Source organism: Oenanthe melanoleuca, chromosome Z (assembly GCF_029582105.1).
Source record: "Oenanthe melanoleuca isolate GR-GAL-2019-014 chromosome Z, OMel1.0, whole genome shotgun sequence".
Classification (NCBI taxonomy): domain Eukaryota; kingdom Metazoa; phylum Chordata; class Aves; order Passeriformes; family Muscicapidae; genus Oenanthe; species Oenanthe melanoleuca.
Genome location: NC_079362.1, coordinates 66871068 through 67134666, shown reverse-complemented (window position 1 = coordinate 67134666; position 263599 = coordinate 66871068). Strand labels below are relative to the sequence as shown.

The 263599-nt window shown below is 53.4% G+C and overlaps 23 protein-coding genes across 38 annotated transcripts; 15 read left to right on the top strand and 8 right to left on the bottom strand.

Moving 5' to 3' along the window:
• Nucleotides 1–1509: 1509 nt before the first annotated feature.
• Nucleotides 1510–11206, bottom strand: TMEM8B (transmembrane protein 8B). The gene is made up of 13 exons (XM_056513541.1): nt 11098–11206; nt 7631–7820; nt 6357–6564; nt 6087–6220; nt 5693–5952; nt 5109–5464; nt 4713–4809; nt 4380–4503; nt 2972–3114; nt 2623–2801; nt 2390–2536; nt 2204–2320; nt 1510–2012 (listed from the first exon to the last, which is right to left on the bottom strand). The coding sequence occupies exons 1-13, from the start codon at nt 11192–11194 to the stop codon at nt 1677–1679; spliced, it is 2388 nt and encodes a 795-aa protein (XP_056369516.1). The 5' UTR covers nt 11195–11206; the 3' UTR covers nt 1510–1676.
• A 2190-nt stretch (nt 11207–13396) lies between these two features.
• On the top strand, nt 13397–17877 carry TAF1C (TATA-box binding protein associated factor, RNA polymerase I subunit C). Its single transcript, XM_056513540.1, is given in 15 exon segments — nt 13397–13609; nt 13698–13791; nt 13943–14049; nt 14141–14236; nt 14318–14388; nt 14474–14721; nt 14796–14906; nt 15019–15142; nt 15253–15324; nt 15444–15579; nt 15674–15802; nt 15950–16124; nt 16252–16389; nt 16671–17749; nt 17751–17877. Coding segments are annotated over 15 exon segments (2808 nt in total). The 5' UTR covers nt 13397–13477; the 3' UTR covers nt 17847–17877.
• A 190-nt stretch (nt 17878–18067) lies between these two features.
• HINT2 (histidine triad nucleotide binding protein 2) lies at nt 18068–19691 on the top strand. The gene is made up of 5 exons (XM_056513539.1): nt 18068–18142; nt 18944–19102; nt 19189–19293; nt 19371–19443; nt 19548–19691. The coding sequence occupies exons 1-5, from the start codon at nt 18089–18091 to the stop codon at nt 19637–19639; spliced, it is 483 nt and encodes a 160-aa protein (XP_056369514.1). The 5' UTR covers nt 18068–18088; the 3' UTR covers nt 19640–19691.
• A 3235-nt stretch (nt 19692–22926) lies between these two features.
• On the top strand, nt 22927–25416 carry SPAG8 (sperm associated antigen 8). Of its 2 annotated transcripts, none has more exons than XM_056513537.1 (7): nt 22927–23040; nt 23398–23809; nt 24435–24594; nt 24684–24729; nt 24842–24956; nt 25075–25137; nt 25221–25416. In XM_056513537.1, exons 1-7 carry the CDS (start codon nt 22976–22978, stop codon nt 25371–25373), a joined length of 1014 nt encoding a protein of 337 aa, XP_056369512.1. In that variant the 5' UTR covers nt 22927–22975; the 3' UTR covers nt 25374–25416. The 2 variants fall into 2 exon arrangements, with proteins under 2 accessions (XP_056369512.1, XP_056369513.1); XM_056513538.1 differs by having other exon boundaries at nt 22943–23040; nt 25075–25133.
• Nucleotides 25417–25988: 572 nt separating this feature from the next.
• On the bottom strand, nt 25989–37515 carry NPR2 (natriuretic peptide receptor 2). The gene is made up of 22 exons (XM_056513536.1): nt 36732–37515; nt 31723–31922; nt 31526–31639; nt 31124–31259; nt 30935–31029; nt 30714–30846; nt 30514–30598; nt 30307–30427; nt 29728–29802; nt 29489–29566; nt 29245–29349; nt 28918–28989; nt 28681–28840; nt 28452–28607; nt 28204–28372; nt 27941–28087; nt 27647–27770; nt 27449–27517; nt 27187–27361; nt 26998–27096; nt 26809–26900; nt 25989–26666 (listed from the first exon to the last, which is right to left on the bottom strand). Exons 1-22 carry the CDS (start codon nt 37459–37461, stop codon nt 26613–26615), a joined length of 3189 nt encoding a protein of 1062 aa, XP_056369511.1. The 5' UTR covers nt 37462–37515; the 3' UTR covers nt 25989–26612.
• Nucleotides 37516–48933: 11418 nt separating this feature from the next.
• Nucleotides 48934–51154, top strand: MSMP (microseminoprotein, prostate associated). The gene is made up of 3 exons (XM_056513343.1): nt 48934–49104; nt 49738–49846; nt 50188–51154. Exons 1-3 carry the CDS (start codon nt 48993–48995, stop codon nt 50375–50377), a joined length of 411 nt encoding a protein of 136 aa, XP_056369318.1. The 5' UTR covers nt 48934–48992; the 3' UTR covers nt 50378–51154.
• A 97-nt stretch (nt 51155–51251) lies between these two features.
• Nucleotides 51252–62132, bottom strand: RGP1 (RGP1 homolog, RAB6A GEF complex partner 1). Of its 2 annotated transcripts, none has more exons than XM_056513340.1 (9): nt 61911–62132; nt 61151–61290; nt 57770–57906; nt 57315–57398; nt 53694–53843; nt 53468–53614; nt 52967–53094; nt 52550–52727; nt 51252–52327 (listed from the first exon to the last, which is right to left on the bottom strand). In XM_056513340.1, the coding sequence occupies exons 2-9, from the start codon at nt 61264–61266 to the stop codon at nt 52104–52106; spliced, it is 1164 nt and encodes a 387-aa protein (XP_056369315.1). In that variant the 5' UTR covers nt 61267–61290; nt 61911–62132; the 3' UTR covers nt 51252–52103. The 2 variants fall into 2 exon arrangements, with proteins under 2 accessions (XP_056369315.1, XP_056369316.1); XM_056513341.1 differs by lacking the exon at nt 61911–62132 and adding an exon at nt 61802–61903.
• A 365-nt stretch (nt 62133–62497) lies between these two features.
• Nucleotides 62498–76582, top strand: GBA2 (glucosylceramidase beta 2). Its single transcript, XM_056513339.1, has 17 exons — nt 62498–62720; nt 66454–66545; nt 66736–66851; nt 66956–67174; nt 67697–67936; nt 68263–68365; nt 69633–69786; nt 70067–70192; nt 70295–70479; nt 70810–70914; nt 71556–71663; nt 72144–72295; nt 72431–72537; nt 72674–72816; nt 73140–73255; nt 74923–75114; nt 75663–76582. The coding sequence occupies exons 1-17, from the start codon at nt 62518–62520 to the stop codon at nt 75888–75890; spliced, it is 2589 nt and encodes an 862-aa protein (XP_056369314.1). The 5' UTR covers nt 62498–62517; the 3' UTR covers nt 75891–76582.
• Nucleotides 76583–76678: 96 nt separating this feature from the next.
• On the top strand, nt 76679–82299 carry LOC130264816 (avidin-like). The gene is made up of 5 exons (XM_056513342.1): nt 76679–79959; nt 80075–80226; nt 80306–80516; nt 80911–81031; nt 82152–82299. The coding sequence occupies exons 1-5, from the start codon at nt 79899–79901 to the stop codon at nt 82204–82206; spliced, it is 600 nt and encodes a 199-aa protein (XP_056369317.1). The 5' UTR covers nt 76679–79898; the 3' UTR covers nt 82207–82299.
• A 10939-nt stretch (nt 82300–93238) lies between these two features.
• On the top strand, nt 93239–95036 carry LOC130265211 (avidin-like). Its single transcript, XM_056514111.1, has 4 exons — nt 93239–93728; nt 93812–94025; nt 94443–94563; nt 94893–95036. Exons 1-4 carry the CDS (start codon nt 93657–93659, stop codon nt 94933–94935), a joined length of 450 nt encoding a protein of 149 aa, XP_056370086.1. The 5' UTR covers nt 93239–93656; the 3' UTR covers nt 94936–95036.
• Nucleotides 95037–96128: 1092 nt separating this feature from the next.
• LOC130265142 (avidin-like) lies at nt 96129–97926 on the top strand. Its single transcript, XM_056513983.1, has 4 exons — nt 96129–96222; nt 96838–97048; nt 97465–97585; nt 97694–97926. Exons 1-4 carry the CDS (start codon nt 96136–96138, stop codon nt 97725–97727), a joined length of 453 nt encoding a protein of 150 aa, XP_056369958.1. The 5' UTR covers nt 96129–96135; the 3' UTR covers nt 97728–97926.
• Nucleotides 97927–100450: 2524 nt separating this feature from the next.
• LOC130264942 (avidin-like) lies at nt 100451–103091 on the top strand. The gene is made up of 5 exons (XM_056513628.1): nt 100451–100574; nt 101527–101637; nt 101740–101953; nt 102727–102847; nt 102928–103091. The coding sequence occupies exons 1-5, from the start codon at nt 100500–100502 to the stop codon at nt 102959–102961; spliced, it is 555 nt and encodes a 184-aa protein (XP_056369603.1). The 5' UTR covers nt 100451–100499; the 3' UTR covers nt 102962–103091.
• Nucleotides 103092–107465: 4374 nt separating this feature from the next.
• Nucleotides 107466–109058, top strand: LOC130265251 (avidin-like). Its single transcript, XM_056514174.1, has 4 exons — nt 107466–107546; nt 108051–108264; nt 108679–108799; nt 108959–109058. Exons 1-4 carry the CDS (start codon nt 107475–107477, stop codon nt 109056–109058), a joined length of 507 nt encoding a protein of 168 aa, XP_056370149.1. The 5' UTR covers nt 107466–107474.
• Nucleotides 109059–110971: 1913 nt separating this feature from the next.
• On the top strand, nt 110972–112523 carry LOC130265553 (avidin-like). Its single transcript, XM_056514705.1, has 4 exons — nt 110972–111043; nt 111570–111780; nt 111870–112002; nt 112413–112523. The coding sequence occupies exons 1-4, from the start codon at nt 110972–110974 to the stop codon at nt 112444–112446; spliced, it is 450 nt and encodes a 149-aa protein (XP_056370680.1). The 3' UTR covers nt 112447–112523.
• Nucleotides 112524–115598: 3075 nt separating this feature from the next.
• CREB3 (cAMP responsive element binding protein 3) lies at nt 115599–122687 on the bottom strand. Its single transcript, XM_056514847.1, has 11 exons — nt 122615–122687; nt 121736–122174; nt 120916–121053; nt 120572–120830; nt 120240–120352; nt 119941–120033; nt 119337–119443; nt 117943–118011; nt 117704–117788; nt 117490–117571; nt 115599–117039 (listed from the first exon to the last, which is right to left on the bottom strand). Exons 3-11 carry the CDS (start codon nt 121051–121053, stop codon nt 116699–116701), a joined length of 1287 nt encoding a protein of 428 aa, XP_056370822.1. The 5' UTR covers nt 121736–122174; nt 122615–122687; the 3' UTR covers nt 115599–116698.
• Nucleotides 122688–122834: 147 nt separating this feature from the next.
• LOC130265495 (basic proline-rich protein-like) lies at nt 122835–123784 on the bottom strand. Its single transcript, XM_056514596.1, has 2 exons — nt 123511–123784; nt 122835–123436 (listed from the first exon to the last, which is right to left on the bottom strand). Exons 1-2 carry the CDS (start codon nt 123782–123784, stop codon nt 122835–122837), a joined length of 876 nt encoding a protein of 291 aa, XP_056370571.1.
• On the top strand, nt 123100–157888 carry TLN1 (talin 1). 2 transcript variants are annotated; one of them, XM_056514845.1, is made up of 58 exons: nt 123100–123196; nt 129294–129457; nt 131686–131783; nt 132015–132144; nt 132381–132533; nt 132821–132963; nt 133367–133494; nt 133983–134043; nt 134313–134417; nt 134719–134874; nt 135114–135215; nt 135410–135486; nt 135643–135823; nt 136498–136611; nt 136937–137045; nt 137223–137431; nt 137548–137646; nt 137839–137889; nt 139622–139789; nt 140061–140355; nt 140452–140618; nt 140956–141084; nt 141394–141507; nt 141725–141838; nt 142071–142205; nt 142356–142484; nt 142584–142686; nt 142759–142967; nt 143050–143169; nt 143325–143522; nt 143933–144072; nt 144172–144265; nt 144420–144509; nt 144669–144791; nt 144969–145112; nt 145446–145607; nt 145696–145836; nt 146071–146252; nt 146603–146735; nt 146856–146957; nt 147048–147218; nt 147389–147538; nt 147667–147768; nt 147872–147991; nt 148285–148431; nt 149134–149300; nt 149539–149722; nt 149969–150094; nt 150366–150482; nt 150561–150746; nt 150851–150958; nt 153900–154005; nt 154146–154270; nt 154566–154691; nt 154824–154886; nt 155099–155281; nt 155952–156077; nt 156662–157888. In XM_056514845.1, the coding sequence occupies exons 2-58, from the start codon at nt 129328–129330 to the stop codon at nt 156791–156793; spliced, it is 7677 nt and encodes a 2558-aa protein (XP_056370820.1). In that variant the 5' UTR covers nt 123100–123196; nt 129294–129327; the 3' UTR covers nt 156794–157888. The 2 variants fall into 2 exon arrangements, with proteins under 2 accessions (XP_056370820.1, XP_056370821.1); XM_056514846.1 differs by lacking the exon at nt 137839–137889.
• A 3243-nt stretch (nt 157889–161131) lies between these two features.
• On the top strand, nt 161132–174659 carry TPM2 (tropomyosin 2). 11 transcript variants are annotated; one of them, XM_056513246.1, is made up of 9 exons: nt 161132–161396; nt 162196–162321; nt 168409–168542; nt 169569–169686; nt 169806–169876; nt 170622–170697; nt 170829–170891; nt 171225–171294; nt 174350–174659. In XM_056513246.1, the coding sequence occupies exons 1-9, from the start codon at nt 161283–161285 to the stop codon at nt 174430–174432; spliced, it is 855 nt and encodes a 284-aa protein (XP_056369221.1). In that variant the 5' UTR covers nt 161132–161282; the 3' UTR covers nt 174433–174659. The 11 variants fall into 11 exon arrangements, with proteins under 11 accessions (XP_056369221.1, XP_056369223.1, XP_056369219.1 ...); XM_056513248.1 differs by lacking the exon at nt 174350–174659 and adding an exon at nt 173072–174294; XM_056513244.1 differs by lacking the exons at nt 170622–170697; nt 174350–174659 and adding exons at nt 170105–170180; nt 171624–172403 and having other exon boundaries at nt 161160–161396.
• A 4701-nt stretch (nt 174660–179360) lies between these two features.
• On the top strand, nt 179361–184469 carry APH1A (aph-1 homolog A, gamma-secretase subunit). Its single transcript, XM_056513471.1, has 7 exons — nt 179361–179629; nt 180859–181029; nt 182132–182205; nt 182377–182499; nt 182844–182971; nt 183203–183326; nt 183562–184469. The coding sequence occupies exons 1-7, from the start codon at nt 179517–179519 to the stop codon at nt 183597–183599; spliced, it is 771 nt and encodes a 256-aa protein (XP_056369446.1). The 5' UTR covers nt 179361–179516; the 3' UTR covers nt 183600–184469.
• A 700-nt stretch (nt 184470–185169) lies between these two features.
• On the bottom strand, nt 185170–201046 carry LOC130264867 (carbonic anhydrase 9-like). The gene is made up of 12 exons (XM_056513470.1): nt 200207–201046; nt 193489–193512; nt 192147–192317; nt 189836–189978; nt 189111–189203; nt 188788–188854; nt 188401–188558; nt 188122–188257; nt 186017–186040; nt 185821–185847; nt 185590–185683; nt 185170–185454 (listed from the first exon to the last, which is right to left on the bottom strand). The coding sequence occupies exons 1-12, from the start codon at nt 200331–200333 to the stop codon at nt 185391–185393; spliced, it is 1128 nt and encodes a 375-aa protein (XP_056369445.1). The 5' UTR covers nt 200334–201046; the 3' UTR covers nt 185170–185390.
• Nucleotides 201047–220102: 19056 nt separating this feature from the next.
• On the bottom strand, nt 220103–246555 carry LOC130264834 (myosin-IIIb-like). Its single transcript, XM_056513382.1, has 30 exons — nt 246410–246555; nt 246277–246342; nt 246073–246203; nt 243253–243355; nt 240280–240382; nt 239646–239802; nt 239227–239329; nt 238832–238960; nt 237556–237664; nt 236372–236488; nt 235842–235942; nt 235317–235403; nt 235086–235151; nt 234666–234779; nt 233623–233734; nt 232261–232307; nt 231875–231940; nt 231468–231587; nt 230515–230600; nt 230218–230265; nt 228689–228736; nt 228423–228514; nt 227087–227218; nt 226633–226748; nt 226126–226325; nt 224159–224248; nt 223178–223343; nt 222582–222854; nt 222288–222361; nt 220103–220833 (listed from the first exon to the last, which is right to left on the bottom strand). Exons 1-29 carry the CDS (start codon nt 246533–246535, stop codon nt 222311–222313), a joined length of 3159 nt encoding a protein of 1052 aa, XP_056369357.1. The 5' UTR covers nt 246536–246555; the 3' UTR covers nt 220103–220833; nt 222288–222310.
• An 84-nt stretch (nt 246556–246639) lies between these two features.
• On the top strand, nt 246640–261346 carry ARHGEF39 (Rho guanine nucleotide exchange factor 39). Of its 3 annotated transcripts, none has more exons than XM_056513385.1 (11): nt 246640–246664; nt 247788–247871; nt 249141–249324; nt 250232–250326; nt 250745–250865; nt 251870–251988; nt 253667–253737; nt 255458–255586; nt 259506–259735; nt 260579–260667; nt 260842–261346. In XM_056513385.1, the coding sequence occupies exons 3-11, from the start codon at nt 249178–249180 to the stop codon at nt 260855–260857; spliced, it is 1017 nt and encodes a 338-aa protein (XP_056369360.1). In that variant the 5' UTR covers nt 246640–246664; nt 247788–247871; nt 249141–249177; the 3' UTR covers nt 260858–261346. The 3 variants fall into 3 exon arrangements, with proteins under 3 accessions (XP_056369360.1, XP_056369362.1, XP_056369361.1); XM_056513387.1 differs by lacking the exon at nt 246640–246664 and adding an exon at nt 246691–247252; XM_056513386.1 differs by lacking the exon at nt 246640–246664 and having other exon boundaries at nt 246691–247871.
• Nucleotides 261347–262346: 1000 nt separating this feature from the next.
• On the bottom strand, nt 262347–263355 carry MRPL17 (mitochondrial ribosomal protein L17). The gene is made up of 3 exons (XM_056513388.1): nt 263135–263355; nt 262898–262966; nt 262347–262829 (listed from the first exon to the last, which is right to left on the bottom strand). The coding sequence occupies exons 1-3, from the start codon at nt 263306–263308 to the stop codon at nt 262569–262571; spliced, it is 504 nt and encodes a 167-aa protein (XP_056369363.1). The 5' UTR covers nt 263309–263355; the 3' UTR covers nt 262347–262568.
• Nucleotides 263356–263599: the final 244 nt, after the last annotated feature.

The following is a 263599-nucleotide window of genomic DNA, read 5'->3' as shown; positions in this document are numbered from 1 at the left end:
TAGTGGGGTGCAATTGGACTTAATTAAAAAATTAATCCTTAATCTCCCACCTGGCCAGACCAGATAGAACATTCTGTATGGCAGAGAGAGGGCTGGAGGATGAGTTCAGGGGGAAAAGAGAGTGGCAGATGCAGATTCCCCAGTCCTTGTACAATGACTGGGACTCCTGCCCAGGCTGCCCAGCACACCTCCACACAAAGCTGGCTCCCCACACTAAGGCCCAGAGGCAGAGGCAGCAAACCACCTGAAACCACCATGGTCCTCACTAGTTCATCCCTCCTCCTGTTCTGCCAATTCCATCCCCACAGTCCTTTCCAGCTGCCCACACAGACCCCCAAGCCCACCCTGCTCTGGCCAGCTGGGGCCCAGCTCACAAGCAGCAGTTTTAATTAGATTGCAATCCTATTACATAGATGCCTGCCTGCCTGCAGTTGCTAATCCTGTTAAGCACCCAGTAAATTTCCCTGTGCCGGGCTCTGTCCCCAGGGGTACAGGGAGGGGGGCTGCTGGTGGGTGAGCTCTGCTGAGCTAGGATGTGGCTGGTAGGATGCAGAGCTTTGCCTCAGGATTCCCCCGTGAGCACCCCTGCAGGGCTGAGGAATTCTCAGAAGATTGGGGAAGTCCCCATTGGTGTGAGGAGTGTAAGTGAAGCTTTCCCTGTCCTCCCTGGTCCCCCTTGACCCCTCTGAGCTGCTGTAGCAGATTGAAAACCCCCTGTCCTTGAGGTACACACACAGCCATGTGTCTGTCACCACACCATGGTCATCACTGGCTGCAGTGGGTGCTGAGCCCACAGGTCTGGCCATAAGCCAGACAAGGAGCAGGGGCTGAGAAAGGGCTGTCCCAGCCGGGTCACAGGGTACAATGCCCCTCCCACTGGATCCCAGTGCGCTGCAGAGAAAGGGCTGGTGGCGACAGCAGGCACACAGGGTCACTAGTCCACTGCTCCTTGGGTGTAGTGACACGTGGGGCAGGCTGCCCCAAGCAGTGGGGTGACACCAGCAGGCGGTGGGCTCGTGGGGGTGTGGCCCTTGCAGGCAGAGCCCTCTCAGACCTGTGCATTGCCACAGCAGGCAGCTCTAGCATCATTCCCCAGCAGCACCTAGCCCCACAGCTATGGGCTCACCACAGTCCTGCAGGTTTGGAGAGGATCCCAGATGCCCTGGTACAGCACAGCTGCTCCTGGGTCTCACATTACAGCCATCCTGTGAGTGCCCCAACAAAGACATCCCACCCTTGCAACCTGTCATGCCAGGAGCCAAAACACTTTAGCCCCTGCTCCCCACCTCTTGCCAGCCACTTTGCTCTATGTGGGAGCTGCATCACCTCCAGAGAGCCACCACAGAGTAGCAGCTCTGACTGAGAGCCAGAGACGCTTGCCAATCCTCCCCTCCAAACCCACCCACATCCCCTCAGCACCTCCATGGCCTGGCAAAGAGAGGAATTTGACCCAGCTCAGCCTCGAGGCCCCACAGCTCTGCCCCAGACTGATCCACAGCAACCCCTGGAGACAAGTTCAATCAGGCTGTAATTGGAAGAACAGGTTGGCACAGGTGGCTGTGTGCCTGCCCAGAGGAGTCCTGGCACTCCTAGAGGTGGGTGGCCAGCAAAGAGAGTGGGTGCCAAGCCCCACAGGGCTGCTGTCCACGACAGAGGAGTCTGAGCTGGCATCAGCATCAGCTGGTACAAATACTGTTGATGGAGGCCACAGCGGGGTCGACGAGCCCCAGCTCCTCCTGCTCGTTGACGCAGAGCTGGTAGCCACATCCCTTGCGCCGGGGCAGCGGCCCCAGGCGCCGGCTGGGCTTGGCACGGGGCGGCAGCAGGAAGCCGACGCTGCCGGCGATGAGCAGGTGCCAGATGCTGTGGATGTAGAAGTAATTCTCCTCTGTCTCCACGAAGGCGTAGAGCAGCACGGCCGCCGCCGCGATCAGCGCTCCCGGGCACAGGTAGAACGCCCAGCGCTTCCAGGTCGGTGGGTAGCAGTGGCGGCGGCGGATGGTGCGAGCCGTCTGCGGTGGGGAGAGGACAGGATGGAAGGGGTACCCACAGCAGGGACAGGCACAACCTCTGTGCCTTGGTGACATCCCTCAGCAAGGGAGAGGGGCTCATGGGGAAGGGTGAAGGCAGCAGAGGGGAGATGCTGGCAGGGGCAGGATGCTGAGGGCAGCCAGGATGAGGACAGAAGGGGACACCTTCTTACCCAGGCGACGGCCATGATCCCCAAAGCGAAAAGGCTGGGCCCCAGAAGGTTCCAGAGCCCGTGACGGTCCATCTGCAGAGCCATGGAGAGCAGCATGGCTCCCAGCAGGTACAGCACCTGTGGGGCAGTAGGGCACCCATCAGGATAAATCTCTTCCTGCTCTGCATGCCCCCTCCCCACACTTGCCTGCTTGACTATGGGCTGGAGCCGGGCCATGGCGATGACAGTGACCCAGACAGACATGAGAGAGCCCAAGAAGTCACAAAACTGCAGCACATCGTACTCCATGATGCAGAACACCACAATGCCTGGCTGGTCGCAGGCATGGTAAAACTGGGGTAGCAGGGAAAGGGTGTGAGAGCTTCCCTGCACAACCCCAGCCCCTTGCCTGCCCCTCAGCTGCCCCACGCCACACTCACAGTGGAGAAGAACATGGTGAAGATGTAGACAGCAGCTTCTAGGAGGTAGTGGCTGCGGACAGCAATGGCCACGGGAGGCACAAACATGACATTGCTGAGGCACAGCAGCAGCGTGGAGAGGAGCTGGAAGCCATAGGAGAAAGCCTCAGCGTTGTCCGTGCAGCCCCAGCCATTCCAGCCTGTGACCAGGGAGAGCAGCCGTCAGCACTGCGGCACCCGCAGGGGCTGGGGGGGTGCAGCAGGGAACCCCCTTTCCAGCACACCGCAGAGACCTGGCATGAATGGACTACTGGGACAGGAGACCCGCAGGAGAAGGGCAGGATCTGGGGGTCTGTGGGCCAGCTCTCACCAGCTTTGCACTCGCAGGCAGCGTACAGGTAGTTGTTGGTGCGCAGCAGCTTGCACTGGCCGTAGATGCCGCAGTCGTTGATGCAGGGGGAGAGGTAGGCGCGCAGGTACACCTCAGCTGTCACGTTGGTGCAGGGCTCAAACCTGCGGGGTGGGAGAAGGGGGTCAGCCCTCGCCCTGTGCCTTTGAGCAGCTCCTGCCTCTACCAAAGCCACCTGTCGCACCCAGACTTGGCAGGTGATGGGAGACCCAGGGACCGGGCAACCTTGAAAATGAGGTTCTTTGGTCCTGCATATGATAGCTGAGAGCTGGTCCCCATGGAACGTGGCCATGCTTAAAGTCCCTCTGCCTTTAGCAGCACACTCAGCCGGTTCCTATTTAATTTGGATTTTGCTGTGCAAATACTACGCCCTGCCCTGCAATGCCCGTGTGTGAACCCATCAGGGAAGAACTAGCTATGGCTGGCAACTCAGCATGACCTAGAAACGCATCAGAGGAGTCAGGGCAGGCACACCAATCCCACTGCCCTGTGCTGCCCATACACAAGATTCTGGGCACTGCCAGCACCTCCTCAGCAAACCAGGAGCACAGGACGACAGCACATACCAGCTGTGGGCTGAGCACACACAGGAACCCCAACACTCAAAAATATACACACACAGTGCCAGTTGCACCTGTGTCTGCTGTTCAATGACTGTGTCCTCACACAGCCAAATCTGCACATGTGTGTGTGCAGAACATACACAGCCCTGACTGCTTGAGCAAAGCCCTGAATGCTTGAGCAAAGCCCAGACTGCTTGAGCAAAGCCCAGACTGCTTGTGCAAACCAGAATATGCACACAGAGCTGGCTGCACACATGCACCCAAACATGCATGCAGCAGCATCTGCACTCGTGCATCCTTGCACGTACAGACACACACACACACACACACACCAGCCTCACTCTTCCAGAGGGCTGCAGGCAGACAGAGGCCAGGAGCAGAGCTACAGCACAGGAGATGCTGAGCAGAGCCCCAGCCTGGCCAGGGATGCCCCCTCACAAGCAGAGCAGAGCCCTGTCCTCCCAGCGAGAGCCCGGTCCCCTCCCAGGCACGGGTACAGATGGGCACTGCCGCGGAGGCGGAGAGGCACCGACAGATGCCCGGCGTTCGCGAGCTGACAAGCACTTCCTAACCGCGAGACAGAGGGAAGAGCCGCGGGGACCCACAGATGGCCAGGCAGACGCGAGATGGAGCCATCCGTGCCCACGCAGCGCTCGCACGGTGACACAAAGCCCGCAGAGCCACGTGCACACACATGAGCGGGGACACGCAGCGCAGGGGACAGGCACACCCACAGACCCACGGCACGGGTCACGGTGAGGACACCCCCCTCGGGGCACAGGGAGGGGACGTGCTGGGGCTCTTACCCGTGCTCCGTGGCACAGAGCGAGCGCAGGCTCAGGTACCAGCTGCCCGTCTGTGGGTAGGGAATCCGCAGGCGGCTGAGGCTGGCTGTGGCGTTAACGGAGAGCAGGAAGCCTGCCAGAGACTCTGTGGGCCAGAAGAGCTCCGAGTGAGCAGAACGAGGTGCAGCCCCCTGCCCTGGACAGAGCTGGAGCAGGGACACAGTACCCGGTGCCAAGCTTCAGGGCCACATGCCCCTATGGTCCCTGCAGCCTCCCCCCACCCAGCCTCTTGCCAGACACGGGTGGGTGTGACCCCATGGGCATGGCAGGATGGACATGCACAGCCCAGCCTACCTGTCTCACAGGTGACCGAGGTGTTGTCACTGGATGTCAGTGGGACTTCATGGTTTAGACACCCAAACACTGTCACATTCTCGCCACACAGGGAGCTCTGATGGCAGAGGAGATGGCCTTAAACCAGTGCCAGTGATGTCCCCTGCTCTGACAGAACTTGGATCACAGCACACCAACTAGCAGTGCCCTAACCCACTGCCCTTCACCCAAGAACACCCTGAACCTGGGCCTTGGAGCATCCTAATCCATCCTCCATCACCCAAAAACTTCACAACCATTGCCTATGACCCCAGATTCTACTCCCTGCCCTGCTGCAACCTTGACATCACCCATCTCCCATCCTGCTCCCTGCCCCGAGCTACCCTGCCCCATTCAGGGTGTAAGTGGCCACCTCACCACGTTGAGCCGCAGCTCCAGGTTGAGCACCCCACCACTGTCCAGCACTGGCAGGAGGTTGATGACGAAGACAGCGGGGCGGTCAGGCGGCACGGACACGTTGGGCCCGAAGAAGATGTAGAAGTGGACGGAGAAGGTGTCCAGCTCGTTGCGCAGCGTGGGCCGGACAGGCCAGCACCGCTCTCCAGCGTGTGAGGTGACAGGGATGGGGATGGGGTGCTTGGTGTCGTTGGGGCTGGTGGGTGGAGGGCTGTCCCCCAGCGCCAGCCCGCCCGCAGAGCCAAAGGAGTGGGGCATGTTCATGGAGGCGCTGGAGGGCAGGAACGGTGGTCGGGCCAGGCTGGGTCGGGAACAGTCTGGAGGCACAGAGCAGTCAGCCTGGGGACCACATAGCTCCAGCCCCTCTTAGTTCCCACCTTCCCTTCTTGCCCACCATTCATCTCCATTTGCAACCCACCCCAAACACCTCACAGCATTCCCACCCCAGCAGAGCCAGGTACAACCCTGTGCCCAGCTGCAGACAGATCCAGTGAACGTCCTTTAACCCCCACACCAAAGACCATGCCTGCACCCACACCCCTCACCTGTGAGCTGCACAGTGACCTGGAAGGAGACGGTGCCCGGCACCCCAGGGTGTTTCTCCACCAGCACGTAGTACCAGTGCTGCCAGAAGGGCAGGTCCTGTGCCAGCTGGCAGGGAGTGTGTTCCCGGCAGTCTAGTGTAGTGGAGTTGTGCAGGGGGGGAGCCTTGGCCCGCACACGCAGCCAGAGTGGGCAGCCCTCAGCCCCACGGCACTGCAGCACCTCCACGAGCACTCGCGATGTGTAGCTGGGCACAAAGACCCTGCGGGACAGCAGTGCCAGGTTGTGGCCATCACTGTGGACTAACAGGGCTGGGGAGGGAAGCCAGAGGGATGGGACACCCTCATCTCCCCACCCTGAGGATGCCCCCTCCTTAGGAGACCTTGTGGCACTCACTTGTAGAGGCAGGAACGGTTGTGGGGAGCCATGCTCTGCTCGGTGACATGACCAGGGTACAGCACGGCGATGTTCACCAGGCGCTGCACGATGAGCTGTGGCTGGAAGAGATACTGGCACTCCTCGTAGAGCCCCTGCAGCAGAGGAGAGTCAGCACGGAGCAGGGGGCACAGGGCACTGCCCCCACTTGGGACACCTGCCCCAGGCACTGCCAGCCCAGAGCAGCCAGACCCCAGCCCTGCCCCACCACGGTCCCTCCAGGCCCTTCACCTTAACGGAGATCTTGCCCTCATCTTTGGGCAGGTGGGCAGCCAGGAACCAGTCCCCGGGCAGTGGGCTGGTGACATTGAACACTCCCGTGGTGCGGTTGGGCAGGGTCCAGGTGAGGGTCAGTGCGAAGGAGCCAGGGACGGCCGTGTCCCTGGGGAAGTGCGTGTGCAGCGGGTTAATGACAGAGGGAGCCCCTGAGCGGAAATACCTGCAGGAGAGACAGCAGTCAGCACGGTGTAGGCTGGGCATCGTGGCAGGGCCGGTATGTCCTGTGTGTGGGTGTCTTCCTCTACGCTTAAACACATCATGGAAGCCATCTGTAAGATGGGACCTTTCTGGAGACTGAGCTTTCCTGAGTGGGTGTTCAAGCAAAACAGTTCATCTATGAGATGCACAAAAGAGTGGAGCCTGCATTGGTCCTGGGAAGATGAATCATAGGGAGGGAGCGTACATGTTGTCTGGGTTTTGGCTGGGATGGGGTTCGTTTTCTTCTTAGTGGCTGGTACAGTGCTGTGTTTTGGATTTAGTATGAGAGCAATGTTGATAACACACTGACGTTTCAGTTGTTGCTCAGCCGTGCTTACCCTAAAACACTTTTCAATGTCCCATGCTCCACCAGAGAGCAGGTACACAAGATGCCAGAAGGGAGCATGACCTGGAGAGCTGACCCCAACTGACCAAAGGGATATTCCATACCATATAGAACATATTCTGTTCCGCATAGAGCCTCCTGCCCAGTGTATAAACTTGGAAGAGCTGGCATGGAGCCACCAACCACTGCTGGGGGACAGGGCATCAGTCAGCATGTGGTGAGCAACTGTGTGATGAATCACTCATCTTTTTCGGGTTTTATTTCTCTGTCTCCTTTTTGTTACTGTTGTTATTACTATTATTTTTGTAGCTGTTTTATCATTAGTGTTATTGGCATATTTATTTTGATTAGTTAACTGTTTTTATCTCAACCCACGAGTATTACTTTTTTTTCCATGATTCTCCTCCCCACCGGGGGAGCAGGGGGGGGATGAGCGAGCAGCTGCGTGGTACTCAGTTGGCAACTGCTCTAGTGGAACGTGTCCCATGGTGGCAGATTGGAACAAGATGATCTTTAATATCCTTTCCAACCCAAAGCATTCTGTGGTTCTATGATTCTTTGACTCTATGTACACGTGCTTGTGGAAGCAAAGAAGCAGGCAAGAGCAGGCAAGCTGTGGGGCAAATCCAGGCAGGAGCAGCAGAGGCAGGAAGGATACAGGCAGGCCAGGCTGCTTACTCACACGGTGATGCTACGGTCTGGGCATTGATCCCCAAAGGTGCCACCTTGCTCCTTGAAGGTGATAAGGTTCCAGACGGCGATGACTGTGTCCTCAGGAATGTGGAAGTGGAAGAGCTCGATGCTGGCAAAGGAGCGGAAGGGGCTGAGCTTGCGTGGTGTTCGGGTGAAGTAGTCGGTCACAAAGAGCCCATCTGCAAAGGAGACCCAAGGGGCTCTCACTAGGGTGGAGGACTGGGGAGGGGGTTTTGGAGCACCCTCCCCAGAGCAGGCCCACCAGCCACACTCTGAATATGTCACAAGTGTCCAGCAGCCTGGAGGCAAGAGGGGCTGGGACAGTGAATCCCCAGGGCTGTTGTCAGCTGTCCCCAGCTGCGTCTCCCAGCCCTGGCACAGTCTGCATCATTCCTGGTTCAGCACTGCCTCAAGTGCAGTTCACTGAGCTGTGGGCACTGATAGGCTGTAGCCTGAGGAGCCCATGGCCTTGGCTGCTCATGCTCTGCTTCCTGCATTTTACCTGTAATAAGTAAAGGGACATTCTTCGTGGCTTCAGCTATGCCCTAGCAGGTCAGCTCCCACAGGAACACATTGTCCCTCATCTGCCTGCTGGGGAAGCTCAGCACTGAGCCCATCATAAAGTGCAGAGTTTCACTCTAGAGCCACAAGAAGAAGGAGCAAGCAGTGCACTTCCTGCATTGCCTCCCAGCTCTCCCATGGTTTGCGGAGGAGGAACGGTGCACATATGTGTGCACATATGCACACGTGGGTGCTGTCTGCATGCACAGAGCAGAGTGGAGGCATGCAAACCCACGTCCATGGGGGTGTGTGCTTGTGCACAGCCCCATGTCTGAAAGACACTTCTGCAAGCCCACAGCACAGCTGAGGGCCACCTCCCCCAGACCAGCTGCCTGACAGGTCGATTTTCAGCGATTTGCAGGAGCCCCAGCAGCAGAGAGACAGCCTCTTCTTTGTCACAGGGAAGAGCAGGACTTGAGGCAGCAGCCATAGCTTCACCTACCATTCCCACACTACACTAGTGGCAGCCTGGAAGACCCATCCTTTTTTCTTTAGAGGCACAGCAAGAATGAGATACCCCTCTTCACAAACTGCTGGAAAGGGGGAGGCCAGCAGAGGGTGGGATGGGAGCAGGTCTGTGCCCAGGAGGAGTCATCCAGCAGGAAGAGGGATAGCTGAGAAGAGGGTCTGCTTTGCACCACATGTTCTTGGCCGGGAGCGTGCGCATGTGCTTGTGTGCCCGTGTGTTTGTGCTGCATGTATGCAGCCCCAGCAGGCTCTACACTGACACGCATCTGCTCCCTTGTCTGGAACAAAGGCAGCTCCCCCTCCCCTTCACTCCCAGCCGGCACAATCCAGGCATGAAGAGCCTGTCTCCTCAATGCAAGAGCATCCGATCCAAATTTCTCCACCAGGAACTATCAGGTCACTCCACAGCCCCACGTGGGGACAGTGACCTGGCAGGAGACCCCAGGGAGGGTGTTGAACACAACTCCAGAAGGGGACCTGGGGGAAGAACCCGGAGCTACCCAGTCCCAGCGCAGCCACCCCATGTTTACTCCCCCAGGGAAAGGTGAAGGAAGCGATTGCATGCAGAGGGTCAGCCTGAGGAGCCATGGCAGTGCAGCCAGAGCACGGGAAAGGTGCTGGAGGATGGAGCGGGACTGCTATCCATGGAAGCGGAGTGGATGGAAGGAGAAAAGCCAAAGCCCCTCTGCTTCAGGCCAGCGGCCGGAGCCGCAGGACCCCAACCCCGGTGCTACAGCCCAGGGGGCGGCCGGCGGTCAGCACCGCGGACAGCTCCGCGCCGGCGGTCAGCACCGCGCACAGCTCCCGCTGCCTCCCCGCCGCTGCACCCCGGCACCGGCCGCCCCCAAACAGCTTCCCCGCTTCCCAGGGGATGCCCCTCGAAGCCCCCAAGTATCCTTCCGCATCTCGGTCACTAAGCCAGGTCCCTGCCCCACAGCCTGCTCCTGGTCTCACATACTGTCGTCGATGTATGCCCCGAACAATCTGTGTGTCCCGCTGGACAGGCACCCCCGTGTCTGCAGGCTGTCCATCTCCACGGCCCCCTGCACACACACAGCCTTCTGCCCTGCATCTGCAACCCCCCTGGCCCACTCACTGCCCACGCACACGCCTTCCTCCCAGGGTGTTCCACTGCCTGTGCACTGCCTGCGCACTGCCTGCGTCCTCCTGCACCCCACTGCTCATCTGTCACCATGCCCCATTGCATGGGCAAGCTGTGCCCCACTGCACACACAACCACGCCTCCCATTCAACAGACATCCAGCACCGTCTACACAGGCATCCCTGTAGTCCGTTATGCAAACATCTCCCTGCACACGCATCTCTGTGCCCATCGCACCCACCTTCTGTCCCAGTGTACATGCACCCTGTGCCCCATGGCACCCCTCACCCAGCTGGGGACACTCTGCTGCATATCTGCTCCAAGCCCCACTGCATGCTGGCCCCATCCCTTGTGCCACACTCACCATGTCCCATCACATTTGCACCCCACATCCCAGGATGCCATCCCCCAAAAGCTGCGCCCTTGTGCTCCATTCTCACCCGCATCCTGCCCCACTGCGTGCAAACCTCACATCCCACTGCTCGAGTAGCTCATCCCAAGCCACGCATGTACCCACCTCAAGCTCATCCCCTGTGCCCCACCACATGGACCCCTGCACCCCACACCTGCAGCCCTTCTGCCCACCGCACCTCACCCGTTCCCTGCCCCACTGCATGCACACCCTGCATCCCATTGTTCGCGTACTTCACACCCATCCCAAGCTCATCCCTCTGCCCTATGGCTCCTCACAGAGCCCTGTAACTCACACCTACAGCTCTCCTGCCCACCGTACACATCCCCGTGCTCCATTCTCACCTGGCTCCCACCCCACTGCGTGCACACCCCACATCCCATTGCTCGTATACCTCACGCCCACATATGCTCATCCCGCTGCCCCATGGCACGCTGTCCTGTGCTCCGCCGTACGGACCCCCCCACTCCGTGCCTGCAGCCCCCCTGCCCACCACACACATCCCCGTGCTCCAATCCCACCCGCCCCACTGAGCGCACACCCCACATCCCACGGCTCACGTACCTCACACCCCCATGCCAAGTTCATCCCTCGTCCCGCCGCACGGAGCCCCGCGCCCCACACCTCCTGCCCAGCGCACACACCCCGGTGTTCCGTCCTCACCCGCCCCACTGCGCGCACACCCCACATCCCACTGCTCCTGTACCTCACACCCATCCCGAGTTCAGCCCTTTCGTCCCGCCGCACGGACCCTCTCTCTCCGCTCCAGCATCCCTCCCACCCACCGCACACACGTCCTCCGCGGCATCGCTTCGCCCCCGCCGCGCCGGCACCCTCGACGTGCTCTCCCGCGCCCCGTCCCGCGCTCGCCCCGCACCCGCGCCCCCCGCGCCGGTCTCCCGGCTGCGCTCACCGGCGGCGGGCGGCGGCAGGAGCAGGAGCGGCAGGAGCAGCAGCGGGAGCGGCAGCGGGGGGCGCTGCCCGCCGCCCCCGCTGCCCCGCCGGGCCATCGCCGCCGCCGCCGCCGCGGCTGCCGAGGGGCGCGCGCCTCCGGCCGCCCCGCCGCGCACCGGCGGCCCTGACGTCACCCGCCCCGCCCACCAGGACCACCCACGGCACCTCCATTGGCTCCCTGGCACGTCAATCACCGGTGGCCGCGCCACGCCCCGCCCGTCCCGAGAGACGGTCCCCCCCCAGCCCTTTCCCCCCAGGATGGACCCGGCGCTGACCGGGACACGGGGGGACAGCGACACGGGCGGGAAGGGAGATGGGAGGCTACGGGAAAGGGACAGCGGGCTGGAACCCTAGATACGGGCCGGGAACTGGGGCACAGGGTTGGAGACAGCGACATGGCGCTAGGGACCGGGACACGGGACTGGAACTGAGATATGAGCCGGGAACGGGGCATAGAGCACAGAGACACCGGCTGGGGCAGGGACAGGCTGAGGCCAGGAACAAGGCGCTGAGGACAGGAACATGGTGCTGTGGGATACGGGCCGGTAATGGGGTCACAGGACTGAGGGCAGGGACATGTCTCTGGAACTGAGATATGGACCAGGAATGGAGTCATAGGGTTTGGGACAGGGACGTGGTGCTGGGGACAAGGAGATAGGCTGGGAACAGAGATACGGGGCTGAGGGACAGGAACACGGAATTGCAGACAGGGACATAGGTTGGGGGAGAGGGACATGGGGCTGGGGACAGAAACAATGACTGGGGACAGTGATATGGGACTAGGGGACAGGGACACGAGCCTGGGGACAGGAATATGTCCTGGGCACAGAAATATATAACGGAGAGGGATATGGAGCTGATGGCATGTCCTGGAATTAGGGAAAGGGATGGGGGGAAGTGAGGCTGGCTATCCACCCCGGGGGGAGCTCTGTAAGGGAGAGAGGTGGTTTTGAACCACCGCCTTCTTATAGCAAATTGTTGTATGCATCTTAGAGAGGAGGTGTCCCACGGAGGGGGCCTGGGCACCTCCTGCAGGGATGAGGGCATCTTGACTGGAAACGATCTCATCACACTTTCCCAAACTCCCCTGACATCATCCCCAGACTCTCCTGACATCACCATTCTCCTTGGCCATGAGAGAGGCAGCAGATTACTATAATGGGAATGTTCCTCTCCCATCCTGTGCTCCCCACAGGGCACCCTGGGAGCTGCAGCAGGAGCAGCCACCCCACCATGTCCCAGTCTGACTGCCCAGCAACTCTTCCCAGAGCACAGAAGCCCCTCCAGGCATGGCTGGGGGTCCCCTCCCCAATCTACACCTCACTGGCACAGCTCTGGGGCCAGTAGCCTCTGGTATAGGGATGTACAAGGACCGTGGTCCCTCGAGGAGCAAGCTGGTCATGCTGTCCTTGGGAAATGGACAAGGGAACTTTTTTCCCTTCCAGATATTCTCCAAAAGCTCCAGGGTCCCATCAGAGTCCCATGGGAATCTGGGGCCAGGTGGGTCCCTCATGGGGAGCCAGCAACCACCCTGTGGGGAGGAAGGAGCACAGAGATAGGGTGGGAGTGGGTTCACCAAGGCCAAGCAGGTGTGAGGAAGGGCAGGGTGGGATGGGGAGACTGGAACATCCTATCCTTCCAGGAGCCGCACTTCAACCCCACAACCCCCAGATATTTGAGACTTTCCCGTGGCCCCACACCTCGCTGGCGTATGGGGTGCTCCATAATCACACAATTGGGGCCACGGAAAACCAGGTGTGCTCCTGGCAGGACTCACAGGGGGTTTTCATTACTCTCGAGGTGAGCAGAGGGAAACAATGCCCATGCCGCTGCCCGTGCCCCGGTGGGGTCCTGTCCTGATGGTTTTCCAAGGCCAGTCCTGGTCCGGCCGTATCCCACTGTGTCCCCTCCCCTCGGCCCTGTCTCAGTTCCACCGCTTCCCTGCCCGTCCCGTTCCCATCCCAGTCTCACCCCTTCGCCCGCTCGTTCCCGTTCCCATCCCGATCCCACAGCTTCACCCGCCCTCTCCCGCTCCCGTCCCTTTCCCATCCCGGTCCCACCGCTCCCCCCGCCCGCTCCCGCTCCCATCTCGTTCCCGTCCCGCTCCCATCTCGTTCCCGTCCCTGTCCCTCTGTACATTTTACCCTCCGGCCGCGAGGGGGCGGTAGCGCCCCCGTGGCTGCGCCGCCGGCGGCGCTCTGTCCCGCGCTGTTCCCGGGTGCTGATTGGTGCAAGGCGCAGCGCGACGGTGACGCCATTGGCGGTGGCCGCGCCATCTCCACGAGGTGCCGGGACCCCGGCCCAGCCGCGGGCTGTCCCCTGTGCCCGGGACCGCGGCCATGGAGTTCCCGGCCGCGCTCTTCCCCTCCTACTTCAGCGCCGGGCCGCCGCGGGAAGAGGGTGGCCCCGCGCCAGTCGCCGGCTGGGGCGAGCATGGGCAAGTGCTGGAGGGTGGCCCCGGCCGCCGCCAGGTGAGGCACTGCCGCGGGTCCGGGCCGGCCGAGGGAAGCGGCAGGACGCTCTGGGGCCGCTCTGTATGTCCCCCTTCATTCCCCGCAGGTGCAGCCGGAGTTCGTGTCCCGCCGCGGCGCGACAGGCGAAAAGTGGGAAGCCGCCGACGCTGCGGCCGTGCCGGTGCTGCTGCCCAGCGCGGGTGAGAGCCGCGGGAGCGGGAAGGAGCTCACTCGCTGCACGGGGGCTGGGGGGGACATGCCGTCCACCTCTATCGCTGCCGCTGCCCCGCGGTGCTGTGCGGTGTCTCGGTGTTCGTGTGGTGCCAGGCGGCCTCTGCATTCTCCCCACAGGCTGCTGGTTCCCCTCGCCCGCGCCTCAGGACATCGTGTACCGCAGTGGGTCGTGCAGAAAGCTCCGGGTAGGCAAGTCTGGAGCCACCCTGGACTTCGCCAGGCAGGTGGGATTTGAGGTGTTTCATTCTGGCAAGGACCTGGAGGGCAGCATGGGACCTTTACATGCATTGACTCTTTCCCCTCCCTCCCACACAGCTGGGCCATTTCTTCATGGATCACCCAGAAGACGCTTTTGGCTCTCTAGGGCGTCTGCTGCACAAGAACTTCTACCTGGGAAACTCCAAGCTGAAGGTCACTGTCTGTCCAGGGATAACAGTTCTGTTCCCCACCCTTCCCCTTGCCAGTCTCAATCTCTGTCCCATACTCCTGTAGAGACCAGCCCGGAATAGCACAATCCGGATGACAGCCCTGATGGAGGACATCGACCGCCTGGAGGCCCGACGGTGAGTGTCCCCATGTCCCCCACCCTGCAGAGATCTGGAGGTCTCCTGCTGTGTCCCCCCACCTGATGCTGTCCATGCCCTGCAGCGGCTGCCCCCGGCAGCACTTGGCCTCCCGCCTGCGCTGGTTCTCCCATCTGAGCCGTGACTGGCTCTTCGAAGTGCCACTGGGCCTGCTGGCAGACTGCCTGCACGAGGAGCTGATGCACCAGTGGTCCAACCTGCTCTTTGATGACAGCTTCACTGGGGGGGCACTGGCCTGGTTGCCCCCTGAAGATGGGGTGACACCTGTGGGCTGCCTAGTGCACCCTGGAGGGCAGGCCATGAACCACCTCTGTATCCTTCCCCATGAGGTGTCCCTGGAGAGGGAAGTGGGAGTTGTGTTGCACTGCCCTTAGCCAGCATCCCAGATTTCCAGGATGTGGTGCTGGAGGAGCTGCCTCACGCCCGGGGCTCTCCACAGCAGTTTGAGCTCAGCGGGCGCGTCCGGCAAGTGGCTGCAGCCCGTGTGGATGGGCAAGGTGAGTCAGAACCAGGATCCACATCTCAAGGCAGACAGGATGTAGGGAGAAGGAGCAGCAGTGGGCCCCTGTGATGCTGCCAGTTCACATACCACCTCCTTCCCCCTGACAGATTTTGTTGGGGTTCGTTCAGACTATCACTGTGGTGTTTGGAGGGTGCCGGGCAAGACAGGGGCAGTTCCCACCCCACTACAGGTGATCCGCACTGATATGCCTGCCTCCTGCCTCACTGTCAGGTAGGTGCTGGAGGAAGGGGCTGTGCCAGGAGGGAGCTCTGCTGGCGCAGCCTTGCTCTGTGTGGTGGGTTCTGTTGCCCCATAGTGATGGTGTGCCCCCTGTCCTGCAGCCCTCACCTTCCTGGGGAGCTGTCTGTCTGTACCCAGAGCGGGACTATCTACCTCTGGAGCGTCGAGACTGGGTGAGATGGGGCACTCAGGGCTATCTGTGGACTCATGCAGACAGTGCAGTCCAAGGGAGTAGGAGGCCTAAGTGACCGGGGCAGCCCTGCCCCATGCCAATACTGCTGTCTCCCCACAGGCTGCAGCAGCTCCGCCATGACCCCCAGACCATGTTTTTTCGGGACTATTCACCCTGGCGCTGGAGTGACTTCACTGCCCACCCTCGAGTGCTCAGCTGTGCTGACCGCACAGGCCTGCAGTGCCTGGATGCCCGGGTAAGCTTGGGACAGTGGGCATGGGGCTTGCAACAGGCAAGGAAGAGCATTGCTCAGCCCAGAGTGCTGACTGTGCTCTTTTCTACTGCTGCAGGCCCCCAAGAGATGCCACTTCGACTTGTTCAAGGTAGGCGAGGAAGCTGGCTGCCAGCAGGGTGAGCGTGTAGTGCTGCCCATGTACCTGGGCAAGGCTCACCCCTCGCAGTACCTTGTCACGACCCAGGTGAGTCCCACCACAGCTGAGATCTGGGGAGGGCACGCTGCACAGCTCTGTCTCCCAGAGCCTATGGGGCATGAGGATCTCCCAGCTGAGGGGAGCTGGCACAGTGTGTTAGAGTGCTTCCCATCTGAGCCAAGACTCCTGTCCTAGTTCTCCGTGTATGTGCTGGATGAGCGCTTGCCACTGGTGCCTATTCTGAAGTGGGCACACATGATGAAGGCCCCTCCACTCTTTGCACACCTAATGCCAGGGAAACCCGGGAGGAGCCACAAGGTGCTGCTTGGCGCGTCCCGCACCCAAGAGCTGTTGCTGTTGCAATACCGGGGTAAGAGATCAAGCTCCAGGGGTGCTGCAGAGCCAGGGCTCCTCTGTGCTCATGTCCCAGCCTCCTTGCTGCTGGGATCAGCTGCTGCTCTGTGCTCACCAGTCAAGTTTTTGGGATGTTTCCTCAGGGGGCAGCCAGTCAGCCTGTCAGCTGGCGGGGACTCCGCAGAAGCTGCACAATATTGCAGGGTGCCTGCAGCACCTTCCCACCCAGCTTCCACACTGCCACCACCTGCTCCAGCAGCGCCTCACAGCCCCAGCAGCAGGTGAGTGTCCCACACTGGCCCAGGCTGCAGGTCCTGGTTGGGGAGAAGGTGGAATGGAGTGGAAGTGTAGCCCTTGTCATGGCCTGGCTGGAGGGTGGTTGAAAAAGCAAAAGCAGTGCCCTGAACAAACCTGTGGAAGAGATTAACGACATGGAAAACAATGTACAGGGCAGGATCCAGAAGTGAGGGTGCCCACTGAGGGGTGGAGGCAGCACTGGCCATTCCCCTGGAGTATTCCCAGGACTGGAAACCTGCTGACAGTGCCTTTCTTGTTTCTGCAGGACTGGCTGCCACACTACAGGAGGATGGATTGCACAAGTCCATGTTAGTTTTCCAGCTCTCTGAGGCTGGGGATGTCTTCTGCCAGAGGCTGACCCACAAGGCAGCACAGCCCCCTGCACCCCCATCGAGGGATGAGGCCACAACAGCCCCTGGCTCTTCTCCTCTCTTCGAGGCTCCAGCCAGCAGCCCACAGGGCTTGGGTGGTGAGGAAGAAGAGGAGGAAGAGCAAACATTCTACTTGTCAAACCTGGAGGTGGTCATCGATGAAGAGGAGGAGGGCATGGGCACACCAGCACCCGTGGAGGAAGCTGAACTCCTGCAGGAGCCCTGTGCCAGCCCCCAGCCCTCCTCCCCAGCAGTGCCCAGCCCAGCTGCAGCGCTGCGGTACCGCCGCTGGCTGAGGGCCTTTTCTAGGGCCTGCAAGGAGCCTCCTCGGCACAGCTGGCCCCCCAGCCTCAGCCAGAGGCGCCTCTTCACCCACAGGGATCTGGAGGGGCCAGCAGGCCCCAGCAGCCTGCAGAGACAGATGCGCCAGCGGCTGCGCCAAACCATGCAGGAAGGGGGCCGCATCCAGCGCTGGGAGCCTTTGGCCCTCCAACCACCTCCCCTGCCAGAGACCCTGGAGCCAGCAGCAGATCCAGACCCCCTAAGTACCCGTCTGACAGCAGCTTGGGCTGGGGACTGGGAGCAGTGGTGGGAGGAGAGGACGAGCTTCAGTGTGGCACAGAGACAGCGGGCACTGCGGGAGCGGCGGCGGCGGCAGAAGCGAGCCAAGGGCCGCTGCAGCCTTTCGGCCAGCTTCACCTCCTCCCTCACCTACCAATCTGAGCTGTCCGAGCTGAGTGATGCGGGCCCCCAGCTGCTCTCCCCCAGCCGCCCACCCATTCTCTCCCAGGAGGGCTCCCCACCAGCCGACAGCCCCCCACTTCACAGTCTCCCAACCTCGCCAGCGCCTGAAGAAGCCCTGCTGTCTTCACAGAGCCTGCGCTGCCGTGGCATCCCCAAGGAGCGGCGGAAAACACTGCGGGACTACCTGTCTGTGTGGGCCGAGGCACCCCCCGAAGCCCCCAGAGCCCCTTGGCAGCCAGGCCAGCCAGATGTGCATCCCTTCTTCGCAGAGCCAGCTGTCCTCTGCCTCACAGCCCCGCCGCAAGCGCCCACGAATGGGCTTCTGAGAGCAAATAAACCTGCGCGGCACAGCCTTCCTCCCGGGGTCCTCCATTGCTTGGTCAAGGCACCACCCTTAGGGGCAGGGGAGGTCGGGGTTGGGACTCCGAGCTGAGGAAGTGACCTGCTTCCCCGGTCGGAGAGTCCCCGCCGGGATGCTCCGAGGCGAGGGCCGCCCGGGTGCCAGGCGTGGAGGCGGGCGCGGGCGCTTTAAGGGGGCGGGAGCGGGGCCGGGGCGGGAGCGGCGGCCATGGCGGCGGTGCTGGCGCGCGGGCTGCTGCGGGGCGCGCTGCGCCGGGGGCAGGTGGGCGCGGGGGGACACGGGGATGGGGGGGATCCCGGGATAACGGGGAGACACGCCGGGGCGTGCGGGGTAACGGGGGCTCCGGAACGGGCCCGCACCATGCTCGCCATTACTTCCACTTTCGGGCAAAGTCCGCGGCGGGCATGAGGGCCGGTCCGCACACCCGCACGGCACGACACGGCACGGCACGGGGCCTCGGAGCACTCGTGGGCATCCAGCCCCGCCCCAGCCTGCCCCTCTGTGGGCACTGCCGCCCCCTGCACCCCCGAGGCCGCAGATCCGTGTCAGCCCTGTTAGGCCGGTGAGCACAGCCCTTTGTCAGCCTCGTGGGAACATCCCACTGTCCAGGCTGGTGGACAGTCTCCTGTCACCCCTGTCAGCACAGCCCGCCACCAGCCCCCTCGGCATCTGCCCTTGTTACCCCTTTATGAGTGTTACCAGCATGTGCATCTCCCTATTGCTCCATGTGGTACCCCCTGTCACAGCCAAGCATTAACCCCACGTGCATCCCACCATCACCCCTGTGTGCATCCCCAGGACCCGTGTGTGAATCCCAGCACTTCCCAGATGCATCCCCCACTACATCCCCCGTCACCCCCACACGCATCCCTCGCCCATATCCCCGTGTTCCCCCCATGTGCATCCCCCAACATGTTCCCTGTCATCCCCACGTGCACCCCACCACACCCCCGTGTGGTCTCCTCTATTACCCTTGCACGTGTGTTCTCCCACCCGCCCCCACCGCGGTGTCCTTGTCCTTGTCCCCGCGGGCATAGGCTGTAACCCAGGTATGCCCCTCAGCCCCAGCGGTGCGTGTCGGCGCCCAGCGGGCGGGACGGGGAGGTGAGCAAAGCGCAGCAGGCAGCAGCGGCCAGCGAGGAGGCAGGAGGGCAGCCCACCATCTTCAGCAAGATCATCAACCGCACCATCCCTGCCACCATTCTCTATGAAGATGACAAGGTAGCTGGGACAGCAGGACCTGTGTCCCCACCGGGGCAAAGGGGCAGAACCCACGGGTGTGGGGCTTACCCTGCTCCCCCTGGTAGTGCCTTGTCTTCCGTGATGTGGCCCCTCAAGCCCCTGTGCACTTCCTGGTGATCCCCAAGCGCCCCATCCCCCGGATCAGCCGCGTGGGTCCCCAAGACACTGAGGTGAGTCTGGAGAGGTCCCTTGGACATTGGTGGTGGGGGTTAGGCAGTGTTGACCCTGCCGCTCCTCCCTCCTTCAGCTGCTGGGGCACCTGATGGTGGTGGCAGCACGCACGGCACAGGCAGAGGGGCTGGCTGATGGCTACCGCCTTGGTGAGTTGATCTCCCATACTGTGCTGTGGGGCAGGACCCTCACTGGTCATCCTGGGGGGCTGGGGACAAAGGGGGTAGCCTGATCCTTGTACCTGTCCTGACAGTGATCAACGATGGGAAGCACGGCGCACAGTCTGTCTACCACCTGCACCTTCATGTACTGGGGGGGCGGCAGATGGGCTGGCCCCCTGGCTAATGCCCACTATCCACTTACTCCCCAGTAAAGCATTTCCGTGGTGGTGACTTCAGTGGCTCTGTGTTACCGTGGCTTTTTTTGGGGGTGGAGGTGGCTGGCCTGGGCAGGGCTGGCCTCCATTGTCACAGCAGTAAAATTGGTACCCTGCTTTGTGCAGAGGCTCTGGGCACCCCACACAACCCCACCGTTGAAGCAGAAGGGTTTTCTGGGCCTGCCCACAGCTCACAGGCAAAAAGACTCATGTTGGTGCTGGGCTGGGGGAGCAGGCTGGGTGCCACAAGGTTGTCTCTAAGGTGGGGAACATGCATGGGGTGTCAGTAGTACACCACATTCAGGGCTGCCCACCCAGCCCCACTGCCACCACCCAACCCCAGCATCCCTGAATGCCCTTGCTCTGCCTCAGGTTTCCCCCCGCCAGCACCCCTGTGTTGCTGCCAGAGCCCTGTGGTGGACATTGATGTTTCCCTGCTTTTCAAAACCAGTTAATTGCACTAGATTGATCTAAAAGCCCTTGGAGCGGGCTTGTCGACTGCACGTGTACTTCTTGTCCACCCCTGAGGGGCCTCTCTGGTAGCTCTGAGGAGGATCATAACCCTTAGCAGAGCATAGGGCAGGACAGGCTGCCCCCTCCATGTATAGATACCCATGTACTCCCCCATACTGCAGCCACTGTTCTGCTTGTGTGTGCACTACCACGCAAAACTCAATGGCACTACTCACCCAAGCACCCCAAGCTACGCACCTCCGAGGGAAACTGACTGTGCCGCTCACCCCAGACACCCCCCCCCCCCCCGCCAAGCGCACACTGAGGAAAACACGTCGTACCCTTCACTCCAGACCGCACAACTGCGAACCACCGAGGAAAGCCCAGGCTCCCGACCCCCCTGCACACAAAGCGCGGCCGGCTGTGCGCACACGGCGCTGTTTACAGCCCTGACCGCGGTCTCGTGCCTGCACGTGTCCGCTGGCCCCGTGAGGGGAGCGCATGCGGCCGCCCGCTCCCTGCCGCGTGCCTCCCGCGCCCGCCGGGCCGCGGCGGCTGCCGTGGCTATATTTAGTGGCAGGGGCCGGTGCTGGCGCGGTGCACGGCCCACCTGGCACCGCCGTCGGGACCGCCTGGGCCCCTGCCAGCCGCCGCGCAGGGGACCGCAGCCCGCCGGGGAGAATGGCGGCTCTGTTCATCCCCCGGCTCGGTGGCGCTGGCGGCGGGGGGCCCCCGGGAGCTGTGTGGGGCTGCGGCACAGCCCAGTCACTTCCCACACATACACGCCCAGTATAGTATGGGGAATGTTCTCGGGGTGTAATTGAACCTTAAAATTGTTGATACTGCTGCTTCCTGCCTCTGAGGCTCAGCGTGGGCTGGGACTGCTCTTGAACTCAGGACAGCCCTGCCTCAGGGATGTGTACCCCAAAGAGGGTTTGGTATCCCTGGGGAGGTGGGGATGCTAAAGAGGGGCCAGGCATCCCCAGGACATCATCCCCCAGAGCAGTCCCACAGGGAATGCTGTACGAGGCACAGGGCACGGGCTGGCACGCGAGGTCAGGACTAGTCGCCTGCCATGGTGTTTCTTCCTTTGCCAAGTTTATTTTGTCAGTCCCCGAGCAGCGGCAGGGCAGGACAGTGGGCACAGCCTCATGGGGCCGAGGCGGGGGGCAGGAACGGGAGCCAACGGCTGTTTTGGTTCCTCAGCCGGAGAGGATCACAAATGACGCAAGTTCCCAAAAGAGCCGGGCGGGGGGGCTGCGAGGGATGTGTCAGCCGCCGAGAAGCAGCCAGATGTGCTACAGCAGCTCCAGGACTGCTGCCCCGAACTGATGCTGCCAGAGCACAGCCCCACTGTGATGCCCCATAGACCACCCCAGGGTGATTTGCCCCACAGTGAATGGGCACACCCAGGGTGGCATAGCCAAGCTCCCTTGTAACACAAAGTGTACTTTGGTGCTGTTAGTGTCCCTTCAGTATCCCTCAGGCAGCCATGCTGCTTAGCCAGGCTTTTGGTAAGCCCACGGGTGTTTGGTGGGGAATCTGGGGATGCTCCTAGGAAGTGATGCAAGCTGGGGCAGGGTCCGCAAGCTGTCACCCATTCAGCATGAGCTGGGGTACACACAGGTGCACCTCAGGGCCCATAGTGGAGCACAGGGGGATGACCAGCAGCATTCAACCCAGAACCCTCACAGCGAGCTGCCAGCCCTGGGGTACCTTGGCACCCCCCTCCCCACTCCTAGCGGCAGCAGGGCTGATGTGGCCCCAGCATGGGGGAGCCATGAGATGAGCTCTGGACATGTTTCCCATCTCTCCCTCCTCCCCGCAGCTGTGCAGCAGATGGTCTTGGAGGAGCCCCTGCTCGGCACGGGGCCCAGGGCCCGCAGGGAGGAGCGGTCCCCAGTGGGGGCCCCCCCGGCGCGCTGAGGCCAGAAGGGCCGAGCACATCACCAGCCAGGAAAAACAGAGGCCCCAGCGCGGAGCGCACGGTGCCCCATCGGTGCACACCGCAGAGCGCTGGAATAACAGCCCTCGCTCCCGAGCCCGCCGCCTGGCTATCAAAGGGCCCTTCTTCTGCTCGGCCTCTGCGGGGATGGGGCCAGGGGCCCATCGAGGGCTGGCGGTGAGAGGAGGCAGCTGCTCCACACCGGCGGGCACCAGCTGCACCAAGCCAGGCGCCAGGCACATCCCACCCCATCACCCTAGGCCAGCTGGGGGTCCCTGGGGCAAAGGGCTTATTCCAGTGCCTGGCCCAGGCAGTATGGGGGTCACTAGGGTCGAGCCGTGGGGAGCAGTGTCTCCTCAGGAGCCCTGGGCATGACCCTCCTGCTGCCCCAGCGAGGCTGCACTGGCCCTGCGCAGGCACAGTGGCCCTCCGAGAGCCGGGCGGCTAGCTTTGGCCGAAGTGGTGGCCCCAGAGCAGCGCGATAAGATGGCGCGGGGGACACTGACCCCAAAGATGAGGACAGCCTGTAATACACCGCGGGCACTCCTGTGTCCCTGCAGCCCCGCGTCCTCATCCCCTACATTCCCATCTCTCCAGACAGCCCCGTCCCTCCGTGTCCCCGTGTCTCCGTACCCAGACCCCCACACAGCCCCATCCCTCCGTGTCCCTGCACCCCGTACCCAGACCCCCACACAGCCCCGTCTCCCCTCACGGCACCCCTCAGGCCGACCGCGCCCCTGCTCCGCCCACTCCGCCGAGACCACGCCCATCACCCGTTTAATCCTGCCGCTGGTCTCGCCCAGTTCGGGGCGGCCACGCCCCTCCTGATCCCTCCACCAATGGGGGGTTCGCGGGCGCCGTGCGCTGTCTCCATGGAGAGAGGAGCGTCCTGCCGCGCGCATGCGCTATGGAGCGGGGAGGCGGCTGCGGCGGGGTCTGCGGCCCGGGCCGCGGGCAGCGAGAGCCCTTGGGGTAACCCCCGGTGGGGAGAGCCGGGACAGCGCCTGTGGGGCGCTAGGGGCCGGGGAGAATGAGAAGGTGGTGGGTCCGGCCTGAGGGGAGGTCAGGCAGGGGGTGTTGCTGCCGGAGGTCAAGGGGACAGAAAGGAGTTACGGATGGGAGACCCCTCGGGTGACAGACCCAGCAGCAGGCGCTGCTTCTGTCCCCCAGAAGGAGAGGAATCCCTCCCTTGTCCCTTGCCCCAGTGTGGAGGTGACACTGCAGAAGACCTGGGGTCGGGACACTGCCTGTGCTGGTGGGGGCTGGGGACGTGGTTGGCAATGGCGATGCGCCCCGCTGCTTTTCTTCAGGATCTGTTCCCACCTGCAGGAGAGCTCTGACGAGCCGTGTGGGTCCCAGATGCCATGGGGAGACGCCACAGGGCAGAGTCCAGGGTGACGGGCCTGAGGGGCTCCCGTGCCGCGGTGAGACACCGACAGCCACCACCAAGAGGCTCCAGGAGATGTCAGCCACAGACAAGCCGCCCCAGGAGATATCAGACACAGATGAACTGCCTGCTGTGGCCCTACCAGTTGTGCCCGACAGGGAACCATCTCCAGAGACTCAGAAGGGTCCCTCTAGGATCAAGCTGCCTCCCTGGCTTGGAAAGTGGGGGACTAGCCCCGAGAAGGATTCCTCCACTGCAGTGCCGGCACTACCCCCCACCCCACCCACACCAGCAGAGAAGCCCAGCCAGTCAGTGCCCCAGCGGAGCCGTGTGACCCGTGACTGGCAGAAGGAGGTAACTCCGTAAGGGAAAATGCCTCTCAAAGTTGGCCCCATCGTGTTCCACATGCTGATCCTGTGAAGCTCTCTGCTCCTGTGCAGACCCCTCTCTTTAAATAGCCACCCGGACGACCTTGAGTCCAGCGGAATAGAAAAGGGATGAAACTCAATAGCACAAAAGGCACAGGCAGGCACGTGAGGAGTAACAGTAAGGCAGGAGGGGAGCTGGGATCTCATTGCTGGGGAGCAGGAGCTGTGTGTCACAGCCCATCCCAGTGATGTGGGGACGCCTGCTTGGGCAAGCCAAACTGGGGGGCACCTGATGGACCAAGCTGTGCCACAGTCTGGGGACTCCATGGATTGTTCAAGTGCTGTAAGAGTGCTTGCCTGGGGCAGTCTGGGCATCCAGGTGCTTGGGACAGCCATACAAGGCTGGCTGACTTCCACCGGGCAGGACAAGTCAGCCCTGCCCAAGCTGTGTCCCTGCTCCAGCTTTCCCAGGTTTCTGGCCAGAAAAACCCTAACACCTCTTTAGAGCTTATGCCTCTAGGGCTACCGAAAGCCTAAAAGCCAGGAGAGGGCATAGGGAAGTGCAGCATGAGCTCCTGCCCCCTTCCACAGCCCTCTCTGTCCATCTCCAGATAATTGTGGATCCCCTGGACTCTCAGCTAGGGGAAGATTTGGGCAGTGAGGACTTCCAGCATGGCTACCATGGTCTGCCGATCCACCAGTTTCTCTCCTCACTCACTGACAGCTCCTCCCCGAAGGACTGCCCACCTCTTAGAGTCCTGCTGGGGCAAGGTGAGGCTGACCCCAAGAAGCCATGTGCACCCTGAAAAGACAGCAGGGGGATCTTAGCTGGGGGACTGATGCCACCTTCCCCTCTACAGGGCAGTGGAAGGCCACACTGGCATCCATGCTCTATGAGAAATACAGGCAAGCTGTCACTCCTGCATGAGACCCACCCCTGGGGCTATGCTGCATAGATGGGGACCTGGGGAGGTGGGGATCCCCAAGCTGAGAGGTGTGGGGTCTGCTCTGACTGCAGTAAGGAGACGGAGGAGGAGATCAGCCCTCCCCCAAGGCGCATGGAATCTATCTCCACCACGCACAATGACTACCGTGCCATGGGCTTCCAGTCCACACCCCAGCCCACCACCCAGGTACGGGCAGTAGACATCCCCCACCCCGAGCTTGCAGCAGCCTCCAGGGAGTCTACAAGGCTCCCATGTCCTACCGAGCATGTAATTCCCTCCAGCTCATATTTTGCTTCCACTGCAGCCTCACAACTACTTAACTGAGGAGCCAACCAGCTTCTGGCTGGAGCAAGCCCATGGACTGCCGGTAAGGCCCCCATCACGCTGTCCTGCCAGGACACTGTGGGTCTCAGCTGCTGACAGAGACCTCTCCAATTCTCTCCTCTCCAGGGTGTCACGCCCTTCTTCGGCAGAAACATTCCCTTCAAGAGGAATGCAGCCTTCTCCACTCCCATTACCTTGTACTTAGGGCATCCTGAGCCCTTCAACCTCTGTGACCCCTACGACCCCCTGAGCAGCCAGCTCCAGCCCCACAAGCAATAAAAAAAAGGGGGACTTATGTGGTCCCAGCATCCTTTCCCACCCCAAGGCTGTCCTCAGGCTGAATGTTTGAAGGGAAGCACTGTGCCCTGGGATCTCAAATCCCATAAGACCATGAAGCAAAATGGGAAACTCTTCAGCCCTGTTACAAGTCACTGTTGACCCAAAACACACTGTGGTCCCAAGATTTCCTCAGGCATGAAGGGAGAGCACCTGGCACAGCCCCATCTCCTGGGACACGTCCCCTCCCAGCACACGAAGTGGGTGACACGCAGTCCTTGTTCCAGTCCCCAGGCACAGGTGTGTTCCAGTAAGAGGCGGCAGCGGGGCTGCCAGGGCATGAGCTCAGAGGAACGTACTGCAGCCCTCACGCCAAAGCAAACCCGCGGCAGCCCTGCCTTCCCAGCACCGCCCAAGCCCTCAGCAGCTGCCCAGCACTGGCTCCCTGTGCCCACACCCCAGCCCTATACCGCAGACAGACCCCTGGGATATGATCTCTCGGGGTGTTTCAGGCAGCTGTCGCCAGCCCAGGCTGAGTTCCATACTGGGGTCCCCCCGGCCTCCCTCCCAACTTGGCATGCTGGGGCAGAGCGAAGTACAGGCCACAGGACAGATGGATCTGGGGAAGTTTGTATTTCAACAAAATAGTTGCAGCGAGTCCTATATTTACACCTGGAGGAAGGATGGGTATTTACATGACCCGATGGGGTTATATACAGGGGAAGGGAACACTGGGTAAGGGGGGAGTTGCGGCATTGAAGCCTGACCTGGCCAAGGAGTCAGTCTTGGCAGGAATCCCCATTTCCCCCCACCCCAGGGAGAGGTTGACATGGGCAGCAACTTCTACTGGGGGCCAGGTACTGAAAAGAGACGGCAAAGTGCCCTTCGGGGCAGCCAGGCCCCGGAGAAACTCAGAGCCAGCTGAGCCACAGGAGAGAGGGCGGGAGTGGCAGACACAGTGACAGAGGGTGGGGGGGATACAAGGTCCCTCAAGCTGGATCAGGGCTGGTTACCCTACTCCAGCAGAGGCTGTGGGGAAGGTGGGCTTTGCTGGTGCTGATAGAGGGGGGCAGACGTTGCTGTGGCCGCTGCCCCACCTTGCCCAGGCCCTGCAGAAGCAGGGGGGCTGCAGAGGCAGGTGGATGCAGTGATGGGGGGGTGCCGGTGCATCTTGGGACACCGGAAAGCACTGGTGGCCCCACTGAGCTGGGGGCTCTGCCACAGCCACTAGGCTCAAATGACTCAAGGGTCTTTCCTCTCACCCAGCAGCCAGTATGTCCGCATCTTTCCCTTGCCCTGGAGGCAGAGGTGAGCAAGTTAGACCCTGCCCACCCCTTTCTTGGGTGTCATCCCCAGCACTGAGGGCAGCAAGGGGTCCCAGGCCCAACCCACCTCCCCATCACATTCCCCTATGGTTGGAATCTATCTGTGCCCTCACCTTCATTTCTACATCTCCGCGCAGCTCCAGCTCAAAGCAGCCAAACTCATCCAGGACTTCTTTGGTTGCAGATGACACGTGGATCTTCAGGGCTGATTAGCACAGAGGGGCACGAGAGACATGGCTGGGTGCCACGGGAATGGGACACATCTGTAACCCTGGACCTCAGCTGCCAGCCCCAAGGCTTACCCTGGCCATTGGATTCCATGCGGGATGCGGTGTTCACCGTGTCCCCAAAGAGGCAGTACCGCGGCATCTTCAGACCCACCACTCCGGCACACACGGGCCCTGCAGGCACAGAGGCATTCGGGGATGCTGCAGGGAGGGTGGGTGGGTGTGTGGGTGAGCACCCCCCAGCTGGCTGGCGTGGGGGCTCACCGGTGTGTATGCCGATGCGCAGGTGGAGCTGGTCGTTGGGACGGTGACGGATCTTGAAGGTTTTGACAGCCTCGAGCAGGGCCAGGGCCATGCGGACAATCTCACGGGCATGCAGCTTCCCGTTGCGCACCGGCAGCCCCGAGACCACCATGTAGGCATCCCCAATGGTCTCCACCTGTGGGGGAAGGGGGGCAGGTACAACCTGGGCTCCTTGCTGCCTGCCTTACTTTGGTGAGCTGTGCTTGTTCACCATGCCACTCACCTTGTAGACATCAAAATTGTCAATAATGGCATCAAAGCAAGTATAGAGATCATTCAGCAGCATCACGACCTGGATGGAACAAGGGAGTATGTGCATCTGGTAGTGGACATATCCCCCCCAACCTCAGAGATGGCACTGCCAGGGTGTGAGACCTCTACCAGCCCCACAGACATGCTGCCCCACAATTCCTGCTCTCACCTGCATGGGGGTGCTCTCTGCTGAGAGGGCAGTGAAACCCACGATGTCACTGAAGTAGATGGTGACACTGTCAAAAGCCTCAGCCCGCACTGTCTCTCCACGCTTCAGCTGCTCTGCCACAGAACTGGCAAGGAAAGTGGTGAGCTCTATCCCAAACCCACTGTTCCCCCTGCAACCCTTGCCCCACACCAGCATGGAAAGATGGCAAGGGACCCCATGCTTGCAGAGCAGCAGGTGCATGCTGAACCCATGCCAGCCCTCAGACCCACACGTTCCCTCGTGTCCCACTCTCACTGGGGCAGAATCTGGTAGAGGAGGTTCTCTGCCTTGCGCTTCTCCTCCAGGTAGGCCTGTGTCCTCTCTTCCACCAGCTTCTCCAGGTTGTTGGCGTACTGCTCCATGCGTGACAGCAGGTTGTCCAGGATGCTGGTGCTTCCCTCCCTGCCAGGGTGCAGTCCGTTGGCACTGCAGTAAGAGGTGCCCCCCAAACACCACCCCCATCCATGGCTGTCCCCACTCCCACCCAGGGCTACTGTCCCCACACGCCAACCACCCACTTGTTGAATCTACGGATGAAGATCTTGATCTGACTGAAGTCAGGGCGCTCGGCCGGCTCCTGCGCCCAGCAGCGTTCCATCAGCACTGCCAGCTCCTCACTGTGCACCCCGATGTCGATGGAGGGGCGGAAGAAGGGCTTCTGGCTGTTACGTACCTTCTGCACAATCTCTGCCAGGGTGTGGCCAACAGTGAGCATCAGACCTCCACAGTGGGGCAGGACCTCCACACATGTGCTCCCCATCCTCACCTTTAGGGCTCAGGTCCATGCCCTCGATGTAGAAGGGGCCGTTGCGCAAAGCAACCTCCTGCACGATGATGCCAAAGCTGTAGACATCAGCTTTCTGCATGCCTGGGGTGGGCAGGTGCCCCTTTTGCAGCAGCTCCGGGGCTGTCCACAGCTTCTCTGATGGGACAAAGCAATGGAGCAGTGAGACAAGGCATCCCCATCCCCCTGGTTCTCCCAGGTAGACACTCACTGGCATAGAGTGCATGCGTGTCCTCATTGTCACTGGGCGAGCGGAAGCTGGCCAGGCCATAGTCAGTGATCTTCAGCACAAAGCGGCTGTCCACCACACAGTTGGATGACTTGAGGCTGCCGTGATGGCCAATGATGCTGTTGTGCAGGAAGGCCATTCCCTAGGACAGATGTACACAGTGAAGCTCATATTTCTCAGACACCTCCCCCCATCCCCTCACACTCCTTAGATGAGTACCTTGACAATGTCATTGATGAGGGAGTAGCGAAACATCCAGTCCAGGTTGATGCTCTCATTCTCCAGTACATCCTGGGGTAGCACATTGAGTGGACCCCACCAAGCACCCATGTTATGGTGATGGCAGCCTCACCAAGCGCCCAGCTGGGGGATCTGCAGCACCCACCCCCACCCCTTCACTGGCCTCTGACATCTGCTTGGACAGCTCAGCTGTGAGCCTTATAGGGAGGTGGCCACCAGCATCCACAGCCCTGTCCACAGCACCCAGCCCAGCTGGGTCACCTGGAATGTCTAAGTGTCACCCACGGTGTCCCCAAGCCCCGCTACCTGCAAGCTGCCCCGTGGGCAGTACTCGGTGATGATGCAGATGTTGGGGGGGTCGATGCACGCCCCAATGAAGCGGGTGAGGTGGTTGAACTGGATGTCTCGCATCTGCAGGTGGAAGTGGACCCAAGACAGTCTTGAGTTAAAAGGGCATGAGCTGCTGTTCCTGCTATCTTCCCACGTGCACAGGACCATTCCCTGCACCCCCCAAGCAGGTTGCCCACCCTAGTCCAGACCCCAAACCTACATGCTTTAGCTCAAAGAGCACCTGCCGCGTCAACTCGATGCGCTTCTTGTTGATGTGCTTAATGGCCACAACGTTGCCCTGGGGTATTTGGGAAGGGAAAAAGGTCAATGTCCAGTGGATGAATTTGCAAAGGGGAGGAAAGTGCCAACATCCTGCGGGATGGGGTGCAGCCAAGGGGGAGCACAACAGAGCTGGGGCATTTCAGAGGGAGGACTCAGCTCCCTGCCTGCTGCACTGACCTTGAAGTGGCCGGTGTTGGCGAAGATCTGGTACTTGCCATGGGTGGTCATCAGGGAGCCATAGCTGGAGCCACGCTGTAGGAAGGAGGGAATTAGGGAGAGGAACCTTGGGGTGGAGGGATGGCCTGCACCACTGAAGCAGGGCAGGGACATCCAAGGTGTGCAGGAGATGGTACAGGATGGGTTTTAAGGGTCAGGACAAGCTCTGCACGCTCTGTAGGAAAGATAAAGGCTCTGGGATGAGGCATGGTGCACTTCTCCAAGTGTAGGACATGGATAAGGCATGACTGTAGGGGATGGAGGGCAACACAGGAGCTTGATGGAGTATGGTGCTACATAGAGGACTCAGGGCTATATAGAGGATGGATCTACAGTGGGATGGAAAGTCATGCCAGAGATGGATGGAATAGGGAATGGAGAGCTATGTAGGGATGAAGGGCTGTGTTGAGGAGAAACACAGCAGGGCTATGGATCTGTAGGAAACAGAGGGCTTTGTAAGAGATCAGCAGGGAGGGGTGTCATGCAAGGAGGGAGGGCAGCACAGGGGCAGGGTGGTGCCTCAGGGATGGCTGCTCTCACCAAGGACAAGGTGAGCCGGCTGCCCGCTGCCTTGTGGTACCGCTCAGGACTTCCAAATTGAAGCTCATCCCAGCGGATCCTCCAGAGCATGCTGGCAAGCTCCTTCTCCAGCATTAGCTTCCTGGGGGACACACAGGGGTCAGGCCCCCATCCTCCCTGGCCTGCCTGCCTACCCATCAGACACAGGTTCCCCTAGTCCCAACTGACCTGAAGATGAGGAAGCTGGAGATGCCAAACATGACAAAGGTGAGGCCAGTGCCCAAAGCCACGATGGCCAGCATAGAGAGGGGGGCTGCAGGCAGGAGAGGATATGTCAGGGTGGCCCAGCTGGCTATGACAGCCAGACTGACATGCACCCGTACAGGAACTTGCTGGGATCTATGGGATGTGGAATCCAGGACACCAACTTTTATCACAGGAGGGGTCATCCACATCAAAGACACAGGGAGGGTTGTCCAAGGGGGGAGTCCCCTTCACCCAGGGGATGGGTGGTCCCAGCCAGTGGATTTGCTTCTCCACACCTGAGTAGTGTCCCACCACCTAAGGCAGAGAGAGAGATGAGGCCACCCCAGACCCCACTATCCCATCCCCCAGCCCCAGCCAGGAGGATCCTAGATCTGGCCTGCACCTCATACTGCCCAGTCTTGGGGTCGCCCATGGCCCATAGGTTGAAGTCAGTGTCCCGGTCATTGTTGCTGTCCATGCTCACAAGCCCTGTCACACCTGTGGGAAAATTAAGACATGGATGTGGGGGAGGGAGTCTGAGCTCCACCACCCCCATGGCACCCACAACCCAGCTGCCCCCATCCCAGATTACCCTGGAACTTGCGGTCCCGCATCTTCTCGATGATGTGGGTGGCGTTTTTCTTGGAGCCGCCCTCGCGCAGAGTCTCATTCAGCACCATGGCGTACAGCAGCATCCCATCATAGAAACACCCCGCCACCAGGTTCATCTGCCAGGGGGAATCTGAGCACACCCACAGCCACGCACACAGGAGCATCCCAGAACCTCCACACCAGGACCACACACCCACCCACGGCCTCAATACCGCTCCGGGGCCAGGGTGTACCCTGCAGGGATGGCAGTGCCTGTGGCTGTTCCCACCAGGGATGACCCCTCTAGCATTGTCTGTAGCTGTGTCCCACCCTCTGCATCCTGGTGAGGTGCCTCAGACCCATGTGAAGGGACCCCATCACCCCAGCACACAGGGGGACTCACCAGGGAGTAGTTGAGCTGCACCCCAAATTTCTGCTTAGCTCGCCGGATGAGCTGAGTTTGAAAATGTTGGTACTCTGGGTTTTGGGGCTCATAGTAGGTGATCACCAGCACCATCTGCAACCAAGCATAGCACCCTTGTTCACACACTGGGGACAGCTGGGGAGGTTTCTGTCCCCAGGGGGGTGGGCACAGCTCACCTGGAAAGCCTCACGCAGCCCTGAGTCCTGGCCTGGGCTCTCCTGCCAGGGCTTGAAGGGGTCACGGGCAGAGTCACCCCGCAGGCTCTCCCCAAAGACATCCAGGTAGAAGAAGACATAGTCGCCATTGGTGAGGTTCTCCTGTTGTGCCAGCTGCATGATCTGCCGCAGCATCTCTAGCGGCCCGCAGAGGTACACCACTGCCAGAGAGAGGCAAGGGCTTCAGTGGGGCAGGGACACCCCACTGCACCCCAGGCACACTGCCAGGAATGGGGCAGATGGGGCAGAGCAGCCCCGGGAGCAGTGGCTGTGGGTGGGGGGCTAAAAGGAGTGAGGGAGATGGGGCAGTGGTGGCTCACCATCTCCCTGCAACCCATGGCCAGACCCACAGCCCTTGCTGGCACAGATGCTCTCTTGCCCCACTAATCATCTTGGACTGAAGGGGGAGGGGAGAAACAGGGAAAATCTTGCTCCAAATCATGAGGTGGATGCCCCAGGCACAGACCCCACACACCCTGACCCACCAAAAATCAGCCAGAGGATGTCTCCCCCCTGCATAACCTTCCCAGCTGTTTCATGCCAGCCCTAGCCACGGAATCAAGGGGGGCTGGGAGAGGCACTGGAGCCGTGCGCCGGAGGCCCCTGGGGAACCCGGGCTGTGGAATGGGACAAACCCATGTTTGGGTTCGTGGCCGGCTGTCCGTGCGGCAGGAATGCGCAGGTTCCCAGATTCCAGCACCTTCGGCGGCTGCTAATTGGAAACAGAGCATCTCGCCGGTGTGACCCACACGGCAAGGGGGTGCCCGGGCCCCGTCGGGCCGTCCTGCTCGCCCCCACCCAGTGCTGGGGGCTCGGTCAGCCCCCGTGGGATGCCGAACCAAGTGCTGTGTGGGGCCGGCGTGCGGCTGGCACAGGGCATCACAGGCCGTGGGGATGGGCGCCTGAAAGTGTCCGAACCCCCCCGAGCAGGGGCCCTCCGTGCCCTTGCTGAGGATCCTGACACTGCCTCCTCCCTCCCCCCGGAAAACCAGGGCCCCCGCTCCAGCCAGTCTGGCTGGGAACCCGGGATTGAGCAACGGAGGAGGCGGCGGCAGCGGGTGCTGGAGGAATGTCACGCTTGGGCGCTGGCCCCGACACACAGCTCTTCTGCATGGGGCCCAGCGCCCCGGCTGGACCCGGGGAGTGGGAGGGCTGGGGACAGCAAGGAAGCGCTGCACTCCGGGAAGGGGTTTCTGCTGCTAGAAGGCACCCATCCCCGAAGGCACCCAGCCATGTGGGCAGCAGGGCTGGCAGGGCCACCCACAGGGGCAGTGAGGAATCCCACAGGTGGGAGAAGAGACCCAGCACAGCCTCCTTGGGCACAGGGAGTCCACAGCAATGTGGGGAGCTGCTCCTGGGTACGGGGGAGAGGGAAATCGCAGCACTGTGGGCTGTGTGTGAGCAAAAGCCTGTTTCAGGGTTTGAAATGGTTCCCTCTGAATGCTGCAATACTTCAAATAAACACTCTTGGCTTCTCCACTTTGCTAGTCCTGCATCAAGAAATGTTCTCAAATTTCTCATCCAGGATGGAGAGCTCAGCACCTCCCCAGCATGCAGAGCCTGAGGGCTCCCCCCAAGGACATAGATGGGACCCTCCCCATCCCACTGCAGGCGTCAAGAAAAAGGAGCCACAGGGGCTGGAGAGCCACAACAGCTGGTGGCAGATGGTGGGACACTGCAGGCAGCCAGCCCCTGCGGCGGCAGCAAAAGCCTGCAGGTCAAAGGCCACCGAGCGAGGGGATGGACGGCGCCTAGACGGCTCCCTGGGGACAGGTTGCATGGGCTGTGCAGAAGGGTCAATGCTTGGGGCTCTCCCTGAGGCAGGCAGCTGCCTCCAGCTGGCAGCCTCCTGCACAGCCAGCAGCGCCTTAGGGTGCTCACGCACACCCCAGGGGCCAGTAAATGGCCAAAGGCAGCCTTAGAATCACCCAGCACAAGGGAGATGACGTTCTGCAAGGCTGGAGTGCATCCAGACCCCTGACATTTATTTAGGGGGTGCCTCTGGCGTAGGTGGCAGACTGCCAGGTTCCAAGGGAGGGGCAGGACCACGAGCAAGCAGATGAGGTGGCAGAATACTGCTGGACCCCTGCATGATGGAAGATAACCCTGAAATGAGGGCAAATCCAAGGTTCAGGCAGAAAATCCCAGTTTCAAGCAGTCCCACCAGCACAGGGCACTGCAGGCAGAACAGAGACGTCACCCTGGCCTGGGGAGAGTGCGAGGGTGAGGACCAAATGCACTCCCCTCCAGCAGCACCAGCCAGCCATCTCCCTGGGCAGGGCACCTGGGCTTTTTGCAGGCAGATGCTCCGGTAATTCCCTCAACCACAGCTCTAATTATATCAGTGCTTTTGCAAATGGGAGGAGAGACGTGGGCCCCTGCACGTCGCCCAGGCACTGGTGAGAGGGGCAATCCCACCCCCTCTTGTGCCTGTTCATTAGACCTGTGAATGTCAAGAACCAGCAGTGTTAGGGATGCATGGAGGGGCAGGGAAGAAGCTTTCTCTAGGAAATGTTTACCAAGCTCTTGCCCACATCTTGGGAGAAGGAAGGTGACGCCAAGAGGGAAGATACATGCTTATTGCAGGTCATGGACATGGATGCAGCTGAAGACCCTGCTTCCATCTCCATGCCATTCCCTGCAGGAGCCCTAACCCCTGGGGCAGTCTTGCAAGTCCCCATTCCCTGCCCCACACAAGGAAAGGAAAGGACCTATTACCAGCTCTGCAGCCCTGAGCACCCACCTCTCTGGGGCCAAGCACTCAGCTCCAGTCAGCCCCACGCTGTGGTGCCGTCTCTGAGCTGTGGTCAGAAAGGCCCAGCCCCTCTTGACATCCCATGGCAGGGGGAATGGAATTAAATGACCTTTAAAGTCCCTTTCAACACAAGCCTTTCCATGGTTCAGTGATACTATAACCCCAGCTTAGAAAGCCTTCAGGTCTCTGCCCATGCCAGACCTTCACCACCATCAGCCGCCACCCCCTGCCTGCACCAGGAGGGATTGATTCCCGTTGGGGTGATTTATGGCACCAAGACTGAAAGGTTGACGGGAACCACTGATCTGATCCTTTCTCCCTGCAGTGTCCTTTGCTCTCATCCCATAAGAAGCTCCAAACCCCATGGCTGGTGATGGTACTTGCAAGAGCTGCCATCCCAGTGGGCCAGCCATGGGATGCTCACCCCATGGACTCAGCCTCACTGGCTTCAGTCCTGACAGGAGCCCAATCTTGCACCCCAAAGCACCTCCCCCCTGCAGCCTGGTCCTGCCCAGCCTTGGACACAAGTCCTGCTGGCCCATCTGGCTCCACTTATCCTGGCTAGATATCCTTCCTAATGACACAGCATCTCAGAATCCATTAAGAAGCATTGCAGAGTGGCTGACTCCAGGATTGATACACCCTGCTCATCAATAATGGAAGAGCATCAGGCTGCCCTTGCTCTCCAGCTGCCTGTGCAAGCCCCTCCATTTCCTCCCGCTCCCAATATAGCTGCTCCCCTGGGGCACTCACAAGGCACCAGATTGATTTACCCCTCCATCAGCAGGGTGGGGCTATCACAGCCCCATCCTGGGAGTGCAGCAGGGACAGGCACAGCCTGGGGTGCCCAGATACCAGTCTGGGGGGCTCTGCCAGAGCACAGCACGGCCACCCAGGTATACTGGCACCATGGCTCTCGAGGTATGTAACACAGCTGATGCTGTCCTTCAGAAAGTCACATCCACTCCATCACTCTCAGCCTCCAAGGACATGGCTGGGTCACCTCGATCCTGCTAACAGAGAGGGTGGGGTAGTCCCACAGGGTGCCCATCACAGCATGTCCCACCACACTGGGGGCCCACCCCAGCTCTTGTTGGAAGAGGTTGACTGGGCTGGGAGCCTGGGCGGGAGACACTGTGTGCCTCCTCCTGCTGCATCCTGGCCTCTCCACTGGCACAGGGCTTGGCCCAGGGAAGGGCTCAAGTCCTGTCTTGGCCCATGTGAACTCACCTCCTGTGCTGGTCTTGCTCCACCTCCAGCCCCACTGTGACAAAATGTGCTCAATCCTCACTGCACCCCACACAGAGCCCATTTTGCCCACCCCTCCCTGTGACCCACACGGGTCCCACTGTACCCTCAGCCCACCCTCATGCCCTACACAGATCCCACTGTGTCTCCAGCCCTGCCTTGTGCTCCACAGGGGTCCCACTCTTCCTTTGGCCCCTTGCCAAGCCCCACCACACAGGTGTCACTCTGCCCACCCCCTGCTGCACCCCACACGAATCTTTGGCCATTTGCTGTGCCTCACTTGGGCACCATTTTGCTCTCAACCCCTCACAAGTCCCACTGTGTCCTCAGACCCTCATGGTGCCCCACAGAGGTGCCACTATCTCCTTGGATTGTTGCTGCATCCCATATGATCACACGGTGTTCCCATCCCCTTGCTGCATCCCACATGTATCTCATAGTCCTCTCTGACACTTGCTGTGCCGTATCTCCATTGCCCCCTAACCCCTTGGTGCACTCCAAACAGGTCCCACTGCCACTCCTGGTCCCTTTTTGTGCCACACATGCCTCCCACCATGTTCCCAGTTCTTTGCTCTGCCCTGCAGTGGTCCCACTGTGTCCCCATCCCCTCTCTGTGCCCCAGATGGGTCCTGCTGCTCCCTTAACCCCTTGCTGTACCCTACGTGCTGTCCACAGTACCCCAGTCCCCTTGCTGCACCCCATCCTTCCCTTTCCTGTGCCCCAGACAGGTCCAACGTTCCCCACGGTCCCACACACGGATCCCATCACACCCTCACCCCTCGCTGTGCCCCAGGGAGGATTGTGCCTCCCCCCCTCGGAGCCCTACGCAGATCTCCCGAGGGGAGCCCCCTCCGCTCTCCCTTCCTCCCACTCCCACACTGCCACCCCCGCTCCCCGGGCGCTCAGCCCGATCCCGCCAGTGCTCATCGTGTCCCCCCCGCACCCCACGCCGCGCCACCCCACGCACCGCGCCCGTTGGCTTTGATGAAGTGGACGGCGGTGTCGGGGCCGCCCTCCTCGGGGGAGTAGATGTGGACGGTGACGGTGAGGTTGTTGCCATCCTGCAGCTCCTGGTAGATACCCTCGACGGTGAAGTAGTAGGGTCGGTCGTCGGTCTTGCGGTCCACGTAGAGGAGCACGGCGCGGGCGCTCCAGTTGAAGTGCGCATGGAGGTGGGAGACGAAAGCGCCCAGTTTGGGTGCCGAGGGCCCGGTGCGCACCGTCGTGCTGTAGTGCTCCCGTTTGCGGCTGAAACCCGCTGCCACAGCCCCGCCGGTGATGAGGGGCAGCCGCCAGTGAGAGGCGAAGCGCCCCACGGACGCGGCGGGGTACACGCAGCCCGGCCCGAACAGCACGTCGGGGTCGTGGTAGAGCTTCAGGTCCACGGCGTTGAGCGGTGCCACGTACTCGGAGCAGGCGCCCTCCAGCTCCGAGCTCATGAACTCGACGCGCACCGAGAAGGGCCGCGGCAGCAGAGGCGGCTCGCCCCGCTCCAGCGCTTCCAGCGCCAGGCTGAGCGCCGGACCCACGCGCGGCCAAGCCCACGCGTAGCTCACGTTGCGCTCCGGCAGCACCACCGCCACCGTCAAGTTGGCGGGCGCCCCGTCGGGGGTCGCCGCCCGCCGCCCCGCGCCCGTCGGTACCGGCAGCAGCAGCAGCAGCAGCGCCAGCAGCGGCAGCGGCAGCGGCGGAGCCATGGGCCGCGCTGGCTCCTCCGCCCCGGCCGCCGCCCGCCGCTCCGGCGCCCCCGCCGCGCCCCCGCCCGCCGACCGCCACCGACCGCCCTCCCCCGGGGGGGCGGCGCCGCCGGTCCCCGCCCGGCCGGCCGGGCACGGGGATGGGCGGCACCGCGGCGGGGCGGGGGGCGGTGTCCCCGGAGAGGGGGGGCCAGGGGTGGGGCTAGCGGGGAGGGGGGCGCTGCTTGGGGTGGTGGGGGCATGGCGGGATGTTGGGAGTCTCTGGCTTCCAGGTTGGCGAAGTGCTATGGGATCCCCAGCGGGGGGTTAGAGAGCGCGGTCCCCAGGTCCGGCAGCCCCGAGTAGGCAGCGACTGAGGAGGGGGTGCCTGTGTTCTAGGGGATCCGGGAGGGGAGGTGGGAAGGGGCACCTGCGTTCGGGGTGTCCACAGTGGGTGGGGGTCCTAGGGAGGTGTAGTTTAGTTCTGGTGAGGTGCAGTGAGGGAGAATCGGAGAAGAGGGCATCGCCGTGGGGGTAGGGGTTTGGGGTGCTCGGCTTCTGGGTGGAGGGATTGGGGCCGGGCTCGGGGGCCCCCATCGGGGGATTAAGGGAGGGAAATCCCCAGAGCCGGCGGCTCCCAGTGGGCAGGGATTGAAGAGAGGGTACATGGTATCTAGGGTCTGTGAGGGGAATCGAAGAGGGAACATTAGAGTTTGGAGTGTCCCCAAACAAAATCCCCTGGGCGGAGGATTGAGAAAGAGGTACCCGGGTTCGGGAGCTGCAGTGAGAGAGCATCCGGGTTCTAGGGTACCCCAATGCCTAGAGACTGGGGAAGGGATGTCTCATGCTGGGGATCCCCAGGGCTTGGGGAAGTCGGTGGGGTGTGGGGACGTGCATGACGGGGCAAAGGGGTACCCTGGAGAGGGGTGCAAGGATGTGAAGGGATACACGGCCAGCTGGAAGGGGAGGGAATATCCTGAGTGTGAGTGTCCTCACAAGGGATTTTTGGGAGGTTTTAAACTGTCGGATTAAGGAGGAATCAGGCTGTGAGAAGGCGTTGCCCGGGATCTGGCTGCCTCCCTTGTTGGGGCTTCCAGTGCTTTGGCCGTGGTATCTCCCTTGGGGATAGCGGGGGAGGTTGGAAATGTCCTCGGGGATTTAGGGTGCAGGGAGGCACCGGGGGAGTTGGACTCTGAGAAATTGTGTGCTGTGGGGAACCAGACGCCTCTGAGACCCAGTGTGTCTCCCCAGTAGTGGAGGGTGCACTGGCACCCGTGCCACAGGGCCCTGGCCGACACAAGACCTGAAGGGGCAGGGGGAGCCAGCGCAGGGGATGGCAGGCGGCTGGATGCAACAGGCATATCACCACTGCAGCTTTTGGGGCTTCAGCCCTCTGCTATGGGATACAGGGCTGTGGGGTGGTGAGGTAGGACGGTGGATGCCTACGAGTGGAGCACAGGGGAGCGCTCGGGGTGCAGGTCTGGCTATGGGGCAATGAGCTTTGCACAAGCCCCCATGGCGCCGCGCAGCTGGGTTATTGCGGGCAGAGCGGGGCTGCCGGTTCTCCTGGGGATTTGGGAAGGACCTGAGCGGATATCATGGGCTTCCATGGGGGGCCGCACAGCCAAGGGGGACACAGAGGTGCCCTGCGTTTGTTTGCAGGGCGCTTCGGTGGGGCAAGGGGGGCTCGGCGGGAGCGGAATGCCTGCGGTGCATTCCTGGCATTCCCAGCCTGCTGCCTGCTCCCATTGGGCGGGGGTGGGGGGCGATAGACACTGGAGGGGGGCGTTGGGGCTGGTGCCAGCCCCTGCCCCATGGCTCAGAGCTGTGTGCGGCGGGATGCCTGTGTGTGGGAGCCCAGGAGGAGCGCACTGGTTGCACGGTGGCCACGAAGATCTTGCCGGTGTCACTGGCCCTTCAAGGTCCTCTGTGGCTCAGATGCCTGAGAAATGCTGAGCTGAGCGGTGGGCAGGGCGTCGCTGTCCCCTCCCGGGATTTTGGGGCAGGTCGGGATTTTGGTGCAGAGCAGCACCGCGGACATGGCACCACAGGGTGCCCCGGGATGGGTCCTTCCACGTCTGAGGCTGCCGGGAATCACTGTCCCTGCCATTCACGCTGCAGGTGTCCCCACCACGAGTGATGCGTGCCTCCCTTCGTGCAGTCACGGAGCTCGGCTCCCCCAGCCCGGCACAACTCGAGACGAACGGATTGCATTGCCGGCTATAAATATCTCGGCCCAGTGCGGTACGGAGCTGGTAGCGGTGCCTGAGCCGGAGGACAGTGAAATCCAACCTACGGTGATTGTATCGAGAAATGAGAAGCTGGAAAGGTCTGGAACAGCTTCCCCATGGAGTGCGGGGCTGGATATGGGGGGGGGTGGGGTGGTGATAGTCTCACTGGAGACCGCAGTGTCAGCGAAATCACCGCTGCTCACGGGGCACAGACGGTGGCACATCTTGTATCCGGCAGGTGCCCCCAGCCCAGCCCTGTGGCTCCTGTCCCGAGCCTCCGGTGGCACAGGCCGAGGAAAAGGAGACACAGAGGGACTGGCGACAGACTGAGTGGGAAAAGCAGCCGCCACGACCTCTCCGGGAGCTGGTGCAGTTCCCGCAGGACCTGCGGCAGGCTGGGTGCCGCCAGCCAAAGAACGACTCGTAGGACAAAATAAAGATCTAGGGAAGAAAAGCAGAGGGGGTGGAGGGAACGAGGGAGAAGCCGGTGGGGATTCGCTGGAGGGACCGGGTGCGGGAGATGCCCGTGACGGGGAATGTGGGTGAGGGGGCACCCCGTGTGTGCGCGTGTGAGCCACCAGAGGGGGCCCGGACACCGCCCCGGGACCGCGCACCGCGCCGGCACCGAACCGAGACCGCACCGACACCGCGCTGATAACGAACCGAGACCGCACCGACACCGCGCTGATAACGAACCGGGGCCGCACCGACACCGCGCTGATAACGAACCGAGACCGCACCGACACCGCGCTGATAACGAACCGGGGCCGCACCGACACCGCGCTGATAACGAACCGAGACCGCACCGACACCGCGCTGATAACGAACCGGGGCCGCACCGACACTGCACCGGCGGCGAACCAACAGCGAACCGAAACTGAGCCAACACTGCACCGACTGCGAACCGGGGCAGCACCGACACCGAACTGACACCACAATGAAACCGCATCGACACCGCACTCAGACCAGACACAAACTATACAGAACACACACACACACCACACACACACCTTATACACACCTTACAAACAGCTTACAAACAGCTTACACACACTGTACACACACCTTACACACACCATATACACACCTCACACACACCATACACACACTTTACACACCTCACACACACCACTTACACACAATACACACACACCTTACAAACAGCTTACACACACCTTACAAACACTGTACACACACCTTACACACACCATACACACACCTTACACACATCCTGCACACAGGCCATACACACCATACACACCTTACACGCACCACACACACCATACACACACACCTTACACACACCTTACACACACCTTACAGACCTTACACGTGCCATACACACACCTTACAAACAACTTACACATACCTTACACTGTACACACACCTTACACACACCATACACACACCTTACACACATCCTGCACACAGGCCATACACACCATACACACCTTACACGCACCACACACACCATACACACACACCTTACACACACCTTACACACACCTTACAGACCTTACACGTGCCATACACACACCTTACAAACAACTTACACATACCTTACACTGTACACACACCTTACACACACCATACACACACCTTACACACATCCTGCACACAGGCCATACACACCATACACACCTTACACGCACCATACACACCATACACACACACCTTACAGACCTTACACATGCCGTACACACACCTTACAAACACCATACACACACATCAAACTCACCATACAAACACCTTACACTCACTATACACACAGATGTATTATACTTTAGGATTTTTCCAACTCCATTGCACATTCCTTGTCCAACAGTCTCACACACAGTTTTCTTGGCATCCCACGCCTTGGGATGATAGATTTCCCTTGCACTGGGTTTCACGCAGCACAGGTCCTGGTGGTCTGCAGTAGTACATGGCTATCTGTGGCATTCCATGGGAATCCATGGTGGCCCATTGGGGTGATGCATCCCTCCTTTCCCAGCCTGCACTGACGTCTGAGAAATGCTTGTTAGGCCTTAGCTTTGAGAAAAATCACCTGGGCTCAGCTCTTCTTGAGCCTGTGAGAAATACTCCCTGCTTCTAGGAACTGCTGCTGTCTTATAGAGCTCCTGGGCTTTCCATGAACACCATTGCAACTGTTTTTCTTCCCAGAAGGCAGAACATCCGTGACGCAGATATTCAAAGAAAGTGTAGGCTGAAACTGTGGCAAGGATGAAATATTGTTCCAACTAAAGCCCACTCTGTGAGGCTCAGCCTTTCACCTGTTGAGGGGAGGCAAAGGCATCCAAAGTGAGTGTTTCACAGAACTCTGAGGGGACATTTTCACAGGTACCTCTCTCATACTGTCGTTCTGCCGCTGTGCATAGGATATGGCAAATCTGGGAAATGATGTTGTCTTAGATGTTTAAGCACCTCAGATCTAAGTAACTTAGGCCTGCAAGTAAGGTTAAGTTGAAAGTTATAAGCTAAGTTAAAGGATGCTAAAGTGTTGTTCTTTTGCTAAGTTGTTACATTTAAGTTACACAGGTTAGATACTGTTAAGTGCTATTTCTCTGTTAAATTGTAAAGGTTAAGTTACATTTTAAGTAGAGTTACATGTGAGTGCTGCTAAGCTTTTAGGCCATATTCCCTCTTATACTTGCCCTCACTGTTCTTTTGTCACACACACATATACACACATGCACAAACACAACCCTAAGTGGTTCTCTGTTCACTTCTATTTTCATTGCCTGGATTTTGTTTTTTGTTGCTTTTTTCCTCTTCAATGTGCCTTAGCTATAAGTGGTATAGTGAATGTGGTGAAGTAGTAAGTGGTAGAGAGAATCTTGCCAATGCTGCCACTTAATATTAAATCTGGATTTTGCTGATACCCTCGCCAGTGATTTTTTAAGTGATCTCAAACACTCGTTCGTGACACACGTGCTGGTCCTAGGCCTCCACCAGATCATGATGGGCACCGAGGGCTGCCCTGGGGAGCTCACACCACTGAGCTTCTAGTCTTCTTTTCCTGTACACCTGGCAAGCACAACCAAGCCCCTGGTCCCCAGAGATGACAATTATTTTTCCACCTCCTGGCATGCAGCAGCACAAGGCCGTGGGCCTTGCCAAGCTCCTTCACCTCTATGTTGAAAGTGGAGCCAGAAACCTGCCAGCCTCAGGAGGTGGCTGTAAAGAGTGTGGCAGGCGCCACAAGTGAGCTCCTGCAGCACAATCGTCACTGCCAGGGCCAGGTGGAGCCGTGCAGACACTGCTGTGCCAGGGCACAAACAGCACTGGGTCATGGGGAGGTCTGGCACGGATGGGCAGCAGCCCCTTGCTCTGGAGGCTGTGTGGAAAGAGGGCAGGCATGGAGAGGGCACCGCCGAGGAGTCACGTTTCTGCTCAAGTGCAAGTCAGGGCTCTGCTGGGGTCTCTATCACCAGTGCTCACATTGCCACCCCGTCCCAAATGGGAGAGTAACACCTTCAGAAGGTCAGAGAGGCTTTGACCAGGTGGGCACAAAGCACCCAGGGGTGCAGATATATAGGGGGACCTTATCACATATGGGCTTCCTGTGCTCCTGCTGTCCAGGGAGCCTGAAGGGGTCCTTGTTGGGATTTGAAGTTAGTGTGCCAGTAATGGAAAAAACAGAGCAAAGGCAAATATTTTAAAGGAGAAAAAGTGGATAAATGTGGCAGCTGTGTCACCTCCCTGGTTCACGACAAGGGTTGTCCCTGTGTGCCCGTGGTGAAAGCCCCTAGAACTCACACCTCTCTGTGCCACAGACCAAGGGTGGGAACCTAGGAGTGTCCTTGCAGGGCACCAGGAAAGGAAGTGCCACCCATAAATATCTTCAGGTGTGTGCTGCCTGTGCCAAGCCAGGGACAGTTCCTACAGTGCTTTCCCCTCCAGCTCTGCTGGAATCCCCAGGCTGAGTATGTGGGTTCCTGGTCCCATGCCTAGCTAATCTCTTCCACCATGAAGACACCAGCCATCCATGGCTTTTCCTGTGGAGTGTCCTAAGAACAGGATATCACCCCAGCATAGCCCTGTGGGTGCCAGTAAAACAGCCTGTGCAGAGGGATCCATCCTTCTGGTACCACAGTGAGGCGAGATCCGCAGGATCCACCCAGGACATAGAGAGCCTCAGAGTCTCCTGGGGCTCTCCCTGTCCATGCATCCCAATGAAGCAATGTGCCCAGGACAAGTCTGGGAGTTCCCCCGTGAATCCTCAGCAGGTTCCAGGACATTTATATGCTGAGGTCAGCACTGGTGGCATGACACTGCCACGGCAAAGTCCCCTCCAAAACAAGGGGTCTGGACCATTAACCTCCCCAGCAAATCCTCAGGCCAACAAGTGCCTGGCACTTTTTTGGCTGGTGCGGTTTCTGCGTGGCCTAGGAATGATCTCCCAAGGTTATTTCTGACTCACAGGACAGGAAACATTTTGGGGTTTAAGCCAAGCTGAATAATATGTTCATTTCCTTGTGCCGACTACAAAGCACCTGCTCCAGGGGATTTATGGAGTGCCGGCCTCTCGCAGTCACTGTGCGGCTGCCTGCCCGGATGTTTTTATTTTCCTGGTATGGCCAGCAAGTGCCAAGGCCTGTTTTCCTAAACACCCCGTGACCTCCTGGCACGTTTCCTTGAGGGGAGCCCCGGCAGAGCCATGGGCTGCAGCACACCCATGCTGAGATACCCAGGGTGCTGGAGAGCCAGGGTGGGTGCCAGCGCCCTGCCAGGGCTGAGGGAAGCAGGAATGCATGCATGACCTACTGATGCCAAAACCTAGCCTGATACAGAGCAGCCACAGCTATGATAAATGACCTGGGAAAGTGACAAAGGAATGGCATGGGCATGAGCAAGGGAGGATTGAGAGAGGGCAAGAGGGCATGAGAGCCCAAGAGAGCCACAGGATGGGGCTGCCCAGGACACAGAGCCCGTTCCATGACACGAGACCTGCAGACACCATCCCACAGCAGGTCCAGTCCCATGGCAGGCAGCCCACACACACCCTCCAACCAGAGTTGTAGAGCCCCTGTGAAATGCTGTGTCTAACCTCTGGGGTCAGAACACCTCTCCCCTGCAAGAATGGTCAGGGTGTGGGTGCTGAGGCCAGGGACACCTCTGGAACACACAAGGCATGCCAGCATGCCCTACAGCCCATGCTGTACAGCACTGAGCTTCATCCAGCAGGCAGCCAGTCTGCAGAGTAAGGTGACATCCAGTTTTTCTCACATCCCCTCTATTTTGTCCCCTTTTTGGAGCAACAGTGCCATTGCAGGTGGGGCTGTACTCCAGCACCTGTGAACTATTCCATCTGGCTTGCCAGCTGTGGGGTGAAGGATGCCATGAGCCACATGTCATTCCCTAGGTAGCCCCTTGTCTTCCCTTCCCAGTTCCTGACAGCCAATCTCTTCCTCACCCCTCTGCTCACCTCTCCCCAGGGTCTGGCCATGCCAGTGAGCAGTGAGCATTCAGGAGCGCTCATCACTCAGAGCCAGCATCTACCTGCACCTGCCCTGGTGCCCTGGGTCCTCAAGGTGCTGAGTAAGGAAAGGTGCTCACATCCCAGAGATGCCTTAGGGTCCATAGCAGCACCTACACAGTGATAAATTTGGGTTGTGGATTTTGTGTTTGCTGTTTGTTTGCTTGTTTGTTGGGGGTTTTTGTTTGGGGTGCTGGGTTGTTTTTTGCTGTTTGGTTTGGTTTGGTTTTTTTGTTCTTTTTTTGTGGTTTTGTTTGGGGTTGGGTTTTTTTTTGTTTTGTTTTGTTTTTGTTTAGAAAGAAAATAAAATACCTTTGGGGAGCAGAAGCCAAGCTCCCCTGTGCCTAAAACAGCAATCGCAGCACTTCCTCAGATTTATGGTGTTTGCTTTCACAATGCCAGCCAGGATCCTGTTTGCTTCCTGCTCTGCAGCTGCAGCCCCAGCTGAAGGCTCAGGAGATTCAGGTTTTATAACCCTCCTGGATTCTGCTGATGGCAACTTGTCCAGCATCATTTATTACTCCCTGAGCCTCCTGTGGTGCTGGGATGTGCTGTTGTCACCTCATCCCAGCACCACTGGCTTGGGTGCTCTGCCTTCCCCATCCCTGGGGTCCCATCCCTGGCACTGGGCATCTGCTGCTCTGCAGAGGGATTGCTGGGAGAGGAGGCCAGCAGAACTGTGCCCTTGGTGGGGTGCAGCACCCAGCTTTTCTCAGACACAGCTACAGTCTGAGCCAGGCCGGGCAGGAGAGCTGGGTCCTGCTGGGAGGATGCTGAGACATGGAGACATCTGCGGGATCCTGGGACACTCAAAGGTGGTGACTGCTCCTCACTGGCACAGACACAGACAGGCAGTGATCCCTTCTGTTGGTCTCTGCCTGGTAAATCAAAGTGACTGAACTTCTAGAGAGGCACTTCTTCCAGCCCCTTTATCCTTTCAGTGGTTCTTCCCTGGGTGTCAGTTGTGCCCCAGGATATGAGACCAAAAATGGCTGCTCTCTTTCAGTCTCTGCAGCAAAACCTCCTCCAGGTTGGCACAGCAGGGAGAGGGTGTCAGCTCCTCTTGCCACAGCACTCCTCCAGAGCCCAGGCAGAAGCTCTGAAGCACCCAATCCAATCACAAGTACTGCTTTCCAAATGACAGGCCCCCTCCTGCATAACCTGGACCACAACGCTCTGGGTCAAGCATGGATGTGTGTGCTGGGGCCAGGTGGGTGCCCAGGAATGCAGAAGTGGGGGAAGGAAAGTGGTCAGGAGGGGGAACAGCAGGATCAACAGGCTGTGGGGGACCACCAGCCCCTTTCCTTATGCACAGCCACAGCGTGGATGCTGCTCCACTGCCCTGGTCCATCTGCAATGTGCCACGAGGTGTCCTGACACTCCTCCTCTTCTCTGCATTTTCCCAGCAAAACACTTTGATGAAAAACACAATGGCCATGAATAGTCTCGTAGCTTTCCCCCTCTATTTGATGAACCATAAAGGCTACAGAAATCCAGAGAATGTCTCTCCATGTCCCTGATGGAGCAGAGGAAATGCCCTTCCACACAGCCAAGAGATGCTGTCGCCCCAGGCTTTGAGCAATCTTCTGGAAGCCTGCCCAGATACTGTGGGCCTCTGAGTGAAACCCACCATTACTTTTTTTTTAACATTTGCAGTTCTTGTTGATGAAACAATGATGGATTATTTAATTGCATGGATTATTTATTAGCGTGCCAGATTTCTTTTTCCAAACACACAATAGGAATATTAATTAACTGCTCTGACGACGAACGCTTTTATCCTCCTTATATAGTAACAACTCTGCACCAAAGGGCAAGTTCCATTTGTCACTGATACCACCCTGGCTCATGGCCCAGCAGTCAGCTAGGGGTGCCCAGCATTTCTCTCATTTGTTATCAGCCTTTTCCAACAGATCCCACAATCGCTGCCATCCTGCCACCCCACCAAGGGATACAGAATCATTTGTGGCACAACAGGACTGGGGTAATACTCTAAGGAGAAGGGATACAAAGCCAGGGCTTCTCCCTGTGAGAAGTGTGAGTAAGAGCTGCAGGAGATAGATGCGATAGGATGGCAAAGGGGCCCAGAGCACCAAAGACTAGTCCTTCAAATCTGAAGGTGGTGAATCCAAAGTGGATAAAGCGGATAAAAGGAAGCCTTTTTTTTTTTTTTCCCCTCTCACTCTGCACTTAATTAGACTGTCACAGGAAAATGCTTAGGCCAAAATTTAGCAGGATTCAAAATTTAAAGGGATTGGGCACTTACAGGTGTAAGAAAAATATCCAGTAATAATAATGAATGCCAATACAAATTCTGGAAGGGATATTAAGCCTCACGCGTCAAGGTGTAAATTTATTCCAAACTCTCAGAAAGCAGGGAGCTTAATGCAGGGGCAGATGACCCACATATGCCACCGCTGCTGATGCTGCAGCATGGCCTGGCGCTGGCTGAACCCCCGCCTGGACCATCCCCAGAGCCCCGTTTCCTGCCGCTGGCAGCACCTCTGACAAGGGCTATGAATTGCTTCTGGCAAGTCAGCCCTTTGCTTCTAGCTCTCCGGGGCCATGTGGCTCCCAGAGCTCTGACCTCCTCCCTCTTGCACATTTGCTCACTTTGCCAGCTGATAACAGCCTTATCACTTCTACACATAGGCAGCCTCTCTGGGTGAGGGTCTGTGAGGTCCACAGGCACATCCCTGGATGATGTGGCATCTTCCTACAGGTACTTGCTTCCAGCCAATTCCCTTGTTTACTTCTCAAGTTACTTGTTGCCCAAAAGCACTTTTGCCTCCCTGATTTTATCCCTCCTGTTTACTGCTTCAGCTGTGGCCAGTCTGCAGCCTCTAAAAGAGGATGCTCAGCTCCAGTACCTTGTGGATGTTCCAGGTGCACAGGTACAGTCTCCTCTCATGGGCACTGCTCAGATGAGCCCATTTTTTTGCTGTTCTGCATCAGCGGCAGTTGTTGTACTATCTGCTCTGGTCACAGCACCAATCTGTCAGATCCTCAGTAAGTGTTTGGACAATGATCTGAGGCATATGCTGGGATCCTTGGAATGTCCTGCACAGGGCCAGGAGCTGGACATGGTGATCCTGATGGGTCCCTTCCAACTCAGCATATTCTATGATTCTGTGATTTTGTGATTCTGTGATTCTGTGATTCTGTGATTTTAAACCTGCTGTCCCCCCTCAGCCCACGCATGGCCATGAACCTGGCACAGCTGCAGCCCAGGCTGAGATGAAGTGCCATGATGTGGTACTCAGGAGCTGGGTTCAAGCACCTCTATGCCCAAATGAGAATGGAGCCATTTGCAGCCCACACTGTTGGCAGGGTGCTTGTGCTGCTCTGGTCACTGTGAGATGGGATGCTCCCAAAACCTCGGCTTGCTGTGAAGCAGCAGCGACGGCTCAGCATGGCCAGAGGGGAGCCTGGAGCTGTCCTGGTCAGGAGCCATGCTCTCCCGTGCTTGCTGCTTACGTGCTCACCACGCTCAGAGGGCAGCACCGCTGGGGACCTTTGGATCTCCCTTCACTGTGCAGCCTTGCACCCACAGGGGCTTCCAACTGGAGAAATTTCTGGAGGGCATGAATCAGCTTTTCACAGCTTGTTAAAAATCTTGATCCTACCTCTTGTTTTCATGCCTTTCAAATCAGGAAATGAGTTTTACAACTTTTCCAGTGGGGCACAGCTGGTGGCCAGGGTCGTAAAGCTGAACTTTATAAATATCTCTCATTGGGATCAGGGGAAGAGCATTAAAAAGGCAGAGAGAGAGAAAGAGAAAGAGAAGGGAAAGGAGCAAAGGCAATAGAGAAACAAAGCGAACAAGTCCAGCTCAATCATCTATGGCCATGCAAGCACAGAAGATGGGGTGTGCTTGGGGCAGGCTTTGCCTGCTTCTTTCCCTCCTCCTCCAGCTGCCGGGCTCCCAGGCCAAATGCTACTTCCAGGCTAAAGGTAAGTGGGGAGATGATATGGGAAGTGGCTGATGGGAAGAGGAGGCCTCAGCTTTCCCAGCATGATGGGGCTCTGCCTGACGCATGAGAAGTATGGAAGGGGCTGTGCTGAGCTCAGGAATGGGATCGTGGGCCAGTGGTGAGTGGAAGGAGCAGTCTATAAACCACAGAACAGCTCCCCAGGGCTCTGGCTGAGAAACAGCTTTCTGGGCCATGAAGGCTCCTGGCAGGAGCCTGGCTGGGGCTGAGTGTGCAGGACTAGCAGCAAATAGAGGAGAACGGCTCATCCCTCTGTTGTCTTCTGGGCTGTAGAAATGCCCAGACCCCAAGAGGTGCTGTCCTCTCCAGGGAAGCAAGAGCCACTTTCTTCTTGCTCTAGACCCATGGGGTAGTGGTGAGAGCCACAAGGGAGAGCCAGGGGAGGATGGATGGGCACATCACCCATGGCATATGACATGGCATTCCATATCTGCAGGCTGGTGGATAGACCACCCTATACCTTCCATACCATAAACGGGTGAGATGTCACCATGATACTTCTGTCCCCTCTTTCAGGGCACAGGGGTGTCAAGGAGGCTTCCAGTCCCCCTCAGCATAGGCCCATGTGTTCTCATCACCACGGTTTCCTTTGCAGCTCCCTGTGAGTACGAAGGGAAACAGTTCTCCATTGGGGAATCGTGGTTGAGCACCAACTGCCTGCTCTGCACCTGCCTGCACCCCATTGGCGTGGGCTGCTGTGAGACGTGAGTGAGGGGCTGTGCTGGGGTGGGCTGTCACTTCCCACCACAGCAACCCTGCATCTGCAGCAGGAGGGGGCTGTGGAGCACCAGGTCCTGGAGAACAACAGGCAGAGGTGGGCGAGACCCCACCAAGGCGTGAGGGTGGTGGGGTGAGTTGGGGCAGTTGGAAAAGGTGTCTCGGCACAGCAAGATGCCCAGATGTGCCAGGAGCCATGTCCCAGCCTGCCTGAGCTGGTCTGGAAGACATCCTGTGCAGGGGGCTGGCAGCAGGAAGCCACCCAGCCGAGTCCGCAGCACCGCGGCAGTAATCAGGGGGTGTGACGGCACCGTGTCCTCTTCCACAGCACCCAGCATCCGATCGACTTCCCCGACTGGTGCGAGGCCCACTACGACTCACAGACCTGCCAGATCTCGGTAGTGCAGAAGGCCAACCCCAGCCTGCCGTGCGTGAAGAGCGTGGAGCATGAGTGGGGCTCGGCCGGTACCCCCGAGCCGCTGGTGAACAAGGTGCTGGGCGCGGGGCTGAGCAGATAGAGAGAGGCTCGGCAGCGCCCGCGCCCCCCGGCACCGCCCTCCCCCCTCCAGAGCACACCGCCCGCATGTTCCAGACCTGCCCTACCCACCCTGTAGAGGCCTCACCGCCGGCACCTTCGAGGGAAACCACTATCCACACACCATGGTACCAAGCTTTGCTTCTGCCTTCAGCTTCCTGAACCAGGGCATCCTCCCTGTGAGGTGTTCTGCACACCGTGGAAATGCAGATTTTACAGGATCTCTTCCCAGGTGGGCAGAAAACCTTCAGTGACTAAAAAAATACAACATGACTAAATCGACCTGCTCCATGGCACTCCTGCATTCTGATATCCATCCCCAAGCAAAGCACCTCCCTGCTCCCTCCCAGACCTCTACTCCTCTGCACAGCAGCTGTGCAGAGCTCACTGGGACCATCACAGCACCTCGTGCACGATCCCCACACCCTGTCCAGCTCTGCTCCTGGAGCGTGAGGGGCACAACCCACCTCTGCAACCACTAATGCCCCTGCTCCAAAAGCTCCTGGGGTTTCTGGCTGTGCAGGCCAGCCCTGGGCAACACTACAACAGAGCCAGCCCAGGGTGGGTGGCTGAACAGGATGTCCCCAGGGGAGACCTCCATCCCCACCAGCAAGACAGCAGCATGGGGAGGGTTCAGGAAGCAGAAGCAATCTAAGTGCCAAGGTGGAGGCAGCCACCCTAGCAGCTGCCCCAGCTGGTGCCATGCCTGTGTTGTGCAGAGCCTTGTGTAGATGTTTCTGTTCTTGCAATAAACATACTGAACAAAGAAGTCTCCAGCCTGTGAGTGCTGTAGAAGGTGGGATGTGTCCAGCAGTGGGAACAATGTAGGAATAACGAACACTCTTGGGAAAGCTGAGTTTTGCACATTCAGATGTTTATTACATTTCCATGCAAAGAGGAAAACTCATTGGAAGTCTTAGTAAAAATGGGGAACTGGCTGTTGAGCAGGGAGATCTCCATGCCAGCTCTCGGATGCACAGCATGCATTCCTTACAGCCCCCCAAGCACCCAAAGACCAACAGGATGCCTTCACACCCAGGAGCCAAGGCAGGGGCTCAGTGCTGCTCAGTTTTGAATTATCACGACCGTACTGACACAGCACAGGCCTGGTCACCAGCACACGCCACCAGCACGGGGCTGGCCTGCTAGCACCTGCCTCCTCCAGATGGGGGTGGCTGAGGTGCTGGACTGTATGTGTGGGACAACTCTTCAAGAGGCAGGATACGTGCTAGGGCAGGAGAGCAGGCTCTCACCCAGCCCAGGTGGCCACTGTGCCTCACCTGGATTCCAGATCTCTGCTTGCAGGGTCTGTGTAAGCGCACAGCCTTCACCCAAGGGTGGTGTGAAGCTTGACTGGAAGAGCTTCCCTCTCCCCTCCCTTGGCTGGCCCTTTCCTTCTTGGAAGCTCCGTGTGGGATAAAAGCACATCAGCGGCTCCCTGGGAAGGCAGAATTCTTTTGCTTAGTGCTGGGACTTGCACCTTCACCCAGGCAGGAAGGGTCCAGCTCCAGCTGGGGGCTGCAGCACAAACACTGTAGTGTTCTTCCACCCATGGACAGCAGACATGTCCGGTGACCACCTGGGCATCACAGGTGAATCCAAGGGGACACTGGGATGCGTGCAACACAGCACACAGGTGACAGTCCTGCCTGCCATTCCCACTGGTGGCACACGCTTGCAGCTCTGCAGGCCAACAACCTCTCCCTACTTCAAATGGTGATGGAGTTAGTGCTGGAGAACTGAGATACGTAGGAAGCCAGGATGGGGTTTGTGGGAAGAACTTTGATGGGCAAGTCCCAGCTGAAGGTGTCCACTTCCATCTGCTCCACGCCAGTCCAGGTGACAGCCTCTGACTGGCTTCCACGAACCAAGCAAGTCCCCGCTGACTCCCCAGAAGTCACAAACTCAAAGTGCAGCCTCCACTTCAGGGACACTGTGGGCAAGAGGGCGATCAGCACGTAACACCCACAAGGGCCATGGACAGCAGCTGTCTCAGCACTGTCTGTCCTGGCAAGGGGATAGCCAATGACCCCACTCCCACAGGCTAGCTCCCTCCCAAGGGATACATCTCTGCTGAGTAAGTGCAGGGCTGGGGACAGCACAGTCCTCCTGCAGAGACAAGCAGGGGTGTGTCCCTTCCCTGGTGGGTACTAACCGATGTTGGTGGTGAATCCTGGGGTTGAGCTGAGTGGGATGGGCAGGCTGAAGCTGCTCTGTGCCGTGTGCAGGCAGGACTCCTGATGGCGGGCGTGCACGGTGAAAGAGACAGGCTGCCCACGCCGGCGCTGGAACTCCTCCTGGATGCTCTCCTCTGTCTGCAGGCTCACCGAGAACTGCAGGGTGATTGGAAGGGTGCTTGCTCTCACAACCTCATACACACTTCATGCAAACCCTTGGTGGCTTCATTTCCCAAATGAGCTCAGGACTGGACCATTGTCCACCTCACACTCCACGAAGACCCCAGCTGGGCCTCACTAGAAACCCTCACAGTCCAGTGCCACCCCAATCCCCTCCCTCCATCCCTCACCCTAAACCCCTGCCGCCCCCCAGTAATCCCAGAGAGTGCAATGACCTGCAGACATGGGATATCTCCTTCTGAGAAGTTGAAGGTCCCAATGACATCCTCTCCAATCTTATACACAGTCTTAAAGATGCAGAAAGTCCCCACCTTCCCACGAGTGTTGCTGATGTTATACAGGTCTGTGGAGCAAGAAGAGGGGTAAGAGTTGTGGCAGGACAAGGCTCTGCTCCGTGCAGTGCTCTGGTTTAATGACATGACCCCATGCCTCCTGTTTGGGTGTGAAGGATAGTCCCTAGAGGTGGTACTCCCTCTGGGAAATTTCTGCAGTGAGCAAGGGCAAACTCTACAGTGGCTGCAATGTGCTGGCCAGAGGGTCTCTTGGGCTGAAGTAGTAACAGCCTGAGACACTAGGAGACCCTGATAGAGCTGCTCCATAGCCATAGCTGGAACTTCACTTTGTCAGTGAGAGATATTTTGCAGCAGGCCCTGAGATGTTCTGCATGCCCAGCTCCTTAGGAAGGACAGCAGGTTTGAGCAGGGAACATGACCTACGCAGGCTGCGTCGGGAGGTGGCCACCATGAGCAGTTCTGTCGCTAGGTCTGCCAGGCGAGAGTCTTTCTTCAAGCCCTCCTCCTCCTCCAGGAAGGGGTTTGAGGGTGCAACAGCCTCATCCTGTGGGAACTGGTAATCCTTGAGCCCTGGGAAGAAGATGAGAGTATCAGCAGGGTGCAGTGCAGCCCAGCTGGGCTGTGCAGGGAAGGCAGTGCGTGGCCTCACCGTGCAGCACGAGAACGCGGAAGGGCACGCGCAGCAGCTTGATGGGGGAGTTGACGCGCTGGCAGCCGATGGTCAGCTTGTACACGTACTTCACGGACTGTCCCCGGAAAGAGGGCGGGCCATCCACAGGCAGTGTCTCACAGTATGAATCTGCAAGGGGTGCAGAAGATTTGCTTTCCAAAGCCAGAAGGAAGATCCTGCAGCTGTTGTGTGCAGGCTCCTTGCACCAAGTGTTATGACCAGCAGTGGTGAGCTAGGGACACTGCCTGGTGCTTTCTGACATCTCCTCTTCCCTCCAGTGGCTAAAACAACCCAACTCCCCTGCACACTGCTCCTCACATCATCCAGATATTGCTTCCAGCACATACAACCACACACACAAACTCTGGCTCCAAAGAATGTGAAAGATGTAAAATCCAGGAATACAACCACCAGAGCTAAACTTACTCATCATGAGTTCAACCTGAATTTGCCTCTGTGCACTCCTTTGCCCAGTGCTCTCACAGCACAGCTCACCCAGGCCCTGCCCCTTGTGGGTATTGATCAGTATGTCATGTCTGCTTCACACAAATCCTCAAAATCAGCAACAAGTTAGTTTTCTCCTGTGTTTTTCTTTGACAGACTGCAGCTAAATGATCAAGAAACAATTCTAAGACCTTCACAGCAAGCTGTGGTTTGTGCCCCTTGACAAGTTGATGACTTAGACCACAAAGCCTCTGACTCTGCGGACTCTGAGATACTGGGACCTGGTTTTCAACACATTTAGCCCTCCTAGAGCCCCTTGGCCACCACACAAACCCCAGTGCCTCTTGATGCAGTGTGAACACTTCTGCAGCTTTCCCAAACCACACACTGTATAACAAGAAAGACACAAACAGCGAACTGTGGAAATTCTCCACCTCTCTGGCTTGCCCACTGTAATGCAGATACGCCCTGCCAGAGGAAGGGCAGCATCCTGCTCTGAAACCACAGATCCTTCCCCATGTCTGGCACATACTGAATGTTGAGGCTTAGATTAAAAGTTAGGGTTACACTTTAAATATAACTTCTGGATTTAAAATAACAGGACTGGAAAGAAGAAAAAAGCCTGTGCTAGTGTGTAGTGTCGACAGGATGTCACACCTTTAAAACACAAGCCTCTCTTTCTGGACCAGGGCACAGATAAAGCAGAGAACTATCCAGACAGGGAGGAAAATGAGATATTTCCAACAAAAGAAGCTGACTTCCGTAACCCCCATACTAGACTCAACGAGAGTGCTCACAAAGACCTTCATGCCCAGTGAGGATAATCTGAGTAGAGACCACCATAGTCAGAGGAGGATGGACAGTTTGCTACCTGGCACAAGAATGTCAAGACTCAGGAAGTCCCAGCTTCCGTGCATATCCCAGAAGCAAGCACATTCCTGGTGCTACAGATGCCTTCCTTACCCACTCTCTGGCTGGCCTTCTGGCTTGTGTCCAGGCTGCTGCCATTTCCTCCCCTCTCTGTGATCTACCAAATATTTAAAGGTATTACAAAACCACAGAGGAGAAAAAATAGCTACAGAAATTATCTAAGGATTTGAGAAAAAGCTTTATGGTGACAAATTTAAAGAGCTGAGCCTGGGCCATGTGTCAAAGGGCTGGGATATGAGTCAACTTCAACATACAGGCACCACAAGAGTCAGGTATTGGGGAATAAGTTGGTCAGCAAATGAAAACAAGTCCTTTTATCAAGAGACACAATCTCAGCAGTATGTGCCAGCTCTGGATGCAGTTGAATAACATGGTGTATTGCTAAGCAGAATTAAGATTTCTTGGGTTTTCTGGTTTGGTTTTTCGCCCCTTCCCAAACTGCGTAGTAAAACTCAAAACTCCTGAAAAACAGGAAATGAAGAATTAAGATACACACCCACACAGCCTTAACTCTCCCTCCACGGAGCTGGCAGGAGACCCCAGGAATGGTCTGCAAGCGTGCCAGCTGCAGTCTCATGTGAGAGCAGCAGCACCACAGGCTGATTGGATTGGTGTGAACAGCCTGGCAGTTTAATTGGACCAGGACTGCGATATGGGGATTTCAGTGCTAAGAAAGCAGCGCCACATGCAGCCACATCATATGTGATACATGAAACAGAGAGGTGCATCATACACCCAAGGCGAAGGGTGTACTGTACAGCCAAGGAACCTCAAAGAATAGAAAAGCTGGTGTCCTTCCAGAAGAACTGCATCCAAGCACTAGGCAGATGCAGGCTGTTTGTGCCAGTGCCACCCAGAGGCAGAGAGGACACACACACATCCCTACGTCATTGGAAGGATAGACAATCTCTGTCTTAGCTGGGGGTTGAACAGCCTCAGCCTGTTAAGCCAGTGCACAGTCAATCCCTCAATCCATCCCAGCCACCTGGAACTTGGGCTGTCGTCAAAGATCTGTTATCCCAAAAACTGCCCAACCTGCTTAAGGTGTGCCAGGAAAAGGGACTTCCCTCTGCTCCCAGGGAATGGATGCTCCTGTCCCAAGCCTGCAAGCAGCAAGGAACACTGTAGAATCCAGGCAAGCCTCAGGCCAGCTAAGATTTCTGCCTCCTCCTCCTTCCTACCGGCAAGGCCAGCTCCTTTTCCCAACATGCTACTGCAGAATAATAAGGGAATAACCAAACGTCTTCAGACAATAGGCTCTGCAGTTTAGGGGCACAGCCCCAAGATGGCACTGCCCGACCCCACTAACCACCAAGCCAAGCCAGCCTGGTTTCACCAGATCCACTTTTTCCCTCCAGTCAGGCCCCTCCAAAGCCAGAAAGGCAGGAGACAACAGCTTCAAAAGCAGCATGTCACAACATTGCAGCTTCTTGGTCTCACTTGCAGCTTTGCTTCTGCAGCTCTGCAGAGCTCAGTGATCCAGCTTCTCCCAGTATAGTCTCTCCACTCCCTGTGCTCTGAGGTGTGAGACGTTGCCATTAACCCTGCCCAGCAGATCCCTGGGACATTAACAAAACCTTCCATGTACAGCCTGAGAGGCCTAATATCACTGCTGCTGGAATGCAAAGGATATCTGACATGACCTGAACAGGATGGGTCACAGCCACCAACCAAGAGTGAACAGCACATGCTCAGCTGTTTCCACAGCTATCTACTCAGACATGGAGAGCTTCGAGCAGAGAAGATGAAGAATGCTCATTTTAACAGTCTGAAAACTAGAACATGCAAAAGACTGTTATCTTCAGGACAGCCACAAACTGAAGAGGAAGTACAAACCTTCGGAGGATACAAAATTACAAGAATACTCCACTGTGACTGAAGAAATAAAGGCAAGGAAATGCAGGTGTGTGCAGCTATTCCTCCTGCTGCAACCAGGTATTTCAAAAGTTTTATGCCTTGCAGCTACACAGTGGACCTGCAGCAAAGGCTGCAGGCCAGGGGCAGGACTGAGGGACACATTGCAGTAGACAGCCCTAGCACAGCAGAGAACATACTCTGGATGACGCAGCAGCTCCTCAGTACTCACGCTCCAACCAAAGCACCCTGCCTTTTGTGAGCATCAGGATCTCACACTTGCAGCACTCAAGTCTGCAAAGCCGGTTTTGTTAAAAGCAGAGCTCCCCAGAGACGAGCTCTGTGAGCAGGGTAAGAGAAGACAGGACTCACAGGACTTGGACTCCCCAGGATCCAGTCGCAAGTCACAGAAGAGGATCTTTGGTGGGGTGGACAGGATACACTGACCCCGCTCTCCTGGAAGAGAAAAAGAAACACATGAATGCTGCACAGCCTCACTCACACTGTGTCCAGGTCAGTCAAGCTTTAACCCCATGGGGAGGAACAGGGAGAATGGAGCCAAGGGGGAACCATCTCTTGCCCTGACCATATCATGAGACATTGCCACTGCAGCCGGACAAACAACTGTCATGTTTCAATCCAAGCTACTGTCACTGTGATTTCAGTATTAACAAAGTCCCATAACGCCCATCACCAGGAAAGCAACACAAACTTCCCACTCACTTCTATGCACACTGCATCAAGACACACACAGTATGGTCTGACTGACTCCTGTCCACTGTGCTCTCACTGTCCCTACCTGGGTGACAGGCAGCAGTAGCACTCACCTCTGTTGGGGACAAAGACGGTCTCATTCTCTGCCTGCACGTCGTGCTTGCTGCCATCAGAGGGAGGGAGTGCAACCCGGTTCTCGCTGGCGTGAAACTGGCAGTGGATCTGGGCACTGGCCCATGCCAGCATCTCACTGAAAGCAAAGAGTAACACTCATATCTCTGCTTTAAACCTGAATTACAGCAGGCAGGAACTGGGAGAAGAGCAACTCTGTCTGCTCAGCTCCATGCAGGACTTGTCTGGAAGGAAGGCCTTGCATCACTGTCATTGCAGCCACTCTCACAGTCCCCTTCCAAACAAGTCTTGGGAGTAAGCTCAAGCTGGGATGCTGACTCAAAGCCACTTCCACCCCAGATGCTGACAACAGCTTCACCCAAAGCCAGACTCTGTGGCCCAAGTACTCTTTTTAGGCAGCAATAATTGCAGTCTGAGCCACAATAATATTGGTACAGCATTGACACAGCACGAGCAAACATATCTACCCCAAGAAACAGGCTGCACACTCACAGCAGAGGACAACAAGCATTGGAGGTCAGCAGCCCCTGTCCTCTTCCATGAGGACAAGAAACGAGGTGGTTTGTGCAAAACTTCACAGGGATCTTTCAGCACACATGCTGAGATGAAGTATTCCAAGATCCAGTCCAAAGCCTTACTCGTTTGCTCATCTTTCTCATCACCCACAGATTGGGACTGGCTACTCACTGCACTCTTGGGAGGACACCTCAAGCTGCTGCATGCGGGCCCTGGCAGAGGACTCTCAGCCATGAGGAATTAAGTCCAAACCCAGAGGTGACACACAGAGCAGCACTTGGTAACAACACAACCATTAGGGAAGTGGGCAAATTCTAAAGCAACAAATCCCAGGGACCTGGGCTCAGCTGCCCCTGACAGCAGCATGGAGAAGCCCGAAGCTCAACACTCCTCGGGGCACATATAGATAGGCACAGACATGCTCCCTCTGGCCCCACAGCACCGTCTCCAACAAGAACATCAGCTGCTGTTTGTGCCAGACCAAAGAAGGATGCATCTGGGTCTTTAATTAGGACTTACTTACTTCTCCTTATGCAAGAACTTTGCTGACGGCAATAGGGGAGGCAAAGGTGTCATTTTGACTCCCCTCTGTACAGCCACAGGAATTAATGTAGGGCCATGCATCCAGCACAAAAAACAGTCTCATGTTTTGGATTCTGCTGTGATGTCAGCCATTCCATAGGGCACTTCCCATGGTACTAGTGACACCTTTCAGTTTCCAAATCACTCTTCTATTTTTATTCCAATAGTAGTCTCTATAGTTTAGCCAGCGAATAGTTCCTCTGGTGTTTTCCAACATCATGATCTGATTAGTAAACACAAACACCAGAGCTTTAGGTGGCAGAGGGATTTTTTTTTTTTGTGGCACACAGATGTCCCTCCATGTGACACATCACAGCAGTTAAAGGTACAAATGAACCACGGAAAAAGGTGTGCTGTACTTGTGTCAGCTGACTAATGATGCGCTATTTGGTTTTTGTATGTGCTGGCTGCCCTTACCCAAACACACCTCAGTTACTATACCTAGTTGCTTTGAGCCCTACAGCTGTAATTCTGCATTTTCAAAAGTACCAGCATGGTACTTTTCCATCAGGGCTGCCATATGCTTTTTTGTTGTAAGGTATCTGCTGTTTGGAAGCAGAGAACTGCTCTTGTTTGAGGTAATGCTTGCTAAATTTATACAAGCTTAGAATGATTACAGTACCTTCAAACACTGCATTTTTGAGTGTTTTTTTTCTTTTTCAGTATTGCTTTACAATACAGTTGTTTTCATTTTTTCTAGACAGATGTCCAAACAAAATTTGCATGTCCCTTCCTGCCAGCAGAGCTGGCATGCTCAGCTGGTGCTTGTTCAGCAGTGGAGGATCCTGCACTGGTGCTGAGGTCACTTCCCTGCAGTTTCACCTTCCCCCACAACTCCTGGAGCCTACACAGGACACGCTCCGTGCAGCCTCTGGCCAGAAGAGATTTGTTTCTTGTACTCCACCATTAAATTCATTTCCTGCCTTTCAATTCTGTCCCTGTGCTCAAAATGCAGCCTCTCTATCCCTCCACCTGTCAGCCCCAAAACCTTCCAGGCTCTGACAGGTCTATCTGCCTGTTGCAGTCACAGTGCTTTGATCTGGCTCCTGCCTTTACGCAACCCATAGCTTCCTTTTCCAAACCACCAATCTATTTGCTGTCGCCACTCATTTGACTCATCTGATTGATCACCTGGGGTTTTTCTTATTGTTTTAAAAACTTTTCTTTTTCAAGAGGCAGTCTTCTACATATCACAACACATCTGAAGTTTTAAATGAAGTTCTCATAAATGTACTGCAAACCTCCCAAACCATGCCACCTGGTACCCTTGAAGTCCCACATGTTTCAAAAGCAGGCAAAACAGCTCTTGTCATCACAAAGGACAAAACTCTGGAAAGCTGGATGCTTACGCCACAGCTGAATTTGAAACCTGAACTCAGCAGTTAAAAGGAAACATGAAGAAAAGATGGAAAGAAAGGCAATAAATACAGAAGCCCTCTGCTGCTGAGACTGTGAGTGGGCCCACCAAAACAATCACATGGTGATGAAAACATGCTGAACCTGACAGGGCTGGAAACAGACAATTCCCAGGAAGGACTCAAGATGAGAAAGCATTCTCCACTCTCTAAAGAATCAGACAAGGCCACACACTCAGCGGACATGAAGGCTTTGGGTGATTACCTGTGACATGGAGTCACCCCCTGTGAGCCAATATGGGAAGCTCCTATCCTCTCACATTTCCTCAGCACTCATAAGGGGAGATTCAGTGCTCAAAGGCTAGGCCATAGAAAATGTGGCTGCAGAAAGTGCCCCTATCAGACCCTCCCCTTTGTCTGCCATCTCTTGTGGCAGGGATCAAGCTGATCTATCCAGCACCACTGAACAAAAGAGAGCTCCTTCCAGAAATGCAGGAAATAATGACATTGCCTGGATGTTGCTCTGTGGGACTGTCACCCTGGTGTGACCAGATATCCCACTTTGACAGCCAGTTTGGCTTCATTTTCTGCCAGTCACTGTCACTGAGGGATCAACTGAGGGACAGAGGATCTCTAACTGCATACTTCTCTCCTTGTCTACTTCTTGGGGGCACAAAACCAGCATAATTACCTTAGCTTCACCCCCAAAATTGAGATGGTGCAAGGCCTCCTTAAGGGAATGCCTCGAGTAGGGAAGTCACAAGGGGCTGAGCTGGCACCATTGCCCCACAATGCAGCCATGACTACTACTCCAGAGAGGGGAGAGAGAGTGGGCTGTTCCCTCTGGAGGGACCCAGGCAGCTCCAATATTTGGAGGTTCCATGCATGAACTTGCATGGACACCTGTACCTGCTGGCAGAGGTCGATGAGGCTGATAATGGGTTGGTGAAGGTGATCACACACTCCAGCATCTCCCCTGCCAGGAACACAGGCCCACGGCTCAGCTTGGCCAACACTTCGATCATGGTTTGGGCAGTCCTGCTGCACACCTGCCAAAAAAAGCCAACAGTGGGCATGTTATCACAGAATCATATTTTCAAGGAATCACTGAACGGCTTGAGGTGGAAGAGTCCTTAAATATAATTTTTTTCCAACTCCCCTGCCATGGGCAGGGACACCTCCCACCAGACCAGATTGCCCAGGATCCCACCTAGCTTGGAACTGAACACTTCCATGTATAAAGCACCTACAATTTCTCTAGGCAACCTGTGCCGGTGCCTCACCACCTTCACAGTAAAGAAATTCGTCTTAATTTTTAATCTAACGTAGTCTCTTTCAGCAGTTTAAAGCCATTCACCCTTGTGCTGTCACGGAGACACGGAGAGAGAGCTGGATAATGTAACTAAGGGGGAATGGGGACACAGATACATACACACAGGAAGTGTGGGGGAAAACACGCACAGCCCGGTCCTTACAAACACGTAAGCCTTCTTCTCAGGTCTACACAGGTAAGGGGGGGTCAGAATACACCACGACGGTGAGAAAGGACAGCTCTGATACCCGAAGCTCTGCGGTCCCTGACGCAGACACGCTCACGGATTGCTCTACCCGAGGGATCAGGGACACAGGGCCGCAAACTTTCCGCAGCTCCCGCCTCGGGCCCACTCACCACCCGCACAGGCCGCGCTCGCCGTCCGGCACCACTGCAGGCCCGGCTCCCCTCAGCCGCTCGGCGGGGATCGGCAGCGCTCGGCAGAGTTCGTCAAGGCTCGGGCAGCGCTCGGGGAGGCTCGGCACTCGGGTTACACTCGGCAACATTCGGGTTACACTCGGCAACATTCGGGCTACAGTCGGCAACATTCGGGCTACAGTCGGCAACATTCGGGCTACACTCGGCAACATTCGGGCTACACTCGGCAACATTCGGGCTACACTCGGCAACATTCGGGCTACACTCGGCAACATTCGGGCTACACTCGGCAGCACTCGGGTTACATTCGGCAACACTCGGGCAGAGTTCGGGCACCCGCGGTCGACGCACGGGCAGCTCCCGGCAGTTGTCGGGCAGCGTTCGGCAGCTCTCGTACGCCCCTCAGCCGCTCTCTCTCAGCGCTCGGCTACTCTCGGAATCTGCTCGGCGGCGCTCGGCCGCGCTCGGCTGGGCGCCCCCGGGGACCGGCGGCGGGGCGGGTCGGTGTTTCCGCCGTGCCCCGGGGGCGCGGGCGGGGCGGGGCGGGGCGGTGAAGAAGAGGGCGCGCACGGGGCGGGGGGCGGTGATGGCGGCGGCGGCGGCGGCGGAGGAGGTGGCGGCGACGGGGCCGCTGATGCGGCGCTACGAGGGGGCAGCGCAGGGCCGCGGCGTGGCGGCGGACGGCTGGCGCGTCTGCCTGGCACACAGCTTCGAGGAGCTGCGGCAGCCCTACGGCGCCGGGGACGTGCCGGTCCGCGATGTCCTGCGGCACGTCGGCCTCGGCTTGCGGTACGACGGGGGATGGAGGGGGCCGGGAACACACCGGGATGAGGGAGGGCGTCCCGCGGGGGACAAAGCTTTGCGCTGGAGCCGCTCGGAGCCGCGGGGCCTCGCCCCGGGGAGGCACCGGCGGTGTCCCGGTGTACGGAGGGCAGAGTCTGGCGGATCACGGAAGGCCCCAGGCTGGCGGGAGCCGCCCTCCTGCCGCCCGGAGCCGCCGGCACCCTCCAGCCTTCCTGGCACCGGCTTTGGGAGCAATTGGTGCTAAAGGGGCAACACTCGGCGCTCGGGCTCCTCAGAACGGGGGGAGCTGGGAGGACTGGGAGCATCTCTTGGGGATGGGGATCCCCATCTCCCACCCCCAGGGCTCATCGCTGCCGCATCGTCCCCAGTGCTGGCAGCTGGAGGTTAAACTGGGGCCAGCTGGGAGGGGTTTGGAACGCTGTGTGCCGTGGCAGGTTTGGGAACGGGGCATCTCTCCCGGCTCTGCGTTGGGGTGAGCTGCAAGTAACCACAGAGAGCACGCGTGGAAAGCGAGAGTGTTGTTTTAACCTTTATTGCTGTAGTCCGAATGCTGGCAGTGTTTGTGCACCCATCAGGCTGAAAGCTGGGACCAGTAATGGCATTGCTTATTTCCTTGTGCTGGATTTATGACTCCTGCCTCCATTTTCTGGTGTCTTTGGAGGCTGCCGCTTGCCAAGCTGGTTCCTGCAAAGCTGGATGAAAGGGCAGCTTCTGGATTGCTTCAGGGTTCATGCATGCTGGTCTGACCTGAGACAACCCAGAGCGAACCTGGGCATTGGGAAGAGAGAGTGTAGGTCAAGCACCAGAGATAAATAAAGGCTGCTGGAAAAGCTGCAGTGGCAGGTTGGGATGAGCTGAGCATGTGGGAAAGCATGAAGTTCTGGTGGGGTGAGCAGGGAGAAGAAGTGATCCTGGCATTGTGCTCATTGAAGTCTGGAAGTGCCTTGTATCAGTCCTAGGAAAAGGTCTTTGAAAGCAAGAAGCTTGAAGTCAAACTATTGCCTCTTCTCCTGTTCAAGTTTTGGATGTAATTTGATTGCTATCTCAAAATACTTTTGCAACGGCAAGAACTTCCTTGCAAGGAGATCCTAGCCTCAAGAGCAGAGGAGACAAAGTACTAGGGTGATGAGAAATATGTGTGTGGGTTTTATTTAATACCCAAGGCCAACATTTGTTGGCTGAAATGACAGCCCATTCAGGGATGTGAGAATATATGGGAGGCTGCATGCTCCAGGCATTGGTGGGCGGGCACCTCAACATCTGCCTGGCTGGGGCAGCCAGCTCATGGAAACCTGGGTACTGGTGGTACAAGAGGAACCTGGAGACCAGTTCTGTGTTGTGGTGCAGGGATCTGTGAAGCCCTGCAGGTTGGCCTGCCCTTTCCTGAATGACCCATTGTGAGTGGCCCCTGGGATGTTCTCAAAACTTGGTATGGCTTGGTGCATCAAGTGCAAAGTCACCTGATGCAGGTGTTTGTAGCCACTAGGAGTGCCTTGGGGTCACTGCACATCTTGGGCTCAGGAAGTCCAGGAGCAGCAGAGGAGCCACCACATCCTGGGTTGATGTTGTAGCATCGAATTAAACATGATAATTGGCTTCTGCAGCACCAGCCCTAGGTGCAGGTGACATGGCTGGGGGTGTTGACAGCCCTGGGGCAGGATTTTGTGTTAATCAGGTCTCATAGGGGTAACTCTGGGGGGACATGCACGTCTGGAAAGAAGAGGCTGTGCAGAGGACTCAGCTGGGGCTAGCGAGGCAGGAGAAGAGGTGCAGGTAGATTTCCGCAGAGGTGGCTCATGTGTCTTGAGAGGGGTCACGGCATGAATCCAGATCAGCTGGGTGATGTTCAGACAGGTTTTAATTCCACTGCCTATTCAGAGGGGAAGAAATGCCCTCCAGCCCTGACAGGGCTTTTGGTCCTACAGAACACGAAGTCATTCTCCTGGTTATTCTTCAGCCCTGTCAGAGCTGTTAATAGCCAGCAATTTGGCATCGACCACTGGACTTCTCTTCTTGGCTTGTGTGATTTTGGGAGAAGCTGGCAGGAGAAGAGTTTGCTATTGAGATGATAAAATGACTGGCAGTGGCAGTAAATCTCAAACTTTTTTTTGTTCTCTGTAAAAACTGCTTCCTGAAATCCATCTCCTGCCTCCTTTCCAAGGAGTCAGGGTGCCCTGCTAGGCTGTGCTGCAGCCACTCTGCTTGGGCACCTTATTTCTTGTTGCCAGAAGCTTGCTGGGGAAGCAGCTGGGTTGGTTCCCTGACACTGCATTGAAAAGGAATAATAATCATTTCCTTGAGAGAGAGAGAGAGAGAGCACTGCCAAAACCTCACCTTGGCACGGTAAGGCTGGGGCTGTCCAGGCCGGAGAAGAGCAGTTGCAGCAGATATAGCTGGAAGATAGTGGCAGATCTTGTCTCAGGGCAGTCAAGCAGGACAGGCTTGTTCTCTTCATGCCCTGAACCTCCCTGAGCAAAACATCCATAGACAGTCAAACACAAAGCTGGGTCTGTAGGAGTGGAGAGCAGGCTGCATTTAGGTCCTGTGAGACTCCAACCCAGAAAATCTCATGCTGAGGGGGATTTGAGGACCTTCGATATTGGTGAATAAAGGTGAATGCCCAGTGAGCAGCCAAAAAGTCAAGCGAGGGTTGTTTCTGTTTGGTACACATAGAAGTAGAGGTATCATGGATTGCCCATTGCCTGTGCTCTGCATCCTGTGAAACCAGGGGTAGGACAGGCTGTGTGCTCCTGGTTGGGGTGGTTTTCTACTGGGCAGTATGGCGTGGGTGTCTGCAGGCAGCTCAGGGACATTGCCCACTGTGGGGGCTCCTGTGGCCCCACTGCCCACCTGGCACCCACGGCCATGCAGCTGCCAGCTGGGTCTTGACTGACTCAGGCAAGGTTCTCCAGCTTCTGGTGTGGTAGCTGGTTTCCGTGTGCTAATTGTCTCTGTATAGAAGACTTAACTTGGGGCAGTTTATTAGCCAAAGCCAGTACTTTACAAGCACTGACTCGGAGCCCAGCCCTACTCCTGTTCCCTGGAGTGGTGCTGGCACACCCAGCCACAGGTGTGCCCCTGTTTGGGTGTCTTGATTCCCAGACCTTTGGGTGAGAAATTATCTGATGGGCAGTGGCGGTCTGCACAGCTGGTGTGTGGGTGGAGGCAAGTCCCCAAGATCCTGCCAGCTGCAGACAGCAGCCATCACCACTTCCAGGGCAAGGCTGCCCTGTGCCCTTTGCCCCTAATGATGTGGCACAGGGATGTGGTACTGTATGTCAATGGGGGCGTGGAGGTTGAAGAGCAAGGCTCATGTTCTTGGAGCAGTGTGTGTCTCCTCTGGGCTTGCACCTCTGCTTGCAGGCCTTCCTTAGCAGGACATTGTGTACCAGGCATGGAGGTGGTGGTGGTCCTTGGGTGCCTTCCTCCTTTTCCATTTCCTTCTGTGCTATATTGAGCTGGGAGTCCTGCTCTTGAGTTGCCCTTGCAGTCAGTCCTGAGCTGCCTGAACTCTGCCTGTTTGTGCTTATTGACTGATGCATGCTCCAGATTAGTGATAGAGCCTTATCACCCCTTGTACATGGGCACTGGGACCTAGGTTCATGTTGGACATCTCTACAAGGAGGGAAAGCTCAGCCTGTGCTCATCCTGCCCAGTGACACTGAAGGAATGGTGTTGCCTGCTCCTGACTTCTTCAATACTTCTGTTTCCCTTGCAGATACTTCAGGTGGTGGGTCAAGAAGACCCGCATAGAGAAGAAATCTGCCTTCATTGACCTCTTGTGTGCTGTTCCTCTGCAGCAGATCTATGGTGAGCCTCTGCTTTGGGCACTGGGGTGGGCAGGGATTCACATGGGGACGTCAGGGTGCTAGCTGGTACAAGTGAGTCAAGGAGCTTTTGTGATATGGACAATGCTGAGTCTCTCTTCCCTGCAGAGATGGGAAGAGTTCCTGAGAGAGGTGGGGGGAATGGGGGTGCTAACTATTGCTGTCTTTGCCAGGATGTCCACTGGGCGGAATCGGGGGAGGCACCATCACCCGTGGCTGGCGGGGTGAGTTCTGCCGCTGGCAGCTGAACCCTGGCCTTTACCAATATGAAACTGTCATCGCCAATCAGGTAGGGTCTGCGAGGGGAGTGAGTGTCACTGCAGCAGCCTGGGTGCTTGGGACATCTGCTCCAGGGCTCATCTCATCCCCTGCATGTGCTCCTCTCCTCCACAGTTCACGGTGTGCCTGCGGTGCAAGGGGCAGACGATTTACCAGCAGGTCTTGTCTGTGGAGAGACCCAGCAGCCTGCAGAGCTGGAACTGGGGCTACTGCGGCCACTACGCCTTTTACCACGCCCTGTACCCCCGTGCGTGGCTGGTCTACGAGCTGCCGGGGCAGAAGGTGGTGCTCACCTGCCGGCAGGTCTCTCCTGTCATCCCCCATGACTATAAGGTAAGGCGGTGACGGCATCCCTGGGGCAGAGCTGCTTGTTAGCCGGGATTCCCAACATTTCCCAGTGGTCCCAGCTGGGGGAAGCCCCGCAGCCGTGCGGGAGCTGGGGATTGCAGCGAGGGATGGCTCAGCGCTGCCCGTGCTGGCTGCCAGCCCCAGGCGAGGGTGGCAGCTGTGCTGCTGACACGGCTGACCTTCCTCTTACCCCAGTGCAGCACGTGAGCCTGTATCAACCTGCCGAGCAGATGAGTGATGAGACACCCGGCTGAGCCCTAAACGCCGCTTCCCGTCTCTCTGCTGCCCGGCGTGCTGTTTGCCGGCCCAGGGCTTCTCTTTTGAATTTTGTCTTGCCTGCCTCCCAAATTGCTCTGCTCCTACTGCTGCTTAGCAGCAGACTCCAAGACCAAGTTATTATTCCCAGTGCTCTCGCTGCATCCTGCGCAGTGTCCCCAGCAGCAGGGGAATTGATGCTGCTGCCTGTGGAGCAGGAGCCCTGTAGACAGCGTCCTGTGTCTCTGCCAGGACTCCAGCCTGCCGGTGGGAGTGTTCATCTGGGAGGTTGAGAACGGCAGGGATGAGGACGTGGAAGTGTCCATCATGTTCAGCCTGCAGAACGGCACGGGAGCGAAGCAGGACAGGAGCGGCGGGCACTGGAACGAGCCCTTCACCTTCCAGAAGGATGGAGAGCGGGTTGCTGGAGTCCTGCTGCACCACTGCCCCACTGTGAACCCCTTCACCCTGGCCATCTCTGCCCGGGAGAAGGTAAAGGGCTGACCCTGCTGCTGTGGCTCCTGCTGGAGAGCCCTGCTGGGTGTGGGGGAGGTAAAGGATGGGTGTGCAACAGGTTGGGGTTGGCACCAGTTTCCAGCGCTTGCCCGACACCAGGAGTGGGGACATGTCTTCCCTGAGGGCACCCTCTTTGGGAATGGTGTCAGGAGAGCAGCTGAGGCAACAAGTTTAGACTTAGAATTGCTGGGCAGCAAGTTGCTGGGGAAGTGAGTGTGATAGCCTGGTGATGGTACTGGGGAGTGGAGAGCATGAATCTTCTCCAAAGTAGCAGCCCCTGATGGTGCTCTTCCCTTCCCCAGGCTGGCACGGGAGTCACCCATGTCATGGCATTCAATCCCACGGGACTGGGTAGAGAGGTGTGGCAGGACCTCCTGCAGGATGGCAGGCTGGATTCACCCACTGGTGAGTGCCTCCATCCTCTGTGGGATGGATGGAGGGGGAGCAGGGGAAATGAGTGGCCATGCTGGTTCTGGGCACCCAAGCCAGGACAGAGTTCTTTCCTCCAGCCTCCTTGGCTGGTTAAAATCACTCTAGGATGCTGTGGCTTATTCCCAAATTTAGGCTGTATCCAAATTTCCCATTGCTTCCTTGCTATGGTTCTCCAAAACTATTCATACCATTTTCAGGCTGTTCTTGGGTATTGGTTATACATGCCAGTATCTTATTAGTCTCTGTGGGGCTGCACACTGAATTGAGATTTCTGCTAGAAGGAAGCCAGTGCCTAGCCACCTTCCCTCAGTCCCTGTTTCCAGATAAATGAACTGTGTCCTGTCAAATTTGTTCCTGCCAGCCTTTAACAGTGCTTGGGGTTTAGTGCTGCTGTCACTTGCTGTACTCTTCCTTCTGTAACAGTTCTCTGAACATCTCTGGTATTCCTTTGATAATTCTGCATCCATCTGCAGGTGTCTGGTCCCTCCCTTGGGAGGAGCCTTGAAGCAGGGTGGCATCTCTAGCCTTTGCTGCTCACCTCTTATTGCCATAAAAGGTGATAATTTCCCTAATGTCTGCCATTTTCTAAATAAGGTTGATGCTGACAAACTAGTGATGATGAGTCTTTGCAAGATTTCTCTAGGCTAAATTATGTAAATGAAGTATTTACTACGTAATTTTTTCCAGAAAATCAAGCTTCCTGCCTAGATGTGCTCAGAGGTCTCCAGGCTATTGGGATGTGGTTTTCCTTCATGCATGCCAGACATTATCATAGCCGGGATCTGTGCTTATGTTGCTCTAATGAGTTTACCTTGTACACATGTCAGAACCAGCATATAATTATCCAGCCACCTCAGGGCTTTTCTTAAATACCAGCATGGCTCAAGCACCCTGCAAAAAGCTGGAAACAATGACTGTCCCTAGAAAGTCACAGTGTCTCTGATTGCAGTACACAGATACAGAGTCATGGGATACTCTGTAGCTTCCATTCATGCCTGGGGGCTTTTCCTGCCTGATTTGTTCCTGTTCTTGGATGACTGAATCTTTTTAACCGCTCCTCCCAAGGAAGGTATTTTTTTCCTGTGGCAACATCGTCCCTTAAAGCCCTGGGCTGTACCTTCCAGGTTGTACAGGGGCTTTGTATGCCCACTTTCCTCTCCCTCAAGGTGTATGTGAACTTCAGTTACCCTCCCTTTGGTCTTCCTTGGTTGCTTAAGAGTACCTTAATTTTTCCTGGCAGGTAAAAGCACACCAACAGAGAAAGGGGAAGTGACAGCAGCAGCAGTGTGTGCCAGCTGCAGGGTGCCTGCCCATGGGCACAAGACATTGGAGTTGGCCCTGGCTTGGGACATGCCCTGTGTTCACTTTGGCTCCAAGAAGAAGCTGCACCTCAGGTAGGTGGGTTGTCTCCAGTGGTGTTTGGCTCATGCCCTCAGAGCCCCCTTTTCCCTCCTTCCTGACCTGTCTACCATGTGGGGACCTTTTGCCGCCAGGTCCTTGTGGTGTGGTCCTGCCAGCTCAGGGAGGAGACCCTGTGTCCAGCCCCTGCTCACCCATGCCCCTGCAGCAGCAGTTGAGTTCTGCTGTTCACTGTAATCCAGTATCCCTCTGTAGTGTCCATGTGGGTCTCCCAGGTGGAGCCCACAGGGTACTCACCAAAACCTCACTTGGCAGGCGGTACACCCGGTTTTTTGGCAGCAAAGGCGATGCCGCTCCTGCACTGTCCCATTACGCCCTCACACACTATGAGGAGTGGGAGAGGAAGATCGATGCATGGCAGAATCCCATCCTGGAGAACAGGTAGGGCAGATGGGAGCATCTTCCCAGAGGCCTCCTGGGGTTGGCTGCCACAGGAGCATCACCACCTCGGCCTCTGAGGGTGAGCTTCCCTCTCTCCCACAGCCAGCTGCCTTCCTGGTACAAGTCAGCCCTGTTCAATGAGCTCTACTTCATGACGGATGGGGGAACCATCTGGATGGAGGTGCCCCCTGATTGCCCTGCCGAGGACCTGCAGGGGCCGGCGGGGGCGGGACTGTCCCACCTGCTCCCTGTCCTGCGGGAGTACGGAAGGTTTGCTTATTTGGAAGGTAACTCCCCAGGATGTGAGGGATTCTCCCAACTCAACCCCTCCCATGACTAGCCCTATGTTTTTGAAGCTGCTGTGGGGATGGTTTTCACACTTCAGTTGTAGGGAGCAGTGCTATTCCCAGGAAAACCCCTTGCAGCCCTAAAGGATGTGGCATGAAGTGTTCCCCAGATCCCTGGTGCCCTATGTAGAGGATGAAACCCTCTTTGAATGCAGACCCTGCCTGTGCTGGGAAAGAGCCCCTGTCCTGGGCTATGTGGAGGGAGGCCCTTTCCCCCTTTTCCCCTGCCCATGGCAGTCTCTTCCCTCACCATCTGCCCCCTCCTGCCAGGCCAGGAGTACCGCATGTACAACACCTACGATGTCCATTTCTACGCCTCCTTCGCTCTCATCATGCTGTGGCCCAAGCTGCAGATCAGCCTGCAGTATGACATTGGTGAGTGTCCCCAGAGGCCCTGCCTTGCTGCCTGCTCAGGCCTTCCCCTGGGGAAGAGAGGGAGGGTTTGAGACAGCTGCTGCTCTAGACACGTGTGCCATGGAGGCAGCATTCCCCTTCAGCCCCTCTGCTGTGCCCATGACTTGCAGCCCTGGAATGCTGCTGATCAGCATGTCTGTGCCCAGCACTGGGGGTGCCTTCTTGCCATGCTGGGGGTGCACAGCTGGCTCTGCCTGCCCTGGGGGAGCCCCTGGTGCTCCCATCTCAGTCTGTGCACCTTGCAGAGCAGATGTAGAGCTGTTTGCAGACTACCAGTGCTCTGGCTGAGTTTGGTGGCTGCTTGGTGCTGGCCTGGGTAGGGGTGTGGAGCACAGCCCATTGCTGGGCTCTGTTAGGGCTGAGCCCACTGGATTCCCTTCCCAGCTGTCCCTTTAAAGGGTAGTGACAATTGCATGTCCCCTGCTGAGTGGGGCATGGAGAACAGCTTGTCCCCTCAGCCTTTGGGAGAGGGCTGTGATCTTGGAGCTCCAAAGGGCTGCCTGACATGCTGGTGCTGGTGACCCAGCCTGTGCTTATACTTGAAGCTTTCTGCAGCAGTTTCTTCTGCCCTTTCTGCATGACCTCCTTTGTGTCCTCTGCAGCTGTTGCTGTTGTGAATGAGGATGTCCAGCCCCGGCAGTACCTCATGTGTGGTCAGACATCCCAGGTGAAGATGAAGAACGTGGTGCCACATGACATTGGGGACCCAGGTGAGGGGTCTGGGCCTGTGGGGGAGCAGATAGGAGGTCAAGCTGTGGGAAATGGGTATGGTGTGTGAAATACACTGGTTTTTATTGTCAAGCATTGGAACTGGCTGCGTGGGAAGTTGTGGTGCCACCATCCGAGGTGTATTTAAGAGAAGTGTAGGCGTCGCACTTAGGGATGTGGTTCAGTGGTGGACTTAGCAGTGCTGAGAGGTCTTTTCCAACTTAAATGATTCTGTCATTCTATATTTTCTGGGAATGGAAAGCTGAATGGTGTGGGGTGGTGATGAAGACCGTGCTGCATGGAGCTTTTACAAGGGAGACGGAGGGAAGTAACAGGAAGTCTGTTCTCGCTAGAGATGGCACAGGGTACAACATATTATTTCAGTGCTGTTTGATCACAGCACCCCTGGGTCCTTGCTCCTGTGTAGGAGAAGGGATGTTTGTTGCTTGCTGCCCTGCTCCATCTGGTCTGTCCTGGTTTAGATGATGAGCCATGGCAGCATGTCAATGCCTACCTGATGCACGACACTGCTGACTGGAAGGACCTCAACCTGAAGTTTGTGCTGCAGGTGTACCGTGACTACTACCTGACACGTGACTCCCTGTACCTGCGGGACATGTGGCCAGTGTGCCAGGTACTGGGACATCAGGCCACGGGGTGCTTCCCTCAGGAGCCAAGCAGCTTCCTGAGAGCATGGTTGCTCCCGAGCAGAATGTGAGGGGCTTCCAGGGTGTGAGGAATGTGTGACCATCTCCTCCCTCTCCCACAGGCTGTGATGGAGTCGGAGCTGAAGTTTGACACGGATAACGATGGGCTCATTGAAAACGGTGGCTTTGCTGACCAGACGTACGATGCGTGGGTGGTGCATGGAGCCAGGTGAGCAAAAGAGGCAAGTGGGGGCTGGAGATGGGGGCTGTGGGGTAGGGACATAGCTCAGAGCTGTGCCCTTGTATCCCATTTGTCATGGAACCATTGAGGTATCCCACACTCCTGATGCTGCTCTCTTTGGCAGTGCCTACTGTGGTGGATTGTGGCTGGCTGCTGTCTGCATGATGTGCAAGATGGCAGAGGTGCTCGGGGATACTGAGACCCGGCAGAAGTACCTGGACATCCTGAACAAGGGCAAGGAGGCTTTTGAGAGGATGCTCTGGAATGGTGGGTGCTTAGCAGTGGGGACTCATGCTCAGCTGGCCATGCTTCCCTGGGGAGGGAATGGCTCCTTCATGGATCGTGGAGCCTTGTGGGAAATGGGGAAAGGAAGGGAAATGTCCCTGCAATATGGGGGGAAGGAAGGAAGATGCTTTCCCTCTAAATGGAGGGGAAGGAGCAGGTGTCTAGGAGGGAAAGGTGTGGGAAAGAAACGAGACTCTTGTGGGAAAAGCAGCTGTGCTCCTGCCACCCGGGGGGGTGTGTAGAGGCAGCTCACATGAGCCAGTATCCTCATCTATTTGTTTTAAACTGTTCCCTGCCTTTTCCAGGCAAATACTACAACTATGATAGCAGTGGAAGTAACACATCCAGCAGCATCATGTCAGACCAGTGTGCTGGGCAGTGGTTTCTTGGAGCTTGTGGTCTGGACCAAGGGGAATTTGAGGTAAGAGAAGCGGCTGCATGGTGTGGCTGGGGTAACATGGGACCTGTGGCAGGAGGGAAGCAGCAGCAGGGCTGGCATGTGTTGGGGGTTACACTTTAGGGCCAGTGTGGGGGGCAGCTGCCTGCTCTCTCAGTCTGCACACACTAGTGGAGGCTTTTGGATGGATAAAGCAGAATTCATCCTAAACCAAAACCCGCTCACAGAGAGGCCTTTCAGCAGGGAGGTGCAACTGCAGCTAGCTTTGGCCCCAGTGGGGTTTGCACTGGTCAAGGTACTATTTGTTTAAAAATGGTAGAAAAACGTGTATGAAAATTTCCACTGCCCTAAAAAGTCCAGACTTAATATTGGAGGGAATTACAGCTTATTCCAAGTCCTGAAGTCTGTGGCTCTTCATTTGAAAGAGGAGAATTAGCTGCAGACTCCTCATGTCTCATGGGATGGTCAGAGCAGCTGCTGGTGCTGCAATACCTTAAAGAGAGAGGGGCAGTGGAGAAGCATTGGGATATTTATACCCCGTGGGCAGTTGTCACAGCAAAGCTTTCTGGTGGGCATGGACAGGCAAAGGCCTCAGCTGAGTGAAGGGAGGAGTGGCTTTATCTGTGGGAGGGTGACAAATCACATCACTGTCTGTGGGGAAATCAGAGGGCAGCTTCAGGTTTGGGGAGAAAACAGCAAATGTGGTGCAGTCCAGAATCTGGCCTGCCTTTTCCTATCCTCAGACTCTTGCTGCTGAAGGTGGCACTTCTCCCTGCTCTCTGGTGAGCTCTGAGCTGACTGGAGGTGGGACTGGTGAATTCCTCTCCTCTGTTACTCTGATATTTCATGGATTTTTTTTCCAAGCATTTTAATCCATTGCTTGGCTGGCACCACTCCTGTCCACAACCTCATTCATGTGGCCTTGCTGTGTGCACAAATGAGAAATGCAATGTAAGAGCAGCCTGTGATCAAGTCCTGAAGAAAGTGTGCCCATAGCTTTGGCCAGAGATGGGCACACCAGGCCTTCTCTGATTGCCACAGCACTCCCTGGGCTTATCTGCAGATAAGGCACACTGGGGAAAGATGTCTGCAGGGATGCTTGGTTTGAGCATAGAGAGAAGGGATTTTCTGCTTTTGCTTTGAGTCTGCTAAAGCTCTTTGGTGGGACTGCCCAGCCTTTCCTGGCAAGATCCTGCCTGGTGTCATCCCAGCCTCTGTTTCCCCTGACTCTGGTGTCACCAGACTGAGAATAAGTGTCTGGCACATCCCTGCACTGGGCTCATGAGCCTCATGGCTAATCTTTCTCTTGCAAGTGACAACTGTGAAGCAGGTGAGCATGGTGTGGTTGGCCAGGCCCGCAAGGCAAACCCCCAAGCAATGGGGAAGGGGCTTGGCTGGTGACTGTGGATGAGAGGCGATTTTTGGAGATTGACTAGGTGGATGAGCTGTCAGTATCGTCTTGAGGAATGTGGAATGTGGTTCAGCACCTCTCTGTTAAGTACTTTGGGTGCTTTTTTATCGTTTTGGCGTAAGAGACATTTCACTGCGTCCTCTTGCTTTTCTGAGGTAGGAATTTATTGCTACTGACCCAGCGAGCAGTGCTACCATTTTCCTCATGGAAAATTTTAATCCCACTCCAGACCCAGCCTGCAGGGTCCACATGAGCACCAAGCCCATCTCTGTCTGCCCAGGTTTTCCCCAAGAGCCATGTTCTCAGCGCGCTCAGGACCATCTTCGAGAAGAACGTGCTGAGCTTCGCGGGCGGCACCATGGGCGCCGTGAACGGCATGAGACCCGACGGCGTGCCCGACACCTCCAGCGTCCAGTCCAACGAGGTGTGGATCGGCGTGGTCTACTCCCTGGCTGCCACCATGATCCAGGAGGTGAGTGGTATAGCTGCAGGGCTAGGGTGGTCCTAGCTTCGGGCTGCTACGGGGTCCGGATAGCTCCGAGGGCTCCCGAGGCAGAGGGTCAGCTACTCAGCTAGCAAGGAAAGACTTTGGGAGATGCCATAGAGGTTCTGAAAGTAGCTTTGTTTCTTTGAAGGGTTCTACCAGCAAAATCCAGTTACATCCAGCAAAATCCAGTTATATAGTACAGCAAGGGGTCTTGATAGATTTTAGGGGAATTGAATTTCTAACTAGTACAATTATAAGTTGAGAAACTATCCAATTACTTCAAGATTCTAGATGAGAAAAGACCAATCATCTAGTAAAGTTAAAGACCAATAGAAATCCTAAATGATAACAGGGGTTTTGGCAGGGAGGGGGGGCATCACTCATGAAAGGTTTCATTGTCTCAGGGCACAAGATCCCAAGGGCCTTTTTCAGGGACCGTTGTATCATCCACAAGTGGGGATGCTGCTGCTAGGCTCCCCAGCGTGTGCTCCTTGGCCGTGGGCATGCTGACGGGGCTGTCCCCTCTCCTGCAGGGCATGGTGGAGGAAGGCTTCCGTACGGCGGAGGGCTGCTACCGGACAGTTTGGGAGCGGCTGGGCATGGCTTTCCAGACGCCCGAGGCCTATCGGGAGAAGAAGGTGTACCGCTCGCTGGCTTACATGCGGCCCCTCAGCATCTGGAGCATGCAGCTGGCCCTGGAGCACCGGGCTGGCCGGGCACCGGCGCCGGCACCGCTCCCTCAGGGCCCCGCACACCCTTGAGCCTCGTGGTATTGGGCAGGGCACCGGGTGCACCACGGGCTGGGGGGGCTGCAGATGGCAGGCAGGGACCCTCCCCTCCCGCTCTGTGCTAGTACTCACATTGCTGTTTTCCTTCCCTACCTCCACTACATGCCCTTGACCTCAGGGGCTTGCAGCTGCTGATGCTGAGCACAAGGGGGGGACCAGAGTTGCGGGGATATCTCATCAGAGCGTGGTGGGTTAAGGAGTGGCTGCTGGAACCTGTGCCTCCCCTTCCCCATCACTCAAAGCTCTAATAGTCTGCAGCTCCCCAGCCATCCCAAACTGCAGCTGGTACCTTGTCCAGGGCACAGGTGACCTCTCTCCTGCAGTCATTGGGCTGGGTAGAGTGGGGACCTGTCCTGCAGGGGAAAAAAGGGTGTGGGTGAATGTGTGTGTGAGGATATTGGACTGGTGCACTCAGGCACATGGATGCTGTAGCTGTCCTGGGGTGACACTGCACATACTGACTGGCTCTGCCCCAGGGGGGCCTGTGGCAAATACAATCCCCAGAGGAGACCCAGCTCCCTGGATGTGACAATCTGAGCCCAAGAAGCAGGTCCTGGTCTGGTACCATGGCCCCCTCCCTGCTGGTGCCGGGGGCAGGCAGTGGAGCACATATAAGGGGATAAATCACTTCAATTCTTAATAAATCTGTCCAGCTGTCTACTCCTGTTCTTTAGTGTCTTCTTTTCACCAGGCCAAACCAAAAGAGAAAATCCTTTCTACTCCCATCTTTCTTCTTTGGTTGAGCTGGAGGGCTAGGGTGGCAGGGAGGGGACAAGTCCCAGTGGTGGATGACTCTTGTGGAGTATTGTAAAGGGAGCAGGATCTGCCTCTTTCTTCACCCACTTCTTCAGATGTAATAGCAGCAGGTAAGGGCATGCTTCTTGCTTTGCTCTTGGCTCTGCCCTGCCTTGCAGGCAGCAGAGGAGAGAGCATTTCTCCTCAGAAGGCCTCTATAGGGAGCAGCTGAGCCACAGGGCTGCAAGGCCTCGACTAAATGGAGTCCCCTTCTGCCCAGGGCTGGGCACCTTGCTTCCTTTTCCTTCTTTCTCTGCCACTGCAGCATTTGAAGGCTGTACCGTCCTAGTGTGGGAGGGAAAGAAAGGAGGGAGCTCCACTACCTTTCCTGTTGTGTCCACACACACAGAGATCTGGACAGATAGTATATCCCTTGGACAGAGAGGGACACCTTTCTGTGTCAGGATGGTGTGCCTGCAGTGCAGGAGCAGAATAACTTGAGCAATTCCCGATTTGCAAAGCTACCAGTGGTGGATGGAGAAAGGGGTGTCATGCTGCTTTAGTGTTGAATAATGCTGGAAGGAGTCTGACTCATCAGTCCCTAAAGTTAAACATCCTGAATAGTGATATGAAGATGTGATAGAACTGGCAAAGAACCAAATAAAGGAAGCAGAAAGTGATACTGTTGATAACATATCTAAAGCTGCTGAGTTGACACAGCTGACATGCAGCTGACAGTCAGTCAAGTTATACTGTAAAAGCCTGCTCCCCATTTCTAAGGGCACGGGCTTCTGCCACCCTCCTTCCCAGAGTGTGTGTGGAGATTGCTCCCTTGGATGGGGACACCCCTCTCTTGACACTAAGCCAGAGAGATTTGTCCATGGTTACTTGTATGGGTGAGTAACTTTAAGGTCTACTTTGAAATTGGTTTTGCTAGCTCTAATGTAATGAACACTGCTTCAAAATAGTGCATCATAGAAATCGTTGCAGCTTCTAATCTATAGGAAATAATTCTTAACAAGATTTTTTGTCTAATTACCATAATGAATTATTTTCTTTTATATAAATGTATCTGATTTGCCATCCTCAATCCTGTGGTAATACATTGTACAAAGATTCTATTACACCTGTATAATCCTTTAGAAATAATCCATTGACAAAACTGAAGTCAAAGTTGGATCCAGCTGTGCCCAAACCCTTCAGTGGGCAGGATTCTAGAATGCAAGAGAGACCTTTCTGAACCTTGTGATTCAGTGGGACGCCTTCTTTCACAAACATTGTCTGAAGTTCCCATTCTGCCTGTGACACTCTCCCAGACAGATACCCTCACAATCCCATGTTCCCCAACTCCTCCCCAAGGCAGGAGCAGATGTGTGGGCCAGTTCCATGCCCACAGCTGGGCTTCCTCTGGATCCCATGAGAGATTAGGGATACCAGCTGGAGGACTCCCCCCTTCCAGCAGGGGCAGGGGAGTGCTGGCATGGTTGTACCTGAAAACTGACACTGCATAATGAAGCTGAAGGTGGGGTAGCTCTTGCCTGCTGGGGTCCTTTGAGGACTGGCACCAGGATCTGCTTTTTGGTGGCTGCCACCATGGTGTGGCAGGAGCCCAGAAAGGTCACAGAATGTGTTCAGGGCCAAAAGGGTCACATAACAGCCCAACTCATTTCTCCAGAGGCCCTGCAGGTGACCCTGGGGCTTGTGAGAGTGGCTGAGTCAGTGCTGAGACGCAGTCCCACTTTCAACCTCCCTAAGCAGCAGGATGTGTGTCCCATGGCACAGCTCTGGGCAGGGCAGCAGAGCTGGAGGTACTGGGTGCCCCCCTATAGAAGGGGTAGGTGACACACACATAGTAACCCCTTGGAAGCACAGCCAGAGCTGGCAACCTCTGTGGTCATGGCACACCATGGTATAGGGGACAATACACCCAGAGCATGCAGCCCCTCAGGCCCAGACTCTGCGTGCTGGGGTGGCACAGCCCAGAGAAAACAGACACCACAGGGGTGGCACAGCCAGGGAGTGCAGCTCCTCTCTCCCCACCCTACACCCAGGACAGCCCAGGTGGCTCAGCACTGCCAGGCTCTGCCCAGGGCTGTCCTCACCTCCCTGGATGCAGCATCACTGGGCACCAGCAGGGCCAGGGCGAGCAGCAGCAGCATCCCAGGGTGCCTATGGCAGTGGTGGCTGTGTGTGGTGCTGGGCTTTGCTCCTTTTATACCAGAGGGGTTTGAGCCTCATGCCAAGGGATGCCCAAGAGGTAGGAGAGCCTTGATCCCTCTGGACAGTAATGGAGTCTGAGGGGGACACTGAGGGAGGTGGCAGGGAGCACAGCCAGGACAGCAGGTCAGAAGAGTATTAAAGATACCACAAGAAGAGTAGGGGTGGTTAGAGGACACCACAAGAAATGCACTGGATCTCTGTGACACCACAGAAAGGGTGGGGGAGTTCTAGGGACACCCCAAGGAGGGTTATTATCTTTCTGGCCATGACAGGTTTTTGGTGCCAAATTGCATCCTTCATACTCAATAGTTATCAGCTGGGAAGCAGCCTGTCCTCCCCTCTGGGACCATTCTTCAGCAGATCACCATGCTGCTCCAGTGCTGACTGTCACTGACAAATGGCCTTCTTTTGCTCCCAGGGGAGAATCTCTGGGCAGAGGAATAATGTTATATGGCAAGAGAAAGCTCCCAGGCGTGGTCCCCCATCACCTGCTGGTGTCTTCCCATGTCAGAGCCCACAGCCAAGGGAGAGAGACAAAGACACACAGAAGCTCTCCCAGAGGGTCAGTGTGGCACCAGAAGGCTGGTGCATCTCACCTGAGCTGCTTGCCTCCATTTATCTTGGATCAAAGACATTCTGTGAATATCAGCCATCACCAACACCTCTGATGGCTGGTAAATTTGGGAGCACCCATACTGCACAATTCACTGGCCACAGCTGCCACCCACCTGGCAGCAATAAAAAGAGAAGGAGCAGGACAGAAACACAGTATGTGTAAGGCTTTGCTAATCAAACCTTGCTAAATTAGGGAACACAGCCAAAAGACCACTGACACTTGCTGAAGTTAGATTATGTTTTAAATAACCACAAACATCCCGTATGTGCCCAGTTTGTGGATGCTAGCAAAGAAGACAGGAAAAAGTCAACCAATGGCTAAGAGAGGAAGACCACGGCCTGCCCACCACCAGGAGCCAGGAGAAGACCCCCCAGCAACTGGCTGCGCAGACGCAGAAAGAACCTGAGAAGATGCTGAAAGGCACGAGCACGGAAGAGGATGAGAATAAAAGACGGACTGACACGGAGTGGGGTGTGTGCCGTTGGTGGAGCGGAGACTCCCCGCACCCTCAGCGCTGATTTGCTTGCTGCTGCTTGCTCAATAAATTTTCTGTTTTCATCTGTTGTAGTTGGTCAATTTGTTACAGATAAATTTATAAGAGAACCATCATCAGGGACCTGCAAGGAGCACATCCCCACCTACCTCAGCTGTCCGTGTGCTGCAGAGATGGTGCGAGCAACTCCCTTCCTCCTCGTGCTCTTCCTGGCCCCGGGGGCTCCCGGCCTCTCCGTGACAAAGGTACTGCCAGGGTGGGGTGGGCAGGGGGCTGTGGCTGCAGGCTGTGCTTGGCACAAGTGCTGAGTGCTCTCCTTTCCAGTGCACCCTGACCGGAGATTGGAAGAATGACCTGGGCTCCAACATGAGCATTTCTGAAGTAAAAGAAAATGGTGATTTCACTGGCACCTACAAAACATCTGTGTCAGCCCACCCGAATAAGATCATTCCTTCACCACTGCTGGGGTCCCAGCACCTCCCTGATCAGCTGAAGCAGCCCACCTTTGGCTTCACTGTCCACTGGAACTTCACAAGTACATAGTTGTTTCTTAGCATCCATGGTGTGTCCCCAGACCTCCCTTCTGTCCCTCCCTGCAGTGTCCCTGCTGATTCTCTGCCTTGCCCTGCACCATGCCCTCTGCTCTCCCTCTCCCCTCCCTCAGGCTCCCCCATCCCTGTCCCTGGAGCTCCTTGGCTGCTGTCAGCTCCCAGTGCCAGGGTGCAGGAGAGGCAGCAGGGGCTGAATCCTGCACTGTGTGCCCATCTCTGTGTGACACCCCCAGCCCTCTGAGCCCTCCTGCCTGCTTCCCCATCCCTGCTGTGCCCAGGGTCAGGTACAGCAGGGCTCTACTGTCCCCTGGGCTGGGGCAGTCACTGACCTGCTGCCTTGGCCATGCGCCCCTCCACCTCCTGTCATGTTTACCACAGAAACTGTCAGTGTTTTCACGGGCCAGTGCTTTGTGGATGGTGAAGGAAAGGAGGTTTTGAAGACCATGTGGCTGTGGAGGTCACACGACAACAAAATCAAAGATAACTGGAACGCCACCGTGTGAGCTCTCTGTCCTTGTCCTGCACAGGTCACCTGTGCACCACTGAGGGATTGGGGCTGTCACAAATGAGTGTTTCAGGTCACTTAGGAGTAACTCTCACATATGCTGGCAAAAGCAGATTCAATATCTGCTTGCAAAAGTGAAACTTAGCAAAGTTCCACAGCAAGGTTCACTTGATTGCTCTGTGCAGGGGGAAAACATAGGAGGGAAAAATGGGCTGGAATCGATTTAGAATGATTTCCATGAAGGCAGGAGATGGAAATGGAGAAGTGAGACCCTTCAAATGAATCCCAACGTCTAGAGAGTTATCCAGTGCTTTCTAAACTACTGATGGATCCTAGGTGGGGCTGATTCCACTCTTAGTCTCAGACCTGCTCAATGGTTTCTGCCTAAAGGATTTGGCTTAAACACTTAACCATTGACTAGTTGAACATTTGTCAAGTGGTTTGGGGGGGTTTCTCACCATTAGAGAAGAAAGTAAATTATAGATCCAAGCTGCAGCACTCACACTGCACGTGCCACGGGCTGCTCACCTCCCTTCATCCACGCACTGGGAGGGAGATGGTGGCACAGCCCCTGCAGGGGTCCAGGAGAGCTCGGGGGGCCTCACTTAAGAATGCTAAAGTCATGGCATGATTGACCTTAGTCATCAGTCAGTCTTCATTCTGCATGTACTGTGAGATGGTAATTACAGGAATTTTTCAATGTTCCAGTAATGATAACGTTGTTCCACTTGGGCTATGATTCAGGCAAGAAATATCCCAAGACTTTTGGACTATTGGTTTCCTTGATAAGGCAACAGAAGGAGTTGGTGTGCAAATTGCCTTTGACAAGCTGCAGGGAGCTTCACCACCTGAGACACATTTCCAAAGCCAATGGAATAAGAAGGAATCCTGAATGGTGGCAGGATGAGAATGCAGGCTGGTGCTCCCAACCTGTGGAGGTCTGTGCTTGGCAGAGCTGCTGCCAGTGTGCAAGTGAGGGAGGGCAGGGTGCTTGTGCACAGCTTCCCTGGGCATCCTGGCAAGGTGAAAATGTTTTGGAAAGATATAAGGCAGGACAGGCATTGAGCCACTCTCTTGACCCAGACTAACCACTCCTCTCTCTGTGTCCCCACAGGGTTGGCTACAACATATTTGAGCGCCTGGAAACACACATGGATGGAGGGTGGTAGCATTGGAGCTCCCAGAGAAGAGGCAGTGCCAGACTTGTAGCCCTCGCTCCTGCCTCAGCCCCTGCTTCTCCCAATAAAGCTTTGCTGCAAGCACACATTGTCTCTTCTCTTTCGCTGATCAGTGCCCCTGTTCCCCTTCCCCACCATGGCACTCTGTTGCCTCTCTTCTCACAGCCCCGTAAGGTCAGTGCGTCATCCCTGATGTCACCCTCCATGGTTTGGGCTCCTCTTTGTCAGCCCACCCACCACAATGTACTCCTTAGAACCTCACCTGGTGCAGGTCACCAGGACCCTGATCAGCCTGGAGCCATGGCCAGATGCCCATTTCTCACAGGGAATCTGCAAACAGCTCTGTGTGCCTGCTCTGCAAGGGGCACAGACTGAGATGGGAGCACCAGGGGCTCCCCCAGGGCAGGCAGAGACAGCTGTGAACCCCCAGCATGGCAAGAAGGCACCCCCAGTGCTGGGCACAGACATGCTGATCAGCAGCATTCCAGGGCTGCAAGTCATGGGCACAGCAGAGGGGCTGGAGGGGAATGCTGCCTCCATGGCACACGTGTCTAGAGCAGCAGCTGTCTCAAACCCTCCCTCTCTTCCCCAGGGGAAGGCCTGAGCAGGCAGCAAGGCAGGGCCTCTGGGGACACTCACCAATGTCATACTGCAGGCTGATCTGCAGCTTGGGCCACAGCATGATGAGAGCGAAGGAGGCGTAGAAATGGACATCGTAGGTGTTGTACATGCGGTACTCCTGGCCTGGCAGGAGGGGGCAGATGGTGAGGGAAGAGACTGCCATGGGCAGGGGAAAAGGGCCTCCCTCCACATAGCCCAGGACAGGGGCTCTTTCCCAGCACAGGCAGGGTCTGCATTCAAAGAGGGTTTCATCCTCTACATAGGGCACCAGGGATCTGGGGAACACTTCATGCCACATCCTTTAGGGCTGCAAGGGGTTTTCCTGGGAATAGCACTGCTCCCTACAACTGAAGTGTGAAAACCATCCCCACAGCAGCTTCAAAAACATAGGGCTAGTCATGGGAGGGGTTGAGTTGGGAGAATCCCTCACATCCTGGGGAGTTACCTTCCAAATAAGCAAACCTTCCGTACTCCCGCAGGACAGGGAGGAGGTGGGACAGTCCCGCCCCCGCCGGCCCCTGCAGGTCCTCGGCAGGGCAATCAGGGGGCACCTCCATCCAGATGGTTCCCCCATCCGTCATGAAGTAGAGCTCATTGAACAGGGCTGACTTGTACCAGGAAGGCAGCTGGCTGTGGGAGAGAGGGAAGCTCACCCTCAGAGGCCGAGGTGGTGATGCTCCTGTGGCAGCCAAACCCAGGAGGCCTCTGGGAAGATGCTCCCATCTGCCCTACCTGTTCTCCAGGATGGGATTCTGCCACACATAGATCTTTCTGTGACATGGCTCATAGTATGTTAGGCCATAATTAATTGTCAAGAACAGCTCCTCAGTCCTATGAACAACTTTTGGAGAACCACAGCAAAGAAGCAATGGGAAATTTAGATACAGCCTACATTTGAGAATAAGCCACAGCATCCCAGAGGGATTTTAACCAGCCAAGGAGGTTGGAGGAAAGAACTCTGCCCTGGCTTGTGTGCCCAGAACCAGCACGGCCACCCATTTCCCCTGCTCCCCGTCCACCCATCTGTGCTGGTTGCACATGGAAAAGGGGAGGGGTGGAGCTGCCTGAGGGAAAGCAATACGAGGATGGGGAACGGAGGGGCTGTCCCTTCTCTGGGAGCTTCCCTTGTGGGATGCAGGGACCAATCGGAGGGCTGGTTTGGGGGTTGACATCCCAGGTGGCCATGAAAAGTTATTTCGCCTTCATAAATCACATTGCTAAGGCTAATTTGTCCTCTTTGGCCTTCCGGCCTCAAGGCCGACAGCAGCCCCGGGGCCCGGCCCCGGCCCCGGCCCCGGGCGGCCCGTGAGGCCCCAGCTCGGCGGGGCTCGGCCGCGGCCTTGGCCTGGCTCGGCCCCGCACCCCGGCCCCACACCCCGGCCCCGGCTCTGCGGGCTCGGCTCTACTCTGCTTCGCTCGGCTCTGCTTCTCTCTCCAGGTGGCATGGCCGAGTGGGGGGATGAAGGAGCCACCAAAGGCTCTCCCTTCACCCCCCACCCCATTCTGCGAGAAGGGGCCTCCAGCTGCTCACCTGGCTTCTTCATGATCTGGATACTGTTTTAACTCTTTTTAATGCCTGTATAAGATTCTCGATCTTCTGAGTTCCCCTGAATGAGAGGAAATAAAGCATAGAGTCTACAGAAGTCACCGGAATGAAGATAAAGTTCCTGATGGGAAGAGATTGAAAAGATGCAACTGATGAGTAGCTGAAAACCTTTTTTGTGGGCTAAGGGGACAGTGACTACACTAAAATTCCTTTAAACTGTGAAATATCCTTGGGGAGGTTTGGTTGCTTGAGAAGAAGACTTTTTGCCTTCAGGAAATGGAGCTCTCTGTTTTGGGACTGGAATATGAACAGAGGCATTTGATGGAGAAGGAGATGAAGAGAATTTTGTTTTTCAGCAATCTGCCTTTAAAATAGTACCCCATGTGTGCATCATAACCCATAGCACAGATCTGGAAAGACTGTGAAAAATGGGAGGAAATTCATAGTTTTGTTGGTCCGGGCAGATGCAGACTGTGAAGACACTCACTAATCCTAAACCAAAAAAGAAACTTTTCTCTCTAAAGTGAACTGAAATGATTATTTAAGTAGATAACTGACTGAAGTGTTGTTTGTATGTAGTTGTTAAGGAATGTGGAATGAAGGGAGGAGGGAATAATCTAGAAATCTTATTCTGAATTCTTTTTTTGTATTATTAAAAAATATCTTCTTATATCCTTTTAAGTTTTCATCCTGCATTGTCTTCTCTCTTAAATCCTATCTCTAAAAGAAATTAAATATATTAAAACTGGCAAAACCCAAGTCACACCATGACACCATCCCACAGAGGATGGAGGCACTCACCAGTGGGTGAATCCAGCCTGCCATCCTGCAGGAGGTCCTGCCACACCTCTCTACCCAGTCCCGTGGGATTGAATGCCGTGACATGGGTGACTCCCGTGCCAGCCTGGGGAAGGGAAGAGCACCATCAGGGGCTGCTACTTTGGAGAAGATTCATGCTCTCCACTCCCCAGTACCATCACCAGGCTATCACACTCACTTCCCCAGCAACTTGCTGCCCAGCAACTCTAAGTCTAAACTTGTTCCCTCAGCTGCTCTCCTGACACCATTCCCAAAGAGGGTGCCCTCAGGGAAGACATGTCCCCACTCCTGGTGTCGGGCAAGCGCTGGAAACTGGTGCCAACCCCAACCTGTTGCACACCCATCCTTTACCTCCCCCACACCCAGCAGGGCTCTCCAGCAGGAGCCACAGCAGCAGGGTCAGCCCTTTACCTTCTCCCGGGCAAAGATGGCCAGGGTGAAGGGGTTCACAGTGGGGCAGTGGTGCAGCAGGACTCCAGCAACCCGCTCTCCATCCTTCTGGAAGGTGAAGGGCTCGTTCCAGTGCCCGCCGCTCCTGTCCTGCTTCGCTCCCGTGCCGTTCTGCAGGCTGAACATGATGGACACTTCCACGTCCTCATCCCTGCCGTTCTCAACCTCCCAGATGAACACTCCCACCGGCAGGCTGGAGTCCTGGCAGAGACATAGGACGCTGTCTACAGGGCTCCTGCTCCACAGGCAGCAGCATCAATTCCCCTGCTGCTGGGGACACTGCGCAGGATGCAGCGAGAGCATTGGGAATAATAACTTGGTCTTGGAGTCTGCTGCTAAGCAGCAGCAGGAGCAGAGCAATTTGGGAGGCAGGCAAGACAAAATTCAAAAGAGAAGCCCTGGGCTGGCAAACAGCACGCCGGGCAGCAGAGAGACGGGAAGCGGCGTTTAGGGCTCAGCCGGGTGTCTCATCACTCATCTGCTCGGCAGGTTGATACAGGCTCACGTGCTGCACTGGGGTAAGAGGAAGGTCAGCCGTGTCAGCAGCACAGCTGCCACCCTCGCCTGGGGCTGGCAGCCAGCACGGGCAGCGCTGAGCCATCCCTCGCTGCAATCCCCAGCTCCCGCACGGCTGCGGGGCTTCCCCCAGCTGGGACCACTGGGAAATGTTGGGAATCCCGGCTAACAAGCAGCTCTGCCCCAGGGATGCCGTCACCGCCTTACCTTATAGTCATGGGGGATGACAGGAGAGACCTGCCGGCAGGTGAGCACCACCTTCTGCCCCGGCAGCTCGTAGACCAGCCACGCACGGGGGTACAGGGCGTGGTAAAAGGCGTAGTGGCCGCAGTAGCCCCAGTTCCAGCTCTGCAGGCTGCTGGGTCTCTCCACAGACAAGACCTGCTGGTAAATCGTCTGCCCCTTGCACCGCAGGCACACCGTGAACTGTGGAGGAGAGGAGCACATGCAGGGGATGAGATGAGCCCTGGAGCAGATGTCCCAAGCACCCAGGCTGCTGCAGTGACACTCACTCCCCTCGCAGACCCTACCTGATTGGCGATGACAGTTTCATATTGGTAAAGGCCAGGGTTCAGCTGCCAGCGGCAGAAAATACCCCATTAACACTTTTTCTTTAAGAGCAGGATAGAAAATGTTTGCAACTTTACTTGCTGTCTTAAAAACTCCTATATAAATATGTAAGGAAGCTAAGACTTGTTCAGGATCCAAAGTCTGCGGCTCTTCAGTTGAAAGACGAGAATTGGCTGCAGACTCCTCATGTCTCGTGGGATGGTCAGAGCAGCTGCTGGTGCTGCAATACCTTAAAGAGAGAGGGGCAGTGGAGAAGCATTGGGATATTTATACCCCGTGGGCAGTTGTCACAGCAAAGCTTTCTGGTGGGCATGGACAGGCAAAGGCCTCAGCTGAGTGAAGGGAGGAGTGGCTTTATCTGTGGGAGGGTGACAAATCACATCACTGTCTGTGGGGAAATCAGAGGGCAGCTTCAGGTTTGGGGAGAAAACAGTAAATGTGGTGCAGTCCAGAATCTGGCCTGCCTTTCCCTATCCTCAGACTCTTGCTGCTGAAGGTGGCACTTCTCCCTGCTCTCTGTGAGCTCTGAGCTGACTGGAGGTGGGACTGGTGAATTCCTCTCCTCTGTTACTCTGACATTTCATGGATTTTTTTTCCAAGCATTTTGATCCATTGCCTGGCTGACACCACTCCTGTCCATAACCTCTTTCATGTGGCCTTGCTGTGTGCACAAATCAGAAATGCAATGTAAGAGCAGCCTGTGATCAAGTCCTGAAGAAAGTGTGCCCATAAGCTTTGGCCAGAGATGGGCACACCAGGCCTTCTCTGATTGCCACAGCACTCCCTGGGCTTATCTGCAGATAAGGCACACTGGGGAAAGATGTCTGCAGGGATGCTTGGTTTGAGCATAGAGAGAAGGGATTTTTTGCTTTTGCTTTGAGTCTGCTAAAGCTCTCTGGTGGGACTGCCCAGCCTTTCCTGGCAAGATCCTGCCTGGTGTCATCCCAGCCTCTGTTTCCCCTGACTCTGGTGTCACCAGACTGAGAATAAGTGTCTGGCACATCCCTGCACTGGGCTCATGAGCCTCATGGCTCATCTTTCTCTTGCAAGTTGTTGCCGTGGTTACTCCACAACTTCTGCAATGATATTTCCTGTCTTTATTGTCAATAACAAAAGTGTTGCAAATGCCATATTTATTTTCTGCTGTGCGCAGGGGATTTTCCTCTCAGTGTAGACCTCACTTTGCTGCTGCTCTGTTGCTTTTTCCTTGGCTGGCAGGTTGTTTCCATGCTCAGGACCTGGAATTTTTTTTTATTTGTTTGGTTGGTTTTTGTTTTTTGGTTGTTTTTGTTTTTGTTTTTGTTCTTGTTTTTGTGTGGGGTTTATTTTTTTTGTGGGGTTGTTGGTTTTTTTTGTTGTTGGTTGGTGGTTGTTGCTGGTGTTCTTGCTCACAGAGTTTAATTTTGTTCTCTTTCTATTTTGCCAGTAACTTGCTCAGTGTTACACTTCAGTCTATTCTGTTAAATATTTTTAATTCTTACCTTAGTTTTTTGATTTTTTTTTTCCTTATAGTCAAAGGGAGGTTTTTACTTTTTCCTGACGGCCTCCTGAAATAGGTGTGTAACCAGCCAGCACAACTGACCTTCCAGAACTTTTCCCTTCTTTAACTTTCCCTTGAGAGAAAAGTTTCAGGTGTCTACAACCAGACACAGAAAACCAGCTGGGGTCATGGCCACCTCAGTCTGACCTCTTCATCCCCAGGCTGCCTCGTGTCTCTCCAAATTGCCCACTCTAGGTCACAGCCCTTTGCATCATCACTCGATTACAAAACTGAAAGGATTAAAGCACTTTGGAACTCACTCAGACTAAGCTGTTTTTGTTTTTTCCTTGACCTGAAGCTGAATTATTCCTGTACTTTTGTTCCCCAAAATCCCCAATAGTTACATAAACAAACCTAACCAGTATCCACAACAGGACTTTACAGCTGCAAGATAAATTCTGATGTTGTCAGACTGTCTTGGCCAACATTTTTGCCTTTGACAGAAAAACACCTCCAGCTTCACTGATCCTGGACAGTCCTTTGTCCACCTTTGGCCAGCGTCCCATCTTTTGAAGGCATTGTGATGCTTCCTCTAGTTGGTGCAGAGGCTGAGAAAACAGTACAGTAAAGGAGAAATTGTGGTCCTCAAATAGTCCTTTACCCTAGGGAACAAGCATGGGTAACAAAAACCAGATGAGGATGGTCTGGTTGGCCAGGTCTCCAAAGCAAAATTTCTAGAGTTGGAAGGACTTTAACCAGGGACTGTGGGAGAGAAGCTGTTTTAGAGATGCACTAGCTGGATGAGCTGTCAGCCTCCCCAGGAGGAAGGTGGAATGTATTTCAACACTCTACTGAAAAGAACTTTTAAAAATCTTTTTGGGGAAAGACGCTTCTTCACTTCCTCCTGTAATTTTCCTGAGGTGCTGTTTACAGAGAATTGACCCAGCAAACAGTGTTGCTCTTTTCCTCGTGGAAAATTTATTCCTGCTCTAGACTGAACCTGAGGAGTCCACACGAGCACCAAGCCCAAAGTGCCCCATCTGTGTGCACTCAGGCAGCCTGCAGGCTCCCCAGCCATCCCAAACTGCAGCTGGTACCTTGTCCAGGGCACAGGTGACCTCTCTCCTGCAGTCATTGGGCTGGGTAGAGTGGGGACCTGTCCTGCAGGGGAAAAAAGGGTGTGGGTGAATGTGTGTGTGAGGATATTGGACTGGTGCACTCAGGCACATGGATGCTGTAGCTGTCCTGGGGTGACACTGCACATACTGACTGGCTCTGCCCCAGGGGGGCCTGTGGCAGATACAATCCCCAGAGGAGACCCAGCTCCCTGGATGTGACAATCTGAGCCCAAGAAGCAGGTCCTGGTCTGGTACCATGGCCCCCTCCCTGCTGGTGCCGGGGGCAGGCAGTGGAGCACATATAAGGGGATAAATCACTTCAGTTCTTAATAAATGTATCCATCTATCTCCTCTCATTCTTTCTCAGGCACAGGACCAAACTGGAAAAGGGAACTCTTGTAATTCCCCTTTATCTAGGGTGGCAAGGAGGGGACAAGTCCCAGTGGTGGCTCTTGTGGAGTATTGCTAAAGGGAACAGGATGTGCCTCCTCACCCACCCCCTGCATGCAATGGCAGGAAGGACTTGACCTTTACCTTCTTCTCTGCTACCTGCCAGGTACAGTAAATCCAGGAGCCAGGAAATGCCTCTGTGGGGAGCAGCTGTGACAGTGGCTGGCCCTTAACCAAATTCTGTGCCCTTCTGCCCAGGGCTGGGCACCTTGCTTCCTTTTCCTCCTTTTTATGCCAGCGCAGCATTTGAAAGTTGTACCAGCCTGGTTAGGGAGGGGGGAAGTGGGGATTAGGGAGGTCGACTGCCCTTCCTGTTGTGTTCTCAGACAGATAGTGCTGGAAAATGTGAGTTACTTGGTCAGTGCCAAGTCACAGCCCCTGCTCCAGCCTCCCTAAGCAGTGGGACACGGGTTCTGCATGCGTGGGGCCAGCATGCCCCTTTTTTGGCACCAGGGAGCAGTGGCATGAGCAGCAGCTAGGACAGCAGCTCTCCCTCTCCAGACAGAGCAGGACAGAGCTGGGAGTGCTGGATACTCCATCGTACCTGGGGCAGGTGGTCAACAGAACCCACAGAGACAGCATAGCCAGAGCTGGAAATTTCCATGGTAATGGATGCTGCACCATGGGATGGCATTGGAATGGGTTGGGATGGTGTGAGATGCCATTGGATGGCATTGCAGGGCACAACAAGAGCATACAGCCTGTTAGACAACATGGCACAGCACAGCCAGGGTGAGCAGCCCCTCCACCCTGCACCTGGGACAGCCCAGCTGGCTCAGCACGGCCAGACTCTGCCCCAGGGCTGCCCTTCCCTCCCTGGATGCAGCCTCACATGGCAAATGCAGGACCAGGGAGAGCAGCAGCAGCATCCCAGGGTACCCATGGCTGTGCTTGGTGCCTGGGTCTACTGGGTCTGGTGCTCCATGCCCCCTCGGCCCCTTTTTAATAGCAGAGGAGTCTGAGCCTCCTACCAAGGAACACCCATGGGATAGGGCTGCCCCATCCTCTCTGGGGATGTACAGGGCACCTGTGCAGGGCAGGGACAAGGAGTTCACCCGATCTTGGATAGAGCTGGACAGGAAAAGATCATGAAGAGCATCACAGGGATGGCAGTGGAACTCTGTGAACACCATAGGCAGGGCAGGATGTCTCTGAAGACATTGCAGCAAAGGCAGGAGGGCTCTGAGGACACCACAAGAAGGGCTGTAAGCTCTTTCCACTTTATTGCTTAGTGTTCCCTAAGTCCTTAGCAGCCTTTAGGGCTGGGATGGGAAGCAGCCTATCCTACTTGTCGTGAGTATTCCTCCCTCACTTGTCTGTCCTGGGAGCTGGTGCAGGGGATCACTGTGGTGGCCCAGGGCTGTCAGTGCGTGACAAATGGCCTTTTCTTCACTCCCCTGGGGAGTGTTCCTGCAACAACATGGGTAGAGAAATAACAATATACAGGAAGGACAAGTTGTTCTGGATGCAGCACTCCCAGAGCAGCTTGTGCCATCCCCACATGGCAAAGCCAAGGACGATGGAAAGGGATGGAGATGCAGCCCCTTAGGGTCACCGTGGCAAGGTTGGTGGGACAGGGATGCCAACACATCAGTGAGGAACACCTGGGGTTCCCACCTCCATTTTTCTACTGTTGGCAGCTTCCAACAACAGGAGTGATGTCCTGAACCAGCTGGAAAGGAAGGGGAGCAGGCACTGAAGCCAGCACAGCTTCTGGCTGGACTGGTACTGCTTTGACACATCAGCACTGTTCCTTAACCTCAGGCAATGTGCCTTCCAAAGGTTCAGTCTCTATAAAGGGATATTTCTGATTTCTGATTTCCTCCACTTTGGGGTGAATCACCTCAATAAATCTTGTATCTGATAGGCTCAGCTTCCATCAGCTTCTTCATGGATGTAGTTGAGGGCTGAGAGGACAGTCCCTGGATGACTCAACCACAGTTTGACCAGCAAGTTAAATTGTTCATTAACTGTTTCTTACAGTCTTCTTACTTATTATTCACCAACCCTTATTTTTCACAACATTCTGAACATATGTAGGTTTTAAACCACAGCCGTGATGATTTTTAGCTTCTTCAGTGCTTCCTGCTTTGGATTTGTACCCTGCCTGCTGATTGCCCCCACTTCCTGCTGTGCCAGGGCTCAGGCATGGCATTGCAGAATTTAGTCGTGGTGATGATTGCCAGCTCCAAGCCACTTTGCTCTCTGATCTTTGGAGGGTGCAAACCCCATGGAGACACCTTGGCACTCAACTGAGTCCTGTCAAGAAATCCACCTGCTTGAGCACTGAACCTGAGAGGTAAGCCACAAGGATTGCTAAGTACAGGAACAATAAATATTATGTGAACAAATAAACGATACTGTTTGTGTGATGCTAAAATAAACCTACAGCTGTGAATGAGCTGTGGGCTGCACGGACGCTTTGTTGTGTTGTCCATCCTCAGGGCTCTGGCATGAGCTCCCTGAACCATGATGATGGAGAGGGGGTGATGGAGAAGGGATGGTTTGCCCCTCCTGCCCCCCACAACCTTCCCAGACTGACCTGACTTGTTATCCCAAACATTGGCAACGCTCTGGGCAGCACCTGCTTGCCGAAAACCATTCAGAACAAACGGCAGCTTTGTGGGGAAACACACCTTGCCATGCAGTTGATTTCTGAGACTGCAAACACTGGGGCCGGAATGTCTGGCGGGCAGCCAGCTCTCTCGACAAGGATCCCTTCCAGACAGGGTGCAAGAGGGCTATAGGGCTCCTGCAGGGAGGGGAGGGGGGTTGTGGAGATGCCAGCAGCAGAAATACGGTGCTTTCCAGCTTGGATAGTGATGGATTTTACTGTCAGAGAAAAAACAGGGCTCAAATGTGAAATATAAGAGAAAGCAAAAACTGACAAAAGTTTTGTTTGTTTGGCTGGGGTTTTTTTGAGACACTGCAAAGAGCTGCCCTGTCTCCAGTTTACAAAAAGTAGTATTTTCTTGTGAATAGGCTCCATCAGCTTTTCCTATGATGACCGGGGGAACTAAAATATACATTTTAGAAGACTGTCTTGAAAACCATTTAGAAATGGGTGAGAAACTCTGGGCTGAATCCATTCACTTCAGCCTCCCTGGCCAACAACAAGTACTACGTAAGGGGAATTATGAAAATATGTTCTTAGAGTTGTCTAAGAAACCCTGTGTAAATACCACATTTGTCACTATTAAAATCCAATGTCCCAGATATTGAATTGAATGTTGACTTTTCATTAACTAAATAGATTCCTTCCAACACAAACCAGCTTGTAAAAACAACAATTTAACGAGGACGTCAGACCTTTGTAGACCCATCAGTACTGGGCGGGGGAGGGGAGCGGGGGAGGGAAAAGCCGAGTCCCAAAAGAATCTGGGTGGTGAGTGGGTGGGTTTGGATGAGCATGGCTGGTGAAGAAGGGCAGGGTGAGCCGCGTGCTGCAACCAGTCCTGAAGTGACCAGGATTAAGGATCCCAGACCTGGGCACAGAACTGGCGTGGTAAATGAGTGACGGCTCCAGAGAGGGGTTTTCCCTGTCGTTTACCATTTCCCGGCAGCCACTGATCATCAGGAGGCAGGGCCTCGCTGCAAGGTGCCAAGGCAGCAAGAATGGGTACTTTCAGCGCTGACTTCTGGGAATGTTTGCTGCAATTACCCCCTCCTATGGCTCGGAAACACAGATTTGGAAACACTCGCATTGCGCAATGCCCTGCCCAGAGCTGCCACCCACAGCCTGGGTACCACCCACCCACCTAGCGGCAATAAAAGGGATGGAGAGCAAGAGCATCAGCAGGGACCTGCGAGGAGCACATCCCCAGGTACATCAGCTACATCCAGGTACATCAGCTGTCCGTGTGCTGCAGAGATGGTGCGAGCAACTCCCTTCCTCCTCGTGCTCTTCCTGGCCCTGGGGGCTCACGGCTTCTCCGTGAAAAAGGTACTGCCAGGGTGGGATGCACAGGGTGGGGTGGGCAGGGGGCTGTGGCTGCGGGCACCAGCGCTGAGTTCTCTCCTCTCCAGTGCTCCCTGACCGGGCGCTGGGTCAATGACCTGGGCTCCAACATGACCATCGCTGCAGTGAATGGAAATGGTAACTTCGCTGGCACGTACCACACAGCTGTGACAGCCACCAACAACGAGATCAAGGTGTCACCACTGCAGGGATCCATGCAGAAGGGCTCTAACCAGAAGGGTCAGCCTACCTTCGGCTTCACTGTAAACTGGAGCTTTTCAGGTACCTCTTCCCCAGCCTCCTCCTAGTATCCTGGACCTCTTCTGTCCCTCCCTGTTCTGCTCTTGAAGCTTTTATGCCCTCCCTGCAGTGTCCCTGCTGATTCTCTGCCTTGCCCTGCACCATGCCCTCTGCTCTCCCTCTCCCCTCCCTCAGGCTCCCCCATCCCTGTCCCTGGAGCTCCTTGGCTGCTGTCAGCTCCCAGTGCCAGGGTGCAGGAGAGGCAGCAGGGGCTGAATCCTGCACTGTGTGCCCATCTCTGTGTGACACCCCCAGCCCTCTGAGCCCTCCTGCCTGCTTCCCCATCCCTGCTGTGCCCAGGGTCAGGGACAGCAGGGCTCTACTGTCCCCTGGGCTGGGGCAGTCACTGACCTGCTGCCTTGGCCATGCTCCCTTCCACCTCCTGTCCTGTCCCCACAGACTCCATCACTGTTTTCACGGGCCAGTGCTTTGTGGATAGTGAAGGAAAGGAGGTTTTGAGGACCATGTGGCTGCTGAGATCACGTGTGGAGAACATCAATAATGATTGGAAAGCCACCAGGTGAGCCCCATGTCCCTGCTCTGCACAAGTCCCCTGTGCACCCCCAAAGGATTGGGGCTGTCACAAGGGAAAGGTTGATGTTGTTTACAGAGCCACTCTCATACATGCTGGCAGAAGCAGGTTTTATATCTGTTTTAAAAGCACAACTTAACAAAGCTCGATGGCAAGGTTCACTTGGTTGCTTTGTGCAGGGGTAAAACATAGATAGGAGAAATTCCATCCCCCCGGGTGGTGCCAAGGTGCAGGTGTGGTGGGGGAATGCAGGGCTGGGTGTGTGTTGGGGCACTGACACGTCCCTCCCTTACGTCTCCTCCTCTGTGTCCCCGCAGGGTTGGCACCAACATCTTCACCCGCCTGCCATTCCAGGAGTGAGAGCCTGGGGCATTCCCAGGTCAGCTGCAGTGCCAGGGATGTGGCCCCTGCCCCTGCAGCACCACCTGCTTCTCTTTCCCAGTAAAGCTTTTCTGCAAATACTCACAGTCTCCTGTCATGTTGTTGCAAAATGTGGAATAAGTAAAATATTTCTTGAAAAGGTTTGTTCTTTGATGTTTGATCTTTTTATGCTTTCAAGCCTCATCAACAAGAAGGAAGATCTAGTATGTGAAACATAGAGCAGCAAACAAGCTCTAAGCTATGTCCAGGTGCTGGAAAGAGATATTACTCAGTAGAATTGCCTTCTTAAGGTTTATATCCAAATGGGCTTTGATTATCTCAGACCTGGGTGGAAGTTACAAAACTTGGGATATGGTAATGGACACGAAGAGTGCAGAATTTACGGGACATTTGGCAAAACACCAAGTTAATAAAACACTAATAAAGACAACTGGATCATCAGAAACTGTGCTGAATCAGCTCTGATGGGGTAGAACTTAAATTCTGGCAGGGGCAGATCATTACTTATGGACCACTGAGTCAAGAAACTCAGCTCAAGAGAAGAGAAAGGCAAAAGGCTAAGCCTCCAGATTAATTAGCATCAGACACAAGAGAATTCTTAAGCAATAGGAGAGAGGAGAGTAATTAATAAGAGAACTAAATAACTTGTAGCAAATGAATATTAATGCCTTTGTTTGTTAAAATGTGTAAATAGCAAAATGTTTTGATAGTTGGTGTGCTAGATCTTTGGAATAACACTGAGGACCCAGGCTTGTGGAACTAAAATAAATAACCAATGTCTCTCTTGAGTGTGTAATTACTGCCTTGTTATGCACCAGGTAACAAATCCAATTTTTCTGGACAGCTCTGCCATAGCTGAGGACACACATTCCCAATACCCCCCATGGTGTCCTACAGTCCTTTCTGTCACTATACCAGAGGCCAGATGTGTCCCCCGCTGTGCCCCTCCATGGCACAGAGTCCTCCTTTGCAGCCCGCCAACCCTCCATGGTCCTTGGGACCCCAGAGGGCAGCAGGAGCCCCTTCAGCCTGCAGCAGTGGCTCGCTGCCCACCTCCCACTGGGTGTCCTTTGGCAGGACAGGCTGGTTTTGGCAGCCACTGCTCAGCCACAGCCCCCTCTGCTATAAAAGGGGCTGGGCAGGAGCGGGCAGCAGCACAGGCAGAGCCCAGCACCACACATGGCCACCACTGCCATGGGCACCCCTGGGATGCTGCTGCTGCTCACCCTGGCCCTGCTCACTCCCCATGATGCTGCATCCAGGGAGGTAAGGGCAGCCCTGGGGCAGAGTCTGGCTGTGCTGAGCCAGCTGTGCTGTCCTGGGTGCAGGGTGAGGGGTGAGGGGCTGCACTCCCTGGCTGTGCCATCCCTGTGGTGCACTGGGAATTGCACCTGCTGTGCTTTCTGCTGCCCTGCCATGCCCTGCCCTGCAGTGCCACTGCTGTGTCACAGTCTGCTGTGCCATGCTGTGCCACCTCTGGGGAGTAGTCTGCAGGGCTGGCAGGGTTGCCTGTTTTTACCACGCCGTGCTGTGCTGTCCTGTGACACCCCAGCACACAGTGTTTGTCTGCTCCAGTTGTGTCCTGCTGTGCTGTGCCACGCCGTGGTGCAGTGCCCATGACCAAGGAGGCTGCAGCTCTGGCTGTGCTGTCCCTGGGGCTGATGTTGGTCACCTACCAATGCAATACAGCAGTACACATCACTCCCAGCTCTGCCCTGCCCTCCCAGGGAGGGAGGGGTGCTGTCCCAGCTGGTGGCCAGCTGCCACACAGAGGAGCCATGCCATGGGACACACATCCCACTGCTTAGGGAGGCTGGGGTGGGGAGGAGGGGGAACTGTGGTTCAGCACTGCCCAAACCACACATGATCCCTGGTCTCCAGTGTGACCTGCAGGGCCTGTGGAGAAATGAGCTGGGCTCCAATATGACCATCTTGGCCATGAACACAGCTGGGACCTTCTCAGGCTCCTACCACACTGCAGTGGCAGCCACCAGCAAGCAGATCCTGGTGTCACCCCTGCAAGGGGTCCAGCAGCATCCCAGTGCCAAGAGACACCCCACATTCAGCTTCACCGTGCTGTGGCAGTTCTCAGGTACAGCAGTGACAGTGATCTCATGCTGGGAGTGGGGACCCTCCTGTCTGATGCCCCAAATCCTCTGTGGCACCTGGAGGAACCCTGGCTGTGGGCACAGATTGGCCACACATGCACACATTCCTGCCATGGGAAGTGGTGGTAGGAGAGCTGTTTGCCTCGGTGGGTTTCAGGGTTGTCTGGAAGAGTTGATGGGGTTGTCCATCTGTCCAAGGGGCATGGCAGGGCTGATGCCCAACTCTCTGCTCAGGGGATGTGGAAGGAGTCCACCTGGCCAGTCTGGCAGGGAAGCCCATCTCCCTGTCCATGGCATGTAGCAGGTAGTGTTTGTCCTTCTGCCTGCCAGGATCAGCCCATGCTTCTCTGTCTTGAGGTGCAGGCTCTCATCCCACTCTGCCTCTCTTGAACCTTGCCAGACTCCACCACTGCCTTTGTGGGCCAGTGCTTTGTGGATCACCGTGGGAAGGAGACACTGGAGACCACGTGGCTCCTGCGGGAAGAGGTCCTGTCACACAAGGACACCTGGAAAGCCACAAGGTGAGCTCTGCCCCTGCCATCTCACACGGCAGCCCTCCCTCCCACCTCTGCCCCAGCCATCTCACACGACAGCCCTCCCTCCCACCTGCTGACACATCCTCCCTGCAGGGTCGGCACTTCCACCTTCACCCGGATCAAGTGATGGGAACAGGGACCAGTGCTGCCTGCACCTGCTGTTCTTCTGCATCCCCAAGTCTCCCCACTATCCCAGTCCCAAGCTGGGCCCCTGGCAAGGAAACACACCCTCACTTTGCCCTGCTTCTTCCCAGTGACTCCCAGCAACCTGCTGGTGGGGCTCTCAGTTCCCAAACTTGCTGCCCTCAGACATGGAGCTAAATAAACCTTTCTCCACACATCAGAGAGCTGTGTCCCTTGCATTCCTGGTATATTCTCTGGCCATGGGGAGAGCAAAGTGCTGGCAGGGGGACAAGGGAGTTTTGGAGGGACTGGGAAGGATGGAGTTGGGGGACAGTAGCTAGGTAATTCTGCTTCCTGATCACGACTTCAGGCTCCAGCAGGTGCCTTCTTGCCTGTGCACCCATTTGGGACATTCACAGGGGCTGTGTGCTGGCTGGCTCCAGGCAGCACCCCCAGTGTGGGGCAGCAGGATACCCCACAGATGAGGGTAGAGGTGAAAGCTGCATACAGGCAAGCCAGCACTCTCACCTGGCCTCATCTGGTGTCTCTGCAACCCTCTCTGCCCCATTTTCCCATCAAACTCCATTTCCTATCAAACTCCAAGCTGCTGCTCTGGTTAGGAGTCTCAGAACTGCATGCACATATGGGGGAGAGCTGGGTGTCAGCCCTCACACAGGGGAATCTGGGCTGGTCCAAAATCCAGGCTGGATGCTGGCAGGGATCAGGAGAGAGAACTGGGACTCCAGGGGAAGCTATTGGGCAGACTGGGTGGCTAAAGCCAGTTTCTGAAGGTGTTGTACCTGCTGCATGCATGCAGGTATACATGAACTGCCCACTGGCTGGCTGTCACCTGGTGAGCCAGTGAGTGGAACAGGATACAGATCCTTTCTGGTGTTCATATTCACAGGATGTTATCTGAACATTAAACTTTATTTTATCAGATCATTAGGAAAGGAAACAAATTGAACAAGGGTCCAATGCACTTTGCACTGGTGTAGCACTAAACCTCACTAATCCATCATTTCAGCAGCTCATGAAGTTTCCAGCTCATTAGTTAGGAAACCCATGATGCACAGCTCCTAACTCATGCTCCTGAGCACCACAGGGAGAAGCTGTGTGGGCCGGAGAAGTGCAAAGGGTGTGAAGGACAGTGCTGCCTGGGGGCTGCAGGGCTGCTGGATGGGGCAGAAAGTGCACAGTACCCTGAGAAAGTGTCAGGGCCTGTCTGCCATCCTCTTCCTCTCACAGTGTGCTTGCCCTCTAGAGCCTTCCTCAGTCTTTGCTCTTTTTTGCTGGGCTCTAGGGCTGCAGAGTGCATAGACCTGAGACTCTCCAGAGTATGCCTGTACTGGCTGAACACAAATGGTTGATGTGCCTGCTGGTCCAGATTTTGGTCAAAAGTCACCCTGCATCCTCATCTTCACCCTTGCACCCTCATCCTCATGCCTGTATTCTATACAGAGCTCTCAGTTCATCCCCACTGAGCCTAGGCACTGCCCTGGTTGTGCTGGGCTCGTTCTCCTGCTTCCCCTCCCCAGACGTTCACGGTGGCTGTCACCAGCATCATGAGCACCCAAAGACTTCTCTGAGTGGTTTGTGATGCAAAAGCCTTGGAATCCCAGTGGAAGTGGAGGGTGAGACAGGGAACCCTGCACAGTGGGGTGTGAGGCCACTGAGAACCATGGTGGCCCAGGACATAAGACTTAATTTCTGTCGTTTCATTACCCCCACAACTGCAAATTCTCTGGTTCTTGGTTTCTTCTAAGAAGGCAGGCTGTAGGACAGAGAATGATCCAAGTGTTGTGCTTGCCTGATATGGAAACTGAAAGTAAAACTGCAGAGTTTACAAGAAATCAGCACTGGGGGCGCCACTCTGTTGCCTCACAATCTGTGCTCATCAGCTGTCCTAACTGTGGCACATCCTGTTCCTGACCTTGACGTGATCCTGCCCTTTTATTGACTTTTCATTTACCTTTTCCTCTTTCCTGATATGTGCAACTGGCTGCTCACACCCAGCCTGCAATGCGGGTTTTCCTACTTAGGGGTTTCCTAATGCTTTGGGAGCAGGTTTGCTTCCTTCATCTTCAAGTTCCCCGGACCCACTGCAGATCACCTGCTGTCCCTGCACACATACCTTGCCCTGCCCTCCTGACTCTCTCTGTCTTTCTTTCCATCCTCTGCAGTGACCAGAGAGTGCTTTGAGACAAGGGAGCTCCTGCAGAGCAGGGTGGAAAGAGACCCAGCCCTCAACCAGTAGACGTGGGGCTAAAGATCCCCAGGCTGGGTGATGTCAGTGTGCAGCCCCACGTAACCCTTCCTGCGTCCCTAATTTGCCCAGCCCCATTCCTGTGTCCATCCCTGTTCCAGTGTCCATGCCTATCCCCATCCCTGCCTCCAGCCCCTCATCGCTGCCCCTGTCCCATCCCCGTCCCGCCTACCCTTGCTTCTATCCCCATCCCTATCCCTATTCCCGTCCCCATCCATGTGCACATCCCCCGCTCCTCATCCTTCTCCCCGTCCCCACTCCAGTTCCCGATCTCACCCCATCACAACCTACAGCCCCTTCCTGCCTTCACCCCCAGCCCTGTGCCCATCCCCTGTTCACACATCTGTTCCCGTCCCTGTCTCCTTTCCCTTCCTCTTTCCAGTACCAGTCCCTCCCTCAGGTACCGTCCGGGGCTTTCCCGGAAAGCAGTGGCGGAGTCAAGTATAAAAGTCTGTGAGTCACGGGCACGGCGTGATTTGCTGCCAGCGCTGCATCCCGAGCTGCATCCCGATGAGCCGCCGCGTCCTCTCCGCTCTCGCCGTGCCTGCGGGGGTGTGCCTGGCCGCGGCCGCGGCGGGCTTCCAGGTGGGAGTCCCGCTGGGAGACACGCCGTGGAAACTCGGCTCCGGGGAAGTCTGCCTGGGAGCGCGCCTGGGAGCGCGGTGTCCGGGGAGCGTCACGAGCAGGAGAGTGGCCGGAGGGGTGGAATGTGATACGGGAGTTGCAGCGCTTGTTAGGGGTGGGACACGCATGGAAGACCCGTCTGTGGGGGGACTGCTCGGCAACAGGAGGGTCCCCTGCTCCAGCGGGTATCCAGGCGGGATCCCCTGCCGAGGGAGGTGAGGGAAGTGATGCTCCAGGGCTGTCCGTGCACCTCGGAGGGATGTGCGTGGAGATTCCTTCACTGGTGCAGGGGCATGCATGTGGAAATCCCCCACTTCCCTCCCAGGGACTTGGAGAGAAATTGGGGCAGGGGAAGCACGGGGACCCTGCCCCAGAGGGTGACTTGCCCCTGTCTCGGACGGTGCAGTGTGAGAGAGAACAGGCAGTGCTTAGAACTGCAGGTGGGATGGGCAGGGCTCCAGCTGAGACAGAGCCCTCTGTGGACCCGAGGGCTGTGCCCATCCCGTTGAGCTTCCGTGTGCTGGGCACAGCACAGGGGCCCAAACACAGGCAGGTGTGCCCTGGATTCACGCAGCTCACTTGCCAGGGCTACAGCTGGGCTCCTGTCCATGTTCCTGCCTATCCAGGACTCCAACCTTTAGCTTTTCCTCTTCACCTCTCCTCTTTGCTTGGCTTACCCCAAGCTTAGGCTTAGCCCTCTTGATGTCACTGACATAGCAGCATGAATATGAATAATATATTTTAATTTTTTTAGATGATATATTAATATATTTTATATATCTTTATATTATATTTTAATATATTTATGAAAAATATATTTTAAAAATTAATGCTCAAGCACTTTCAGGACTCCAGAAACACTCTGCAGTGCCATCATCCACAACCTGACCTGTGGTTTTTTTTCCTTTCCAAGTCCCTCTGCCAGGAAGCTGAGCAACCTGGGGAGAAAAAGGCCAGTGAGAAAAAGGCAACCAAAAGCAGGTGGTCTCTGAGCAGTCTGGGGAAAGGCACAAGGGATATCAAGGTGAGTGCCAACCCCCAGTGGACATCAGGGGTTGTGGACATCAGGGGGCTCAGCCTGTAAGGGCTGTGTACAGGCACCCCCAGGGACACGTCTTATCCCCAGACGTGTAACCTGACGGGCTGGTGGGAGAATGATCTGGGCTCCAAGATGAAAGTGTTTGAGGTTGGCAACGACGGGACCTTCTCTGGTGAGTACCACACTGCAGTGTCAAGCACCAAGAAACCCATCCAGCCATCTCCACTGACCGGCTCCCAGCATCTGGATGAGGATGGACAGTGCACCTTCGGCTTCACTGTCAACTGGAAGAAGTTTTCAGGTCTGTAGTTGCATGATGGCTGTTGTTGGATGGGATGGTGGGATGGAAAGGGGAGCTCAGGCAGATCCCAGTGCCCATCCTGAACCCTCTTTTCTTTCTGCTGTCCCCTGTCTCTCCTTCTGTGATCTCTCCCTGTAGCTGTTTTGGGGTTGGATACTTTCCAACCCCGGGATGCTACCAGAGTTCAAAGAGCTCAGAACTCTTGCTGAAGAGCCCCAGCTACGTGCTAGCAGAGAATAAAGGCTGAGATCATGCTGCAAGGTGTATTTATTTCTTTGAAGGGATTTGCTAACAACGGTCCGATTATATGATATAACAAAGGGTTTTTATAGCTTTCTAGAGGATTGAACTTCTAACCAATAAAAACTACAAATTACAAACTAACCAATTACCTTAAAATTCTAAGTAAGAAAAAGACCAATTATCTTATGACTTTAAGAACCAATAGAATTCTTAAAAGATAACAGAAGTTTCGATAAGGAGAAAGGGGCTCTGTTTCAGGGAATTTCTTTGTTTAAGGAATGGAATCCCAGGGGCCTAATTTGGGGGAAGTAACATCTTCTACATCTCCCCACTCTGGAAGGTGTCTCAGACACCAGTACATCTCCCAAAACAAGGTCTAGGTTGAGGCAGCATGAAGGGTTGCTTTGACAGCACCTCTGCCACACAGCATTTCCCTGCAAATTTCCACTCGGGCTACATGAGCATTAAACCCACTGGTGCCTGTGAAGCTCCAAGATCAGATGTTATGCTAACAGCCACCACTGCTTTAGACTCCACAGCTGTCTTCGTGGGCCAGTGCTTCAATGGGGATGATGGGAAGGAGGTCCTGCACACCTCCTGGTTGCTTCGGGAGAAAGTTGACTCAGAGTCAGATGACTGGAAAGCCACCAGGTGAGCCAAGGTACCCCCAGTGCCTCTGGGATCCCTACCCTGCTGCTGGCTGGGCACCAACGGGCTGCTGCTTCCTGCAGGACCGGCCGCAACACCTTCACTCGAATAGGCTGAAAGGAGGGAGAAGAATCTAATTCTGGACACACGTGAGGAACATGAGTCCCCTCAGCAGGATCAGAGTTTCCAGCTCTGGAGGGACATGTCGCAAAACACACCAAATAAAATTAAAGATATTTAAACACAACCTTGTGCAGTCTGTGGATATGTCCTGGGAAAGCTGGGTTAAAACACAGTGGATGTGGGTGTGTGATGAAACTCTCATTCCCTTATTCTGGGAAGAGACTGACCCAAATAAAGCCCCTTTTCTAGCCCAAGCAGGATGGTGCACTCCCAAAGTAACCCTCTGAGACTAGCTGTGACCAGCACTCACTCTTTCCTGCTGAAAGCCTGGTGAGTGTGGTGGGAGGGGAGCTCTTCTGCATCCCAAAATCCTGGCTGGGTGGCCCCTGAAGGCTCTGACACAGCCCTTAAGTGGGCAGATGAGGGACCTTGGCTGTGTCCTCACTCAAGAAAAGTGCCAAGGGATGCTCTGTACCAGCCACACATGGCCAGTACACACTGCAGTACACCCAGCCCAAAACTCTTCCTAAAAAATGTGATTTACTGAAAAGGTAATGACCAGCAAATACAGCTTCTCAAATCTCTGCCCAGTGTACCATGTGACTAACCAAAACAGGCAGTGCCTGTGCTGCCTTAAGCACTCCTCTAAGCCAAAGCAAATGATTTCCAGGAAATCAGCTCTGGGTCTGAATCTGAAACTTGGTCCTTGTGTCCCTGATTCTCAAAATAACCCAGCACAGTGCTTCTGCCCTGCCCTGGCATACTGCCTGGGAGTTGATGAACTTGAAAGTAGAACTGACGTGCTGGGTCTTCCACTCCCACTGCTCCCCTGGCTTTTCTGCCACAAATGCTGTGGGTGGGAGAGCTTTGCAAACAGCAGCTGTGGTTTTAGCAAGTTTGCCTGCTCTGTGTTTTAGCCTGCCTTGTGGCAAACTTGCATGTGGTTTGCTCCTTGTGTCTTTCTCCCTGGGGTTCATGCTTCTAGAGCAGTCCTGCTGTTCTCTTCTCAGTACCTAGCTGGAATTTCTTCAGCTTTTTCATTTCCCTTACAGAATTTCTGACCAGAATGCATTTACAGCAGCCCTCTCCTATGCATTTATGTATCTACACAGCCCGTTACGTGATTTTAGAGGAGGCTGAGAACTGGGAAAGTGAGAGGCAGAGGGACCAGAGGACTCTGCTCTCACCTGAAGCATGACCAGCTCAGCAGTGAGGCACCCTGCTAAGCCTTCAGCCTCACTGCATGCATGCTCCTGACTTTGTTATTGCCTTTGTGCCAATAGTTCTACAGGGCAGGGCTCTCCTGAGGATGTGAAGCATTTCCAGGGTGTTTCAGCAAGGCAGCAGTGCTGACCACAGTTGAAGCATCCTGTAAACCCCAGCAGGCAGCCACAGTGCTGGTGAGAAATGTGGCAGGCATGAGCTGGCACAGTTATTTCCAAGGCTGGTCCCTACATGAGGGCACCCAGCTAGGCTGCAATGCATCCCTGGCACACCTTGGATTTGGGGTGTTAGGACATGGTGTGCCAGGGGTGCCTGCAGGCATCTGGGAGTGGTTAAGGATGGGGATGTTTCTCTGTGGGCATTCTGCATCCCTCAGCTCTCGGTTTTATTCATCTGCAAACCTGCTCACGGTGCTGGTCTGCAAACCCAGCACCATTTGTTTCCTTCAGGCATGGCCTCATCAACAAGGCAAAGGTGAGCAGGGCTTCTCCTTCTGCCCCACTGCCAGAAAACCCACTGTTTCTGCTGCATGACAGGCTTTGATCAGGGCCATTCACACACTGTGAATGCCTCCAGGGCAGGAGGAGCTGGTGAAGGCAGGAGGCACCTGAAATCACATGGGCATGTCAATGTGGCACTGCTGTTTGCACACAGAGTGTATTATTAAAAAAAAGGCTCAAGAATCAAATTTGGATCTTGGTATGGGGTGATGTTTGCATAAGGATCTCTTCAAACAGATAGTCACTGTTAGAATGGAGAAGGAGTTTCAGCTGCAGGGGTTCTCCATGTCTTAACCACCTGTCTTAACCACATGTGGAAAACTGTCCTACACAACAATTTCTGTGGGGACTGCTCCTGTCGACCATTTACAAATGTCTCAACACTGACCAGCTGAACATCTTGGTACTCTCTCAGTGCAGCTGTTGACCCACTTAAGCAAACAGAGGCAGGGAATTCTGAGGTCACTCTAGGGACTGCATTGTTGGTGGGTTTGGGTGTACCAAACTCCACTCCACATCACTTTAGTGATGACTAAAGAGTAAATTTGATTTTCAAGCCATAACTTCAGTGATGAGTGAAGTCACATAGTTCCCATCCCCTCCACCATTTCTGCATGGTCCTCTGGTCAGGACCACACATTGTGCTCTACTCTTCTGTCTCTCTCCATGACCCTGTTCCAGCTTTAGCCTTGTCAATCACAGACTCTCATCCTGAGAGAATGGAGGAGCTGCTTAGTTATGTTCTCAGCCCTTCCTGGAGCTGGTTTGGAACCAGTGTACCCTGCCAGATGTGTTTTGCCTCCTCATCGTACAGCTGAGCTCATCAAACTTGTCAGTATAACCCCTTGTGTGGATGAGGCACCTGCAGCTTGCCCAGCTTGCCCTGCATGGCTCAGGGGGTTACTCACTCCTGCCACCCTGCCCCTCCCAGGCTGTGCTGTGGCACCAGGGCTGAGTCCCCTTCACTGCACTGCACCCTGACCAGGCAGGGGTCACTGGCCTCAGCTCCAATGTAACCATTTTGCTGTGAGCAGAGCAGGCAACCTCACTGGCTGCTACCACACACCATGATTGAGGTCTGGGTGTCACTGCTGCAGGTGACATGTGATGATCCAGAAGAACCAGCCCACCTTTAGCTGTCAACTAGAGCTTTTCAGGTGCTTCTCCTTTCCCAGCCCCCTTCTTGCATTCTCAGAGTCCTCTACTCTCCACTGAAATGTCCTTGGAGTATCCCTGCCCTTCCTGTGATGTGCAGCTCAGCTGGGCTCATGCCACCATGCCCTGCATATCCTATGCCTGTTCAAGATCCCAGCAGGACACAAGGAAACATCACCCACCCACCAGCACCCTTTCCCACTGACAAACTGTGTGCCTAAGAGGGACAGCCCCATCCCAGAACCATCTCATTTCATCCCTTCACAGACTGCAGACTCCATTACCAACTTCATGGGCCAAAGCTGCATAGCTGAGGACAGAAGGGAAGCACTGAGGATGCCATGGATCATGCAGGATGAGGCTGACGTGCCCAAGGATGACTGGGCTAGTGGTGGGCTGCATGGCACTTGTCCATCCTTGCTCTGTCCTGGGGCTGCCACTGTGGGTGTTGCACGGAGCCCACAGGGGAGTTCCAAGCCCTGGGTGCTGCAACCAGCTGGGCAGCAAACAAGGGAGAGCCGTGTCAAGATCCCAAGGGTTTTGCAACAAGGCCTCAGGATGAGCTGAACACAGCTCTGTAATTTATTGATCAAAACCAAAAGTGTAATTTGAACATAGGATCCTGTCCCTGAGGAAGAGGAGAGTGGGTTTCCTTGTCTTCAGGCCAGGAAAGATGAGAATGTTTGTCAAAGCAGAACTCATCCCTTGTGCTTGGGCAGGGGCCAGAGAGGCACCTCATGATCTGGACACAGCCAGATGCCATTTCTGCCTTCCCCAGCAGCACTGGGAGTGACATGCTCACTGGGTGAGTGGTATCTTAGAGGATATGACTATGCTGGGCTCCTGTGCAGATGCCAGGCAGTCTGAGCACCCCCATTACAGCCTTGCACCATCAGGAGCCCCTTGGCAAGGGTCAGACAGGGCCCTGTCCAGCCTCAAAGCATCATGCACATGGCATCACCTCCCATGGTGTCTAGGGAAGCACTGTGCACAGAACATACCCTTCCACAGGAACAAGAAAATTTTATTATCTACAGATCTTCCAGGAAAGCCCTTCTGCATTTGGAAGAATGACTGATTCAAGAGTTCCTGCTGCAGCGACAATCTTAGGTCTCAAAGCCGAGGAAAGCCCAGCACAGCCAGGACGAAAAACAGTTTAGAAAGACACAGCAGCCACTTGTGTTGCAGGAGGGGACGGCGACAGGGACGAGCCCCTGCGGTCCCTGCGGTCCCTGCAGTCGCCAGCCAGTGCAGCAGAGCAGAGCTGGCCGGACTCGGCTTGCTGCAGCCCTGGAGTGGGTAGCACGGGGTCGGTGGCAGTGGGACAGTGCCAGCCGCTGCCCGCCCCCAGGGCTCCGGCACTGAGCAAGGAGCGGGGTCGGCAGAGCCTCTCGGAGGGTGGATGTGTAAATCATGCCTGCATCCCCACGTCCCCGCCAGCCGTGCTCAGCCCCGCGTTCCTCCAGCGCTGCCCGGGTCAGGCAGACCTCTCCATCCCACCCGGCCTGGGCACGCTGACACCGGCGCACTCACACCGCAGCTGCCAGCCCTCTTGGCTCCGGTTACAGCCCTATAAAAGGGTTTGGGATGAAGGGCAGAGAGGGACCTGGGCCGCGTGTTTCGCAGCTATGGGGGGCGGCGCTTTCATCCTGGTCCTCGCCGTGGCCCTGGCAGAGGGTGCTGCTCCTGCACAGAGGAAGGTATGGGGATGGGTGGCAACGGGAGTGTGGCAGACCAGGCACTGGATACACTGTGGGCAGCCAGTTCTCCCTTAAATGCCATTTTAGGCTTAGACGAGCAGCAGAGCTTTGCAAGAACAGGTCCAGGCAGAGGACAGGGTATCCCTGGATCACCCCCAGCCACCTGGTATCACCTCCAGAAAGATTTAATCCCATGAGGGAGCCATGCATAAGGCACTGGGGTTTTTGCTTGTGAGCATGGTGTCTGTGGCATCCCCTCTGACATCTGGGTCTGTGTCTGGGTGCACCGTGCATGCTGCAGGGCTGGGACACCCTGGCCTTGCTCCACCATCCTCTCAGCAGCACCCTGGGGCAGCATTTCCCCAGACTGGGATCAGGGATAGCCAATACCCAGCAGCTGCACTCACAGCGGGGCTTGTGTCTCCCCTGGTGTGGGGCAGGAGCAGGGATGGGGTCCCTCTGTGTGCAGGGACAGAGAGTACGTGGTTGGTTGTATTCCTTCAGTGCCAGCTCAGCGGACTGTGGAGGAATGACCAGGATTCACTGATGGAGATTTCGGTGTTGGGGGACAACGGGGACTTCCAGGGGCAATACCTCACACGAGTGACCCTCTCCGGGGGCTGTGCCCAAATCTCCCCCCTGAGGGGTGCCCAGCAGCAGCCTGGAGAGGAGGGCTGGCCCACCTTTGCCTTCACTGTGCGCTGGGACAAGTTCTCCAGTAAGTGCTGGGACACCTGGAGATGGCACAGGAGTTTCAATGGAAGCCACACATGCAGCCAGCAGGAATTTTCTTTTGCCAGGAATTCAGCTGGGTGATGATTTGGTGCAGCTAAGCAGCAACACCTGCACAGCATGGGGATAAGGGACAATGCTGGGCTTGAACAGGGGAGCCCCTCCTCACTCACTATCTTTGGGACAACCGTGGTGGGTCCAGACCCTGTTAGCACAAGGGAGATGTGGTGCCACCACAAATCCTGCCTTGTCTGAGGGACAGGGGAGGGCAAGACCCCCCAGCATGGGTTTGGTGGTAGTGTGGCCTTTGGAGCAGGAGCACAGCTGTGTCTGGGAGTACTGTGGGGAAGGGGAAGCAGCCAGTTTCCCCACAGATCTCCCAAAAAGTGCTTCCTCCTAGATGCCACCACTGCCTTTGTGGGGCAGTGCTTTGTGGATGCAGGTGGAAAGGAGACGCTGAGAACCATGTGGCTGCTGCGTGAAGATGTTGGGTCCCTTGAGGAAGACTGGAAAGCCACGAGGTAGTGGGCGGATATGGGGGACAGTAATCCCACAGAGGGATCCTCACTTGAGGAAACTTGGGGGGGCATTTAGGGATACCCCATCACTGCTGAGAGCACTGGCAGCTCTGAGGGGGCAGTGCCTGTCGCCATCCCACAGGAACTCTCAACTTCCCACAGGGTGGGCAGAAATGTCTTCACACGCAAACGCACCACAAAAGAGAAGATCCTGCAGAATTTGTCCCCTCTCTGTGAAGCTGTGTCTTCACCAGCCCCATGATGGTCTGGCTGCAGCCTAATTCCTTAACAAGGCAAGAAAAACCTGCCTCCCAACTGAGAATAAAATTTTAAAATTATCAGCTCTTGTTGCCTTTTCTTAAAGTCTGTCCTTGCTACACCTTCTGTCCCCAAAGACACCCCTGCTGAGGTGAGGTCTCACCACTGCCCTTCTGCAGGGACATCTGCATCTCTCCCTGATCCCACCCATCCACCTCCCTGGGCTCACTTCCCCTCTCATCTAAACCCAAACTTCCACCCTACATCCTCATTCCCCACCTACCTCATGGTCGCAGAACTAGCAGCAGCATCCTGAATTCAGCTCACTTCCTTGCAGTGCCTTCATATCCATTCCCATCAGACCCTTTCCAGTACTGACACTTCATGCTTTTTGGAGTGCATGATGGAGGCAGCATTATCAGTAGATCTGAGATGTTGATTAAGCACTTTCTTTTTGCTGTATGGCACCTAAAACAAAATGTGCACAAATTAAAGCTCCTATCCCCTCCCATCCCAACCCACTGGGTTACACTCAGGGATTTTCCCCTTCTCTACCACTGCATTTTGGCAGTGCCTCTCTATTTGCCTCTGTGGACACCTGCCAAACTTCGTCAGGTGTTTTGATGCAGAGCTTTTGGCAGGTCTGTGAGTGAAGAGGAAGCCTCTTGTGGAAGTGTTATGAAAATATCCCAGCCCCAGGCCCACAGTACCATGGCCACACAGCCCATCAAGCCTGGCCCAGCTCTAGCGAAGCTGCAGCATGGTGCCATGAAGTAGAGGGATACCTGCCACCACCCTGGGATCTCTAACAAGGTGGCTTGTCCCTGCCAAACAGCACAGAAAGGCAGGACCTGGTTTCAGGCCAAAGAAACAGTGTGTGGCATCCAGGATAACAGCAAAAGAACCCCTGAGGGGAATTTCTCTGAGTTCCTGTGATAGACCATGAATTTGGGACAGAAAAAGATAAAAAGCAGGAGGATGTGTTAGGAAAGGGGTGTTTTCCATTCAGCCCAGCTTTTGAGACTACCTAGATGAGAGATGTGCTGGGCATGAGTGCCAGGATATGCCAGAGCTAGCAGAGGGCACTGGGAGGTGCCACCCCAAAGGGACACTCCCCTGCCCCCAGTTTGCACACTGCAGCCCTGCTGCCATGCCCTGCCCCAAACACTCCTGCCTTGGAAACAGCAGGTGTTGATTCAGCTGAACCCCATGTGAATTTTCAGCTGCCACAGCCATATGCCTGCTCCAGGCATCACAGCAAAGCCATAGCTCAGGAAGACAGGCACAGTCCATGCTGCATTTTGCCCATCAAAGGTCCTTTAAAGCAGCAAATATAAGAAATAAGCGTGAATACAATGCTGGTTATCATGCTCTGTGTGTTTAGCAAACACCCTCACTGGGACTTCAGTAATGTTGCTGCTACAGTAACTTCTTCCTCTAACTCTCATAAGAATAAAAGCAAAAGCATCAAAATCAGCCGCTGACATCCAGAAGAGGCTGGAGAAACGTTACTGCTTCTAAAATGAGTAAGCTTTCCCTTCTGTGCAGTGCTGCAGTGCCCTGGTCAGGCAGTGGCAGCAGCAAAGAAGGGAGGGGGTAAATGTTGAAATAGGTGGTAATTTCCAGCCTTCATGCATGTGAGACAGTTTCCCAAAGAAGGTATTGATGCTTTCCAGACTGCTCTAGGACCGTATAAAAAACTTGTGCCCCCACTTCTCTGCACAGTCGTGCTTATTCCTGCATTCCTTCAGCCCTGGCCAGGTCATGCAGACCTCCTCACCTCACCTGTCCCGGGCACCCTGACATCAAGCCATTCATCTCACAGCTGCCATCCTGATGCTAGTGGGGCTCCAGTTACAGCCCTATAAAGGGTGCCAGGCTGCAGGGCTGGGAGGAGCTCCTAGCAGCCTTGCAGCCATGGGGAGAAGTGCTTTTGCCCTGGTCCTCGCCCTTGCCCTGGCAGTGTGTGTTGCCCCTGCGGAGAGGAAGGTATGGGGACAGATGACAATAGGGATGTGGTGCTGGCTACCTTCTAGACCCCGAAGTCTGCTGTTGGAGCATCATAGTTCAACAGGGAACCAGGGCTGGGTTGCTGGAACTGATGGGAACAGCACTGTGCAGCTGAAGGAAGCTGCAATGAGGTTGGGAAGAAGGGACTGCTCCTGCTAGGATGCTTCTTGCTGCAGGAAATGATTCAGAGGAAGGCAAACAGAGCCACACCCCAGGCAGCTCCTGTTTTCCCACCTAGAGTGTAGGTAAAGCAGTGCACCTACTGCTTCAGTATGAGGGGACTGACACTCCCTTGGGTGGGTGAAACCATCCTGGACAGTGGCTGAGCTGAATGCAGCAGAGCTCAGGCACGATGCTTACACTGAGATGGTAACTCCAGGGACACATCAGGTCTGTAGCACACCACACACTGCTGCAGGCATCTCTGGGCAGAGCCAGGGTGTAGGGGTGGGGGCTGATGCTCCCCCCTGCCTGGTCACTCTAACCCACAGCACTGGTCTTGTAGTGCCTTCTCTCCGGGTCGTGGCAGAGTGACACCGGCTCTCGGATGGTTGTGTTCACCCTGGAAAAGGACAACAGATTCTCTGGTTTTTACCTGCCGGGACCTGCCGCTGGTAGCTCGGAACTCCTCACCTCACCACTGGAGGGGTCCCAACAGGACACAGGGCTGGCCCCACAGCCCACCTTCTCCTTCACCGTGAACTGGCGTCTCCTAGGTAGACACAGGGGGCCAGCATCCCGCAGCTGGACAGAGGGGTGACCTTGTGCCTCACTGCCTGACTCACATCACCTTACATTCTTCCAGACTCAGGGGCTGCTCGGACAACTGTCTTCCTGGGCCAGTGCTATGTGGACACCAACGGGGAGGAGACCCTGCATGCCCTGTGGCTCCTGCGAGAGGCAAACGACAGTCCTGCAGAGGACTGGAAAGCCACCCGGTGAGTGCTGGGTCCCAGATACTGCTCTGCCAGGTCTCCTTCAACTCAGGCTGGATAAGAGAGAAATCCCACGACGTGAAGCATGGGAGAACCATGAGGGTGGAATGGGTTTGTCACCAGTGATATGCAAGGGCTAAGGAGTATCCTTGTGACATGGTCCACCCTGCATGCCAGATTTGCCTCAAGGTGGAGGACCCCAGGATGGGGTCTGGCCACAGAGGGCCTTCCCGGGACCTTCTTTCCACACTCTACAGCAGGGAGAGAGGAGGAAAAGATGCCAGCACCTGGCATAACCTCTGCTACAGGCTGTTGGAACCTGTAGTACCCCAGTCAGCCACAATGCTCCCCTTGGGCTTCCCCTCCGCCCTCCACAGCACACATGACCTCATCTGATTTGCTGTTTTCTGCAGGATTGGCACCAGCATCTTCACACGGATAAAATAACAGCAAGTGGGAAAATCCAGCAGGCTCAGGACGGCAGGGAGTCCCTCGGCAGACTTTGCCTACACCAACGTGCTGCACTTGAGCAGCTCTCAGCCCACAGGTTCATGCTTTCTTAGGCAAGTGCACCAGATGCAAAATAAAGGGTTTCAGTGGGGATGTGGGGCTTGGCTCTGTCTTCCACCCGGCCTCAAACTTGGGTTTGTCTCACCCAGCAGCCACTCTCCCACAGGGAGGTTTCGTGCCGCACTGGGACTGAAAAAGACAACAAGGCTGAGGGCAGCAGGGTCCCTGGGGATGGGGACTGTCCCGGCTCCCCTCCCTGGCAGTGCGCAGCAGAGCTGTGCCTGCAAACCTGATACTGTGTAACATGTCCCTCGGGGTCACTCCCAGGTGTCCCTAGAGACGGGGAACAAGCCGGGCTGGAGCCAGGCAGAGGGAGAAGGCACAGCCCAGTGTGCTGCTGCAGCCAGTGCTGCAGAGCCTTCCCCATGAGAGCAGAGCGGAGGAAGCTCTCGGATGCCTGAGCGTTCGGGGTGGTTGCAAATGACTCTTGCAGAGCCACCAGCCTCCGGTTCCCAGCCCCGGCGGATGTGCAGCAGTGGCTGGCTGCCAGCTGCCCTCCCTTCCCGGGCCAGGGGAAAGCTCCCAAACACCCTGCCCCCAGAGACCCTTGGGCATGGTCCTGTCCTCCGATAAACACATGGGGGTGTGCCTCCAGCCAAGACCCTGATGATGTCCAGTCATGGCTAGGGAAAGAAAACAGGGGAAGGGCACATTTGGCACTGGCTGGATTTTCTCAGGCATCATAGCCCAACCTCTCTGACTTCTGCCTTAGACACTTTGCAAAGTGGCTCTAACACGACCCCTGGGGGCTCAGTTGGCCCAGGGCTGGGGTGTGCAGCTGCAAGAGCTGGAAGCAGGCAGCGGCAACATCATTGTATTTCCAGCTGCTTTTAAAACCACTTTGCAGATTTCTGTTCATTTTTCTGTTTCCATCAATATCCAGCAGCTGGTGCTAGTGGATAAAAATAGGATGGATGCTGACACAGGATTTAGACTTCTCTTGAAGAGGTGGATATATCTTGTTTCTCCTACTGACTGAATTTTCCGTCTCTCTGAGAAACTCTAATTCATTTTTTTTAAAAAGTGCAAACCTGATTCCTTTAAAGCCATGATCAAGAAGTGTTATACATTGGTTACACAACCCAGGCTGGACTTCCTTGGCAATAGAAAGCAAATTTCATTTTTTGCTTTCACAATTTTCAATATATCACTATCATGGAAAAGAGAAGCTACTCTGATACTCGAGGAGTCACCAAGCATAAAAGATTGTTTCCATCTGGCAACACCCATCTGGGACTTGCCAAGGACTGTCCAGGATATTTTTCCCTGAAAACTCATGCTTTCAGTCTGCAAGCATAATCCCACAATGCTGACACAGGCACTTGTTGGGAAACAAAGGAGATACAGGTTGACCTTGGCAGTAACAGAGGGAACAAGGTGGGGACACAGCTGGGACCACAACACTGACTTAATGCAGAGTCAATGCGTATGTGTGCATGCAAGCAACACCAGTGCCCATGCAGACCATGCTCTGATCCCTGCAGCATGCTAGGAAAAAGAACAGGGATGTGCAGCACAGAGGACAAAGAGGGTGGGAGGAATATCAAGGTGGCTCCTACTCCTCTGCTTGATATAATGAAGTCCTCAGCCAAAGGACTCATTTTGAGCACTTTCATAATTGCTGTCTTTTAACCCAAGGCATGAGCTCCAGGCTGAGCTTCGTTCCTCTTTCCAGCTCAGAGCTGCTTGCTGTGGGACTGGCATGAGAATGCAGAAAGCAATGAAAAGTAGCAGACCTGGGTCGTTATGAGCTGAGACCATGGAGCAACCCTCCCCAGCCCTCCCAGCTCCTGGTTCCCAAGCTGCTCTCCCAGAGTTATCTCTCTTCCTGACATCTGTCCAAGCAAGCCAGACTGCTACAAAGACTAGTGACCCCATCATACCCAGGCAAACACCAGCTCACGTGGCTGCTCCCAACTTGGTTGGCAACACCACCATATATTACTTCACATGGTTCATTCGATATCGATTGGTGCTGGGTCAGGAACACTGTGTAACGTCTGTGACACTACACACTCTGGCCTTGAACTGCAAAAAATGAAACTAAAGGGGGAACAGGCCATTACACACACTGACCCTGAACTGCCAAAAACGAAAATAGGGTGGGAACAGGACGTTACGTACCTTGGCCTCGAACTACAAAAAATGAAACTAAAGTGGGGAGGGGCATTACAACCCTGGCCTCAAACCACAGAAAATTAAACTAAAATGTACTGGGGTCCTAGACTTTCCTGATGCCATGCACACCTCCTGGGGAAGGAGTTCCAGTGGTTTCCTGGTGATGCTCAAGGGCTGTCAGTCCTAGCCAGGGTAGAGCTGTGACCCAGCCCTGCTGGGAGCATGCTGCTACCTGTCCTGAGGCAGAGGCTCTGGGCAAGCCCCTCCTTGGCTGTCTCCGCTCCTGACACAATGTTTGCTGTCTCATATGTTGTTTGGTTTTGTTCTCTGGGTGGTATGCAAGTGTGAGGCTTCTTGCAAGCACTGCCTTGCTTAGGTGCCACGCCCCCAAATCCTACACTGAGCTCAGAGTGCCTCCAGTGGACCCACTGACCCCAAGCAGACCTAGAGAAAAGCCTGAATTTAGCAACCCCACAGCAGACAAGGCCCACCCGGTGGCTGTTGCAGCACCCTGGCTCTGCTCCGCTTCCTGTGATTGTGCAGCTCCCCATTACGAAAGCAGCAGTGGAGGCTGACACCGGCTCCTCGCGCTTCCTCCGGGGAAGCTGCTAGCTTCCGCAGCGCCGGGGGTTGTGTGCGTGGTGGGTGCTGGGTGCTCACCACATACACTTTTCTCCAAGAGTCCTTTCGCACCTCTGAGGCAGGGTGAGAGCAGAGCAGCAGCCCTGCAAACCCGCAATGTGCCTCAACAAGCTCCTCGGCACAGCCACAGCCATGCAGACTTCCTCTGCATCGATCTAAGAGGGATTGCCCCCCAACCTCCCCTGGGTTTCTCCCACAAGGCTACCAGCCCCACGTGCAGCCCCCAGAATTCACCCAGCATTTCACCAAAACCACCAGAGAGGACACAGTCACGCACCATTAATATTTATTTAGACTCTATTAATAAGGAAGTTATTCATTATTTTTCTGATCCATTTTGAAGCTATCCCTGCTCATGGCAGGGGAAACTGGACTAGATGACCTTTAGAGGCCCCTTCAAATTAAAACCATTCTATATGACTCTATGGGGAATGTCCTGCAGTAGGACAAGGAGATCTCTACAGATACCACTAAGCTGCACTCTGGCAAAGACACTGCTCACCAGCTCAAAGCGTTTCTGTTCAGCTCAGAACTATTGACTGCATCACCAGCCAGCACAGCAAGGCTTGGGCACACAAGGACACAGCTTTGAATCTGTCCTGTGGCCAGGAAAGCCTTCAGAAGAGCAAGCAGCTCTGCTGCTCTCTGAACATGCTGCCTCAGCAGTCTGGTTCAAGGCATGCCTGCTCCCTGAAGCCCAGATGCCTTCAGGAGATGAAAGGCTCAGCCCTTACGATAGGCAAACAGCACACATGGCTCAGGAAGGACTTCATATCACCTTCTCTAGCCAGGCTTGGAGAGCTGTGGCCATGGCTCAAAAGCTAGCAGGAACAGGCGACATGCTGAGTCTGTCGCAGCAGCAGGCAGGACTACTCCTGTGAGAGCACTGAAGGTCAACTTGCTCCCTCACAGCAAGAAATCAGGCAGCACTGCAGGACTAAGGAGCAGTGACATGGGACGCATCTTTGGGGCCATAAAACAGACTTAGAAGTGCCTGCTCATCTCCAGCTGGGCAGTGAAGAAATAGGGCAGTAGCCTTCACCGCTAACTGCATCCAGTCACACCAAACACTGGGACCTCAGTCCAACTGCCTCCACCCTCCCTGCCACAGCCCATCCCCACAAGCCACCAGGTGCACTCTGGGCTGCAAGCCACATCGGCAGCCATAGCGAAGTTCTCAGAATTTCCTGTCCCATCTCAGATGGAGCCTTATAAAAAAATGTCAGAACAACTCCTCCCTGGTAAACCCTCTGAGTTGCCAGCAATCAGGAGAGTATTCAGAAGAAACTGCTTGGATAGATAATCTGCTCGTGCAGCTCTGCCCTACAGGATGCCCAGTATCATCCCAAGGAGCAGGATGCAGCATTGGTCACATCTCATTGGCATGGTTCTGCTGGATGAGAACTCTGTCAGGGTGCTCCACCCACTCCTGACCCTTGGATTTCCATGGCACCAGCACTGCTGCTGGCAAAGGGTCACTCTGGGGCGGGCCTGCCTCAGAGTCTGCTGCTGCCGGAGGGTCAGAGGATGAGTTGCCATTGAAAGATCTGGGACTGGAGTTAAGTGGACTCTGCTTCTCTTCCCATGACTGACTGAGGTTGCCCGACAGCAAGGGGTCTCCAGGATCAGGGCTGAAGCCCTCCAGCTCAGTGTCATGCTGCACATCAGGTGCTCCCTGGTTCGGAAACTCGCGGATCTGCCTTGACAGTACTGTAAGAGAGGTAGAGCCAACCCTGTCATTTCCAGCCTCCACCCTCCTGTGTTGAGCATGCAGCCACCACAGAGCCCAAGAGGGAGGACAAAGTGTTTAACCAGGACTTCCTCTTCCCAGGGAGGTGGGGAGAGGACGCTGCACAGCTGCCAGGCACAAGTACAGCTTGTGCTCCAAGAGGGACCGGAACTCTCCTGTCCTTGCACCGCCCCTGGCACAGGGCCCTGGCTCCAGGCAGGCCTCTGCAACGGGGCTGAGGAATAGTGCAGAACTGGGGTGAGGCAGCAAGCCAAACCTAGTGGCCACCTCAGGCAAGGGGATGTTGAGTTGGATGTGCCGCAGAGTTGAGGCTGTCTCTGGGGAAGGTGCTGCACTCTGGAGGCAGCACTTCACCTGGAGCCACACCTCAGACCCAACCTGGGCACCTAAGCTGCAACCTGGGCACTCACCCTTGAGCTCCTGCTGTGGCTCTACGCTCCCAGGTGAGCGGATGCTGGGGGACAGAACGAGGCAGAAGGACAGAACCACAATCTGAAACAGAAAGATCAGTACAGATCTCAGCAAAGGAGATGAACAGACATCACTAAATGCAATAAATGCCTCTCTCCCAAACTTGTGAGGACAGCACACTCCTCCACAGACACTGGGGCTGAAGCCACTTACCATGGTGCAGGTTTTTCTTCTGGTAGTTTTGGGGGCGGACCGTCTCACCAAGGCCTGCAGTTTCTGCAACTGTCTGAGCAGCGACCTGCAGGAGAGCAGGAAATGCAGGTTAGCACAGCAGCTGAACCAAGAGCTACACACTTCCCTCCACCTTCTGCAGCCAGGGACAGGCCACAGTCCTGAGAAGAGGAACAACATTCCCCACACAGCTCCTGCCAAACCCAACAAGGCAAACTCACATGTTTTGCTTCTGCAGCTGCTGCACCTTCTTCTCCAGTTCATGGTTTTCAGCTGTGCATGCTGCCACCCTTCCCAGGAAGGATGAGAGGCGTGGGGAAAAAATAGAGAGACTTTGTTGGTCAACAGTGGAGACTTCACATCAGTCATCAGCTCTGGATGGCTGGGGCAGACAAAATTGGTCCTGGGGTTCACTTGGTATCACCTGCAGTAAAGCCCAGAGAGCACCACCTCACACCAGATATGGGGAGGTATGAAGCCCTGTCAGTCCTGCAGAGAAGCAGTTGACCAACCCCTTTGGATGCTCACTCTTAGCAGCACACCAGCCTTGCAGATCTGTGACATCAGGCTGTATTACTAATGACCAGGAAAACCCATTCGACCTAGCAGGTCGGCTATCTGGCTTGAACAGAGCCATCTGGGCCATCTCCAAGAACAAGAGCAGCAGGTAGGCTCTACCCTGATGTTCTAAACCCTCTGCTAAGGGCTGCTGCCCCACAGGGCCAGCCTCACTTTGTGCCCAGGGTGGCATGGGCCCAGCAGCCAAACAGCACAGCAGCTTGTAACAGGTATCCCCTGTTCCCATACCTGGCAATGCCAGCACAACTAAGGCCATACAGGAGGGGAGCAGCCATTCTGTGACCCATCAGGTCATGTACTCACTCCCTTCCCCTTGTTATCAGGCACTGAAGGTTCTGTGCACTAAGTACCAAAACAAATAGACTTCTTCTCCTTCATGCCAGCCTGAAAGTCCCTGGGCATCAGGCCCTTCCCATACCAGCCTTGAAGATCACAGGCACACAGCCAGCTCTGTGTTGCTGACAGCCCTATCACAGAGAAGGGAAGCACAACAGCACAGAGTGCATTGTCTACAAAATCAAGCATTTAGAAAGTCCTAAGGGGCACCTTGGGAGTAGAATCTCCCTTGGATAGCTCAGGACCCCTCTGCTCAGGGACACATCTACCATTGCCTGCTTCCTCCCATGACTGAGGGAGAGCCTTGTATCATTTTTGAATCTATGTTATGATCATTATATACGCATAACCACATAACATTATATGACACATGACCATCTATAAGATCTGATCCAATATACAGAGGGGCCAGGTGACTAGAAATTGTAAGTCAAGATGTATTAGAAAGCAGGTGATTACAAATGCTAAGTTAAGTTGCACGATAAATCCTGTATTACACTGCTTATAGATTGTACTACATTGACTCTGCTTGTAGAAAACCTGTGCCATTCTAATCACAAATCCTCTGCTATACTAATCGTAACATGATAGGAAAATGAAGTTCTGATTGAAACTACAATTCAGCACCATCATCATTATGCCAAGGATCCCTGAAATATATGATCCCTCAGTGTTGGATGACATTGCTGTTCAACCATACCTGTTTTCCAGGCCATCCACATAGATCTTCCTCCGGCGACGACTGTCCTGAGCTGCCTGCTTGTTCCGAATCTTACGACGCACTTTCCTCAGAACTCGCTCTTCAGCCTGCAAGGATCATCTCATTAACAGCAATCCCAGGGTGTTGGCAAACCCACTCTCTCAGACTGTGCACACATCTCAGTGCCCAGCCCTGGACACAAGTGCTTGTGTCCTCTGTCCTTCCCACTGCATAAATTGCAAGGCAAACCCTGGCCTGCTGATGCAGCCAGCAGCTTCCATGTGGTAGCAAAAGTAAGGCATACCTAAGGGAAATGAAAAGCACACAGCTCACAGGCCACTTGGCAAGCAGAAAAAAATAGCTGGAGACACTTGCAGTGTAACTGCTTCCTGAAAACAGCCATGAGTAGGGAGACTGACAGTAGCCAGAAGCTGCTGGAAGCATGGATGACGCACTGGACATGAAAGGAGGAAAAGGACACCAAGCCCAGATGAACATCTGGACAACAGTATTCTCATCAGGGCACTGTCCTATAGTTTCCAACCCTTACAGAACCTGACACATTTGAGTGGCCTAAGTCTGTTTGGTTCTAGTGAGGACTCACTTTGGTCAGTGGCAGGCAGGTTGGTAGTGTAACACCTTCTTTCTCCAATAGCTGCTTCTCCTCCTCTGTCAGGACCAGCTCTGGGAGGTCAGACTAGAAAACAGCAAAAATAAGCCTACTGAGAATGAAAAATACAGGGAGTCCACCTTAGGCCACAGAGGGCATGCACCAAACACAAGGAACTGGAATCAGCTCTCCCAAAGCAGTGTCATGCTTTCCCTCATAGGAGCCAAGTCAGAAGAGAAGGAGAGATGTGAGCAGAAGCAAAAGCTGGGGCCCACAGGCATGGGAGTCAGTACCTGTACAACGGCTCCAGGGACAAGCTGGGGTTCATCTTCCACAGCAACAGCAATGGGGGAACTGGTGCTCTGCTCCAGTGCCATGCTTGTACCTTCCAAACCCACCCATGCCCCTGGAGAAGAAAAGATGAGTCAAATACTGGGCCTCAGTGACGCAGCACCTGACCAGCCAGCTTTGAGTAGCATGAAACAGCAATTTTACCACAGCAGAAACCCTCTACTCTTGGCTCTCTCCATTATTGCCTGACACTTATCAAAACAAACCAATATGGGACTGCTTTTCTCTTTTCTGCCTGTAGCTAGGGCAGAGAGAGTCCATACACATCACTCACCTAGCTCAATGGTAACATCTCCTTCTGCCATGTCAGACCTCACACTTTCCAGTGCAGGCCAGTCCTGGTGAAGGGAGTAGTTATGATCAACTTGCACAATGTCTTGGCTGGCAAAATTGCTACCAAGGCAATGGGACAGATGCTGATCCTCAGAAATGCTGCTGTCATTGTTGGCAGGCAAATAACTGAGCCTGTCTGGTTCATCTTCTAGAGGGGTCAGCAGTGAGCTGATGAAGTCATCCATCTCCTTGTCCAGGAGCTGCAGAGGAATAGCTTTTACTCAGCAGGGAGATAAACCTCCTAAATCTCAGCTCAGCAGCAATTCCTCACCTCAGAGAGCTCACCTCAGGTACTGGCAGGCCCCAGTCTTCCAGCAGACCATTCTGCTCCCCTGAGATTTCAGGGCAGGGAGCATCATCCTTCAGGAGAAAGTCAAGCAGATCCACCTCTGCCAGGGCATCCAGTTCCTCTGGACACGACATCTGAGAAGGGCACCCAAAAATGAGTACAGGCACAGCAGGAGACACCAGCTTTGCTTTAAGGTATCCTACAGACCAAGTATCCCCATGCAATGTCAAGAGCAGGGATGGCAAATTCACAAGCACTTCTCCAGCCAGGCTATTATAGCACCACTGGTGACAACAATACAGTACTTTCCCCACAAGGTTATTGCGACCCAGCCACAGGAGCCATGCTCCACCCAGAGCATAAAAGCTGCAGGAAGGACAGGAAAAGTGAAACAATCCCAGACTTAATGGTGTGAAGAGCATGCAAGGTTCTGCTGTTCCACAGAAGCCTGAAGGTGCCATACCCCCCTTGGTGTGTACCCAGCAGGGAGAGTTTCCTGTCCCAGGAAAATTAAGAACAGTCATTGCTGAGGTTTAAACTAAAGGGATTCTGTTAATGATTAAATGATGATCAAATTCTAAGTAATAGATGACCGAACATAAATTAAATGGTAATCAAATGGTGATTAAGTGATCATTGAAGGGTAATTAATGAGTGACTTGGCAGACCTAAATGATGACTTAGTTATTCAGACAGCTGTAAAACACTGTACTAAATATGAGGTTATTGTAATAAATAAATAGATGTGTGTATATATATATATATATACACGAATGTCACTAGCACACAATAGGCTGAAAGTCAAATGCTCCTTACCTCACTGTAGAGATCAGACACTGGTAAAGCGTCTCTCAGCCCTGAGGATTGACCTGGAGAGCTGTCCCTCCTGCCAGGGAGGTGAGGCCCAGTAGCAGGAGAGCAGCAGAGCTCAGTGGCTCGAGGTGGCCACAGGTACTTAGAGGGCAAAGTGACAGACTTGCAGCCAAACACCGCCCTAGCACTTTGCACCTGTGTGGCTGTGGCAGCTTTAGCTTTGTCTGGCCTCAGCTCGGGCTGCTGCTGTTATGTCCTGACAAGACATGGCCCAGGAGCCTCGGTCCCTGAGGAGATGTGGCCTCGCATGGCTCCCAGCAGGATCAGCCTGGCCGGCTCGTGGGCGATGCCTGAGCCACGGCACCGCTCAGGCTGCCAGAGCACAGGCATCCATCACACCTCTCCATCAGCGCTGCTGAGCTTTCACATCTAGTTTCACAGTCTGGGGAAAAAAAACAAAACAAACAAAACCGGAAAAAATAAAAAGCCACCTAAACCACCTGAAACCCCACCCAAAACCAGAGGGGCAGGCCCCAGCCAGGGCTGCTGTGCCAGCTGACAGGGAGGAGGGCTGTCGGCAGATAGTGGAGCAGCAAGAGGAAGAGAAGCTGGGCAAACCCGGCAATGGCAGGGCCCATGGCTTCCACAGACTCGGAGTTTCCCTCAGGGAGCGTGGCAGACAGCAAGGGAACAGGAGGAGCAGGTGCGGCAGAAGGGTGACCGGAGCGCAGGGCCGGGGATACCCACTAAAGGAGAACTAAACAGCCCTTCTCAGCCCCAGCCGCAGACTGGACCACGGATCCCCTAATCCCCGGACCTCCCGGACCCTCAAAGCAGCGGCCCCCAACCCCCGGTGGTGCCCGGCGCCCTCCCGCCCCTCACCTCAGCCCCGCCGCTCCCGATGCACCGCGGTGACGTCACCCCGTCTCCCGGCGGGCCCCGCGCGCCGCCCCTGCCCCTCCCGCGCTGACGCCCCGGTCGCCCATTGGTTGCGAGGGGGCTCGTGGGCGGCGGGAGCGCGCGCGGGCGGCGGGAGCGCGGAGCGGGCGGGGAAAGGAAGGGATGGGAGAGAGGGCTTGAGGGGAGGGCGGTGGGCCCGGGGTCATGCGGGGCCCCGGGGGTGTCCCGAGGCGGGCGGGCGGGCGGGCGCCCGAGAGTGCGGTGTTAGCAGCGGGCGGAGCACGGCCCCGCTGCGCTGGCGCGGAACCGTGTTCAGCCCCGGGACGTCGGGCCGGGCAGCGCGGGTACAGAGTAGCGCTGTCCGTAGGAGCGGGATGCCCGTGAGGTTGTGTCCGGGTGGAGCGCAGCCCCGGGGCACCGAGCGGGGCCGTGCCGTGTCACCCGCGGCGCGCCGTGCCCGGCGCATGCGCGGCGGGGGGTGGGGGGGGCGGGAAGCGGGCGGTGCCGCCCGCTCAGCTCCCCTCAGCGTCGCGGGGCTGCCGCGCTGCTCCTGCCCGCGCAAAGGTACGGGGACGGGGGACGGAGGACGCACGGTGTCTCGGTAACCGGGGAGGGAGGGCTGCGGAGTGGGGTCCTGCGGACCGGCAACGCCCTCGCTCTCGGGGGGCTGCCGGAAACGGATATCCCGGGGACCCTGCCCCCGCACCCCACCCGGTAAATGGCGGGGAGGCAGGGAGGAAGCAGCTTCCCGGTTACCGGGGCTTCTCTGCTCCAACAGGGGCTTGTCCGCGGGGCTGCGGTGACCTGGGGGCTTCCGGGGTTCACTCAGACTTTGGGGCGTGCCCAGATCGCCCTTGGGGCCGGCGCCACCCGAGCACCGAAGCCCACCGGAGGCTCGGGGGCAGCACGGGCTGCCGCGGCCACGTTATCCCCGGCCACGTTATTCCCGGGGCTGCCCTTTCCCTGCCCCACCAGGCCCGGGCCTGGAGTCCGCCCTGGCCAGGTCCGGGCCAGCATCCCCACCTCGGGGGTCCCTTGGGGACCGGACTGGACAAACCTGGCCGTGGCCACCGGCCCGGGGACCGTGGGGCTCCCTTTGGGGCGGGCCCGGCGCCGCTTTTCTCCCGGCACCCACCCACCCTGCCGGGACATGGGGAAAAGTAAGTGGCAAGGGTGTCTGTGTCTTGCTGCCTGAATTTGGGTGAGGAAACGAGGGCACAACGCTTCCCATAGGCACACCAAAGCCAGGGAGGTCATCGCAGCAGTTCCCACCAGGACAGACAGCTGGCCATGGGCCCCGGGATGGGGCGCTGGAGTGGTTCCCATGCAGGGTGGGACTGGCCCCGACCGGGGAAGGCGTGGATCCCCACCATGTCCCGGCTGAAACAACTAACCAAGCAGAGGGAAATGCTGCCCCATCCTCTGTCTGTCCCGTGCCGTATCCTGCCCGAGCCCCTGCAAGCTCCCCATCCCTTTGAATCTGCCGGCAGGATGTCTACATGCTTCTGCCGTGGCTTCATCGCTGGCTGTTAGACCCATATTTGGTAGCGATAATTGTTTACTCCGTTCTCTTTTCGAGACTCGCTTCTGCGAAGGGGGGGGCACATATTTTTGGGGTCTTTAGTTTTGCCAAAACCTGAGTTGCCCAGTAAAGGGTTCAGATCACCTAACTCTCCCCAGGTCGTAGGGTGAAACCCCCCAAGTGCTAAGTAAATCTGTGATGGTGCATGGGGAGCACCACCTGAGCACTCAGTTTGCTTGCTGAATGGCAGCGGCAGGAATCTGGTGCTTCCCAATGGAACCTGTCCCATTAAATTTAGGAAAGGGGGAGTGGGAAGGCTGAGGAAGGGGGAAGAGGGTCCTGTGGGGTGGGGTGCCGTTTTCAGCACTGAGGTTTGCTGGCTGCTGGGTAAAGTGACCGCAAAATACAGCCACACTGTCTTCTTTCTTTCACTTTTCTGCCTGTCCAGCAGCACAGTGCTGGGCAATTTGCTTGTTGGGGGAAGCATGGGTGCCTAGATTAGGGCACCCAGTGCTTTCCAGAGGTTATGACAGCATCCACTGCACCTCAACCCCTGCTTTTGGGGTCCTGTGCTAGAGGGCCAGCTTGCTAAGGATGCAGGAGAGGCTGAGGCTGGAGTCCCACTGGCCCACATGCCTGCCTTCATCATGGGCAGTCTAGAGGTGCCACGATTTGTGCTCCATGGCTTTGGAAGTGAGGGGATGCCCAGCGGGAGGGGACAGGATGTGAGATTTGTGCGAAATGTGGGCAGTTAATGGCCGGAGCTGCTTCAGCACAGTGCATGTGAGCAGACAGGCAGGCTGCGGCTGTCATCCTCCAGCCCAGCTGCCCGGCCCCTGCCCATTTCCCATGCAGAGCAGGGCTGCTCTCCCTGCAGGAGTGAGAGGATGCTCCCGTCCTAGCCATGGACAACAGCAGAGTGGCTGCAGGGGTGCTGTGTCTGGGCTTGACACCCACTCATGCTCCCTGGGAGCAAGCTTGGCCTCAGCTGGAAGAAACTGTCCTCCCATCTGACGTGGACATGCAGCTGGGAAAGAGGAACTGGGCTGAGCGGTCTCAGCAGCGTGTGACACTAAACCAGCTGGAGCTGCTGGCTTGAGCCTTCCCATAGGTGCAGGGCTGAGCCCTGTCTACCTCACTGCCTGCTGTGGCTGTGTGTACTGGTCCTGTACTGGAGAATGCAGGAGACCCAGCCAGAGCCTAGTCTAGCTTCTTACTAGCTCAATTTTTGACCCTGTTGATGGTGCTGGCGTGCAGATGCCAGCCAAGCCACTGCTGCATGCACTGTGTTTTGGTGGCCTGATATCTTCCTAGCTGTGCCGGTGGCTGTACTGACTGGACTGTGCCTGTGGAAAACCCCAGCTAAAACCCTAGGATGGTTTGCAGCTGATAAAACTTCCTGCAGCCAGCTCCCGGTCCAAGGATGGTGGGGCCTTTCCCAGATGAAATTTGGTATTGCCATAAAAAAAGAAGGAAAAAACCAAACCTCATTACCAAACCTCTTTCAGAGTATCCCTTAAGAGAGCATAATAAAAATGGTGAAACTGTTGCATCTGGACATTTGCACTCTTGTTCTGGAAACTTGTCACAAGTGTTCCAACTGTCTGCAGTTGAATTTTGGTTGATACTTTTTTTTTTTTTTTTTTTTTTTTTTTTTTTAAGACACAAACCCTCCCCTGTAACCGTTACTGCAGCAGTGAACTCGTGTGACAAAAATAAAGCAATTCCATCATGTGACCCAAAATTCACTGTCAGTGGTCCCCAGCAATGACGTGGTGTTTCCTTGGGCCACACGGTGCTGTGTGCCCGCAGCCCTGCCTGCGCTGACCCTGCCCTCAGGCAGAGCCTGGAGGCCAACACCACCATCTTGGTTTTGCTCACCTTGTGTGGGGTGAGATGGAGGAAACCACAACAGCTCCTGGGGGAAGTGGTGGGACCCCATCAAGGTTACCCCTCCCCCTCATCATCTTCAGATCAGCTCAGAAGCGTTCCCATGGTACAAAAAGGGTTGCACATAGCTTGCTATAAAATGCAGAAGTGTGTTAATCCAGCTGCTCCGGTGCCTTATCTTGTTTTGCATACTGACAACGTGATTGAGAATAGGTTTGACTGAGAATGGGTTTGCTTTCTCTGGAGGTGAGCCAGCAAAAATTTGGTGTGTGTTCATCAAGACTTGGTTTGTTTGGGTTTTTTGTTTTTTTTCTTTCTAGGGGGACAGCTTGTGTTTCACTGTTCTTCTCCTTTTTTTTCCTGGATTGCACTGCCAGGCTCCCACGCTGTCTCATTTGTTACATCTAGTCCAGCGTTTTTCTCTCTGCATGGTTCCTGGAGGGGGCTGAGCCCTGCCTTGATACCCTCACACTAGACAGCAGATTTGCAAACCTTGTGTGATTAGTTGCCACATTTTGCTGACAAACCTCACCCCAATTTGAGGAGGTGCCCTTTTGCAGCAGAGAATGTTTCTGCTCTAGACACTGCTGTCATCAAAGTTTAGCTGCTAGAACCTGGACTTTTTCCATGGAATACAGAAATTGAAGTGAACCATCTCCCTTTTCTTTGAGGTCTTTCTTGATGTCATCAGCATCTTCCCTGCTGAGCTCTGTCATTTTTTAAGTGTTTGGGAGTGGGAAGACTAAAGCTGTCATCTTGTGGGGTCTTGGGAAGCACGGTGACCCCCTCAGTGAAGAGTGTGCTAAGGGGTGCCTGTGGTGCAGTGCCTGATTTTGGGTGGCTTTGTGAGGGCAAGAAGAGGATGCAGAAATAGTGACAGATGTCCTGGCTCCTCTCAGTTCCTCTCTACTGTCCAACGTCCTCCACTCCTTCCTCCATGGTCTCTGACCTTGTCTTGTCAGTGGCATGTTCTCCTTTTCCTGCAGAGGGATGGAAAGCAGCTTTATGCTCAACTTGAGAATATTTTTAGATGTAGAGAAGTTGGCCTGGTGACCGCAGCAGCCCGCCCTGCATATAAAATACTTGGAAAACCCTTTCCATGACAGGGTGTTCCTCATTTGTTCAGCTCCACAGCTTTGCTGGTGCTTCCGGATAGACGGCAACGGCACAGGCAGGTGCCTCTGCCACCTCCTTCCCTCTGCTGATGGGTTCCCTCACTCCAGAGACGAAGTGCATTTCATTCCTCAGCAGCAGAGACAGTGGGGGCCACGGGCCTCCGCAGAAACATTGCAGAACGGCTCAGGAATGCAGAGCTGGAGCCGCTCCATGTGCTGGCGGAGGCGGCACGCTCCTTGGTCCCTGCCTCCCACCCTGCACCACCAGCGTGGCCTTTATGGCTCTGCAGGAGCTGTGCCCCTGCCCTCTGACTTGCCACTGGCCAAAACAGGACATGGATCCTGCCCCTAGGCTGCTCAGGTCTGTGTTTGGGAGCAGCCTGCACTGGTGTACCCCCTCCCAGGGGTACCAAGAGCTGGCAGTGCCAGGCAGGGATACGCAGACTCACCAAGTGCTGCTGCACTGCAAGGAAGGCTGCCAGCAGATTTTCCCAAGAACCTTCCCAGGCCAGGCTGAGTATGCAAGATCAGCTTTCCCTGACAGCCATAATAGGAAGTCTGGTAGAAGCAAATCAATCTAAAAGAGAATAAGCAGATGTGCATCCCACCAGTGCTCTTGCATCCTCCCATCACTGAAGTTTAAGGGCAAGGCAGCCTGGGTCAGCAGAACCGTGGACTCCCTCTATATGATCTGGCTCTCAGGGAGGGGAAAAGGCATGTCACCTGCTGGAGAGCATTATGTTGAGCCCAGACAGGGCCAGGGAATGTTGAGAAGGGCATGGAGCAGTGGGGTGGGAGCAAAGGACTTGGTAAGGACCCTGAGGGGTTTGGTAACCTGGGAAAGCACTGAAAGCTGTTTCACAGTGGGTAGACCTGAAGAAAATGACTCTTACAAACTGCATCAGGCAAGTGGGGCACTTACATACAACCTCCTTCTACTTCTTTCAGCTTTTACTCTGCAATACAGATATTGCAGTTTTGATTAGGTGTTATTAGGTGTCCCTCTATTGAGGGACATTTGCTCTGAAGCTGCTCTTTGCAGTTCTTTAAGCCTGAACTCTGCAAGTACCTGAAAGGAGGTTGTAGTGAGATGAGAGCCAGTCTCTTCTGCCAAGCCTGCAGTGAGAGGACAAGAGGAGATAGCTTTGAGACAGAGAGGTTCAGATTAGATATCAGAAAAAAAAATTCACTGTTAAGGTGATAAGGCATTGGAATAGGTTCCCCAAGGAGGTGGTGGAGTCACCATCTCTCGAGGCATTTAGTCATCTAGCTCTGGTGCTGGGTGATAAGATCTAGTGATTTAGAGGTTACTGTGGTAGTGCTGCAGGGATGGTTGGGCTGGGTCATCTTCCAGCCCTGATGATTCTGTGATTCTATTCTATGAAGCTGATCCTTCAAGCTGTACCCAACTTGAGTCCTTTTTCAGATGGCTCTTGTATGCCCATGCAGTGAGACCTGCCACAGGTGGTCCCTTGCCCTCCTGTGCATTGTCCTGTGCCCTGGGTTGGTGCTGTATCTGCTGCTGTAGACTCTGATCTCATGAGCACTCCTTGGGTATGAGTGGTGCTTTTCCCAGATAATTGTATTTAATGTGTGAATTCAATGCCTGGTGCCCTTTTCTTGCATCCCTGGCAGCTTAAGGCTTTTCTGTCCCTCTGTGCTCAGGCTGCCAGCTCAGCACTGTCTGCTGGTGACATGAGGGGTCCTGATAGCTGGAGCAGGACCCTGTCAGCTCTGGGTCATAGCTTGGTTTTCCTCTTGTGGCTTTTGTGTCATGGCAGGTTTAATTATAACCACTTCCATCATGCTCTCACAGCTTATCTGGTGTGCTCCCTCATGCTCACTTCCTGTCCCTGGCAGTATCTCTGTTGGGTACCAGCTGCTGTCAGTTGTACAGGCAAGTAAAATTGGCTTTAGGACCTTAAGACAGGGAGGTGGGGGTCCCAGTGCTGGTCTCAGGTCCCAGGATCTGGAAAGTGGGATCTCTCACAGGCTTGCTGGCACAGGCTGCAGCCCTTGCTTGCCACTGGAAACCAAGTTCTGGCTTTCAGGTGCTGCTGAGAGAGGAGGAGCAAGCACACTGCACGCTGGTGGGGTCAGCAGCCAGTGCTCACCCATCTGTCTCCTCTGGCAGGTGACGCAGGAGTGGGGACAGCCCAGCCGCCACCATGGTTGCCCTCTCACTGAAGATCAGCATTGGCAATGTGGTGAAGACGATGCAGTTTGAGCCCTCCACCATGGTGTACGACGCCTGCCGGATGATCCGTGAGCGGGTGCCCGAGGCACAGATAGGACAGTGTAAGTCCGTGGTGGGGCTGGCTGCCTTGCCAGGGCTGCTGTGGTTTAGCTCCTGGCATTTCACTTGTCTCCCTTTTCTTTTCTGTCTGTGGCTCTCTGGCTGGCACTTTCCCAGTGACGTGGTGGGGTAGGGGGACTGGGGTCAAAGTCCTCTTGCCCAGCTGACGTGTGGGTCTGAGCTTCTCAGACTTCCCTCCTCAACAGCCCAGAAGAACATTTATGTGTTTAGAAGTTAGGAAACCACATTTGGAAGTGAAATAACTCTTCAAGCAATTTGAGTCCACTGCCCTTTCTGTCTCTGCTCTTCTGTCCTACTTGCATTCATCACACTAGCAAGGGTTACGTGGGTTTAAACAGTTGCAGGGGTCATTGCAAACATTAATAAACCATTTGAGTTAATTTTTTCTTTCTTGTGATAGATGTAATCTCCACTGGGTCTGTCTCCCGCTGGCAGCTCTCTGCCAGACCCGTGCTGGCACTCCATTACCTTTCTAGGCTGCCTCAGCTCCAGTATTTTCTTGCTGCCGCTAGGCTCACAATTTAGCCTATGGCTCATGCGCTCATGATGTGACTCACGCCCACACAGATGTGGCCTGTCCCTATCATGGACAGGGGGTTGGAGCTCTGGGGCACTGTCTCAGGGGCTCCCCTGAGTCTCTGCAACCCCTGAAAGTGGCTATGCCACAGAGGAGAGGCAGCAAAGTGGAGGTCAGGAGTCGTGGGAAGAGGAGGGGGAGTGCAGTGACATCTGGGAGCAGCACATTCCTTGAGGTTGAAAGGAAATGCTTGCCCGGCTGGTCAGCAGTCCAGCAGACCATGGCTTTCAGCTTCAGCAAGAGACTGATGTCTTTGGATGTGTAGGGCTATAGTGGTGTTGGAAGGAGCATTGCATTTCCTGCTCCTGGGTGTGAGCCAGCCTGTTTATAAAAAAAGCAGCAAGGGGAAGGCCTTAAAGGGAACTTCTTATTCCTGCGTTCCTTTACAGTTGCTCACAGCCTTTCTTTTCCTATGTGTTCTGTGCATCTTTTACTTCTTTTTGCTCTCCTTACTCACGGTCACTTGGGCTTCTTTTTTGAGCTGCCCTGTTTTTTGGTCACCTTTGGGCTGGGGGAGCTTTGGTTTAAGTTTCCAGCTCTGCTCTTGCTCTGTCTCAGGAAGTGCCTCTCCCCGCCCAGCCTGTGGATCTGGGGCAAGCTGCACAGTTTTCAGTGCTTTGGATTTATCCTCTTGGAATTTGCTTTGAAAACAGTTTGGTTTTTTGTTGTTTTTTTTTTTAACTTCAAAAATAAAATGGCAAGCTTTCATGATTTTTCTGCTCCCTGTTTAGTAGGATTCTAACGGCAGTGTTAGCCAGGCTGGCGCAGGGCGGCTCAGGAATTTGTCCCTCCCCAAAGAGAGCTGCCAACATGATGACGAGTTATAAACATAGCCAACCAAGACAGCCTGCGGCGCAGGATTGTTGCAGAGGTGGAGAAGGACCTTTCCAGGGCAAAGCCAGGCGTGGTCCTGGCCTCTTGCTACATGAAAATGGGCCTGTCCCTGTGGGTCTGAGCTGGGGAGCCACTGCCCAGCCTCCACAGCAGCCTTTTCACCAGACACTCCACCCTGAGGGAGCAGGATTTGGTGAATGATATTTACACACCACCTCTGAGACCTTGTCAGCCTTGAGCCCATTCTCCTTGAGTCTCCTCTTTGCAAAAAGAGGAGTCCCAGCTCCCCTAATCCCTCACACCAAGGTTCCATCACTCAAATTGTCTCTCTATATCTTTTCAAACTGCACTGTGTCCCGAGGAGATGCAGACTCTACCACTAGAGAGTACTCAAAATGTGGATTGCTTAGATTTTATCAACCAGTTCCCAGCACCCCTCCTGGTGATCCCCAGCATTTTACTACCTTATTTTCACTAATACTACACATTGCACTGAAGATTTCAGAGAGCTGTCAGCCACAACTGCAAGCTCTTCCTTCTGTTGTGTCTGTCATTTCCAAGTTCAGCATTGCATAGGCATACCACAGATGATTTTTTCCATAGATAACTGTGGTAAAACCTCAGAGCTTGTGTGCCAGCTTTGTTGCCCACTTATTAGGTTTAGGCTCCAGCGTTCACAGGGCTCCTGTGATTCAAGCACTGGGCTGCACCAGTGCATGTCCCTGGGCACAGAGTAACATCATGGTGGCCCTGTGCTGCTCAGTACTACCCTATCAGAGACTTTATCTGTTTTTTCAGCCAATGATTTTGGGCTCTTCCTCTCCGATGAAGACCCAAAGAAGGGGATCTGGCTGGAAGCTGGGAAGGCTCTGGACTACTACATGCTTCGCAATGGGGTAAGTATCCATCCCACATCCTTCCAGCTGCATCCTTTTCTTCCTGGTTGGATGCCTTGCTTGCAGCATGGAGGTGGTATGGGTGCCTGCTGTGCTGCCTTGCATTGTGCCCTGCAGCACGCCCTGTGACCTTCAAAATTCCCCTGAGCAGAGGGGAGCTGTTGGCCTGATGGGATGTGGATGCCTTGTGCTGGTACCACTGCTGGTAGCTGTGCTTTGCTGTGTCTGCAGGATACCATGGAGTACAAGAAGAAGCAGCGGCCCCTGAAGATCCGCATGCTGGATGGAACAGTGAAAACGGTGATGGTGGATGACTCCAAAACTGTCACAGACATGCTCATGACAATATGTGCCCGGATTGGTGAGGAGAGGACAGCAACGGGGGGTGGGGGGAGAAGGGAGGTGGGCAGAGAATGGCGGAATCTGACAGGCTTCTGGGCCAGCAGCAGCAGCTCTGTGGCAGCTGGCCTAGCAGCAGGGGTGTGTGATGATTGCATGACACTGGGAAGGGGACACTGCTCTGCACCCCTGTATTGCTTCATACTCTGTGCTTGGCAGAACAGTCCCTGCTGAGTTTGGTTCTCTGCTCTACTGCAGGCATCACCAACTATGATGAGTACTCACTTGTACGAGAGATTATGGAAGAGAAGAAGGAGGAGGTTACTGGCACCCTCAAGAAGGACAAGACCTTGCTGCGAGATGAGAAGAAGATGGAGAAGCTCAAGCAGAAATTGCACACAGATGATGAGTGTAGGTGCCTGGATGTGCTGGGAATGGGGTCATCCTATGCCAATGGCCTTGGTGAAGGGGAGCAGGGACCCCTGTGGGGGGAGGAGGGTGTAGAAAGGAACATGTGGATGAGGGAACATGTGCTCGTACTCTCTAGAATGTCTCCTGCCAGGGGGCACAGGGCAGGAGGGTGAGAGCTGGGATGCATCTGGCAGACATCCATTTCTTGCTTGGCATAAGCAGCCCCAGGGCTGGGACCGGCTTTGCCTTGGTGCCTGTCCCTGCTCACACCCTGTCATTGTCTGCAGTGAACTGGCTGGATCACGGCCGGACCCTGCGTGAGCAAGGCATCGATGACAATGAAACGCTGCTGCTGCGGCGCAAGTTCTTCTACTCTGATCAGAACGTGGACTCGAGAGATCCTGTGCAGCTCAACCTGCTCTATGTGCAGGTACAGCTTCCCAGAGCAACTGGTTCCACTGCCGCCTGCCAGCCCTAACAAGGCTGGTGGCTGAAGATTTTGTCAGGAGCCATGATGGGGGGGTACTTTGGGATACTCACTTATGTCCTGGCTAAGAGTCAGCACTGGCTGGCAATCCCAGACCTATCCTCTGTGTCCTCCAGAGCTCCCTAGGGAATCCAATGTCAGCTCTGTCTGGTAGGAGCCATCCTGAAGTCCTACTGCTGTTCCTCTCCCAGGCTTGATGCCTGTAGGGAGCAGTGTGGTCCTACATACTCCTGTTTTGCAGAGCCACTTTTTTTAAGTCTGTAGAACATGTTGTGCTTGATATGGAGGAGAGCAATGATAGGGCTGCATGGCTGCCCAGCCCGCAATGTCTTCTATTCCCGTGCAGGCTCGTGACGACATCTTGAATGGTTCCCACCCTGTCTCCTTCGACAAAGCCTGTGAGTTTGCTGGCCACCAGTGCCAGATCCAGTTTGGGCCATACAACGAGCAGAAGCACAAGCCAGGCTTTCTGGAGTGAGTGTTCTGAGGAGCCCCTGGGCTTGTCTTGAAGCAGCTGGAACATCTTGGCAGCACCCATCTTGCCACACTGCCTTGTAGGGCCCTGGGGGTTTGCATGCCTGTGGTGCAACCCCTCTCCTCCCCACAGTACAGTCCCCAAGCATAAGGATCCACAGCAGCCATGAGGGGTGCCAGTCCCCCATCCTGCTCCCTCTGGCAGCCCTATAGTGACATGCAGTCAGCAGCCCACCCTCTGGCCTGCCTCGATGCTGCACAAGGGGCTGCATTCTCAGCACCTTTACCCCACTCTTAGCCACGGCAACTCCAAGTACAGCTTGCATAGCTGCAGCAATCTCTCCCACATTCTTACTGCTTCCAAAACTTTCCAGCTTGTGCCCTGGCAGGGGCTTGTCTGAGGCTTTCGGTTGGACTTGTTCATAGTCAAGGACAGATACTGGCTTTGGGCTCTGCTGCTAACAGCTCACTTTTCTGTCTCTTGGCAGGCTCAAGGATTTCCTGCCCAAGGAATACATCAAGCAGAAAGGAGAACGCAAAATCTTCATGGTATGTGCAGTGTGGGGGTTGAGATACGGACTTTTTGTTCCTCCTCACTAGAGGTTGAGACACTCCTGTCTAAAGCAGTACACATCAGTCTGGTGGGTGAGAAATGGGAGCAGGAGCTGTAAGTGGGCAGACCAGGCAGCTCCTGAGGTCTCAGAGATCAGACCAGGGACAGGGGATACTGGTAGGGTGGGGACAGCCTGGAAGGGCTGTGCAGTGGTGTCAAGGCAGGACTGTGGAACTGGTGCAATATTCTGTGTTTGCTGTTACAGGCCCACAAGAACTGTGGGAATATGAGTGAGATTGAAGCCAAAGTTCGCTATGTGAAACTTGCTCGTTCCCTCAAGACCTATGGAGTCTCCTTCTTCTTGGTCAAGGTAGAACAGCAGCTGCTCACTGTCCCACTTTAGACTCACCAAAATTTTGCTTCTGTTGTGTCTCCAGCTGCTTCCCCTCAGGCTATGTTGCTCCAGTATTTCTGCATCTCCCCTGTTGCATTTCCCTGTGCACTGCCTTCCTACTCTTTGGTTCATGGTTTTTCTCATTGTCAAGATACATGTGATAATTGTCACCACTAGAAAGTGTGGCCTTGCGGGTGTTTTGGTAGCTATGGCTATATCTCTGCCTTGAATGATCTATCCTGGGGATAGCCCACAGCCCTTCTGTTGTGGCCCACAGGAGAAGATGAAGGGGAAGAACAAGCTGGTGCCACGGCTGCTGGGGATCACTAAGGAGTGTGTGATGCGCGTGGACGAGAAGACCAAGGAAGTGATTCAGGAATGGAGCCTGACCAACATCAAGCGTTGGGCAGCCTCACCCAAGAGTTTCACCCTGGTAGGAACCAGGGGTGGTTCCCCATGCCTCTTCCCCACTGGTGCCCCTGTAGTGGGATTCTCTCACTCTAGCCCCTCTCTCAGCTGTTGCTCCATGGTGGCACAACCTTGCCCTCTGTCTGGTGCCTCTCCCAGTGCTTGCTTTGGAGGCTGGCACTTGGGTGCTTAGTGCATACCAGAGGGGCTCAGGATGGCTGCCAGTGCCCTGCTCCAGTTCTACTCTGTGCCCTGCTGTTGCAGGATTTTGGAGATTACCAGGATGGTTACTACTCAGTGCAGACGACAGAAGGGGAACAGATCGCCCAGCTGATTGCTGGCTACATTGATATCATCCTTAAAAAGGTGAGGCTATGCTGATAGCCCCTCTCCGGAGAGGTATACAGAATGTGCCTTCCAGCTGCCTCCAAACAGCCTTTGGCAGATGGCACTGCTGGGAAAGCTGGAGGCAGGGCAGGAGGACCCTGTGACTGGTACGACATCTGGGCTGCGGAAGGAGGGGAGGGCTTAAGGGTATAATTTTCTATTTCCCTTTGCAGAAAAAGAGCAAAGACCACTTTGGATTGGAGGGTGATGAGGAGTCCACTATGCTGGAAGACTCCGTTTCTCCAAAGAAGTAAGTCTTCTAGTAGCAAGGCAGCTGCCAAACAAAAGTTGAATGGAGAGTGGGCTCCAGTGAAGCTTGCAGCACAGCAAGAAGAGCTGCCACTCCCACGGAGCCTGGTACCAGTGCTGTAGCCATCCCTTTACCTGGTATTTCTCTCCATTTCAGGTCAACAGTTGTGCAGCAGCAGTTTAACCGTGTAGGCAAGGCAGAGCTGGGCTCTGTGGCCCTGCCAGCCATCATGCGGACAGGGGCTGGAGGGCCAGAAAACTTCCAGGTGGGCACGATGCCACAGCCTCAGCTGCAAGTCACCAGTGGCCAGATGCACCGAGGGCACATGCCTCCCCTGGTAAGCTCTCCTTGGGCTCACCATAGGACACAAACTCTGAGAGATGACTGTCAGGCCTGTGTAGACCAATCTGTTTGGGTCTATGACCGAACATTGTCTTGCTAAGAAGAGTGGGGGCTTTGTGCCACTGGCCTTGTGTGCTTGCTGGCCTGACTGAGCTGGCATCCTCCTGCACCTTCTCTGCAAACTTGAGCTACACACCAGCATTTTCATCTGGCCAGTGACTACAGCTGCTCATTCAGGTTGTGACTGGACAGCCCTGTTTGGTCTGTGGTTTGCAGCAGAACCCAATGCCATGTTTGCTGCCCCCATTTCCTGTGCAGGTGAAGGAGCACTTGGAAAAGGCCACGAGGAGGCAAATTTCTTTTACCCCATGTAGCCTGGTGGGGCGGGCTTGCCTGTGAAAGCCTTGTGGGATCTCACAGCATCTTCTCTCCGCTCCCGGAGAGCTACTTAACTGTGAGACTTGATTGTAATCATGGTGGGATGAGACATTTTCCAGTGGGAGTTGCAGAGGGGAGACTTCTCTTAAGTTTTTGCTAAGTGCACCCCACTTTGTGGAGACCTACTTAGAGCAGTGCCATTGGCAGCACAATGCAGGGGAGCATTTGAGCTGAATATGTAATCCTAGATTCTAAGCTTTTGGCATATCTCACTCAGTCTCTGTGTTGCAGACCTCAGCCCAGCAAGCCCTGACCGGCACTATCAACTCCAGCATGCAGGCTGTGCATGCAGCCCAGGCCACGCTGGACGACTTCGAGACCTTGCCACCTCTTGGGCAGGATGCTGTGAGTGCTGGGTGAAAGTGGAGTGCTGGGGGTAGACCTTGCTGGAAACTGGGCTGGATGAGGCTGGCCACAGTCCCAGAATTGTTAGCAGCTCCTGGGAAGATCTGCTGCCTGAAAAGAGATAGGGTTCTATCCTGTGCTGTGGGCAGACATGGCGGGGACACTTGGTCCAGTCATTTGATCAGGATAGACGAGAGAACTTGGGTGGTTACAGGTCTTCCCTCTCTTTTCCTTATATCCTCTTCCTTGCACTTCTCTATGTGAGCATGTGTGCAGCTACCCACCACTTCTGTCACCATCTCCTGATCCTGTTCTCCCCATTCAGGCATCAAAAGCTTGGCGCAAAAACAAGATGGATGAGTCGAAGCATGAGATCCACTCCCAAGTGGATGCCATAACTGCTGGCACAGCCTCAGTCGTCAACCTCACTGCAGGTATATGGAGAATTGCAGTAGAGGGATGCCCCAGTTCAGGAAAATGCTTGTCTCTTGTCTGGCTGAAAGACTCCTTCTGTTCCCTGAAAGGAAAACCATATCAGTGACAGATGTGGGCATGTTCTTGGAGCATCACTTGGAGCACATCCCATCCTCACTCCTCTCTTCCTTGTGCAGGGGATCCAGCAGACACGGACTACACCGCTGTGGGCTGCGCTGTCACCACCATCTCTTCCAACCTGACGGAGATGTCTAAGGGTGTGAAGCTGCTGGCTGCACTGATGGAGGATGAAGGAGGGAACGGGCGGCAGCTTCTGCAGGCAGCCAAGAACCTGGCGAGCGCTGTCTCAGACTTGCTGAAAACAGCACAGCCTGCCAGTGCTGAGGTGGGGAACTGAAGGGGATGTGGGACCAAGAGGAAGGGGAAAGCCAAGGAAAACCACTGGGTGAAATTTAAGGCTTGCTCATGAGGCTGGTGTTGATTTTGCTTTGTTCCTTGCAGCCTCGCCAGAATCTCCTGCAGGCTGCTGGCCTGGTGGGGCAAACCAGTGGGGAGCTACTGCAGCAGATAGGGGAGAGTGACACTGACCCCCGGTTCCAGGTGAGTGCACCCAGCAGCAGCCAGGGCCACCCACTCCTAAAACCATTGGCCTTTACACAGGACCTCACAGGAGGGGTCCAAACTGAATATTCGCCAGTGCCCAGTGGTGACTTTGTGAGGGAGGGGACAGGCCATTGCCCACCTCTGTCTCTAGAGTGATATAACACCTCTTATCTTGTGGATTCTGTGTAGATCCCAGAAAACCGGTGTGCTTGGATCCTGCCTGGCTCTGAACCAAAGACGGTAAAACAAGCCTGTAGGCTTGGTTTGGTAGTCCCTGCCGTCTCCTATGTGAAGGGGGCTCCTCTGGGAACTATAATCTGAAATCTTTGGAGGAGGGCTCTTGCAAAATTCTCCTTTTCTGGTGGTTGGATCTCAGAAGTCCATGCACTCGGGTTGCTGATGGAGTAGGTGCTGCTGTAGAGATCATCCCTTGCAGCCACCTCAGCTCCTGCCTGCTGCTCCCTGCCTTTGGGAGTTGCCTGCCTGCCCCTATAAGAGACCCAGTATGGGTGGAGCCCTGTGTGGCAGCTTTTTTTTTAGATGAGCTGACTGCCAACTGGCTTGCTTTCCCATGGTTGCTCCTTCCAGCTCAAAGGAAGCACACTATGCTGGGGTGGACAATCCAGATGTATTGTAGACCAAAATACTTCAGAAAGAAGGGGTTTCTGTTCATGGCAGCCACACAGCTTCAATTGAGTAGGGAGGCCTTGGAAGATAACCAGGGGGTGCAGAAAAGCTAAGAGCAGGGCAGGAAGCCATGTTTGGCCGTGCAGCAGGGCCAGGACAGAATATCCCCAAAGGTCAGATTTAGGACCTGGAAGACATCTGCAGTCAAGCAGCAGGATGTTCTGCCTCATGCCTGTCAGACCCGAGTGTATGTACTTCCTTCCATGGGCTCAGATGCAGTGGTCTGGGGGCTCTTGAATTGGATGCATGCACTCTCCAGTCTTTCCTCCTGTCGCAAAAGGTGATGGATTGCAGTGGGAGTAGTTTTGGCTTGCAGGGGGCAAGGGAATGCTATGACTCTTCTGGTTTGGTGGCCAGAGGCTTACCTGTTGTGGGGTGTGGGGATGTTTGCTGTCAGCATGCACACAGCAGCAGGTTGGCAGCTGCAGCAGGCAAAGAGCCCTTCCCTGCCTACCAGGGTTTTTGCTATTGAGTGCTGGTGCTGCCAGTTTTCACCAGCAGTGTGCTACAGGGGCTAATCCTGAAGGCTGCAGTGTGCTGTTTTGTCTGGTGCCCTACAGGAAAGCAGTTTGCCATGTGCTGGTGTGTGCCTGTTGCCTCCTGGCACCTATTACATACCTGCCATCCGGGAGAGAGGAGGCTGGTTTACTTGTCACACCTCTCTTTTAGCTTTGGGAATAACAAGAGCGGTGTATTCTAGCTTGTCAGCCAACAGGTTAGAATTGAAAAATAATAGCTGGCCTACCTGCAATACAGGTGACTACCATGGGAGCATCTCCCACTTGCCTCTTGCTGGCAGCTGCCCATGGTGTGGGTGTGCCATGGCTGGCTTGTGCCTGTGTTTGACCGGAAGGGTGTGTCATCTTTTCCCTGTGTTCAAATATTTGCGAACCAAATCAAATCCAGAGAGTACCAGCAGTGCCTTGCAGCAGGTTCTTGCTAAGGCACAATTGGGGTTGGGTGGTTGCCTGGGCAGTGGGTATTGCAGTGATGCTGAGCATTGCCTGAGGTTCTGCAGGTGGTGTTCATGGCAATGCAGGCTGCAGCACAAGGCCAGGCTACAGCCTCACTGCCAGCTGTAGCACACAGTGGAGATGAGGTCAAGGTGTTGCCAGCCTTTCCAGGTATTCAGTACTGCTGGTGCTGGGACAGAGTGGATGAAAGGCCCCCCGAGGTCTCACATTTCCCATCTGAATATTTCACGAGAGCCCTGCAGCCTCTGCAGATGGCTGCGGCTGCTCCCACTGGCATGGCTGCCTCATTGACCCTTTCTGTCCCCTCCCAGGACATGCTTATGCAGCTGGCAAAGGCGGTGGCCAACGCTGCTGCTGCACTGGTGCTCAAAGCCAAGAACGTGGCTCAGAAAACAGAGGATGCCGCGCTGCAGACACAGGTGATTGCAGCGGCCACCCAGTGTGCCCTCTCCACCTCCCAGCTGGTGGCCTGCACCAAGGTAAGCAGCAAAGATAACCCTTGCCTCAGCATGGCTATGAATTTCACCTGGCAGGGGGGCAGCTTTGCAGTGGGCTCCTAGGTGTGCCAGGACCACATATCCTAAGGCAGGACTTTGGAAATCTGGTACAGGAAGTGTGGGCTGCAGCTTGTTGGGAGTCCCTGCCAGTGTGCTCAAACAATGATGATCCTCTTTCGAGGAGCAGAAGTTTGGGATAGCTCCTCCATGGAGCATACCATGCTTGCTGCCCAGCTTTTCTCTTCCCTTCCAGGTTGTGGCTCCCACAATCAGCTCCCCAGTTTGCCAGGAGCAGCTGATCGAGGCTGGCAAGTTGGTGGCCAAATCAGCTGAGGGCTGTGTGGAGGCCTCTAAGGCAGCCACCAGTGATGACCAGCTCCTGAAACAGGTGGGGGTGGCAGCCACGGCTGTCACCCAGGCCCTGAACGACCTGCTGCAGCACATCAAGCAGCATGCCTTGGGTGGGCAGCCCATCGGGCGCTATGACCAGGCCACTGACACCATCCTGAACGTCACCGAGAATATATTCAGCTCCATGGGTGATGCAGGTGAGAATGACACACCCAGGGCAGAGCACAATGGATAGGGAGGTATCAGAGGGCCCTTGGGACTTGCTAACAGGCCACATTTCCATTCTGTTCCAGGAGAAATGGTGCGTCAGGCTCGTATTCTGGCCCAGGCCACCTCTGACCTTGTCAATGCCATCAAAGCTGATGCTGAGGGAGAGACAGATCTGGAGAATTCACGCAAGCTTCTGAGTGCAGCTAAGATCTTGGCTGATGCCACTGCCAAGATGGTGGAGGCTGCAAAGGTCAGTATATAGGGAAGGATAGATGCTGGCTTTGGCCCCAGCCATGTCCAATGTTGTTGGCTCAGTCCTGGGTGCCCCTCATTGAGCAGCAGTTCCAAGGTCTTGCACTGAGCCAGGGATCTGTGGGGTGGGCTCCTCCTGTGAAGGAGCTTTAGGAGGCTGTGAGTGGTAGCAGAGAAGCTGTTACCTCTCTTGCTCATGGACTCTTCCAGAGAGGCTTTGAACATCTCTGGAGTACCATAAATAGGGCTTCTTGTGGGGAGCAGAGGTGCTGCTTCAGGAAGAAAAGGGTCTCCATAGTCCCTGAGAAGAGTAATCAGTTTTCTGTTTTCTCCAGGGAGCTGCAGCCCACCCAGACAGCGAGGAGCAGCAGCAGCGGCTGCGTGAGGCAGCAGAAGGGCTCCGCATGGCAACCAATGCTGCAGCCCAGAATGCCATCAAGAAGAAGCTTGTGCACAAGCTGGAGGTAAGATGCTGGGCAAGGATCTGCAGAGGGTGAGCAAGACCTGACCAGGAGCCCCCATGTAACTCCTCTTCATATACACAGAGAGGGATCAAGTCCTTTTCAAGTACAGTGTCTGTGCTGCATCACAGAGAGATCTCCCATCCCCTGTGTGCACCATGTTGCTTTGGGGTGCTGGGCAGTGAGGGTGCCGGGGGTGCTTGGGTGCCACAGGAGTAGGCACAGGAGAAGTTGTGTGGGAATCTGGGCCCTGGTCATGGCGGGGGGGCTCAATACAGACTGCCATTGTTAACCTGTGCCTCCCTGTGCCAGCATGCAGCCAAGCAGGCCGCTGCCTCGGCCACACAGACCATCGCTGCCGCGCAGCACGCCTCCTCCTCCAACAAGAACCCCGCCGCGCAGCAGCAGCTGGTGCAGAGCTGCAAGGTAAGGGCCTGGGCCTGACCCTGGCATCTCCTGTGCTCCCTCTCCCTGTCTCATCTCCCATCAGCCATGCTGGTGCTTCCTGCTCCACCGCAGTGGTCAGACTGGATCCTGGAGTGCTCACTTAGGTCCTGTAGGAGCTGATCTTTCAATCACTGGGTCCTGGGTTAAATCCATGTCCTTTTGACTGATCCTCTCCAGTGACCCTTTTCTCTGGCAGGTGGTGGCAGAGCAGATCCCGATGCTGGTGCAAGGCGTCCGAGGAAGCCAGTCCCAGCCAGACAGCCCCAGCGCCCAGCTGGCTCTCATTGCTGCCAGCCAGAACTTCCTACAGGTATCCATACTGCCCAGAGCCTTCCATGCCAGCTCTGGCATTGCAGCTTTCCTACCGTGTGTGTTCCTTTAAGACGCTGGGAGATCTGCACGCAGGCAGCTGAGATGCTGCATATTTGTCCCCTTCTCACTGCTTTTTTTTCTGGCCCAACAGCCTGGTGGTAAGATGGTAGCTGCAGCTGAGATGCTGCATATTTGTCCCCTTCTCACTGCTTTTTTTTCTGGCCCAACAGCCTGGTGGTAAGATGGTAGCTGCAGCCAAGGCCACCGTCCCCACCATAACAGACCAAGCCTCTGCTATGCAGCTCAGCCAGTGTGCCAAGAACTTGGCTGCAGCTCTGGCCGAGCTCCGCACAGCTGCCCAGAAGGTGAGAGGCTTTGACCCATCCTGTGGTGAGACACCAGCTGTGCAGAGCAGTGGGAAATGGTGGGGGCAGCCTGGTGGCAGGTTCTGGTCTCTGCCGCAGCCAGGTAGGCTCAGTGGTCACCTGCTTACCTTCCCTTCTGCCCCATCACAGGCTCAAGAGGCATGTGGACCCTTGGAGATAGATTCTGCGCTGGGTCTGGTGCAGAGCCTGGAGAGGGATTTGCAGGAAGCGAAGGCAGCTGCCCGTGATGGCAAGCTCAAGCCTCTGCCAGGAGAGACGGTGAGGGTGTAGGGAAGGGTGGCTCAGGGTGGATTCTGGGGCAATGGAATTGCCAAAAAGTGAAGCTCATCGGCATGTCCCAACTTGGCCCCCTTGCAGATGGAGAAGTGTGCCCAGGACCTGGGGAACAGCACCAAAGCTGTCAGCTCCGCCATTGCTCATCTCTTGGGAGAGGTGGCCCAGGGCAATGAGAACTACACAGGTACTAGCCTCCACAGCAGGGCTGGGGGAAGGGGCACTGAGCTGACAGGCACTGACCTCTCCATCCCCCCAGGAATTGCTGCCCGGGAAGTGGCCCAGGCCCTGCGCTCACTCAGCCAGGCTGCCCGTGGTGTGGCAGCCAACACCTCCGACCCTCAGGCACAGAGTGCCATGCTGGAGTGTGCCAGTGATGTCATGGACAAAGCCAACAACCTTATCGAGGAGGCCCGGAAAGCAGTGGCCAAGCCTGGTGACCCAGAGAGCCAGCAGCGCCTGGCCCAGGTGGGACAGTGAGTACCCTAGTGTGCCCTGTCAGGCTGTGGGGCTGGCTGGGAGGTGGTGACCTCTCTTTGCTTCCCTGTAGGTGGCCAAGGCAGTGTCACAGGCCCTGAACCGCTGCGTTAACTGCCTGCCAGGGCAGAGGGACGTGGATGCTGCCATCCGCATGGTGGGAGAGGCCAGCAAGAGGCTGCTCTCAGATTCGGTGAGCTGAGCTGGGGTGGGAAGGGAAGGGGGAAGCAATGCAGGCTGGTCCAACTGCATCGGGTTCCTCTAGCATATCCCCAGGCATGTGCCAGACTTTCATCTGCCATCTCCAGTCATCTCTCTGCCTCTCCTAACCTCTCTCCTTTCTTCCAGTTCCCTCCCAGTACTAAGAGTTTCCAGGAGGCGCAGAGCCAGCTGAACCAGGCAGCAGCAGGGCTCAATCAGTCCGCCAATGAGCTGGTGCAGGCATCACGTGGCACCCCTCAAGACCTGGCTAAGTCCTCTGGCAAATTTGGACATGACTTCAATGAATTCCTGCAGGCAGGAGTGGAGATGGCCAGCCAGTCCCCGGTGAGAAGAAATGTCTGTTGGGGTATCCTGAATGCAGGGAAAGATTTGGGATATCTGAGAAGGTGGCTGACCAAAGGCCAGGCAGTGGTGGTTAGGGTGGCTGTGGCCAATGCAGCCAGGGACATGGGGACTGGAGCTGTGCAAAACCACAGCAACAGGGGGAGGGTGGCTTGGATTAGTTTGGCTCTGGCCAATACAGCCAGGGAGGTGGGGACTGGAGCTGTGCAAAACCACAGCAACAGTGAGAAGAAGGTGACTTGAGTTAGTTTGGCAAGAATTCATGTATGCTTGCTGTTGGCGGACGAGTTGGATGAAGGGAACTAGCTTGGCTGGAAAGTTCCCAGAGAAGGCCCAGGATGGGTGTGGACTTTAAAAAGATGCTGCAGAAAACTCATCTTGGCTCTTTGCAGAATAAGGAGGACCAGGCACAGGTGGTGTCAAACTTGAAGAGCATTTCCATGTCCTCCAGCAAGCTGCTGCTGGCTGCAAAGGCTCTCTCTGCTGATCCTGCCGCACCCAACCTCAAGAATCAGCTGGCAGCAGCAGCACGGTAAGAGTAACTGCCCCTTAAGGGCTGCTGGCCATAGTAGTGGGGCTGGGTGGTGGGGCAGGCATTGATATGTGGATCTTTCTCCCATGTCCTTGGCAGGGCTGTGACTGACAGCATTAACCAGCTGATCACCATGTGCACCCAGCAGGCCCCAGGCCAGAAGGAATGTGACAATGCCCTGCGGGAGCTGGAGGTAAGAAACTGCATGTTGGAAAGGCACTGGAGGGGTTGAGATGTTTGGTATAGTGGGGGCTGCACCCCACTGCAATGAGCTGGAGGGAATGAAGAGGAGGTGCAAGTGGAGGATGCAGAGCTTTCCTCTGGGTATGACACCTGTGTCCCTGCAGACGGTGAAAGAACTGTTGGAGAACCCCACCCAGACTGTCAATGACATGTCCTACTTCAACTGCCTTGACAGTGTCATGGAGAACTCCAAGGTAAGCCCTGAATGGAGGTTTGGGAAAGAATAGGGAGGGCTTGGGAAGGATATAGGAGCAAAGGGATAGGTGGTTCTTCCCTGTGAAGCACAGTGAGCTCTGATCCTGGGAGCACTGTAGGAGACAGTCTCCATAATCAGTTTGTGGTGTTTCCTACAGGTGCTGGGAGAGTCCATGGCTGGCATCTCCCAGAATGCCAAGAACAGCAAACTGCCTGAGTTTGGCGAATCCATCAGTGCCGCCTCCAAAGCTCTCTGTGGGCTGACAGAGGCAGCTGCCCAGGTGAGACACTCGGTCCCAGCCCTAAGCCTTACCCCAGGGGCATAGTTGCTGCATGCACCCCACCCCTGCCCTTCCAAATCAGTGGGAAATGCTGCCAGACTCCTTGGCAGCTCATGCCCTCTGTGAGCCTCCCTGCAGTGAACAGACTCTCTCTCACCACATCTCCCATGCTCCTAGGCTGCCTACCTTGTGGGGGTCTCAGACCCCAACAGCCAGGCTGGACAGCAGGGCTTGGTGGACCCAACTCAGTTTGCTAGAGCTAACCAAGCCATCCAGATGGCCTGCCAGAACCTGGTGGATCCTGCCTGTACTCAGTCCCAGGTAAGTGTGGGACAGGGTTCCATTACAGGCATTTGCTTGCATCCAAAGGAATGTGAGGCTGGTTGGAAATGCTGCATCCCAAGAGTTGACCAAGGTGATGACTAGTGTCTCATGAGGCCCCATCAGCTGCACTGGGAGCCAGCTAGTGGCTTTGGTGCAGTGATGACAGTCCAGATAGGGGGCTGTGTGGGCATGCAGGATCTTAGTGATCCTTCTTGGGTCCCAAAACGGATGCCTGTGGTCACTGGTGTTCTACACAGGGTGGGTGAGAAGGGAGAACTGTAGGAATAATGGGTCATGGTGGATCCTGCCTTACTCTGCTTTCCCCTGCAGGTCCTGTCAGCAGCCACCATCGTAGCAAAACACACTTCGGCCCTGTGCAACACGTGCCGTCTGGCGTCCTCCCGCACCGCCAATCCTGTGGCCAAGCGCCAGTTTGTCCAGTCGGCCAAGGAGGTGGCCAACAGCACAGCCAACCTGGTGAAGACCATCAAGGTACAGAGTCTTTTCTGAGGCAGTGTGGTAGTGATGGGCTTTGGGGTACAGTGGGGTTTCGGTAACTGCTCTGGTCTCTCCACACCAGGCCCTGGATGGCGAGTTCAATGAAGAGAACCGGGAGCGGTGCCGTGCTGCCACTGCCCCTCTCATAGAGGCTGTGGATAACCTGACAGCCTTCGCCTCCAACCCAGAATTTGCCACCGTTCCTGCACAGATCAGCCCAGAGGTGGGATGCTGCTGAGACAGGGGGATGGAGCCTGGATGTGACAGGCTCTGCTCTGGGGTGGAGAGAAACTGTGCTGTCCCTGAGACTGGGTGGCCTGCACTGAAGGGGTGTGAGGGGAGGTAGCAGCAAGCCTTGGGGTTCAAGGGGCTGCTTCAGGGTAAGGGTCATGGGAGAGAGAGAGCAACTTCCCATGCACACTCCTTTATCTCACCAGCCTGTTGTTTCCCTGTGCAGGGGCGCAGAGCCATGGAGCCCATTGTCATTTCAGCCAAGACAATGCTGGAGAGCTCTGCTGGCCTCATCCAGACTGCCCGCTCTCTGGCTGTCAACCCCAAGGACCCACCACAGTGGTCAGTGCTCGCTGGCCACTCACGCACGGTCTCGGACTCCATCAAGAAGTTAATCACCAACATGAGGTGAGCTGAGTCCTTCTGTGGCTGTGGCTCTGTCCCTGCTGGCAGATAACCCTCCCCTGAGCTAACATTCCTGGGAATGTTTTGGCTCATCATCTCCTTGGACGCAGCTGGTTCAGGCAGGCAAGGGATGGGATGGAAGATGCTATCCCTTTTGTCCTTCGTGGAAGCTGCTCCTCCAGTTTTCACGTGGGTTGATGAGAACACACACTGATGTGCCCAGGCTCTATCACACTAGGTTGCCCCAAAGTCCAGGAGGGGGGGGGTCTTGCTCCTCACCAGCACCAGGCAAGGCTGGAGTGAAGGAGTGGTGTAGCAGCTACCAGTGCTTGGCTGATTCATCTGTCACTCAGGGACAAAGCTCCAGGACAGCGGGAGTGTGATGAGGCCATTGAGGTCCTGAACAGATGCTTGCGGGACGTGGACCAGGCATCCCTCGCTGCCATCAGCCAGCAGCTGGCCCCCCGGCAGGATATCTCCCAGGAGGTGCGTCAGAGTCACCCTGTGGGCAAGCCTAAGGGAGTGGGCATCCTTCCCTGGACTCTCAGCAGCATGAAGGGACCGCAGCCCTGCTGCAGCCTCATGCAACACCCTCTCTTTGCACAGGCATTGCACAATCAGATGATCACGGCTGTGCAGGAGATCAGCCACCTGATCGAGCCTGTGGCTGCTGCAGCTCGGGCCGAGGCCTCGCAGCTGGGGCACAAGGTAAGGGGTTGTGGCACTTGGTGTCTGGGGAGTAGAGGTACACGGCAGCTGGGGCTGGAAGCTGCTGGTGCTGACACTGCTCTTCCCTAGGTGTCCCAGATGGCTCAGTATTTTGAGCCACTCATTATGGCAGCTGTTGGTGCTGCCTCCAAAACACCCAACCACCAGCAGCAGATGAACCTCCTGGACCAGACCAAAACACTGGCTGAATCTGCCTTGCAAATGCTGTACACAGCCAAGGAGGCTGGTGGGAACCCCAAGGTGAGTAGAAGGCACCTTTGTCAGTGGCATGCCTTCCTTTGTGTGTGGGTGCTGCATGGTGCACACACTTGAGCCAGACATGGAAAACCCAGGGTCACTGTGCAGTGCCCCTATCCCTGCTGGGTGGGGAGCCACAGCCTGCCTTCCCTCACTCTCGCTTCTCCTTGCAGCAAGCTGCCCACACTCAGGAGGCTCTGGAAGAGGCTGTGCAGATGATGAAGGAGGCAGTGGAGGACCTGACCACCACCCTGAATGAGGCAGCCAGTGCTGCAGGTGTTGTGGGGGGCATGGTGGACTCCATCACCCAAGCCATCAACCAGGTGAGGGAAGGAATGAGGGGACCAGGACAGGCTGGCTGTGGGAGAGAGGAAGAGTCAGGGTCAAACCTACAAGTTAAAGACCTTGTGGGTCAGACCTGGAGCCAGAATCTCCTGGTGGTTTCTTGCAGCTGGACGAAGGGCCCATGGGTGAGCCAGAAGGTAGCTTTGTGGATTACCAGACTACGATGGTGAAGACAGCCAAGGCTATTGCAGTGACTGTGCAGGAAATGGTGGGTGCAAGCAAGCCTGTCACTGTAGAATGCACTGCCTGCCACTCACTCAGGCTACTGCCCTCCTTGCCCTGTCCAACTCCTGCTCTTCTTCCATCAACAGGTCACCAAATCCACCACCAACCCAGATGAGCTGGGCATACTGGCCAACCAACTCACCCATGACTATGGACAGCTGGCACAAGAGGCCAAGCCGGCTGCCCTCACTGCCGAGAACGAAGAGGTGGGAGCCTGGGGGAAGTGCTGGAGTGTGCTGTGAGTCAGAGCAGGGACTCTTGGGGCGTGAGAACAGAGGACGGGGATACTTGAACCTCCTGTTGGAGCTGGGGGCAGGCAGCTTTCACACCTCCCCTGAAACATGGCATAGAAACAAGGAGCAAAGCTGTGTTTCCTTTTTCCTTCTCCTGAGTGGGAGGATTGGGAAAGAGGAGCTGAGTGGCAGGTGTTTCCCAGTGGGTATCACAGATGCAGGGCTTAGTTCCCTGCTGACTCTGTGACACACACATTCCTCTACAGATTGGCTCTCACATCAAGCGCCGGGTGCAGGAGCTGGGTCATGGCTGTGCTGCCCTGGTCACCAAGGCTGGAGCCCTGCAGTGCAGCCCCAGCGATGCCTACACCAAGAAGGAGCTGATAGAGAGTGCACGCAAGGTTTCTGAGAAGGTAGGTGGTCAAGAGAGGGGTTTGACAGCATGATGAGGTGGGACGGATGCTGGATTCAGCCATGTACCCTTGGAAGCACCACAGCTTCTTTCCTGTTGGATTCTGTTGGCTCTCTTGGCCACACTCCCCCTGCCCGGCTGTTGGGGTGGAGGATGAATCCCCCTCTGCAGACACTGTAACAGCAGCTGGTGCTTGTGGTTGGTGAGTGTGATGTCCGGGTGCTGCAGCCTGCCTGGGAAAACTGACCTACACACTGGTGGCAGGCCAGGGCTCTACAGATGTGTTTTTGCAGAGTAGGGCAAAGCATCTGCAGCAATGCTCGCAGCTCATGGTCAGCGATCAGTCTCCCCTTCAACTTTTGCTGGCATCCTGTCCATCAAGCCAATCTGAAGAGCACACTTCTGAAGAACAGATGAAAATGTGGCTTGAAAAGTCTAGTTGATAAGGGTAGAGCAGCAGCACTTTTAAGGGAAAACACAAAAATAAACACTTGTCAATTGTGCCTGGCATCTGCAAATCTTACTAATTTGAAAACTAGCAGAGTCCAGCATCTTTAGGTAACTGGAAGCTAAGAAGGGGTGCAGACCAAAATATTCCCAGTGGAATGGGAGCAGGTCCACCCTTGGGGGCATTGGAGGTGTGTGTAGTGAGGGTTCCCAGAACCTGCTCTGCTCTCCCAGTCACTTTACTTGTATCCCACAGGTGTCTCATGTGCTGGCAGCTCTTCAGGCTGGGAACCGTGGGACACAAGCCTGCATCACAGCAGCCAGTGCTGTCTCTGGCATCATCGCTGACCTTGACACCACCATCATGTTTGCTACAGCAGGAACCCTCAACCGAGAGAACTCTGAGACCTTTGCTGACCACAGGTACCCAGGCACCATGTCCAGCCTCTGCTAAGCCAGAGACAAGGTGTCAAGCTCTTCCCATGGTCTTTCTGAGCTGTGGACCAGCCCCAAAGAGAGCTTCTAGCTCAAGTTGTGCTGGCTCAGTTTCCTGAAACTCCAGCTTGTACATGGAAAAACCAGGATCCACAGTCTCTCTGTACCCCAAGGACCATCCATGCAGCAGAGGCTGTGTCCTCCCTGACACACCTTTTCTCTCCAGGGAGGGCATCTTGAAGACAGCCAAGGCACTGGTGGAGGACACCAAGGTGTTGGTGCAGAACGCCACGGCCAGCCAGGAGAAGCTAGCCCAGGCTGCCCAGTCCTCTGTGTCCACCATCACCCGCCTGGCAGAGGTGGTGAAGCTGGGTGCTGCCAGCCTGGGATCTGAAGACCCAGAAACCCAGGTGTGACTGGTGTGTGGGCTGGGTGGAAACTGCTGGTAGCTTGCTTGGAGGGGTTGAGGGATGCAGATATCATGTGGTGCTCAGGCTGGATCCCAAGAGTTGGGGAGAGAAGGGGCTGGGCTTTGGCTGGTGCTGGCTAAGCTGGACTCCCTGTATGACCTGTGGTGCTCAAATCTCTCACTGTTGGGCCACACCACCCCCAGCCTAAGTGTGACTTTAGCTCAGCCCTTGTCTTGCTCTCCCTAGGTGGTCCTGATCAATGCTGTGAAGGATGTGGCCAAGGCACTTGGAGACCTGATTGGTGCCACCAAAGCAGCTGCTGGCAAAGCTGGAGATGACCCTGCTGTCTACCAGTTGAAGAACTCTGCCAAGGTCTGTGCTGGTTGTGCTGGGGAGAAGGGGCTGGAGAAGAAGAAGGAGAAAGAGAAGTGGTTTTTTCTGCCTAATTGAGCATAGGAGCACAACTGGGGTGCAGTCAGGACAAAAGGGTAGGAAGGAACACATGAAGGTGGAACACAGCATGCAGAGGAGCAATTGAGGCAGTGTGAGTGGAGTGTGAGGATGAGACAGTTTTGGACCAATCCACAGGGGAAGGACAGGTGCTTGTATGGGGATTCACCTGGCTCTCTTTCTCCTTCCATAGGTGATGGTGACAAATGTCACTTCCTTGCTGAAGACAGTGAAGGCTGTCGAGGACGAGGCCACGAAGGGGACACGGGCCCTGGAGGCCACGATTGAGCACATTCGCCAGGAGCTGGCGGTGAGCACGGCCGCGGTGCTGCGGCTGCCGCGCTGCCTGCCCGCCGCCCCACGCTCACCGCTGCCTCTCTCCTCGCAGGTCTTCTCCTCCCCGGTGCCTCCCGCCAAGGTCTCCACCCCGGAGGACTTTATCCGCATGACGAAAGGCATCACGATGGCCACAGCCAAAGCGGTGGCCGCCGGCAACTCGTGCCGGCAGGAGGACGTCATCGCCACGGCCAACCTGAGCCGCCGGGCCATCGCGGACATGCTGCGCTCCTGCAAGGTGGGGCGAGCGGGTGGCGGGTGTGGGTCTCTGGCACGGATTTGTGGGTGGAGGCAGGGATGGTGCTGGATGTGAATCGGGGTTTCCCTGTGCCCGGGTTGCAGGAAGCAGCCTACCACCCGGAGGTGAGCGGGGACGTGCGGCAGCGGGCGCTGCGCTTCGGCAAGGAGTGTGCTGATGGCTACCTGGAGCTGCTGGAGCATGTTCTGGTGGTGAGTGTCCCCACCCCAGTTCCCAGGGTGGGCAGAGGCTGACCATAGATTGCCTGGGTGGTCCCCAAATCCTCAGGGTCCTTTGGGCTCTTCACCTCTTCCCACTGAGGCCTTTGCACAGCCCCTTTTGCTGCTTGTGGTGGCACAGCATGTGTCCATGCCCCTGCCATGGAAGCAGATGTCAGAGAGCTCTGCAGGCTCTAAGAAAAGTATTTTGCTAGTAACAGATGGAGATTACCTGGCTGCAAACAGATGGAGGCTGGGAGTCAGTAACATGGTAGCATAATCTTGTAAAAATAAAGCTTCCAGTAAAAGTGGTAGAAATAATGGAGCTCAGGCAGTGGGAAAACAAAGCTTGTCCACAGCACTATGTGTGGGAGATGGACAGTGCCTGCCATAGCAAAGATAATGACTGCAAGTGCTTGCTGCATCCTTTTGATCCAGTCTAGCTCTGACTGAGTCCTCCCAAGGACTTTATCTGCAACATTAGTTTACAGGAAGTAAATTAAGCCTCTAGCATGGTAGAAAAGATCCAGTAAAGTCCTTCCAACAGTTTGCATTCTTGGCAAGACCACAGAAGTGGAGTCAGGGGCACTGTGGGGATGTGCACACTCAACCCATAGTGCTGTGAGATCTCTCAAACTGAAGTCAGGGCAAAGACTGACAATGATTCAGCTCTGTGTCAAGACTGCACTAAGCCGGTTAGTGAGTGTCTACTGTCATGATCACCAGCTACAAAGTGGTGGAGCCCAGGCTGTGGTTTCCTGCAAGGAACGCCCCCTTAGGCAGAGGGCCTAGAGGGTAACCAGTATTGTCAGCAGCAGGGGGAGGTGGGCAGGAATCGATGGCTAGAAATTGAAGCTGGGTAGAGGAGAAGTCAAAGGGTTGTTTTATTCAAGGGAGGTAACCACTGGGGTACAGTTCCAAGGGGAGCAGTGAGTTTTCCATCCTCTGCATCTGGATCAAATGTCTGCCTGGAAGATGCTTCAGGCACACATGAATCATGGCAGCCAAGGCTGGAGTGCTGAGTAGAAATTCTCTGGCTGACCTGTTGTTAACAGATGATTAGGCTAATGACTTAGTGTGGCAGTGCCCGAGGTCAGCCTACTTGTAGGAGCATGCTATTCCCCTGTATTTTGGGTGTTACCATCTTGCTGCCATGCAATGTTTTGACTATCATACATTGGAACATCCCTTAAAATACTCACTGGAGGTGGCTCTTAGTAAGCTTGTAGCCTCCGGGGTGCCTTCAGCTCCAGACAGAGATCATTTAGCAGTTTTAAACATGTTGTCAGAGCAGACAGCAGGTTTAATAATAAGGCATTTAGACTAAATGTGCTCATGAGGGCAAACCAGCCATCACTGTGTGCCATCAGCTTGTGTACTTTGAGCCTCACACTGCTCTGTGACTCTGCTGGACGGCCCAACACAAGTCCAGGAGAAAGCCAGGACTCACCTCAGTCTCCACAGTGCTGTAGTCTGTGAAGGCAGGAGTGAAGCTCACAGGTCCTTTTTATCAGAGGATAGCAGGTTTCTGGGAAACCACAAGCAGGAAGGATCTAGGGGAATGGGAGGGGAGATGGCAGATGGCAGATGGGCTGCTGCCTCATTCCCTAGCAGCAGCAAGGTCATTGCTGTACACTGTGTCCCCAAGGGAACCAGTGCCTTTTGCAGAGCATGAACAAGTATGGTTAGGGTTCATGAATAAGGGTTATTTGTCTCAGGCTGGAAAACATGGCTCCCAGCAGAGAAGTGGGAAAGCCTGCATATTTCACTGGGGAGGGGTAGGAATTTGAACTTCCATGGGGACTTGGTATTTGGTAACAATAGGTCTCTCCCTCCAAAAGCAGAGAGATTCTGTGGCTCAAAACTGCAGTGAAGCAATTCAGGGCCAGGAGAAATAAGGTGTAAAGGGTGTGAGGAGGAGAGTGGATCCATGGCTACCCTGTGTGTAGGTGACTCCTGTAGCTGTGGGAGCCTCATCCAGGTGCACTGTCTTGCCTAGCCCTGCAAAGCTGAAGTAAGAGCTAATGATGGCAGCACAGCTCCCCACCCAGGATCTCTGATCTTTTGTTCCCACTTCTCCTCTTGGCTGCCATTCACCCCACCAAGAAGCACCCACCTTCCCCTACCCTCCCCTGTATCTCCTTCTCCTGGCTGAGGCGTTCACTGCTTTCTTTTCTCTCTTCCCTCTCCTCTCTGTCAGCCGGTGAGTAAGGCAGCACTGGGGTGCCTGCTGGTCTCTAACTTCAGCATGAGCCTTGCTCATGGCGTGTCTGTGTGCCCAGCCCAGTGCTGGGGTGGGACTTGCGTGTGTCCACAGGGATCCTGGGGTCCATGTGTTTGTGTTTGTGTACTCACCCCCGCTCTAGCTGATGGGCAGCTGCTGCCTGTGTGGTGGAAGTCGGGCCAGCAGTGAGCTCTGCTTGTGCGTACACACGCCATGTGCGTGCACACGTGTGCTGTGGTGTGTGCATGTGTCCCTCCAACCCACGGGAGGACCCTTAGGGCACTGCCTGCCAGCTCATCCTGATGGGGCTAGCCCTCCTCGGCTGGGAAGTCACTCCAGGGTACACCCCTTTCCAGCTTGTGTTTGCAAACAAACCTCCAAAATGGAGACAGAGAAGGGAATATGCTTCTGGAGCTTGAAATTATTTTCAGGGGAGAAATCTTGGCATGGGTAGCTGCTGAGTGCTGAAGGTCTTGTGCCTGTAAGATGTCCCAGAAGCTGTTGGTGCAGGAGGGCCCTGGGGAAGCTAATCCTATCTTGGGGCACAAAGAGAATAGCCAGAGTCACTTGAGAAAGCATCTCAGACAGTGCCTGATGTGTACACATGTGGGAGAGGGCTGGGGGATCCCATCCTACTTCCCTGGGGAGCCCACCCCAAATAGACCTATGAAGTCCCCCTTTCCAGGTGCTTACATTTGCTCCTTCCCCCAGATCCTGCAGAAGCCGACCCATGAGCTGAAGCAGCAGCTGGCAGGCTACTCCAAGCGTGTGGCCAGCTCTGTCACTGAGCTCATCCAGGCAGCTGAGGCCATGAAAGGTAAGGAGAGATCCTGCTCAGAGGGGCAGGACCAAAGACTGGGATTAGGGTGGAGGGCTCAGCAGCTGCTGGAGGAGACAGGGAAACTCAAAAATGAGGCTGCATGCAGGTGTAACCTGCCTGGCTTCCTGGTGTTCTAGGGACAGAGTGGGTTGACCCAGAAGACCCCACTGTCATCGCTGAGAATGAGCTGCTGGGGGCAGCAGCTGCCATTGAGGCTGCAGCCAAGAAGCTGGAGCAGCTGAAACCAAGAGCCAAGCCCAAGGTAGCAGTGCTGAGCCTTGTCTGGCCTTCGTACTCAGCTTGGGATGGGCTGGGGCTCTCCTGCCTGTGCTTTAGCCAGGTTTGAAGCCCCATCTGACAGCTGGTCTCTCTTCCTGTACTCCTGCTACCTCCCACGTCCCCAGCTGGACTTTCCTCAGGTAGCCCATGCCTTGCTGCACCCCACAGCCCTTAATCCAGCTTTATATGTTTCTGCTCAGCCCCCTGCAGCCATCTTTCTGTTCTGCTCCATCTGTCCCAGCACTCCTACTTGGGACTCACTCTGCTTTTGCCCACAGCAAGCAGACGAGAGCCTGAACTTTGAGGAGCAGATCCTGGAAGCTGCCAAATCCATTGCTGCAGCCACAAGTGCCCTGGTGAAGGCAGCCTCGGCAGCCCAGCGGGAATTGGTGGCTCAAGGAAAAGTAAGGCCATAAGAGGGAAAGAAGAAAATGTAGAGAAGGGTTCTCCCTTCATCTGGGGTTGCTTGTAACCCTCATGCCTGTGACAAGAGGTGTGCAGGGTGGTGACTCTTACCTCTCCCTCCTTGTTCTTAGGTGGGTGCCATCCCAGCCAATGCAGTGGATGATGGACAGTGGTCCCAGGGTCTCATTTCAGCCGTGAGTATCAAGGTCACGCTGAGGGGTTAAGGGGAAAATTTCCGTCTTGACTCCTGTTGCAAACATGAGGATGCTCTGTCCTTTTGCTTGCCTTCAGTGTTCCTCCCTCTCCCACATACTGTGAAAGCTGGTTCTTTCCATCCCACACCCCACAACCTCCTTGGAGCCAATGAGGGCTCCTTTTCCTCCCCTGACAGCCTCTCTTGCCACAGGCACGCATGGTGGCTGCCGCCACCAACAACCTGTGCGAAGCCGCCAACGCCGCGGTGCAAGGCCATGCCAGTGAGGAGAAGCTCATCTCCTCTGCCAAGCAGGTGGCTGCTTCCACAGCCCAGCTCCTGGTGGCCTGCAAGGTGAAGGCTGACCATGACTCAGAAGCCATGAAGCGGCTCCAGGTGAGTTCTAGGCTGCCTCTCAGCCCCTGTTGTTTGAAGGCTGGCTGGGAGTGGGGTGAGGGCACACGGATGCTCTCCAGGGCTCATGCACCCTGCCTGTATGCCATCAGTGGGAACTTCATTGGAACACAGGCTCCAGGTTGCTTGGATTTCCCTGCTAGCTGTGTGCCAGGCATGTGAGTGATGCTGGGCTGATCAGCCTGGCAGCATTCAGGAACAATGACCCGGCACAGGAATAACTGCAATGGGTGTACTTCCTAATTGGCATTCAAGAGATTAATGGGGGGGTCGGGGGGGGGGTGGGGGGGTTGCATGTTCTGTAGCACTGTTAATCCTCAGAGGCCGTGGTACACAAGAAGTTAATGCCCATGTGTTAGGGGTCTCAGCACTAGGGCCAAGGGCTGGGGAGAGGCAGCAGGGCTGCCTCCCAGTCCCTGCTCTGCTGCTCAGAGAGGAGCCAGAGCCTGGCTGGGAGCAGGAGCGCCTGAAATGGCCATGAGCGGGTGACAAGGCAGCGAGCCATGTAAAGGAATCCCTGCCTGCAGCTCCCAGCACTCCTGGCTGCCAGTCCTGCCTGCTGCCCAGCTTGGGGCCGGAGTTCTTCGCACCCCTGGGCAGCAATTGTGCCCTGGGGCTGTGCCTCACACTGACACTTTCCTCCCTGATGCAGGCTGCTGGAAATGCCGTGAAGAGGGCATCAGACAATCTGGTGAAGGCAGCACAGAAGGCAGCTGCCTTCCAGGACCATGATGAAACGGTGGTGGTGAAGGAGAAGATGGTCGGAGGGATTGCACAGGTGAGGAGTAACACTGCTCAGGGCAGCAGCAGCTCTAGGTGCCACCAAAACCTGTGTTACCCGTCTCAGAGGCATATCCTACCACCCAACAGCACAGGTCATGTCTTGAGAGAGCCTCTCAAAAATACTGTGAGTTCACCTATCCCACTGAGCACCAGATGAGTAATGGGGCCTTATCCTGCCACAAGTAGCAGTGGGTGATGGTGCACACTCCCAGGAGTGTAAAGCCCTGGCTTCTTGGTGCAGAGCCCACAGTATCCCAGCATCTGTGACACATGGAGGAAGCAGCACTGTGGGTGAGATCTACCCAGTGGGGTGCCACAATCCCAGTGCTGGCTCCCTGCAGCTGAGACCCTCTACACAGCACATGGGGCTGAGCCCAGGAGCTGTGCTGTTCCCCTTTATGTCCAGAGCACCATGCTCCCATCCCAGGGACAAAAAGCCCTCATGCCCAGCGGGGCAGAGGCTGTGAGGGGAGGGAAGCATCAGCCAGAGGAGCCGGCTCTGGGGTTGACATTGCTGTGGCAGAGGCTCTGGCCCATTCCTGTGGGAGGCAGTTGTGACCTGGGGCTCTCTCCTGGCAGATTATCGCCGCCCAGGAGGAGATGCTGCGCAAGGAGCGGGAGCTGGAGGAGGCACGGAAGAAGCTGGCGATGATCCGGCAGCAGCAGTACAAGTTCCTGCCCTCGGAGCTGCGGGACGAGGAGCAGAACTGAGCCGCACGCCCTCCGCTCGCCGCACAGACTGCTGCCTGCCCACCTGCCCACTGCCTGCTCCTATTTAAGACGACCCGCCACAAGCGAAGGGCTGTCTGGGCTAGACCAGAGCTCTGCCCGCACCCAGAGCGACGGGCCTGACTCAGCTGCCCCTCCAAGCCGGTGCCGCACCAGCAACTCTGCTTCGCTGCCCAGCCCACCTTCCCATGCACACCCAAGGCACAATCAGAGCGCTCGGAGGGACTCGGTTGGGGTGGGAGCCGGGGCTGCACTGGCTCAGGGCTCACCCGCCAGCCCCGGGGTGCGGGCCCACAGAGCTCTCCACTGCAAGGGGATATTTACTTGTGCCTCCTTCTTTCCCTCTCGTGCCCCTTTTTTCTCTCTCCTCCACGCGGGATGGGGACAGGCGGGTGGCTTGCCCTTTCCTGTGTGATGGCGTGCAGGGAGCAGCCACCCCTCGCTGAGTTCTCGCGTGGAGCTGCCTTTCACCTCCAATGCCTTACTGCTGGCTGAATCTTCCTCTACATTTACCCTGGAGGGCCCTGAGTTCACCCCATGAGTATTTTCTTCAGCCCAGGCCCCTCTGGGGAGCAGCAGGGCTGGAAGCCACAGTGCCTCCACTCAGGATGGGGGATGATGTGATGAGTTCGCCCCCAGAGCTGTTTTTTGCCTTCCTGCAGGGCTTCCCCCCGACTGCGGCCCCAGCCAGCTCTGCCTTCCTCCTTCTTCCCAAGTGCCTGCATTGTTTTCCAAGATCTGCAGTATTTTTGTAACTTTTCCATTTCTTTAGTATTGAGCCTGCAGCTTTCAAAGTTCATTTATTTCCCTGCCAGCTTATGCCCTTCCCACTAACACCCAGCTCTCGCCAGGGTCCCGTAGCCCAGCATCCCACCCCTCCTCGGCTCCGGGACCCCCGTCCCTTCCCCTTTGCACTCGCTGAGGCTTCTCTCACCATTTTGATACTTTAAGCATCCCATATTAAAGATTGAAGGAAACCAGCTCCCCTCCAAGCCTCCGGGGTGGGGTGAGGGATGCCAGTGTCTCCTCAGAAGGACACATTCATCAATAAAATCTGGATTTCCTTCTTTCTTGCCAGCTGGGTATCAACGGGCCTCTCCAGGAGACGGGGAGGGCAGGGGGGCCTGGGCGCCTTCCTTCCCAGCAAAGGGAGGGGGGAGTGTACCACGGGTGCTTATACAGCATGGAAAATATTTGAGGCACGTCCAGCCCCAGGCACCCGGCAGGCCGGACCCCCGCTGCCAGCCATGTGCTGGCCTCGCAGGTGCTGCCGGGGGGCCACCACTGCAGGAGGGGATCTTGGGGATTTTGTTTCTGGGGGATTTGGGCTTCAGGGAAAGCGGGGGGGTATTTGTGTGTGAAGTTCAGCTCCTGGCCCCATTCCTCCTACCAGCCAAATATACTCCTGGGTAGGGTGGAATAGGGGTGCAGGTGGGGGACCTCCCACCCCATAGTCACTGTGGCCCATCCGTGGGGAAGCCACAGTCTGGTGTGGTGTGGGTCTGGGAATGTGGCCGGAGCCTTCCCGGCTGCCAGCGTTGATCTCACGCCCCGAAATAGTCACCCAGAGCCAACCTGTGCGGGCAGCAGCTGCCCCAGCGTGTCCCCACCTGTTCCCACCCTGTCACTCAGCAGGGATTTGGGGGGCCTAAGCAGTGGCAGGGCAGGCGGGAGTGATGTGGGGTGCAACAGGGACATTGAGGGGTGCAACAGGGGCACGGGCAGGTTGGCATGTGTCCTTTGCCTCTAGGGCTGTTCCTGGTAGTGTGAGCTATAACATCATCTGCAGCAAGGGCAGCATCCTGCAGTATCCTGGACAGAAACCCCCCATCCCCTTGTGGTCACGTCCCTGGGGGTGTGGAGGGGCTGTTTCTCCTAAGACACTTATCCCTGGCCAGGCTCCAGGGTGGATTTGTGGCTCTCGCAGGCATCCCAGTACTCCCAGCTGTCCCCTGACAATCTGCGCTGGCCTGACCCAGCACCAGGCTCTCACCCAGGTACCGGCTTGGACATGGGACCCTTCGGAGTTTCCAGCAAGGACGGCGAGCGGGCACAGCGTGGCAGCAGCTCTGGCCTCATCCTGGCATCCTGGGCACAGGGGAGCTCCAGCACCCCTGCACAGGGCTGTGAACATACCACTGCAGTGTCCTCCAGCTTGGGTACAAGCAAGAGGTGGTGGGATAAATATCAGGGAAGGAACATGGGGCTGTAATTAACCACTGCCCCTCAATCTCACATACCAATCAAAAGGTTACTTTGGCAGGCAGGTTCAGGAAAGCACATACAGAGGTTTGAAGCTGGGATGACATTGTCATAAGGTGCCAGGCCTCTGCAGGGATCCAAATTCAGCTAAGTCGGAGGTTAGTGGGAAAACCATGACCCAACTTTTTGGGGAGCCCAGATCAGGTGACAAGATGCAGCAGAGATTGCACCTTGAAAGGTCCCATTAGTTGTCAGAACAAGCCTTTCCTTGGGAGTCAGGTCTGACCCTAGTGTGAAATATGGCGAGGATTGTCATCCTTGCTTGGAGACCTTAGCCCAGGACAAGCCCAGTCAGGGGGAGCAATGGGAGGGAGGTGCACCCTCTCTGCACCCCCTTGTCCCACAGGTTACCATGGAGGATGGGCTTAAGGGCAGAGTCATGGACCTTGGCTCCCCAATGATTCCTGCAGTGTCCATCAGACATGGCTCTGGTGCCTGGAGCAAAGGGGAGGAGAGGGGAAGGGGATAAAGAGGGACAACAGCATCCTTTGGAAGCATGTCTGAGGGCCAGCCTGGCTCCAGGGCAATTTCCTTGCTGCTTGCACCGTGCCCATCGTCATCTTTGACCTGTGTACTCCGCACATGAAGTTGCTCAAGCCCATGAAGTTGCTCCAGGCTGAAACATCTCACAGAAAAACAATTACTCTCTCCCAGGAATGATGGGAGATGAATCTTCCTCCTCCCCTCAGAAGCCACACGCTGGCAGTTACAGACTCTCCTTGTCCAAATATGTGCCTAATTCATCAGTACAAATAGCTGCTCTCCAGAGTCCAGCAGTGGCCCTTCTGCTTTCCCCACAGAGCCAGCAGCCTGCTGGTCCTTGACTGTCCATACCCTTCCTATGCCCTCCACCATCCAGGCTTGACACTTTCTCCGGACACCACCCTAAAAGACACTTTCTCCAGCTATCAAAAAGGTTTTTTTTCCTCTCTTCTTGGAGCACTGGTGCCAAGAAGTTGCGTCAAGCAAGGGCTGGCTGCATCCCAGGGGCAATGGGCTGGGGGAGCCTGTGCACCCCTCCCGTGCCCATCCCATCCCAGCCGTCCACACGTGCCACACTGCTCCCATGGCCCCTCCGCCAGCTCCTTCCAGCCCCCCCGACCCACAGCCCACCCTGCAGCTGGGAATGTGCCAGAAGCATTTACGATCGTTATTAAAGTACAGGTTATTTTTGGAGGAGCTGGGATTTGAAGGGTTTGCATTTTTTTGCCTGTGGAATACAGTTTATTTAGAGCAGAAAGATGAAGAGGGGCAGTGAGCTGCCTGTACACCCTGTGTCTCTCTAAAATGCCGCTCTATGGGCTGTGCGTGAGCCAGGTGTCCTGCCAGGGCAGTGGCACCAAGGTGCAAGACAGAAGGAATGTGGGTGTCAAGAAGTCTCCCAGACCTCTGGCCCTCCTGCCCCACCAGCAGCTGGATGGGAAAGTCAGGGGCTCTGCTCACTTCTCTCCTGGGGGATTTTCCCCATGTGGGCAATGCCAGCCAAATGTGTCCCTCGGTGCAATCCCAGCTTGAGTGTGTCCCCTACACTTCAGTGCCATCCCATTGGTGTTGCCAAGTGCCACGCCAGCTCTTGAGGCGTCCCCAAGCCAGTGCCAGCAAGCAGGATCCCTCAGGCCCCAGGGCACTGTGACAGGGAATGTACGTAGGGCACTACCATGAGGACAGCTCTAACTGGAGCCACTGCCACCAAGGTACCCGTCCTCAGTGCCCCAGGATGTCCCTTGCCCGGTGCCACTGGGGTACAGTGCTACGGACAGTCCCTCATCCAGTGTCACAGCGGTACCACCAGAGCGTTGCCCCGGGGTGTGCATCACCCAGTGCCACCAGGGCACTCATAGCACAGTATCCCGGGGCGTCTCTTGCCCATGCCCCCGGATTGTCCCTAGCGCAGTGACCCGGGGTGTCCCCCGCCCCGTGTCCCGGAGGGTGCCGGGCGCCAAGGGCTGCGGCGATGCCCGGCGGGGGCCGCCCCCCCGTCCCGCTCGGTGCGAGGGCCGGTGGCGAGCCAGTCCCTAAAAGGTGCTGGCGGGCGGCGGGGGAGGTACCGGGGCAGCCCCCGCCCGGCACGGCCCCTCCCCAGCTTTTAGGCAGCTCGGCGGGGCGGGGAACGCAGTGCCGGTGCTCCCTCCACTCCCGGTGCTCCCGCTGCTCCCGGTGCTCCGCGTCCCTCTGCCGCTCCGCGCCTCGCCGCCGGCACCCCGCCACCATGGAGGCCATCAAGAAGAAGATGCAGATGCTGAAGCTGGACAAGGAGAATGCCATCGACCGCGCCGAGCAAGCGGAGGCTGACAAGAAGCAGGCGGAGGATCGCTGCAAGCAGGTGGGTGTCCCACGGGCTTCCCTGGCATTACCTGGGTACCCTCCCTTCTAGGGGTGTCCAGCCCCAGGACCCTGTCCCGCTGGGTGCCCAGCCCGGGGGATTCCACCCCACTGATTGCCCAGCCTGGGGACACTTCACTCTCTAGGATCACACAATCCCCATATTGATCTCCCCACACCGTTTGTCCAGCCCCTGTCCCCGGAGTCCCCTGTCCAGAGCATGCCTGGCCCAAGGACCTTGCCCCACTGGGTGTCCCGCTTGTGGATACCAGCTTGACAGCCCTTGAGACTTTACCTCTCTGGGACTGTATCTCCAGGGACACCACCCCATATGGATCTGTCCCCAACACTTCAGTCTCTTTTCCTTGACCCCTTATGCTGGTACACCCAAACATGTCTGATCTCAGTGGGACACCCCAGTTCCACCTCCCTGCCCCTGTGCAAGGGAGAACTCTGGGGACTGCATACTCCCACCGCAGCCACAAAGACAAGGGATCACAGGTTGGTGTCCCCCAGAGCTGTATCCCCAAGTCAGCAGCTCTCCAGTCCCCTATACAGGGAAGGAGACCACCACCCCCTTACCTCCACCAGGCTCAGGGATGATTGGGGTCCCGGGGGCTGCTCTACACCAAGAGCCCCCAAAGGACCCGTAGACCCAAAGCTGTCAGAGGACATGTCCATGTTTTCCTGCTGTGCTCCCCACAGGCTGGGTGTCCCCAGGAGAATGGGAGGACAGATCCCCTTCCAGCCTTGCTGACACCGCCACCTCCCCTGACCCCCACCCTTTGTCCTTTCCCCAGCTGGAGGAGGAACAGCAGGGCCTGCAGAAGAAGCTGAAGGGCACTGAGGATGAGGTGGAGAAGTACTCCGAGTCCGTCAAGGAGGCCCAGGAGAAGCTGGAGCAGGCAGAGAAGAAAGCTACAGATGTAAGTAGGCATGCCAACAGCTCCTCCCCTGCACAGGCTGTGGACCTCAGGGGGGGCTGAAGGAAGAGGGGGCCCTTATATGGAAAGCGTCCGAGGGGAAGACTGTCAGGATCCCATTCCTTCGATGTTGACACTGAACTGGGCTGATGGGTCCTGTGTGGGATGCAGGGGCCAGGCCAGCTGTGATGGGCAATGTTGGTTGCTGGTCCCGTCTTGAGCTTTTTGGATAGCCTACAGCCTGGCTCCCCAAAGCTTACAGGGACAAGTGTCCCAAGATTGCCACAAGTCCCCAGGCACCTCCTCAATGCTTGTGGGAAAAACTGTGGTGCTTGCTAAACTGTGGCACAGCAGAGGAACGGAAAAATCTGTTACTGTGGTTAGCTGCTGAGTGCTGGCTGCAAGGAAGAATGCTTGGGGTGTGTGGAGGGGGATTTGGGTGGATTTGGGGTCCAGTGTGCTACTTTGTACCCTGAGAAGCAAGGCCAGGAAGAGTTTTATTTAGTGCCATGACTGATGTTTCTCCTGGGAAATAGATCCCTCTGGGGAGATGTTAGGAAGGTGTTGAAATTGGCTTGTGCCTGGCCAGGATGAAGGGTGGAACAGCTGTGTGCGGCCACGGGGCCGCTTGGGAATGGGGTATAACGACCTGTGGTGCCACACAGGGTATTTGACACCCTATAAATAAATCCTCCTTTTGATAGCCAGCCCCTCTTTGATGAAAACCAACCCTGGAAACTGGAGGAGAAGCTAAAGGAGAGCCGTCTGGAGCACAGCCAGCAGGGCATGGCCAGGCTTTTCAGGATTGAGAACAAAAAATTCAATCCCAGCTGGTTTACGGAGCTAAATGGGGGAGATGCGTCAAATCTCTGAGGCCGCCGCCAAGGACAGGGGTGAGCGGACAAGGACGAGCGATGGCAACACCAGTCCTGTGGCAGCCCAGAGCCCCTGGGCAGCAGCCAGGGGTCTCCTCAGACCTCTTTGCTGATCCTACAGATGATTCTCCTTTAAAACATTGAGAATCCTCTGGAAAGGCACATCCAGTCTGGCATGGGGCAGGCATGTCAAGCTGGTCAAGGTGGCTGCTGTGTGCAGTGGGGTTCACACTGATCTAAGTGGTTTTGTACTGATATGAGACAGGGCAAACTCAGTGTGGCTCAGAGTGGATGTCACATTCACGGTGCAGGGCTCAGAGGAAGGAGCAAACAGTGGTACTGGGCAGATGTCAGCTGTGGGGTGTGGAGTAGTTTGCTGCTTCCAGTGGGCTGTGCGATGCCATCCTGGGCAGAGAGGGTGTTTCCCTGCTCTTGGTCCACAGCAGTTTGGCAAATCTCTGGGCTTCAGCATGGAAAGTCCCATACCAGAAGATACACCAAAGAGAACCACGGGGGAAGGGCCAGAACAGGAGCCATGGTGAAGCAGTGTCAGGCTGGAGGCTGGCTGCAGCAGGGCTAGGGCTCCGTCACCAGCACAGCCCTCCCAGTCCGTGCCAAAGCCTGGACAGGCTGCACCATGTGTGGGGCTCTGGAGTCACCCCTTCACACCAGGGACCTGGACGTGCTGACAGCTCTAAGTGTCAGTGCTGCTGTCACCTCCTCCCTGGTGTGAGGTGCAGCACTGCTTCCAGCAGAGGAAGCGCTGTGGGGACCCCCAGAGAACACCCACCCCAGGCACCCCCTGTCCTCCCTGGCTGCCAGGACAGTGGGTGCCTGTGAGCACAGAGTGTCCCAATTCCTCAGATGGCTCAGGCTCATACCAGTGATCCAGGCAGCCTCCTGCTCTTGGCAAAAATGCCAATGCCTTAAAAGAATAAACACCCACCTTGGTATGGCCCTGCCCTGCTGCTGGCACTGGATGGTGGGCACGAAGGCCATGGGGACTGCACTAAACAGTGCAAATACTTGGCCCCAGGCACTTGGAGAGGTATCAGATAGTGAAAGAAGCAGGGAATGCCTGACTCTTGATCCGGCAACTCCACAGAACTTCCCAGCAGCTCTGCGAGGCCACCGTGGTCCTAGAACCTCTTGTCCCCAGGAGGGACAGCCCATGGTGCCCAGGTCAGGATGGGCAAGGGCTGCTGCAAATGGTGCAGTTGGGACAGCAGGTTTAGGCCAGAACAGCCCTCTCCATCGCCCCACATCCCCAGCATTGGCCTGTCCCCAGCCACCCTGGAGGGGCCTTAGGGAAACTGCCGCTCCCAGGCCATGATCCCAAAAGCTTCACTAATGTTCCCGCCCCAGCTGCTTTCCACAGCCAAGACTTTGCTCTTATTTGGTGATTCCCTGAGCTGGTGGGAGGGAACTGGACTCTGCTGGGAAGTGACTGCATCTCGGGGTGGGGCCACAGCAGGAGGCACCTAGCCTGGCTACTGGGAGATCAGGGTGATTGCCCCCCAGCCTGTCCCCCTTCTGCCTGCAGCTGGCTCATCCCTGCCCCACTGCTGCCAGGAACCCTTGTTTCTGCTCTGGGCCCCCATGTCCTGGCTTGTGCATTACTGACATCCAGGCCTCAGACTGGGAAGGGGCAGTACCAGCTGGGCCCAAGGCCAAGCCCAAGGCTGTGTGCTCCCAGGAGACCCACAGTACCGCCTCTTCCTCTGCCTCTTGGCAAGGGGACATGGATCTGCAGGGTGCAGATAGCAGTGTGGCTGAGTCACCCCCAGGACCCCTGGCCCTGGGGCTGATGCCAGCTGGTGAGGTCAGCCTGGGAAATGGCATTCCTGGAGGCAGGTGTGTAGTGCAGCCAGGGAGCTGTCAGTACATCTTAAGGGAGGATTGAGTGCCAGCAGCTCTAGCTTCTTCTGATGGATCAAGACATGTGCCCCAGCCAGGATGGCGAGCCAGGAGTTGGAGGTTTGACCTCCCCAATAGGGCACAGTCCCCAGGGCAGGAGGTGCCAGCGTCTCCATGGGCCTCATGAGTCTCTGTGGGGTTGCAGGACAAGTCCTCACACTGGGGAGCAGATACCAAGGGACTGAATGTGATGGATGCTGGGCACCTGGCTGCAGCCTAGGTACCCCAGGAGGATGCCCAGGAACAGGCTCTGCTCATGCCTCTTACTGACTTCCATAAGGAAAAAGTCCACAACCCTCAGCTCTGCAGCAACGGCTGGGGAGGACACTTGGGGACCACACATGGTACGTTGCTCCTGTGGCCGTGGGGGCTCACACAGGACAGGCCCCAGCACTCAGACTCTCTGGACTGCTGGAAACGTCTGTTTCCCTGGCGTCCTCTCCATTGCTCTGGGCGATTCAGTGTGACTGTGCACCTCTGCCTGGGGAGCAGCATGCCTCCCGGCCACGGAGAGAAGTGTGTGCCCTGTTATGGGGCCACTGTGTGCCCTGTTTGGGGTACCATGTACCCTTGCAGTGGGGACCATGCGTGCAGACCCGGGGTGGGGGGCAGTGTGCCCTGCCCAGAAGCAACTGGGCATCTTGGCTTGGCGGGGATGTAGAGACAGTGACCAAACCGTGGGGGAACCATGCACCCTTCCCGGAGGCACCCTCTGTCCTGTTTGGGATGAGGGGAACTGTGCATCCTTCCCGGCGTGGGAACTCTCCTGCCGCGGGCGAGCACTGCACGCCCAGCCGCGGGGAGCGGCGGAGCAGGTCGGTCGGAGGCAGCAGTAGCAGGAGCAGCAGCAGGAGGAGGAGGAAGAGGAGGAGGAGGAGGAGGAGGAGCAGGAAGGGATGGAGGCAGGGCGGGCGGCGGGAGCGGCCGCTGCCTGAGCGCTTCCTGCCCGAGCCGGGCGGATCCCACAAAGGGCTCGGCGGTGTGGCCTCCCCGCCGGCAGCCCCCGCCATGGCCAGCGCCAGCTCCATCGATGCCGTCAAGAAGAAGATCCAAAGCCTGCAGCAGGTGGCCGACGAGGCGGAGGAGCGCGCCGAGCACCTGCAGCGGGAGGCCGATGCCGAGCGGCAGGCCCGGGAGCGGGTAAGGGCCGCTGGGATGGGAAGAGGAGGGCGGGGGGCACCCCGGCAGCTCCTCGGGATGCCCCGCCAGCTCTGGCCCCGCTGCCAGCATCCCTTCCGGCGGGCCGGCCCCGGCCCCTCGGAGCCCCGGTAGCCGGGCTGGCTGCCCCGGGGCGCAGGAGTCCCCGGGGAGCCGCGGGGAGCCGCCACCCAGCTGGCGAGAGCCCCAGGCAGGGAGCTCGGGGCAGGCAGGGAGCTCCAGCCGCCTCCCTCCTCCTCCGCCGGTCTGGCGAGAGAAGATGCTGCGCGCAGCGCGGCTCCCCAGCGCTTCCCGGCTGGCTGGGGCTGGGAGCGGGCAGCGGCCAGCCCTGCCTGGCGATCGGCTGCCTCCTGGGAAAGGATCCCTTCGCTCGGAGGCTGGCGTGCACGGCTCAGAATCCCACGCCCAAGCTCTTGTCTGGCTTCCAGCGGACTCTGCCGTTCGGGCCGCAGAGCTTTAGCTCTGTCCCTTCGTGGGGAAGAGCCACCGCTTTACACTGCCTCAGGCCAAAATTTCCATTTTGGCAGTGGGGTGGCATACCCAAGCTCCAGCTTTTTCGTGGTTTGTCTTTTTAGTTGTTGGAGCTTTCTGTTTTCTTCCTTTCTTTCTGTTTCCTATGCCCACTCATTCAACATTCTCACCATATCAGGAGCGGCAGAGCTGGGTGCGGTACCTGGGCTGTTGTCCCTCGGGCTGTGTGCGGAGGAAATGGCCCCTTCCTGCAGCCTCAGATCGGGTTCCCCGGTCACTGGGAGCTGCCGGGAGAGCTCATGTTCCCAAGTGTCCATCCGGACAGCTCTGACCCACTTTGGGGGTGATTCCCTGGGAAAAAAAAAAAAAAAAAAAAAAAAAAAAATCTACCGATCCAGTGAGGCTGATGCTGCAGGCAGAGCGTTGCCCTGTGGGCGCCAGCTCCAGTTCCCTATTGGGTGGTTTGGCAAGGGACAAGGTGTCTGTGAAAAGGGTGATCCTGGGGCGGAGGCGGCTGTGGGCCTGGCAGCTATAGGGCTGGCAGCCATCTCTAAGAGGCGCCGGCTCCACCCTGCCAACTCCCCAAAGGGCATTGCCGGTGCTCCGTAGGGCCGTGCAGGATGACAGCCCCTCACTGCTCCCATGGTCCCCGTGCTTGGCTAGCTATCCCTGGGGCATTCCCAGTGCTGGAGCATGAGGCTGGAAGTGTCCAGGCATTGTAGCCACCCAGTCCTGCTGCAGCCTGTGAATAAGCAGGGGCTACTATTTCCTGGGTTGGTGCATGGAGCTGCTCCCCACAGTGAGGTCTTATGGCCACCCATCCCTTGATATTCGGGGGGTTGTCTTCCTTGCACCCCCCTAGTGGGAAGTGGGGCTGAGAGCTGCTGAGGCAGCATTTCCTGACTGTGGCTATGGAGCAGGAGGCCTTTACCAAATGGAAAAGAGTGCAAGGCCAGGCGTCAACAGGTTGGCAGAGGGCCAGGGCCACTGCTCCTGGCCAGCCCCAGCTCCCAGCCCTGTGCGTGGGGAGCCTGGGAAAGGGAGGCCTCTGGTCCTGCCAGCCTCATCTTGGCCGGGCGCCAGCCTGCCGAGGGCGACTCGCTCCACTGCCCCCGGCACAGTGCTGTACATCAGCTGCGGGGGCTCCGTGCTTGGCTTCAGGCTGCCCTGCTGCACAGGGCCCTGGGGGCTCCTGCAGGAGAAGCTCCAGGCTCACTCCACCGCCTCTGTAAACAGGAAATCCACAAGCAGCTCCGATCTCCTTTTCGGGAGCGAAGCCGTACAGGGCATTCCTCCCCCTTTACTCACTGCTCTGCAAACCCCAAATACCATCCCCGTGACGGCACGGCTGCTGTGGCCACCCTGCCCCAGCGAACGTGTCCTGTCCCCCTCCAGGGTGGGAACTGGGGGCGTGAGGACATGATGGGGCTGCATATGCCAAGCTGGCGCTGCAAGGCTGGGAGAAGCCAGCATCAAAGAGCCACTAGGGATGGAGATAACCCTGCAGAGAGGTGAGGGAATGCATGGTCAGGCATGCCATTCCGGTGAACATGGGCTTGTTGCACAGTGCCAATGGGAGTTCTGGGTGGTAAATAGGAATAATCATTGAAATGCTTTTTCCAATATCTGTATTTGACATGGGATGACTGAGGGATTTCTGTTCCCCTAGGCTGAGGCTGAAGTGGCTTCCCTCAACCGCCGTATCCAGCTGGTAGAGGAGGAGCTGGACCGCGCCCAGGAGCGTCTGGCCACTGCCCTGCAGAAGCTGGAGGAAGCTGAGAAGGCGGCTGATGAGAGCGAGAGGTGGGATGGAAAGGGACAGTGGGAGTGGTATCAGGTCACTCCTGACTGCAGACAGCCCCCTTAGTTTTGCAGTGGGGTCCCTCTTAGATGACCTTATTGGGGTTTCTGTTGGTCTTCCTGCAGACTTCAAAGGGAGTCCAAAGCCACAATGCAAAGAAGTCCCCCAGATACAGACACTCTTATCCAGAGCACACATAAAATCCTGAAAAATGTTATCTAATATTTATAAAAGCAGCAGACTGTAACCAAAGCCAGAGGGAAGATATCAGTATGTTTTATTCCCCAGAGCAGCTTTCTGTGCTAAAGGACACAATAACAGCCCAAGAAGCAACCTCTGTGCTGGTAACTAAGGTCAAATTTGAGGGCAAGACAGCCTCATTCAAGAAGAGTTCTACAGGGTGTCTCTTGCCCTATCCTCATGGCAAGGAGGTTTCCTAGACTGGAGCTGTGCAGGCAAGGGAACTCAGGTTGAATGGGAGTGCCCAGACGTGTCACAGCATTCCTGGCAGTTACGTGAGGAACCTTTCCTCCATTGGCAAAGATCAGTTTGAAGAACAGCATCTGAGTGAGAGGAGAAGAGTCTGCAGGAGTCTCTTCTGTGGGAGTTTGGTAATCCTGTTTGTGAGCATCACCCCAAATGAGAAAGGCTTTGTCACAGGATGTTTTCCAGAATTTCCTAAGGGCTGCCAGTCTGTCAGGCTGTGGAGGTTGTGGCTGGCTTATCTTGGTCTGCACACCTTTTCCCTCCCAAATATAGGTTCAGGACCTGCCTCTGAGGGCACCATAGCCATACCTCATTCTGGAACATAGCCCTGGGGCCAATTCCACTTTAATTCTGCACAGGAGCATTTTTTGGGTACTGGTGGTGTGATCCTACTGTGTGCCATCCTCCCCAAGCAATGTCCCGTGTCTCTGAAGCTAGAGAATGGTATGGTTAGGGTACAGGATGTGCAGACAGGGAGGCAGGATGTACAGATGACACCTTGACCCACAGCAGTAACATCTCCTGGCATGGTCTTTTCTCAGAGGCATGAAGGTCATCGAAAACAGGGCCATGAAAGATGAAGAGAAGATGGAACTCCAGGAAATGCAGCTGAAGGAGGCAAAGCACATAGCAGAGGAGGCTGACCGCAAATATGAGGAGGTGTGTGCCCCATTCCCGAGTCCTGACACCCTGGCAGCACCCAGAGCCATCTCCTCACAGCCCTGTGCCCCCAGCTGGGGCAAGCACAGGGCTAACATGGTCACTTACTGCCAAAACAGGTTGCCCGCAAGCTGGTTGTCCTTGAGGGAGAGCTGGAGCGCTCGGAGGAGAGGGCAGAGGTGGCGGAGAGGTGAGTAGGGCTCCTGGTGGCAGTGTGCAGGGATCCCACACAGTCATTATCCCAAATCCCTGGCAGACATGGGGATGGGGATGTCTGTCCCTGGAAGCAGGAGGGTCTGTCATTGGGGTGGTCTTTGGGATCACAGGCTGGGGGCAGGGGTGTGCCAACCCACTGGCATCACATCCTTGACCCTGTTCTCTGCTGTCCCCCTCCCGGGGTGCCCACCTTCCACCCCAGCCGAGTGAGACAGTTGGAAGAAGAGCTGCGGACCATGGACCAGTCTCTCAAATCCCTCATTGCCTCAGAGGAAGAGGTACTGGGGCAGGGGCGTGGGGCAATGTGCAGCAGCCCCCTCTCTGTTTCTGTCTCTCAAACCATGCGAGCCACCTCTCTCCTTTCTGCACCACTGCCTCCACCATCGGCTCCCCTCGCCTCCCTCTCCAGCAGGTGCAGGCCGGGCACGCTCCTCCATCCCTCCATCCTGCTTCTCTTGGCGGGGCCAGCGAGAGCTTGGCTGGTGGTGATGCATGAGGTACTCGTGCAAGGAAGCACAAGGAATGGATGAACAGATGCGTCCCGGCAGCTCCTACTCTCAGTGGCTCTGCTCCTGGTCCACCTGCACTGAGTTTTCTCCTCTCTCAACTTGTTTTCTCTCTTTCTTTCCTGCTTCCCCATGCCTGTTCTTTCTGCTCCTGCCTCTCTCCTGCCCTCTGGCCCCACTCCCCCCCTCCTGCCGGCCCTGCTTGGGATGTAGTAAATGTGGTGACCTAGAGGAGGAGCTGAAAATTGTCACCAACAACTTGAAGTCCCTGGAGGCCCAGGCTGACAAGGTAGGGCCCAGTGAGGCTGTTGGGGCTGGGAAGAGTGCATGCAGTCTGGGAATGCTGCGGTCTCCTGATGGGGTAAAGGACAGCTGGAGGCATGCCTTGGGACTCACAGGGGCTTGTCTCTGTCTCTGCAGTATTCCACCAAGGAGGATAAGTACGAGGAGGAAATCAAGCTTCTAGGGGAAAAGCTGAAGGAGGTAAGGGGTGTAAGGCCACCACTGAATCAGTGTAGAAATAAGCTTGCCATCCTGAATGGATTTTGATCCCATAAGGCCTATGTCCTCTCTCTGTTTCCTAAATTGCAGCCTTGTATCATAGCAGGTATCTGGGTCTGGGATGACCTTCATTAGCCTGTTCTGATTTAGGGTGTGAGCTCCATAGAGCCCCACTTCTTGTCCCTTGCCTTTCCCACAGGAGGGCTTCTGGAGAAGAGTACCAGTTATGCAAATAGGGCAGATTTGGAGTGCAGTGCAGCCTGCACCACCCATTGTGTCCTGTAGCTCACCCTTTCCCCACTCTGCTTCCCACAGGCTGAGACCCGGGCGGAGTTTGCAGAGAGATCTGTGGCGAAGCTGGAGAAAACCATTGATGACCTAGAAGGTAAAATGTCCCCACCAGCACCATATCCCTCTTTCCTGGGGCTGCACTGGACACACCATGCCCCTGGTGGGGCTGGACAGTGCTTGGCTAGAGGGAGGGGATGGACAAGAGTTCTGGGAGCAGAGAGGCTGGATGCTGCGGCATCTGGTGCAGGAGCAGAGCTCCTGGGGTCTGGGCCCTGCCCTCGGGTGGGGAATAGGGTCACATTCATGCTGCCTGTGCCTGCACACCCTTGCTGCCCTCAGCCTGCTGCTCACAGCCACTCTCTCTCTCCACTTGTGTCCTCCACTCTATTCTACCATCTGCTGCCTGTCTGCCCCCACCTGCAGATGAAGTGTATGCGCAGAAGATGAAGTACAAAGCCATCAGTGAGGAGCTGGACAATGCACTTAACGACATCACCTCCCTCTGAGCCCCACGCTGGGCACCAGCACTGCACCCGCTCCCTGCCTGTCTCTCCTCTCTCCAGCTCAGCTGTTTGCCTGCCTGGCCATCCCACCTCTCTCCCTACCCTCTCTGTCCTCCTCTGTCCCACCTAGCCTGTGCCTGTCCATCAGCTCCTTTGGGATAGGAGCTGACCTGGGGTGTTCCCGCTGTACCCCTCTTTGGGGAGACAAGATAGTAGGTGCTTAGAGCTGTTTGTTCAGGGCAGGAGAGCAGCCCCACATACTGACTGGACAGTGTAGTTGTAGGCCCATGCCACAGCATTGCCCTGGGGATCAGGACTGTGCCTAGAAGCCCTTTGTTCTAGCAGCTCCCTCCTTGGCTCCCCAGTAGCAGAAGCACTGGGGACCCTGCAGCTCCGGGGCAGGGGGGCCATTTCCCCTCCATATACTTCCAGCAAAGTGCCCCGGTGCTGCTTGCTGGCCCCAGCATGGGGATGACCTGCATTGGGGAAGCGGCACCTCCACTGCCAAAGCTCAGGCCTGGGGGATAGAGGGTTGGATCCAACTGTGCAGACACCTTGTTCCCTGGCAGGAAGGCAACCCCTACTCCTCCCTCACCCTTCTGTCCTTTGCACATTGCTCTTCAGTTTGCATCTCATGACTCTTCTTTTGTGTTCTGTCCTTCTGGGTTAATGAGTTGATATCAATAAAATGTTAACATTGGTTTCTCCTTTGTTTTCTTCATGCCACTCTATCCCTCATCTCCTGCCTATCTCATGTGGGTTCTGTCAGCAGTGTGATAGGAGGTGGTTGTAGGCAGCTCACAGCCACAGGTTCCCCGGGCTGACCATGGCTGAAACCCAAGAGGCTCCTGCACTGCCAGGCTGAGCGGGACAGGGCCTCTGTGCTGACCCCAACCACCCTCTGACTTGTACACAGCTTTCCTCATCTCATACCATCTTCTCTATGAGTCCTTTGGCATAAAATGCCAGGGTTAGACCTAGTCCTGTCCATTCCCTGTCTCCACTCCCAGACATTGCCTACAAGCAGCAATCTCAGCCCTGTCATAGCTCCTGCATCACCTTCCCTTGGTAAAGAGGCTGCTGCTACCCTTCAGCAGTGACCTCTTGCGATCCCTAAATTGGTCCTGATCCACCTCCTCCTTCCTTACCACCCTACCGTGTCCCAGAACGCAGTTTCCAAATTGATGGACCTACAGCCTTGTCCCTCCACCAAGACTGGCTGCCTCCTGCCAGTCCAGCAGTGTCCCATCACTGGCTGGGGGGTGTGTGGTGTTTCCAGTGAAGGCTTTCAGAAATGCTGTCTTTTTTCACTAACTCACTTTTTTCTCTCTCTTTCCTGTGCTGCATTGATGTCTCCATTTTCTCTAGAGCGCTCTCAGCAGGAAGCCGAGAAAAACCGCGTTCTCACTAACGAGCTGCGGGTCATCCTAACTGAACTTAACAACTGAGCTGCCCAGAGCTCCTGGCCCTGGCCCAGCCTCTCTGCCCCATTTTGGCCAGGCTGGCTCCAGGCTGAGAGCCCTTCCCCACTGGGGTGAGGCAGGGTTTGAAGCCTTGCCTTATCCTTATAGGGATAACTACCCTGCTTGGGCAGGACAGGGAACTCCTCTGCAGTTGATCAGTTTTTTTGTGGGAGAGATATGAAGGGTTTTGTGATGTCCTGGGATGCCCATGTTGTGATGGCTGTCCTCTGGCATCATCCTAGTTCTGCTGGGGAGGGATGTGGTGGTTTGTATTGCTGCCTTCCTCCCCTTATTGCAGGAGTCACTCGGCAACTTCTTCCTCCTCACTCTGGTTACCCCAAACTGTGCAGGGAGGATCCCCTTAGAAAGAGGTCCTTGGAGGGTGCTGGAAAGGCTGGGAAAGGAGCTGGGGATCCAGCAGCACCCACTGCCCCAAACTTGGGACAGGGAAGAGGCTAGCAGGGCACACTGGGAGATGGGGCTAGTGGACAGCAATCTTGTTCCATCTCTGGGGGAAGCAGGATGACATTTGGAAGTGAACACCAGAGGGAGGCTGCCTTGGCAGCTGGCTGCCTGGCAGAGTTTGTCCTTGTAGCCTTGTTAGCTCTGCTCCTTATCTCTCTCTCGTCCTCTGCCCACTCTCCTGGGCTGTTAATGGGCTGTTTTCTCACTCTTTTTCTCCACGGAGCACTGCTGGGTCATGCAGCAAGCTTTGGTTCTCCACTTCTGCTGCCCAAGGGTTTGTGCACATGCCCACAGTTGGCCAGTGGTAATGTTCCAGTGTCTGGCCAAATAATTGTACAGCACCTGTGCTGCAGAGTGCTCAGCCATGGGCAATAGGGCACCCTGGGAAGATGGAAATGCTGAAGAGTGGTAACTGTCTGCCCCATTGACCAGCCTGACTGGCCTGGCTTCCCTGGCAGATCCCAGAATGGTTGGACTCATCCATGCCAGAAATGGGGCTACTTGTGTGGACTATGGTCCGCAGAGGGTGCCCTGTTTGACTGGAGGCCATTGCTGTACTGAAATGTCCATCTCTGTGTGTGTGTGTGTGTGTGTGTGTGTGTGTGTGTGTGTGTGTGTGTGTGTATATGTGCTTGGTGTGGTGTGTATGGGTCCCGCTGCACCTGGGTACATTTGGGTTGTGTCTGTGTGCGTGGCTGGGTGTCCCTTGTGTTCACAGAGAGCCTGGCCAGTGCCAAAGAGGAGAACGTGGGGATACACCAGGTCCTGGACCAGACCTTACTGGAGCTGAACAACCTCTGAGCTGCCCTTGCAAGCCCCTATCCCTTTTCCCTACCCAACACATGCACCCCACTGGCATGCTCAGGATGTCGTCATCAGCTGAACTGCATCTTGGCCAAATCCACACCTCCATTGAGAAGGGAAGCTCAGCAGCCTTGCACTGTTGCTAAAGGGGATCTTGTTTGTGCACAGCCTAACTGGCTCTGTCCTGTCTTTATGTCCAAATATTAAAGCAGTTTGACAAGATGGGTGGTTGTGTCTGGTCCTTTGGGTGGGTACAGGCACTGGGAGAGGAGGTGTGGGTCTCCTTCCCTAGCTGATTCATGGAGGGTCTGCAGGGCCTCTGTGGCTGGGCTCGGAATAATAACCACATGGTTTGGACTGCCTTCCCTCATCTCCACCACTTCCTTGGAATCCAGTCTCAAGCTCAGTGCAAATTCACTATCCTCTTCAAGCACACAATGATAAACCATGTCACTGGTGTGTCCCACATTCTGCATGCTATTGGCTTGCCACAAAGTCCTTGATGATGGGGGGGGTTCATATTTATGACAATGAGGAATCACATAAGCACATGACCATGCATGCACACATTATTAGTTGTCAGGGTCTTCTCCAAGGGATTAGCTGCTCACCCTTTGTACTAGTTGCAATTTCTATTGCCAGTGACTGAATGCCTGCCTGAGGGACAGCTGTAGAAGCTAGCAAATATTAACGCAGGAGACAAAGTGTTCAGGAAGTTTCTTCCTGACTTGCTGTATTTTCTCCAACACAAATTGAAGAGCAGCCGGATGTGTCTCATTGCTGTTACCAAAATGGGCTGGATTTCCTGGGGATGCCCAAAGCCATTATCTAGTCCTGCCCTTTGCTTTGGGCCTCTCCATGATGTGGACCAAGCCCTGTTGTCCCACACTACGCAGCGGATATCCCTCTAAAAGCACATTCACAAATTGGCAGGAAACACAATTCATGCTGACCCCTTGTTGAGCCAGACCCAGCAAGAGACCGACAGGGATAGCTTTTGTTATCTGTTTTCCTTTATTTGCTGTGCCTCTCGGGTCAGGAAAGGAGGGTGTTGAGATTGCATCTCTTTCCTGCCCAGGTGCTGCTGACCTCCCATCCTCTCAGTGGCCCAGCGATTCTGTTTGAGGTTCTAAGGCCTTTTACAGCAGGGAAAAAAGCTCCCCCTGCTTTTTTCTCCCCATGCTTGATTTCATTCTCCCAAGGTCGCCAAGTCTTCTCTGAGCTGTAGCCTCCCACCCTGGGCCTGGAGGAGCTGGAGGGGAGGACAGTACATGGTGTCTTGGACAGCTGAGCTGTCCCTGTGCAAGGGGTGGAGCTCCTCCTTGGGTCTGCCTTCCTCTTCTGCAGTGCATCAGCTGAGCCATTGTGTTGTTCTGAAGGTCAAAGCACCTTCCAGGCAAGGGGTTGTCTGCCTTCAAAAAGAACCAGCCTGTAAAAGCACCTCTTCTCTGGAAGCCTGCACCCTGCAATGCAAACAAGCCTGCCCTGTGCCCCGGTCAGGGTGCGTCCCAGTGCCCAGCCTCTGGGCGCCCTTCGTCTTCCTGCTGGGACAAAGAGCCCTTTCACACCCACTGTTTTTTCCCCATTAGCTGCTGCTGCCTCCTCGTTTGGACCAGTCAAATTGACTTAACTGTTTGCACCTCACTGCAAGGGACTTATTATTTCTTTGAACTGCCTGTGATTTGGCAATGAGATCCAGACTGCCACTCCCAGGTGATGCCCAGCCTGAGAAGCACATGAACTATGTCATAGTTCAGCAAAGCTTTGAATTTCCTCCATTCTTTCAACCATCTCCTTTCCCTTCAGCCCCACAGAGAAATAGGCCAGGGAAAGCTCTGGGAACATGGGGTACTGTGGAACTGCTGGCATGGGAGCATATCTCCCCACAGGTGTCCTCCATGCTGGGAACTGAAGTGCCTGTGCCCTCCTCTCTTCCTCTCTCTCCAACTCTCCCATGGAATTCAACCATTGGATTTGTTTATTTTGGCCTGGCAGACTGAAGATCTCCCCAGAGAGCTTTCAGCCCTGCTGTTTGTTGCCACACCATTCATATATCAGCACATTAACTTTAAGCAGCCTCTCACCTCTGCTCTCTGCTCGTTTTCTCATCTCTCCAGTGCCTCATTTAATCTCTGAATCCTTCCCGTTTGATGCCCTTGAACTACATGCTGGAGTGGGAGGACCACAAAGAGTATCTGAGATATTTTGATAAGATACATCAAGTTGTATGTCACCCCTCAGTCTCTCCTTACAGGTACAGCTTGAGATGCTAGGGTGAGGGTCAGAAAAACTGTGTTGCCAAGTTGTGAGGGTTTTGCGAGGCCCTGGGGATTTCAAAACAGGTCAGGCCCCCTAAAGCCAACTGCCACACAAATCTCCCAGCCCCTAAATCCATATTACTGACTTGTCAATGCCAGCAGAGGACAAGGCAGCTGGAGGGAAGCATGGATAGCCATGATCACGTGGTGCTATCTCAATTTTGTATGAGCATGCCCCATATGCAGGGCTTGGGGCTGTGCTGCCTGTTAGAGTGTGCAGTACAGGAGGACATGTGGCCCCTGATCCACTTGCTCAGTGAATCTGGACCAGCATTGGAGCATCTCTGCTGCAAGACAGGTTCTACAATAAAGTGATAGGCAGAAACGGATTCTTGGGGACAATTCATTGCATTGGTTTAGCAGTTGCAGGTCACAAGGTTGATTTATTGCCTTTCAGAGCAAAAGAAAATAAATAAAAAGCAGTTGTTAACAGGGTTCTATTACGTGATGCCCTTCTTGCAGGATGTCTTCCCTGTGCTGAAGTTTATTGTCTTTGGGGATTGGGCTAGGATCACCATTTTGGTGAACTTCATAGTATTGCCTTAGGAGACAATAAAATCATTGGTGTTGCTATCACGCTGGTCCATGCTTCAAGTGCTGCTCCAAAATCACCAAATAGCTGGGGTCAGAAGGGATCTCTAAAGATCATTGCCACAACGAGGAGGGCACTCTCAATTAGATCATGTTACTCACAGCCCCATCAAGCCTTAGCTTGAATGTTTCCATTGGTAATGGATGGGGTGATCACAAAGATCTGAGACCTTTGAACTTTTTCTGGCTGTCGTACTTCTTGCTGCTGGAGCTCTCCTGCTCCCTGCAGCTGGCAGAGGCAGGCTTCCTTTGCCTGTCCAGCCAGCAGCCCACAATGACCAGGACCAGGGCTGCTACAGCACCTCAAAACACCCACTCCTGCTGCACTGCAGAAAGGAGTGGGCTTTCATGGGGCTATCACCTGCAGCAGCCAAGTCATCTCATGATGTGGATATTCCTCACACTCTTCTATCCATTTGGCCATGTCCATGTTGGCCTGGTCATGGTGCTGCAGGCTAGGCTGGATTGTCAGCAGAGCCTGAAAGAACACAAGAACACCAAGAGCCAAGGCCTGGTGGATGGAAAGGGAGCTTACCAGGTGTGGGCAGGAGGGAGCAGGGGTCTGGGGACATTCAGGATGTCCCCAAAGCCTCTCTGGGCACCTGCCACCACTGAGAGCCCTAGGCTCCTCTTTCTTCAGCCCCAAGCATAGTTCTGTGCCCTTTCCTGCCCTAAGGTGCTTGCATTTCTTCTTGTTAGAAACCCCCTGAGCATTGCCCCCATGCCTATCCAGCCCAGCATTCCACTCCCTGGCCACCAGAATCCAGGTGTGGTGGGGCTGAGGCAGCCTGGTGATGTCCCTGGTGACACCTTCTTCTGTGACCCATCCTGATGTCGCAGCCACCAGAGCTGGATCTCCCAACTGGCAAGCCCCAGCCTTTGCCCCTCAGTGTGTCCTGGCCGTTCTCACCCAGGAGTAAGCTCCCAGAGGCTCTCTTGGCCAAGCCGGCAGAACCCCCAGAGCTGTAACTGAAAGTAACAAAGGGATTGTAAGTGGATGTCCCTGGCATATAGAGTGAGATGTGACATCCTCTGGGCCAGGTGGGCTGACACTGGGCTGTTTTGCAAAATCAGCATGAAATCTTAGGCACGGACAAAACTATTTCTCTCTCCACCTCTGGGATCCCTTGTGCTGGGGCATGACTCAGCCCTGTAAACCCTGGTGATCAAGCCAAACATCAGTCGTGTCCCTGGAACAAGTGGAAAAGATCCTGCGATTCCCATTTCCAGCTACCAACTTGCTTGCTGCAAGGGCAAGCCCATGAGCTGGTGGGAATATGCCAGAACCCACATCTCACTGCTCCCCTGGGATTTCCCTGGTTCAGGAGAGCCCTCTGCACTCCACGCTGGAGTGCTCTGCTGTGAATTGTGCCTCTTAGAAACAGGGCCTGTTTCCCATTAATGAAACCCAGACCCCTCAAAAGCCTTCTCTGACCTCTCTGCATGTGTGCCAAGAATGGCATGGGCGCGGTGTTTCTGCCGGTTCAGCAGATGCAGAGCTCCACATCCAGTGCTCCTGTCCAAAGTCTTCGGGAGGCAGAAAGGGTGTGTGCTGGGGTGTGGGTGTCCGTAAGTGGAAAGTGCCCTGAAGTGCCTTTGTGTGTTAGTCTCGTTGAAATGGGGCTGGACTGGAGGTGCCAAGCGGAGGGCACACAGAACAACGCGGTGTGGGACAGCCTGCACACGTCGCCCAGCCCTCAGGGCCGCACTCACGGCGTGACCGTGGGGACGAGGCCAGGCTCCCCTGGGAGCAGGCTGCGTCCCTCAGGATCACGGGCCGCGCCAAGCTGGGAGGGACCCACAGGGATCATCGAGTCCAGCTCCTGCTCCTGCTCCTGCACACACCTCCCAAGGGTCACTCCGTGCGCCTGAGAGCGTTCACCAAACGCCTCCTGAGCTCTGCCAGGCTAGCGCTGTGGGCCCCGCCCTGTGGAGCCCGTCCCGGTGCCCGCCGCCGCCCGGCCGGGCCTTTCCCAATCCAGCGCCTCCCGTGACTGACGGGCCCGGCCCCGCCCCTCGGGCCCGCCCCGGGACGCGGCTTCCGGCGGCGGAGGCGCGCGCACGTGTGACGTCATCGGCCCCGGAAGGGCGGCGGAGGGGGAAGGGGCCGCGGGGCCCGTCCGGTCCGAGCTCCGGGTCCGACCCCGGTCCCGTGTCCCCGCTCCCGCCGAAATGACGCTCGCCGTCTTCTTCGGGTGCACCTTCATCGCCTTCGGGCCCGCCTTCGGCCTCTTCATCTTCACCATCGCCCGCGACCCGCTCCGCATCATCATCCTCATCGCCGGGTCAGTCAGCGATGGGGGCTCTGGTGCTGCCGTGGTGCGGGACCAGCATCGGCTCCGGGAGCGGTGTGGGCGTGGCGGGGCGCTGGGACCAGCGCCAGTGCTGCTACCGGAACGATCGTGGTGGGGGCACTGAGTCTCCTGCTGGTGCTGGTACCAGTTCGGATGTGATGGGCTGCTGGTCCCAGTGCCTCCACACGGTCACTGTAGTCGAGACACGGGTGCTGGTACCAGTGACGGTGCTGGTACAGTATGGGCGTGACAGGAGTGCCGGTACCAGTATGGGTGTGACAGGGTGGTGGTGGCATCAGGGGTGTGATAGGCATGTGACTGTCACTGGCTGAAGCACCATCGTGACTGCAACAGGCACACCAGTATTCTTGCTGGTGTTGTTGTGGGCTCACTGGGGTTACCAGTATTCATTCTGGTGCTGTTGTGAGCTCCCTGGAGTCACCAGTACTCATGTTGGTGCTATTGTGGGCTCACTGGAGTCACCAGTACACATGTTGGTGCTCTTGTGGGCTCACTGGAGTCACCAGAATTCATGCTGGTGCTGTTGAGGGTTCACTGGAGTCATCTGTACACATCCTGGTGCTGTTGTGATCTCACTGGAGTCACCAGAATTCATGCTGGTGCTGTTGAGGGTTCACTGGAGTCATCTGTACACATCCTGGTGCTGTTGTGGACTCACTGGAGTCACCAGAATTCATGCTGGTGCTGTTGAGGGTTCACTGGAGCCACCTGTACACATCCTGGTGCTGTTGTGGGCTCTGGAGTCACCAGTACTCATGCTGGTACTGTTGCTTGCATGGCCGGGGCACCAATACTCCTTCCCTTGCTGTCACAGCATGTGGTAGACACGAGAACTCATACAGTGGAGGGTTGGTAATGGTAGTGGTTTATGTGTGCAGCTGGGAAACTAGTACCAGTGCCACTGTGGGACCAGAAGGATGTGGTACTGAAACTGGTACTGGCATGGATTTGAGCCTGGCACAGGGGCTGGTGCTGCTGTGGGCACAACAGGGGCACTGGTGCCAGTTCTGGTGACCAGTGGGGCAGGAGTTCAGGCACAGCACAGTGGTGAGGCCCATACAGGCACCACCTGCCCAGCATTGATTCCAGAATGGCACTGGTGCTGGTGTTAGAGTGGGCAAGGGCCAGCTGCCAGGGCAGTCCCAGCACAGCAGGGGCTCTGGCACAGCACTGGTGCCAGCAAGCTCTGTCTCTTACAGGGCTTTCTTCTGGCTGGTGTCACTGCTGCTCTCGTCCCTCATCTGGTTTATCGCAGTGAAAGCCAGCGACCCCCAGGATGAGCGGCTGCAGAAGGGGCTCCTGATTTTTGGGGTGATGTTCTCTGTGCTGCTGCAGGAGGCCTTCCGCTTCCTTTACTACAAGCTCCTCAGGTAATGGCATCTCCCCCACTGTGCCAGCACTGCTGGATGGTCTTCCCAGCTGTGGTGGTGCCAAATTTCACTTGTGAGCTGCTGGACTGGGGAGAGTGTCAAGTGTGGCAGGAAGCTGCCCTCAATGCTTACCATGAGCACATGGGTGGCACCTGTTTCAGTGTGTTGACCTTAGTGGGTCTCAAGTGGTGGGGCAGAGTAGCCCTAAGGTCTGGAGGATCTGGTGCCCTGACCATCCCAGGTCACAGTCTCAGAGCAGCCTGGGCAGCTCCTGCCCTTCCTGATACCATTGTCTTGGAGCGCAGGGGTTTTTGCTGCCAGGGCAGCACGTGCTGCACCCTGTCCTCTGGATGGACGGACACTGTGCTGGGGCTGGGCAGGCAGGCATGAGGAGGTGCCCTTCATACTCCCTGCTCTTCCAAGGTGGAAGCTGGGAGAATGCCGGGGGGGAGCTGTGCTGGCAGGCTCACGCTGCTCCCTGCAGCAGGGCACTGCCAGAGGCGGGCAGGCAGAGGGTAGCAGAGCTCCACGGAGCAGCCTCTGACATAAAACCACTGCGTTTCCTTTGCCTTGCGGATCTCCGGCCCAAGCGCTGCTGCCCTCCCCGGGCTGAGGAGCTGCCTGGCATCCTCCGCACCTGCCACACCTCTAGTTGGCACAAATTAAGAAGCCTCTTCTCCCCTAGTTTCTCTCCGCGTATAATTTTTCTAACTCTTTGAGATCTCCCTGCACCTCCTCCATTGTTAGTCAACGTCTTCTCTAAGTGTGGAGATTAGGTACAGCCTCCCACGCCTGCAGTGGGGCTGCTTTCCATGTGGGGGTGCTGCTTGCCTTACACCCAACGTCCCGCTCACGCCAGCCCTGCTCTGCCGGGCTGGCTGGCACCCACATTCCTCTGTGGAAAATCTTTCTATGTGGCCTCACGTGATTTTCACATGCCTGGTTTGTCTGGTGGTACAGTCACACGGACGATCTCCATGGTGGGTGTTGCTCAGGGAGGAGGAGGTTGCCAGGAAGGTGGCCATGGTGCAGAATGAATACTGCACCATGCCTTGGGAGGTGGCTTGGCTGTGCTGGGCTCCAGTGTGCTCTCACCCCACAGGAAGGCCATCGAGGGGCTGGTGGCCCTCAGTGAGGACGGCTGCTCCCCAATTTCCATTCAGCAAATGGCATATGGTGAGTTCTGTGTAGAGCAAAGTGCCCTGACTGCAAGGCAGGGGATAAGGCTGGGCAGGGATGAGCATGATACTGGGAGGAAAGAGAGATTTCTCATGCCGAAGCTCACTGGGAGGTGTGTGGGGTGACCCTTGGGAGGTTCAGAGCTTAACAGTGTCCCTGTCCTGGCAGTGGCTGGTGTAGGCTTTGGTCTCATGAGTGGCGCCTTCTCCATGATCAATCTCCTGGCAGACGCATTAGGGCCTGGTACTGTGGGCATCCATGGGGATTCACAGCTGTATTTCCTGACCTCAGGTGAGTAGCTGGCACCCTTCACTCACATCTCTGCCCCCACCACAGAGGTAGCAGATGAGGTGTGGGAGTTTTCCCTCTTCATTGTCTTGTCCTTTCTGCATTCTCACCCACCTGAGCCCCTTATGGTCACCTGTCACATATCTCTGTGACAAACCCTTCTTGCTGTTCCCTGTAATCTTCCCTGCTCTTCTTTCCATGTCTCCCACAAAGTGTGACCCACCACCTCCCAGTCCAGCCAAGCTGTTTCTCTATCCCCTGTTACTGACTCATCTCCATCTCTTCCCCTAGCCAGCAGGCAAGGTCAGTGGGTGATTCCCTGGTGACACCTCTGCTTCTCCCTGCAGCTTTTATGACCATGGTGCTGATTTTCCTTCACACCTTCTGGGGGATCCTCTTCTTTCATGGCTGCGAGCACCGGCGCTGGTGGGAGATCTCAGCAGTCGTTATCATGCATCTCACTGTTTCGGGGTTGGTAAGTAACTTGGAACAGGACTCTGTGCTGGGACCTATATTCAGAGTACTGGTCCTGTGCTGGGAGGGAATAGCCTTTGGCACTAGCAAAGGAGCTGGCTCTTCACAAACCAAATCCTGGGGCTGGTGCTACCTGTCCCCCTCCATTCACTGGGGTGATGACACTGCCACACATCCTGTCCCTGTCCTCTCCTGCCTGCTCACCTTTCTCTTCTCATGTCTCTTTCCACAGTCGTTTTGCAACCCCCTGTACGTGGGCAGCCTGGTGCCCTCCTACCTGCTGATGGCTGCTGCCGCTGCCTGGGCTTACCTGCTCTCGGGGGGATCTGCGCAGAACCTGCGGCGCTTCCTGCTCTGTAAGTGCTGCTCCAGAAAGGGGGTGGGGGACACTTCAGGTCTAATGGGGTGCCAGGACTGCTGCTGGGATGGTGAGAGGTTGTCCCAATGGCTCAAACAAGGGCATCATCCCCGTGTCTCTCAGACCAGAGGAGCAGGTGATTTTTTGAGGCCATGGCCAGGTTGTTACCTCTCCTTAGAGAAGTAGGGTAGAGTTTGGTGAAAACTCACTGTTTCTCCTCTTGGTTCCTGCAGGTTTACGGAGCGGAGCCAGCCCCCAACCAGGATCCTGAGGCCCTGCAGGATGTTCCGGTCCCCAGCCACCCCTCCCCTCCCCTCCTATCCTGGCGGCAGGATCGACCATCACCTTCTTTGCAATATCTTTTCTCCTGGACTGGGGGATCCCGGCCAGCCCTGGTGGGGCAGGCACTGGGGTCCAGCTGTGGCAGCCAGCCGACCAGTGTGGCTGAGACTGGCTCACTCCAACGCCCCTTTGAGAGTCCCCATAAAACACTTCAGTTTTGGGGGACCCAACTTTGCTGGCCCTGCTGTGAGCTCAGCCCCAGTTAGCCTGCCTGTGACTGCCGGAGGCTTGAGCCCAAAGAAACCCATCGCTTCTCCCCCCGCTGCCACAGATGTGTTGTCCCCGTGCCAGGGCAGGGGGCCCGCATTGCCTCCTCGCTGCAGGGTGGAGGAAGGGGCATTGCAAAGTGCTGCTGTGCCCTGCGTCATGGCTGACTGCTGTTGTGCTCCTTTCTCCACCTCTCTGCCCACTCCTGCTGCCCCAGGAGCCACAGCCCTGGCAGGGCTGAGCTGGAATCCTGGTGCAGCAGGATGGTGCTGGGGGACCCGTGGGTACTGACAGTATGCAGAATGGGAGGAGAGGGAAAAAGACAGTATCCAAAGGACCCAGTGGCCGTGGAGGGTGGTGGAGGGCTTGGGAGGAGATGCAATGCCACAGCTGTTGCCGGCACAGATTTGGGAGGGGGTTCAAGGGACCATTCCAATGGATCATTGCCCTCTCCTGTTCTTGGGGATTTTCAGGCGGGTACCAGCCCTGGTTCTGTGCCACAGGGCTGGGAGGGAGAAACTGCCATCGGGCTGAAAAGGCAGTTTTATCCACAGTGGGCTTTTATACCAATAAAATTAAGTACCACAGACAAGCAGGGTTGTGTCTGGCTGGCAGCACTGCTGTTGTGGTGAGGGTACAAGCAGTGATAATAATGGCTCAGGCTGGTGTGATTGGAAGGGGATGGTCTGGCAGCTGCAGACCCCATTTGCCTGCAGGCCTTGCTCCTGCTCTGTCCTTCCTAACAATGTCTGATCTCTAATTTTACAGCTTTGGGGTGGAGGCAGCTGAGGGCTGGAGATGGGCAGGTTCCTCTCCTCTCTGATAGGGCCAGTTTCTTTTGGTTTTGCCATGGTCATAAAGCTCCCTGGGACTCGGCTCCAGCTCCACAGGAACCACCATGAAAGGTGTGAGGTAGCCACGGATCTAGGGTTGTCCTGGCTATGATAAAGTCAGAGATGAGCTGGGTGGGGGCTGGCCAGCAAGCAAGCAATGGCTTTGCCACCTTCAGCTCTGCCTTTCTTCAGCCTTACCAAGCCACAGCTATGTTTTTCCAATGCTTTGCACAAATAAGAGGAGGAAGAAGTCCCAGAGTGACGGAGGGCAGGGCTGGGCTGTAGAAGAAGCCTTGTGCTGCTTATTCTGGAGCTCTGCCCGGTGCAGAGAGGCTGATGCTGTCTTTACTGGGGGAAGGGTCCCTGCCCACCCCTCTCCAGTGTGGTTCTAGCAGCACCAAGGTGCTCTTTCCTGCCCCACAAAGGCAGGTTCCCACAAAGGCAGCAGAGACAGTACCGTGGGAGGATTTAACTTTTTTTTTTAATAGTTTTTACACATTTTTATAACAAAAATATCTATTAGGGCCACATGCTGCCCCCCAGACAAACAGTCTGTGTGGGCAGCCCGTGCAGCTGAGGTGTGCTGGAGCACTGGTCTTCCTTGACCTCCAGTGGGAGTGAGGGGAGGTGGGGTGGCAGGCTGAGCCAGTGGGGCTGGGGCTGCCACAGAGGCGTGGAGTTTACGCGGTGTTCTCAGTGCTGGCTGCCGTGTAGATGACCTTGGATTTGGTTGGCGAGTCCAGCCTGGTGGGGAAGGAAAGAGGGGTGCACTGTTAGACCAGGCTGGGGGTCTTGTTGCCTGAAGCCGCCATTAAACCCATTCTCATGCCCTGGACCCATCCTGCCCCAGGCGCTGTCCTGTGTCTCCCCATTGCTCACCGTGCATTCTGGCTGCGGTGCTTATAGATGTACAGCAGGAAGGCCAGTGCTGTGATGGCAAAGAGCACCCCGAAGAGCACGGCCAGCACATCTCCTGCAGGCCAAGCACAGGCATGTTACTCTGGGGGAAGTCCCTTGGGACTACTGGCTGAGTAAAAGGGGACAAGGAACAGGCTGGTAGCCCAAGGGCAGAGGGGACACAAAGGATCAGCCTTGGCTGAGCACACTTACCCGCATGAAATGAGCTGGAGTGTCCCTCTGAAAAGGAGACAAAGACCAGAGGATGAGAACCAGCAGCGTGGATGCTAGAGTAGCCCTATAAAACCACTGTGGGTACTCATCCCCCAACTCAGCACATGGCTTGCACAGGACCCCAATTCCCAGACAGGTACAACCCCTGCCCTCTTTGTGCCAGCCGCTCACTTACCTGTTGTTGCTGAATCATCACTACCTGTAAAGAGAGACAACAGTCAGGGGGTTGCTTTTTAAATGTTTAGGAAGTCTCAAGCCTGCAGGCCTTTGAGCTTTGGAAGTAGGGCTGCCCACAAGACTCCCCATCACCCATGAGCAGCTCCCAGCATCTTGCTGCAGGAAGCCCAGCCCTGACACCCTGCCAGAAGCATGAGAAAAGGGGAGAAAGAAGGATCCCTGAACCACAGTCCACACCTGAACCTTGCTGAGCCCAGCCAGAAACTCCCTCCACTGATGTTGCCACAGCCTAAGAAGCAGGCAGGGTGCTGAGCAATGCAGCACCACATGACTGCACCAGACCCCACAGGAGACCCCAGAGAGGCTCCTGGGATGAGCCCAGCAGGCAGCAGCCATGGGGACAGTTGCCTGCAGTGAGATGGTCAGCAGCTGCCAGGGAGGAGGCAGCCACACATTGCAGGTAGGGCACCTGGCATGGGAATGGCTTGGTGACCCTAAGTGCTGGGAGGGAGCTGTGCTGGGCAAATGTTTGCCCAGTATAAAAGCATGGCTTATAAAGAGCTGCATTATTATCTGTACATGGCTCAGGTATGGTGCACAGAGTGGCACTATCTATGGGCTCTATCCAGCCACATGGCTCCTGCAGGAAAGCTGCCACCTCCACCCAGCAGCTGGGGACAGGAGTGGCTATCCTGAGCTGGGGTAACTGGCAAAAAGATCAACAAACATGGGCACACAAGGTGTAGCTGCAAGCAGAACAAGATGTGGCCCCACAGCACCCCATCTCAGTGCTCAGCAGCCTCAGGGCTAAAGCAGGCAGCACTGATTTGGGGAGAAACTCCCAAGAATCCTGTGCATACAAGGCAGGGGACCAGTAACCTCATCCAAGAGTACTGGGATTTTCTCCTGGCACTTCTGGGACAAGACCTTTGTGGCTTTGTTACGGTGGGGATTTTTGTATAGAAATAGCAAATAATGGGAGAAAAAAAAAAGGTAGAGCTGTACAAATTCCCCCTTGCCCCAGGACTAGGAGGCTTTGGAACAGATTCTGCAAGAAAGTAGTAAAAGAAAGGCTTGGAGGTAAATGGAAAATATGATAAAGTATCTAATAGGTTTACCAAAGATAGAGCATGCCAGCCTAACCCGATATGCTTCTTTGATAAGTGATATTCTAGACAAAGAAAATGTGGTAGATTTTATCTCTCCCAGCTTCAGTGAAGCATTTGATGCAGTGCCACATGGGAAACTGCTGGCCAGGCTGAAGACCACAGTGATTAAAAGCCTAGAGCCATTAGCAAGCAGGCTGCAAGTGGAATGGTGAGGGAAGTGCCTTGCACCACATTGTGTGGTTATTGAGGCATTGCCCTGAGGCCTGGGACCAACCCTGTGCAGTTCCTATTAGTCACCTTCACAAAAGGTGTAGGAAATGCCATCAGAACAGAAAAGGAACAGGATGTTGAACAGAAAACCCCTAGTGACCTCAGGGAGCAGCAATGGGCAGAAATTCAGTGATGCAGAGCGATAGTTACACCTGAGGATTAATAGTGGTTTCTACTCATGCCTGGAAATCATCAGTGCAAGAAAGGCCTTCAAGGAGAAATAGAGGGTGGGCATTCAGGATCCCTCAGGTTGTGTGCCTGGCCAGGATGGCTGTGAGGCCCCACTGGCAGAGCACAGCCTTCAGGAGGAGTCCCAGCACTGCCTGTCCTGAAGGATTTGGAGGAGGGGTGTTCACTGCAAGCTTGTACCTCTGGCAACTCCTACTGAATTTATCTATTGCATTTGGGATTGAAGTAGCTAGCTGGAGTCTAGGACCTGCCTGTTTGCTCTTGACCATGCATCCTGTAGTCCTGCTACTGCTATGTCTGCAAGACTAAGGATAAGAAAAGTTTCTTGAAACCAGTCTGCCTCAGGCAGGGTGAAAGAAATGCAGAAAAGGGAGAGAGCAAGACCCTAAGACCAGTGCTGCCACATGTCACTGCTGGGCAGGTCTAACCCATTGTATGTTTCTGTAAGATACACAAAGCACTGACTCCTGCTGCTGGCCCGATCACTGCACCCCTGCTGCTGGGAGCAGCCTGAGCACACTCACACACTCCTTACCAGGAAAGTGCTTCACTGAAGGGGCAGTCTGGAAACTCGCCAGCACCCCTCGCCCATGCAGGCTCTGCACTGGCCGGTAGTTGTTCTGCAAAAGCTTGTCATCAGGGCTTCTCAGGGTTGAAACCAGCATTGACATCTGGAAGAACAATGTAAGCAGAAATATCATCCATCCCACCTTTGGGAGCAGATGAACTGCAGAGCACTGGCACAGGGCACCTGCACCAGCATATGGGGAGAGGCTGGCAAAGACCCAATGCAGATATTACTGCCCTGACAGACCTGGTGATGAGAGAGCAGCATGGTCTGATTGAAGATTGTCCATTTGACTGTCTGGTAGCACGGAGGGGTGGTCAGAGAGCCATTATAGTGGAAATAGGATTTCAGGTTGGCAGGCAGCAGACCTGCAATGTTGAATCCAGGCACAAAGGTTTCTTGTCCTGGGAGAGGAAACATAATGGGAGTGAGACTGGTACAAACCTCATAGAGGACAACAGGATGAAGTGGCACTGCATGTGCCACTGCAGCCACTGGAGAAAGAGCAGTTGGTTTGCTGTAGAGGCAGGGAAGAGCAGGCAGGCTGCCTGCTGCAGCCTTGTTCTGCTGTGCAGCTGGTTTCTCTGCTGGGCTGCAGCCCGAGACAAAGCACAAGATGGGACAGGGCCTTACCTACTTCTTGGATTTCAAGCAGATGCTCAAGTATTTCATGGTAGTATTGGTTCTCCCCATGCCCAACCTGGAACACAGAGACCCACAGTAATGTCAAGGCCAGAGGCCAAAGGGAGACGATGGTGATGGCAATGACAGCAGGGAGTTACTGCTCCTTGGGAGAGGCACCCTATCCTAGCCACCTCTTCATTCTTATCAGGGTTGATCTGCCCTTTCTCTCCCCTTCTTCCTAAGGACATTTGCACCTCTGCCAGTCCCCAAAACTGTGACCAACTCTGCCCACCCCAGTTCCATCCTCCCCCTGCTGGATCCATGGAACTCACCTCCAGAAAGGCTGCCAGTACAGCCAGGCCATCTGGGTGAACCATTGCCTCTGAAAAGCTGTCATACTTGGTATTGTAGTGGACCACGTGGATCTGGAAGGGAAAAATGCAATTCCAATGCTGGATGGACACCACTGGGAGATGCTCACTCCCATGGGGTTATAACCTGCTGACAAAAGGGCTGTGAGAAACATGCAGGTGTGATGAGTACTGCTGCAGGGGAGGGAAAGTGCTGGAACCAAGAAAATCTGCTGCCCCAAAGCAGTCAGCAGGAAGCTCTGCCTGCAAGAACTTCCCTGGTCAGGAGCAGCAAACCAGCACTCTGTCCTGCGTAACAGGGACTAAGACTGCAGAGCCAGGCTCAGTTTGAGGACAGCAGCTAGAGGAGGAGGAGGGATGAAACCAGATGGGAGCTGGCAGAGCAAGAGGACAGTGTGTACAGAGTAAACAGTCCCTGTAGCTCACAAAGCAGGCTCACAGCCTCTGGGGAAACTGGCTGCCACAGCCTGGGGACTGCCACAGCTCCTGCTCCATCAGCCCAGGACCAGGCTTCAGCATGAGTCTGGCTCAGCACCGAAGTGTGGCCTGCTGCTCTGAGCTCCACTGCTGCAGAGCTGCCCAGGATCCTGGCCAGGAGTTACAGCTCGCAGTGACAAGCAGGGCCATGGGCGAGGAGCATGACAGCATTCCCGTGCCCTCCCTGCCCAGCAGCACGAGCTCCTTACCTCGGCAGCAAAGCGCCGGCCGTTGACGGTGTGCTCCGAGCCGGGCCCCGCCGCGGAGCCCCAGTGCAGGTGCAGCTGTGCAGCTCGGTACTGCTGGGCATAGCCACCAGTGAGGGCCAGGGTCTCGGGCAGATCAAGGACAACTGCAGAGGCAGAAGGAAGAGCTCAGTAATACAGCATAAAGCCCACTCCGTTCCACAGGGATGCAAAGGAGGTGTTTCAAGGGAAACAGTCAACCTAGACTTCTAGAAACTGGTCACAGCAGAAAACCTTGCTTTCCATCTGACAGGAGGCTGTGGGCAAGCCTGCCAATGTGTCAGGATTCAACTCCTGACTTAAGGTTGTAGGATACTGCAGTAAATACGTCAGCTTCAAATATAGCTGCTATGAAAATGCTGGAAAGTGAAGAGCCCCTCCACAAAGACTCCTGGGGCCTGCTCCAAGCCAAATGTTATCCAACAATTTATTCAGTAAGTGAGAATAATATAAAGAGACCATGGACAAGATACTGGCAGAGTGGTGAATATCTGTGAGAGCAGGGCAGGTGGACAGAGAGCTGCAACTTTTGGTGGGCTGGGATCGTTCAAATAAAGCAGCCTGCAAGAGTATGACAGCACTGGAGCACAATGCTTGTGGCACACAAGCATTAAATATTTTGAAAGTACTTAGAGCTAAAATTTTTTGCCTCTTTGGATACCATAAATTCATACTCTATTTTTTTTTTCCTTTAATGTGGTTTATCTAGCTATTTTGGACTTATGCAATAATGTGACAATCCTAAAACTGAGTTACCTGATTTACCATGTGGCCAAAATATCAAGGGCATTCCTAGACCCTGAGAAAGGCTGCCCTATTTTTTTTTAGCACCTTTTCCTAATTTTTAATGTAAGGTCTTATCTTTTTTCCTTTTTATGTGGGGTATCCCTTAGTAACATCACTGATGGGGCACAGATTTGGGATTGACCAGGTAACAGGACTATGATGAGTCATTTGCCATCTCAAGTTCCTTGCCACTGGGTTCAGAGATAGAAAACTCAAATACAGGAAATGAGAAATTGTTCCCTCCCTACGAATTTATCTGCTTTTACACTTCTTTTGTATGGGTAAACCATTGTTATCCTTCTGTCTCCTAACAACCTGAGTCATTTTCAGGCCCTCAAAAAAAGCTTATATAGCATGTGTACTTTGTTACCAAAATGAGTAACTGTACAAATACCTTACTAGGCTTGCAACTTTTTATTTATTTATGGGTTTTCATAAAGCAGATCAGCGGTTGCCACAATAAAAAAGGCATCTTAAAAGCATGTGAGAAAGTAGTTCCCCCCACCCCAATGAAAATGCTCTCACTGCTTTTCTAAACACCAAGCAACACCAGATGCCAGGGTGTCTAAAATAGCAACTACTGAGCTCAACTAGTTTAACTCTGCAGGCACATTAGGGCAGGAGCCCACAATATCGAGCTCTGTACATGCAGCATGAAGCTGATCTGACCATACACAGCAAGCCTGACCTGTCGAGTTTGCTGTATACACAGGTCAGCTCCATCTTGTTGGCTACCCAGGCAAGGAGGTGCTTTATCACACCGTCAGCAAGTTCTTAAGTCCCTTTCTCCGTAACCTTTTCTTAGCTCGGGGACTGGCAGACACCAGTGTGCACAAAATATTCTGCCTCCTCCAAGAAAAAGCTGGTAGCAACCAGGTCCAGCCATCCTCAGCTGTGGAAAGTTGTGGTTTTCTTCCATATCTGGAATACCAAGCCTGATACTAAAATAATGCATGCTAGTAAGTTGTGTCCAGAAGTTTGCAAAAACCATTCTAGTATTGGAGAAGGGGAAAAAAAAGACCTATAAAATTTTCTTAAGATCTTGAGATAGAATCCTTAAGTATAGACAAAATAAAGTGATCCATGTCGTGCCCTAAAAGACAGATGTAGGTAACTTAATGTCTAAATCACATCCAGAGACAGATGAGTCCTTTGAAAGTGAAATACAGTGAAGGAACCAGTTACTGAAAACCCGAATCAGAAATATCAGGGACACATTTTTAAAGAAAATGCAGAGTTAACAAATTTCTGGAGCCAGCTCCAAAAGACTCTGGACACCTTGGGGCTTCTCACTTCATCCAGTAAAAAAAATGGAACTGCAAAATTTCTACAGCCTGTTTCTTCCCTCTTGGCCTAGAAGGTAAGAGGGATTCAGCCTGCAAGATAATCTCCTTCCCAGAGCCTGGGGGAAGGGCATAAGAGAGGCCCAGTTCTGCTGGGAGAGTCTGAGCATCCTCTCCTTGTGCTCCAACCCCTGCAGTGTCCCCACCTGTGTGGCCATTGTTCTTCAGCTTGAGCTGCATGTTGGCGGGCAGGCTGTAGCCAGAGAGCTGAATCGGCCGCAGGTCGGGGCTGAAGACGGCCCGAGTTGTGTCAACATTGATGGGAGACTGCTTGGTGCCCCCGCAGTCTGAGTAGTCTGTGCTCCAGTGCTTGAGGTCTGGTGCAAGAAGGAGGGGAGGGACTGTCAGTGACATCTCCAGGGTGAGTGACCTCCAGAAAGAAGGTTTGGGGGTGTTAGGGAAAGGGACTAGCACTGGCCAGGGAAGTAGCCATGCGCATAAGTTCAGCTTCCACAAAGTTGGCTTGGGAGCAGCTTTATGCCAACATGTGACTGAATGCAGCTGTATCAGGAAAGGTCTCAGAGCATGGTGAGCTGCCAGGAAAGTCTATTTTTGGGGTGTTTAGGAAGAGTGCAAGAAGATCATTTACAAGTGGACTTGGCAAGCTGAGGAGCTGCTGCCCTGCAGCTCATCACACACTTGCTGCCTTGCACAGCCTAGCCTCTGGCTGGTAACACCCTCAGTGCTGCATGACCAAGGTACCACAGAGCTCCTGGGCTCTGTGGCAAAGGGCCAGCTGACATGGCTGGGTTGGCTGCTGAAATGGCCACCTCTCCCCAGTACCACACCTGGGATAAGCCCAGCTGATGCCTCAGAAAACTCCCTTTGCACTGCAGAGGGCTGCTTCTAGGTGTAATGGGCCAGTGCAAGCTCAGGCTTGTCCATGGACCAGCCCCTCGCAGGACCCCTGTAAATATGGAGCTGGGCATTAGCAGCTGAGCCAAACCCCAGAGTGATGGTGCAGTAAGTAGTAAGGGGTGTATCTGTCACAGCAGTGTGGTGATGCCCATCGTGGGTGCTGTGGAGAAGCCCCCAGGCCTTGATGGGAGGGCAGGGCCAGGCAGGGTAGGGAGGGAGGGTGACAGAGGGCAGAGGTGAATACAAGCTAATCCTGGTCCTAATCCATGCTGGTCAAAGTCCCAGCATGGGCTGCAAGTCCAGCTTGTGGAAAGCAGTCTTTTCCCTCGCTTGGCACAGGTCAGGAGAGCTCTCGTTCAGGGAGGAGCCCTTCCCTGAGGGGCATCCCCGCACACCCAAGGGGCTGGGAAAGCCCTCACTGGAGCAGCTGCTTCCTGGGGAAATCAGACCAACCCCGTGCTCTTCAGCCCATCCATGCCTGAGTAAGAGCACTGTGCCAGGGTCAGGCAGGAGGGAAGGGTGAGTCGTGGAGTGTGCACAGAAGTCCTGTAATTATTAACCACAGCTGGCTCAGTTCCAGGATCTGCTGGGTAATAAGAAAAAAAGCAGAAGTAACTGCGGGGTATTTACCTTCATAGCTCCAGTGGCTGTGGCCTTGAAAAAAAAAGAAAAGAAAGAACCACATGAATGGAAGGGAAAGGTTGTCAGCAAACACACCTCTGCCAGGCAGCAGGTCTCTGGGCTCCCACTGCCTTCCATCCCCCTCCCCTCCTTTGTTTTCCCACTTCTCCCTCTGTCCCAGCAAAGGGCATGTTCCCAGAGGGTACTGCCTCCTCGGAGCACAGCCAGGTCCCCTGTAGTTGTCAGTCAGAGGGAAAACCCCGGGGCTGGCATCTTATTATCATCCTTAAAGAGGAAAAATCAGAGATACTGGCTTCCATTACTGAGCAGCTGTACCAGCAGCTGCTCCAGAACAGCCATAACCTCCCACTGCCCCAAAACAAGGCACTCCACAAGTGCTGCCCTCACACTCCATGAGGAGTCTGGGCAGCAAGATGCACTGCACCATGCGGACACCCTCTTCCATCTAGGAAAGCTGCCCTGGGACTGACAGCAGAGGAAGAAAACGAGCATCAAAACCTTCTCTTTGCATTCATTTGTGCCCCTGCGGTTTCTTGTGTCACCCATGGGTCCCACTGTGACCAGAGCAGAGCAAGATGTGACCTGAGCTTTCCACAGCCAGTGCCCACTGTGCAGATCTAGAGGGGACAAAGCCCTCCTGGGAAGGTCCTGAGAGTACACAGCACTCAAAAGGCTGGCCCTCACATCATCACTCTCCTCCAGAACTGCCAGCAATGCCTGGATTCCTGGCACATCACTGGTGCTGGCCTTAGAGGTGCACCAGAACCTTTTCTCAGATGTCCCTGACCAAACACCTTGGATATCACCAGCCCTTTTAAACAACCATCTCCAGGATGTGCCAGGAGGATGTGGGTCTCAAATTTGCCTCAAGCAGGGAAACGTGGCCCAAAAGGATTATGTGCCTGCTCTGACTGGCACAACAGGTAATTCATGGGTTCCTCCTCTGATTTGTCCTTACCAGCAAACTTGTCTCTGCCAACAGGCTGTTGGCACTTCCCAGCCCGTGAGTGCAGGAGCAGAGAGTGCCAGGGTGGGATGGTCTGGGGCAAAGGGGGCATTCACACAGCAGCAATGACATGGAGGAACGTTTAAGAGATAAGAGTTGAGCTCCAATATAATCTCTTTTCCTTGATGGAACCATTTGCCTGCCAGCCTTGCCAGGATACAGGAGGGTCTTAGCAGGAGCTGCTCCGGCTCCCATCCCCGCTGCTGACAAGAGCTATCGGCACGCACTTGCTATTAATAGGAGTGGATTCCAGCTCAGGGGTGAGAAAGGAAGAGGCAAGCTTTCCCAGGCCCAGATGTCCCATGCAAGGCTCTAAGCCCAGCAGGATCCTGTCCTCCACTCAGCGAGGATCTAGTCATGGGCACTGCTGGAGGTCTTGGTGCATCTGCTGCTCAGGAGAGTGGATGACCAAAGCCAAACTAGGCTGGGAAGGGCCGGAGGGTGTTTAGGGGCACTGTGTGCTGCAGAGATGGGAATAGATCTCAAGACTCCCTCCTGCGTGATGGGTGGCTCGCCTCTGTTGCATTTCTGATGCTCAGGAGCAATGCTCAGGAATCTCCTGCGTATTCCCAAAGGCAGAGGAAGGAGTAGCAAGGAGAGGACTTGGCAAACTTCAATTGCATGCCCCAGGACACGTGTTCCCCAGGACAGACTGCAGTGCCCTCTCCATGTCTGCTTGCATGGCGCTGCCCAGGGATGCACCCAGCTGTGCTGCAAGCCAAGATTCATTTATCCTGCTCACCTGGATACTGCTACCTAGACACTGACTTCTCACATGTTCCAGAGAACATGGACCCTCTTCTGGAAACACTATATATCTTCTCCCACACTGCTCCCACTCTCCCATCCCTCCTGGAATTACCTGCACAAAGAAACACTCACATTGGAGCAGTCTTGGCACAGGTAAGGCACAGCACCCCAGGGCTGGCACATGGTGCCTTAGTTCACTGCACATGCCTCAGCTGGCACAGCCTGCCCTGACACCCCACTTTTTGCTCACCTCCAGGGGCTCTGCCTGGACAAAAAGCAGCCCAAACACTGTATCACAGGTTGAGCAATAGCCCCATGCTGACACCTGCCCTGCTGTGTCAGCACTGTGCCAATTACCTCAGGTTCCCACATCTCCCAGCACACACCTATTCCCACAGCCGAGGGGGCTCTGGAACCTCCTCACAGCCAGCTCAGCTAGGCAGCCTTGAGCACCCTGAAGGCTGTAGCTGTACCCAGTTCAATCCACCCCAACACAGCAGACTTCTCCAAGGATGTCTTGTCATCAAAACCAAAAGGATCCATGAGCTCTCATCCTCCCACTGAAGCCCCCTCGAGTGTGTTTTCCCGTCCCGTGGATGTGGGTGCAGTGATGGCACGGCCAGGCCACCCTCTCGGGCAGGCATCTCTCAAGCGCGGCCGTGCAAGGTTGAGCCCCCTTGGCACATGGACGGAGCGCTGCAGGAGAGCGCCGAGGAGAGCCCAGCCGGGTCAGGCTCCCAGCACAGCCCCTGCCTCGGCACGGCCCGGAGGAGCCCTGCACTAACTACTCCGATCCCTTCCACCTGGGGGCATTTGCAATCTCGCATCCCTTTACCGTGAACATTAACCCACTGCCCTGCCCAAGTGTCGATTTGCATAATTCAGTCTGCCTCCCACACTTCCCGCCGGAGCACGTCTTCTCCTTCGAAAAGCTGTGCGATGCCAGGTCTCCTTTCTGCTGCACTGCTGCCCCTCACCACAAAAGACGTGGCTTCACCTCGGCAGCGGGTGCTGCAGCTCTTTGCATGCCCTGCCTTTCCTCTGAGCACCCACGGAAGAGATTGCAAAGCGCTCCCAAAAACGTGGAGGGAAACAGCCCTGGCGATGCGGTGCGCGTACCGGGAGAAAATGTGCAAAGTTATGTGGAAAGGAATTCTTGCAGGAGAGCACAGAAGGGTGCTGACAGGAGGTTCCCCTTGCAGGCAAAAGCGCCTCCGTTCTCAGGCGCGCAGAGCCCCCCGGCTCACCTGAGTACTGCCTGCCACCCGCCTTTCCCCAGCAGCCGCGATCCAGCCAAGTTTCCCACGAGTTTCCCCCCTTCACACCCTCCCTTTGTGCTTTCTCCTGCTGTTCCTTGCTCCCACTCAGCCCTCCCATTCTGGGATACGGGCTTTGCTGCAAGTGCCAGCTCCCTTCCCTCCTTGACATCCAACACCATCCAACAACATTTTCCTGCCGAGTTCAGGCAGACTCTGCCATTACCAGCGTGCTGCTCCGCATGTCCTGCAGCCCGGGAGGAAGGGTAGGAGCAGATTTTGGCAGCTTGAGGAGCCAGCTCAACCACTGGCTGCTGTGAATCCCACATAGGATCCCACACTGATGCAGCAAGCTGCACCTAGGAGACCTCACCAAAGGCACACAGGGATGGACTGAGAACCCAAAGGACTCAGGATCATTTGTGCAGACCAGGAGGCAGCCCTCAGCAGAGCCAAACAATAAGGAAGGAGACTAAGGGCTTTGCCCTATGGATCTACACCTCCCATCCTGACTTTTTCATATTTTAGGGACTATGTAGTCTGAAGCTGCTGCAGAGCAGCTGAGAGCACTGAGAGTCATGTGCTGTTCACAGCGTGGATGCTGCCTGACACACACATGCTGCCTGCAGCACAGCCACTCGTGCTATCTGCTTGCCTTGAACCCTAGAAGTTCAATGGCTCGTGTGTGGCAGGCAGGACAGCAGGCTCACTTCTAGCTCTTCCATCCTGCTCTCTTATCAGCTGGGCACATGGTGCCCTGTGCTCAGCCACAGGGAGTGCTGGCATCCTGCCAGAGACTCCTCTTCCCACGGGGACACAATCCTGAGCCACACCTGGCTCAAAGCCCCATGGGATGAGTTCAGCTCACAGATGCCAGAAATGACCACCTTGCTGTGCCCTGTCTACAGATCAATCCCAGGCTATGAAGGGATCAGTGGAGCTCATGGCCCAGAAGAGAGGGTAAGTGGGATGTTATTCCCGAGGCTCACTAGACCAGGAGGTACCAGGACATGCAGAGATGCACAGAGTGCATGTCCCAGATAGGGGCCAGCCACTGCAGCCAGGTCCTAGCCCACAAAACACATCAAACCACTGTGCCTTTTGAAAGTAATAACCTGATCATGGTACCTGGACTGTGCCACTGTACTCACACTGCCCAAAGCAAACTCTCCAGTCTGTGGCAAAGTGGTCACAGGCATAGGGGATGCCTGCGGGGGGGTGCATAACCCGAGTGTCTTTCTGCCAAGCCCCACAGGAGGTGTCTCTATGGGAGGGCTGTGCCATCCCAGCCCCACCTCCTCCCTGGTTTCTCCATCAGACTCACCCCCATGCAGCAGCACCCATGCACTTTCAGCACAGGACCCCACCCCATGTGCTGCTCATGGGGGCACTGATCCCTCCCAAGCCTGGCTGCATTAAAGACCCTTTGTGTTTATAAACCCTGGCCCACTGCAAGCCTTTGGGATCAGCCTTTAATCTGCCACAGGTCACTTTACGGATTGTTCTTTGTTTTCCTCGGGGAGGATTGCTTGGGCTGTGGAGCCCAAGACTGTGCCAGCTCCCCCTGAGGGGGGCAAGAGTTTGGGTGGAGGAAGTAATAGGGCAGGCTTTACTCCAGGGCATGTTCCTGCTCCTTCTGAACCCAGCTGCCCCAGCAAGTGCTGGGGGAAACAGGAAACAATCACTGTGCTGCAGAGACAGGGACATCCCAAAAAAAGGGATAAAAATGGGGAAACCCCAGAGAACAGATCAGTGCTTGGCACTGGGGAGAGAGATGAATAAGGACTATTAAGCAAGAAAAATATGTTCCCTTGGGTGAAAAAGACACTGGGGAATGAGCAAAAGAGTTCACTGAGAGCGAGACACGGATGAATAGGAGGGAGAGGAAACAGGGAAAGGGAGATACTATTTCCCAAAGACACATTTAGTGTGGGACTTAGGTCTCTGAGCAAGCCAGAGTCATCTTGGAGCAGCCCCATGGCAAATCCCTGAGCAGGTAAGGGATGCCATGGGTTGAGGAGCCACCAGCCCTACCTCATGCACAAGCCTTGAGGATGAGGGAACCAGCTCAGCACACGGCAGAGGTGCTGAGACACGCAGCTCCTGGCACCTGGCAGGAGCCTTGCAGGGCTCCAGCCATGACCTGCTTCTCATGGGATTCCATCCAGACCTTCAGCCTGTAACACTGGTACAGGCACGGGCTAACTTGCCTGCTCCCTACTGACCTCCTGGATACCTCCCTTCCCCTTGTCCATCCCAGTCCTCCCACCCAGCCATCTCAAACCTCCCGTGGTGTCCAGCCCCTCGGCCAGCGCAGCACAGCGGTATGCTGAACACCCAACACCCTCACACCCTGTGGCTTGGGTTACTTAATCTCTGTGGCAAGAATCGTCTGCATCCCCATCCCTGTCCAGTGCTCAGCCCGGCAAGAGCCGATCTGGTAAGAAAAGTGATTCATTGCAATAACAAAAGCAGCTCCTGGCACAAAACAATTCCTGGTCATTACCACAGGGCAGCTGTCGTGGCACAAGTCAGGACAACTCCTTACCAGAGGCAAAACCAAGGACACGCTATGATGCTGAGCCCGGGAAACAAACCTGTGGGCAAAGCGGGAACAAGAAGCATGACCTGGGAGAACAGCAGCACTCAGCCCCAGAAGAGCAAATCCACAACACTCCCCCAAGATCCCTGCAGAGCGCTGGCAGTGCCGCAGCCTCCAACCAGAAACGGCTCCAGGACCAAGGACCCAGGACATTTTTTCTGAACCTGTAACTCTGAAATCCCCCACATCACCAGCAAAGCATCTCACGGTGAGGAGGAGGGGCACACAACTCTGCAGCCCTGCGTTCTGTCACGTCCCCGTCCCCCATCATCCGCCGTGAGGCAGCCCCCCTACAACTTTTGCAGCAGGGCCAGACCCCGTCCTTGGTGGACTGCGGAGGGACAACCTAGAATGGGGGCAGCCCAGCCACATTCTGCAGGATAAAGGGGACCGGCCACCACGCCGGGGTGCAGGATCGGAACCTCCGGGCGGTCCCCGGGACTAAGGCAGGGACTGCTTTGTTGCACACCCTTGTACCCCCATCTCAGGAAGCTCTGAGCCCCTCAGTCTGGTGCAAGAGAGACTTAGTGAGGAAAAAAGGCTGCGGACAAAGCAAGGGCCGAGCCCCCGGGCAGGGGTCGGGCCAGTCGAGCCGCACGGGAGTTGGCGGGAGAAGGGACAAAGGCAGGGACATGCTGGGGAGTGCAGCGCCCGCAGCCGGGCGATGCTGGGGGAGACACATCTCCACAGGAACACCTCATCCTGGGGCGCACCTGGAGCCCTAATACGGGTGCAGCAGGGAGCACAACAGCCCCCACCCCCACACCCCCAAACGAAGCAAGAGGAGAATTCCCTGGCATTGGGGACACCTCTCCACAAAGCATCCGATATCCCAAATCCAGCACCCCTCGCAGTGGGGCGCTCCACTCATCAAGGACCCGCAGTCCAGCAAGGGAGGGAACCCCGCACATTAGGGCACCCCATGTATCAGAGACCCCAAACTCAGTATTGGGGTGCTGCACACATCAGGGTGCTCAAGCACTGGCGATCCCAAACTAAGATCCGAGACGCCACGTGCAAGGGGACCCCAAAAGCAGCGGCGGGGTGCTCCACGCCTCGTGGAGCCCCGCGCACCGAGGGACCCCCGCTCACCTTTCCCCGGGGAATGCGGGTGCTCCTCGCCGCCGTGTTCCTGGTCGCTCTCGCTGTCGGAGCCGGCACGGCCCAGGGCGGGCAGGAGCAGGAGTAGGAGCGAGACCTGCAGCGCTGCGCGGTTCATCTCCGGCAAGTGCGCGGGTGCGGGACGGCGGCTCCGTGCCTGCTCGCCCGCCCGCCCGGCCGCACGTAAGTGAGAGCGGGCGGGGAGGAGGCGGCGGCTCTGACTCACGCCTCCGTTACCTTTTATAGGGTCTGGAGCCAAAGTCTGCGGCAGCACCGTCCAGCCAGGTGAGCCGCCCGACGCGGGACTCGAACCCGAGGCTCGCCTGGGGGTGCCCCTATCCCACCCCAGGCCCCCTCCGGGACACACGGTGGAGCCGGGGGCGGGGGAGCCCTGTCGGCTCCTCCGTTCCCTCGGCTATGGGTATCCCCTCTCCTCTGTGATGGTGTAAAACCACTCAAGCATGGGGGTGCCTCTCCCCGGCAGTGGGTGAAAGATCCCTCAGGCAGTGGGGTCCCTCCTCAGTAATGAGTGAAGGGATCACTCAGCAGTGCGTATCCCCTCTCCTCAGTGATGAGTTCGGGATCAGTCAGTCACGGGTTTCCACTCTCCTCAGCATTGGGTGTCTGCTCTCCTCAGCAACGAAGTCAGGGACAAACTCGGGGACCCTCGGCCATGACTGTCCCCTCTCCTCAGTGGTTGGTCAGGGACCCCTCCATCATGGATGTCCTCTCTCCTCAGAGTTGGGTGAAGAACCCTTCGATAGCGGCCGTCCCCTATTCTCAGTAATGGAGCACATTAGAAGAGACCAGGGAGTCATGGTGATGTCAGCTCTCCACTTGCCAAGAAGAAAGTGAAGTAAACATCAGGGATTATCAAGAAAGAAACAAAACCCAAACCAAAACAAAAAATCCACCCCATTCTGCAGTTGAATAAATCTTGGGTGAAACCTCCTCTCATATTTTGCCCATGGTTTTGTTTCTCCCATCACAAAAGCATAAGGAGCAGAAACAGCATGCATGGGGCCCCAGGACTGTTTGGGGGCAAGAGTGACTCTTGTGTAAAGAAGGAGCAAAGCAGGCATGGCTGCCCAGCCTGGTGGAGTGAACCCTGTGCCCAAAGCATGCTGGCTTGTATCACACCAGAGAGCAGGGGACAAGCACTTTCTTGGGATAGCGGATTTACAGCACAATCAAGGAAAATCATTCAGCAAGGAGTTTGAGTCCAACCAGCAAATTATTTTTTTCATGTGGTGCAGAAGGGAACAGGAAAATCCTTTCCCTCAACATGTAATTTGCGCACACACAAAAAGGTACTGCACAAGTTAGTGGGTTATTGTGCCTTGCTCTGCGGCACTGCCAGAGTCCCAGCTTTGTGCCATGCCCCATAGGCTCCACACCTCTGCTAAACCAGTTTTCCCAGCTCTTCCCCAGCCCAAATCACTGGTCAACCCAACACCTTCCTTTATGAATGTGCTCAGCATAGCCATGTGAATACATACATATCCACAGGCTTGTTCTTGCTGCAAGAAGGCTCAAGATCCATCAAGTGGTACAGAAGATCTGGCTGGGGCTGGATTTTCTGCTAAGCAGAAGGAATAGTGACAAAAAGTTGGCAGTTGGGGACACAGCTACTGGCCACGGGCTACCTGGAGCCATGGGCTTCTGCCATGGACTGTGCCAGAGATGGTGCCTCTCTCTGGGCATTGACAGAGAACTGTGCCTTCAGGGGTGACCTGCAGGTAGGATCAATGCAATTATCCTGATCCACCTTGTTCCTTCCAACATCAGATAAACTGAACCATCGGATAAGAAGAGATTCATTTGTCAAGGCTCAAGGAAACAGGGCTGTGGGGGGGAAAACAAATCATAAAACGCAATTCCAGTTCTCTCCTGCTCATGATCCTGTGGTTTATCTAGATGGTCTTTATCCTGAAGGAAAAGCAAGAAGGCGGTTTTATACAGCAGAGGAATGATGGACTCAGTTTCCATGAAGTTTCCCAGCTCACACCTGAGTCTATCAATTCTGCTTGCTTCTCCAGGGAGGTTACCCTACATTCTCTTTGCTGCCCTGACTTTCTTAGGTTTCATTGTTCTCCCTCTCTACTGCTCTTTGAGGATGAACATATCATATCACAGCTGCTGTAACTGCACGTGTCTTCTTTCACCTGTGATCTCTTACACTTTGTCAGCTTTTTTGTAGAGATGACACTTGGCAGTTGTGGACACTTAGAATGAAAGGTGACTCCATCATCAGGGCACTTGGTCTGGATAGTGCCTCCTGGGAATGCTGGAGTTTGTAGATCACAGCCATATTCCGTGAGGCTTGCAGGCCACACAGGGAAGAGCACAAGGGGCTTGTTGTCCTGTACAAGGTTCACACCAGTGCAATATTCTCACCAAAATCTGTTCCCTGGGATTCCCTGCCAGAATTATGTCAGAGGAGATCCGATCAGAGGGATTCCACCCCCTGCAAACAGCTCACTGCCATGCCCTTCTTTGCTGTGAGCTATCTGGAAATATGCAGCACCAAACTTGTGCTCAGCTCAGCACAGGCCCAGCCTGAGGCACAAAGCCCTGGCGTACCAGGGAGCTTCTCCAATCCTGCGCAGCACAAGATGCACCAGGCTGAGATAGAGTGGGTGTACTTCTGGAAACACTGGCTGGTCTTGTTTTAGCTCCAGTGCTGAAGGGAGGGACGACCTCTAAATGCTTGTAAAAGGGTTTATTCTCAGGAAAAGGATGTCATTCCCAGGAAAATTAACTCATGTTGAGGAAAGGCTTGGATGTCTAGAAGAATTTTGGCACTCTGGGCCTGATTCAAAATTGTACCAGTAATCCTTTCCCACGGGATATCCTAGTGAATTCCTGAGCTTATTGAGGGCTTTTGTCTGTTACTTTTAATATAAAAAACAGCAGGCACTATTTTATAAGTGCTGCTGTTGTGCCTATTCACAGTTTAGAGTCAAACTCCCTGGATGATTTCCAAACAAAATCAGGCTGATCTATGGCACCACTGAAGTGAATCCCAGGTACTGGCACCTGCAGTTTGTATTTCATTACTGAGATTTGGGTAGGATTGCCTAAACAGCAGTCTTTCCTTTGAGGTGATCTTAGTCTGCTTTGCAAAAGCTGCAGGAATTTCTCTCCACAAGTATTTTTACTTTCATCTCAACATCTGTACATTTGTTTCTCTAGTGTCATTGGCTGCCCAAGCCCTACACCAACACAGTGTTTGTCTCCAGCAAATAACCAACTTCCAATGCCTGAGGGTAGGATGACAAGGGGTATTTTGAGGCAAGAGTGTTAATTAGCTAGTTGCTTTCCCTTGGATGTCCAGGGTAATCGTCTCTAGTTTCTGAGTAATCCCAGGACCTGTGCTATGGGGTTCTAGACCCAGTCTAGATCCTGTGGCTCTTCTCTGTGGCCAAAATGTAGGAAGCAGGAAGCCAAGAGAACAAACTAGTGTGGGAGCTCCTGGACCTGGGCAATGAGGTATGGGAACTGCTTTACAACTGAATTCTAGCAGCTGTAGTAGGGATGGGTAAAAAAAATACACATTTTAGTGTTTCTATACACAATTATAATGTATATTATTTACACACTCATTGTTGCCTATTGGTTAAAAACAATTTGTATGATGGGAAGCAGAATTTTATTTTAAGAAGCTTGCTTCCAGGTCTAAGTCTCAAAATATCAAAACTTCTTTGAACAGAAAACATCTGACTTCAGGCAAAATCTACATAGGAGATTCTGGATCCTCATGTCAGTATGTTCCAGGTAGGAAAGCAATTTCCCCAGCAGCTGCTGGCAAGCACCAGCTATAGTGTTGATCCAGCAGGACAAAAATGTGGAGATCTGAAACTGGCAAGCACTTCCAAGAACACTGAGGTGTGCCACAATCACCCTTCAGCAGTGAATATATCAATCTTTTTAAGTGCAACAAGCAGAACAAGAGTTTACCTTAAGCTGTGTCCAAATTAGGGCTTAGTTTGATCCCTCTTTTTAAAAAGCTTCCTGATGAAGCCACATGTGGAAATCAGTCATCATCATCCTGCCCTGTGTTTTCTTGGTCTTACTATAAAACCTCAGAGTTTATGAATCTTCTTTGAATTTTCCTTTAAAGTGAATTTATTTGTTTCTATATGAAGGCTGCCCTTTTGGCAGCATTTATTCCTGATATATTTATAGGCAGCAACTCTATCCCTTCTCAAACCGTGTTTTGAAAGTCTAGAACGAAGTCTGAAAGAGTTTAGCTTGTCTGGGACTAAACGTCCCTTCTACTCAGGATCCCTTTAACCCTCTGCACCTCTTCAAGGTTTGAGTAATATTTTCTGAATGTAGGCATGCTAAATAATGCATTTAACTTGCATGGAAAACCCTTGTCCTGCCACATGTGGAACCACTCACAGTAAGCACACGATTAGGTGATTCGCAATCTCTTTTTTTTTTGTTTTCCTGCAGTGGTTTATGCCAGAAATTTTACCTAGCAGCTCATCAGCACTCAGGAACACAAGGTTCCGTGACAGGCAGTCTTCATACCTCTGCTGCAACCACTTGATTTTCAGATGAGCAGCAGTGTTTCCCAGTTTGTTTCATTGGCACATTCTTCCCCCTTGTTAAGGTCCCTAATGACAGTATTTATGAGTGTGGGTCCTAAAATCCACTTCAGTAATATCTTCACCATGCAGGGCCTCTTTTTTTAGGAGATGACCCATTATTTTTCCCTTTTAAAATTGTATCTTTGCACTCCTTGTCATCTTGATGGTAATTAATACTCACATTTGAAATTGCTTTTAAAATGTGTTGAAATCCTGGTAAAGGAACCCAGAGCATTTCCTTTATCCAGAGAGAATCTGGATTAGTAAGATTAAAAAATCACTGTAGCAAATTTGAATTTTTTTTTTTTTTTTTTTTTTTTAATCCTTCTTCCTACTTATTCCATAACTTTTCTTCTTCCAAAGACATCCAGATCTTTTTTCTCCACTGAAAGTGAGGTACCTTTTCCAGTCTCTGCTGTAACACTGCCTCTGGCTGGACACCAGACCTGTAAACCAATTACTGCATCCTTCAGGTTTCAGAGTGCAATTTTCAAGCCCTTTGAAAACTTTAATCTCTAAACTCTATTCTGGATCCTTACACCTGCTTTTTATTTTGTCCTCTTTTTCTATTCCCTACCTCACAGCATGGAGGAAGATGTTTGTACAGTTGAGGAGTCACACCTAACACAGGTTTTTTAAATCTTCACTCAGGTTCCCCTCCTCTCTGCTGTTCTCCTGGGAACAATTCTCAGGTTTTCCATGCAGACTTGACCTCCCAGTCACCACATTCTTTGTTAATTGACCACTTTTATTACTGCTCAGATTCTTTGTTCATCTTCAGTATCATTCACCATAGATATACATAGATATACAACCACATAGTCACCTCCTAAAATATTTAGACATTATTCAGGACACAAATTTCAAATGTTTTTTTGTACCAAGAGAACTAAAAAATTCCATGCCATTCCTTGTTCCATGCCAAGTCCTCGTGCTTTTCAGTCCAGGTGACTTCATTAACTAGTTACTGCAATTTATTGCTCCATTCTGTCCTTGAAATTAAGTATCATGACTGTAAACATTTGTAACCTTTCACTTGGTGTAATGAAACTTTTATCAGCGGATATAAGGTTATTTTCCGTAACCAGCCGGTCTACAGTAATTTCCACACACTTAAGAAACAATGTTAATGACCACCAGCTCAGGCTAGTTCCCGGGATGTTTGAATTGAGCAAGCCCTGGTGGGTGCAAGTGCCTTCAGAGCAAGCTCTGAGCTGGGTTATAGTCACAGGAAGCTACCAGGCTACTCCCCCGTTGAGAACTGGCATTAGGGAAAGAGAAACAGTGTCTCAATGAATAAGAAATTAGCAGAGTTGAGGATCTTGCCTGTAGTTCAACGAAAATTGTGAAACGCTTTCTGGTGAAATTTCCCCAGCAGTGCAAGCTCTATACATAGAAACCAAACATGTTTTCGCCGCTTAGGAGATACTTGGTGCTGGTTAGGACAATTAGATCACTGGCATTGTGGATGACTGGGCGGTGCACTGCATGATGACTTTTTCTTCCTTAAGAGCTTCTCCAAAACGGGACTAGGGTAGTAAAGCCTCTGCTGGGGCCATAAGACTGCAAGAAATATATCCATAGGAAGGGGAACTCATGGAAGAGCAGCTTAAAAATAACCACATTGAACTATTGTTACAGTGTCTTATTGACATAAAGCAGTTAAAACAAAACAAAAGGTACCTGGGATGGAAGATCCCAGTGGAAGGTTAGAGACATAGAGATGCAAAAAGAGTTGTCAAACCATTCTGCCAGGCGTCACCTTAGCCAACCACCCTGGCACCCAGCCTGGCAGCTTGCATATGATCCAGTGTTCACTTCTGGGAAACACGTAGCCGGAGCTCAGAAACCTTCAGGGGACTTAGGATTTTCCTTAGAACTCTCCTCCAATGGATGTTGAAATTACACAATTGTAATTGTGTTTGTTTTTCATTAGTCTGACTAACACCATGCTGCTGCTTCTCATTCTGCTGTGTGGCCAGTCCAGGATTCTGAACTGTCCCTGTGTATTTTCCCATACCTCACTTGAAGTACACCTCAGTAGGCACCTTGATAAATTAATAAAACAAAGGCCTTTTAATTAATCTTTAAAGGACCCTTTTCCTGCCTAAGAGTCCATATTTTTTTCCTATGAGTTCTCCAGTTTTCCATAAAAGTTATTTCTAAGATGTGGACACCAGAAGAGAACACTTTACATGATCTGTGACCTCACCAAAACTGCTCATGGAAGGCAAGTCCCTTCCCTGCTCCCATATACTAATCCAAGATGCAGATTGGAAGGTGTCCCTGCCCAGGGCAGGAAGATTGGAACAAGATGATCTTTGTGGTCTCTTCCAATTGAAACTATTCTGTGATTCATTTTAATCCATCCTTGTCTGGAAAAACATTAGCTCCTTCTGGCACAGTATCCTGGTAGGAATTCATGCCATTCTGCTTCATACCCAATACTATTTTCTAACATCTGGATTTCCAAGGAAAAACCCTGTATTTCCCAAGCCTGCCCTGCTCCCTCTCCTCATGCTTGGCTTTTATGTGCCATGATTTTGAAGAGACCCATGTCACTCAGGCTTCACAGTAAATCCTCACCTTGAGCACAGCTGGGATTTTGCCAGAGGGTTCTGGTATTAAACTCCAGACTAGAGATTGCCCCCACATAGAGCCAGTTTCAGCAGAGCTCCCGACAGTCATCCCTGCAGGTTATTTGGCAGCAGGAGAAAACTGCTCTGTTGTCAAACATCCTCAGGAACTAATCTGTGGAGTTCACATGTCCTGAGCATCTCTGGCACTGCTCATGTGGAAGCCCACAGACAGAAAATCGGAGGTTTCTTTAACCATGGCAGGATATCCCAAGATCAAGGGATATCAGTGCACTGTCACCTCTGTTCTTAAGAATCATCCTTGTCACAGATGAGCTGGCAAAATAGGAAGAGGAAAAGGAAGTCAGATTCACAAATGACACTTGCAGGGTTGTGACAGAAGAGAGAAGACCCAGAAAGACACATGGAAATCATGAGGCTCTAACATATGCTGAAGAGACTCCCCCAGGGCAGTACAGCTCAGCACAGCACAGCTCATCCCCCAGGGATGCTGCAGAACCTCTCTGTGCCTCAGTGCTGCACACACACAGCCATGGGACAGGGGCTGCATCCTTCACAGAAGGGCACTGCTCAGATGCAGAGAAACAAAAACACCACACAAACAAAAGGGGTTTTACTCATGGCCACTTGGCTTACAAAAATCTAACAGGTCTTAAGTCCTCAGTCCTTATACTCCACAGCTGCACATGGGGGCCAGGACCAGGCGTGCAGTGACAAGCAGCAGAGGAGAGACAGGCAGGGATCTCAGCAGAAACGTGCAGCCAGAGCTCCCACTGGCAGGGCTCGCTGCCACGTGATGGCTACAGAGCAAAGCTCACACCCATTTTTTGTGACTGCTGCACAATAGTGCAAACATAAAAGACCTATATATCAAACAAGCCAAACAGCTCTGCACAGCGGGGCACAGCATGTCCTTCATCACAATGGGATGAAACTTTATTCATCCTGCCAGACCCGGGGATGAAGAAGAGGTGGCTTATCACAGCCACAAAGTCTTTTTTTCCTACCATGTAACCCACTCTGGGCACTCTGGGCACCACAGGTCTGCCACATCTGTGGCCACATCAGCTGGAAACAAAATCACCATGGATAAGGGCTGGGAAAGAGTCCTGGCTGCCAGCACCCCCAGGGCCAGCCTTGCCTCCTGAGCACACTCTAATGTTGCTGGATGATGTGAGGCAAATACAGATGTGAAGCACCATTACAGAAACTAATTTCTTAGAACAGAAGCACTACAGTTAAAAAATGATCTCTTGGGCTGAAAGGATCAGTTCCCTGCTTTGTGAACATCATACCCATGCTCATCCTGTCTTGAGTCCATCTGAGACTTCATAAACTCTAAGCCAGACCTGACAAAGCCTCTATTGTAGCCTTACACCACTGTAGAATCATAAAATAATTTAGGCTAGAGAAGATTTCTAAGGCTGTTGAGTCCAGCTATTAACCCAACACTGGCAGATACACCATTAAACCACATCCCCAAGTGCCAACATCTACATGGCTTTTGCACTTCTGGGGACAGTGATTCTACCACTAACCTGGACAGTCTGATCTAATGCTTGATCACCCTTTCAATTATGAAATTTTTCTCAACATTCAATTTAAACCTTCCCTGGTGCAATTTGAAGCCGTATCCTCTTGTCCTATCAACCTTTCCTACCACAGGAAGATCCCAGTTCTGTCTCCCCTGGTTTCTGTCTGCTGCTAACTTCTGGCACATGGCAGTGCTCCACCTCCAAGTGACACAGCATTTTAGGAGACAGGCCAGCCCAGGGGCTTTAGACCAGAGGGGCCTGGGAAAACCAGCCTCCCCAGCCTGAAGGCTGTGACTGATGTCTGCTGGGAATGGAGAGAACAGCCCAGCACCTCTGGGTGAAGCCTTCAGGGAGCCAGCAGGACTGCACTGCCAGACCATGTCTGCATCAGATGCATGACACTGGGGCACTGTTTTAATTTAAAATGGATTAGGCTTTGTTTTCTTTTTAGCACAATAACATTGCACGCATTGTTGGGCGATAAACCCACAGATAGCTCTGCCAGCAGGGTGTTGGGGTGGACGTGATCGGCGTCACAGTCTGAGCTGAAATGGAAAGAGTGTGGAGAAAGCCTATAGAAATGTGCTGCTGCCAGGTCCTGGGGAGGCCCTTGCACAACTGCTGAAGAGCTCCTTCCTCAAAGAAGGCAGAGGGGCAGCCCAGAATTTGGAGAGCAGCTGGAGCAGGACACGGGTTCGGGACAGCAGGGATATGAGTGAGCCTTGTGTCACTCCTACTCACATCTGTGCAAGGGGGATGGTGTTGATGACTCCTGGGAGGACACTGTGAAGGGGAGGCAAGGATATCTCAATTCACCACAGCATCTCTTGGTTAGCTGCTGTTTTTCCCAAGCTGGTTCTGCCTCTCCCTGTGTACTCCTCTCCTGGCTTTCCTGGGCTCAAGCTCTGCATTTAGCTCTGGCACATGAGGGGAGCATTGTCTGAAGAAGGCAAACTGGCAAAATGATTTTGTTTCCTGGGTTTCTTGGCAGGATCTTGGTATCACGTGCACCAGGTCCCCTCACTACCCTAATCCATGCCTTTTGGCTGGCAACAGCACAAGGCAAAGGGGTGTTCAGCAGCACTGAACTGCGGGAAACAGTCCTAGACCATGAGAGTTTTGGGGGCCTCAGGGCTGAGCAGCTTAGTCTGGGGACATGTACCTAAAGCCCACTGAGTGCTACAGACCAGCTATAATTTTTGCCCCCTGCAGAAATAGAGGATTCCCTAAGAAACCTTTCTACAGCCTCAACAGCTCACCAACCAGGGCTACCAAGCAAGCCGGCCTTTGCAGGTCTCTGACCCAGTTGTTCCTGAATCTCCTCTCCAGTCACATTTGCTCCTGACACGTGTGATGCCTGAGGAAGGTGTTGCAGGCAGCAAAATGCAGCAGGACTGTTCCCAAGATGTTCACCTAGCAGATGGGGACCTGACCCCATGCAGCTTTCTGCACAACATTCTCCCAGTACTTTTTCTCCTGATACTCTTCATAACCTCTCATGGCTTTTTTTAGCAGCAGTTGTGCTGCCGACGTGCTCCAGACCAGGCAACCCTTGGCTCAGGAGCTAACAGAAGGCACCAGGCTCTCCTGGGATAGTTTGTCACTGCTAGAGGGACTGCTGGGTCTGATGGTGACAAACCTTTTAGCAGGGCCTGTTGTGATAGGACAGGGGGCAGCTGTGTGTAATTACAAAGGGGGTCAATTTAGATTAGATATGAGGAACAAATTTCTAATAATGAGGGTGGTGAGGCCCTGGCACAGGTCACCCAGAGAAGTTGTGGTTGCCCCTACCCTGGCACTGCTCAAGGCCAGGCTGGTTGGGGCTTTGGGCAGCCTGGTCTAGTGGAAGGCAGCCCTGACCATGGCAGAGATGACCTTATGTCCTTTTAATTTAATATGTCCTGTGATTCTGTGAGCTCCTGTGAACGTGCTGTGGGTTGTGCTCAGAGCATTCTGCAACATAATATGTAGTGTACTATGTATGTACTAATCCATAGCACGTAATGTGACCATGGCTGCTGCCTCAGGCAGGCGTGCAAGACCTCAGGGGCAGCATGAGAAAACCCCCAGCTCTGCATGACACCAGTGTCCATCTGCCCTGACCTGCCAGGAAAGTGGAAAAACCCAAACCAGACAGACCAAAAGTCTGTGCAGGTCCTCGTAGCAGTGTGCTCCCAGGAGAGAGCAGAACCAGCCGGCAGCCTCTCCTGGCTGCCCAGGGAGCAGGAGGAGGGCAGATGTTCTGAACAGCACAGGAAAGAGGAACCAATTCCCACTGCTGCTCAAGTGGTGCCAGGACAGCTGATCAGAGCCACTGGGAAAGGAGGAGGACCCCAGGTGGGGAGGCAGCCCAGGCACTGTGCAGAGGCTGATGCACCACCAAAGCCTCAAGTGGACAGTCTGAGAAGACAGAAAATGAGGTGGGATGAGCCAAGTGTTAGCAGCAAAGCCAACACAGCCCCAGAGTCCACCTGGCTGGAGGCTTTGCATGATGTGAGGACTACATGAAAGCCTTCCCCTGGGCACCACAGACTTCTGGCCAGCTGGTTCTGTGGTCTCTTGTGAGCTTGATACACCATGAACTGACAAGTTCTTTCCTGGCTGTAGTTTAATTAGACCTTCATATTACACAGAGACTCCTCTCTAACAGGTATAATTACAACAGGAATGCAGAGAGTACAGTTTTAGTTCCGTCAGATGCAGATAATTTCCTCATCCCACAGTCTAGCAGCATAATATTTGTCTGACACATAAGATCCCATTTTCTTGGAGAAGGAAAAAGACTCAGCAAAACACTTAGCAATAAGAAATTAAGTGTTATTAAGTCAGGCAATCACAGGCCTGTGACTTACTGCCCAATTTATCTACCTCTTCCTGCAGAAGCGCCTCTCAGTGCTACATCCACTACTGAAGGACATTATCAGCACTCAAGAGCAATGAAGATTCTTTGCATTTGATCAGGGCTGACATTCTTCCATCCAAAAGCCTCCATGTTTCACCTCCTATGAGGATGACACAGACAGGATTCTGCCAAGTCAAAGTTCACACAACAAATTAAAGATGAAAGACAGTCCCCAGCTACTGAAGAAAAACTCTGCAAACAGTAGATGCTCCTTTCCTACACAAGTCCAGCTAGATCAATCATCTCCTTTGGCAGCAGCCCCTACAGGAAGGGATAGAGTCTACATTAAGGAGGCAAAAGAAGAGCAGCTGGGCAGTTTTGGACCAAGAGAGGCAGGGAAGGTCTCGTTCAATTACAAATTGACCATGCACAGAATATACCAAGACAGTGTGAAGTGGACCAATGAGAAACTAACATTGAACAAAGATGTTAATCACCAAAATTGTTGAAAGAAGAGAGAGTTATGTGGTTATTAAAAAAATATACACATATTTAATACATATGTGAAAAGAGGAAGTAGAAAAGCTTCACGTCACACTGAGTTTGCCAGTGTGGGCAGAAAACACCGGGTGTTTATTGCAAAACCTGAACAACTGCAAAGTCATCTGCACATGCTGCAGGGAAACCTGGGCCATTTATTATTAAACTGAAAAGCAGTCTCTTTCTCAAACTATATCTCCTATGACAAAAGTCTGTCAGAGAAAAACCAGACATGGCAAGCCCCAGTGAAAAAAGCGAGGAACTCCCACCACAGAGCCTGGAGCCCCATGCTCCCTGTGCTCCATTGTGCTGCTCTCCTTGCTCTGGTGCCCATGGCAAGGCTAATGCTCAGGGACAGCCCTGGGGCCCACGGAGTGCCCAGCCCTGCAGAGACCCAGCCCCTGCCTCTCTCTCTGCTGCAGCAGGACCACGAGGGGATAACAGGATCAAAAGAGCAGTAACGAGCTCTGGGAACTTGTCAGGCAAATGTGTTTTTAACCAAATCCCAAATGAGCCGCTGAAGGGAAGCATTAGTGCTGTCACGTGGAGCACATGATTTTGGAATTCATTAAGCCTTTGATGCAGTGTTAGCAGTGCTGTCCCCTGCCCCAGCCATTAGCCATCCGGCTGAAAAGCAGCCAGGTTTCCTTCGCCCCAGAACCAGAGGAATGGCCTGTGCTTGCATCAGAACACAGGAGCTGCACAGAGTTAGAGCCTGAATGCACTAGACAGGCTGACTGCACTGATCTTGAGGGAAAATGGCACTTCTTCTTGGGCCCCTCAGCACAAACATGCCTCTCCCCACATCTTGGGATGCTTCCTCAAAAAATCAGATGATTCCAGAGAAGCTCCCTTTCTTCTTTCTCTAAGACAGATTAGGGAGTAATGAAAAATTTACTTAAGGAGAAGTGGAACTAGGGATAGAGGTCCTGCACTTAGATATTGAGAACTAGAACAGATGCACTTACATTTGGATGAAATCAGAAACTGCAGGCAAAAGCTAAAGGCAAATGTTGTTGAATGTTGTTTGTTACACTACAGGGTTATGTTTTTTCAGGTCTATCTTGAATACAAAGTCCCCTCTGAAACTCCAACTCTCCCTTGTTTGAGGAGAGTTTGTAAATTAACCTTGCTATGGATGTGAAGACACAGAGGTAGCTCCTGGCTGATGTGAGCAGTATGATGCAGCTTGGAGCTGGAGCAGCACCCATGAAAACAATTCCCTGCCCCAGCTCTGACATTAGAGAGCACAGTGGGCACCTTAAACTAACTCTGAGCAAATTATTTGTGTTAGGACTACTGACCTGTGGATCTGCAGTAGCATGCTGGATCCAGGCTGGTTTCTACAGAAGCATTTCTGTGTCTTGCACTGGCAAATATTTTCCATTACCTAACTTGTGAGGATTGGAGTCCATTCCCTCTCGGTCCCTATCCAGGATAACAGCAAGCTCATAGGCTTACAAAGACACAAGCTATCTCTTACAGCCTTAACATGTGGTGATAACTGCCTAGTCCCAGCTGGAATTTGTCTGATCTCAGGCCTCAGTTCCTCCAGGGAAGCTGCCTCATTGTCCCTGGGCTGTGCAGAGCTCCTGGAGTACCTGCCACGGTCCCTCTGCTCTCCTCCCAGCACAATGCTGGGTGTGTGAAGCTGGGGGACTCTCAGCTCAGCAGGCCCTCAGCTGTGCTGTTGCTGTCATTCCAGCCAATATTTGGTGAGACAATGCCTCTGGCAGGGACTGAGCAGCTGAGCTGATGCCTGCCAGACCAGCCACAGCAGGGCTCAGTTGCTGGCAGACACCTCCAAAGCACAAAACCAGCAGGAGAAACACTTTGAAACTCTCTTGCAAGTCTCCTGACAGTGTGGTGTTTCTTACTAATTTTCTGACATCCTAATTTGCCAAATGTTTTTGCTTGACTTGAGGCCAAGCACAGCTTTGGGACCAAAATCTGTGGTACACAGGGGGTTCCCCTGGCTGTCAGCTGCCAGGATCTGTGATACAAAGCTCTGATGCCAGACACAGTAAGCAAACTTGATGCACAGACCAAAACACAAACTGAAAATCTTTTAGTCTGCCCTGCTCTGTCCCGAGCAGCTGTGAGCCTCAGATGTACTGTACTTCCTCCAGAGATTCTGCAGGAAACATGCAGCATTCCAAATATCTGATGAGAGCAACAAATGCCCAAACCTCATGCAATTGTGAATGCATCACAGGAGGGGTGAAAGGCTTACCATAGCTTTGCTGCTGGACTCAGGTCCATGGTGCTGCATGGGGCATTAATTCTGCACCTTCATAAAATCACAGAATAGTTTGGGTTGGAAGGGGCCCTAAGATCATTTACTTCCAACCCTCTGCCATGGGCAGGGACACCTTCCACTATCCCAGGTTGCTCAGAATCTCATCCAGCCTGGCTTTGGACACTGCTGAGGACGGGGCATCCACAGCTTCTCTGGACCATTTGTGCCAGTGCCTCACCACCCTCACAGTAAAGAATTTCTTCCTAATACTCAATCTAAATGTATGTTCTTTCCTCTAAAGACCATTTCCCTTAGTCCTACAACTATGTGCCCCTGTGAAAAGTCCTCCATGTTCCAGCCCAGTCTAAAGTAGATCTAAAAGAGTTCAGGCTGAAGCTACTGAAATCTGAAGTGGTCTTTAAAGTTGGCTGCAAGAGGCAAAGTGTGGCTGATAGGATTTTCTAATGGGTTTCCAGGAAACTCCAAATTCTGAAGAATTAAATTAGTATGCAAAAGGGAAAATGAGACATATAGGAAGAGACAACTCACCCTTTTGAGGATATTTCAACACCTCCAGTAATTCTCTGAAGAAGAGTAATCACAATAAATGAAATTGAAAACTGTAACAGAGTCTGTTAGTGATAAGCTGAAACACTAAAAAAACCAAACCCAAAATCCCAAACCACCAAACCATTCCAAATTTAAAAAACCAACATTTTCACCCTGGAAGTTTGACATAAATAGTATAGCAGAGGTAAGAAAGACCATTCAGAGAAGGCAGAGGCCCAGCAGAAAAGCAAAATGAGTAATCCACACCAAAAATGAATGAAGGAAAATTCCCATCCCACAATCTCCTTTTGGAGGGACAGATGATTCAAGCAAAAGCAGTTAGTAAATTATGTTTAAAAACAAGTTGATAACATGAACAGTCAATGATACAAATAGCATGTATCCAAGAGCTCTGGAGGAATTGCAACAGAGCACCATGGAATAGCATCCATGGGGACATAGAGAAATGGGATTAAAGGGGAAGAAAGGATCCCACTCTAGCAGAAGAAAGTCATGTCTCACTCTTTAAAGGGGTGAGGGATCCAATTTAATTAATGTGACTGTACAGATGGATGTTACTGGATGCCCAAAACATTTTCAGAAATATCCCCCACCAAATGTCCTTAATTGCTCTCCTTCACAATATGGTTATTCCCATGGTTAATAGCAAGGCAGAAGATTATGAATGGAAAATGGTCAGTGTTTAAAATGGAACACACCATTGTGTCCCACCAGAATATATACTAGGGCTTGTGATTTTTGATGCATTCATAAATGATCTATGAGTGAGCAGTGAGGGGGAAAAGTTTGATGGTGAGGCTGACGAATGAGTGTAGTGAAAATGAACAAGATCTCAGAATGAAAGCTGGGGGATAAAATGATGAATTAAAGTATGGATAGGTGTAATTTACAAGGAGAAGCTCTAACTGCACTAAGGAGTTCAGACCAGTTATTCCCAACTGGGAAAGTGTCCTGGGGATCAGTTAGGAAAGATTTTCTCATTTCCTTCTCAGAGAAGGTACAGTGGAATTAAGAAAAAGCAGAATGGGAGAAAGGGAAAATCAAATACATAGGACAAAGAAAACAGCCAAGGGAAACAAATGGATGTGTCAAAAAACCATTTGCAGTGACTGAGGTAATTTGGGAATGATTACTTGTTTTGTTTTACCATACAAAAGCATATTAATTAAGCAATGACATAGCAGGTTAAAGCAAATTTAAGTACTCTTTCACTGTGCACTGAGGAGTCTCCCTCACTGGAGATATTCAAGAACCATCAGGAGTCAATCCTCTACAAAGTACTCTAAGATGACACTGCTTGAACAGGGAGGCTGGACCAAATCTGGGCCTTTCCAATCTTACCCACTCTGTGACCCTGTAAGTCTGAGGAATTAATTAACTAGGATTTCTAGGCTGCAAAACAATGCAGAATGGACCAAAAGCAATCAGATTCTCTTACAGAAGAACAACCCAGCAAGGACCACTAGACAAAATGATGCTTTGGTCAGAATAAGATTAAGCAGAACATTGCTGAAAACATGTGGCAAGGAAAGTATGGCTTTATACCTACACTGCTCCTCCATGTGCTTCAGCCACACCCCACTGGCCACCTTCACAGCCAGACTCCGGCACTGGTTTGTCCCCTAAATCTCACAGTGCTTCCTGTGCTCTTGTGATGCACCAGGAGGAGCAACCTGACAAGCAAAGCCCTTGTCAGGTTGCCAGTCCTAAATGTTGCACAGCAAAGTCTCACCACGCGAGGACTCGGTGTGGATAAAAAAGTTAGCTAGAAGATAAGACACTGTATCTCAGAGATGCTGTCACAACACTCCATGGTCACTTGACATAGGCTGGAGTGAGGTTAAGGATAGTGTGGAGTAGCTCTTGTCTGGGCTGAGGGCCAAATCAGTCTTTAAGACACATTTGGGGAAGGAAACTTGTCAACATACTCCATAAAGGTGCCCAGGAAGAAAGCAAACAACATGAAGGCTGCCAGTTTTGTGAAAAGAGTGTAAGTGCCATTCCAGTGCTTGGGTTACGGGTTTGCATTCCTAAAACTCAAACATACATCAGAGACGATGGCCAGACTGAGGAGAGGAGGAGAAAAAGCAGAACTGTGAGAAAAGAGAACAGGAAAGGTTGAGAATGGAAGGAGGGTGAAAATTTCTGTTTCAGCCAGTCTGATGGGGAGTTGCTGCCCAGATGCTTCAAGGGCCAAAGGCAAGACAGAGTTTTAGTTTGGACAGGACAAGACTAACCTGGAGTAGATCTTGGTCCAGAGGTGTTTAGCTAAAGTGCCTGCAGCCAAGATCATTCAAATGCAAAGGATGGGGGGAGGTAACAAAGGGGCACAAAACTTTTCTGCAAAAACAAGGAAGCAGTTTAGAGAAGCTCTCTAAAGGATGGCATGGAAGCACCAGTTGAAGAGATGGAGTGTAGGGGGATGACTATTAAGGCCCAGGTTATGAAATAAAATTCCTCCCAGGCCTTCAGGCTCAGAAGACCACTTCCAGTTCTCACTCTGGTGGATTGCAAATCCTTCTTGCTGCTCTTCCCACCTTCCTGCATGCTGGCTCTGCCCAGCTCCCCACGCCTACGTTTCTATTCCTATCTTTCCTCAGAGCTCAGCTTGAGTCCCATGGGGCATGAAATGCAGTAATCAGGGAGGGGATCCACAGGCTGCCTGGCCCTCTTCTGAGTGCTGCCCCGCTCACTCAGCCCAGTAAAGGCTGGTGTTTGCCCTCTCTGTGAGAGAGAAAATGTATAAATCCTACACATTTCATATAGTTCAGCTGAACTGTAGTGTGATATATCATGAAAGATCTTCGCATCCTGGCTTACATGATTTATTCTTTGCTTTTTCCTGAGACATAACTTTCCAAGTGCCATGAGGTAAGATGCTGCTGTAGGAAATGAGGTGGCTGCTCATGTACCTGCTCCTCTTCAATGGATAATTGGATCATAGAATCATAGAAAAGCTTGGGTTAGAAAGGACCTTAAAGACCATCTTGTTCCAACTCCCTGCCATAGACTGGGACACATTCCACTAGACCAAGTTGCCCATCTGTCTGGCCTTGAACACATTCAGAGATGGGGCATCTACAGCCTCTCTGGGAAACCTGTTTCAGTGTCTCAACACTCTCACAGCAAAAAATTTCTTCCTGAGCCCATCTTCTGCCAGTTTGAAGACATTGCCTCTTGTCCTACCACTACAGCCTCTTATAAAATGTCTTTCTCCAGCTCTCTTGTGGCCCCTTTAGGTATTGGAAGATGCTATAAACTCTCCCCAGATCCTCCTCTTTTCCAGGCTGAGCAATCCTGACTTTCACACTTTGACTTCATAGAACAGGTCATCCTCAGTGAGAAGATGAAATAGATTCTTAGCTTTAACACAGTGCTGACTGGGGGCACACAGACAAAGATCACAGTAGAGATACCAAATCTGCATTTTATTCTTTAGCAGTCTATTGTATTCCCAGCTCTTCCTTCAGTTTTTCCCAACTTCTGGCACACATTTGTGCCCATGACATCCTAACACCAGCCACACTGCTCTCAAGAAGCTTGGCTAGACATTACATGTAGGCAGGGCACTGGCTGCTTGCTAATGACTCTGCAAACCAGAGCCTTGCAGAAATTATGCCAACGTCTCCCTGTTGCATAACCTCCTCTGACTAGCAGCTTCTCACCCTCTCTTCCCTTGGTTCTCTCCTGCCTTGTCACAGGAAAAGCAGAAGTAACAGATGTGAGAGAAACTTGACCTGCCAGCACAGGTGTGCTGCCTGGATCTGTGCCAGGCTCCTGGCTGCACACACTGTGATTTAACTTGCACCCATTGCAACAGAGGCAAAAGAAATCTGTGATTGATCTGCTCTAGTCTGGGGAAGCTTGCCAGATGTGCCATGCAGACCTACCAGGGAATTGTGCTGTCCCTCCCCTCATGTCACTCCTCTCACTGTCACTTGTGAGCTGTGTCTGCAGCAGCACCCAGGAAATACTGAAGGCACTGCTGGGGAAGAGCTCTTCATCACCCTCCTTGGTTCAGGATGATCCCTGCCAAGCTACAGGAGCTGTTCTGCAGCTGGATCTTAGCCCTGGGCTTGCACCATGTTCTTGGCACAGGAACTAGGAAAGAGTTACAGAGGGACTTCATTACTGACATGCATTTCTCATACACGTCTCAGCTCTGTGCACAAGTTCCTAGAAAAGTTTTGACCACAAATAGTTCCATGTGCTGCCCAGAAGGCAGGCTTCCCAGCATCCCAGTGGTGGAGGCAACTAAGGAAAAGAGGCCAAGGCTGCTCAGCAAAATGCCCCTGGGTTCAGCCAGGAAGAATCTGCCAACAGCAGCCTTTGACTGCCTAGACTGGTTCTCTCCTGAACAACTTCAAAGCATCTGCCAAAACCCAACATGAGGAAGAGAAAAGGTGTGTTAACGCTGGAAGGCAGTGTTGGGGAGAGCCAGGAACAGCCACTGCTTCCCTGTCTTGCAGCCAGCAGCGCTGCCTTGCGATCCAGCACAAGCCAGCACCGAGTAGGAGGGAGGAGAAACAGCCCCATGACTAAAGGCAATGCTGAGACTCTGCAACTCACATGCTGTATCACACTGATAACAGCACCAGCCTGCTCAGAGCCGTGCTGGTGCCTCCCAGGGAGGGGCCAGGTGGGCTGGGCAGCTTGGCTGTCCTTGGTAGCAGAGCCAGGGAAACAGAGCCACAGGGAAATGAGGCTGGCTGGGAGGAGAGATGTCACAGGTGGAGTAAGGAGCACTCCAGAAGTACTCCAGGTGCAAGTAAGCACAGCAGGAGTGCCTGTTACAGGTAGCAGCTGTATGCCAGGGTTAGTGCCCTACACACCTTCAGCTTCTCCACTGAGACACTTCACACGACCTCATGTCTACCCTCAGAGGTGTTAGCTGCTCTCTGTCATTCACCATTTGTGGCTAAACTAACCGCAGGTAACAGCAACAAGGAAAACAGTGAGCTTCTCCTCACAGGCAAAAAAGGAGATTTATTTTAAAAGGTAGGAAAAACAGTACAAGTAGTATGGTCCTTTATGTTCCAAGCCCTCTACCCACCCTCAGTGTAAAGCAGCATGTTTTCCAGCCTGGACTTGTAGAGATTTCAGCCAGGATGAGTGAGAGGGTTTCACCAGTGATTCCCTGACTTTAGCTCTGGTTAAGGACTGTGGAGCAGTGTGCCAGCACACTGATGCAAGGGCAGTGAATCCCCTCTACAAGAAAGATCTTCTTGACCTTGTCTCAGTTTTACTTTTTACTGCCCAAGCCCAACTTCCCTTGGCTCCCAGAGCAGCAGGTACAAAAGACCAAAACAGAGAATATTCAAAGAGAAAGAGGTAGGTAATCAGATATTTGTGACAGAACAGGTTGTTGGGAGATACCCAGTTTGTGACTATTCACAGCCTCCAGGAACACTGAAGTACTGACACACAGACTGTCAGGCACTGTGGGTCTGTGAAGAATGTGACTCTTCTCATCCTCTCCCCTCTGCAGGATGAGAGTGGTCCAGATACTGCAGTCACACTGTGGATCAGTGCTGAGGAATGAGGAAAGTGAACTTCTGCATCAGCCTTGTCTAAAAGCACAGGGCCAGCTGGGTGCAGCAATTAAAAAAAAAAAAAAAGCTGCTGTATGTCTGGATGTGTTCACTGCTAGGCAATGCCCAACAGCACTGGAAGAGGACAGGTCTGAGCCACTTGGACCTGCAAGAGAGTCAAGAAACACAACTCACTAGAGGACATGAAAGGGCTCCATTTATCTATCCCAATACAACAAGCTTGCAGTTATGTATGTAGATCCCTGTGTTTTATCTTTCTTCTGCCTAACCTCTGACACAAGGAGCATCCCCTGGGCACATCAATGAATGGGACATAGAGGAATGAATCAATTAAACCAAACACTTCAGGGAGAGGATTCTCTCAGTTATTGAAGAGATCCTGTCTTTCTCAGCTATGAAGAAAAAGACAAGACAGGCCCCAGGTATAAAGCTTTGCTCCAACATGAATTCCAGCATGGGAACAGAACCACACAGGAAACTTGACAATCCTGGTGTGTGGCTGGAAGCCCTGCAATGGGTCATCACCCAAAAGCATGATCTTCTGATCCCTCTCCGCACTCAGATGACACATACCAAGATTCTTCCAGAGGTGTACAACAGCACCACTACAGCTCCCACCTGCCTCCAGCAGCTGAGTGGGACAGGGGAGCTGCACATCCACCAGATACTTCAGATAGGGCGGAGTGTGTCAAAACGCTTCCTCTGTCCCACTCCAGACTCTGTCACCCACTGTATCACAATATCAGTCACTAGCTGCGATTCCACTGCTGAGACTTTGTTGAAAGTCCTCTTTACAGCAAAAAAGTTGCTGCCTTTTTCCTCTGTTTTGAGCCTCTCCTCCAGCCTACTGCCTCTGCCACCCTGCAGGGCTCTCCAGCACTGCTGCCTCTCCACCTCATGAAGCCACTGACAGCCCTGGTGCTTCCAGCCCCAGGCCTCCAGCAAACTGTGAGCTCCCTCCAGCAGCCTGGCCATTGTACTGCAAGCACGCCATGCACCACAGCTGCTGGGAGCCCAAACTTAGCCTGATTTTCCCTGATTTCCCTGTGTAGTCCTGGGATGCAAGCCAGCTGCTGCTCTCTGTTGTGGACACTGCTGAAGGCCTGGACAAAATCTGTCGGGCCTTTTTCTCAAGTTCTAAGTATTTTTCTCAGGCATGAAACTTTCTCAGCCTGAGCTTGGATTTTTCCCAAGCTAGAGGCTCCTTCTTTATTGTAAACATAAGAGAAAGAATCATAACAGAGATAAACACCTGCAAGGTCCATGGGAAAGCCTGGGACAAGAGGTGTCTCTTTCTCTGACCAATGATCTGTCCGTATTTTGTTTTGCATGAACTGCCTTATTTAAGGCAATGGCTTTTTTTAATAAATTGCTCTTTCTTGCTCTTTCCTGCATCAAGCAAGAGCGTGTCTTGTTGCTGTGTTTTCTCGCTACTCTGTAATCCTTCCACGGCAACACTGTTTTTCCTGCTCTATTTCTATGTAGCTTGTGGCCAAGAGATGCTACGGTTAGGAACATGAAGGGAAGAGTTCCTTTGCTCTTCCATTTCCCAGGAAACTGCGATTGCTGCTCTCCCTCCTGTGCACCACCTCCTCTTACCGTGTCACTCGGGCAGCACATCCTCAGTGCAGCGAGCTCCTCTGTTTAGACACGCTCATGGGAGTGGAAGTGAACTGTGGTGAGAAACAGAGAAACAGCATTGGTGGGGCAGCACAGGCTGGCAAGGAGTATTCCAGGGAATACAGTTTTGATCCCAAGACCATAAAATAAAACCTATGACCTAGGAGCTAAGAAACCAAGTGCTGTCTGTGGAGCCCTGCTCTCTCCTGCCTCTGGGAAGCTCCACGTGTCCCCGAGGGGTTGTGGCTTGGCAGAGGATATGACCCAGCTCACCTGCTGGATTTCCTGCATTGCCAGGCGTATGGAAGAGCGGAGGCGAGGGAAGGCTCGTTGGCTGCTCTCTTCAGAGCTGGGCTTTGTTCTCCCCTTGTCTGAGGTCTCCTGGTTTTGGAAATTCTTGGTCCTCCTGAACCACTGCAGAGCAGGTTTGCTGCTGGAAGGCATGGAGGGACAGGACTGCTTCTCTGAAGGGGTCTCCCCCTTGTCTGCTGGTGAACTCAGCGTGAGACCCTCCAGATTTTCGTAACACAAGCTCTCACTACTTTTCTGGAGAAAGAAGGAGTGGATTCAGCAGTGGTTTTCAGACCCTTTGCACATACTGAACAGCACAATGAACAAAAATACCCAGCTGTGTCCACTGCTGACATTCGGGGACAGCAGGGTGTCATCTACCTGCCAGTGCCTCTCCCTCATCCCAGGACCCCCCCAGCTGGCAGCACTTCCCAGTGTATGGAGAAACAGCCAAGCTGCTTGGCCAGGATGGGACACCCCTCAACAGGAGCACAGAGGAGACGCTGCTGCAGGGTCTCTATCCACTCACTCAAGGCACAGCCCGCGCCTCACGCTCTTTCCCCACCGCAGGCCCTCACCTGCCCACAGGGAACCGTCAGGATCTCCAGGAAGGGCTGGATGCCCACGGCCTGGTGGTAGCGCACCAGCTCGGGGAGCGAGGCGTGGGCCCGGTCCTCCCCCAGGATGACATAGCGTGCGTTGGGCTGCATCTGGATCATGTAGTGCCTGCAGCGCCCCTCGCCCCTGCAGAGGGATGGGCAGAACAGCCGTGACAGAGACCCTCAGCGTCAGAACCTGCTCTGCTCCCTGCACCCGCCGTCTCCAGAGGCCGCTTGTGATCAGGATCCCCAGTAACAAGCAGGAGATGTGCTGTGCACTAACACGTGCTCATAGGTGCTGCCATCTCCTTCCAACCCGGTTTGCCCTCTCAGCCACAGAGAAACAGCCTAAGCAGGACTTCTACTCTTGGAGACACAGCACCCCACCCAAAAACAGATCTGTTTTTCCAGCAAGGGACTGCAGTATCCCATCTGCTACCCCAAACTCTCTGAGGCACCCACTGCAGGAGAGGCTGAACATGATCCTCACTGGTCTCCTCTGTGGAGTAGGTAATCTCCTCCAGTTTTATAGAATCACAAAATTCAATAATTCTATGACTGCAGAATTCCAGGGCAACACAATTTCATGCAGTGCTCAGTTTCACAGAATCACTTAGGATGGAAAAGCCTTTAAGATTCAACCCTTAACACAGCACTGCCAAGTCCACCTTTAAACCGTGACCCCAAGTGTCACATCTACACATCTTTTAAATACCTCCAGGGATGGTGACTCCACCAGTGTCCTGGGCAGCCTGTTCCTGTGCTTGACATCCCTTTCTGAGAAAAAATTCCTCCTGACACTCAGCCTGAAGCTACCCTTTCACAGCTTGAGGCTGTGTCTTCTTGTCCTGTTGCCAGTACCCTGGAAGAAAAGGCTGACCCCCACCTCACCACAACCTCCTGCCAGGAGTTATAGAGAGCAATAATGCTTCCCCTGAGCCTCTTCTGCCCATTACCTACCGGTATGTCAAGATGTAGCCAGGTCTGCTCTGGCTGATCCGAACAAGGAAGCAGCCCAAAGGCTTGTCAATCAGCAAGTTTTCAGCTTCCCTGGAATTAGGAAAGAGTTTTTCAGCAGACAGCCAGCAGTTGCCTTGCCACACAGCAGACACTCACATCCTATCTCATGTGCTACCCCAGCAGTGTCCCAGGGAGCCCAGCATCTGCCCCATGTGCTCCTGGATACAGGCCTCCTGACCCAGGTTTGGTGGTGCAGAAGGCACTAGGAGGCTGAAGAAGCACAATACTCTCAGCCAAAGCCTCTCCAAGCTGGGCTGCTCCAAACCTGCTCCAGCAGTCTGATTGTGCAACAGCAACAGCTTCCTTCCAGCACTAACCATGCCACAGAGCATCACTGAGATGAGGAATCTGTGCATGTGTACACTTCCTATGGTCCAGGGATGAAGAAGTCAGGATGTTGTGGGGTACTGGGTAAGCCCAGCACCTTGGAAAAACACCAACTTGGATTACACCACCCTGGCTTTCTAAACTTCCTGCTGGAAGGAGGTCTTCCCTGTCTCTGCACAACAGACAAAGCTCTGCTTTGTGCTGGTCATGTGCCTTGCTCCAGGCTAAAGGTGACTGTAAATCACCAGTGCAATTTGGGGTTGCTCTGGCTGCTCCATTTCATGAAGCTGAGTTTACACTGTTGTGTGAAAATTTAAGTCTCTGCTTAAGCACCAGTGTGTTTAGAAAGGATCTACCATGTCCTTCACTGTGCAGTGCTCAGGGCTAGTCTATACTTGAAGTTAGACAGTTTTATCTTCCAGACACTAATTCCTCTCCTACATTCTCTCATCTGTGGACAAAAGCATTATTACAGGTTAGGGCCCCAATGACTAATCTTAAAAAAATTAAAAAGAAATGCATCTACCAGGGAGCTGTAAGCTACTGTAGTGTCCTTTACCAAGCTAATGTCTCTGAGTAATGTTCATAACGACAGTCTGAAAAAATCCAAGAATGTAGATCTAATAAGACTGAAGGAGAATGGCAGTTTGAACAGAAAAAAAAGCCAGAAACTGGAGCTAGATTATGAGGGTGTTCAGATGGCAGCAGCATTGACAGAGAAATCCCACCAATTACAGGATATTGGCAGTTAACAAGCGTGGAGCACCACAGATCAATTTGCACACAGGTGAGACTATACTGCCATCCTGCTTCTGTCTGATCACTGGCAGAATTAGCACTTCTCTGCTAATGCCACTGCTTGACTCAGCCAAGAGAGTAAAGTGTGAGGTAGACCTGGTAGAAAAACTTCAAGCACTTAAAAAAAGTCTTGTAAACAACTCCATAAGAAAGAAGGGCTTAGTGGATGTCTCTTCCAGACTAAGCAGAAGCAAATGCCACCTATGCTGCACCCTCCTTAGGCGGTCAGAGGTATCAAAAAAAACCCATCCTTTTCCTGTATTAGGGAGCTTTGGTGGAGTTTTGCCATTGAGAACTCACTAAAGCCCCTCTTTATACTTTCTTAAAATAAAAGAAAGCTGAATTCTATATGTTCCTGCTGTAAACTGGGGTCTCCACCTAACCTATACTGAAACATGAAAAACAGTCATAATGAATCAACTCAAAAGTTCATCTTCATATCTCTGCAAATGGTCCAGAAGAGGGAAAGAGCATGCTTGTATTTCCTCTCTGATTACTTTACAACACTCCCATCCCTATACAGATCTGTATTTAGGGACCCACAGTGGTGTTATGTAGTCTGAGTTTCCATTGTCATTCCATGGACCTTCATAAAGTTTCAGCATTTACAATCTGTGACAGGAGTCCCTAAGATTTCCCCTGAGGGTTTGACACTTGCAGATTAAAAGGGAAAAGTTACGCAGGTCACTCCCATTCCTTAAGCAAAGCCTGGCCAATCTAACCTACACAGTCCTAAGGACACATTGGCTTCTACCTGTGCTCAGTGTGTCCAGAGCCCCCACCTGCGACTGATCATTCCATGCAGCCAGCTTGGAAAGGCCCCATCATCCTGCATGACCTTCTGGGCCTGTGTCTCTTTGAACCAGCGCAGAGTTGCTCCTCTCTTGAGTTTCCTCATTTTTGCTTCTTCCCCAGTCTGTTCCTCAGTTCCCAGGACAGGACGAGGCACAGAAGGGTTTAAGAAGTTATCAAAAGGAGTGGACTGAAAGTGAGGAGAGAGGGAAAGTCAGCACAAAAGCATAGTCAAAGGAAGGGGACATTTGAAGAGATTTGAAGAGATTTGAAGTGACCCCACTCCTGAATCCCTTAAGGGAAGATCAGACACCAACTACTAAAGGCTGCTTTCAGTTCCTCAAAGGTCCTGATCATGCTTTTTATCTAAACACAGTAGGCAGAACTCACGCTTCTGATAACAAGACAACATTCTCTTGGGACCGCATGCAGAGGGTGGATGGGGCAGGGAACCAGCACATCTGGCTAAGGGGCCCCAGCAGAGCCAGCACTGCTACCTCTGTTAGTTTGCTGCGTGGCCGTGGCACTGGTGGCTGTTGTGACTGGTCAGAAGGATGAGGACTAGACTGAGGGCGCCTCTTCCGTGGCATGGGCACTGGAAGGGAGTTTCTTTCTGCAACAAGAAATAAGTACATGAAATCTAGCATCCAAGATCCATGAGATTCATTCTCTGCAGACTGGGATAGGCTCTGCTGCATGGATTACGTGGTCAAACCACAGCCTGGCCCTCCTTCCAGCACAGCCAGGCAAAACCCCTTTGCCATGCTGCTTCTGCTCCCCACAGACAAAGCCACACTTCCAAAGAGCAGAAACATCATCAGCTGCCTGCCCACACCACTGAGGGAGCTCTCATCTGAGGGCAGGCCACCATGACCAGGAGCTTACAGCACTTCAAGGTGACCACCACACCAGTGGACACACACTGGGTCAGTGTGAGTGGGAACAACTCACCTTGGGCCTCTGCTGCCAGTGCCAGCTGCCTGAGTCTTTCTCTCTCTGCCTCCTCCTGTAGCTGCTGTGCTCGAGCTCTCAGCTCAGCCAAGAGCTTTAGGAAACTCTTCTTGCATCTGAATCCCCTAAAAACTGTTCAGAAAAAAAGCCATGTTTAGAAAAAAAATACTGCTCCTGCCTTTGTAATTCTCTTGGGGAAGAACACTGGGTGATAATTCTTCATCCAGTGCAAAGCCCTCAACCCCTGAATCATGGTGTTAAAAATAAAGAGCAATGGAAAGCCTACTGTGAGCAGGCAGCCAAAACCCTGTGAGAACTGTCTTCTGCTGTCTAAACTGCCAGATCAGAGATTTATAGAAATCAAATTACAGATCTCAGCTCTCATCTCTAATGCCAGGGCATTGAATATCTAAAAATGAAAGCCTCCCAGAAGGGCCTGTTAACTATCCATCTCTCTATCCTCCAAGACACCATGAAGGAGCAGGATTTCCTTGATGCCAGCCCACAGGAAAACCTTTCCAATAAGCAGCCACCACAGGGTTCACCAGGAGCATTACAGACATTCTGTGATCCCACCCACTCTACCAGTTATTAAAACACATGAACTGAAAGTTGCACCTTCTCATTTCCCACTACCCCACATCTTCCCATGGACAACAGCAGTGCACAGCTTGTGACACTTGTGACAGTCTGATGTTTGTCACACTGTATGGTGCACAGCTGGAAGTTGCTCAGATGCTCCAGCAGCGCAACCCATACAGAAGAGAAGTGCAACAGAGGGAGCTAAGCAGGGTGACAGCAGCCTCCTCCTCCTCCTCCTGGCTGCTCATGTAGCCTGTGCAAAGGGAAGAACCAATCTGCCCACAGCCACTCTAAATAGACAGGCTGCTAGAGCAGATACCATGTGGAAAGGAAAGAAGAAAACAAACCAAACTAAAAAATTTCATCCCCTTTTGCCTGTCTCTGAAAGCAACAATGAGATCTGCTTCACTCATTTTCATCTTCCCAGTTCAACACAACCCACAGTCAATCCTTACTCCAGAGGACAGGAGCCAGGCCTCAAGACACAGCCAGATCATATGTATTCCCTGCTCAGCCCAGCTCTCCTGCACACATTTCCCCTTTCCAAGGCAGACACTGAGGGCTCTCCCTGATTCAGGATGACCACCAGGAATGTGGGCATTTGCAACAAGCACTTTGACTTTCCAGGGCCTTGACACAGAGATGGCACCAGCCTGACCCTTCTGTCCTCTGTACAGGTGGAAAGGTGGAGCAGGGACTGCAGAAAAGGTTTTCCTTCCCCTGGTCAGAGATCAGCTCCTGTTCCAGTGCTCACCTTTCTGTATGATAACTGCTGCTCTTTCCAGTTGCTCCACATGCTTTGCCAGCTGCTCCTGATGCCAATATTTAAAAAAAAGTCGAGACTTTCTGTGAAGTTGGAAGAGAAAGATGCAGTGAGAAACACTGTCTAAACTTTTATCCATCATCCTTTTAAGAGTCCATTCCTACAACCACAGAATTCTCCCTGAAGAGAACCAGGTGACAGTTTACATGTGTAAAATCTTAGGCTTCCCATTCCCAACAGCAGTGATTCACACTTACCCACAAATCCAGCCTTTCAGCTCTGTACTTTGCAGTATCTCCAAGCAGCTGAAAGAGACAAAAAAGTGAAGTAAATAATTTTCCACCCAAAATGGACACAATTTTTTAAAGTTGCATAAAGGAGCATAAAGTGTCTCAGGAATTCCCAATAGTCACTAAACTGGCTATCAGTCTGTAATGCACCTTGAGGTACAGCTAGGATCACATTTCCACAGAAGAGTCCCCAGAGGTAGATTTACTTCAACTCCCTGGGTGGCAATTCTGTAGAGCCTATTTTATTCTCAGAAGTGCTTTTCCTCATTTTGTTTCCAAGCCCTTTGGAGGACACAAGTTGCAAGGTCAGCACAGCAAGACTTCTGGGACAAAGTCTGTTTTCCAATTCCAGTTTCATTTTGCAGACTCCAGTGATAAAATTTGGGTCACTCGGAAAGATTCCCTTACACTTGAAACTGAAAGCAGCTCTAACTGCAACACACAGAGAACTTCCTCTCTCCCCTGCTAATCCAGGCTGTGAAATCATAGTGGCACTTTTTGCTAGTATCTCACACAGGAAAGAAGAAGTGTTTTTCCTTCTATCTCAGCCAACTTCCACAGCAACACAATCCATATTCACAGGATTTTTTTTTCATGCATCCCATGATTTTTGTGTCTCCAAACACACCACACTGCCTGTTTACAATAATCTCTCCCCCACCTATGAGAGTCTCTTGTGACCTCAGTCGGGTTTGAAATTTTTACTATTCAGAAGCATCAGGAAGTTCAAGGAAGGCAGGAGGAGCTACTGCCAGGAGAGAATTGTTCCAGGAGATCATTCAAATCCTTTTCTTAAATGACTAAAAACACCCCTCAGCTTTTTTACATGATTCATTCCCACTATCAATCACAGTTGACACTGGCAGGAAGGAGAGGCTGGGAAAGTGGAGAAGAGGAGGTGGGGAACTGCTGCCCTAGATGTAGGAAGGAAAACGCTGGCAGGGTAAAACTCTGTCCCTCTGCAGATCTGGAAGGATATTTATGTGTGTAACAGTTGGGTACTAAAAGTGCTGATGGTATATTTTGACTGTACAGAGAAAAAATTCTTGCTTCAGAAACATCTTCTCTCGCCTGGGACACATTCAGTGCTGGCTGCTTGTTCAGCATTGTCTCAATCTTCTTCTCCCATGTGGCCATCAGGAGAAAGGGTGGGGAGGCCCCTGGCAGCAGTACTTGAGTGCCTGACATGTTCAGTGGACACCCTTGACCAGTATTGTCACTCCCTAAATTAAATACATGGGTTGGTTTTCATTTCACAGCACAGCTAGGCTTTACAGTAGTTGAATTTAATTGCTATGTAACAATTCAAGAAAGATTTAATTTATCATGTTACCAAATGCTCTTTAAATATTAAATGTCCTTGCCTGGGATGCATATTCCCTATTAACACAAAATCTTGTCCTCTTTTTCTCTGTCCTTTTTACTCAGTTTCTTATGCTACACAAAAGGCTCTAAAGAACAAACCAGACTGCACACAACAAAGTCAGTGCTCCTACCTCTCTTTTGTGAGGGGAACACCAGGTTTAACTAGAAGAATTCCGTATCTGTGGAAAACAAACCAATACAAACACATAAAAGCCACATCCTTGATGGGCTGAGCTGATCCTTATCACTCTGACAGCAAACAACAACAAATCACTATTTTTCCCACTCAGCCTCCCACTCAAAATAACCCCATGACCTCAGACCACATGAACTTTGAAGAAACTCTTTTTACTCCTTGCCCATATCTAGTTATCAGGGTCATTTCCCAATTCATATCTAACAAGGAATATTCAGAGGTTTTAAAAGACCTTTCAGCAAATTCCTCAAAGGAGGGTCTCCAGGAGAAACCATCTCTTCGGATACGGATTGTCTCCAGCAGCCCATTGTACCGGAGCTGAAGCAGCACACAAAGACCATCAGGGAAACAAAGAGAAACAGGTCATTAGGGCATTGGTTTCCTTCTCTGCAGGCAGAAGTTACTTAATTCAGCCCTAAACTTCTCCAGTTCAAAATGAAAAAGTTTTTTTTCTGAAAATATTTCCTTGGTTAACAACTGAATTTACCTCATCCTGTAACTCAGACGATTAACCACTCTGAGTTAGAAGTTGGAAACCACAAAAACCAATGACTGAAATAACTTCACCTTCCAGCCATGGGTACTGCTTTGCCTCTGTCCCTTAGAGGATAGCTTCATATTTGCAAATCGGGACACAGAAGTACTCTGAGGCATGGATGAACTTCCTCTTAATCCTACCCTTTCTTATATACATTAAAGAGGCCGCTGAACTTTCTGAACTCTTCCAATCATTTTCTGTATTCTTTAAAGCATCTAGACCTCAGACCTGACAGAATATCCAAATACAATTGTATAAGTGCATTTCAGATCCCATCAAAGCAATCCCAGCTTGGTTTCTATTCAGAGCTGCCCTGGCTGATGGGTAAGAACAGTCTCCTCTGGTAAGCAATTTTTCCAGAATACTGACTGTACCAGTCCCATCCAGGGGGAGATGCAAAGATGAATCCCAATGTCTGACAAGCAGATCTTGCTGCATTCATGAAAAAGATTGCAAAATCTGGATCTAGCAGTCTGTGTCATAAAAACAATCAAGTACTCGGAATCTTTACACACATACTAAGTGTGGCCACTCTTTCTCTTGCAAGGGGAAACTCAGGTGAATCAGCTTCCACAGCCTTTTGGTGGAATCTTCCCTCCAACTGAGATGTGGCAGAAGTCCCTGTAAAGGACACTGCTTTTGCTCACCTGCAGCAGCACCACCTGATCGTCCAGCACACCTGGCTCCTTCTGGTTATTGGGCTTTATGCAGCGCACAAAGTGTGGGTCAGCAGAATACATCCTCTCCATGAGCACCATCAGGGAATGCTGGCAAGGGCAGAGGAAGATCACAATCCATTAAGCCAAAGCACTGCCAGATCTGCAATATCCTGCAGCAAGAACTGTTTTCTCACCCCACAGCAACTTCTTGGGTTCTGGCAACCACTGGACTGTCCCATTGTGACCAGCCCTGCTCAGCAATCAGGAAAACCCCTGTCTACATACTGTCTGCTTTAACCATGCTTAGCACTCTGGAAGCAGTGCAGAGATATTTGCAGTGATAAAGTTATCACTGCTTTCATCTCCCGGGGCACCTCAAGGCAGCGATACTGTACCCGGAACTGAGCTCCAACAGACTGCTTCCGTGTGCTGTTGAACTTGTCTTCTGCTCCTGGTACGACCTGAAACCAGACCAAAGCAAAGGATCAGCCCTGGAAGAAGTGCTTGATTGACATCTGGAAGGCAGATGGCAAAAAATGAGGGAGAATGGATATAGAGGAAGGGAAGACAAGCTAAACATACAAATGGCAGAAGCAAGCACAAAACATAGGAATTAATACAAATTAAATTAATACAAATTAAAAAGGAGAAACTGTTACAAGCTGATTGCTGTCTGCTCTTATTTTAAACCAACTTCTGCCTGCCCTTTTTCACCCAGTTTCTCAAATAATAATTATTAGGTAACATTTATCAATAGTGATGTGGACCTTAAGTGCAATACCTTGGCTTTCACATGAGGCATCAGGGTCCCTGTCCTGGAGATAGTGGCTGGAAGAATAGAGGCAATTAGCTGATTTTGTACCTTTGCTTGCAATCCACCAGGGTTAAACATTCAAACCTCACTTCACACACAAACCTCCTTGAAAATATTGAATCACAGGGTGCTAGGTTTTGCCATGTGGAGCTACAAAGAAAGAGCTAAAAAAATGAAGAAGAAAATGGAAATGTATGAAGCAAACAAGGCAGGCAACATTAATTTCTGCCACTGAGAAGACATGATAGTCAGATAATTAAATAAACTTATATTGCTTTCAATTGAATTATCATCAATGGGCATCTAACAGTGCAGAAGAAATGGCACAGGCAGCAAATGGGGAGCTCACCTACAGCTCAGGAGGTTATTTAAAGGCAGATAGATTATAACTAATTCAGTGACAGAATGAAAAAATCAGAGAAGTTTAATCTACTAAAGGATCTAGTAAGAGTCTTATGTACCCTTGATGCAATGGCTTCATGTGAATCATAAAAGCACAGAATGAGGTTGGCCTCTGGAGGTCATCTGGACCAAACCCTCTCTTCAGCACCTAAAGCCATTGCCCAGACTGAACAACCAACCTGAGCACAGGTTATGTCTGATATTTATGAACTTTGAAAGAGTTGGGACTAGGCTAAGTAACTTCAGTAGCAGTGCAGAAATGGTAATGAAGAAAGATAGTCTTGAACAGTAGCTGAAAAACGCAGTGAAAAATAGAAATGAAATTCATCTATTTCTTGTAAATCACAGAAAGTAGCTTGGACTGAATGTGACCAAAAAATTACAAATTTTCTGTACAAAAATTACTGTGTAAAGCCAACCAGTTTCCAAGGAAGCATCCATCTGACCTTTCTCTAAATTTTTAATTTAATTAGAAGCCTTGGAGAATCTGAATCCATTTTTTGATAACTGGAAAAAGGGACTGTAGTGGTAGGAGAAAAATAATGCATGACCTGAGAGGTTTTTTAACAAGTTGTGAAGCTCCATTTTTAGAATCTATGACCTTGATCAGCTTCATTTCTAGACAAGAAGAAAGTGTATAGAAAGGTCCAGTGGAGACAGTTTTGCACTGGCCTTGGAGAAGATGGGAAGGTATCTGAGCAGTGGCTAATTCTCTGGAAGGGGATACAACCTGTCTTGCTTTCCATGGCAGGGAACAAACAGCTCTGACAGCTCTGTAGATGCCAGCAGCCCCAGTCCAGGCTGCAGCAGAGTCCCCCTGGCACTGCCAGCTGTGAAACACACTCTGTGAAACACAGGAGCCTCACGCCCACACTTAACCTCTGCCAAGGTGGGCCTTGCTCATGATGGATGTGCAGAGGGACTTGCCTGTGAACAGCACACTGAGCAAGGGGGTGATGCTGTTGATGAAGAGCCCACGGATATTGGCTGGCAAGGTGTCTCTGTTCTTCTCTAGGAAGCCTCTGGCAGCATATTGTACCTGGGGAAAGGGCAGCAGGTCACTAAGGACAGCAGTGCTCCCAGGCTGGCTGTAAAAGCCACTTCCACAGCCTGCAGGGAGCTGATCATGTGTTAAAATGAATGTACTCTGGCTTGCACACGAATTCTTTAAACACACATGCACCTCATTCAGATGCCCTGAGGAACAAACCCATGCATGTGCCAGAGGCATCAGAACCACAGGAATGCAGCCTAGTGCCAACACATCCACCTTTCACATGTTAAATGAAAATTTTTGTAATAATGAGTGTCACAAATAATAACTTAGTCAACAATGGTGAGATTAGATTACTAAGATGCAAGTTACAATGACCTGACTTGTCATATTTGCTCCTGTTTAAAAAATTATCTCAAACTAATTCAACTTAATGTGAACCAATGCTTTCAATACTGGTGGCAGTAAAGTTAAAGTGGTAAATCTCAAACTGCTTAGATACCAGTGAATGTGCAAATAACTGCCTCCACTTTCAAAACATTAATTACCCTGCTGTTTACACAGTGCTCCCAGGTGTTTGCGAAAAACTAGTCACTGCTATGCTCTGGAACCCAACAGGTAAAGAAAAAGCCTTTAGCCTGTCCTTTGGTGCTGCACAGTGGACACAGTACTTTTGTTTATAAAGGACTGTTTTAGGATTAAAGTTGTAATAGAGTGGTGATTAGAAGAATAGCAGATTCTTCTAATGCCCTACAGTTCTCAGAGGTAGCCCCACTTTCCCCAAGGGTCTTCTCTTCCTTTACCTTTTGCATAAATCCCAGGGAATTCTAGGAGGCAATTCACTGGATCACATCACTTCTGTTAGTGTCATCCTCAGACCACACATTCCTTAACATCAAAGCCTTATTTGTCAGGCAACACTTCCACCCCCTCCAACATACACTACAACAGCATTCTTCCTGCAAGCAGTACATACTTTCCCAGCATAGTGCATGATGCTGAAGCCCAAAACACGACCTCGGGCTGGCTGGAAGTGTAAACTCCCCTTAAAGCTGCTGTTTAGTTTGTCCACAAATGTCTTATCAGTTGCCTGCAAGAGAGCACATTTCATAAGCTACAAACAGAGGCCTGATGAGGACATATGGAATCAAATCAAAGCATTGGAAGAATCCTTGGCTGTGCAGCAGTCTTCTGCTGTACCTTCTCCCTGACTCCTGTCAGGGATGCCAATGCCTCTAAACTGCCCCTGATCTGGATGTCCTGTCTCATAAGTCACACATGGGGACATCTCTGCTCATCTTGCACTCCAACCCAAGAGATTTTTTTTTAGTAGCCCAGATATTCACTGGTATGTTAGCCCCCAGAATATTTTCCCTGCCTCTTCTTTCATACGTACCTGAGGGAATGCACTCTGCTCATCCAGAAGAGACAGCAGCCCAAGTGGCTTGGCCAGGAGCAGATTCTGCAGGAAAGAAGAAAAGCATATGTAAAGCAGTGCCGGACATCCCCTCTCACCCTCACCACCCTTTGCAGAGATTCTTCCAAGGAGCATCTCCTCCACATGGTAGAAAGAGCATGACTTTTCTCTTGGCTGGATAGAGCAATTGTATTCTGTCAGTCCTCTCACCAGAATAGGTTCATTATTGTTGAATGTGATAGTCTCCCAAGGCAGCCCTTCTTCCTTATAGGCAGCCTGCTCCAGCTGGAAAATGTGCTGAAATAAAGAAAAAAGAGATTGAAGCACCCATCAGACTTGGCTAGACAAATCCTGAACATCTTCCTTCCTGCCCTGAACAAGAGGATGCAGCCACAGCATGAGAGGTCCAAGATGTAGCTGCTGTTCTCCATGATTCCCTGTAACCCTGGCTCCACTGGTGCTAGTGCATAAAGAAGGAGCACTTGTCAGACTGTAAGTGCCCCTGCTATTACAATTTTTGTTACTGCTTGATCCTTCTACCTCTTCCTTTCCTGCCCCAGTGGCTCCCCTGCCCCAGCAGGTAGAGGTTGCTGCTCTCTATCCTGCTGCACTATTCACTATTTCTGTCTTTCCAGGCAACAAATCTGTTTTCCTCAAACCTCTCCTGCATGTGCCAGGTAAGCAGTGTTCTGCTTTCTGTGCAACACAAGGTGAGGTCATCCTCAGCAGACTTACATGATTGAAGAAATGCTGCAGCTGCTCATTGGCCAAGTTTATGCAAAGCTGTTCAAAACGATTCACTGCAAAGTTTTCGAACCCGAAAATATCCAATATGCCTAAAAATAAGAAGAAGAGCACATCATGGAGCCTGAGGACCATCCCTGCAGATTACTGTGTACACCAACACACAGCTAAATCTTATTACACAGCTCTTGTGGCACAAGAAAATGTAGCCAAGAGAGACACTAGTGGCAGATTTTCCATGGATTGGAGAGTTAGTTAAGAGAAGACCCACGCGAGGTTGATTTCTCTGCTAAGACAGAGTGCCCAGAACTACAGCCTCACAGTTGCCTCAGATAACTGCTCAGAGTCGAACAAAGCCCTACAGATTTCATGCTGCTGACTCTTATCTCTAGCAGGATCACAGTTTTGATAATGCACCCCAGCTCACAAGCTCTGTGAAACCTCATGCTGTGCCTGTGCCTCATGGTGGCTGAGGGATGCACATGTGAGAACAGAACAGGAGCAAGGAAGGTAGAACTCACCTATCTCCCTCAGTTCCACCTCAGGGTCCACATTTTCAGCCAGCAGCTCATTGATCTTGCTAACAATCCAGCCAAACACTCGGCCATAGGCCACCTTTGCAATAGAGTCCCGAGCATCTGCACAGAGGGAACAGCAGCAGCTCGGTGATGGGCTTCACAGGAGAGCAGGGGACACCACACACACACTGGCTCAATGCATCCAACTCTAGCAACAATGTCTGTATAAAGCTACTTTAAAGACCAGATCATGGATTGTCCCCACCCTTTATAACTGGGAGCTGTAAAAGCAGCTCTTTAATCCCAAAATCTTCACAATCTTTCTACAAGATTAGCCATGCCATACTAGGGCATTTTTGAGTAATGCCACTTTTTAGAATAACCAGAGACTTGCTTCCCCCTCTGAAGATATACTAAGTACAGTTCCCCTCACTGCTAAACCAAGGGAGAAGCTCCAAATTTTACTTGGAAAATCGGATGGTTCTCTTCCTCCTAGCTCACAGTTGCTATGTTTTTAAATGCTGTAGGCAAGAAAAGGACACAACTGATGGAAAGCTTGTTGACATTTTAAGAAGGAGACCAAGTTAACCTGACTTATGAATAGAGATGTATATTTTATTGTCTAGAGAAATTTGTAAAAGAGAACTGGCTAACCCAATTTCACTTTCATTTTATTCTTTCATTTATATAAAGCAATAATCTCTTTTTAATTAGCTTTTTTTTTGCTTTTCTTGTTTTATTGAAAAGGAAAATAATACCTTGTGTTTGCTATTTTACTCTTTTCACTCCATTCCTGACACTGGCATCTCATTGTTTTCATGTTTGTTTCTCCATCTATTACCTAGAGCTTTGCACACTGCCAGCACTCTGCAACAGGAGCCTTCTCTTTGGCACAAATACCCAGAGTTTCTTTCTGGGCTGGACTGAGGCAGAAAGCAAAGCTAATTCCTTGGTTTCTCATTTAATCTCTGCAGTCTCCTGGAGACCAAACAAAAGCAGCATTCATGGCCCTACATGTCAGTAAGAGACTAAACAGATAAACACTGACATACTTGCCTCTGTGTGAGAGGAATGAAGGGGCACAGAAGGACATCTTTGTTCCCAACAGCTGCACATGTGTGGGGATACCCTTCCATCAAAACCCAGTCTTTCTAGCCAGCACATCTGCAATTCATTGTGTTTCCTACCTTCTGCCTGCTGCTGGGTGTGAAAACGCTGGATCTGCTCCCCTCGGGTCACTGATGTTGTACAAATCAGGCATTTTAGCAGCTCATCTTCCTGGACTCCAAACTGACCCTGGGAAACAGGAAATAGACAAGAACAATCAGCTGTAAATCCTTACTCTGCTGGTGGGGATTGTGTCTGTCTGTGTGTGGGGCTGTGACTCTGGCTCAGGCCTTTGAGCCCCACTGAAAGGCAAGTGCTGCTGCTGGCACCAGAGTCAGATGTGGGCTCTGATCTGCTCCTCCCCTGCAGCAACCAGCCTCACACACTCCTCTCAAATACTTTTTGCTTAGCTCTCCCAGTGCTGCCACCTTTCACCTTCTTTGGGAGCCACGGCAGTCCCCGCTGAGAGGTTTGATGACTTATGGAACAGCACCACACCGAGGTGACAGTGCAGGGGCTGAGGCATCAGTCACAGGAACCCACAGGACAGGCAGGAAGCAAAGCAAACTCAGACACACTGAACCCCTCAGCCATTTAACAGGAATTCCCCTCCTGTGGGCAAGAAATGAGGAGCAGGCTTTCAAAAATAAGATAAAAGGAAGTTGGCTGCTGAACAGACGTAGGTGGTTGCTTCAGGTAAGGTGTAGGAGGGAAACAGGCAAAGAGATGTGAGTGAAACCAAAGAGCAAGGGTGCTGGGATTTCAAATAGGTCAAAATGAAAAGAAATAGGAAGGGGAGATGTATGTTAATTTTTTTCCTGTGCTGTTAACAAAGCAGAGTAACTTCTCCATCCCATGTAACAAAAATTGAATGGTCCTGGGAAATATATACTTCTTAATCTGTAAAATTTCATGCAAAATAGTAGAAAGCTTAATTCAAGATAACCAACAAAAAAAGACAGCACTTAGAGTGGTATTCTTGGACAAAATCTAATGAAAACACAGAACTAGTGTGCAGATATTGCATACCTGAATTTCTCCAAGGCATCATCACACTCACTGTCATAGAACACTTAGTTTTAAAAAGCTTTTGTTTTATGAAGTCAGCAAAGTATATGCTGACTATGTGAGACACTTCTTCCAGACACACAAGAAATAGAAGCTGAGATGCATCTCTTTGGGGATGAATAGCAGTGAACACAAATGCTGCCATGGGGTCAAACTGTACATTTCCAAAAAAACTTCGTTCTTCATATTCTGAGGCAGAGACATCCTCTGGCAGATCCTGCAGTCACACAGCCAGTGGGGAAAAGCATCATACCCATGAGGTTTCTGTCAACATTTCTTGTGACTCACCGCTGCAGCCTTCAGCCATCCCTGAGAGGCTTCACTGACTTTTACAGACCCATTGCTCTCCTCAGGATCAAAGGTCACATTGCCCAGAGACAACACACCAGCCAAGATAGCCTGCATGTCCACTTGCTCCTAAAACACAAAAGAAAGGTGAGTGAAAAACCAACCTGCATGTAGCATGTACAACACAGATGGCCCAGAAGCTGGAGAGGTTAAGAGAAGAAGCACAGCCAACCTGTGGGAAAAAGCTCTCCACAAAGTCTGGCAGACTCAGGTAGTCTGAAAGTAACATGGAAAATCTAGAGAAAAAATTAGGACTGAGCTTCAAAAGAGCAGCTAGAAAGAAACCCTGTGTCTGCAGGAAGCACAGATGGAAACGAGACAGCCCCAGGACTAACCTGTTCTTGGAAGCCCACCATGTCAAGGGCATTGCAAACCTCTTGGTATTTGTGCTTCCAGCGTTCAGCTACTTCCTGTGAATCATACCGTCCACTTATGTACCTGAGAAAGTGCATATCCCATAAAAACTGTCACAATTGGCACTGTAACTCAGTCCTATCCTCTGGGAGCAAAGCAGATCACCAGAAGTGGAAACATGAAGGGGAAAGAAACTTTTCCAAGGTAATGCAGCAGAGACCCCAGACCTCCCTGCTTCCAGGGTGATCCATAATATCTCTTCATGTAGCTCCATTCAGATCCCACTCCAGTTTCCAGTCCCCCACAGATAAAACCCCAGGAAAGAGAAAAATCTCCATTATGCCGTTTTCCCTTCCACCACCCACCACAAAGACTAAACTAGGGTCTGCCTTTGATGCACCTGTAGAGTGAAGGATCCAATAACCCATACATCTCCTTCTGCTCTGAAGATAGTCCAGCAAACATGTAGTAGAAGATGTGGAAATTCCTTTCCCCAGCATCTTGTTGCACCACTCGTGACTTCTCTAACAGGTACTCATTCAGCTTTGCACCTTGCACTGCACACAAAAAGGTGACAGGGTGGGGAACTTCACTCTGGGGGACATGAAGCTGCCTGGGCTGTCCCACCTCCCCTTGATGCCACGAGCACAGAAGTGTCTAAATTAACTTTTCTCTGTGCAAGACCCTCTAGGCTGCCCAGCACACTGGAAATGAGCTTCTCCATGCTTCCTGTGGTCTTAGAGATTTCTGTTCACCTCTTTTTAGCAGAAACGAAGGCTTCTGACATCACAGAGTATTACTGACACTGCACTCTCACCCCCATATCCTTCCCATACTCTCACTCTGCCCAAACCCAGGCCTAATCTTATCCAGGACCTACCCAACACTGGTCTCTGTGAGATTTTTACTTAATTGCACACCCTTCCCACAAGTAGCCATGTGCCAAAATTTTATCCTCCACAAGTTTTGGATATTCAGTCCACTCCCTCCAGTTCCTGACCACTCCCCAGGCTAGTAATTGCCCTTGACTTTACCTGTATTTTTCTGGAAACGCAGCTGTATGTATTTTCCAAAGCGGCTGCTGTTGTCATTCATCACTGTCTGGGCATTGCCAAAAGCTTCAAGCAATGGATTCACCTAAAACAAGTGAAGAAACAGAACAACCATTCTTCAGATTAAACAATCCAATCTAATTTACCTGAAAACCACTTATCTTTAGCATTTACTATTCAGAGTTCAGCTGGAAAAGGAACCACTCCATGAATATGGATGAGACTTATTTTATCTCTGCTTGGACAAAGAAATTCAAAGAGACAAATATCACAAAGACTAAGCAGCACAAGATTAACGATGATCAGTACAATTGAACTGATGGGATCTCAGTAAGATCATTGAATCATCTGTCGGAAGATAAGATTGGTACAACCCATTTCCACACAGTATCTGTTGTCACTAGATAATCTGAGTGCTATACAACAGCAATAAACAAAGTCATCATGACACTCAGTTAATGTAAGTATGACAGCTTAGCTACTGAAATTTGTAGACAAATGAACAGTGCAATATAAAGAAATCAACAGAACAATCAGACCAGCTTGCTAAGCTGGATGTAAAGGTGGCAAAATGACTATTTTTCATTTGAGTAAAGAATGCCTATAAGCTGGAAGAACAATGCCCCGGAGTAGATGCTGGGCAGCCTGTTGAACACAGCTTTAGGGTATGACTGTAATCCCCCAAAGGACTAACTTCATCCTGGATGTATCTACAGGAACCAAAGAAGATGCACATTATTTCTTCACTGTCACCTCTAGGCTTTCCCAGGGCAGCTCATCTGGGCTGAAATGAGTTATTTCCAGTAAAGGAACTGCAAGCTGGCTCTAGGCTCTCTGCTGAGCAAACACAGCTCTCCTGCCTGTGGAACCTGCTCAGGTCAGAAGCAGGCTGGCAGTGTGGCCCAAGCCAGCTCAAAGCAGAGACAGCAGGTGTATCAACATCATGTTCCCACAACCCAGCACAGGCATTCACCTTGGATCCACCATGGATGATACCACACTGAATTAATACACCATTCCAGAGCCCAAAGCACAGCATGGGGCATTGGGTTTATGTGTCAATATAGTGGTTGCAGGAGGAACTAAAGCTGTTTTCTGTAAGGAGATGCCAGACACTTTCCCCATGTCTAAAGAGCCAATGCCAGCTGCCTCCCATACAGACCTGCCACTGGCCAAGGTTGAGCACACAGTGCCAGTGCCAGTGCCTCTGGGATAAAAACTGCTGCACACCCACAGAAGGGAGAGAGGAGTGAGAATGTGTGAGCAGAACAGCTCTGCAGACAGCAGGTCAGTGAAGGAGGAGGGGCAGGAGCTGCTCCAGCTGCCAGAGCAGAGATTCCCCTGCAGCCCCTGGTGCAGCCCTGGGGAGGAGCTGTGCCCCACAGCCCAGGGAGCTCTGGGGGAGCAGAGATCCACCTGCAGCCCCTGAGGAGCCCACACAGAGCAGGTGGGTGCCCCAAGGAGCCTGTGACCCCATGGGAAGCCCTCCTGGCTCAACCTGTGACCTGTGTAGAGAAGCACATGCTGGAGCAGGTTTGCTGATAGAAGTCGAGACCCTGTGGGGGATCCAGACTGGAGCACCCTGTTCCTGAAGGATGTACCCTGCAGAGGGGACCCAGACTGGAGCACCCTGTTCCTGAAGGATGTACCCTGCAGAGGGGACCCAGACTGGAGCACCCTGTTCCTGAAGGATGTACCCTGTAGAGGGGACCCAGACTGGAGCACCCTGTTCCTGAAGGATGTACCCTGTGAAGGGGATCCAGACTGGAGCACCCTGTGTCTTAAGTACAGATGTACAAGTATCCAATGGACAATATGGATACTGGAGCAGCCTGCTCCTGAGGGACTGCATCACATCAAGGCACCTACTCTGGAACAGTCTGGTCCTGAAGGACTGTCTCCTGTGGGAGAGATCCCGTGCTGGAGGAGGTGAAGAACATAAGGAAAAAGACATAGCACAGGTAATCTGTGATGAATGCCTCAACACCCATCCCCTATCTGCCTGCACTGCTGGAGGGAAGAAGGCAGAGGAGCTGGTAGTCAAGTTGAGCCTAGAGAGAAGAAAGGAGTTGGGGAAGGTGTTTCAAGATTTGTTCTCATTTCTCATTATCCTACTCTGATATTAACTGGCAAGAAATTAAATTAAATTTCCCTAACCTGAGCCTCTTCTGTCTGTGATGGTAGGTCCTGAGTGACCTCACAGTCCTTACCTCAGCCCATAGGTTTTTGTTACAAAGGGAAGTGACAGAGTGGCTTGGTGGGCATTGGTTGAAGTTAACCTACCATACAGAGAAAGACCTCTATGTTTCTACAGGAAATCTGAGAAGACAGACTTTAAAGTGAAGTAGTCCAGGAACTTACTCTTCTTAATCTATCAAACAGAAGGTTTAAAGTATGATTTGTTTAAAAAAACCTCACAACTCTCTGGGGAGAAACTGAAGTGGAAATATTTCCAACCAAAGAGTCAAATATGTTTCAAAATGAGCTAGCAAAGTTATATGAAAAGAGCAAAGATGGCAGTTAGCCAGCTAGCAGGTATGTGGCTGGCAGTATAAGTAGCCAAGGATAGGTTATTAAAAGTAGTCATGAATTCTTCATTCCTCTTTAGCATTAAATCAAGATCTCATTTTTTTTAATAAAACCCCTTATTCTACCTCAAACAGGAACTTATTTGGAAAAATGTCTCCAATCTCTTGTAACAGAGAATATGATAAATGACTGCAATGGTTGTCTCTAATTTAAGAATCACCTCCAGCAAAAAAATTACTGACCTACTAACCCTTCTAATTTGTGGCCAGCTATCTCACCATTCTTATCCACGATTTTCTTATGTGTCTTACGTGTAGCTCCCTGATTTCCAGTGGTGATTCACCAGCAGGCTTCCTAAGCCTCATGCAAGTTGTCTTGCAGCAGTGTTGCTTCTGCACATTCAAGCACTATCCTGCAATGACCTACCTGAAGTATCTGCTGCTCCAGCTGTGAGTTGCCTTTGCATAGGTTCATTATGTGCTGCAACAACAACTTCGTACTCTCTGTTTTCCCAGCACCACTCTCTCCACTGCCAAGAAAAAGCAAAATAAATTCCATCAGCCTTAAAGTATAGTTGTTCTGCCCCTTGTGGCTCAAGTACTCCATCACTTGAGAGTGCTTTCCAAGAGTTTCACAGTTTTTTCAGCAAAATCACACGTGTGAGTAAAATCTCACACACCACATGTTTACACAGGGTGTCCCATGAGGTTCTGGTCCTTCATCAGGGAATTTTTCCCTCTCTGCAAGGGAGTACCGATATACCCTATGCTATCACTTCTGATGGGATGTACTAGACAGACCATTTACTCTGCTCCAAAAGTCATCTGGTACATCAACTCCCTTGCATAAGCTGGAGCCAACAACTTCCTCTTTCTCCAGAAATATATGCCATATCCACATCTCATCCACACCTGGATACTGATCATGAGGTGCTGTGGCAGTCTCAGATCTCAGGTGTTTCACACATCCACGTGCTGGACAGCTGGGAATGCAGAGCTGTCCACACTCCCACAGTGCCAGCAATACATGTCACTGTGCTGTCACACATCCACGTCACTCTGCTGTCACACATCCACGGTGCCTCCGCCTCCAAGTCAAACAACCAGCACTTGGAAAGTGCAGTTTCCCCTGTCCAGGGAGAGGGAATGTACAATCAGTGAGACAACATGTCTTTAACTGACACCAGCTGAGAACTTCAGCATATGAATGGAAAAAAACTAAATGCAGGAAATGCGGGAGGTATACTTGAGGGCAGGTCCCCGTTTCCTCTGAGCTGACCTTTGAGCCTGCAGTGTGGCTTTACTGCTCTGCAGCTCCCAGTGGCTCTGTGCTTGGTATCGAGTATGTGTCATTGGTGGCTAAACACCTCAAGTACTACAGCAGGTACCTGATCTCAAGCACAACCATCCAAATACATACAAACAAAATAAGACATTTTGCCGGTTGAGAACATTCCATCCAGTGCGCCTGCTGAGTATGTCAGATTTATTTTTTTTCCCAGTAACTTCCCTCCTCCACAAAAAAAATATCCAACAACACTTCTATGGTTCCAGCTTGACCTTAGACCCTCCAACAAGCACAACACCTTCACAAGGTCCTGCAAGCACAGCAGATGTGTAACTGCTCGCAGCTCTGATGAAATGCAAAGTCATCTTCAGGTGACCCAAGTGCTGTACTGCAGCACATGCAAGCTATGACTAACATCCTTTGGGACTGGGAAGGCAGGAGGAGCCAGCAGAATTTGTAGCTGAGGACAATTTGGCACCAATGAACACTTATGATCTGGCAGCAGCTGCTTCATCCAACATCACCTTCAAAGAATGCTATCCAGACCTCCCAAACTCAGTTGGAGACACTAAAGAGACCACAAGAGACAGCAGATCCTGGTGTGTCCCTGTGCTGTCGTGGTGAACTGTGGTCTAACAGGAGTGACTTCATCTTCCCTGTCCACCCCAATCATGCTCATGTAGGAAAGCTTGCTAATCAGTGCTTCACCACCCATAGAGAGGAAAACCACAAACTTCCTGTGGCAGTAACACATGGACCAGGTAAAAGGTTGCAAGATGCACAGGAGTGTATCAGACTCATTTCTGAACTGCTGGCAGAAAACAACCAGACTACTAACCACTTGGTAAATTCTCATGGGTTACTTTTTCTTGTCTTCCACCTCCCAAGACAAATACAATGACTGTTCTCTATCCCCCAGAGCCCTACCAGCAGCTCCTCTTCCACCTACTGACTCCACAGCCACTGGTTCCTGAGAGCACTTCATGTAAAGCACAAACACCAATGGCCTGAAGGCTGCAGAAATGAGTGGGGCTCGAGTACTCCTCAAAGTCAGCTCCCAGTCCCACCAAAACACTCAGCAGTGATTCAGCAATTGACTTCCACACCATGTACACTGAAAGTACTGATAAAATGATCAGAAGGCAAATACAAAAGATCATTAAATCAAACAAGTTGGCAAGTAGCATTTTAACTGAGATGACATTTAAACTGTTCTCTACAACACCCTGTTGTAGAGACAAGGCAGTTAATGTTTCAAGGCTTTCTCCTTCCTGTTCAATGCTTTTTTCTGCTAGTTGATGTTGTTTGAGGCTTTCTCTGCTAAATGATGCTACCATTTGTGCTTCAGAGTTCCATCAGAACACGAGTGACAAGATGGAGTGAAATGTTCATGATACTGGTAGGCTCTTTGGTTAAAAGGACCACTTTTCCCTGACTTCTAGTGATGGAACTGCCCACAATTTTAAGATCCTCCCCGACCGGATTCCCAAAGGTCTTAGAGCAGAAAAACATGTTTTAATTTTTCCTGCTCTTTGGTTACACTTGGGAAGTTCTGCTTTGTGAAAATTGGCTCCTTCCATTATCATCCTTCCAACTTTTTATGACAGATTTTACCACGGCAGCTGGGTTGCCAGAGCAGAGTACCCAGAGGCTTTTCCCAGAACTGAATTCCAGAGGCTGGTTCCCCACCAGAAGTGAACCTGGCATCTTTACTGCTGTAAAGATTGCTGGCCGAGCTGCCCCACGAAAGCCAGTTTTGTCTGCCCACACCTTCTCACGATGTGCCCGCTAACTTGTCTCGAAAGCGGCCGGGATGAAGAACGTGTTGCCAGAGCAGATGGATTTTCACTCACCAACAGAACCGGAGAAGAGCTTCCCCGGGAGGGCAGGGAGATCCCAGCGAGAGCTCGGGGGCCGCCCCGGCCCCCGCCGGCCCCGGGACCCCCGGCCGCCGCTCACCTGATGAGGATGCACTGGTTGCGGGGTCCGCCGCCCCCGCGGCCCAGCATGGCGTGGTAGGCGCGGCTGGCCACGGCGAAGATGTGGGGCGGCAGCGCTTCGTTCTGGAGGCGCCGGTACCGCTCGGAGACCTGCGGAGAAGCGGCGGCGGAGAGGCGTGAGCGGCCGGGGGGCGGCGGGGCGCGGGGGGGGCGCGGCGCTCACCTCTCTCCCGTAGAGCGGCAGCGGCTGGAAGGGGTTCACGGCCACCAGGATGTCGCCGATGTCGGTCTGTGGGGACGGGACAGCCGGTCACCGAGCGCCCGCCGCCGCCCCCCGCCCGCTCCCCGGCACTCACGTAGATGTGCTGCCGCAGGAAGCGCTCCCGCAGCCCCGCCAGCAGCGCCGCCTCGTCCAGCTCGGCCAGCGCCGCCAGGTCCCCGGCACCGCCGGGCGGGGGGCCACGCTCCCCCAGCGACACCATCGCCGCCCGCCGCCGCCCTGCCCGGCCCGGCCCGGCCCGGCCCAGCCCCGGGACCGCCCCGGGACCGCCCCGGGACCGCCCGCCGGGGCGGGGCCCCGTTTGAACGCGGGGCGGCGGCGGCACCGGCAGGTAACGGGCGGCGGGGGCGGCGTGGCGCCAGGGCCGGGCCCCGGGCCAGAGCCGGGACCAGAACCAGAACCAGAACCGGGACCGCGACCGGTGTCGCTGTCCCGATCTCCACCCGTGGAAAGGTCCTGGGCAGGATGAACCCCTGAGCAGCTCGGCTTGAGCTCGGTGGTAGCCCCATTCCGGTCACAAGGCTCAGCTGCATGACCCACAAAGATCCCTTTGGCTAAATTAGTCCCTGATTCCACCAAGTATTTCCTGAATTCATGAAAAACATTTGGTTAACGTTTAGAAATGTTTTTCAGCGTGCTCGTGGGTTTTTAATTTTTTTTTCCCTTTCTTTTTCCTGGAAACATTTATTTCTTTAAAACATATTTAATTTGATTAAAACTAGACAAACAAACAATTCAGAACCCTGATAATGAGTAAAATGCGCCATTTTTGGTCAAGAAAAACATTCTGTTCAATCCTGCAAGACTTTTAACAGATCTTTTCTCTATCTCTGCTGAAAAAATGTAATAGCCTTGGTTTTGACTGATCCAAATACACTTTTAATGTCCTTGCAGCACAGGCGAATTGAAGGAAGGCTAGGTACGTATTTTACTTTCAGTATTAACTCCTGCAGTATTTAGTCCTTTACTCCTCAGGGTGGCTGAGGACTGGCTGTGGGTTCCAGAGCTTCTCCCTTTTCCTTCCACGTTCTCTTATCTCACAGTGTGGGATGTGGGGCCATGTGGCCGTTGGAGCTGACCCACCCTCTGTTTACACTCCTGAGACACCAAGAGAGGCTGTGCTGCAGTAAGAAGAGGGGATTTTTTTGACGGCACTCAAAAAATTTAGAAATGCTGAAGGGGATTCTCCTAATGGTGCATTATAAGGAAGTTAACAGTAATAGAGGGTGTTCAGTGGTTTCTGAATGTGAGCTGGGGAGAAGCAGGCTGGAGCAGTTCTGTCACTTGCAGATGAAGTGTTTTCTAGTGTACCCACAGGCTGCAGACAGTCCTCACCCTGCAGAACTGGCACAGAATATATTGTGCAATATTGGGAGTGTTTGAACCTCTTTATGCGAACAGCAGAGGGTCAAACCTGGAATAACTTGTTTGTTTTAATTATTGTGTGTTAAAAGAAATTGGTCTGCAAATGAAAATCTTGACTGCAGTCTACCCGGGCTAGAGGTGCTCTGCAAATGGCAGCGTTTTAATCCACACTGGTGAGTACTTTGCAACTGCGCTTGAAAAGAATAATGATTGACTTGGGTTGGAAGGGGTCTTAAAGACCATCTCCTTCCAACAGCCTGCAATCCCAAGAACACCTTTCACACACAGGGTTGTTCGGGGCCCCATCCAGGGCTTTGAACACTTCAGGGGAGGAATAATGCTAAGCTTAAGGTGGTGCTCCTGCAGTGCTGCCTCTGTCCACGCCGGGTCTGCCCTGTTTGCCCTGTTTGTCCTGACTAGGTTAGTTGTCGTGCTGTAAGTGAATATGAGGGTAAACCTCTGGAGAAGCTGCTGCTACTGTATAACACTACACATGTCCCTCAGCTCTCAGGACTTTTGGCAACTCATTAAATGAGTCATGGTACTCGTCTGATGTGAAACTTTTGTTTCAGACATTGATTTACGTATTTGAAATATCTCTGGAAGATGGTGTTTGAGAAATCTCCTTCTCTATGATGACACATCTTTCTGTATTAGTATATCTTGTCCATGTGGGAAACAGAACTTTCCAGAGGTAACCCAGCTCTCAGCGAAACTGCAGAGTTGCTGCTGGGGCAAGTGTGCAACTGCCTTTTCACCAAAAGAATAATATCTGACTGCTACTGGGCTAAAACATGCCTCTTTTCTCTGAGTGTGATAAACAAAGTTTCTCTGTGCAACAAAATCATGATACTGTGGCGTAGCAGGAGTGCAGCTGGTTTGATTCACAGCAGTTGCTCGGCCTCTCTCACCTCCAGAAGCACAAAATACAGTTAGAAAATAACAAAACAAACCACTTGCTTCTTAGTAACCTCAATGGGAAAACAAGCAAGGGTGTGCTCTTCTCTTTCGCCGTGGCAGCGGGGAAGTCCTGCTACATTCCCCCTGCAAGAAAAATCTTACGGTTATTTTCTACTCCTATCCACAGTACCTCTTCCACCCACAAACTCGCTTGAATTTAACAAGAATTTCACACAAAGAATGGGGAGGGCAAAGCACAGGAAGCAGTGGTTTGACTGTGGGATTGTACACTGAGGTTTACTTACAGATCATCATGTACCATTCTTGCTTTCACCGTCTGGTCTCTCTAATGGTGTTCCTCTGTTTGATGCGGGGCCGCTGTGCCCACAGGAGGGAATGCAGAAGGAAACTCTTAATAATGGTTGCTGGCAACCAACTTTCCTTATTTCTTAGGAAAGTTTTCCTCGAGTTTTTAGCTCAGAATCCTACCCTGTGACGTAGGTTATTCTTTTGTTGTGTGTCCATCTCGCTTGGCTCTCCAGGATCCTTCGCCTCCCTGTGTATCAGCCCTGACGTGCCATGAGTGCCTCACCCCTGCCTTTTGTGGTTGGAGCAAACACTGTGGAAGAGCAGCGGGCTCGATGGGAGAGGAAGCGCAGCAGGACAGCCAAGGAACTGCTGAAAACGGAGCACAAATACCTTGAGCAGCTGGATTTGGTGCTCACAGTGAGTATTTCTGCCCCTTCTGATATGTGGGTGTCTTCAGACAGCATACACTTATTTGTGTTGTCATGGGGAAAGGACAAGAGCAAGACTTTGGTACATCCCTAATGCCTGGGATATCTGCTGTGGCTAAAATGGTTTTTTGTTGTTTTCTTTTACCTGCTCTGTAATATTCAATAGCTCATGGGTTTGGCTCTTTGGCCTTGGTCTGTACACAGATGTAAATCTTGTTTAATCAAAACACAGAGCTCCCTGTAAGATGCCCTAGATGTATGAACTGTAGGGACACAGACAAGAAAAAAATTATGGACAAGGTGGTGAAAAACAGATGCATTGGAGGATACAGAAATAGATTCTTTTCAGTGTTGTAATACTGTTGCATGTGTTTACAGTTATGGTGACACCTCCAAGGCTTACATCTGATGCTGGATATCTTCGGTAGACAGTCACATTATTGGATATCTTTCCAAGCCAGGATGCAACTTCTGGCTTCTGCTGTGTGCCACAAGTGGTCTTTGAGTGACCTCAGAGGTTAATAACCTTCATAGCCTTCCAGTACTTAAAGGGAGCTTACAAAAAAGAGAGAGAGTGACTTTTTACACAGGCACATAGTAATAGGACAAGGAGGAATTATTTTAAACTGAAAGACAGTAGGTTTAGATCAGATGTTAGGAAGAAGTTGTTTACTGTGAGGGTGATGAGGCATGGGCACAGATGGCCCAGAGAAGCTGTGGATGCCCCATCCCTGGAAGTGACCAGCCAGTTTGGATGGGGCTTAGAAGGTGTCTCTGACCAGGCTGGAACTTAAAGACTGGTAGATCCTTTGTAATCCAAACCATTCCGTGATTCTGTGGTGATTTGTGAATGCTACCTGTTTGATTTTTTTTTTTTTTCCCCCCTCTCTGCTTAGTACTTTGTGACAATTTTAAAGGCCAAAGGGACTCTGAAACCTGCTGTGTTGGAAACTATATTTGGACCCCTGGAGTCCTTATATTCAGCCAGCCAGTAAGTGGACAATTAATTACATACTAATTAATTACAATTCTTGTAATTATACTGGGAGGACTCTGTGTTGATGAGAAAGTAAGATTAGGGGAAATAAGACTAACACCTTGTAAAACAGGCATTGACTCCTAGCACTGCTAGCCTTGGTGGCATGTGGAGGTGTCCCCAGGGAACTCCTGACCTGTATCAATGCCTAAATACCCTAGAACCCAGTTACTGGACAGTGGTTTAAGCTCAGTAAGTCTGCTCCACAATGTGTTCTGTGGCTTACTCTGACCTCCAAGCACAAATTTGGCATAGAAGGTGGATATGAGGTGGAGAACGGTAAGGGCAGGTCAGCAAAGGAATGGATCAGAGGGAGCTGTGAAAATGCCATCAGTAATGTATCCCTCACAAGCTATCTTTGCTCCCTGTGCAGTGTTCTGTCACTTCACCTGGAGAAAGGGAATTTGGGATCGGGACTAGAAAATTTTTGTCATAGTCTGGATCTTTATGGCCACTATGCTGAGAATTTGGAGCAGGCAAATAAAACCTTGAAGGTAAATATCTATTTTAGTCTTCATATGGTTTATCTTTTTCCATTCTGTGGAACTGTCACGTCCTTCCATTTGTCTTCTGTTTCCGGAGACATCAGTGCTCTTACTTTTTCTGGGCTGACAAAATCCAGGCTTTCTTCTACAATAAAATGGTGAAAACTTCTCTACTTATTTAGAGCTTCAAATTTCTGATGCTTTTTTTCAGGTGTTTGTGTATGTATGTGCATATGGTGAGCACTGTTTTCTGTATTTATATTTCTGTATATTTCTAAAACAGAGTTCTGTATTTACTCCCACTCCTTCCTACCTGGCAAGCCTTGAGAGTTTTCAGGCTTTCACTAACAATGATGTCTTTCTAGGAATTGTCAGGTCTCATAGTCTTTCCCACTACCACCAATCCTAGCAGTGAGATTTCCTTTTCTTTCATATTTTTTTTCCTATGTTGAAAACAATTTTTTCCTTTCCACCTATGTCTTCAAATACAACCTGTTTTAAAGAAATTTCTGGAGAATATATATTTATTCTGAAGTCCTGACAGCAGTATCTGGAATTTAAACCACTCAAGTCCCAGTTTTGTCTGTGCTCGTTCCCAGATGCAGAATGTACTGAGATGTTTCCCCCCTCTTTTCTTTGCATGCATGTATTCACTCTTTTGATTTTTCAAGAGAAAAAACCATTTTGAATGCTTGTCTTAAGGTGATGGGAGTGCAGATCTGCATTGCTTTTTCTTGAAAGCATGGCAAAAGGCCACAAGTGCACTCCTTGTTTTCATGGGTCAACCTTCTCTTTTTCTTCAATTCCATGTATGGAGAGGAGATTATTTCCATTACCACTGGAATGGATGATCAAGAGAAAGGGAATGGCTTGCCCACAGCCACAAAAGAAGTTGATACTTGTGGGACTGGAGTCCTAAACTCCAAGGTGAAGTGTTCCAAGCTCTGGTACAGACTAGGGCACATAGTTCTTCCTGCAGTCTCAGAGCTACATCCCTTTTTTGCTGCATACAGGAGCAAGTGAGAAAAAATAAGTCATTCCGGCGGTTTAAGAAACTCCAGGAGACTCGACCTCAGTTTCAAGGGAGGGAATTAGAGGATCTGCTTCCTTTGCCCCTGCAGAGGCTGCACCAGTAAGTAAGCAATTGAGAGTCTTCAAGGGATTAGCATAAGAAGGGAAAAATGAATATAACAGTCTTTGCTGCTATGAAAGTTGCCTATTGTGTCTTAAAATCAGAGCATAGAGGCAGCAATGAAACAGACGTGAGGATGTGCCTGTAAAGAGGAATCAGTGTACATGGATGGGAGGGAATGCAGGAAGGTAGTTGTGTTTAGCCCTGGCTCCTTCCTCTAGCTCTTGGGTAGAGTTGGAGGCTTTCTGCAGTCTCAGGGAGTTTGGCCCTGAATGAAAGCAAGCTGACTAAAATGCTGCAGAAGTGGTCATCTCTGCCAGTGATGCTTTTGCTCAATTTTTGTGCAGATTGCTGACCTGGAGCAGTCTGTGGCTCTTGTAGATGGCTGCCTTTGGAAAGAAATGAGATTAATGAACATAGGAGAGCTTCTCTTTCCTCTCTGGTTATCAGGGCCATACACTTTGCTCAGATTTGATGCCTATCACGTTTGTCTGAGCCCAGACAGATCCACCCAGGATTGCTGCATCTCCATCTTGAGGCACCAAGCCTTCCAGTTTTCAAGAAATGTTTAGGCAGCATCATTAGACATGTTTGATTTTTAGGGTTGTCCTAAAAATGCAGAGGCATAAATTGGACTTGATGATCCTTGTGGATGCCTTCCATGTCAGGGTATTTTATGATTTCCCCTTTGAAGACACAAACTAACTGCCTGAGGAGAGTGCTGCATGCCCTCATGGGCAGCCCTTTCTTGGGGATGATGTGTGGATAATAAAGGTGCCCAGATTTTCAGCTTTAGATTCAGTTTTAACTGTAACCATGATTTTATCTACACACTAAAACAAATTTGACAGATTAAGAACCTTATTTCTTTGAAAATAAGTTGGAGACATCATACCACAGTCTTTCATGTAGCTTCATGTAATGTTTTAATCAACTTGGCAGAAGTAAACATTTAGCTGATTGGTGGGTTTTTACCGTAATTCTTTGGATACTTTTTTTAAATTTGCAAAACAGCAGTATATTTGTTGCTGTACAACTATTTGGAAAAATGTGAGCATTTTTTTTTTTAATGTGAGTCTAATTTTTTCATTAATCAGCTCTATCATATTCAAATTTCTTTAAAACTCTGGTAACATATGCATTAGGTCATATGATTTCTGCCAGTTTGTGAGTCTGTTAAGTTCCTTCTTTTTGACTTTAATGGGAGAAAGCATTTGCAGAGATCTTATCCTGTCCAGTAAAGACTGGAAAGGAAAAAAGAGAAAGGCGGGTCCTAGTTCTTCTAGAAATGCCTTTATTTTCTTGTGTGGGCAGGAAAAATCATATGAATGCCACCATTCATATGCTATTAAAAGTAGATAGTTCAAAGAGAAATCTGTTGCTTATTGATGGCATGTTTATGTGAATTCTGAGTGAGCCTCATGATCTAAAGTGATTCATGAGTCTGCTTCTATTGGATCCCCCAGGAAAAGCCAAAGGTTTGCAGATGTACAAAATACTTGGGTTATTTTAGTTGAGCATTTGATGATAAAATGAATGTGAATAAAGTGTGACCAAAACTGCTTCATTAGGCTTACTCTGTCTCCCACCTCAGTGCTGTCCACTGTGCTGTTACTAACAGGAGGTGCTGCTGCTGCTCCTGGTGTCTTATGAATTAAACCTGCTCTCTCCACCTCAGGTACAAGCATTTCTTCAGAGATCTGGTGGAGAACACCAGCCCAAACACTGCTGAGTACCAGAAACTTGCAAGTATGATTCCACCTGTAAATGCTGGTGCTTTGATCAATTATATACTCCTTGATAAGAATACTTTGACTCCCACCTACTGCCTGCTTCCAAAAGGAAAAAAAAATCTTCCTCTCTCTCTCTGGGGTTCTAGTGGATTACTATTTTCCTTCTCCATCTTTTTCAAGATATATCTGAGAACACATTAGGAATAAAAATATAAAGTAACTGCCTGTGAAAATGGCAGCTCTGTTTTTGTTTTTTTTTCAAACTCTGCTGCTTGTGAGGCACTGGAACAGGTAGCTCAAGGAATTTGTTTATGCCTGGAAGAGTTCAGGGTCAGGCTGGATATAGTCCTGAGTAATGTGATGTATTTGAAGGTGTCCCTGCCCATGGCAGCCGGGTTAGAACAAGATGATCTTTAAGGCCCCTTCCAGCCCAAACAATTCTCTGAATTTCTTGGCCACATGCCTCAATTTTCTAGGAAATTTCGTGTCATTCATGTATGACTGTATCCTGAGGTGTTCCCAGGGCAGGGTCAGTCCTGTTTAATATCTTTATTGAGGATCCAGATGAGGGAATCAAGAGCACCCTTAGACAGTTTGCAGATGGCACCGAGTTCAGTGGGGTGCTGATCTGCTGGAGAGCAGGAAGGCTCTGCAGAGGGATCTGGGCAGGTTAGGTCCATGGGCTGAGGCCAATTTTGTGAGGTTTAACAAGGCCAGGTTCCAGGTCCTGTCCCTGGATTACAACAACCTCAGTCAGTGCCACAGGCTGGGATAGAGTGGCTGGAAAGCTGCTGAGAGGGAAAGGCCCTGGGGATGCTGATCAACAGCAGCTGAACATGAGCCAGGGTGTGCCCAGGTGGTCAAGAAGGTCAAGGACATCCTGAATGTATCAGCAATAATGTGGGCAGCTGGACTAGGGAAGTGATTGTTCCTCTGTGCTCAGCACTAGTGAGGTCACATCTCAAATCCCATGTCCAGTTTTGAGCCCTTCACTGCAGGAGACACCCTGAGGTGCTGGAGGGAGTCCAGAGAAGGACAATGGAGCTGGGGAAGGGTCTGGAGCACAAGTCCTGTGAGATGTGGCTGAGGGAGCTGGGGATGTTTAGCTGGGAGAAAAGGGGTGACCTGATCTCTCTTTAGAAGTGCCTGAAAGGAGGTTGTGGCCAGCTGGGGATTGGCATCTTCTCCCAGGTAACCAGCAAGAGGATGAGAAAAAATGGCCTCAAGCTGTGCCAGGGGAAGTTCAGGATGGACATTGGGAAGGTTGTTAAACACTGGAATGACTGCCCAGGGAAGAGGTAGAGTCACCGTCCCTGAAAACGTTCAAAAAATGACATTCAATGCCACGGTCTACTTGACAAGGTGGTGTTCAGTCCTAGGTTGAACTCAATGATTTCAATAGTTTTTTTCCAATCTAAATGCTTCTGTGAATTTTACAAGCCGTTAACACCACTTGTAGGGCATTTTCCTGTTTTTGCTTCCAAATCCAGGAAATTATTCCTCTCTCTGATGTTTCATTGGCAAATGTTTTCTAGAACTGCAGAATTGTTGGTTGGAAAGAGGCCTCTGGAGGTGATCTAGTCCAGTCTATCACAGAAATACCTGAATAAAGCTGTTGTTGATACTTGGTTGAAAACTTTTCTTCTTAATTTCATATTGTCTTTTCTTAGCAAGATGTATAAGGTGAAATATACATTCATTTGTGATAACTTCAGAGTATGCTGCTAAAATTTCAGGGGCTGTGAAATCTGTTTGTGATGTATCTGACTGGGTCCAAGACATCTTTGATAAGAGAGAGAACTCCTTGCAGCTACTTCGGGTTCAGAAACTGCTCAAAGGACAAAAGACTCAGGTTCTGACTCCAGGTGAGTCTTACTGACAGCTCTGTTTTTCTTCTGCTATGCTGAGATACATGGACATATGTTCTCCTTCATCTCTGACTGAACTCACACTAACCAGTTTTTCCTTTCTGCCCAGATTGTGGTGGTGGTGGTAAAGGAATGTGACTACTATTTCAAGTTGTTGTTTTTTTTTTTAATATTAAGAATTTTTGAGTAAGGATAAGCAAGACCTTAATTGCCTGACATTCAGATAGGAGAAGCTGATGACACATAGTTAGAAAATTAGGAAGATCAGGAGTGTAAGTCCTGGTGGGAATAAAAGAGAGACATTAAATTCTTTTGGCAGAGTGTAAGTAGTGGTATTATCCCTACTCCATAGATTCCTGAGTGTCAAGGGCACAAGAACTGTGTTGTTGTTTACATTAAGCTACAAGATTAATGGCATTATGCTCACACCCTTCATATGAAGAATTTTCTTTTATCTGCATGGTTAAACTGAGCCAGAAATCACTGTATTTCTGTTGATAGCTGAGATAGATAAAGCCACAGTCACTGGTATGTAAGAACATTTAAATGCCTAAGAGGTCTCTTATGTAACTGGGTGCTCTCCATGCCCAGACCACACTCTGAGCTATGTATGAAATATTGTGAGAAATGTGCCCAGTCTAGGCAATTATAAAATTGAAAATTTGTTGCTGTGAGAAAGATTACGGAGTGGTGTAAAGAACAGCAACAAGACACTCTCTTGCTTGGTGTAAGAAAGAGCAATTTATTGAAGGAAGCCATTGCTTTAAACAAGGCAGTTTGTGCAAAACAAAATACAGTCAAATCATTGTAAGAGAAGGAGACACCTCTTCTCTCTGGCTTTCTCAGGGATCCAGCAGGTGTTTGTCTCTTGTATGATTCTTTGTTTTATGTTTACAGTAGAGGGAAAGTCTCTAGCCTGGGAAAAATCCTGGCTGGAGCTGAGAAAGTTCATGGCCTAAGAAAGGCCTGGCTAAAAGAACAAGGCCTTGTCTAGGACTTCAGCAGTGTCCACAAAAATTGATTGAAAATCACTCACCTCTGCTATTGCAGAGATTATCCAGGTACAGTGCTGCAGCTGGAGAGGAGTGTTTAAGTCACTGTGTGTGAAGGTCTGTAAGACAAGAACCTCAGCACACTCGTGAATGTGATTGTAATTAATGTGGATTTTTGGATTAAAAAACTTTCTCCACTGGGATGGGGAAAGACTCAGAAGGGTAAAACTGAAGAAGCTCACGGGCTGATCTAAAGACAGTTTAACAAGTAAAGCAAAAGCTGTTTGTGCAAACAAAGCCATGCAAGGAATTCATCCACCACTTGCCACAGGTAGGGAGGTGTTCAGGGCTCTAGCCAGGGCTCTACTACACATTAGTGTGGTTATCTGGCAAGACAAGAGACATCACTTTAAAACTCCCCCTTCTTATTTCCCCAGCATAACAGCCTGAACATGATGCCATATGATCTAGAATGCCCCTTTGGGGATTTCAGATCAGCTGTCCCAGCTGTGACCCTTCCCACATTCATGTGAACTCACAGCCCCCTCACTTGTGGCTTGAGGAGCAGAAAATGATACTGAGCAGTGCTTACACATCAATAAACAAAAGATCCCTGTGTTATCAATGGTGTTGTCAGTGCAAATCCAAAACAACTACATACCAGCTACTATGGGAAAAATTAACTCTATCCTAACCAAACCAGCACAGGTAGAACAAAGTTTACTTATCAGAGGTCATTCTCAAAGATTCTTGGTCAATAGGAAAACTAATTTATAATTCTCTTTCCTGTTCTTAGAATCCTTTTGGTGCTGCCAGGTGAAAGGGAGGTCACACAGGTATGCTCTACTTATACTGAGCAGAAGCATGTATGGGGCTGCCTGGGCACACTTGGGCTAGTGTGTAAGTAAAATGGCAAATCAGTTATTCTGATAAATGTTAGAACTAACTTTAGAACTAATAAGATAACTCTATGAAAACAAATAAATAAACACCCCAAAACAGTTTCACTAGACCAGAGATGGCCATTGTTTGAAAGTGTTTGGTCCACTGATTATTTTGGTCTCTGAAAATTCTGAGACGCAGTAGGATGAGTGTTGAGGGTGAGTAAAGGCATTTCCATTATCTAGGACAGAGAACTCTTACAGTCATGTTTTCCATTGGCTGGAGTTACATAGTTATCATTGGATATGAGAAACAGAAATGTAAGAGGCAGCTGGGGTTTGCTAGTTTGGGCCAGCTTTCCAGAAGCAAGCTAACTTTTGCAGGACAGTTAAGATTGTGTCCTATTGCCAGGAAGGAATAGGAGAGAAAATAAAAAGCTGTAGATTCAGAAAAAAGGGGGAGTGTTGGAGATGGGTATCTCACATTTGCCAGTGTCTCCGAGATGTCCTGCTCCCAGTGAGGAGACCCTGCTTTTCTGCTGCCTTCCATAATCAGGACAAATAGTGTATCAGCCAGAACTGCCTCCTTAACTGAGGACATTGCTTTGTCATCCAGAGTTTCCCCAGGGATATTTTCTTGCCCTTCTTTCACAACAGTTTCCTAGAACTTGTACACCTGGGAATCCTGGACCTGGAATCTTGGATCTATATTCCAAGACTTCCAGTACAGACCAGGTCAGATTGTTTGCCTGCGAGTGTGATCACAGCAAACCCTGAGGAAAACAGCTCCCAGTCCAGCCCCCCATGCTTCTGACACCTTCCTCCCATTTTTTTTTTTTAAATCTGGATTGATTCCTGCACTCACTCTTCTCTTCCTCAGTTTCTTATTCAGATAAGAGGAATGGTTCCAGTGGAAGAATTTACTTGCTTCTTTGTTTTGTGACTAGAATTCTAATAAGACACAATCTATAATGTAAACAACACGCTGGTGGGTGTTTTTTGTTTTTTTTTTTTTTTTAAAGGTATTTAATAACTCATGGAGAAGCTAAGGTATAAAAGAGTGGCTCAAATTCCCTAGCAGATGTTTTCTAAACAAGATCAGGTGGCAATACCTTGTTATGGCTTTGCATTTTTATAAATAATCTTACTGCCAGGTATCCTCATAGTTCCCATGGGTTGATGGTTATCTTCCACAATAATCTTAGTAAAAAGTCCTGCTTTAATTATTTCATTATTAATTTTTTTTAATTGCTGCTTCCAGCTAGGCTTATCAAATTGTTTTGATTATTTTCCTCCTGCTTTCTATTCCTCTTTTTTTATCACAATTAATTTCACAGGTGGATGACACTGGACTCTGTTCTGCAAGACAGGTTGATAAGGTTGCCTATTCAGACCTTTCTTGTTTTCTATCTTTCATGCCTTCTCTTTAGAACAGTAACCTGCAATCTGTAATCTCTTGGCTACCGTAGGGCTATATATAGTTAGAAGACCTGTGAAATATGGTTTTGGTTTGTTTTGAGGAGGTTTTTTGAGTTTATTTATTTAATTAGCACACACAAACAAAACAAGGAAAAAACGGTAAGTTTTCAAAGCTGAAGCTAGCTTTTTATACCAGTAATGACAAACAACTGGGCAGCACTATTTAAAGTAGTTCATGTTGTGTTTTCTGAAAGCTTATGTTAATTCAAAGGTATGCATACTGTTCTCAAACCATGTTTTTGTTCTGCGCACTTTAAACTTGCATATGATAATATAACCTTAATTAACATAGCAGATCTGTAACAACTTCAGCTGCTCCTCATTCACTAAACGTTTCAGGCTGGTTACTGCTTCTGCACACGTGTTATCCGTGTGTTATCTGTGCTGTTGGGCTGGACCCAGCTGACATCCAGTGCCTTCTAGTGGCTGGAATTGATTAGAACACAGCAGCCTACAAGGGTGGCTCACCCTGTATTCCTGTTTGTCTCATTGCTACCTTTACTTTTTTATTCCTGCCTGCCCTCCCTGATAGCTCACAGCTGTCTCTGTTTCTGGCATGCCCAGGACGCTGGTATATCCGGGAAGGCTGGCTTTTGGTGGTGCCTTCCAAGGGAGAAGAGCTGAAGCGCAGAATGTTCTTCTTGTTCTCTGATATCCTCGTTGCAGCGAAGCCCTGCCACCCACTGCACCTGCTCAACTCCAACAAGCTGTCCTGCCAAGCTGTCTACCCGCTCCACCAGTGCTCAGTGGATAAAGTGTTTGGCCACACATGGAGCCAGGGAGGGCTCCTCAGTGTAAGTCTTCCCACCTGTGACAGGCAGAAGTGCCAGTGCAGTCAGACCTGGAAGCAGGTCTCCAGCTGTCTCAGCAGCAGCGGGACCAAGCTGATGACAGTGGTGACAAAATGCAGTGAGCAAGTCTGGGTTAGGACAACCTTTCCCTTCTCGAGTGATATGGGTACTTTTCCTTTCATGGCATGGAGCCTCCTGCACACTCTGGGGTTACAGGCTGCTGGTTGCTTCACTTAGCTCAGGTAAGGAGGCAGGTTTGGGGGGCAGCCCCACAGCCACGTGACAATGAATATATAGCATTACTGACTACAGAAAATATATAGAAAAACAGAGAGTGAATAAGATGTGGATGTTATTACAATAGATATTGTGCTTCTAACTCCCTGAGGGCTGCAGATTCCTTGACAGAGACCAGTGTCTTCTGTAGGGCTTTCAAGGCCAGTTCTTCCAAGGTTGCACCTGGGGCTGCGTTAGATCTTCTCTTGTGAGCTATGACAAAAAACACTTAGAGAAAGCTGTGACCTCTAGATGATGGTAGTGAAAGGATCCCTAGGGACAGCTTGGAATATGGTAGAAAACTGGAGGATGAGCTGCTGAGAATTTTAATTGCTCACCTCCAAACAGGTCAAAGTGAGCTGTCAACTACTACTGGAAACAATGGACAAGACTGGCACTTGTTCTGTACTGTACAGCCTATGGCTTTGCCCAATATTAATGCTAAATTTTTGTCTGGGAAGGAAAAGAATGAAAATCAGCATGCAGTGACTGAATTCAGTGGCGATGATTTTCCTTTTACTGCAGTTGCTGCCTTGGCAAAGGATGCCACAGATTCTGTTTGTCTTTCAGCTCTCCTTTCCACTCAAGACACTGCTGTTGATGTCCAGCAACCAACAAGAGATCAATGACTGGTACCAGAGTCTCAAAGCTGCAGTCAGGTAGGCGTTCATGTTCCAGAGGTGGAAGTGGACAGGACATAGAAGTGACCATTGGACCCATGTGTGGCTATAAGGGTGATGAGGTGGCCTGATGCTGGCAGCCAGGATACAAGGGAATAATATGGACAAATTTCCCGAATTAACTGTGAATCTCCCCTTTGTTTTCCTCTACAGGCAGCTGAAAGCCTGACCCACCTGAGTACAAGACAGATTAGCAGGACAACCACCCTCATGGCAGAAGCTTCCACAATCTTATAAAATGTTCAGGGACACTTAGTAGCACTGAATTGAGAAGGACTATACACCGTGTTTGTGAGATAATGCTTTGTTAGCCACCCTAATGTTCATAGATAATGGAAAAAAAGTATTTGTACATAAAAAAAAAAAACCACCATATATCAAGGATTTTCCCCAATTTAGGTTAGAAACTTCTAGCTTTTTTGCACTTTAGTAAATTCATTATTAACTTAAGGTCAAGCAGATGAGAGTGTGACTTGTTTTCCCTCATGAAATGTGTTTTTAAAGGTATTTTTGTATTTTGTTAAAGCCTCTTGATGGACTTCTAATAAAATGGAAGCTGCGCAGCAGTTGGGTTCAGAGAACAGCCATTTGAATATGGTCAACTGCAAAGAAAACAATTTCAAGATTATTAGAAACATAAAGTCTGTCTGAACACTGACCTTGTAGCAGTTTGACTGTTTTTTCTTCTTCCTTAAGCAGTACCACCCATCTTTAATTTCTCACTGGAGAAATTACTGTTATTAAAACAGAACTGGTACTATGTGAGATAAGCATCTCAAAGAGAGAATAAATAATGGGGGTTCTTTGTCCTTCCATACTATTACCTTGCTACACAGGGCCACTTCTTTAAATCTCTTAAGTTTGTGAAACTTGAGAGGAAGAAATACAACAAGGTTTAGGAAGCTACACTGGTCCCACTGTGTTTTGTCAAAAAAGGCTAGGCCAGGTGTTCTTGGAAGTCCTTTACAACTTTCTATTCACAGTATTCTATCCTGTAATTCTACATTCGGATTGGTTTTGTTTTTTTTTTTTTTTCCACTTCAAAGTTACAGCTAGGACTTTCAAGTACTAGCTGTACCTGAAATTAATGACAAAGTGAACAATTCTGCCACTCCCCCTTTTTGTTCTAACAGTTATGCAGAGATGTCTTGCAATCCTGCCTCTCAAGCAGGGGTGTCTGCCAAGCTCTTGCTAGATTACTGTGACTTGTGCCTATGTTACCACTTCATAATAAGCTTCTCTGGTTATCTCTTTATAGGACTTAGCTCAGCGTTACCATCCCATTTGCTGTCAGTGCTTTTTAAACAGTAGAAGTATCTTACTTCTCACCAAACTTCCCACCTGAAACACTGAACACTGGCTCCTAGAACACACTGTTAGCAAATCCATTTTTCTGGAATAAGCTATGAGTCAGGGGATGTTTATGTAGCACATTAGGAAGAATTTCTTCACATAAACGGTGAATAGACACGAATAAGCTGCCCAGGAGGTGCTGGAGTCATGGTCCTCGGAGGTGTCAAAATAAAGACTGGATTGGCACTAAGGGCCATCATGGTCTGATTGACACAGTGGTGTTTGGTCATAGCTTGGATTTTATAACTTCAAAAGTCTTTTCTGATCGAAATTATTCTCCAAAAACAACTCAATCACAAGCAAACCAGCTTTCTGAACAAAGTTTATTTACACAGAAAATATCAATCATCAGGTCTCCTAGCTTGACTTCCTTCTCCTGCTGAGTCTCCATTCAAACCACTGGAAGCAGGCAGCAAACTCAGCCCGTGCCACGGCAACTTTGATCACCCTCCCCTCCCGTGCCCCAGGCCAGCCCCGGGGCTGGGGCATGGGCAGCTCCCTCAGAGCCCGCTCAGGGCAGGGGGACCCTAGACCGGGGTGCCCCGGGCGGCGGCCCGCTGCGCGTCCTGCCGGTACCCCTTGAGCAGCTGGTTCAGCAGCGTCTTGTCCGAGTCGCGGCGCGGGCGGACGAGCGGCGGGAGCGGGTTCCCCTTCAGCTCGATCACCGCCATCTTAGCGCGGTCCAGCCCGTCCCGGTTGGGGATCTGCAGCAGCCGCGTGTAGCTGCCGGGGTGCGGCTGGAAGCGGGGCGCCAGCACCTTGAACAGCTTGTGGATGAGGTCCTTCTCCTGCGGGGCGGCACGCTCAGCCCCGGCTCCGCGGCGGGCCGGGGCGGCTGCGGGGATGGGGTACTTACGGTCAGCCAGAAATCCGCCATGCGCATGGCGCGCTCGTCCTTGTCCCCCCGCTTGGCGTAGTCGATGAGCTGCGGGGAGGAAGGAGACGGTGGGTGAGGAAGGAGGCGGCGGGTGAGGAAGGAGACGGTGGGTGAGGAAGGAGGCGGCGGGTGAGGAAGGAGATAGTGGGTGAGGAAGGATGCGGCGGGTCAGGGCGCCTCAGCCGACCCCCGGCCCGGCCCGGCGCTGCCGCTCACCCGCTCGGCGTAGCCGCGCATCTCGTCGGCCCGCGCCCAGGGCGTCTCGATGCGCTCATGCCGCACCAGCGCTGTCACCAGGTTCCGCAGCAGGTCCAGGCGCGACCGCGGGCTGAGCCCGAACCGCCGGTACACGCGGCCATGCGAGATGGCGGCCGCCACCGACAGCCGCATCCCGCCGCCCGCCCCGGCTGCCGCCGCCGCCGCCGCGTCCCGGCAGCGCCCGGGCGCCGCGCGGAGCGCCGGGAAATGTAGTCACCAGCGCCAATGCTCCAGCAGCTCTCCTGGGGCGCTCGGCACGGGAATGCGTCCGTGCGGTTCTTGAGTACCGCGGATAAGGCAGACTCCGCAGCCTCTCTGGGAAACTGTTCCAGTAAAGAAATTCTTCCCCCTGTTCAAGTGGAACTTCCCGCGCACCAGTTTCTGTCCATGTGTTCTGCTCGGCAGCGCTGAGCAAAGCCTGGT

Excerpts from the sequence above, each read along its gene's own strand:
- TMEM8B (XM_056513541.1), bottom strand. The coding sequence starts at position 11,194 with ATGGCCCGGCGGGGCAGCGGGGGCGGCGGGCAGCGCCCCCCGCTGCCG. Across the intron at positions 2,537-2,622 it reads TCACCATGTTCTTCTCCACT|TTTTACCATGCCTGCGACCA; the intron begins GTGAGTGTGGCG and ends CTGCTACCCCAG. Across the intron at positions 2,321-2,389 it reads TCCAGCCCATAGTCAAGCAG|GTGCTGTACCTGCTGGGAGC; the intron begins GCAAGTGTGGGG and ends ACTGCCCCACAG.
- HINT2 (XM_056513539.1), top strand. The coding sequence starts at position 18,089 with ATGGCGGCGGTGCTGGCGCGCGGGCTGCTGCGGGGCGCGCTGCGCCGG. Across the intron at positions 18,143-18,943 it reads GCGCGCTGCGCCGGGGGCAG|CCCCAGCGGTGCGTGTCGGC; the intron begins GTGGGCGCGGGG and ends TATGCCCCTCAG. Across the intron at positions 19,444-19,547 it reads GGCTGATGGCTACCGCCTTG|TGATCAACGATGGGAAGCAC; the intron begins GTGAGTTGATCT and ends CTGTCCTGACAG.
- SPAG8 (XM_056513537.1), top strand. The coding sequence starts at position 22,976 with ATGGAGCGGGGAGGCGGCTGCGGCGGGGTCTGCGGCCCGGGCCGCGGG. Across the intron at positions 23,041-23,397 it reads GGGCAGCGAGAGCCCTTGGG|GAGAGCTCTGACGAGCCGTG; the intron begins GTAACCCCCGGT and ends TCCCACCTGCAG. Across the intron at positions 24,730-24,841 it reads ATGCTCTATGAGAAATACAG|TAAGGAGACGGAGGAGGAGA; the intron begins GCAAGCTGTCAC and ends CTCTGACTGCAG.
- NPR2 (XM_056513536.1), bottom strand. The coding sequence starts at position 37,461 with ATGGCTCCGCCGCTGCCGCTGCCGCTGCTGGCGCTGCTGCTGCTGCTG. Across the intron at positions 31,923-36,731 it reads CATCAAAGCCAACGGGCGCG|TGGTGTACCTCTGCGGGCCG; the intron begins GTGCGTGGGGTG and ends TCTCTCTGGCAG. Across the intron at positions 31,640-31,722 it reads GGCTGCGTGAGGCTTTCCAG|ATGGTGCTGGTGATCACCTA; the intron begins GTGAGCTGTGCC and ends GCTTGGTTGCAG.
- MSMP (XM_056513343.1), top strand. The coding sequence starts at position 48,993 with ATGGCCATGCAAGCACAGAAGATGGGGTGTGCTTGGGGCAGGCTTTGC. Across the intron at positions 49,105-49,737 it reads ATGCTACTTCCAGGCTAAAG|CTCCCTGTGAGTACGAAGGG; the intron begins GTAAGTGGGGAG and ends TTTCCTTTGCAG. Across the intron at positions 49,847-50,187 it reads GGCGTGGGCTGCTGTGAGAC|CACCCAGCATCCGATCGACT; the intron begins GTGAGTGAGGGG and ends CCTCTTCCACAG.
- RGP1 (XM_056513340.1), bottom strand. The coding sequence starts at position 61,266 with ATGATCGAAGTGTTGGCCAAGCTGAGCCGTGGGCCTGTGTTCCTGGCA. Across the intron at positions 57,907-61,150 it reads TCATCGACCTCTGCCAGCAG|TGAGATGCTGGCATGGGCCA; the intron begins GTACAGGTGTCC and ends CTTTGCTTTCAG. Across the intron at positions 57,399-57,769 it reads CGTCTTTGTCCCCAACAGAG|GAGAGCGGGGTCAGTGTATC; the intron begins GTGAGTGCTACT and ends TTTCTCTTCCAG.
- GBA2 (XM_056513339.1), top strand. The coding sequence starts at position 62,518 with ATGGCGGCGGCGGCGGCGGCGGAGGAGGTGGCGGCGACGGGGCCGCTG. Across the intron at positions 68,366-69,632 it reads CAGGCTGGATTCACCCACTG|GTAAAAGCACACCAACAGAG; the intron begins GTGAGTGCCTCC and ends TTTTCCTGGCAG. Across the intron at positions 72,296-72,430 it reads ACATGTGGCCAGTGTGCCAG|GCTGTGATGGAGTCGGAGCT; the intron begins GTACTGGGACAT and ends CCTCTCCCACAG.
- LOC130264816 (XM_056513342.1), top strand. The coding sequence starts at position 79,899 with ATGCTGAAAGGCACGAGCACGGAAGAGGATGAGAATAAAAGACGGACT. Across the intron at positions 79,960-80,074 it reads ACGGACTGACACGGAGTGGG|ATAAATTTATAAGAGAACCA; the intron begins GTGTGTGCCGTT and ends AATTTGTTACAG. Across the intron at positions 81,032-82,151 it reads GATAACTGGAACGCCACCGT|GGTTGGCTACAACATATTTG; the intron begins GTGAGCTCTCTG and ends GTGTCCCCACAG.
- LOC130265211 (XM_056514111.1), top strand. The coding sequence starts at position 93,657 with ATGGTGCGAGCAACTCCCTTCCTCCTCGTGCTCTTCCTGGCCCTGGGG. Across the intron at positions 94,026-94,442 it reads TGTAAACTGGAGCTTTTCAG|ACTCCATCACTGTTTTCACG; the intron begins GTACCTCTTCCC and ends CTGTCCCCACAG. Across the intron at positions 94,564-94,892 it reads AATGATTGGAAAGCCACCAG|GGTTGGCACCAACATCTTCA; the intron begins GTGAGCCCCATG and ends GTGTCCCCGCAG.
- LOC130265142 (XM_056513983.1), top strand. The coding sequence starts at position 96,136 with ATGGCCACCACTGCCATGGGCACCCCTGGGATGCTGCTGCTGCTCACC. Across the intron at positions 96,223-96,837 it reads ATGATGCTGCATCCAGGGAG|TGTGACCTGCAGGGCCTGTG; the intron begins GTAAGGGCAGCC and ends CCTGGTCTCCAG. Across the intron at positions 97,049-97,464 it reads CGTGCTGTGGCAGTTCTCAG|ACTCCACCACTGCCTTTGTG; the intron begins GTACAGCAGTGA and ends GAACCTTGCCAG.
- LOC130264942 (XM_056513628.1), top strand. The coding sequence starts at position 100,500 with ATGAGCCGCCGCGTCCTCTCCGCTCTCGCCGTGCCTGCGGGGGTGTGC. Across the intron at positions 101,638-101,739 it reads AAGGCACAAGGGATATCAAG|ACGTGTAACCTGACGGGCTG; the intron begins GTGAGTGCCAAC and ends TCTTATCCCCAG. Across the intron at positions 101,954-102,726 it reads CAACTGGAAGAAGTTTTCAG|ACTCCACAGCTGTCTTCGTG; the intron begins GTCTGTAGTTGC and ends CCACTGCTTTAG.
- LOC130265251 (XM_056514174.1), top strand. The coding sequence starts at position 107,475 with ATGGGGGGCGGCGCTTTCATCCTGGTCCTCGCCGTGGCCCTGGCAGAG. Across the intron at positions 107,547-108,050 it reads CTGCTCCTGCACAGAGGAAG|TGCCAGCTCAGCGGACTGTG; the intron begins GTATGGGGATGG and ends GTATTCCTTCAG. Across the intron at positions 108,265-108,678 it reads GCGCTGGGACAAGTTCTCCA|ATGCCACCACTGCCTTTGTG; the intron begins GTAAGTGCTGGG and ends GCTTCCTCCTAG.
- LOC130265553 (XM_056514705.1), top strand. The coding sequence starts at position 110,972 with ATGGGGAGAAGTGCTTTTGCCCTGGTCCTCGCCCTTGCCCTGGCAGTG. Across the intron at positions 111,044-111,569 it reads TTGCCCCTGCGGAGAGGAAG|TGCCTTCTCTCCGGGTCGTG; the intron begins GTATGGGGACAG and ends CTGGTCTTGTAG. Across the intron at positions 111,781-111,869 it reads CGTGAACTGGCGTCTCCTAG|ACTCAGGGGCTGCTCGGACA; the intron begins GTAGACACAGGG and ends ACATTCTTCCAG.
- CREB3 (XM_056514847.1), bottom strand. The coding sequence starts at position 121,053 with ATGTCGTGTCCAGAGGAACTGGATGCCCTGGCAGAGGTGGATCTGCTT. Across the intron at positions 120,353-120,571 it reads AGATGTTACCATTGAGCTAG|GGGCATGGGTGGGTTTGGAA; the intron begins GTGAGTGATGTG and ends TTTCTTCTCCAG. Across the intron at positions 118,012-119,336 it reads GTGGATGGCCTGGAAAACAG|GGTGGCAGCATGCACAGCTG; the intron begins GTATGGTTGAAC and ends CTTCCTGGGAAG.
- LOC130265495 (XM_056514596.1), bottom strand. The coding sequence starts at position 123,784 with ATGTCCCGGCAGGGTGGGTGGGTGCCGGGAGAAAAGCGGCGCCGGGCC. Across the intron at positions 123,437-123,510 it reads CGAGCCTCCGGTGGGCTTCG|GTCACCGCAGCCCCGCGGAC; the intron begins GTGCTCGGGTGG and ends GGAAGCCCCCAG.
- TLN1 (XM_056514845.1), top strand. The coding sequence starts at position 129,328 with ATGGTTGCCCTCTCACTGAAGATCAGCATTGGCAATGTGGTGAAGACG. Across the intron at positions 143,523-143,932 it reads AGATGGCCAGCCAGTCCCCG|AATAAGGAGGACCAGGCACA; the intron begins GTGAGAAGAAAT and ends GGCTCTTTGCAG. Across the intron at positions 146,736-146,855 it reads GGCAGGATATCTCCCAGGAG|GCATTGCACAATCAGATGAT; the intron begins GTGCGTCAGAGT and ends CTCTTTGCACAG.
- TPM2 (XM_056513240.1), top strand. The coding sequence starts at position 165,837 with ATGAGGGGAACTGTGCATCCTTCCCGGCGTGGGAACTCTCCTGCCGCG. Across the intron at positions 168,543-169,568 it reads GCGGCTGATGAGAGCGAGAG|AGGCATGAAGGTCATCGAAA; the intron begins GTGGGATGGAAA and ends GTCTTTTCTCAG. Across the intron at positions 169,877-170,621 it reads AGGGCAGAGGTGGCGGAGAG|TAAATGTGGTGACCTAGAGG; the intron begins GTGAGTAGGGCT and ends CTTGGGATGTAG.
- APH1A (XM_056513471.1), top strand. The coding sequence starts at position 179,517 with ATGACGCTCGCCGTCTTCTTCGGGTGCACCTTCATCGCCTTCGGGCCC. Across the intron at positions 179,630-180,858 it reads ATCATCATCCTCATCGCCGG|GGCTTTCTTCTGGCTGGTGT; the intron begins GTCAGTCAGCGA and ends TGTCTCTTACAG. Across the intron at positions 183,327-183,561 it reads CCTGCGGCGCTTCCTGCTCT|GTTTACGGAGCGGAGCCAGC; the intron begins GTAAGTGCTGCT and ends TGGTTCCTGCAG.
- LOC130264867 (XM_056513470.1), bottom strand. The coding sequence starts at position 200,333 with ATGAACCGCGCAGCGCTGCAGGTCTCGCTCCTACTCCTGCTCCTGCCC. Across the intron at positions 189,204-189,835 it reads GCCGGCGCTTTGCTGCCGAG|ATCCACGTGGTCCACTACAA; the intron begins GTAAGGAGCTCG and ends TTTCCCTTCCAG. Across the intron at positions 188,559-188,787 it reads GCTTGAAATCCAAGAAGTAG|GACAAGAAACCTTTGTGCCT; the intron begins GTAAGGCCCTGT and ends TTCCTCTCCCAG.
- LOC130264834 (XM_056513382.1), bottom strand. The coding sequence starts at position 246,535 with ATGGTGTCGCTGGGGGAGCGTGGCCCCCCGCCCGGCGGTGCCGGGGAC. Across the intron at positions 236,489-237,555 it reads CACCCAGCAGCAGGCAGAAG|ATGCTCGGGACTCTATTGCA; the intron begins GTAGGAAACACA and ends CCCTCTGTGCAG. Across the intron at positions 226,326-226,632 it reads CACGCAGCAAACTAACAGAG|TCCACTCCTTTTGATAACTT; the intron begins GTAGCAGTGCTG and ends CCTCACTTTCAG.
- ARHGEF39 (XM_056513385.1), top strand. The coding sequence starts at position 249,178 with ATGAGTGCCTCACCCCTGCCTTTTGTGGTTGGAGCAAACACTGTGGAA. Across the intron at positions 253,738-255,457 it reads TGAGTACCAGAAACTTGCAA|GGGCTGTGAAATCTGTTTGT; the intron begins GTATGATTCCAC and ends CTAAAATTTCAG. Across the intron at positions 255,587-259,505 it reads GACTCAGGTTCTGACTCCAG|GACGCTGGTATATCCGGGAA; the intron begins GTGAGTCTTACT and ends TGGCATGCCCAG.
- MRPL17 (XM_056513388.1), bottom strand. The coding sequence starts at position 263,308 with ATGCGGCTGTCGGTGGCGGCCGCCATCTCGCATGGCCGCGTGTACCGG. Across the intron at positions 262,967-263,134 it reads TGCGCGGCTACGCCGAGCGG|CTCATCGACTACGCCAAGCG; the intron begins GTGAGCGGCAGC and ends TCCTCCCCGCAG. Across the intron at positions 262,830-262,897 it reads TGGCGGATTTCTGGCTGACC|GAGAAGGACCTCATCCACAA; the intron begins GTAAGTACCCCA and ends GCCGCCCCGCAG.